Genomic DNA, 288,358 nt, shown 5'->3' with positions numbered 1-288,358 from the left:
ATCTCCAAATGGTAGTGTTTAGGGTGATGGAAAGAAACCATCAACAAATCTAGGATAAAGTGACTACATGAGTAAAAACAAACAAACAAAAAACAGGAATATATGGTGCCCTGGTAAACCTGTGTTTCAAGGAGGATGGATGATCTAAAGTATTCAAAACTGTTCATAAGTTTAGTCTGTTAATTGACCACTAAATTTGGCATGCTGAGCTCATTGCTCATTTTTATATGAATGGCTGTAGGAGGATAAGTGGAGTAATTTTGGATTAAAACAATGGTAAGAAATAAATTGCAGACAGCTTGTATAGACACCTGTTTGACGAATTTTTGCTAAATGTTTTGACGAAATTGAGAAATAAATAAGGTTATTCTTCGGTAAAAGTTTCCTTTATCTGACAAAGCAAAACATGTTACACCTTGTGAAAGATATTCCTGCACTCTTTATGCTCAATAGTTGGTTAACTCAATGTGAATTTTCAAGTATTTGAAAACAAAATAACTTAGACTAATTTGAATTAATTAAAAATGATTTGCATAAGGTCTATAAAAGTGTCTTTCCAAGTACAAATTTAGGTGCTCAAGTTTGGCACCCACCAACTCTAAAAGACTAACAACATCTACTCTTTTGAAAATTATAGGTCATGCCAAGCTTTTGCTACTCTATAAAGCTCTGATTTAAATAGCATCTTCCTAATCTAGATAGCAGTTCGATCTCATAATTGTCTTACTCTATCATCTCTTTTGTAATTATCTAACCTACCTATTGCATATCTAAACTGAAGTGCTTAGCAGCCAATAATTCTATCTTCTCTCCACTCCCATTCTCTGCAATACAAATTGAAGGATTATTTTTTCCTTAATAACTTGAAGCAACTTAGAAAGGAGGCTTAAGAGAGCTATTATGGATGGGTTGATAAACATAGTATATACCATGATATTTAAGAATATTGTATTTTTGATTTCAGGTAATGTGAGCAAAGTAAATCTTGCTGTTCAAAAAGCCACTTTCAAGTTCACAGAGCCTTTGATAAACCCAAATTTAACAAAAGCAAAAACAAACAAACAAAACAGAAAAAAGGCATCACAAACATCACAAAAAGATGAAAGTTCATGGGGCCCAAAGACTCATTCATTGAGATGCAAGGAGATAGACAGAGTTTTCTGGAGGAAGACACTGGGGGGGAAATGGCATTCAAAATATTTACCAGTATCTTTTAGACTTTGAGGTTGTCTACATTAAAATCATGCAAGACATAGAGAAATAATGATATTATTCAAGCAAAACAACAAATCATATAATAAAATAGGTACTATCATACTTTTTCTTCTGCTAAGAGGACAAATTTGTACTGTAATGTAAATATCATGGTTGTATTTAATTTTATTATCAACTGATAGACAAGCAAACACTATTTAAAATGATCATACTATAGAATAAAGATTTTCATTAATTATGAAAAAATAAAGTTAAAATTAACATTTTATGAAAAAAATTGATGTGGTACTATAAAAATACTGGAAGGTGAATGAAAGAAATAAATGGGATGGGGAGCTGTAAAATAAGCTAAAGGGAAAGTATCAGTAGAATACTATGCATCCATAAAAAGAATGAGTTCATGTCCTTTTCAGGGACATGAATGAAGCTGGTAACCATCATTCTCAGCAAAGTAACACAGGAACAGAAAACCAAATACTGCATGTTCTCACTCATAAGTGGGAGTTGAACAGTGAAAACACATGGACACAGGGAAGGAAATATTGCACATAGGGACCTGTCAGGAGGTTGGGGACAAGGGGAGGGATACCATTAAGAGAAAGAATGTAGATGACAGTTAATTGGTGCAGCAAAACACCGTGGCATATGTATACTTATGTAAGAAACCTGCATGTTATTCACATGTGTCCCAGAACTTAAGGTATAATAAAAATAAAAACTGAAGAAAGCCCAGAAACATACCCCTATCTATATGACTTTGCTATAAAAGATGCCCTGGAAGACTACTGAGCAAGGCAAGGACTATAGAATAACTGGAATATAAGTCATCAGCCATCTATTAAAAGACATGAAAAACATAAAATTGGATCGGTACCTAATTGCATGTGAAAATTAACTATAGCTGTTTTTGCATATCTAGTGTAAGCTTAACAAATTTAAGAATATACAGGTGCATTTGTTTATCAAAAAGAAGTAATTGCTTATATAAGACAAAAAGATTGACACATTTAACTATACATAAATTTAAAACTTTTTTTTATAAAATGACACCTTAGAAAAAACCATAAGACAATAAGTAGGAGAATATATTCATAATACCTATAACCAAAAAAAAAATGATAACTTATGTAAAACCAATTTGAAAGCATACATATCCACTGTAAAAATTGATTGAAAATAATGATGGGAATTTCACAGGTGAAAGTTATAACTAATAGATTTTAAAATAAATGTTCAACTTAACTTCTAATCAAGAAAATGCAAATAAAGATTATAATGCAATACTATCTTATTCATATTTAATTTGGTAAATCAGAAATATGAGAAACACATACAAGGGAAAGAATGTAAATAAATGATATCTATTACAAATTTCTGGTAGGTGTCGAAATGGACAGAACCAAATTGGAAAAATGTTACATTATATGATAAATAGGTGTATACCTTCTAGCCTGCATTCCTTGAGGTAAACACTCAAGAGAATATTTTACACATAAAGAACTGAATACATTAACAAGAAATTGCTATTATGGTAATAATGTTATTAATATTAAAAAGCTTGAAAACAAAATGTCTACCAACAGGAAAGTGAAAATACCTGGGTATATTAGTACAATGAATGATAATACAGCAATAAAAATAGAGTGAACTAAAGAGACATACAACATTTTAGGTGAATACTGGTAACATTAATGTTGAGTGAAAAATAATAAATTTCACAGCACTAGATGTAGTTATGACACCCACTACAAACAATTAGGCTATAGATGGTTTTCTTCTGAAAACATGATCAAAAAGATGAGCTTACATGCTTACATAATAGAGAGTTTCTGTTGCCAATCCAAAACATCTGATTTTAATATGGAACATCTTCAGGTAATATTAGTAGAGGGGAAAGTCTCCTACTATTAGGAGTTTTAATGTTAATATTTATTGAGGAAATATTCTTCCCATTTTTTTCACACTTATAATTGCAATCAATCTCCTCAAATAACTATGCAAACTGACATCGTTATTTCAATTTTCTCTATGCAGAATGTGGAGTTAAGAAATTGAGAAATTTTATTTATAGAAAAGCAATTAATCTCCCCAAATCACTATGCAAACTGATATCAGTATGTTAATTTTCTATATGCAGAATATGGAGTTAAGAAAGTTTGAGAAATTTGATTTATAGAAATGTGGAGTGATGACCATTGGAGGCCCACTCATATATTTTACTTTTATAGACTAAAACAACATAAAAATATTGCTGACATATTTGACTCTTCTATTTACTATTTATTTACTACTAATTATACACACTACATGAATTTATATCACAGGTTTTATTCTGGTTATTGTTTTTGTCCCTGATGCACTGAATTATATCATTCTCATTTTCTTCCCTATTTGGCCTTCTGTTAGTTTTAAAAAGTCGTTCAGAAAGCAGAAACTGGACCCCTTTCTGACACCTTACACTAAAATTAACTCCAGATGAATTAAAGACTTAAGCATAAGACCTAATATCATAAAAACCATAGAAGAAAACCTAGGCAAATCCATTCAGGACATAGGCATAGGCAAGGACTTCATGACCAAAACACCAAAAGCATTGGCAAAAAAAAAAATGAAATAGACAAATGGGATCTAATTAAACTCCAGATCTTCTGTACAGCAAAAGAAGCAATCATTAGAGTGAAACAGCAACCAACAGAATGGGGAAAAATTTTTGCAATCTACCCATCTGACAAAAGGCTAATACGTAGAATCTACAAGGACTAACACAGATTTACAAGAAAACAAACAAATCCATTCAAAAGTGGGCAAAGGAAATGAACAGACACTTTTCAAAAGAAGATATATATAAGGCTAAAAACATATTAAAAACTTCTCATAATCACTGGCTATTAGACAAATGCAAATCAAAACTACATTGAGATACCATCTCACACTAGTTAGAATGGAGATCATTAAAAAAATCTGGAGATAACAGATGCTGAAGAGGATGTGGAGAAATATGAACACTTTTACACTGTTGGTGGGAGTGTAAATTAGTTCAACCATTGTGGAAGACAGTGTGGTGATTCCTCAAGGACCTAGAAATAGAAATTCCATTTGTCCCAGCAATCACATTACTGGGTATATATTCAAAAAATTATAAATCATTCTATCATAAAGACACATGCACACGTATGTTCACTGAGGCACTGTTTACAATAGCAAAGACCTGGAACCAACCCAATAGCCCATCAATGAAAGACTGGACAAGGAAAATGTGGCACAAACACACCATGCAATACGATGCAGTCACAAAAAACGATGAGTTTGTGTCCTTTGTAGGGACACGGATGAATCTGGAAACCATCATTCTCAGCAAACTGACACAAGAACAGAAAATCAAACACCACATGTTCCCACTCATAGGCGGGTACTGAACAATGTGAATACATTGACACAGAGAGCGGAGCATCACACACTGGGGTCTGTTGAGGGGCTAGGGGAGGAACAGCAGGGGCTGTGAAGGTTGGGGAGGGAAAACATGGGGAGAAATGCCAGATATAGGTGACAGGGGAATGGAGGCAGCAAAACACCTTGCCATCTATGTACCTATGCAACAATCCTTCATGATCTGCACAGGTACCCCAGAACCTAAAGTACAATTTAAAAAAAGTAAAAGATTCAATTAAGAACTTTCTATAGCATGATTCACATGAATAAACTGACTTTCCAACCAAACAATGAAATGACCTATTTTTATGTCTCTTCATGATTTTCACCCTAATTCTTCAATCTATCATCTCCACGAGGTTTTCCTGTTTGTGAACATCATGATTTCTTTCTTATTTAAATTTTTATAGTTTTATTACACATGTGCATATGATTTAACAATATAAGACTAGTTTGGATTGGACATTATAGAATATCATGCTATTACTTCAGGACTTTCTTTTTGGCAATTCAACATTAAGTTACTAGAATTCTTTTATATCCTTGCATAATTGCACCTACCATAATATATGACACTGTGTGAATATACAATGTATGTATACATTTTTCCATCAACAGACATTTTGATTGTTTTGAGATAATTGGTATTTTAACTACTACCAACAGATCAATGCTGTAAACAATTTTGTCCTCATCTTTTGGTATAGATGTGCCCAATTTGAAAAACAGTACCAATTTTGTTTTTAAAGTATTTGGTACTTCCTATTCCTTAACAGTGACCAAAGAATCCTACTGAGGCATATCTTCTCCAATATTTGGTGTTATCAGACTGAATTTCTGTCAATAGACAAAGAAATTTTGATGTTCATATCCCTTATCATCAAACAGGTTTAGCTTTTCTTCATATCGTTTTTCCCCCCTGGCAATTGGTGTTTCCTCTTCTATTAACTCCTTTTTATGACTCTCTGTTCCAGTTTTCATTTGTTATGTATTTTTTGTATTATTGCTTTCTAGGAGTTTATTATTCTTGGAATTAATTACTGACACATTCTGTCAGTTTGAATGCATGAAATGTAACATATAAAACACAAAATAAAGTATATATGAGGAATATGTAATGTTGTGTGTGTGTATGTGTGTAAGTGACAGTGGTGAAGTCAACTAGATTTTCTCTCTCTGTTGCATCACTGTGCATAGTTTTTCTATACTATTGGTAGTATTGATCTTGAATATCTAAAATTATTCAACTAAATGTAGGAGCTATAACAAGTTTCCATGTGAATTTGCCCCAGGACTAAAATTCTTTTCTGCTAATAATAAAACAAAAGATAGTAGGCTATGGCTTTCTCATATTTTATAGACATCTATTGGTAAGCAATGTTGCCTTTATTTCTATTAGAGAAGAAATAGGTTTGCAGGATCATGTTCTAGCATACAAATCTCTTAAGTTTTGCATGGGTTAGCAAAGAACATTTTCCTAAACTTTGGGGAAAAGTAGCTATATCATATACATATTTTTTCTTGTCTGGCTAATAGAATATGAATTGTTCCCCTTTAAAAATGTTTTATGAGTCTATAAGCCTTTGACCTTTTTATTACATTTTTATCATTACACACCATCTAACACAATTATATTTCCATTGCCCTCCTGTCAGTGATCTTCCCCATTCTGGTGATGAATCTTGCTCTATTGAATTCTTCCCTTTGCTGCCAACCTAGCACTGGAACTGTTTCATAGATATTCATTTTCTTCTGAACAGTTATCAATACTTCTCAGAATCTGAATCCTCTAATCAATTAATATTTCCTTAAAATTCTATTTCTTTCAGTGTCAAAACGATGATCAATTATCTGAATCAATTTTCTTTTCAATTTCTAAACTTAAGGATTTTAATATTTCTATTTCTGATATTTGAATCAAAGAATAAAATTATTTTACATTAGAGCAATATATTCTGTATGCTGAAAAAGTGTTTGATTTTCTATGATGAAGTATTATTTCTACATTTGAGCAATTTCTTCATTTGCTTTGCCTTGCACACTTAATACCTTGCCTTACTGCAATTGCTAGTCACATTGCATTAACACCCATTAGGTGTTAACTATAAAAATGGTTGAATTCTGTTCTTCCACAATCTATTGTATCATTAAGGAGAAGAATATTTTTGAATATTCAATTAAATATTTTAAGGCGTACTTTACTTTTATAATATCATTTATAAAATAAATAACATTCATTATATCTAGGAAAGAAAGAAACATTATTTTGTCTACCAACAATATTCTACAATTTTTGGTCAGCATCCTATTTCTCCATGGCTTATAATGATATTTAAAATCGATATAGAATATTTAATTACTGTATTTCATAATCCTTGAAATTATGGGTTTAATCCACCTTTTAAATATTTCTCACCTAAACATTTCATGTTCACTCTGGGAATCAATTGCTATTGTCTCAATCTGAAACAAATCATTGCGAATCAATGCTAAGGGATCTGTTCTGATAAACATATTCTTAGGCAATTTTATCACTATGTAAACAACATAGAGTGTATTTACACAACTTTACATGGTATATGGTACAGACACCTAGGCTATACAGGATAGCCTATTGCTGGGAGGCTACAAACGTGTATGGTATGTTACAGTACTGAATACCAATACCAACCGTACATAATGTTGTATTGCAAAAAGATACAAACTGTTACAACTATAATGCAATGGTTAGTATTTGTGTATCTAAACATAGAGATGGTACAGTAACGATGTGATGTAACAGATATTTTAAAAAGTTATACCTGTATAGGAAACTTACCACAAATGGAGCTTGCAGGACTGGAAGTTGCTCTGGGTGAGTCCATGAATGAGTGGTGGAGAGTGAATGTCAATTCTTGGATGTAACTGGACACTACTGTAGACTTTATGAACACTACACACTAAAGCCACTCTAAATATTTTTAAAATAAATTTTTCTTCATTGATAAATTAATCTTAACTGACTATAACATTTTTGCTTAAAAATTTAAACATTAAAAAAATTTAAATTTTTCTTTTTCTGTTTTGGAGATGGAGTCTCACTCTGTCACTCTGTTACATAGGCTGGAGTGCGGTGGTACAATCTCAGCTCATTGCAACCCCCACTTCCTGGGTTCAAGCAAATCCCCTACCTTAGCCTCCTGAGTAGCTGAGACTACAGGTGCATGCCACCACACTTGGCTAATTTTTTGTGTTTCAGTAGAGATGGGGCTTCACCGTGTTGCCCAGGCTGCTCCGGAACTCCTGAGCTCAGGCAATCCGCCCACCTCAGCCTCTAAAGCACTGAACATTTTTAATTTTAAAAATTTTTTGACTCCTTTAATAGTTCTTAGTTAAAAACACAAACACATTTTACAGCTGGACAAAGTACTTTTCTTTTTATATCTTTATTCTATTTTATGATTACTTTTATGTCCCCAAGCAATAGAAATTTTTCAGCTCCATTATAATCTTACGGGCCCTCATTATATATACAGTCTACCATTAAATTGCACAAGACTGTATAACTCCCTCCAAGTTTTGTCTGGCCCAGGGCATTTGGCTAACATAGTTTAATCTTACATACAGGTACCATTTCCTAAAATAAATAGTTCTTCAACACGCTAAGAATGTTGATCTTGCTGTGATCTGAGCTGCCACCATGACTGTTTTCCTTCTATTAAAATCTGTGATACAATCCATAAATGATACTATTGATAAAATTGTACTTGTGCCTCTTTCCAAGACATTGCAAATTATGTAAATAGAAACATATTAATAGTTACAGTATTCATCATCTTTCTTTTCCTAGGATATCTTATCAATAATTACTACAGTACTTAATAGTGAATATTTACAGGTGAAGCAAGTGAACATACAGTTTATACTTTGCAGGTTAATTCAGCACTGGTGGAAAACAGGACATTTTAAATAAACTCTTGAATTGCATAATTTACTACCACATACTTTGATCTGCACATAATGCCAAAATAATTAAAATAGTATCTAGAATGCTTTAGTGGTCAAAATTATTTGTGCTTTTCTGGAATTACCTAAGCTGCTCTTAAGATCAATAGATATTTGTCATAAAACTTAATTTATATATATAATATATAAAATATATATATATATATATATATATTAGACAGAGTTTCGCTCTTGTTACCCAGGCTGGAGTGCAATGGCGTGATCTCGGCTCACCGCAACCTCTGCCTCCTGGGTTCAGGCAATTCTCCTGCCTCAGCCTCCTAAGTAGCTGGAATTACAGGCACGCACCACCATGCCCAGCTAATATTTTGTATTTTTAGTAGAGACGGGGTTCCACCATGTTGACCAGGATGGTCTGGATCTCTTGACCTCGTGATCCACCCACCTCGGCCTCCCAAAGTGCTGGGATTACAGGCGTGAGCCACCGCGCCCGGCCCTGATATATTTTTATTATTAACTCAGTAGGTCTTGTGTAACTTTTTTTGCTATTCAAAGATTTCACCAATTATAACATGTAGCCCCATACTCTTTTCTCTCCTTTTGATGGTGGGGTTATGTCAGAGGTGTGAAATGCATGTATGTGTCATGCACAAATTCTAATCTAGTTTGTTTTTTTACTTGATTAAAAGGGAGAAAATCTTTTAGTTCTTTGAAGAGCAAATAATGTTGCCTCCACTATTAATTCTTAACAATTTTAGGACTGCCAGAGTTGAAGGTTGGGTAGAAAAGTTTGATTATCAAACACATGATATAAACTTACTCAATTCCTCACATGTATTTTTCCATGACATCCAAGTGAATTGGGAAACACATTTGGCTTAAGGATGGGATTCTCAAAGAAATATAAAGAAGATTTAGCTAGGTAATATTTAGGTGAAGGTCAGATTCTGCACAATGTTCTGCAAATGTATCTCAATTTGCTTTGATGGATTGCACTTGACAATTAATTAGGACCTTATGAATAAACATTAAAAGTTAGATTTCATTAGTGAAAAACATGGTTCAGCCCTAAAAGGCCCATGCCTTTAGAATAATAACACTGAACACAATTGTTTTCAGACACTTAACTCACAAAATATTTCACAGGATTTTAGTGCAAACACATACCATTTTAACTTCTCTATAGCAGTTAAGTTTTAACTGAAGAATATATATATGTCTTTCTCTTCAATCGGGCTCTCAATTCTTTGAGTAAGCTCCTACAGTATTCTTGTGTTTTTACTCCTACATTCCACTTTCATTCTTAAATTGTTTGTTAACAATAACTGTACCATTTTTAACGTTTTAGCTTTCATCATTTCCCTACTCGACCACTATCTCCTAAGCATTTTTTCTCTGCTATCCCCATTCTAATATTTCTAAACCTTTTCAAAGCTTCAACTACATTAACCCTACTCCTCAAAAAACAAAAACAGCAACAACAAAATCATAACTTTTCTCATTTAAAAGCTACTAAGTGCACAAGTTGAAAATGAGCACTGAAAATTCAGGAGTTGAAAGAGTTGGTCTGTGTTTGTCTTGCCCCTCTTGGGAGGCTGGCGGAACCCCTTTGAGGGAAAAGGAAGAGAAGTAGGCACAGACCCAGGCCCTTTGCAGCTGAACGTCCAGGCAAATATTTGTTAGGAGAAAAGACCTTATCTATCTAATAAACTTACCAACATGCTCCCTTCCCAAAGGATTTCTTATGCCAAATAAACCCCAGAATCTGTGAAATGGAGCTTTCTGAATATCATATAACCTACACAATTCTCTGAAATATAAAATTGACACATTTCATTCTCTAAAATTCTGCTTTCTGTGTGAAATGATTTGCAGACATAATTAGAGACTCAGTTTGTTATTCTGGGCCAGATGTCACATGTCTGATGTGGAGAGACAGGACCTAGGGAGTCATCCCCACTGTCCTAGATCTGTCTCTAATTTTTTCGGCCCCTTTAATGACCAATTACTTGAAATTATTAGCATTATCTCTGTCCCTGATTCAAGTAATACTGATTATCTGATACTTCTATTTAGATCATGCACTTGTCATTTCAAAGGAATTCTGCTTCACTTTAATGAGTATGTTTATTTTCTTAGCTGGCTAAACAAATGTTTTGTACATTCTCTTACCTCCTTAAACATTTAACCCACAAAAGAATACAACAAATTCACTTTACTCTTAAGAACAGAGATATAATCAAGTGATATTTTCATAATCCCATCGTGCAAATATATTACCTGTGGTATAATAAGAAATATATTTGATCTTTGCCTCTTGTTCCTAGCCCAGAGCACCCCAAACCGTGGAAATTTTCTAAGTAATAGAAATGTATTTTTTTATGTCTAAGGATTCTATTTTAATCATAGCTGAATTTTTGTCATTGAGGTGACTTAGTGTGGGGCCTCTTGATAAACCCCAAATGGGGATGGTCACCAGAAAGACCAAGTGAAGAGGAGGTTGAAACTTTTTGCCCCACCTATAAATTCTGGGAAGGTATGGAGAGAGCAGGAGATTACATTCCACAAAAACTCTTGGACAGCAAGATTTGATGCACTTCTGAGTTAGTGAATGCATCTATGTTCTAGAAAGGTGGTAAACAACAACTTAAAGGGACAGAAGTTCTCACATTGGGACCCTTCCAGATCTTCACCCTATATACCTTTCATCTGACTGTGCATCTGTATCCTTTATAATATCTTTTGTAATAAACCAGTAAATGTAAATAAAGTGCTATTCTGATTTCTGTGAACCATTCTAGAAAATTATGGAGGCTGAGGAGGAGGTTGCAGAAATCTTCATTTTATAGCTAGGCAGTCAGAAGTATGAATGACCTGGACTTATGACTGGCATCTGAAGTGGGGGCGGGGGGACTCTTCTAATACTGAGCCCTTGACTTTCAGGGTCTGATTCTAACTCCAATTATAAAGTTTAAGAATTCAACTATTAATCAATCATAGGGCACCTACTTGCTGTCTCAGATAATTGGTGGTTAGTGTTAGGAAACACCCCAGACAAGCCTACCTGCAACTAGACTATCATTCTTTTCTTTTCCTCCTCTTCAAATGAAGAATACATTCCTGAACTAATGGAAGGCTAACTCCTCTCTTTGTGTCCAAGATTCAATATAGTCTAATCATCTTAAGCATTTTGCTCTTCCACTTTCTCCTGCATCATCAAATTAACTTTCTCTATTTGATTATTTTTAGTAGCTAGCATGGTCTGTTAACTTTCCTAGTATGTTTTACATATACTGCATAACCTTTCTTTGCTTGCCACTAAACCGGTTTGTGCTCCTCTTCTAGAATTCTTGTTGGAAGAACTGCCTCAACCAAAGCCCTCCAATTTCCTACTTCCCTGTTCTTTAATCCAGAGAAATCAGACCTATTACCACATCATTCCACTAAAATCCATGGTTAAACTATCCTCTATGTTTGTCGTCTTTGACCATTTAACTGCTTCTTGTAAAAATGATCTTTCTTATCCCTTGAAAACAAATTTTATTTAGCTTTTATGACAATATGATCTGTTTTCTGTCTAGATCCAACTGTCTCTTCTCTATTTTGCTGGGTCATTTAAAAAAATGATTCTTAAAATTTAGAGTACCCCAAAGCTTGGCCCAGTGCCCTCTTCTTTTCTCCACCTACACTTCTTTGTATGGGTTCCCTCATTCAGTGCCGTCAAAGAAATTAACGTCATACATTTGAAGATAACTTTGCTTCTAAGCATCATATATTTCAATTGCCAATTCAATGTTTCCATTTCAATAATACATTCAGATATTGCATGTCCAAATTCAGCTTATTGTAGTTGATTCAATTCCCAATCATTTTCTTTTCATTCTCAGTAATATATATATTTTTTAATTTCCTGTAGAGATGGGTCTCCCTATGTTGCCCAGGTTGACCTTGAACTCCTGGGTTGAAGCAATCCTACCACCTCAGCCTCCTAAAGTGCTGGGATTATAAGTATGTGCCACTGGACTGAGCCCCCAGTAATCTTTTCTAGTATTCTCTCAATCACTCAAGCTGGCATCCTTAATCCCACTATTTCTCTCACCAAGTCCTTTACTCCTACAGTTCTCATTGCCTTGAAATCTGATCCTGCATCCCCACCCCCAGATCAACTGGGAAGTCCGTCTCACCATTAACTTCTTAGTTCAGATGTTAACTTTGCTAACAGCTTTTTCCTGATTCCTCTAATCTAAAATAACCCTCCTTATCTAATTAGTTTTTCTAAATTATCTCATTTTATTTTCTTTGAAAAATTATAATTGTTAAAATTTTTTTGTATTTATTAACATATTTGTTTTTTCTTACTTCTGCTACAACGTGAGAAGCATCAGAGAAGGGACCTAGCTATTTTTGTTCAGAGCTATTGTACAGCACCTATCCAACATATAAAAAATGTTTTGGCATGAATTAATATGTTGCCAGAAAATCAGTCTGATTTACAGCTACCCATAACGAAGTTCATGACCTTCTATGAGACACTTAACTACTGTGAACTTTTTCCCTCATATGTCAAAATAAACATATTAATATGCACAAATTTATAGCATACTTAAAGGATGCACAATATAATGTCAGGCATAATGTTTGATGCTTATGATTAATGTACACATTTGTATTACCTTACCACTCCCCTTTGGCAAAGTATGCATAATGTAAAACATCTAATTGAAATGTGGATGTAAATAATCTAAATTTATTAGATTATATTTAAGATCTTATAATATGCAAAGCTCAGTTCCACACATTAACACACGTTTTCTACAATAATGCGATGATATAGATCCCATTAGCATCGATATTTTACAAATTAGAGAAAATAGAGACACAAGGAGAGGTTAGGCTGTTATTGATGCCTACATAGCTATAAAGCAGTCTGGTATAGATTTCCTTTTGAGCAATCTGGCCTTAGAAATGCCCCCTTAGCTACCAAAAGATATAGAAATGAAAGTTTTTGTGCATCTGCACACTCATGTGTGTGCATAGGTACTTGGGTGTGAGCATATGTGTGTGTTGTGAGAAAATAAACAGAAATAAAGAAATACAGTAAAATTGAAAAGGAATAAGAGATATTTGATAAATCAGATAATGAGCTTGCCCAACTTTTTATTTAAAATGAATACATTTTAAACACAGTGTTTATATTTTCTCTTGCAAATTTTCTAAGGGAATGTACCATTGTTTTGTGGTCACTTATTCGCATGGAAAAGATGACAAATAATGAAAATAATAAAATTCTGAAAGTAGTTTGAGTCTGGAGTCACCCGACTGGGTAATCATGTTAGATACTGCATTTTCAATTAAACATTCATGTCATTGAAATACATTTCTTCATTTTATTACATCGTATGAAATTTGGTGGTGCCAAAATGTATTCACTACATTTAATTATGTTGATCATTTCTTTCTTTAAAATTATATTACATTCTTTAAGTCTGTGCTTTTTGATACAAACTAAAAACTTTTAAAAGCACTAAATTGGCTGGGCGCCATGGCTCACACCTGTAATCTCAGCATTTTGGGAAGCTGAGGAGGGTGGATCACAAGGTAAGGAATTTGAGACCAGCCTGGCCAACATGGTGAAAATCTGTCTTTACTAAAAATACAAAAATTAGCTGGGCCGTTGTGGTTTGTGCCTGTAATCCCAGCTACTTGAGAGGCTGAGGCAGGAGAATCACTTGAACCCAGAAAGCCGAAGTTACAGTGAGCCAAAATCAAGCCACTACACTCCAGCCTAGTTGACAGAGCAAGACTCCATCTCAAAAAAAAAAAAAAACCACTAAGTTATTTTTTCTTACTGAAGCAAAATAACATTTAAATTGCCTAAGCAATTTTATAGACATAACTGAATGTGCAAAGGGATTCTTGGGTTATAACTGTGTGATTCCCATGATAGTGCATGAAGACCATGACTTCAACAGGAATCATACAGCTAAAGCCTCAGGTAACACTTCACAATACTTGAATTAGGGCTTTTTGATTAAAAAAATATATATATTGTACCTTTAAGAAGACACTGGGATTCTTTGTACATTTTCTTTTTTTTATCTCCTGGATTTCCCCCCTTTTTTAGATCATTTTCTTGATAAAGGAAAACTTTTAAAAATGGAATTTGGTTTTTCATAAGTAGATATGTTTAGAAACAATGAAGATAATAATTTTGTACAATCAATTTTCATTTAAACTGATTAAATATTTAGTTAAAACTAACAGAGTAACATACCAACCTTCCTGAAAGACATGTAATACAATAAAATGAACAAAAAGTACAGTATAACTATTTAATGAAACTGAGAAAATAAGATATGATGCAATACTACATATATATATATGTAGTATCTGTATATGTGTATATATAATATATATATGTGGATCTGTACATACACATACACATACTGTATGTATATGGTATCATCTCATATATATCTGTATGTTTACACAATGTAAAATGCTGCAGAGCGTTTAATTTATAACTGTGATGGTTAACTTTATATGTCAACTTGACTGAGTTAAGGGATGCCTAGATCACTGGTAAACATTATTTCTGGATGTGTTTCAGATAAGCAGTCAGCATCTGAATTGGTAGACTGAGGCATTCAATTCTTGGCAATAAAGCAAGAATCTGTCTATGAAATTAAAAATCAAAAATGGTTTTGAACAAGTAGCTGCTTTGCTTTCTATAGACAAAAACAAATAAACATGTAAGAGAAAGGATATCTCACTCCTGTTTGCAAAACATATGCTGTTGAAGCCTAGAGTTTTGCTATGATGGAGCAAATACTTAAATACAATTATAAAAATGAATCTAAAATATTTTAGAAGAATTCAATGCTAAAATACAAAAATACAATGTTTATAAATTTCAATAGCTACAAATGAAAATTTCTCATACCACTAAAATATAGCCAATCCAGGTAGGCTAAAAATAACTAGAGAAAATATTCGCAAGATATACTTAGAAATACATTACCAGCAACGACGAAGTTTCTCGCTGTACGATCATCACATTTTTTGTGTGTGTACAAATTAACTGTGATTATAACTTCTATCGGCATAGATAACTCTTTCATGTTTTTTGATATTTACATACATGGAATCATGCAATACAAATTTTTTGTGCCTAGTTTTTTTGGTTCAACATTATGAAATTCATATGTGTTATATATAACTGTCATTTGTTTATTATCATATCTGTCTAAAGGGATATTTGGTTGAATTTGCCGAGTTTGACTGATGAATATAAACTGATGTTTTAATAAACTCAGTCATTACTAAAATCTCTGAGTTTAAGTTTTTTGAAGTAGGAACATATGTCTGAAATGTTTTCTTTCTTGCAAAGTCTATTTCATTAAACAAATAAAGGAGACATTTTTAAAAATTAGTTTTCAAACATAATGTTGAGAATTCTACTTCTCTCCATAATATAGTAAAATAGAACATATTTATCACCTCACCTTAAATAACAACAAACTAGACAAAACATGTGAAACAAGAGTTTTCACATAGTAGACAATAGTAATACAGGATGTTTACTCCTGAGAGAATGGGAGTACTTTGGAGGAGGTACAGAATTGGTTGAGCTAACCTATTAGAGAGAGATTACAGGAAGCAGTAACATTGCTGCAGATTAGAAACACTAGAAAAGGCCAGGTGTTCCCCAGAGTTGAGAACACAAAGTTCAGAGCTCAAGTAAGCCCAGGCATCCAGAGATCGCATACTAGAGTACCAAGGGGAGAAAACTGCAGAGAGAATTGTGGAGATCCAAAGAGAGTTCCTCTCAAGGCTTTGACTGAATAGTGAATAGGTCATGCATTAAAAGAAACAGAGCCAGGGAAACAACCACTAAAAAGGAGCACGTAGAGAAATCCTCAGAGATCAAGAAATGCTGCCAATGATTCAAGGTACTTATGAGTCAGAGTAGAAATGTCTCCTACATAAGAAGCATCAAGCAAAGTTCTGAGAAGGATATTGCCAGAGTAGAGGCAGGGAAGTAGCCCTAGACTTTGTTTTCTCTGCAGAGCTTAAAAGCAAACCTCTTATGGATCAAGCACTTCCTAGTCATATAACCAAATTCCACAACAAAGTTTGACAATATTTAAAAGGATACTGAGTATTCAGCATTCAGCCATGCAGAATACACAATGTTTTAATAAACTCAGTCATCACTAAAATCTCTGAGTTATTTTTGTAGAAACATATGTATGAAATGTTTTCTTTCTGATAAAAAAAATTAGGAGATGTGCAAAAATATAAGAATTTTCAACTCATGATAAGGAAATCTATTATTGAAAATTGACGGAGATTATAGCGGTAGTAGTCAAAACATTAAGAGAGTTATTAAAAGTATACTACATCTGTTTAGGAAGGTGAAGGAAAGCATTAGTTTGAAAATGATAGAAACAGAAAATCAAAAATTTTAAGTCCCATATTAATCTTCTGGAGCTAAAGATACCTTTTAACAGAATATTAGAAACTTTAGAAGAAAAAATAGTACAAAGCAATAGAAACTATGAGGAAGTTCTAGACGTCTGCTGTATAACATACTCACAGTTAGCAATAATGTCCTAAACCCCAAAAATTTTGTGAAAATGTGTGTTTCATATTGTGTGGAACTAAGAAACCCATGTTTTCATGGTGTTTTTTCACCACAACAGAATAAAGGAACTATTGATTACAAAAAACATAGACAATTCTCAAAATCATTATGCTGTGCATTTTTTCTTGAAAGGTAGGCTGTGTGATTCCATTTGCATTAAATATTTGAAAATGCAAACTAGTATAGATATTAAGATTGTATCCATTGCTATCTGGAGATATAACAAAGGGGAAGATGAGTTTCAAAGAAACATGAGGAAACATTTAGGACTGATGAAATTTTTTATTATTTTGATTGTGGTGGTGGTTTCACACTGTTAGACATCATTGTCAAACTGTACATTTTGTTGTACATCAATGGCACCTCAATAAAACTAAAAATATTTTAAATGTATACATAATGGAGCACTGAACAATAAAAAGCCACACTTAGGCCTATTGCATTGGTGGCTCTCACAGCCACCAGGCCTGGTGTAATTCATGACAGGTGTTCTGTGTGTTTTATTGCTGTTCCTGGGTTAATAGCAACACGTAGTGCCATAAACAGCATTAATGTTGTACTTCAAACAGCTCTTAGAAAAAGGATTTGAGTCATTGTAGCTAAAAACTTTAGTTTTCAATGTTGCTCTTTCCCTTGGGAAATGATAGTGTAATGGGCAGCAACCCTTAGTTTTCCTGTTTTGGAGCAGAATTTTATACTCAGGTAAAAACAATTATATATAGAGAGAGAAATTTTGCTGTTCAACTTACCAAACTACTTGAAGGAAATTGTAAAATTCTTTGTTTAATCTTCTTACTCCTCAGGCTCACTCCATGTCCCATGAAGGGAAGGATTCTTTACACTGTATTCACTAGTACATATGATACTATACCTGGGTCCTTGAGCTGTGTCTAGACTATAACAGGGACTTGATAAACATTTGTTGAATAGGTGCATAATTAAATTACTTAGATCAGAGTACAGTACTTTTCTATTCTGTGCCTCAAGTTTACCTTCCCCTCTCTTCTCAGCAGCTTAACTGCCTCACATTTCTCATTAAAGGCAAAAACATACGATGATCAGTCAAACTTTCATTCACAAGTACAGCATTCCTCACACTTTTTACCAAAGCCTTATTAAATTTTTATACTGTAGACCCAGCTCTACGTGATTCAGATCCAGTTGGTCTGACTTCTTGAAATCTACATATTGGGGGAGCATCCCAGGAGACAGAGATACTGAAATTGGACATTTTGAGAAACACTCCTGTGGCATAAATAGAACGTTTACAATAAGGTTTTGAGCTCAATGTTAGAAATAGGTGAGCTACACTTAGAAGTGGGAGATAAATGATGACAGCACATGGACACATGCATGGAGGGGAACCACAGACACTGAGGCATACTTGAGGGTGGAGGAAGGGAGGAGGGAGAGAATCAAAAAATAATTATTGGGTACTAGACTTAGTACCTGGGTGATAAAATAATCTGTACAACAAACTCCTGTGACACAATTTTACCCATATAACAAACCTGCACATGTATCCCTGAACCTAAAGTAAAAGTTAAAATAAAAAGGGAAATAGGTGAGCTAGAAATGGCAACAGCAGCACAGCACAGTCAGAAGTGCGTCTCATGAGGCTGGTGTGCTGGAAAAGTAGCAGCAGCAGCGCACAGGAGGGTGCCATGGTGGGGACGCAGCTCCAATACTGTGTCAGCAGGAACAGCTTCTTCACCTCCCTCATGAGGTTCATGCCCAGACATGCCACCATCAGACAGCCTGACCAGAAGACTGAGAAAATTCAGTTAAAGAATATTACAAAACGTAGGCAAGGTCTGTGTGGCATCATTAGCAAAATATTATTTCCAAAGATAAAAAATAAGTTGTGCTTCCAAAGAGTTGGTGATTTCATTTCTTGCATACAAAGATTCCAAATGGTATCAAGAAAATATTCTTTTGACATTTTAAGCTTTAAAGAAAGAACTGTAGAAGAAAGGTTCTAAAAATTATCATTGCTGTTACTAAATACTATTCAAGGAAACCATGAAATAAAGTGATATTCATGAGGGCAGCCAAAGCTTACACTACTTTAACTGATGAAGAGTCCTGAAAACATAGAATTTGACAATATAGCAAGGCCTTGAGGCATAAACTTTAGCAATGCTTTAATAGTTTTAAAAGTCAATCAGAAAAGTTCAATTTTGAGTTCTACTCAATGTGTGTTGAAATTTATGGTTTTCTATTCAGTTTTTTCAAGTTCTTGGTTTTATCAATATGCTAAAGAGGAGACAAGATCCTAATATATATATATATATATATATATATATATATATATATATGATAGATTTTTGTATCATTTTTCATCAAATTCAAAATGTAAGTATATAATATTTTGCTCTGAATTTTACCTGAATTTGAGCCCCAATATAACAACAATCCGCCAAGCATATTAAGTGATTATATTCTAATATTATAGCTGATAAGAGATGATTAACAATGAAGCCTGATTTAGCTACCCAGTTTGATGAATAGAATTCTGTTGTTGTCTTATAGGGACGGGACTAAAATTCCTTAGATCCTTGACAAAGATCAACAATTTATGTTAATATAATGTCGTGTAGTACTTCATCAACTGAATTATATAATCTACCAAAAAATAAAAATGGACCAAAGTTGAGAAACAAATATTTTGTTTCAAACTTGGTATCCTTAGAAACTTTATGAAGCTTTCTTATGAGATAGCTCCTGTATCTTCATCTCTTCAATCAACATTTGCCACTCACTGTTGTTGAGGAGAATGGTGGAAATGGATTTTAATTACAAATTCGAACATTGAAATTATCCAGAATTTATAGAAATCTAAACAATCATATCATCACCACCTATTGACCTTGGGAATGAGAAATATGAATAACTATACTTGAGAAGCTTTCTTATGTGATTATAAAGCAAACATTACAAATGGTAGATTAAAAGGATAGTATCACAGAAGACTCTTAAAAGCAGAATTGGTTAAATTTTCAAGGCAGGCAATGGCATAAGTTTGAGAAAAATCAACTTATCTGCACTGCAAAGAAATAGGCAAGTTGATACTGACAAGAACAGGTCAAAGAAGAGGTTGGAAATAGAATCCTAAGTATCTAAGAAAACTGCTAAATATGTGTGTGTGTGTGTGTGTGTGTGTGTGTGTGTGTTCATGTCATTGTTCCAGTGAAATAGTTTCTACAGAATCAGGCAGATGGCATTATTGAGAGTGAAACTGCAGTAAACTAAGATGAAGTAAAAGTGTCAGGCAATGACAGTGATTTTGAAAAAGAAAAAAAAAAAAAAAGAAGAGTGGCTCCCAAAATAAAAATGATGATGGCAGTAGCAGAGATTTTGATGAAAATACCATGAAAAAGAAATCAAAGCTCATGCAATAAAGGGGCAAGAAGTGCATTAAGGTATGCAAGGGAATAAGAGAGCTTTACTGAAAATCAAATCATCTTGTTTATTGTCTGTACTTTCCTAAGAACAAACCAGAATGATGGTAGCTCTATATTACAGTTACAAAGAAATAGATTAATATCTAGGTGATATCAAGTCAATATCAAGCGTATAAGGAAAAGAGAACTAGAATTTTCGTCACCAGGAATACCTGAGTATTGTCAATATAGAAATTCAAACACAGTGGGTGGAACACAGGTTCACCTAGACCAGGACAAGAATTGACACTTTGAAGATGGTTTTAAGGAGTATGACAATAGTTACATACACTTCAAAATTTTACTTCTTTAGGAATGTATGATAATCTGTAGACAGTACAGAACTGACTTGAATGAAGGTATTCAAATAGCAGAAGTATTTACCCTAAACAAATTAGGCAATGGAGATGTCTTGGTAAAACCTGAAAATAGTTTAAAGCTCGTAAAAGCTTTTAAAGTGTGGTATAGTATATTTGTTTTATTTCAAATAATGAAAAATCATTTTTTAAATTGTGTATCTAGAAATGTGGACTGTGTGTTGTCTGATTCTAGTCCCAGTTAAAAAAAAGTATGTAAAAAACATTTTATACATGAGCAACCATTTGCATTCTGTTCTGATTTTTGCAAACATTTTAACATAAACACCTCAAGTATGTTTTCAGTAACATCTGCTTAAAATTTAATTTCTTCATAAGTGCTGTTATTTATTTGATTTATATTTTGTAGGATATTTGTCATGAGAATATGTATAATGGCTTCATTCATAGCTTTACTATTTTTTAAACTACTAGGGTGATCACTTAGCAATTTTTCATATTCTACATAATATAAAGAGCTACATTTTGGAATGTGCCTTTGCTTAATTATACAGTTATCAAAAAATTATGAAAATGATCCAATAAAGTAAAAATATCTCTATTTCAGCAAAACAATGCACACTCTAATCCTTTGAAAAGCTAAATGCATAAAAGACTATGAGATAATGTGTTATCTGATGCTAGTGGCTTGTTTATACATAGTGTTAACTAATAGAAATATACTATTAGTTTTTAATATATATCATTAACAGGAACTCTCTCAAGGAAAAATCATAGCATGTAAAGAAAGCATTTAAAAAGGTTTTTCTTCATCTTGCATTTGTAGTAAAAAAAACTTTGCCTTGAGTTATGTTTATGATGTCATCTTTTGCTCCCCACCAAAAATAACATACATAGTGAAGTCACTTCTATATTTTTTCCAGTTGAAATATTTATAACTTTGTATCAGTCAGGGTTCTCCAGAGAAACAGAACCAATTGAACACACACATATACACACATGTATATAGAAAGATTTATTATGAGCAACTGGCACATGCAATTATAAAGGCTGGTGAGTGCCAAGAACTACAGGGTGAATCAGTAAGCTTAGAGACCTAGAGGAGCTATGGTTTAGTTTATTCAGAATCTAAAGGTTTGAACCTATGTGTGTCCTTGCTAACAATATTAACCTTAGATGTAAATGGGCTAAATGCCCCAATCAAAAGACACGGACTGGCAAATTGGATAAAAAGTCAAGACCCATTGGCATGCTGTATACATAGACTCTATATTTAAGAAATCTGAATTGACATGGCATAAATCAGATTCATAAATGAATTTACTTTCCCAAATTAGTTTTGATTCCATTAATTGGTTCTTAGGACCTGAAATACAATAGAGTGAGTTAAATATTCTGGTCCTAATAAAATACAACACTGTTTTACATCAAAATAGGTTATCAGTTTCTGAAAAAAATGATAGACTAGTTGTCTGAAGATAGGCTCTAGAATAACAATTATATTTGAACATGCTTCATAAGTCATGTCTTAAAAATAATTTTCAAATACATTGTTGAGCTGGAGAGATAGCAAGAAAAATCCATAGAAACCAGAGGCAAAAATACTGGGAGGCTGAGGTGGGAGGATCACCCAATCCCAGGAGGTCAAAGCTGCAGGGAGCCATGTTTGTGACACTGCAATCCAGCCTACATGACAGTGAGACCCTGTCTCAAATAAATAAAAATAATAATAATAGAATTTAAAAGAATACATATAAGTAAGCTTGCATCAAAGCAAGAATTGCATCCAAGCTAGAAACTGGAATAACTTCACTCTTTCTTTCAATGATGCAAACAAACTTTTTGCATTGGCTGTGATTGTCACAATACTTAGAAGGATACAATTCTGTGTCTACTTTTAAAACCAGTCATGAGAAGTTTCTCCACATCTAATCTAAGTAATTCTCAAAGTTTTGTAAGCCTGTTTGCCTTCAATCAAGCAGATTCCTAAACAACTTCTATCATTCTGTTCTTGTTCTTCATGATTGTAGCTATGACAAAATGAGACTGATGAGCAATAACCACCTCTGATTTTCCACCTTTGTAGTCCTTAATCACTTTTGTTTCCCAGTCAATCACTTATTGACAACACCACCTATTGACATTAGTCATGGATTTTGTGTGCTTAGGGACCAGGAGGAACAAAAGAACCTGAGATTAAACCAAGCACAAGAAAAAATGGAGCAATCAAGTTACACCATAAATGAGATGTATGAGGCTGCTGGCAATGTAACACAGCAAACTATTATACAGTAACCTTTTTATAGGTACAAAGAGTATACTCCAAAATGATGATAAAAAATATAATATAGTAAATACATAAACCAGTAACACAGTCAATTATTATTATTATTCATGGAAGCAGCGGCCCATCTGCAGTAGCAGTTGCCATGACATGGGCTGCAGAGAGAGAGAGAGGCGCAGCCAGGACTGTGTGCTCCACTGAGCCAGCAGGAGCTGGGAACAGGTGAAAGCCTTGCCCGCTTGCAAGTTGGAAGGGTAGGCACCTTGCCTCCCTGGGTGTAGCTGCAGCTGCCAGCCACAACTGCAGACCCAGGCATCCCTGTGCTCTCTGGGAAGGCTCCCACCCCTACAGGCTCAGAAGGGCCTGCACCTGATGCCTGGACTCTCCCTACTCCAGGCTCCCACTTTGATTTTGGAACAAAGTTGTGGCTGAGCTGAGGTGCCTGTTACAACCCATCCAGGTGTGCCTGTGCTCAGGGTGGTGCTGACATGCCAGTTCTCTGCTGCCCTGGTCCCCTCCAAACTTTGGGCCCCAACAATACAGGAGAGAGGCTGAGGGGGTTATTAAGGATGGCTCCAGCACAGACCGGTAGGCACACCTTGGCCTAAACAGCCTGGACCTGTGGATGGCATGGTGATGGCAGCAAGAAGCTGACAAGCTCCTGGGTAGAAAGGAGTGGTTCCCAAGTGAAGCCCCATCTTCAGGCCTGGGACAGGCTGCCAGTTCCATAGACTGGAGTGAGAACATATGGTGCTTTTTCCAGGCACACTCATGGCTGCCCATGGACCAATCAGCACACACTTCCTCCCCTCTGAATCCCTTAAAAACCATTCTCCTCTGAGAGCTGAACAGAAGTCAAGATGTCCTGCCTGTGGAAAGGACCTGCCCACTGTGGGTTTCCTCTCTGCCTAGTCTGCTCAGAGCTAAAAGGGTGTTTGGAGGACCTGCTGGTGAAGAGGGGCTACCCACTGTGGGTCTTCACTCTGCTGACAGCTGGACACTTATCGAGATGGCCTGCCTGAGGAGAGGAACTACCCACTGTGGGTCCCTTCTGAGCTGTTCTGTCAATAATGCACCACTTTGCCTTGCTCGCCCTCCATTTGTTCATGTGCTTCATTCTTCCTAGAAACAGGACTCAGCAAATGGCAGGGCTGAAAGAGCTGTAAGACAAAGAGGGCTGAAACTCACCCCGTGCTTGCCATGATGCAGGTAATGAGAAGTAGAGGAGAGAAAAAGAAATGAGCTCCAGCCCTTTGGGGACCCAAGACCTAGCAGCTCCCTGACCCAGGGCTGTGACATCCTCTTGGGGACTCTGTGGTTCCTGGAATCTCCCAGCTTTTGGGTGCATCACATTCCCCAGTGCCAGCTACAGAGACTGCTTGGAGTATGCCTGGTCCAGCCGCAGTCTCACAAGGAAATGACACCTATTTTGCACACTTGGCAGGTGTGGAATCCAGGCCAGTAGTGTAATTTGAACACAGCCTGCCAGGCTGAATGGGTGCAACGAGCCAAACAGGCCTGAGCAAAACCCAGGCAAAGGCACCACTGGCCACGGAGGTTTCTGGCCAGAAAAGCAACACCCCCAGGATCTCGTGACACTATCATGTACTGTATACTGTATGTAATTGTACATGCTATACTTTTGTACAAATGGCAGCATAGTAGGATTGTTTACACCAACATCACCACAAATATGTAGGCAACGCATTGAACCATTATGTTTAGATGGCTATGATATCACTAGGTGACAGGAATTTTTCAGCTCCACTGTAATCTCATGGGACCACTATCATTTATGTGATCTATTATTGTTATACTGCTGACTTTACAAACACATACAAATAAGTACAACTATCATACTGAAAAATTAAGATGCAAATATAATTGTGTCCTACAACCATAGCCTTCAAGTCCCAATTTTAAAAATATTTTTGACTAGAAGAAAATACATTGAGTGTAGAAAAAGATAGGATATGATTAAGAAATAATATCGTCTTGAAAATGTGGCCATGCAAGATAGAATTTTAGGGCTACCTGTATATATGTGATATTGTTTGTAGAAAATCTTTAATAATGCTCACTTAAGCAGCATATATACTAAAATTTGAACAATATAGAGAAGATTAGCATGACCCCTGTGCAAGGATGATGCAAAATTTATGAAGCATTCCATATTTTGAGGACCTCTTCAAGAAGAACTACAAACCACTGCTAAAGAAATTAGAGATGACACAAACAAATAAAAAATCATTCCATGCATAGGAAGAATTGACATCGTGAAAATGTCCATACTGCCAAAAGCAATTTATGGATTCAATGCTATTCTCATTAAACTACCATTGACATTCTTCACAGCATTAGAAAAAAGAAACTATTTTAAAATTAATATGGAACCAAAAAAAGCTTGTATAGCCACAAACACAATCCTAAGCAAGGAAAAAATAAAAAGCAAAAGCTACAGGCATCACACTACCTGACTTCAAATTATAATAAAGGCTACAGTAACTAAAAGAGCAGGGTGCAGGTATAAAAACAGGCACATAGACAAGTGGAACAGACTATAGGACCCAGAAATAAGACCACACATCTACACCCATCTCATCTTCAACAAACCTGCCAAAAGCCAACAATAGGAAAAGGATTCTCTGTTTAATAAATGATGCTGGGAGAACTGGGTAGTCATAGGCAGAAAATTAAAACTGGATCACTTACTTACACCATATACAAAAATCAACTTATGGTGGATTAAAGCCTTAAATGTAAAACCTAAAACTATCAAAACCCTAGAAGTAAAATCTAGGCAATACCATTCAGGACATAGGCATAGGCAAAAAAATTCCTGAGCAACAGGCCAAGAGCAATTGCAACAAAAGCAAAAATTGGCAAAGTGGATCTAATTAAACCAGTGAGCTTCTGCACAGCTAAAAAAACAATAATCAGAGTGAATGAAATGGGAGAAAATTTTTGCAATCTATCCATCCTGCAAAAGTCTAACATCCAGTGCCTATAATGAACTTAAACAAATATACAAGAAAACAACAAACAACCCTATTTAAAAGTAGGGCCAGGCGCAGCGGCTCCTGCCTATAATCCCAGTACTTTGGCAGGCTGAGGCAGGTGGATCATGAGGTCAAGAGATCAAGACCATCCTGGTCAACATGGTGAAACCCCTTCTCTATTAAAAATACAAAAATTAGCTGGGCATGGTGGCACAGCCTGTAGTCCCAGCTACTAGGGAGGCTGAGGCAGGGGAATTGCTTGAACCCAAGAGGCAGAGGTTGTGGTGAGCCAAGATTGCACCATTGCATTCCAGCCTGGATAACAAGAGCGACATTTGGTCTCAAAAAAAAAAAAGTGGGCAAAGGACATGAACAGACACTTCTCAAAAGAAGACATACATACAGCCAACAAACATGAAGAAAAGCTCAACATCATTGATCATTATAGAAATGCAAATCAAAACCATAATGTACCACCATCTCACATCCATCAGAATGGTTATTATCAAGAAGTCAAAAACAACAGATTCTGGCAAGGTTGTGGAGCAAAAGGAACACTTTTACACTGTTGGTTGTAGTGTAAATTAGTTCAAACCTTGTGGAAGACACTGTGGCAATTCCTGAAAGACCTAGGAGCAGAAAAATATTTGACCCAACAATCTCATTATTGAATATATACCCAAAGGAATACAAATTATTTTATTATAAATATGTATCAACACATATGTTCATTGTAGCACTATTCACAATAGCAAAGACATGGAATCAACCTAAATTCCCATCCAGGATAGACTGGATAAAGAAAATGTGGTACATATGTACTTTTGAATACCATGCTGCTATTAAAAAAAAAAAAAAGATTGTATCTTTTACAGAAACATGGATGGAGCTGGAAGCCATTATTCTCAGCAAACTAATGCAGGCAATAAAAAACAAATACTATGTGTTCTTATTAATAATTGGGAGCTAAATGATGAGAAGACATGGACACAGAGAGAAACAGCACATACTGGGGCCTCTTAGAGGCTGGAAGGGTGGGAGGAGGGAGAGCATAAAGAAGAATAGCTAATGGATGCTGAGCTTAATACCTAGGTAATGGGATGATGTGTGCAGCAATCCACATGGCACAGATTTAACGTAAACGTTGGAAAGAAAATAAATATTTTAAAAAAGAAAGAAAATCTGTGTTTGTTTTTTTATAAAACCTGGAGCAATGAATATTGTTTTTAAGTGTGGGATTATGAGAAATTTGCAAATACATAGTTATTTATTTAGTAGGAAATTCAGCATAATATGTTGCAACCTCTTGATTTGGTTCTCAACCTAGTACCAATAAAAAAACAACACATAAACAGTTAACAAATGAGCCTTAAAGTTTCCCTCAATTTAACTAAAATTAAGGCAATTGTTTTTCTATCTGTTGGCCCTAATCCCCCTTTTAATTGTCCATTGACTTCAGCAAACTTATAATTTCAAATTCTCACTCTGTCCCTTTAAGATACACATCTCTTTAAAAGCCTCTTGGCAGTTTTACAACCCAGCACTTTCTCAAAGATTTGGGAGCCATCTCTTCGGATCTGTTGTTATTAAGGAAGGAATCACCCCTACCTCCCAGTCTTAGGAGAGATTAGAAGCCTAACTTAAACTAAACAGGGGTTGATGAGCAAACACAAATGGCCTCATGCAGGACAAAAGCATTTGCAAACTCAGTAATGACTATGTGCCCCTCACATTCCTTTAATCAACCTTTCCTGTAATTTCTTCCGTACCTTCCTGTTAGTTCACCTAGTGCTTAAAAACTATTCCACGTTTTATTTTGGTGGAGTTGAGTTTAGTCTTTCACCCAAGTACAGTAGTGACAGAGGTAGAAAGAAATATATTTAGGCAGGTAGTGAGGCTAAGAGAGTCCTCAGCATGGCTTCCCTTTTAACAAAAAGCTACCCCCAAATCATTTCTTTTTAAACAAAGTTTAGCCTGAAATCCAAGCTGCAAACGTAGATGAGCAAGCTAGAAGCTTACACAGGTAAATGCTGGCAGCTGTGCCAATAGAAAAGAGCTGATGTCTCCAGATTTTTTAATGATCGCCATTCTAACTGGCGTGAGATGGTATCTCAATGTGGTTTTGATTTGCATCTCTCTGATGACCAGTGACCATGAGCATTTTTTCATATGATTGTTGGCCTCATATATGTCTTCTTTCGTAAAGTATCTGTTCATATCCTTTGCCCACTTTTGAATGGGCTTGTTTGTTTTTTTCCTGTAAATCTGTTTGAGTTCTTGTAAATTCTGGATATCAGCCCTTTGTCAGATGGGTAGACTGCGAAAATTTTTTCCCATTCTGTTGGTTGCCGATCCACTCTAGTGACTGTTTCTTTTGCCATGCAGAAGCTGTGGCGTTTCATTAGGTCCCATTTGTCTATTTTGGCTTTTGTTGCCAATGCTTTTGGTGTTTTGTTCATGAAGTCCTTGCCTACTCCTATGTCCTGGATAGTTTTGCCTAGATTTCCTTCTAGGGTTTTTATGGTGCCAGGTCTTATGTTTAAGTCTTTAATCCATCTGGAGTTAATTTTAGTGTAAGGTGTCAGGAAGGGGTCCAGTTTCTGCTTTCTGCACATGGCTAGCCAGTTTTCCCAACACCATTTGTTAAACATGGAATCCTTTCCCCATTGCTTGTTTTTGTCAGGTTTATCAAAGATTGTATAGTTGTATGTATGTTGTGTTGCCTCTGAAGACAACAGATGCTGGAGAGGATGTGGAGAAAAAGGAACACTTTTACACTGTTGGTGGGAGTGTAAATTAGTTCAACCAATGTGGAAGACAGTGTGGCGATTCCTCAAGGCCTTAGAAATAGAAATTCCATTTGACCCAGCAATCCCATTACTGGGTATATATCCAAAAGTCTGTAAATCGTTCTACTATAAGGACACATGTACACAAATGTTCATTGCAGCACTGTTTACAATAGCAAAGACCTGGAATCAACCCAAATGCCCATTGATAATAGACTGGATTGGAAAAATGTGGCACATATACACCATGGAATATTATGCAGCAATCAGAAATGATGAGTTTGTGTCGTTTGTAGGGACATGGATGAATCTGGAGAACATCATCCTCAGCAAACTGACACAAGAACAGAAAATGAAACACTGCATATTCTCACTCATAGGTGGGTGATGAAAAATGAGAACACATGGACACAGAAAGGGGAGTACTAAACACTGGGGTCTATTGGGGGAAAAGGGGAGGGCCAGTGGGAGGGGGAGGTGGGGAGGGATAGCCTGGGGAGAAATGCCAAATGTGGGTGAAGGGGAGAAGAAAAGCAAAGCACACTGCCATGTGTGTACCTATGCAACTGTCTTGCATGCTCTGCTCATGTACCCCAAAACCTAAAATCCAATAAAAATTAAAAAAAAAAAAAAAAAAGAAAAGAGCTGAGGGCCAGGTATGTTCAAGATAGAGGCTCCATCTTCCCTTTCCTTTGTTACCACGTGTACAGTAAAGCAACAGGCAACACGGTGCTGGCCAGGTAAAGAACACATCTATGCAACAGAAGATTGCTGGGAGGTGCAGGAGCCAGCGTGCTTTTCACGCCCGATGCAGATGGAACACCTAGCCCTAATCAGTTTTTTGCACCTTAAGCAAGTGACACACCGGTTCCAACGAATTTTTCGTGCTCTTTATAGATGAGACACCGCCTCCTCAATGTCATCTATAAACCTCTGCGTTTTTCCATGCACCAGGAAATCTGTTTGGGACCCTTCTCTCTGCAGCAGAGAACTACTTTCTTTCTTTCACCTATTAATTTTTTGTTCTGAACCTCACTCTTTGTGTGTCTGCATCCTAGTTTTCCGTGGCTGTGAGACAACAAACCTTGGGTATCACCCCAGATAATGAGGCAGCTTCAATAGCTTAAATAAAATTCTTCTTGTCTGTTTTACTTTGCCATGTGCAATTTTTGCTTTGACAATAGTATAATGACGTTATTTGTTTTTCCTCTTTCTTGTACTCAAAGAAATAATACAGATTGCATATCCCTTGTCTGAAATGCTTGGGACCATACATTAGTTTCAATTTTTGATTTTTTCAGATTTTGGAATGTTTGCATTATACCTTCTGGTTCAGCCTTCCTAACTTTAAAATTCACAATCTGAAATATTCCAATAAGCATTTTATTTGAGCATCATATCAGCACCCAAATTTCTAGATATTGAAACATTTCAGATTTTGGATTTTTAGATTAGAGATACTCAACTAGTCTTTGAATGCTAATTGATAGACATATATTGGAATAAATAAATGGAATCAGTGTACTGCTTCATTTTATTCTAATGTTTGGTATGCATACATGTATAAATGTATCTATTAGAAAACTTCACTGTCAACTGTATTTCCTCAACTCTAGTCCTATTTCTTTGACAGCTCATGATTTTGATCATTCTCTTAAGTCTACAAAGTATAGTAACCTATTCAAAGGAATATGAACAATGAAGAATGATAAAGGTAAATAAACCAGATCTCAATTAACAAAAAGTATCTGAAATACTGCCTCTTCATACCACCCACATAATAGTTCCAGGAAGCAAAGTATATGGATTTATTATTTTGCAGTTGGAATACCAGCCCATTAACTAGAGATTACTACGTATAGTAGGGGTAATGCTTTTTCTGGCTTGTGAGGTCTGAAATGCAATAAGAATTATATAAATAATCTTTGAATTTGCAATGATAGAACACATCTCAGGAACTATCATACAGTTCAAAACAAGCAACTTCAATAAAAGATGTAATGTTGTTTACGAAGTTACATTTCTAGCATAATTTTAATATCTTCCATTTCATTGTTCTCTTTTTAATCTTTTTAATCTCTTTTGAGATATCTTAAATATATGCTTCCAAATTACAAACTCATTTCTTTGGTCTTTATAAACAAGGATTTTTATGTGAGATAATTAACTTTGGGAATGGCCCAATTATAAGTATTTCAATACAAACCAAATTAGTAAAATAATGATTTAGAGAAACTCACAACAGAGAAACTTTTAATCCCTTCAAAAATTTAAAGACAAAATATATTATTAGGTTACATAACAATTCTGGATTTTTTTTTTCCAAATAATTCATACATAGTGAAACTTGTACTATACAGCCTTTTTTTTTTTTTTTTACTTTTCTACTGTGCTTGTTTAGATTTCTTCAAAAGAGCAGGGGTTTCAGATTTTATGTTTTTTTTTCTTTGTACTTAGTCTTGGTTACCTCTGTGGAAAGAGTGACTACTTTTCCCTTCAAACAAAACAAATACATAGCACATTTAGTTATCTCTTTGGGTGCCATATGTCTTGATATCATATGCTCAATTATTTGGACACCAGGGCAAAAGTATTTGCCATTTCCACAGTTCAATATATCCACGTAAAAATATCCACTGAGAATTTGCAGTGAGCAATAGCCTATTCCAACCTGGTCTGTTGTGTCTGCCACCATTTTCTTTATCACAGAGTAAGAGACACCTAACTAGAGAAGATTACCATGTAGATTTCAGGTATAAGCATTAGCATATGCAAAGTCCCCAGGGCCATTTTCTCTGTATGAAATTATCCATGCTTAGTTTAATTCAAATAGCATTCCTTTGCTAAATCTCTAATACTTTGCTCCTAGACTATCTCACTGTTACACATTTTATATCATTTATAAACATGTTCTTTTTGTAATACTTGCTGTAATTGTTTATGCAGGTTCATAATATCCTTTGTTTGTGATGTGTCTCTTCTACTTAACTATAATATATACTTCCAATTGACCAAAAAATAAGATCTTAGCATTTTCTCATTACACTTATATGTTTTATCAATCTTAGAAGATATTATCTATATTACAACAATTCACATTATTCTTATGTAAACTATAAGCTACATAAGAACAGGAGGTATTGGATCTATTTTACTTACTGATCTATTCCCAGTGCCTGGAACATAGGCTGACACATAGTAGAAATTATATCTTTCATAGTGGCTGTATGAAACAAATGATGAAATAAATGAAAAAATAAACAAAACAAGTTATTTGGCAAACAAAAAAACCACTGAATATTTAGTATTTGAAATATTTCTAAATTTTTTACTACTGCTCCATTTGGCATAAATTACGCCCTTAGTGTGCAACAACTGCATGCTCCTCTCATTTAATGCTCTTGAATTAAGTATTATGCATATGACATGCATGAGGAAGCTCAAGAGTTTAAGAAACTTGCTGAAGGTTAAGTAGCCAATAAATAAGAAGAGAGTTAGTATTTGAACCCTGACTCTCCTGTTATCTCCTTCTATTATCTTTTGCCACAGTGTAAAGGAAATAACCAAAATCTTCACAAGTATATGAAAGTATGCATTTCTTATGATCATGGGTTGGCTGAATGTTAGCTGATCTAGGCTAGGAACGTTTGTGGATTCTGCTGATCTTAGCCAAGCTTGCTCATGCTTTAGGAGGAGAATAGGGATGGCTAAAGGAGATGATTTCTGCAGGTCCACCTGGCCGCAGAGGCTCTTCTGCACCTATTTGTTATCTTCCATTTGAGAACGATGGACTAGTCTGGGCCTGTCTTGGTGATAAAAGAGGCACAAAAGCTTCTAACAGCAAACATAACCAGGTAATGATTCTTGAGTCTTTTGGGGAAATGTAATAAGAAACAAAATGTCATCTTAACCCAGAAAAACTGCCCAAGAAGATAAAAAGAGGGAACATAATTGTATTAATTGAATGAACATTAAACTAGAATGTGGTGTGTATTACAGAAAGTCCGTGAGGAAATTGCAAAGACAGAAAATCTCACCCTTTTATATTGGAAACTAAATTAAAATCATTACATACATGTTTTCAAAACGAATAATAACTAGCCCACAAGTTAAATGATTTAGCAGCACCATTTGTCACACATCATCCTAAATTCACTTGTACTTCCGATGACCATCTGTGTTAACTCATTAGCTATAACCATAAGAAAAATAAACTTAGTTTGCTAGGGCTGCCATAACAAATATTACAGAGTGTGTGGCTTAAATACAACACTTATTTTTGTATAGTTATGAAGTCTAGAAGTCCAAAATCAAGGTGTGGGTGAGTTTGATTTTTTTGAGGCCACTTTTTGGCTTACAGAGGACTGCCTTCTCCTTCACGTGGCCATTCCTTGGTCTCTGTTTTCAATATCCTGATCTCATCTTACAGAGACATCAATCACATTGATTAGTGCCCACGCATATTACCTCATTTGCCTGTCCACACATACAGTCACATTCTAAGGGTTCGGACTTTGACAAATAGATTTTGGGGGACACAAGATAGCTCAAAACATGACATTGTGCTTTCACAAAAACACAATGTATTAGACTGTTCTCATGCTGCTAATAAAGACATGCCCAAGACTGGGTAATTTATAAAGCAAAGATATTTAATTGACTCACAGTTGAACATGGCGGGGCAGGCCTGACAATTACAGGTGAAGGTGAATGAGGAGCAAAGTCACATCTTACGTGGCAGCCGCAAGAAGGCATGTGCAGGGGATCACTCCTTTATAAAACCATCATATCTTATGAGACTTATTCACCATCATGAGAACAGCACAGGAAAGATCCACACACATGATTCAGTTCTCTCTCACTGGGTCCCTCCCACAATATATGGGAATTATGGGAGTTACAATACAAGATGAGTTTTGGGCCAGACTGAATCACGCAATTTCGAGATTTCACCTGATTTTCTACAGAGGGTAAATAAAGTTTTGTTTGTGAAAGGAACTGTAGTTTGTTTATTCAATTAAAATTATTTCAAATACAATACAAAACTGACTTATCTACAAAGTGAAGGGTGTTAGATAAAAGGAGAAACTTACAGGTATTTGCTTATTACCATATGCTTAAAATTATTTGTTTTCTAAAAATGATACATTTTTAATTAATGTATATAAAATACATGCCTTAAATTTATGAAATTATTATAAGAAATTTAAGCACAGAACACTATACTTATTTTTTGTGTAAAATTAAGTAAAATAATATTAGGCATATTTATTTCTCCTAAATTTTTCAAAATATTTTACATTGTGTGACGATATCTTTAGACATATTCATTTCTTTTATTTTACTTTAAACAGTTCTGAGACTTTGAAATAAATGTATATAAACTCTGGTGGTTTGTCTAAAAATATCTTTTCATTTCATTGCTGAGCTATTATACCCAATAAAGAATTTTTAGTTGACAGGTTTTTAACTTTTAATATTTAAATATGACATTTTATTGTTTTCTGGCTGCTATTATTTCTGGTGAGAAATCAGCCATTATTTTATTAATTGTTTTTTATATGTTATGTGTCACTTTTCTCTTTCTGCATTCAATATTTTCTAAGTTTTTCATTTAATCAATGCTGTTATGGTGTGCCCACATGTGGTTTCATTTGGTATTTACTGTACTTCTTATATCTGAAAGCCAATACTTTCCCCCAAATTGGAAGACTGATAGCCATTATTCATGCAGATACTTCTCTGCCCTGTGTTATTTATTTTGTCCTTAGATTGCCATCACGTGTGAATGTTTGCTATTGTCCCACAATTCTTTGAGGTTCTGTTAATTTTCCTTCAGTTAATCTTTTCGTCCTCTTTGTTCTTACACTCGACAATTTCTATTCATTTATCTTGAAGTTAACTGATTTCTGATTTTGCCATGTCTAATAAAGTCTGTGGTCCATTTGGAGATTTTTTTCTATTTGAGTTATTTTATGTTTTAACTTCAGAATTCCCATTTGGTTATTTTTTACAGTTTATATTTCTCTGGTGAGATATTCTGCTTTTTCACTCATTATTAACATATTTGCATTTAATTGTTTCCACATATTTTCTCTTTTTCTGTGAACATATTTACTATTGTTTCATTGAAGTCTTGGTCACCTAAAATCCAACATCAGTGTCCACCCAAAGTGAGTTTCTAGTGACTTTTTTTTTCCTGAACATACATTTGATATGGTTTGGTTTTGTGTCACCACCCAAAACTCATCTTGAATTATAATCCCCACAATACTCACTTGTCAATATAGAGAGCAGGTGGAAGTAATTGGATATTGGGGCTGGTTTCCCCCATGCTGTTCTCATAAGACAGTGAATTCTCTCAAGATCTGATGTTTTTATGTTTAGTAGTTCCTCCTGTGTTCATTCTTCTTCTGTCTCCTTGAGAATAAGGTGCCTTGCTTCCCTTCAACTTCTGCCATGATTGTAAGTTTCCTGAAGCCTCCACAGTCATGCGGTGAGTCAATTAAACCTCTTTATAAATTACTCAGTCTTGGTTATGTTTTTGTAGCAGTGTGAAAATGGACTAATAAACTTTATATATTCTTGTCTATTTTCATGTCTTGGATTTTATACCATTTAAACATGGTATAATTTATTGTTGCAAAACAATTTTTCAATGTTGTTTCCTGTTATGGTTTCATTATAGTTTTGATTTTATAAGTAGACAATTACCTTTTCTTTCATGAAACAGTAAAATATTATTCATGGTATGCATTCTCTGATGTCTCTAATTCTTTCCATTTTTTCCCTCCCTCCCTTCCTCCTTATATCTCTTCCTCACTAAATCTCCCTTCCTATCTCTTCCTGTCTGTCTTCCTCCCTCCCTCCATTCCTTCCTTCCTCCCTCCCTCCATTCCTTCCTTCCTCCCTCCCTCCATTCCTTCCTTCCTTCCTTCCTTTCTTCCTTCTTTCCTTCCTTCCTCTCTTCTTTGCTTTTACTTTTGACTGACTCTCTAAGCATATTCATAGCTTGCTAAAAAATAACATCGGGAGAGGTTATTTTATGCTTAACACCTCAAGCCTCTAGGCTTGAGCTAAGTGTGAGTTGAGAAACACATACAATGGTTCAGGAACTTTGCAAAGCTTCTTGTTCTTTCAATATTTTTCTGGACTCCCAGTGTTGTTTTCATGCATGTGCTTTTTAGAAGCCAGTTAGTGATGTGCGAAGAGTTTACTGTTATAGTCCTTCTAAAGCTCTCTTATTCAAAATCATCCACTTTATTTTTCCAAGTAATCTGCTACTTATTTCTAACTCAGTCTGTCACCTCCAGAGTGGAAAGCTATGAGTTTTCACTACTTGATCTAGTAATACATTGAAAGAAGGCAATAAAAGTAGAAAGAAAAATAGAGTAAGAAAACTGTAATAGAAGGCAATAAAATCTTGCTTGATATAACAAACCTTTTTAATGACTAAATATTCATTTTTCCTTGACTTTGCTTATTTTCTGTTGTCTGGAATTGTATTCACAATAATTTCACCAACATGCATACTTACTTTCTAAGAAGAGGAATGGACCAGTATCCCTATGTTTCATTACCACAAGTCCCTGCTTAGTTAATTTTTTCACACACTCCCATAAAATATTTATTTAAAACATTGTAATAGTTGGACATTCTATCAGTTCTTATTGACACTGCTATAAAGAACTGTCCAATACAGGGTAATTTATAAGAAAAAGAGGTTTAATTACTTACAGTTTCAAATGGTTGAGGAGGCCTCAGGAAACTTACAATCATGGCAGAAGTACAAGCAGACATGTCTTACACAGTGGCAGGTGAGAGAGCCAGAGAGTTAAGTGGGAAGATCCCCTTATAAAAAAAAAAAATCAGATCTCATGAGATCTCACTATCACATGAACAGCATGGGGAAAACCACCTGCATGATTCAATGAATTATCAAAGTAAGAAAAATAAAAATGAGTAGTCATGAGAGAAGAATTGATGTGCAAAGATGTATGATATAGTTTGGCTCTGTGTTCCCGCCATTATCTCATGTTAACTTGTAATTTGCAGTGTTGGAGGAGGGATCTGGGGTGGAAAGTGATTGGATCATGGGGGCAGATTTTCCTCTTGCTTTTCTCATGATAGTGAGTGAGTTATTATGAGATCTGATGGTTTAAATGTGTTGTACTTTCTCTCTCTCTCTCTTTTTCTCTCTCTCTCTCTCTCTCTCTCTCTCTCTCTCTCTCTCTCTCTCTCTCTCTCTCTCTCTCCCCCTCCTTCTCCCATATGTGAAGACCTACTTACTACCCCTTTGCCTTCTGCCATGATTGTAAGATTTGTGAGGACTCCCAGCCATGCTTCCTGTATAGCCAGCAGAACTGTGAGTCAATTAAGCCTCTTTTCTTAATATGTAACCCAGTCTCAAGTAGTTCATTATAGCAGGGTTAGAATGGACTAATACAGTTTGAGTTCTGTTTTGGGTCTGGTGAAGGATAAAATGTGGGATTTATTCACTTGGTAATAAAAGGAAAAAAAGGCTAGAAGGTAGACAAGGTCAGTCAATTCTTCAAATGTATGATCTTATAATTATCTTGTTTTATTTCACCAAGGTGTTTTAAGTATTTTCACACTTAAAATAAAAATTATTATTTTATGTCCTTAATTTATTTCAGAAATTACAAAATGTTGAGTATATTAACATTATCCCCATAATGATTTCAAGCATCTGTAAAGAATATGGCAGACATAATAGCACAGCTGAAACAGAGTCTCAAAAAATACCATTGCAAATTTAAAAGCACCTTCTACTTGGTGTAATAAATCTTATATCTAGTGTAATAAAATTACAATATTGGTAATTAACAGTCTTGGGTTCAGTAAGTTGTAGTTCTGTTATGGACCACCTCTGGGACCTCAAGAAAATAACTTAAGCTTTAATCTTTATGTTCACTACACTCATCTAGATATATTTAACATCTCTATGGATCTTTATACTCTATTTAAAATGTGAAATCTGCTGAATTTCTATTTCAAAAACATAATTTAACACGAATTATGTAAAACTGTAAAAGATTTATCTTAAGTTAGCAAATCATTTGAATCACACATCCCACTGTTCTAATAAACATTTCTTCACTTTAAAAAAGAAATAAAATTTGAGGTAAAACTTAAATTTAAGAAAATGAGACACTGAATTCCTAAATATAGTTTTTTAAAATTTTCCCCAGGATTCAAATGGTTATAGAGATAAATTATTTCCATTCTCCGTTTTAGACATAAATAAGACATATTCTGCTCTGAGCAAAATGGAAGTGAGACTTCTGTTGTAGAATGATGACTATTGCCAGTAACAGTTGAAGATATGTCACGTGATTTAAACAGTAAATTCATCTTTTTGGCTGTGGGCATAAATAAAAAGGATAATCACATACTGTTATAAAGCAGTAATTGTTTTGTGTGTGTTCAAGTGAAGAAATGTTTATTGTTAAGCAGATGAAAAAGAGAATTAAAATTTAAAATTGTATTACAGGGCAAAGTACATGACTTACAAATAAATCACCACTGTAATTACAATTGAGTTAGATTAAATATGGCTCAAATTTCTGTGCAAATATTTTCACAGTTGCTTTGAAATCTGACACAGTAAAATATAGTACATTCTCTCATTGGATTATAACATTTTTGACCAATTTGCTAAGAAGAAGCTGGGTAGTTTTCTGTGTGGTTCCTTTTTAGAGAGATAAACAAATGATTAGTGAAGATTCTTATCTTAAGAAGAGAACTTAATTATAGACAGTATCTTTTTGATGCTGTAAACACTTTTTTACTTAATGCCATAAAAATTGATTTCATAGGTAACATTATTATCTCCTCATATTACAGAAACTGAGGCACAGAAATGTCAAGGAACATAAATAGAAAGTGTCAAGTTAGAATTTAAACTCCAGTTGATTCCACTCCCCACACACTTAGCATCTTACTATATTTCTTAGGTGTTGAATGAGAATTCAAAATTTGTGTTAATAGGATCATGAAGATTTCCAGTTAGCAACATTAACTCCAGATAATGCTAATAGTATATGATTTTTCTCATTTTTTAATATCAATAACATATATACTTACCACTTATACTTAATAGTTTAACATAACTGATAATCCTCTATATTCTAAAATTGTGAAATGGAGAGAGAGAAAGTAAGGAATTATACATTCAAATCTACTTTTACGACTGAAATGCTTAAATTTATTTGTTTACAAATGTATTGATTATTGTGCTAGTCACCAAAAATATAATAGTTATGAAGCCAAAAATGATTTTGTCTTCTTGGAACTTAAATTCCAAGGGCAAATTAAAAAAAAAAATCAAAAAGAGTCAAGAATATCATAGATTTCAATAAATTATTTGAAGAGACAGTTAAAGGATTATTTGATAGAATACACATGGAGAGAATGCCAGTTTCAACAGAGTAATTTAACTGTGAAACTTGACATGCAAGTGGAGAAAATTCCCAAGGTAAATGCTGTAAGAAGCAAAGGGTGGGTCACACCAGTTAGAAGAAATGAGTGAAAGGGGCCGACATTTGAAACCATAGTTCCATAGTTTGGTATAGTGAAGAGACAGGAGACAAAATGTCACAGCATAGTGGGATATGGAAACATTGATTCAAGGTGAAATTGCAGAGGTAGCCAGAATGACAGATCCCTGCGTTTGAACTAAACCTTCCACTTACAATTGACTGGTGCATGCTGGACATTCATATTTACTTTTCTAGAAATTTAGGATTAAAAATATAGCACACAATGTCTGGGAATTGTGGAGAGCTGAGACACATTCTTAACAGCATCCAATCCATGAGGTTCTTTAACTGAGAACCCCTAAACATATAAAAGGATAGTTTTGGACTTTGAAGTATTAAAGAGAAGACAGAATAAATATAATGATTAAATTACACCCTTCTCAATGCCCTCTAACCTGAAAATGTCAAGGCAGCCCTCATATATTCATAAACACACATACACACACACACACACACACAGACACACACACACATTTGAGGAGTCTCACTCTATTGCCCAGGCTGGATTGCACCAGCACAATTTTGGCTCACTGTAACCTCTGCCTCCTGGGTTCAAGTGATTCTTCTGCCTCAGCCTCCCGAGTAGCTGGGATTAAAGTCATGCATCGTCACGCCCAGCCAATGTTTGTATTTTTAGTAGACATGAGGTTTCACCACGTTGTGCAGGATCCTCTCTGGTCTTGAACACCTGACCTCAAATGATACACCCACCTTGACCTCCAAAAGTGCTGCGATTACAGGTGTCAGCCACCGCACCTGGCCCCTCATTTATATACTTTAATGAGACCGTAATAATCTATATTGGGTATTTTTACTCTTAAGTCTTTTTCTTGTACCTTCCGAACATATGACAAGATTATTTTCTGGATATATGTATAAGAATTAATGAGAATTACCTTTATCCTTCTTACACTTTTTACAGTATCTGTGATTTGGGTATTTTATTTAGCTGTTTTCCCATACAAATGTTTATCAACACATTTTATTCATCATTACCCTATACTCATCTCATTTTACTTTATTCTTGTATTTGGCACATTACATTTAAAAAATTTATTCACTAAACCCATTTAACTAACCTCCTAGGAAGGAAAAACTATATTTCCTACCTCAAAGTGACAATTTTGTAAAGAACAGTTTGGTTTTGAATTTCTAAAGGGAAAGTCAATTTTGGAGTTACAGTAGTTGGCCGACAGGCACATCACTGTGTTTTATACTTAATTTGAAGAAGAATTTCATTAAGAGGAGTTAAACCACTTAACTTGGGATAAATCAGTTGTCTTCAGCTTTGTATGCCAGGATATGTAATAGTGTGTTCATGACTTCAATCTTAAGATCAGCAAAATGAACAGTTCTGGATAAGAATGACTGATTTTATTTTTGGCATTCTAATTATTGTCTCCTTGCCTAGGCATTCAAACTTAAATATGCTCTTATAAAAAGATAACTGGAGCATTGTGCATGAAATTATTTATACTAATTGTATAATAAGAATTTTCAGTACGACAAATGGGCAGTGACTTGATATGTGTAGAAAAACTGCCATTAAAGTTAATGATGCCTCATAAAATAATAACTACTTTTTCAACTATAAGCAGATTACTATACACACATATATAGTCATTTACGTTCTCTTATATCAGCATTTTATTATGTCTGAAAAGAAAATTAAATTTTTTTTCTTTTCTAAACAAAGGCAAGTTTTATATCCTTTCATATTATAAGTATGCAAAGTATTTGACCACATCAAAAGTACAGACTATAAGATGCATAGCAGCATTTACAGTGAGAACTTCAGTCTAAAAGTTTTTTCCTGAATCAAATGTGTGATATTATAAAGGTAAATTTAAAAAATATATATTTTGTCCTCTCAGTAAACTCATTATATAGTAGAAAGATACATGCATTTTTATACATGTTCAAACTATGTATACAGTTTGAGTTAGTTTTATCAAATTTAAACACTATTATTTTTAATTTCAACTTTTATTTTAGATGCGAGAAGATACACATGCAGATTTTTTTACACGAGAATATTTCAAGATGCTGAGGTTCGAAATATGGATCCTGTCACTTTAGTAGAAAGCATAGTATTCAACGGGTAGTTTTTCAATTCAAACCTCCTCACTTCACCCTCTAGTATTCCACAGTATCTATTGTTCCCATCTTTATGTGCACATGTGCTCAATGTTTAGCTACCACTTGTAAATGAGAACATGCAGTATTTGGTTTTCCGTTTCTGTGTTAATTCACTTAGGATATGACCTCTAACTGCATTCACATTGCTGTGAAGAACATGATTCTATTCTTTTCCTGTGGCTGTGTACTATTCAATGGTAAACATGTACCACATTTTCTTTATCCAGTCTACAATTGATGAGCACCTGTGTTAATTCCATGTCTTTGCTATTGTGAATAGCACAATGATAAATATGAAAGTTCATATATCTTTTTGGTAGAATGATTTATTTCATTTTTAGTCTATACTCAATAATGAGATTTCTGTGCCCAATGGTAACTCTGTTTCAAGTTGTTTGAGAAATCTCCATACTGCTTTCTGCAGGGACTGGACTAATTTACATTCCCATAAACAATGTATAAGCATTCCCTTTTCTCCACAGCCTCACCAGCATCTGTTGTTTTTTTGACTTTTTAATAAATAGCCATATGATTGGTATGAGATAGTATCTCATTGTAGTATTGATTTTCATTTCTCTGATGGTTGATGATGCTAAGCATTTCTTTCTTATGTTTATTGGCCACTTGTCATTTTGGAAACACTATTTTTTAAATAGAAATATATATGCATGCAGACACATGTACATATAAAGGCAAAAGTTGGTTGTCATTTTTTTCTTAGTAGGATAATTTACATATATATCCTCATAGAAAACATAACATAAAGGACAATTCCCTCTGTATTGAAAGTAGGGGTTAATATTAACCATGTTTATTATATTTTATATAAGTTATTACAGACATGTAGCATATTGAATACATGCAATATCTAAGATTGTGCTGTGCTCCTTTATTAAGGGACCCATAATGAAATACTTAAATCTACTCTGGAATCCTTGTTACTGTCAAAAGAAAAGAAAACACAATAAAGAATAAAAAATGTCATATCTTAATTATTTAGGAAAACAAAAGTTAGTGATTTTTAAAAATGTGAATGTCCCGGGCTGGGCGCAGTGGCTTACGCCTATAATCCCAGCACTTTGGGAGGCCGAGGTGGGTGGATCACGAGGTCAAGAGATCAAGACCATCCTGGTCCACAAGGTGAAACCCAGTCTCTACTAAAAATACAAAAATTAGCTGGTCATGGTGGTGCGTGCCTGTAGTCCCAGCTACTCGGGAGGCTGAGGCAGGAGAATTGCTTGAACACAGGAGGCGGAGGTTGCGGTGAGCTGAGATCATGCCATTGCACTCCAGTCTGGGTAATAACAACAAAACTCCATCTCAAAAAAAAAAAATGTAAATGTCCCTTTCGCCTTCTGCCAAAACTGTAAGTTCACAAGCCCCATGATTTCCTTGAACGTATGACAATATAATCACCCAGGTACCTAGACTAGTGTAGCAATCACCTACAGGTTATTAACGGATGACTGGATCAGCAAGTAGGAAACATGACCAACTATTATCTGGTTCTTAGGTATTCCTCCTGGAGATGGCATTTATAAATGTCAGGAACCTAGTCATATTTGATTTGAAGGAAGTACAGAAGTGCAATCTCTCATCTGCTCAGAAGGATATCATAAATTTTTTGGCAAAACACCAGTGTATGTAATACACACACAAGAGAAATAAGCATAGAAGTAAGGAAAAAAAATGATAATCATTTACCAATAAAATAATTTAATTTCATAAGTATAAAGCACAAGCAAATAAAAACCACTAGAAAATTCAGGAATGTGAAGAATTTAACATGAATAAAATTATTATAAAAGTTTATTTTGAGACCTAAGAAGGAATTGGAATATATGAAGGAACTCTGTTGTTGACATATAATTTATGGTTTTATAAAGATTTCATCTCCATAAATTTATCTACATATTTATTATAATCACAATACAAAATTCTGTATAGTATTTTTTAGAAATTACAAAAATAGTTCCAAAAGATGTAATGGGTCCAGCCAGAAAAGTTCAGTTGGAGAAAAATTAAATGAAAATGGTTTGTGTGAGCTGGGTGCGGTGGCTCACGCCTGTAATCCCAGCACTTTGGGAGGCCCAGGCGGGTGAATCACGAGGTCAAGAGATCGAGACCATCTTGGTCAACATGGTAAAACCCCGTCTCTACTAAAAATACAAAAAATTAGCTGGGCATGGTGGCGTGTGCTTGTAATCCCAGCTACTTAGGAGGCTGAGGCAGGAGAATTGCCTGAACCCAGGAGGCAGAGTTTGCGGTGAGCCGAAATCACGCCATTGCACTCCAGCCTGAGTAACAAGAGCGAAATTCCATCTAAAAAAAAAAAAAAAAAAAAGGAAAATGCTTTGTGTGGTATGCAAAATATGTGACTGGGTATCTTCCATTCTGACTGAATACAATTACCAAACCATAAAACTAGAACAGGTTTTTGGATATCCCTAATTATGCCAGGGTTTAATTCTCTAATTAGTTGATCATGAGCAAGTCCAAAGATTCTGACTGAGAAAGAGTGAACAGTGTAAGGATTGGGGCAGTGAGTATTTACTAACCAGTATAGATGTTTTGAGATGCAATATTTTAAGAAGTGAAAGAGATGTACAAGATAATAACTATATATTATTAATGAGTATGGCATTGGGACCAGATTAACGTCTTGATGAAAAAATTTAATTTAAAATATAGCATCGACATTACTTTAAAAATTCCATGATAATTTAGATTTTTACAATCAACTGGATTAGGCAATTAGCAACTTTTAACAAAAGCTTTCATTACAATAATCATAATAATATCATAACCAAATGAATTCCAAATAGATCAAAGAATTACCTGGTCCAACAGCCACAAACAGTCAGTTAGAAATCTCTCGGTTGTACTCTCAGATTACATTTTGAATCAATCACTTTCTCTTCTCCTACCCAATCAGCAAATATTCAAGCAACTATTATTTCTCATCTGAGAAAAATGTAACTTTTTCCTGCTCACATTCTGCTGTTTTCACAATCACTTCTGAATTAAGCGCACAGAGTGACTATTATGAATTAAATTGTGTTCCCTGAAAATCAATATGTGAAGTTTTAACTCCCAGACAGATGATGTGTGGAGGTGAGGTCTTTGGCCAACAGTAAAGTTTACAGGAGTTCACGAGAGTGAGAATTAGTACCCTTCTAAAAACAGATGAAACAACTTGCTCGCTCTATCTACCTATGAGAAAATATCAAGAAAGCAGCATTTGCTAGCTGGGAATAGAGGCATCAACAGGAATTAAATACACTGGCACTGCGATCCTGGATTTCCTAAACTCTAGATCCAGCGACATAAGTGCCTGTTGTTAGTCATTCAGTCTATGGTATTTTGTTATAGAAACCCTAAGTGATTAAAACAAGGACCATTTTAAAAACAAATTAAATAATAATAGTTCCTTACAAAGTCTCCAGTACATTTTTTCTTGCTTAAAAGAAAACCTAAACTCCATATTATGGCTTATTGGAATCTGTGTGATCTGATCCCTATTGAGCGTTGCCTTCCAATCTCCTGATACTTTCTCAAAGCAATCTACTCATACTGGCCTCTGACGTCCTAGTTCACATTGAGCTTTTTCCCACTTCGAAGCTTTTGCAACATTTATACCTTAATCATGAAAAACATTCAACCACCATCTTGCAAAACAATTTCTTCTTCACTTCTATATCTGCAGCTAAATATCACCCCCTCCAAGAGGCCTTCCTTGAAAACTATAAGAAGAAGAAACATAATGCTTGCATATTTCCTTTATAGTATGTGCCTAAATCTGTACTTCCTTTATACTTTCATAATATGTTTTGGCTTTGTGCTCCTTCCCAAATCTCATGTCAGATTTAAGGAGGGGCCCGGTGGGAGGTGATTGGTTATGGGGGCAGATTTCGTTCTTGCTGTTCTCATGATAGTGAGTTCTCACAAGATCTTATAGTTTAAAAGACTGTGGTACTACCTCCTTTGTTCTCTCTCTCTCTCTCTCTCTCTCTCTCTCTCTCTCTCTTTCTTTCTCCTGCCACCATGTGAAGAAGGTGCTGTGTCCCTTTCACCTTCTCCCAAGATTGTAAGTTTCCTGAGGGCTCCTAGTTTTGCTTCCTATACAGCCCACAGAAGTAAGCTAATTAAACCTCTTTACTGTATAAATTACCCAATCTAAGGTAGTTCTTTACAGCAGCATTAGAACAAACTAACAAAATTCATGTTTTTTTACATTGTTTGGCTGTGATCCAAACTGGAATGTTAGCTATTGAATATTGTTGGTAACAATACAATTAAATTTCAGGTAAGTTAGCAAAACAGAATCACACTGATCAAATATTATATCCAGAACAAAATGTGGCCTTTTATGTGACTTGTTATATTTTACGTTTGTAATTACTCAAATTGTGAATATAAAGATATGAAACATAACTGAAATGGTATTTATTTATCACTAATGTATATGGGTACAAAAACTATTAGAAAATAAAATATTTGTAATGTCATGTTACTAAATGAGTTGTGAAGACTTTTTAAAGCATCTGTATCTTCCAATATTTCTACTGAATATTATCATATTTTTAACTTTCATTTTTGGGCAAGTAAGTGCTTATTACAGCATTCTTTTTTGTCATATGTACTTAAGAGGCTAAGAATATTAACAGGAATTTTTCAATGTTTTCTTATTAAAACATTAGCCTTATCAAGGCTAATGTTAGCCTTAGCTAAACACCTAGGCTAATGTTTAGCCTTAGCTAAAATGTTAGCTAAAACTAGCCTTATCTCTACTTTCTTTAATTTGTACTTTTATTTCTGCTTTCAATTATATATATATATATATATATATATATATATATATATATATGGTGACCCTTAGCTGTTACTTGTATTTAGTGATAGAAAACTGAGAAACTGATCCAAAAAGACCATTTTCTATTCCCCTAACAAACAAACAATTCATAAGATTATCTTTATGTATTTTATCTTGGGTTCAATACATTTAAAGAGAAAACTTGCAATATCCTACATTAATTTTAAACCTCCTAGTTACCAATGTTTTGCTTAGCATATGAACAAAGCAGGTGGTGGCCTTTACATTTTGAAATTACATACTCAATGTCTATTCTTCACTGTGACATTGGAATGCCCTATTGTTCCTGAGGTCAGGAGACTTTCCCTTTCATACTTTGAAGGGTATAACCTCCAAGCTTCTTTTGGGGAATTCAGGAAAATTCATATTTGTAGAACAGATCCATTGCCCTATTTAAATATACTATCACATCATCTTTTCATTTTAATTAATCATAAAATCTCCACAGCCATATCTTCCATAGTGTTTTGGTATTTTATGATATAAATTGATTTTCATTTTTTCTTGAATTCAGAACTTTTGGTTCAAATGAGCCAGTTCTCATTTATCTTCCTTCTAGATCCCAGTATATGTTGCTATTTTTTCTTCTTCTTTGTTTTTGTCCTTGTGGGCAAAACCTTTAAAAATCTTATTATGGTCATTTAAGTGATTTGTGGACATTGTGGATCTAAATGAATGTGTTTGACACACTTGTTTTAATAGGATTTGCCTTTCTTGGGGACTTTATTTTTATGATGGACTAGGTAAAAATAATTCAAATTTGAGGAAAACATGTATAACACTTTAGAAGTATTAGTATAGCTACTATCTATATCCATATAAAAGTACATATAAAATGACTCACACGTTATAAACTCATCAAGGTATAAGAAGTCTGCTAAATGGAAGGTTAAATGTAATATTTTCTTTCTTGTTACACCTTTGCTAGCATATTTTTAGCACAATGTATCAATTTCCACTAGTATTCCACCAGCAAAGATTAAAAAAATAAGGACAATGTACTGAAATAGAAATTAATAATGATTCTCTGCTTTTAAAAAAACATTATATAAAACATTTATTTTAAATGCCTTCTGGTACCTTCATCATTATTCTTCTGAGGCAATCATTACAAAGAGTGAAAGGAAGTGCTAGGAGACACATTGTCTTAATGAAGAATTGCCTAGTTTCATGCTCACCACTATTGGACAGAGGCACTATATCCTGAGCTCTACAAGAGAGAACTAATGTATTATTAATAAAGATTTATACAAACATGTATTCATGACATCAGTTTGTCCTCTTTAACTGTACCTCTGGGCACCATGTGAATCATTTATAAGGTGGCTATGTGTCTCACAATTGAGAAGATTGTAAATTTACCAGGCACACCCTGAGGAAGATACAAGCACACAAGCACACACACACATACCCCCCACACACACATCCCACATGACTTTCTTTTCATGAAAAGCAGTATTCCACTTGGTGGAATATGAATATTGAAACATCTAGCTCTATTACTTAGGAAATGCTTTTTCACATCAATAGATTGTAATCTAGGAGCTGGGAAAAAATTATATTAAAATGGTATATGATGGATTATAGATTACATTAATGAGAAATTATACATGACTAATAAACTAAAACTCAAAAAAGTAAAAAAATGAATTATCATACCACACCATCATGTGCCATGTACATCATGAAAAAAATTCCACACCTATAATCCCAGCACTTTGGGAGTCCAAGGCAGGAGTTCGAGACCAGCCTGACCAACATGGTGAAACCCTGTCTCTACTAAAAATACAAAAAATCAACTGAGTGTGGCAGCATGCACCTGTAATCCCAGCTACTTGGGAGGCTGAGGCAGGAGAATTGCTTGAACCTGGGAGACAGAGGTTGCAGTGAGCTTAGTTCATGCCATTGTACTCCAGCCTGGGTGACAGGGTGAGAATCTATCTCAAAAAAAAAATAGAGAAAGCATCCAAAAGTATTTAAACAAATAGATATACTCTTCTTATCAAATTATAAAACAACAGAAAAATACATCATTGAGTAATATACCATTATACATCATAAAATATATTACATCTTCCATAGACATGCACATGTGTGATGAAAGTCACAAATTGGAGAGAGATCCAAGATGGCTGATTACTAGCAGCTCAGGATTGTAGCTCCCAGTGAAAGCGCAGAGAACGAGAGGACACCACAATTTCAGACTAATTTTTGTTGCTCACAGACCAGGGGATTTCCAGTGGAGGAGCCCCACAGGTCGCCAGCACGACTCTTGTGGCCAGCATGGCAATTTTGCTGGTGCACAGGCGCAGTGGTTCTTGGTAGAGAGTAAACCGGACTGGGTCCCCTTTTGGTCGACATTTGGAACTCCAGGAAGGCAGAGTTGCCTATTCAGCTGATTGAAAGAGGGACTCAAGAAGGAAGCCAGAACAGAGATTCCTGAGCGGAAAAGCATCACAAATCTTAAGGCCGCTGTTTTAGCTGGCACAGTGGGTTGCTCAGATTCCGGCACTGGGAATCAACAAGTTGGACGTCCACTCAGAGACATAATTTGAAAGTCAGTAATTACAAAGATGACAGGTTGATAAATTTCAATGATGGGAAGAAACCAGCATGAAAAGGCTGAGAATACCCAAAATCAGAATGCCTCTCCCTCTATACGGGATCACAGTTCATCATCAAGGGAACAAGGCCTGATGGAGAACGAGTGCATTCCAATAACAGAATTAGGCTTCAGAAGGTGGATAATAAGAAACTTCTGTGAGTTAAAAGAACATGTTCTAGCCCAATATAAAGAAACTAAAAACCTTGAAAAAAATGTTTGAAGAAATTTTAATGAGAATAGACAATCTAGAGAGGAATATAAGTGAATTAATGGAGCTGAAGAATGCAATATGAGAACTCTGCAAAGCATGCACAAGTTTTCTTTTTTCTTTTTTTTTTTGGAAAGAAGAAAAGGAGTGAAAGAGAGGAAGAAAGAGGAAGAAAAAGAGGGAGAGAGAACGGGAATATTGCTTTATTCTAAAAATGGCTATTAATAATGGCTGATCAATATTTTGTGTATTTAAAGTGGAGAATGTATATTTTGTGTATTCAAAATGGAGAGCTCTATAAATATTTATTAAGTTTACTTGTTCCAGATCTGAGTTCAAGTCCGGGTTGTCCTCATCAATTTTCTGTCTCATTGAGTCTAAATCTCTTTATGGGTCTTATGTATCTGGGTGTTAGGATCGTTAGCTCTTATTGTTGCATTGATCCTTTTACCAATATATCTTTGTTGCTTTGAAATCTATTTTATCAGATGTGAGAATTGCAACTGCTCCTTTTTATTTATTTATTTATTTTTGCACTTCATTTGGTTGGTAAGTCTTTCTCCATCCCTTTGTTTTGAGTCTTTGTGTATCTTTGGATGTGAAATGGGTCTGGATGCAGCATACCGTTAGGTTTTGGCTGTATCTTTTGATTGGGGGATTTAGTCGACTTAAATTTAGGGTTAATGCCATTTGATGTTAACTGGCTATTTTATCCATTTGATGATATAAATTCTTCTTTATGTTGATGCTCTTTACTTTTTCGTATATTTTTAGAAGGCTAATATTGGTTGTTCCTTTCTATGTGTAATGCTTCTTTCAGAAGCTTTTGCAAAGCAGGCCTGGTGGTAATAAATTCTCTGAGTACTTGCTTGTTCACAAAAGATTTTATTTTTTCTTCAATTGTGAAGCTTAGTTTGGCAGGATATGAAATTCTGGGCTGAAAGTTCTGTTATTTAAGGATGTTGAATATTGGCCCCCACTCTCTTCTGGCTTGTAGGGTTTCTGCTGAGAGATCTGCTGTGAGTCTGATAGGCTTCCCTTTGTGGGTAACCTGACCTTTCTCTCTGGCTGCCCTTAGTTTTTTCTCCTTCATTTCAACCCTGGTGAATCTGACAATTATGTGCCTTGGGGTTGCTCTTCTTGAGGAGTATCTTTGTGGTGTTCTCTGTATTACCAGGGGTTGAATATTGTCCTGCTTTGCTAGATTCGTAAAGGTTTCCTGAATAATATCCTGAAGAGTATTTTCCAGCTTGGATTCATTCTCTCTGTCATATTCAGGTACACCTATCAAACGTAAATTAGGTCTTTTCACATAGTCTCATATTTCTTGGAGACTTTGCTCATTTCTTTTTATCCTTTTTTCTCTATTCTTGTCTTCTCATTTTATTTCATTTAGTTGGTCTTCTACCTCTGATATTCTTTCTTCTGCTTGATCAATTTGGCTATTCAAACTTGTGCATACTTCACTAAGTTCTCATGTTGTGTTTTTCAACTCCGTTAGTTCATTTATATTCCTCTCTATACTGTCTATTCTCATTAGCATTTCATCAAACCTTTTTTCAAAGTTCTTAGTTTCTTTACATTGGGTTAGAACAAGTTCTTTTCACTCCCAGAAGTTTCTTATCATCCACCTTCTGAAGCCTACTTCTGTTAATGGAACACAGTCCTTCTCCATCTGGGCTTGTTTCATTGCTGATGCACAGGTTTTAATAGTCAAATTGATCAAGCAGAAGAAAGGATATCAGAGGTTGAGGACCAACTTAATGAAATGAGACGAGAAGACAAGATTAGAGATGAAAGAGTAAAAAGGAATGAGCAAAGTCTCCAAGAAATATGGGACTATGTGAAAAGACCTAATTTACATTTGATAGGTGTACCTGAATGTCATGAAGAGAATGAATCCAAGCGGGAAAATATTCTTCAGGGTAATATTCAGGAAAACTTTCCTAACCTAGTAAGGCAGGACAATACTCAACTCCAGGTAATACAGAGAACACCACAAAGATATTCCTCAAGTAGAGCAACCCCAAGACATATAATCGTTAGATTCACCAGGGTTGAAATATAGGAGAAAATTTTAAGGGCAGATAGAGAGAAAGGTCAGGGTACCCATAAACGGAAGCCTATCAGACTCAGGGCAGATCTCTCAGCTGAAACCCTACAAACTAGAAGACAGTGGGGGTCAATATTCAATATCCACAAAGAAAAGAATTTTCAACCCAGAGTCTCATATCCAGCCACATTAAGCTTCATAAATGAAGGAAAAATAAAATGTTTCATGAACAAACAAGCACTCAAAAGATTTCGTCACCACCAGGCCTGCTTTACAAGAGCTTCTGAAAGAAGCACTATACACAGAAAGGAACAACCAATATCAGTTATCCCAAGAACTTACCAAAAGGTAAAGAGTATCTCCATAATGAAGAAACCATATCAACTATTGGGCAAAATAGCCAGCTAGCATTAAATGACAATATTAAACTCATAACTATCAATATTAATCCTAAATTTAAATGGATTAAATGCCCCAATCAAAGACACAGACAGGCAAATTTAATAAAAAGTCAAAACCCATCAGTACGCTGTATCCAGATCCATCTCATAAGCAAGGACACACAAAGACTCAAAACAAAGGGTTGGTGGAAGACTTACCAATCAAATGGAGAGAAAAAAAAACAACAGCAGGAATTGTAAATTTCGTCTCTGACAAAATAGACTTTAGTAGCAACAAAGACTAAAAGAAACAAAGGACACTACATAATGGTAAAAGGATCAATGCAACAACAGGAGTCAATGATCATAAATATATATGCGCCCAATATAGGAACACCCAGATATGTAAGACAAGTTCTAAATGACTTATAGAGAGACTTGGACTCATGCACAATAATACCGGGAGACTTTGACACCACATCGTTAATATTTGACGGATCAACCAGATAGAAAATTAACAGGGACATTTATTATTTGAACTCAGACCTGGAACAAGTAAACTCAGGGAATACTAGTAAAATTCTTCACCCCAGGTCCACAGAACATATATTTTTCTCAGTATCACATTACACCTATTTTGAAAGTGACCACATAATTGGAAGTAAATCACTCTTCAGCATTTGCATGGCATTTCACAGACTTAAATGAAATATTGTTTAGCTATTTGTTTGTTATTTTCTTCCCTTATTCCTTCCTGTCTCTGCTGTTAAGCACAATTATCAGCCTAAAAGAGGTTTTTAATACCTCTTTTTAGAATGCATTCCAGCCTGGGCAATAGAGCAAGACTCCTGTTCTCGCTCGCCCTTTCTCTTTCTCTGTCTTTCTTTCAAAAAAAAAAAAAAAAAAAGAAAGAAAGTCACAAATTGTCAAAAAAAATTGTCTAAATACTGAGATTATGGCAATAGTAGATACCCACTTTTGTCTACTTTAAAAGTAAAATATTTCTTTATTTACTTTTAAAATAAAAAATTTTGTCTACTTTGAAAGTTTGAAACACAGGGGAATAATATGTTGTTTAGATTGTGACTAACTATATAATTAAGTTACATTGTGAATATCCTATCTCTCAGACCATCTGTTTTTCTAATGTGATTAATTATTTCCAATAAAAGCAAATTTTGCTTATAGATATTTGTTTTCAGAGATAAATTTATCATAATATAAACTTTTTACAGAAAAATAATTTTAATATAGACAATAAAATTTTTAATGAAAATAAGAGCATTGAAAACATAAAAAGACAATAATTCTAAAAATGAGCAAATAATGGGATATCTTTTCATTGCTTAAATGCAAAGAACAGTTTTATCTCTAAACATTTTAGATTTCCACATCCTATCATTCATGCTGTAAGTATTCATTGAACGAGAATGTACTTAATTTGGTGACAAAAATATAAATTTATTTTGAAAAAAATACTGATCTTAGCCACCTCCACAAATTTCAAGAATAGCAAAATTCAAATCTGTAAGATTTTCTAGAATATAAACAAAAATTTTCAAATATACACAGTAAAAGATATCACAATAATTCTGTGGATCCCTAGGGGTTCATTGCCCAAAAAAGATGATTCCTACTTGGCCAAAATTAATTTCAAACTATTTAAAAATGTTGTTTTGCCACTGAAGTTTACATGGATATTAAAATATACAGTCAGGAAATAATATTAAATCATTCAATGAAGTCTGTAATCATTTTATTTATTAGAAATATGATTTATAAGCAGAAAAATTATAGCAAGTATAAATCATCTACATGGTAGTAATCCATAGCAAAATATAAGGGCATTTTTAGGAGGAGTCTATTTCACATCAACTTTAAATTTTAAAAGATGTTTGATTTCTAAATAGCACTTCTGTTCAAATCAGTTTTAAAACTGATATACCTAAATTTTTTAAAATATACATTAGGACTCCATTTGCAAAGTTGATGAAAATATCTGAACAGATCTAATTCTTTATAAATGATGTTTAAGTGTAAGTAATTTAACTGCAATTCCTTAAGTTCTTAGAACATCTGAGTCAGCTATAAAAAGAACCTATCATTGTGTTGTCAAAATGATTGATTATGACTTTTTATTGTCAAGAACAAATGATTACAATTGTTTTAAACATGACTTTAATATTTTATAATTACACACGTGTTACATTTCTATAATTTTGTCTGCTAAGTGAGTCAGGATTCAGTTTATTATGAATAAAAGAATAAAATGGTTTGGAACTCTAGCATTTAAAAATTTTATTATTCATTTACTTCTAAAAATATAAATGTATCAACTTTTATAATAAACAGATGTGGTTGTTTACATATACTATTTCATTAAACCTCAGTAAAGAGGTCATTTTGATGGCATTATATGGTATACTTAACAATGACAAAATAATAGTGATTTTAAAATCAATAGAAATATATTTATTCAATAAACCTGTCAACCTCTTCAGCTGTCATACTGTTACTTACATATCTCTTTTCAATCCCTGTCACTTTGCAGAGTTGAAATTTTTCTGGTCTTTCCCAAGAAGATACTCAACATTAATTAGAAAAATATTTTCTGATTTCTGCATAAGATGGAAAGAAAATATTCCAAACACATTAAACAGTCTAAAAATCATAATACTTTTCTAAACACTGTTTGATGTCCAAAGATTAGCCCTCTGCTTAGCTCAATATATGTGGATTGCCTTGGTGAACACATGAATGACTCAATCAATGAGTTAAAAGTACTCAAAATTAGAATAATTTTCAGATTTTTATTTGAGAATAAAATAAGATTTATACTACTCTTGAAACTCTATAAACATAAGGCAGAATTCAACTGAATATTATGTTATATATTTTAAATGGAAATTTCAGCTTTGCTTTCATTATGTTATATTTTCAGTGGTTAACAGTAAATTTAAGTCAATTTAGAATACAAATAATTTCAAAAATCAAGTCAAATCTTTTAAACTACAAACTTTCTGACAATTCATACTGATATTAAAGTGGGTTGTGGTGTTTTTTAATGAGAATATGGTGTTGCATAAAGGAGCAAAAGACTGGTAGATTGTCCTCCACATATTTTACTTTTGTTAAAATATAAAAAGTAAAGAGGCAGTTATTATAGACACAAGTTGTATATATCACTCAACATTGATACATATAAATACTTTTTCTGGTTCTGTTTCCCAAAAGACATTTCAGAAAAATAAGTGTACTGTTCCTGTGTATATTTTCCCATATTGAATATATGCATACCCACAAGCATTTTATCAAAGTTTAATTGATATGTAAAAAGCTATACTCATTTAAAGTGTATGACTTGATGAGTTTGAGAATAAATATACACCAGTAAAACCATGACCACACATCAAGGATATAGATATATCCATTGCCTCTTTAAGTTTCCTATTGCTTCTTTTATTATCTATTGATTGATTATAAGAAAACCTAAGATTTATTCTATTAAAAAATGGTAAGTATACAATACAGTACATTTAGCTATAGGATTTCTGAATAACAGAAATCCAGAACTTATTATTCTCACATAAGAAACTTTGATGAATAAATAAGTTTGATGAATAAGTGTTTACTACATATGAGTCTGTCCTGTTATCCTGTTACTGACTTGCTATTATCATTTTTATACTGTTTTACAAACACTTCCATGATGATACATGTGCATTGGGGATTTCTTTCTTTTTCTCTGAAACATTCCATATTTGATTATGATAAATTCTTTCTTTGATTGTTGGTGATGCTGTTTTTTATTTATTTATTTATTTATTCATTTTTTTAATCATACTTTAGGTTCTGGGGCACATGTGCAGATCATTCGGGATTGTTGCATAGGTACAAACATAGCAAGGTGGTTTGCTGCCTTCATCTTCCTATCACCTATACCTGGTATTTCTCCCGATGTTATCCCTCCCCACCCTCCACTGTCACGCCCATTGCCCCCCACCCCCACCCAATTGACCACAGTGTGTGATGCTCCCCTCCTTGTGTCCATGTGTTCTAATTATTCAACATCTGCCTATGGGTGAGAACATGCGGTGTCTGGTTTTCTGTTCTTGTGTCAGTTTGCTGAAAATGATGGTTTCCAGATTCATCCATGTCCCTATGAAGGACACAAACTCATTGTTTTTTTATGGCTGTGTAGTATTCCATGGTGTATATGTGCCACATTTTCTTCATCCAGTCTATCATTGATGGGCATTTGGGTTAGTTCCAGGTCTTTGCTGTTGTAAATAGTGCCTCAATGAACATATGTATGCATGTGTCTTTAAAATAGAACAATTTATAATTCTTTGGGTATATACCCACTAATGGGGTTGCTGGGTAGAATGGTATTTCTATTTCAAGATTCTTGAGGAATCACCACATGGTTGCACTAATTTACACTCCCACCAGCAGTGTAAAAGTGTTCCTATTTCTCCACATCCTCTCCAGCATCTGTTGTCTCCTGATTTTTCAATGATTGCCATTCTAACTGGACGGAGATGGTGTCTCAATGTGGTTTTGATTTGCATTTCTCTAATGACCAGTGATGGTGAGCATTTTTTCATATGATTGTTTGGCCTCATATATGTCTTCTTTTGTAAAGTGTTCATATCTTTTGCCCACTTTTGAATGGGTTCATTTGCTTTTTTCTTGTAAATCTGTTTTAGTTCTTTGTAGATTCTGGATATTAGCCCTTTGTCAGATGGGGAGACTGCAAAATTTTTTTCCCATTCTGTTGGTTGCTTCTTCACTCTAATGATTGTTTCTATTGCTGTACAGAAGCTCTGGAGTTTAATTCGATCCCATTTGTCTATTTTGGCTTTTGTTGCCATTGCTTTTGGTGTTTTAGCCATGAATTCCTTGTCTATGACTATGACCTGAATGGATTTGGCTAAATTTCCTTCTAGGGTTTTGATGGTGTTAGGGCCTATGTTTAGATATTTAATCTATCTTCAGTTAATTTTAGCATAAGGTGTCAAGAAGGCATCCAGTTTCTGCTTTCTGCACATTGTTAGCCAGTTTTCCTAACACCATTTATTAAACAGGGAATCCTTTCCCCATTTCTTGTTTTTATCAGGTTTGTCAAAGATCAGATGATTGTAGATGTGTGGTGTTGCCTCTGTTCTGTTCCATTGGTCTATGTCTCTGTTTTGGTACCAGTATAATGCTGTTTTGATTACTGTGGTCTTGTAGTATAGTTTGAAGACAGGCAGCGTGATGTCTCCAGCTTTGTTCTTTTTGTTTAGGATTTTTTTTTTTTTTTTGGCTATGCAGGCTCTCTTTTGGTTTCATATGAAGTTTGAAGTGTTTTTTTTTTTTTTTTCAGTTCTGTGAAGAAGGTCATTGGTAGCTTGATGGGGACAGTGTTGAATCTGTAAATTACTTTGGGCAATATGGCCATTCTTAGGATATTGATTCTTCCCAACCATGAGCATGGATAGTTTTTCCATCTGTTTGTGTCCTCTCTGATTTCCTTGAGCAGTGGTTTGTAGTTCTCCTTGAAGAGGTCCTTTATATCCTTTATAAGTTATATTCCTAGATATTTTATTCTCTTAGTAGCAATTATGAACGGCAGTTCGCTTTTGATTTGGCTCTCTTTAAGTCTGTTATTGATGTATAGGAATGCTTGTGATTCTGCACATTGATTTTTGTATCCTGAGACTTTGCTAAAGTAGCTTATCAGTTTCAGGAGTTTTGGGGCTGAGATTATGGGGTCTTCTAAATATACAATTATGTCATCTTCAAATAGAGACAATTTGACATCCTCTTTTCCTAAGTGAATACACTTTAGTTTATTATTTTTTTTTTCTTGCCTAATTGCTCTGGCTAGAACTTCCAATACTATATTGAATAGGAGTGGTGAAAGAGGGCATCCCTGTCTTGTGCCAGATTTCAAAGGGAATGCTTCCAGTTTTTGCCCATTCAGTATGATACTGGCTGTGAGTTTGTCATAAATAGCTTTTATTATTTTGTGATAAGTTCTGTCGATACCTAGTTTATTGAGAGTTTTTAGCATAAAGGGCCATTGAATTTTGTCAAAGACCTTCTCTGCATATATTGAGATAATCATGTGTTTTTTGTCTTTGGTTCTGTTTATGTGATGGATTGTTTATAGACTTGCATATGTTGAACCAGCCTTGCATTCTCAGGATGAAGCCTATATGATCATGATGAATAAGCTTTTTGATTTCCTGTTGCATTCAGTTTGCCTGTATTTTATTGACAATCTTTGCATCTATGTTCATCATGGATATTGGCCTGAAGTTTGGTTTTTCAGATGATTCTCTGCCGAGTTTTCATATCAGGAGGATGTTGGTCTCATAAAATGAATTGGAGAGGATTACCTCTTTTTGTATTGTTTGGAATAGTTTCAAAAGGAATGGTAACATCTCCTCTTTATACATCTGGTAGAATTCAGCCATAAACCAGACTGGATCTGGGCTTTTTTTGGTTGGTAGGCTAATTGTTGCAACTTCAGCCCTTGTTATTGGTCTATTCAGGGTTTCAGCTTCTTTCTGGTTTAGTCTTGGGAGAGTGCAAATGTTCAGGAATTTATCCATTTCTTCCAGATTCACTGGTTTGTGTGCATAGAGTTGTTTGTAGTAATCTCTGATGCTAGTTTGTATTTCTGGGGAATTGGTGGTGATATCCCCTTTATCACTTTTAATTGCATCTATTTGATTCTTCTCTCTTTTAGTTTTTATTAGTCTGACTAGTGGTTTATTTTGTAGATCTTTGAAGAAAAACAGATCTTGGATTTGTTGATTTTTCAAAGGATTTTTTGTGTCTTTGTCTCCTTCAGTTCTGCTCTGATCTTTGTTATTTCCTGTCTTCTGATAGCTTTCGAGTTTTTTTTTTTTTAACTTCCTCCTCTCTTTCAATTTTGATGATAGAGTGTCAATTTTGGATCATTCCTTGCTCCTCATGTGAGCATTTGTTGCTGGGAATTTTCCTCTAGACACTACTCTAAATGTGTCCCAGAGAGTGTGGTATGTTGTTTCTTCATTCTTGTTGGTTTTCAGAACATCTTATTTCTGCCTTCATTTCATTATTTATTCAGTCGATATTCAGGAGCATGTTGTTCAGTTTCCATGAAGTTGTGTGGTTTTGGGTTAGTTTCTTAATCCTGAGTTCTAATTTGATTGCCCTGTGGTCTGAGAGACTGTTATGATTTCCATTCTTTTGCATTTGCTGAGGAGTGATTTAATTCCAATAATGTGGTCGATTTTACAGGTGGTGCAATGTGGTGCTGAGAATATGTATTCTGTGTATTTGGGGTTAAGAGTTCTGTAAATGTCTATTAAGTTTGCTTGGTTCAGATCTGTGTTCAATTCCTGGATATCCTTTTCGATTTTCTGTCTTGTTGATCTATTTAATACAGACAGTAGAGTGTTAAAGTCTCCCACTATTACTGTGTAGGAGCCTAAGTATCTCTGTAGGTCATTAAGTATTTGCTTTATGTATCTGGGTGCTCCTGTATTGGGTGTATATATATTTATGTTCTTAAGTATTTTCTTTAACATACTTGCTTTGTGCTTTTTTTCTTTAACACATACTTGCCTTTGTAAAGGTAAAGTGATTTTCCCTACAGTTTTTCTTGAAATACTAAATTATTTAATTTTCATGTTTGCACCACATTGAGCAATTTGATATCTTATTTTGATGCAGAGTTTCTGCTCCTTAGTTCAGCTAAATCCAGGTTCTTGTCTCATAACCAGAAAAAAACTAGGCATATGAATGCATTGAAGGGTGAGGAGGATGGAATTAAGTGAAAGGAAAGCTCTGAGAAAAGAGACGGTTCCTGCATGCAGGTTTCCACCTCACGAATTGAAAACCAGGGCCACCACCTACAAGTGTAAGAGGGCAGGCTCCTCCCCTATATAAGGCCCAAATTTCTGGTGGTTCCAAAACTTCCCCTAGTGCATGTGGGCCTGTAGTCTACTGTGGGCATGCACAGGCAAGTCCCCTGTGCAGGTTCCCTTATGTGCACAAAACATCTTATGTAAACACTTGTGGGGCAGGTTGGAGATCCTTCAGGGACACTTTTCTATCTTGCTCAGCATTTGGCTGTCTCATGCCTCTATCATTTTGTTCTTTTGATATTTGTTCAACCTATTTTTTTTGAAAAAAAATATATTAATAGTATTTTCCTGAGTATTTAATGCTTCTGCTACCAAATTACAGTCTAATATATGTATATAGCTATCTTTCTGACTCTTTATATCATTACATTAGTCTATTTTTAGAATCCTGCACAATTAACTTGATTCTAATTAGTATGTTTTACAATATAGTCTTGATATCAAGAAAAAATTTTCCTCCATTTATGTTTTCCTCCATTTATGTTATGTTTTGGCCTTGTCTTTAAAAATTATCTAACTTACTGCTATTGAATTTTTTGTTTTGTTTGTTTTGCTTCAGATGGAAATCTGTCTTTCAATCATATTTTTTCAACTTTCTTTTAATCATGTTTTCTGTAATTTTTGTTAAGCTATATTCTTAAATAGTTTAGATTTTTGTTGCTCTTTTAAATGGTGCTTCTCTAGATATTTTATTTTTTAACTTGTTTTGACTGGTTTTTTTTTATATTTCTTTCTTCTTTCCTCCTCCTCCTCCTCCTTCTTGTGTTCATGCCATCGCTGTTTCTCACTCTCACTGTGGCTCTTGCTCTGGCTCTCCGGGTGTCTTTCTCTGTCTTTCTCTCAGTTTATGGCCTCTGGCATTCAGTAGCAGTGCAGATGTTGGCCACTTAGCTGTCTTTGTAAAAATCTCTCTCTTTCACCTTCTGCTGCATCATACTTGATTCCAGAGATAGTATTCTGTTTTAAAACCTCATGTGAGTAGATAGATGTCGCCCTTCCACTCGATGCTCCTCTCCCAATTTTAAGGTCCTTAACCTCAATCACTCTTGTCATGTGAGATAGCATATTCACAGCTTCCAGCCATTAGTGCTAGATAGCTTTGGGAGCAATTCTACCCATCATACACTGCGTAAAAGACAGAATAGTAGTCTCGGACTCAAAGTGTAAGTATCAGAAGTATTGAAAGGTACAGAGTATTCAAATGTCCTGTAAGAAACTGGTAAAGATATGATGAAATAACATTACAGCACATATACAGCAGTTACAGTGTGCTGGTCACTATTGTGAACATCCCATATTTAATCCTCACAGCAATGATGTGAGGCAAGTATGATTGAGGTCCCAGTTTTATACATTAATAAACTGAAATAAAGATTAGTCAATACAATGCAAAAATGAAAAGAAGATAAGAGAAAAATAAAGGAAAGAAGGAATAAATTAAGTTAGCTCTGAGTTTGTAAAAACCATTGTTTCATAAACTGCGTGTTTCACCTCTTTGGTATTTGTATTTCTTCTAGAAACAATATTTCTCAAATTGATATAATTTCCCTAGCAGGTTATATTTATAGTTAATCTGCAACACTATTCATTTTTGTCTATATTGAGTTACAGACAATTCTTTTTCACCAATGACAGTAATCAATAAAACAGGCAGATATGGAAGAAATTGCTGCTTTAAATTGGAGAAGAAAATGTCACAAAGGTTTATTTTTCATATGCATAACTACTCAAAACAAGACTGTGCAAGATCATTCTGAGTGACAGGAGACATCCTATCAGTCTGAAATGTCACAAAAGCCATGATGAAAGCTTTGGGCTACAGCAGACTACTGCACTTAAATTACCTGTAGGGTGTATCAGATTTATAAAAATATTATAAAAATTCCACAGAGCTCATTGTCCAAGTGAGTTGATTATTAAAGGAAACATTAATTATACACAGTGGGAAATTAGCATAGACGTATCTAAAGCAATCTTTGTGAATGTAAACCTGTTTATTATTGATTTATATTTTGTGATTTTCTATCAGTGATTCATAGCTGAATTTATTTCTTATTGCCTTTCATAGAAATAAATATTTTAGAGAAACCTATTAGCATATGATATGTAAGTCATTTAATGTTATTTTGATTAAATAGTCATATTAACCCTATTCGTTCAGAATACCTATGTCTCTCAGCCTCTTCACTGTGATCTCACTGCCATGAATAACTCCATTTTCGTATTTCTTACAGATTTGTCTTTCCCACAAAATGTCTTGGGAACAGGCTTTTTGTTATCATTTGCAAAAGGCTGACTCACAGGAGATATTGAATATGTGTTTGTTGACTGGCTATGTCAATGGAAATGTATTGATTTTTCTATCACGAAGAGAAAGTGAGACAGAGAGAGCAGTTGGAGTAGGACAATATTTATATGATAAAGAAGTACGTCCACAAAGAAGTGATCAACAAACCTACATGCTGCAAAGTGATTAGGAGAATAAAGATCAAGAGTATGCAGAAGGCTCACTGTAACTGGAAAGAAAGTTAATACATCCTGAGGAGCAGCAGTAGGTGTAAACCACAACCTCATACACTTTGTAGAAAACAGAGGTGAAAAACTAGTTACAGAAACTCAGTGCACAGCAAGGGCAAATAAGCTTGTTTGCAAGGTAAAGGTCTTCTGTTGATGCCAAAGAAAAATTTAGTATATTATGTAGCAGGAATGGAAAGAGAATCTGTGAAATTTATTTTTATGGAAATTCACTTAAGTATTTTTGTACTTTTATTATATATTCTATGTGAAATAATACTTTCGTAATTGACTCAATAATTTAATAAAACTTTGCATCATATATGGCTAAAGAGCAATGAAAAAGCATTCCTAAATTATTTACCAATTGATTTGTTTGTTTATTTATATTGTGCCACATTCCACAAAGGAATTGAGATGGTTAGAGACAGCTAATATTTGCACATCGCATTCTTATTTACAAAGTATTTTGCATAAACATTGAGATCCATTGAAATCCTATTATGAGAAAAGAAATGACACCTTTTCACAAGAGAGTACTGAAAGTCACTTCAGGGCAGAAAATATACATGAGACATTTACCATTTGGTTGCAGATTCTATGTCAGGTAGTATTCTATGGAAGTGACCAGTATTTTCTTTCCTGGATAAGCATACATTGTAATGGAAGAAACAAACAAACATATAAATGGGCAAACTCCAATATATCCACTAAAATAAACATATATGCAACAAGATCGGAGAGCAAAGAAGGGAAAGGACAATTTAGGAAAAGCTTCACAGAGGGATTGATAATTAATTGAAAGTATAGGGAGATGAATCATTATTAAATAGACTTCAGGTCTGTTTACCTGGAATATGTTTTTGCCATTAAGTTGTGTGTATATGAAAGCTAACAGATTTACAACACTAGATATTCAATTTTATTTTAAACATTAACAGCTTAAGGTAACTGAGACATACAGACGTGACTTACAGCAGTTATGAGAAACTAAATGAGGTAGAAATGTAGAATGAGATCAAGGAGAAAGGGAAACATCAGCCAAGAGTGATTAGGGAGTCATTAGCTATTGATGAAATTTTCAATCAGGAGTATAAATCAAAACAACAGAAGAGAAAGTAAAGAAAAAGAAGCACAATTGTGAGATGATGGATATGTTAGTTTGCTTCACTACCCTACCTCTTTGCTATCTCTATGGATCCTTTAACATTATGTTGAATACCTTAAATATACACAATAAAATCTGCTGAAAGGTAAAGCACAACTGGCTAGTTTACAACTGTTATGATAAAAAAATGTTTAAGGGTCAAATATGGGTGTAAAAGCCCATAAAGTGAATACAAATGACTGGGGGAAAACCAGACTAAATAGTGTCTATAAAACAGAAGAAGAAAGGAGTTTAATAAATGAGCATCAAATGTGTCAGAGTGTCTCAGTAAGATGTATACTGAAGAATCCATTCTAGAAAATCAGCAGTAATATAATGGGAGAAATAGTTGCTGGGTTAATATATGTGAGGATGAGAAGTGAATTGTAAAGCTCTTACTGACTAGATGAGTCTTATAATACTTTGCTGACAGAAAAGTCAAAAAATACAGGAAACCTAAAAGAAAAATATAAGGAGGCTATAAAGAGGCAATTTTGACAAGAAACTCAAATGACTCACATACATAACTGATGCATTGAGTGGGTCAGCTTTAATGGGGCTGAAAATAAGAAATAACTTTATTTTTATTCCGCTACTATGTTCAATCAGGCTCTGCCAAATTTCTCACATCTACCCTTCGATGATCTCTAGGAATCCCAGAGCTTTTCCTTTACTTTTATTAATATGATTAGTCTTATTTTGGTGATTGTTATTTACTCTCAGATATAATAAGGTTCTGTTCACTACTGTATCAAACTTTAATCTCACAGCAAATAAAATTTTTCTCTATTATTCTGGGCTTACGGATGTAGGTAGTAGTTTTCACTTGGATATCAATGCTTTTTATGAACAAAAAGCACACTTTTCTATGCAACACATTTGAAGATTCATTCAGATAAGCCTGAAAGGTTCTGCAGCTCATCAGTTAATAGTCTCCCATCCTTATAGGTAAGTCAGACTTCTCCAAGTGGCTGTCTTACAGACCCTTCCCAAACCTCGAGATGACATTCTCAGGAGTTGTAGAAGATGGAATCCCGAGAGTTCAGCTCTCATGAATGTGCTGTGTCCACATCCTGAGTCTGTGAAGTGTGGCTTTTTAAGTTTTCATGTGGCCTCCAAAAATGTAAATAACATGTTATTTACATTTTTGGAGGCCACATGAAAACAGCAACATGTTATTTACATTTTTGGAGGCCACATGAAAACAGCAACATGTAAATAGCTGCAATAGAGCTATGTCTGAGGTTAGAATTAACAGTGGCAGTCATACAGAGAATTTTACTTCTTTACATGGATTCCTTATCATCTCACCCCAAATATGGAGGGTGAAGCAGAGAGAGGCAGTGGAAGAGACAAAAGAATAAAAGACCCAGTGCTTCTCTCCCTTGCTGCAGATCCTAAGGCCCAGGTACAGGTATTGTAATGGGAGGATTTCCCTTATCCACCTCACATGGCTTGTGACAAGGGTGCGGCTCGCTTCTCTGGGGCCCTGCCACTCAAACCCTTATGGGGAGCATGCAGATGGTCAGCTTGTGGGGAGCGTTTTGGGCTCTGACCCCAAAGCAGCATGGAGGGTTAAGTGTATACAGCTCCGGAAGCCACGATGGGCACTGTGTTACGGTGTGTTCTTTCAGTTTTGCCATGACAAGGTGGCTTGTGTCAGTCAGCCCAGCCTCATCGCAAGGACTGAGGGCTTTCTGTTTCCCAGGTTCTTACCCTACCGTACCAGAAAAATCAGATCACATGTGGGCTTGGATGATGGCGCAAGGTTTTATTGAGTGATGGAAGTAGCTCTCAGTGAGATGCATGGGGAGGCCAGAAAGGAGATGGAGTGGGAAGGTGGTCTTCCTCTGGAGTCTGGTCACCTAGCAGCAGGATTCTCCTCTGACTGGTCTCAACCTAATTGCATGTCATCTCACTCTTGATGGCCTGCTGAGGTTTTTTTTTTTGGAGACAGAGTCTCACTCTATCACCCAGGCTGGAGTGCAATGGTGCGATCTCAACTCACCACAACCTCTGCCTCCAAGGTTCAAGCAATTCTCCTTGAAGTTTCATCATGTCTGTCAGGCTGGTCTCAAACTCCTGACCTCATGATCCACCCACCTTGGCCTCCCAAAGTGGTGAGACTACAAGCAAGAGCCACCATGGCCAGCCAGTTCATTTGTATCTTAAAATTCTGTACTTTTAACCCCTCCCAAATACACACTTTGATTCTTAAAGTTTACTTTTTCTTTCACATTGTGAATCTGTTACCAAATTTTTTTGGTCATATTCTTACACATATTTTTCCACGGACATGAGAGTATAGGTGGGAAAAATATTAGTGTGGTTTTATGTTTTTCCCTCCTTTCTGGAGGAATTATCCCAGTATAAGAGAGTAGATGATATTCAGAGAAGCTTCCTTAATCTCAGTTTCTCAATCAAAAGACTCTGAAATTTTCACGTCATTAAAAGTAATAAATAAATACATAAATTTAATTAAGCATGTTTAAAGGAAGAACTCGATGTGATAAAAACAGTATCAAGAGGTGATAACACCTAATATTCAAGGAAATGCCACTTTAACTGACATTATCTTTCAAACCTAGAAGAATGGCAAAATAAGAAAGTTATACAATACCCATGTGGGTCAACCCATTTGTACTACTATAACAAAATATTATCAAATTGATAGCTTATAAACAACAAAAGTTTATTTCTGAAGGCTAGGAAGTTCAAGATCAAGGCAGATTCAGTGTTGGTGAGGGATTATTTCAAGGTCCATAGATGGTGAATTCTCATTCTGTCTTAACAGGGTAGAAGGGCAAATGAGCTCCCTTTGGCCTCTTTTATAAGGGTACTATTTCGTTCATGAGGGCATTTTTCTCATTAATGAATACCCTTCCAATAGCTTGTGGTTAAAATTGAAATATACAGTTTGGTGGAAGGGGAGACAAACATTCAGACCATAGCACCAAGTACTGAACAAGGTATGGGAAAATGGAAAGCATTATGCATTGTGACCTAGAAATCCCACTTTGGAATACAGAGCCCAGAGAATATTTTGTACTGATTCAAAGGATAATAGGTCAGATAATGTTCAGTGAAGGACTCTTTGTTTCAGCAGTGAGTAGGAGCCAGCCTGCGTGCTCATTTCTGAACAACTAAGGAAAATGTACTAAATGTCATTATAGAATTTTATATGACAGAAGCAACAAGGTAGATATAATTAGCAACATGGCTACATATTCACCTCATAATGTGAAATGAATAAGAAGGTCAGAATAACAAAATACCACTTACGTATATTTAAATATATATAATGTACATATAAAACTACATATTTTACAAGGACACATTTTTTTTCAAATACACAAATAGGTATTTGACTGGATGACAGTGGTGAGCAGAGTATATTTGTGCATAAAATCAATATAATTAACAATACTAAATATAAAATAAGAAGGGCATATGTTCATGGAAATAATGTGCTATTCACTAATAAAAATTATTGACCCAATTATTTATGATCGTGGCATAAAAATAAATGAAGGAAGAAAAACAGGGAGGGAGGAAGGGAAAGAAAAGTGTAGAATAGTCTATACCAAAGTGTAGATGGCAAAGCAAATGAAGGTTCTTTTTGCATGAGATACAGATACAGTTGTTGCTATTTCCTTTGGTTTCCTAAATATGAGAGATACATGTTTAGAAGGAAATGGACCAGTGGAAGAAAAATTCACAAATAGAAAAGCATGTCTTGAAAAATTTAAATAACTTTTTCTAAAGTAAAAAGCTATTAAATGGACAATCTAATATGGGAATATCAAAATTCTGACTGTAAATCCAGAATTTTTCTAACATATTTATAATTTTTTCATATGATTTGGCCATGTCACTACTGAAATATCATCTTGAATTGCCACATGTCATGGGAAGCACCCGGTAGGGCGTGATTGAATCATGGGTCCAGGTCTTTCCAGTGCTCATGAGATCTGCTGGTTTTATAAGGAGTTTCCCTGCACAAGCTCTCTCTCTCTCTGCTGCTGTTTGTGTAAGATGTGACTTGCTTCTCCTTGCCCTTTGACAAGATTGTGAGGCCTCCCCAGTCATGTGAAACTGTATGTCCATTAAACCCTTTCTCCTGTGTAAATTAGCCACTCTCAGGTATGTCTTTATCAGCAGCATGAAAATAGACAAATACAATTGTATACACAAAAATGTAAAATAATGCAGTATCTTAGATACATAGGGTCAGTTCATGTTGAAGTCTAATTTATTCATTATCAGTTTTCATGTTTATTTTGACTTATTGCCCAAAGTAATTTGCTCAAATATGCTTGATCACAGCAACATTTTTATTGTTGTAAGAACACTGACCATGAGATATACTCTCTTAACAAAGTTTAAGTGTACAGTACAGTATTGTTAACTATAGGAAAAATGTTATGCAGCAGATCTTTAAAATTTAATCATCTTACATAACCGAAACTTATCCATAAAACCATATACAAATAGGTCAATAGAACAAAATGGGGAGCCTGGCATCATTACATCCCACCATGTCTCTGAGATTTGCATTCAAGCATATATGACATCACTAATCTTAGTCCTTGCTTTTTGTAACAGATAGTAGACATTTCCATATAATGATAATCAGATAGAATACATGTTTTATGTTTTATTCATTCATAGAAGTATTCCACATAAAACAATATTAAGCTTATTATTAATAGCTGAAGTAAAACAAAGATTTTCTCAAAATCTCAATCTCTCAAGATTTTACATAATGTGCTTGTATATTAGGATTACTTTTCCTATTTAACATAATTCAGGTAGGCACAAAGATCAAGTAACAAAATCCTCTGAGATCAGCTTTCATATTTTCTATGCCTTTAATGGTAGTGCCTCAGTAATTCCTGCTCCCCACCCCTTGCCTGGGAAATATGAGACTGGCTGGGAGTTGGCTTCCAGTAAGAAAAGAATTTTCAGTGCAGTCAGCTGAAACCCAGCTTGAGATAAAAGCCAAAATGGGACTGGTAGGTCAATATACATACATCATCCCATGTTGGTTGCATTAAGTAATCATTTGAAAACATGGAGAAGATGAGAAGGATTGTGAGAGATGTCCAGAAATACTCTGCAATTCTGTTCAATCATCTCAGAATGTATTGAAAAATTTCCCCCCAATATATTAAAGTGAAATATAATAGCACTGAAGTAGTTAAATTTACAAAAATATATTCTCTTTTTTTCTCCTATGTAATGCTGTTTTTTATTCTTTCAATCAAATCTCTTAGAGTCCCTTTTCAAAGGGTAAAATAATAGGCCTCATTACTTTCCAATAGCACTTTATAATTGTACATAGTAAGTATATACAAACATTTGTTACGATGAATATGATCATTTAACAAGACACAATGTGTTATTGTGTTATTGTACAATATTGAATGAGTTACTGTACAGTATTTGAATATACAGTCCACTAGTAAAAAATAAATGTCTGAAAATATAAAACTAATAGCATATCTAAATATCAGAAACAAACAAGCAAAATAATATAAGACTTTTAAAAATACTGTTTATAGCATCAACATGTCAAATAACAGAACAACTAAAAATAGTGAGAAAAACTTTATAAATTCTAAAATATTACAGAATAAATTAAAGAGGACCTACATAGGCCAGGCATGGTGGCTCATGCCTATAATTCCAGCACCTTGAGATTCTGAGGGGGGTGGATCACCTGAGGTCAAGTGTTCAAGACCACCCTGGCCAACATGAGGATACCTCATCTCTACTAAAAATACAAAAATTAGCCAGACACAGTGGAGGGCACCTGTAATCCCAGTTACTTGGGAGGCTAAGGCAGGAGAATTGCTTGAGCCCAGAAGGCAGAGGTTTCAGTGAGCCAAGATTGTACCATTGAATCCAGCCTGGGAAACAGAACAAAACTCTTGCCTCAAGAAAAAAAAAAAAGAAGGCCTACATAAATGGAAGCATGTTATGAATTTGAATATTCAATAATTTAAATAATTTTATTTTTACCTATTTTACTTCATGACATTTGTGCTATCCCAGTCAAAATCTACATAAGTGGATGTGTTTGCATTTATATGTGTGTGTATATATATATATATATATATATATTCATGAAACTAGACAAACTGAATCTAAAATTATGAGAAACACTGACATCATGGAATAACCATAATAAAAAAAGAATTCTTATATCAAATCTGTAGTAATTAACCATTCTCTAATGGTAATTAGAGAATCTGACCAATGATTTTGAATAGAGAACACAAAATCTGGCCAGTGGAAAATGGATACTTAATTTATGGAAAATAAATGGCATTGCAGAGAAGTAAGGAAAAAACTGTGTTACCAATAAATAGTTTTAGTCCAATTCATACTATTAGAAAAAAAAGTGAAATTTTCTTATTCTCAAATTATTTTAAAAATTAATTTCTCTTGAAAGAGGAAAGTAAAAGTAACTTCAAAACCAACAAAACTCTAGAGAATAACATGAGTCATATTGTTCTCAAGTAAGTTTAGATATCTAGACCCATGCAATTGGTAAAGCTGACTATATAAAAACTAAGAATTCTATCAAACAGCACAATTAAGTGAATGAAAAGTTAATATACAGTACAGGAAATAATTTGCAATTTCTCTAAGAGCATAATTATTTGTAGTACCTATTTCAATAAAAAATACAATTAAGAGAATAAAAAGTCAAGTTACAGTATAGGAAATGATTTGCAACTGTCTCTAACAGTATATTTGCAACCTGTAAGTTATGTTTTAAAAGGTTCATATCCTGAAAATAAAATAACTCCTATTAAGCAAAGAGAAAAATAATAAAAAAGATAGAAATACATTTAAGCTAGTGTATCAGAAAACAGAATATTGAACTCCTTAGAAACATATGTGAAAAAATCCACAACCTTCTTAGGATCAGGAAAATTCAAAAGAAAAACAATGTGATTATCATTACAAAATTTTATATTTATAACACTAAAACACTGCCTACTACTAAAAGAGCCTTTACTAGGGAGGATAGATGGCAATGTTCATTCACTTTGGTGGGAATGTGATTTAAGTAACCATGGCAATGCATTTGGCAATATCTACTAAAGTTTAACCTTTACAAAGTCTAAGACAAAGCAGTTCTACTGCTAGATGTGTATTTATTGATAATGAGTGTACTTGTGCACTGAGTCTTGTACAAGAATTTATCAGCATTAAATACGAAACCATACAAGTGTCCATTAACATCAGAATACATTCAAATTTTGAGAAAAAAATATCCAGTATAAAAATGAACAGATGACGTCCACATGTAACAACACAGCATAGTTAAATCCCACAAATACCAAGTTGAGCAAGATAGCCAAAAAAACTAATGTATGAACCATTCTGTGCATTTCCAAAAATGGCCAGAGCAATATTTTGTTGGATACCGGGAACATGCTCACATTTTGGGGGCAAGGAGAGCATAATGATTGGAAGATGCATGAAAAGTGTCTTTGAAAATACTAAATTTTTACTAGACTTTTACTACACTTGGATCAGGTTATATGTGTTTATTTTTGAATAGTTTATTGTGTTGTAAAATGTTGTCCTGTGTACTTTTTCCTATACGACTTATATTTCACAATGAAAAAGTTTAAATAATTTTTAAAAGTGTTTAAAAAAAATCTACATCAGGCTACTGCAATTACTTTACTGTGAAATGTTGTGGGTTTTTTTTTTAATTTCTTTTATTCCCTCTTCGCCCTTCACTGGGTAACTCTGGAAAACAATTATGTACTTTGAACAGTTATATGAGATTTACAGCTAGACTTCTCTATTGAAATCTACATTTGTGTCATGATGTTTTGAAATAATTTTTATGATATGCATTGATTTGTATTCCATTATGACTCAGATTATTTTCTGTTGTAGTTGCAGTTGAACCACTGAGTACATAAGAAACTTTAGGAAAATTTTAACGTAATTACACGGCCAGTGTTAATTTCTGCATGTGATTTAATTCTTCTTCCTTTAGATACTAACTTTTAAGTATCATGTTTTCTTAATCCAGTAAAAGTTTATTCTTAGTGACATTTACTATCATTACATAAAATGCCTAGTTCAATATTCCACAGTATAAGTAAAACTACCTCTAATATCTAAACTCTCAAATATTGTCTTTGGCTTTTGGAAAAAAGATTATCATCTGAAACATTCACAATTTTTCATAACTACAATAAATAAATCTCTAAAATTTCAAATGTAATCTGTATTTCTTCATAAATATATAATAGTAACAGAAAAATCAGCTATAATCTCAACTATTTATATTTATATAAATTCTAAGTCTTTTCTTACAATAATCATCTTCATATAATCAAAAGCTCACTTTCTATATGGATATGTAGATAAAACAATTATTGTTCCTAGAAAAGCCTACAGATAAATTTATTAGTTGGGTCCCAATGTTTTAGGAAATTCTTCTTTTCCAACACGGCAAACACAAATGAAGTTAATGACTTTACTACAAAGTATCATTTCTTTCTCTTTCTACTTGTCTGGTTTTAACTACTGGCATCATTAAAACAATGACCAGAAAATGAAGAAAGTAAGGTTGATCAGAGGAAGTAATTGTTTAAAGAAAAATGGCATAATGTAAAGTTACTTTCTCACTGACTGCCAAGGAAGTTGACTTGTACGGAAAGGGGAGGGGAGGGGAGGGGAGGGGAGGGGAAGGGAGGGGAGGAGAGGAAGGCAAGCTAGGGGAAGCAAAAGAGGTTTGATAAATGGATATAATCAACAGAAGATAAATGACTACAGTGATAAAACTTGATCACTTACTAGCTTCTGAGAAACATTTAATCTCAATGAAGCCTAGTGAGCTTTTCACTGTTTTGAATCAAATCTTCATATAGTTTTATTATTTCCTCAAACCCAACTAGTAAAAGTGAACAAAAATACAAAGTTACCTAAAAAGTTTCCAGAAACATACCCATTCATGCACACACAGAGGTAAACATTTTCCTTCCTCCTCATTTTAATGTAAGTAGGTTATTATTGCATTATTTTCTATAGTTGTATTTATTATTGATACGTTTCTCCTACTTTACCAATGAGTAAACAGAATAATCAGAAGAGCTGCAAAATGAAAAGAACTGAGTTCTATTTATCTTAGTTATTCTGATACCTTGAGTAGATTTCTTCCTCAATGAAATATTCTTTTTGTTAATGGGAGGCTGATTGCAGATGATGTCTGTGAAAGCAGTTTGGGGCATAATGTTATGGTGATAAGAATCTGAGAGGCCTCATCTTGAATCTTTCTGTATCATAAGATCTATTGGTCAAGTCACCTTTCTTGATGAGTCTGAATGTTATTGTGTAAGGAGTGCAGATTATAATACTTATACCATTTATTCTGCAAATTTAATGTTATACTTAGTATACTGCCTGACACAAAATAGGAGGTTAATAAATATAACTTTCCTCTCATCTGCTTTTTAAAATAAAATATAACTTTGTCATCAGTGTGCCAGTCTTATTGCCCTATATAAAATACCTCTGAGTTTAGCAGTTACGCATAAAAAATTTAATATATTTCTTGTTAGGTTTCAGCACTTAACTGTATAAAAATAATACTTAAGTATAAAAAATGAAATATCTAAAATCATGAGCTTTATTTTTTTACTCTTTCAAGTATAAAATTTTCAAAATTAACCAAGTCTTACTATATTAAAAGAAAATATTGTTTAAAGTATTTTTCACTGACTATATATTCAACTAATGTTTAGTGAAAACTTTACACATTTCAGTCTTTGCCCAAGGTCATTGGATTAGAAAAAAGAGCAGGAGTAATTGCAACCATCCAAAGGGAAATGGGCTATGTGAGGATACGACATGGTAAAAATAATAGTAATAATAATGCAATAAATAAAGAAAAATTTTGAGAAAATTGTTTACATATTGCTAATAAATACTGATGAATAAATGATTAATTGCATACAGTTGGAGAAAATCTTCATAGAAAAATGAAAACTATGAATTATTCAAGGAAAATTGAAAGTGTCTCGGATGGTTAAGAAAAAAACAAAAACAAGTGAATTACAAGCAGAAGAGATTAACATCTGTAAAATCTGGGTGTCTATTATACTGTGGTATTTCCATAAATAAACTGCAGATAGAAAGATAGAGGGAAAAAAACTGTAAACTTTTTTTTCTTTGAAGTTAAAAATTTCAGCTTTATTTGGGAGTCTCATTTTAGAAATGTCAATCATCAGCATTGTTTTTTTTTACAATCTAAATTTTGTACAAGAGTTTAGAAATATGTTTACTTCTGTTCTTATATTCATTTAAAAAGTTATACTTTGAATCTATCAATAGCATTTTGCTGAATTATTACTGAATTATTACTTTTTTTTTTTTTTTTGAGATGTAGTCTCACTCTGTTACTCAGGCTGGAGTGCAGTGGCATGATCTTGGCTCACTGCAACCTCCTCCTCCCTGGTTCAAGTGATTCTCCTGCTCAGCCTCCTGAGTAGCTGGGACTACAGGTGTGTGTCACCAAACCTGGCTAATAGTTTATAATTTTAGTAAAGACAGGTTTTTGCTGTGTTAGCCAGGATGGTCTCAATCTCCTGACCTCTTGATCCACCTACCTCAGCCTCCCAAAGTGCTGGGATTATAGGTATGAGCCACTCTGCCTGGCCTTCTTTTTTTTTTTTTCTACTTATGCATTTGAGAGAAATAATCTGATTTGCAAATACCATATATTTCTTCACCTGCTTTCTGTATACAATAATTAATACTCATTAACTCCAGCAGCATCCAGTAATAATCTTCAGTAATTCAGGCCTTGTGACAGATGCTAAACAAATTTAAACATTTTTTGAGACAGCCTGATTTCCAGGCTGGAATACAGTGGCATGACCTATGGCTCAATGCAGCCTCCACTTCCCAGGCCCAAGTGACAACCCCAACCCCATCCCCATAAGTAGCTGAGACCACAGGCACACATCACCACACCAGGCTGATTTTTGTTGTTGTTGTTGTTGATACCAGGTCTCACTATGTGGCCCAGGGTGGTCTCAAACTCTTGGGCTCAAGTGATCTTCCCACCTCAACCTCCCAAAGTGCTAGAATTAAAGGTGTGAGTCACTGTGCCTGGCCAATAAATCTTGAGACAAAATATATATGTTAAAAGAATCAAAAGAAAGTCACAGATGAAGAGGAAATACTTGCAAATCATATATATCTAGTAGAGCACTTGTATCAAAATATATTGATAAAAAAACTTTTAAGACTTGACAATAAGGAAGAAAATGGGCAAAACATCTGAATAAATACCGTATAAAGGAAGATATACAGATAGCAAGTACACATGAAATATGCGTCATATGCCATTAGGTAATTGCAAATTTAAAATATGATAAGATACTATTATACACATTAGAATAACTAAATACAAAACACTGACAAAAGCAAATGCTGTAAAGGATATTGACAAACAGAAACTGTCATCAATACTAGTGAGAATGCAAAATAGCGCAGTTAGTTTAGAAGATAGTTTGTCATCTTTTAATAAAGCTGAACATAGTCTAACCATAAGATGTAGCAATAGGCTTATATATTTGTACCCAGCTGAGTTAAAAATTCATGTCCACATATAAACTTGTACAGAAATATTCATAGCAACTTTACTAAAATTGCCAAAGTGTGGAAACAATAAAGATGACCTTCAAATACATGCTGCTAAGTGACAGGTCGGCCCCAAAGGGCTACATACTGTATGATTCCAACTATATGACATTTCTGAAAAGACAAAATTATAGACAGTACAAAGATCAGTATTTGCTGGTGGTTTGAGGGAAGAGGGCAGGTTAAATAAGTGGAGCATAAGGTATTATTAGAGCAGTGAAACTATTCTCTATGACAATGAAATGGTACATGCATGACCATAGGCACTTGTCAAAACCTGTAGAAATGTACAAAGCAAAGAAGAAACCCTAATGCCAAGTGAGGACTTTAATTAACAATAATAATGTACCTATATTGGTTCATCATTGTAAGAAACATATCCCATTTATGTAAAATATTAATAATGGGGTATCGGGAATCCATGAGCCCCACACATTGGGTTCCAGAATGTAGGAAGCCACCCTTACATCATCCCTAGGTACCCTGTTTTGGTGGCGACAAAGGAATGAGAGAAAGACAAATTAAGAAAGACAGTGAGACCAGGGAGCAATCACTTATTACTTTGGAGTAAACAGTGAAGGCCCCGAGCTCTGATCATCCACACTATTTATCGATTACAATTGCTTTGATCTATAGGGTAGGTGTGGAGTGAATCAGTGGCCGGAAGTGAATCAGTGAGTCGGAACTGGTGTATCAACCTAAGAATTGATAACAGTGGAGGTTAGGAAGTTTCACAAACAAGAACATGTGGTTATCTTTAGCTTACTGTCTATGTACAGCTGATGGAACATAGGCCTTACAAGGACCCTACAAGTCTGGCTACTTCATAGTGCTATGAAGGGGTTTTATCTCCTTGAGCACAATGTTTATGGTAACAGAGCCTAGGTCACCCTGCACCAGAACATGAGGCATGGAGACGCCTTCCTCCTCAGAGGCCTCCCGCTGCCTTCCACAGATTGTTGTTCCTTGTTTATATGTTACTCATAACCAATTTATGTAGGCACTCTGTAAGTCCTTTCTCCTTTGCTGCTTTTCCCAAAAATGGGGGAGGGAGTTATTGGAATTCTGAACTTTTTGTTCAATTTTTTGTAACTCTAAAACTGCTCAAAATATAAAATCTACTAACTTAAAGCAAATCTTAAAAAAGAAAACATAAAACATAATTGAATAATTTTATAAAACAATGAAAATGAAAATAGTATACAGAAGAACATTTATCATGCATCTAAATCAGTATTCAGAACAAAACTCAAAACTTTAAGCATGTATTGGTTTAAAAAAAATGAGGAAGCATTAACTTTTTAAAAATGAATGAAAAGAAAATAAACCAAAATAACACAGAAAAAATGACTTAATTATAAAATTAATATTAAATGAATTCGATATCAAAAGCAATACAACATAATTAACAAAAATTTATAAAACCGATTCACTGGGAAACAAATTTGAAAAACCAACTATTAGTTAAACCAAAGAAAATATAAGAAAATCAAATATATGCAACAAAGAATAAGAGGAAAAACATTTTCATAGAATAAAAGAAAAAGAAACCTTTACAATCCATAAGATATTTTGATAATATTCCAAAAGAATTTTAAAACCTAAATTAAATGGGCAATATTAAAGGATAGCAATTGTGCTAAAGCTGATCTCAGAAGAAATATTAAGTTCAAGTTGCTTATTTTCACAGAAGTAGAAAAATTTACAAGAGCAAATAGATAACTATTATCACGTTAGAAAAAAATCTTTGAAAGGGAAATTCTAACAGACCTCTAGTTGATAATTTCAGGTCAGTTAAACTACTATGACATAAAAGATAATAATATTCTAAATTTATTTATCAATCTCTATGAAATGTCCTAGAAAAAGATTAGCAAAACTGAATTGAATTTTGCCAAATAGAGATTATTTCAATATGTAACAGATACATCAATACTAGAAATGTTCATACAAAACTTGAAATTAATGCCCTGAAAAAAAATGATTGACTAAATGCAGCCAGGCAGTGCCATTCCCACTCAGAAGGACTGGGATTTCAACTAAACCAACAGAATTTGAACAAATCTTTGGTGAAAAAACATATGTGGATGGAGAAAATTTGCAGATGCTGAGGATGAAGAGGGAGGAAGCTGGGAATCTGGCATGGCGTGCCCAAATGCTTGGGCTGGCTCCCAGCGGTGGATGGCTCCTGGGGAAGGGGTGAGTAAAGGGACAGGGTGACTACCAAATCTTTCCATGGACCTCTGGGATCCTAGTTACAGGGGATGCCCTGAATCCCACAGATGTTTGAGCTGGCAGGGGGAACCTGACCTGAGACTAGATAGAAACGGGTTTCAGCAAGCATGGAGCTGGAAAACTTTGTGCGTGGGACAGCTCTGAAGTCTGGCCATAGGTGAAAATTCCCCAGGCTTCCCTGGCTCCCTCTGAAAGGCTTTGGCCCCAGTTAACCCCTGGACATGAAGAAGCAGGGACAGCTTCCCTGCTGGCCTGGGCACTTCGTCCTGCAGCTCCCCTGACTACCTGCCCAGCCCAGGGCTCCTGCCTGGCTGCCCACAAGCATCCATGTGTACACAGTGCTGCCTCTGCTCTGCAGTCCAGGTGCTTTGCTACACCTGAGTGCATTCTGCCAGCCTGGGACCCCTTTGGATCCCCTAGTGCATGAGGAACCCAACCCTAAGGGAAGGAGTGAAGTGCAGGCAGTCCTGCTGCATGCCCCAGGCCTGTGGCTTGGGAATACCATTATGCAAGCAGGAGAAGAGCTCACACTCTCAGAAAACTGAAAGTGTGGGGTCACACAGGTTCACCAGCTGGGTGTGAGACCTAGGTATGCCTCCCTCCACAGGGCTGGTTTGGCAAGGGTGGGGCCTGTCTCCTACTGGACCTCTATCTAAGAGAGCCTAATGGCCCAAAACACTTAGATAAACAACATTGCAGACACAATGCCAATGATCAGTGGTGACTTCCCCAAAGCCCATGAGCACACCTGGTGAGAGAGTCACCTCTCTTTCCTTGCACTGCAGAACACAGCTGCAAACGAGAGTATACACAAAAGAGCTGCGGGCTAAGAGCTTATTTACCGCCTCTTGTTCTCAAGTGCCCTCTACTGGATCAGAGACCAAGCGACAAAAAACTGCTAATTCTTTCTCTGGTAAAACCAAGGGAAATAATTCAACAACAAAGGCCGTTTTTCAGCCTTCTAAAAAATTCCGTAAACAAAGACAACTGATTGTACCCAATTACCACAATTGAAAGAACACATACCATCCCAGAAAAGAAAGATAAACCACGAAAATGCTGCCAATTCAAGAAGCAAATGTCCCCTTACCTCCAAAGGAGTCCACTAGCTCCCGGCAATGGTTCTTAACCAATCTGAAATAACTGAAATGGCAAACATGGAATTCAAAATGTGGATAATAAGAAAACTCATTAAGATCAGAAGAAAGTGGAAAACCAATTCAAGGTGGGCAAGCAATCAAGTAAGGTCATTCAAGACCTGAAAGATGAAATAGCCCTTTTAAGAAAGACCCAAACTGAACTTCCCATATTGAAAAATTTGCTACAAGAATTTCATAATACAATAAGATGTATTAACAGCAGAATAGACCAAGCTGAGGAAAGACTGTCACAGCTCAAAGACTGCTTTTTTAAATCAACTAAGTCAGACAAAAATAAAGAAAAAACAATTTTTTAAATTAACAAAACCTCAGAGAAATATGGAATTATGTAAAGCATGAAATATATTATCCATCTGCATCTCTGAAAGGGAGAGAATATAAGCCATTTGAAAAACTATATTTGATGATATGGTTTACAAAACATTTCCTAATCTTCCTGGAGAGTTTTACACGTAAATTCAAGAAATAGAGAGAAAACCTGGCTAGATAGTACACAAGATGATCATTTCCAAAGCAGACTGTCATCAGATTCACCAACGTTAATACAAAAGAAAAAAGTCTCAAAGGCAGCTGGAAAGGTCAGGTCATATACAGAGTGACTTCCATCATGCTGGCAGCAGATTTCTCAGCAGAAACCTTACAAGCCAGGAGAAACCTGTGACATATTTTCAGCATCATTCCAGAAAATACATTTCAATAAAAAATTTTATACTGCATCAAACTAAGCTTCATACATGAAGGAGAAAAAAAATCTATCTCAGACAAGTATATGCTAAGGGAATTTGTTTAAACTAGACCAGTTTTACAAGGGGTCCTTAAAGAAGTGCAAAACATGGAGTCTAAAGAATGACACCTGATACCACAAATATTTACTTAATCACATAGCCCACAGACACTATTAAGCAACTACACAATTAAGTCTACATAACAAACAGTTAAAAACATAACAGGATGAAAGTCTCACTGTGAAATAAATGTACAAAATGCCTCACTTAAAAGAGTGGTAAGTTAGATAAAAGATAAAATGCAACTGTATTTTGTCTTCCTGAGACTCGTTTCATATGTAACAAAATCCACAGGCTTGGAGAAAGATCTACCATGCAAAGAGAAAACAAAAAAGACCAGGAATTGCCAGTTTTATTTAAGATAAAATAGACTTTAAGCTTAAAGAATTAAGAGGGACATTACATAACAACAAAGGGTACAACCAGAATCCTCTGTTTCAGAAAAATGAGAGTCATGAAATGAATCTTTGGCCAACAACTGTTCCAGACAATGTTAACATCATGTGTAGGAATGCTATGTTTCCTAGAATTTGAGAATTATGGGATTAATTACTATATTTTTTAAATAAAACACCACCAGTAAAAACAGAACACTATAAGTGAAATAATTTCTTCTGTTTCAAAAGTTGATGTACTAGAGTGATAAGAAAATAATAATAAAAGTGAACTATTTGGTGACAAAGTTATCATCTCAGGCTAAAACACTGCAGCCACAAGCACCACTGACAAGTATTCGCAGGGCAAATGGGAAAAGGTTATTAAAACTAATGTTTTCATAATCAAATTTATTTAAAAATATAAGATAACATGTAACAGGATGGTAGTTTTTAACAAGGAGATCTTATATTTTTTTTATTTTTGAGGTTTGCCCAAGGAACCTATGTTTGCATTGAAATTTAAAAAATAAATAAGAGATAAAATTGGGGTCTGGGGATGTCCAAGCATAGAAAACAGCATAGACATTAACTCTGAAGACAGAGGGATCAGAGCAAAAGGGAAACTGAAAGAAATTGTGTTTGATAAGCAGAAAACATAGAAGATGCTGAGCCGGAAGCGCATGTCAAAGTAGAAAGGAGACAATAAGATGCAGTTTTGTAGGGAAGCCAGAAAGTGGGCTTTTATGGGTGTGGTGAGCAGGGTCTCACTGTCTTACCCAGGCTGGACTACAGGGGTACAATCATGGTTCACTGCAGCCTCAACTTCCCAGGCTCAAGCAATCCTTCCTTCAGGCCACGGGGCAATGGGGACTAAAGGCAAAAACCACCACACTTGGCAATTTTTATGATTTTTAAAAATGTTTAATGTTAGGTACGAATGAGTTTTAATGTAGTGCTATCACTTAAAGTATATTTTCTTTATAACTTTCCAGCAAAAAGGCATTAGCTTATTTTTTCATCTGTGTGCCATAGAAGTAATTTTCTAGATTTTCCTGATCCATACAAAATGTATTTTTAAAGATATATAAGACACACTTCATAATAATAGTTTGCAGTATAGGTAAAACATATTAGCAATACCACCACTAATTATATACATTTCTGTAGAGAGAGTTTAACTCATTTATTTGTTAATTTGTTATTATCTGCAGGTTTTCTCCTCTAGAATAGTATTTAACTATTTCTTTCTAGTATTCATATCATGGCCATGAAAATATATTTGAAATTCAATAAAAAATACTCATTGCATTGATCCACATAATTTGAGCAACCACCTATCCTTGGAAATGCTCATTGCTAGCAACTGGCCCTTAATTGCAATGCTTTTATATGTAGAAATGAGGCTGGAGAACAAATAAGTAGCTGACTTTTTAGAGACTTTCTAATTTTACACTTTGTCATAAGTAATGTATTACACCACTATCTCAATCTCTTTGTGCAGCTATAAAGAATACCCTAATCTGGATAATGTATAAGTGGGATAAATGTAATTTCTCACAATGTTGGAGATTAGGGAGTCCAAGACCAAAGTAGTAGCAACTGGTGAAAGTCTTCTTGCTTCACACTCACATGGTGGAAGGCAGAATGGCAAGAAAAGACACCCCTTTCTCACACCCCTTTTTATAGTGGCATTAATCCATAAATGCTCCACCCTCATGAACTAAACTCCTCTCTAAAGTTCCCAATTCCTAACATTATTGCAATTGTTGTCCTTGTAGTAATGAATGTAGGTAGACACATAGTGTCATTCTGTAGAAAATAAGCATCATTGCATGATTTGCTCAATACTCTTATGTTGCCCAAAATGTAAATATAACACATATATTTTGGGAGACACATTCAGACCATAACAACCATCCAATTTATAACCTCTGGATTTGGGATGCCTACAATAGCCTTATGATGCCTTATGTAACTTCACAACTAGACACATATATCAGAAAACATGCAGTCACAAGAATTCTTTCTCTTGCTTTGCCTCACAAGAAAATTAAATCTATTCAGAAGATGATGAGCACAAGAAACAATTGTTGTCTTTGTAGTAATCAATGTAGGTAGACACATAGTGTCATTCTGTAGAAAATAAGCATCATTGCATGATTTGCTCAATACTCTTATGTTGCCCAAAATGTAAATGATCACTCTGCATATTTTATCAGTTCTATTTTTGTAATAAATACTGTACAGTGGATTATTAGTTTGAATTATTTATAACATCATCTTATATCCTGTTTGAAATGCATACTTTATATGCAACGTATTAAAGTAAGAGAACTAAAGATTACTTCTGGGGATTTTGTTTTCAAATATAAAAGTAGCTTTAAACTTTCTATAGTGACACCATTTCGTTCAGAATATTTTCTGCATTTATTTTCCCTCACTAGTTACATGCAGATTTATACTTGGGAGACTCTTCAAATTAGATTAATTGGAGATGGCAAATTTAAAAGCCTCCTAGGATCAGACAGGTAATAAAAAATAAATGAAGAGAGCCTAGTAGTAGAACTTTAATAACTAGTGGTTTGATTGGGAGGGGTGAAAAATAAGAAGAAAAAACACACACCCAACCTGACCAAAATGAGCAGCTGCTCCTCAGCCCCAGCCAGCTGATACACCAAGAAATGTAAATGTTTAGGTGTCATTTGTTTTCAGTTTCTTAGCTGTTGGGGAAAAAATTTCTTTCTGGTATAAATACATGTATTTTGGAACTAGATATGCACTTTTATTTGTAAACTTTGAGTTTTTAGGCCCTCTATTTTGAAATTCTAGTTACTAATAAAAAGAAATTAATTTTTTAAAAATTTATATTGTAATAATTTACTTTTTATTGCATTTTAGGTTTTGGGGTACATGTGAAGAACATGCCAGATAGTTGCATAGGTACACACAAGAGCTAACGATTCTAAATATATATGGACCCAATACAGGAGCACCAAGATATATAAGGCAAGTTCTTAATGACTTACAAAGAGACTTAGACGCCCACACAATAATAGTGGGAGACTTTAACACTCCACTGTCAATATTAGGCAGATAAACCAGACAGAAAATTAATAATTTACTTTTAATTTATTAAAATCGTTATCATTAATGGGATCCTGGCTGGGTCCCCTTTACCATGCTAAACGTTATAGAAATTACCTCATTTTGGCCACAATTAAATTACCTATAGGTGTCATAGTCACCTTCTTTTTTACATATAAGAAAACTGAAGTATGGTCAGTTTAATGTTCTGTTTGAACACCATCCTCAAGTGAAAACTGAGCCAGAAGCCTGTCCTTAGAAGCAGGGCACACACCATCTATTGTACAAATAGTCTTAAATAGTCTATATAGCAGATAAATTTAGATGTAGGTACAAGTGCAAATGTAGCTCTATCTCTTGTCTCTCTATCTATCTATCTATCTATCTATCTATCATCTATCACCTATCTATCATCTATCTACAATATATTTATCTACCTATTTATTATCTATCTGTCATCTAATAGAATCATGGGATATGTATATTGACTTTTAACCATGTTTTCTTTGTTACACTGCAGATTGATAATGCTTTTGACAATTACTAAAACCATTAATTACTATTCCATCTACATTTGTTTACCTACATTTCCCTTTATAATTGTTTCTTACTAACATTGTGGAAGACTTTTCTTCCCATGTATTGATTATGTTAATCAACTTTCTAAGAAACCCCAATTAAATCTATCCCACTATAATTATACCTTTATTTTCTTTATGTTCAGAAGGTATCATACATATAATTTATCACTTAAAAGTATAGAATTTTAATGTTCTAAAGCCAGTCAAATGTGCTTAAGATTTTTTTAAAGACAGGTTTTCAGATTTTTTTTTAATAAAAATCAACATTCCTGTTTTTTCTATTCATTTCCTCCCCTTGCCCATGCCCCCTGTGCTTAGCCTATAACAGGAACACATGCAAGTTCATTCAATATTTGTTTATACAATGAAGGAAAGAATGAATATTTGAGGGTTTTCTAGAAAACAATGAGAGGATCCCTTTGCTCTAACAACATTACAGTAGCATTGAAATGGTTTGGCTGTGTCCCCATCCAAATCTCATCTTGAATTGTAGCTCACATAATCCCCACATGTCACAGGAGGGACTGAGTGAGAGGTAATTAAATAAGGGGGGGTCAGCTTTTCCCATGCTGTGCTCCTGATAGTGAATAAGCCTCATGAGATCTGACAGTTTTATAAAGGAGCATTCTCCTGCTCATGCTTTCTTGCCTGCCGCCATGTAAGACATGCCTTTGCTCCTCCTTTGTCTTTTACTATGACTGTGAGGCCTCCTCTGTCATGTGAAACTGTGAGTACATTAAACTTCTTTATGTTCATGAATTACCCAGTCTCAGGTGTTTCTTCATACTAGTATGAAATGGAATAATACCAACATTTCCCTGGTATGCCAATGTTAGGAATACAAGTAATAGTAACATTTTTCTTTACATCCATATAGTATTTTATTTTCTGAGCAACATCCTAATGTACTTTGAGAGTTAGACAAGTTGATATCATCAGGAATTTCTGACGGGCAAAAAACTAAGTTGACAGAATAAAACCATCTTAGGAATCCAAATGTCAATAACCTATTCCAATGTCAAACCACTGTTTTTAGGATTTGAGTTTTTAACTCCTTTAGGTTTATTTACATTTTATATGAAATTAAGGATTTGAATGGACAATCTTCAAAGTTGCTCTCCGTTCTAAACTCTGATCATTTATTAATCACAACTTGTGGCCTCAACAGGCTCACAGGTCCAACTAAAACCTCTAATAGGGATAATCTACCTTTTAACATTCAGTAGAAGTTAGCGATAGAGCAAAAGTGAACAGAGCTGCAAATGAAAATCAAGTTGGGAATAAGAGAAAGTAAATGCAATTAAAACTCCCAGAATAACCATAAGATGGGAATGTTCACCCTTATTCAGTTTCTTTCTTATGGTATATTTCTGGGAGGTTATGGAAGTTAATGAAACATGGAATCCAAACTTTTTTATTTTAACAGTCTTTCCTTTCTTCTCTCTCTTTCTCTCTCTGGCATGTACTATACCAGCTCAATCTAACATTCTACCCTCTTTTCTTAACTTCTTTAAAATGAAGCAAAATATATTTGATGAAGGGGAGGTGAATCCCCAAATTGAAGCTTATCCCAGGAGGGCCTTGACTCAGGAAAGAATTCAAGAGTGAGCCTTCAGTGAAAGAAAGCAAGTTGATTAAAATAGCAGCATTTAGCAAAATGACTGCTCCACAGAGCTTGGCTAACAGCCCACAGAGCAGCCCACAGTAGCACTCGAGGCTGCGGGGTACAGCAGAATGGCTGCCCCATAGGCAGAGAAGGACTATCTTACAGGTGGAGCAGCCTTGAGAAGAAGGGTACAGCAAAGTGGCTGCTCCATAGGCAGAGTAGCCAAGGGTAGCAGCAGCAGCAGTGTGTAGCAACACTAGCTAACAAGAACAACAACTGTTATGGATTGCTGGCTAGCTATATTTATACTTGCTTTTAAGTAAATACTAACTAAGAGGTGAATTACTCAGAATTTTCTAGAAAAGGGGTGGGGGAGCTACCAGAATCATACGTGGTAACTTCTGGGTCATTGCCATAGCATTTGTAAACTCTCAAGGCATTGGTGAGAGTGTCTTTATGCTCCTGGGCAGGAGGGATGACTGGAGATCACTGTCATTAGGTTTCTCCACTATATCTCATTTTGATCAGCATAGTCATGGCATTGGCTCACAAAACAAGTTCTCCTGATCTCCTACCACATATTGATGAGAGAGAAAATTAAAATGTTACTGCCTGGAATTGTCAAAAACATCAGAATTACCTGGATACTTGAAGAAAAATGATTTTAGTTGTGAAAGTAGATAGCATCATAAATTCATTTACTTTATATCTAAGCCATATATAGGTATCCTGGCTTTGCTAGTAAAAAAGATATTTATTCCTTGGGATCCCATAAAAGTGTCTATAAACCTTAATTTATTCTTCTGACAAATTTTTTTAATAATATTGTACACTTTGGTGCAATTTTTTTCTGAACAATATATGTGCTTTCTGCGTTGTTTGCTTTTGTACATATACTTTCCCAAAATACAAAGAATTAAAGACTTGAAACATGTAATTCATTCTTTATATATTTATGTTAATAAGGGTCCAGTCAGGACACACACAAAAAAAATGCACCAGTAATGTAAACGTGGAATTCTGCCATTAAAAAAAAACTCATTAACATACAAATTAGTTAACTACTAAAAGAGTTAAAGGGGACTCTAACAAGGCCAAAATTGGCAAGTGCAAATAAATGGAGGGCTTAGAAGAAAATTCTCTACCCTGGCTGAGGTTTCTGACTTTTTGAGGTAGGCATGGGTACCTAGGAACAAACAGCCTGCCAGCAGTAAGACTTTCCAGAAGATCTAGACAAGTGCCGACCCACAGAAACGGCCTGTTGTTGACATGGTGGGCAGCCATGGGCTTGTCTGCAGAAGCAAACTGCTCATAGGCCAGAGAGTTGCCAGAGATCACAGCTGGAGCCTCCTAAGAAGCAACAGCCTAATGGGGGTCCGCTGCCTGAGGATCTGAGGATGACTGGCATCATCCGTGAAAACGGTCAGCCAGCTAGGGAGAGTATGGCTTCATATGAAGGGCACAGCTACTCTGAAGGAGAGCTTGAGGGTACAACGAGTCTGTGAGGACCGATAACGTGAGATCCACCAGGCCTGAACCCGAGCACTAAATAAAATATGGAAGCAGTACTGACCCAGAAGGGAAATGCCTTTTTGCACGACACCCTCACAATGGCACTCTAGACAAGTTATTGTAAAAAACTCTAATAATGTATGAGCTAGCAAAGCAGATGTGTACAGGGTCCATAAAACCTGGTTTAAGCTAGTTGAGCAAGAGACTATAAATTGATATCTGTCCCAATCTCTTATCACTGAACATCTCTCCTTAAAATAGCTTATTATCTTCAGGGCTTACAAGGGAGAGAATTTGAATCAGTGCTTTATTCTACCATTTAGTATTATATTCCACATTTAAACAGTTTGGAATCATTTTGGCATCATTTTAATACTAAAGAATATGGTCAAATTGTCTATTTAGATGCTAATAAGAACTCTGCATTTAATTGATTTAACTAAACAGTTTAATAAAATGATTAAGCAGATTCAAATAACTCAACCACTAAAATATGTGTATATGGGTTTTTTATGTATTCCCAATATATATGTTTATATAATAGCGACACAGAATCAGAGATTAAAAAAAAATGTGAGATAAAAAATCACTTCCAAGTATGATTTTAGCCTATAGTTTAGTCTAGTTCTCAAGAGGTTAAAATTACAGTTATTATTTCCAACAGAATTTCAGCTATTGTTCATTGCAATGTGCTCAGTTAAAAGAGATTTATCTGATACTCAGAGGTATTGGTTCACTTGTCCAAGATTTTATAACTAGATAGTAGCAGATTGCTCTATAGCCTAAATTTCATGGTTTGAACTCTAATATTGTCTGCCTTGAAAAGAGCTAGCAATGAATACTCTGTTTATCACATACTACCAAATCATCACTTGAACACATTGTTAAATTTTGCCAGTTGATTCTTTTCACAAGAAATGTAATTTCTTGTGGAATTACTTTTTGAGTATTAATAATGCTATTTCTTAGTAACATGAACAGGGTGACATATCCAAAAAAAATTACTTAGAGCTCTATGTAATGAGCATTTTACTTCATATAAAATAGTTCATTTTGATTTAAAAATTTATAGAAGTTCTATCATAGTATTCTTTATAAATTAACAGAAAATGTCACCTGATAAGGAAACATTTAACATATGAAAAACCTGTTAAAGAGGACTCATATTCCAGTTCTGTATTTAAAATCAAAAGCCACCTAATTTTTACCCATTTTTAACTTTCTTTGCTAAACATCAGTTATTTGATCTTATTTTTAAATTCTCCTATAGATCCTAAGAGAATAATTTCTGCCCTTCTTTAGTCGATGCAGAAATGACAGGAGAAAATTAAGACTGATAGCACAATACATCAGAGGCTCAAGAAATTACCCGAGATGTCTTTGCCTGACCATGTGACAAATGCCACCAACCTCCATTACCTCCTTTGAAATGTTTCTTTGTTTGATATAAATGATATAGCAAAGACTATCTAAGGACAGTCTATGACAAGAGGTCAATGGTATTAATGTAACAGACACTTTATTCCTAGGATATATAATTTGCTTCTTTAAAAAAATCGCCATATTTTTCAGTGTACTTTAATCTGTCAGATTTCAGGGTCAGACAGCTTTCTTAAAGTGGAAAGTAACAATTTATTCAGAGTAAGCCAGTGTATTGGACTTTAAGATATAGCTACTCTTTTATATCTTACAAAGTTTTAAAGTTATTTTCAGCTTTAAAACTGAAGGCCAGTAGAGAGTAGAGGAAAGACATTTTAGGTACTGAATGTCAGCACAAATTTTTTTTCCAGAGAATAATTTGTACTTTCTTTAAAAGATAAGTATATTTAAATAAGGTTCAAATATAGAAACCAACTTTAGAGAAATCTTATAAGATAATTTCCCATTCCTCACCAAGGTAACACTTCCAGTCAGGTTAAGGGATGAAAGATCCTTTAAAGCATCAATTATCACTCCCTTTTGCTAATATGAATTGAAAACATTGAAGCCAAGGGAGATAAAATGTTTGACTTATTCAGTATATTTGAGCCTAATATGCCCCAAATTTAGAAAAACAATAGGGCCAGAGCTTTTGTGTGTTGATATTTTCTTTATCATATACAATTTCCTCCACTCAACAATATGTATTGCACATGTACTATATGCCAGGAATTATGCCAATAACACAGACATGTATATAGAGCTGTGTTCCAGCATTTATATAATTACAAATGAAAACAATGATAAAAATGCTAATTATAGATAAAATATTATTTCTCCCCTTCTAGCCAAACTTAGATATTGAAACTTCGTAGTTGAAGCATAGACATTCATCTAGAGGCAGGCTGCTATGGTCTGAATGTTTGTGTCCCCCAGCCCCCAAGATTTATATGTTGCAATCCTGATTCCCCAAGAGGTTGCATTAGGAGGTGTGGCCTTTTGGAAACCTCACTCTTATGAATGGGGTTAGTGCCCTTATAAAAGAGCTATAATGTAGCTCAGTTGCTCCTTCCATTATGTGAAAATACAGGTAGAAGTCACTATCTAGGAACCAGAAACTTGGCCCCCACAAGTCACCAAATATACCGGTACAATCATCTTGAACTTCCTGAAATCAAGAACTATAAGAAATACATTTCTATTATTTATAAGCTACCCACTCTCGTATTTATAGTATTTTGTTACAGCATCCTGAGCAAACTAAGACACAGGCTATCAGAGAAATCATTGATAAATATGTCAAGAGTGTTGGCATAATATCATATTTGAGAGGTATATTTTGATCACTCATAGTATAACACTAAACACCTCAAGAGAAATTTACAGAAATACTGCCAATAAGTTTTTTTTTATTTAATGAGGAATGCTTTTAATCAAGCATTGTGATTATAAATGAATTGTATTCATTATCTACTTCTTTAGGTGGATAAAATATTACACTGCTTTTACCCAGTGTGTCCCAAACAAAAGGTGCAATAAAAGGTGGTACTGAAATATGTGAGCTGTCTGACTACAGTATTAGTTACATCTTACACACTGAGCTTTCTAGTGGCAGGGACATTTGGTTAGCTGTTACAAGGATTGACATTTTCAAAATAATAAGCCTCTTTAATGTCAGTCATTTGATTAGCAGGATTACCATGTCTTTCTTGACTGATGAGTTTCTAGTGATACATAAAACCACCCAAGTGCTTTACTGATTTTGCCTCTATCCAGAAGATACGATGGCTTATTTCAAAGAATTAATAATATCATTAGTATTCCCTAGATATTTAATTATCTAAAGACAGACAATGGAAAGAAGTTATGATTGACTTAGTTATACTTTTTAGAAATGTGTGTCAATGAAAGAAAGCTATTATACAGGTCAAGTGTTTCTATATTAACAAAACTCCTTTGTCCTTAGGAGCTCCAAAAGGTGAGTGGCTAGCATGTTTAAGGTAGGTCCTTTGTATTTCAATGTGAGTTCCTAATCCTGGTTTTGATTAAAATCTTTATGGCTTTATGTTTTTATTTTATTCTGACTTACCTTCAAATGCTTAATGTTTTGATTTAATACAATGCACTAATGGTACATAAGTGAGCTCTTCATTCTTCCAGTGGCTTGAATGAGTGATTATCCATAGTTCTCATGAAAACATTTCTGATTTAGAAATCAGGATTAATCTCCATATTATCTAACATACTTTAATATCACTTGCACTTCCACAGTAAAGTTTGTTACTTCTTAGTTGACACCATTCCCTTGTATTAGTGCTATAGCACAGTATGTACTTACTGAGATCAGAGTGTGACATATTATTTCTGTAACAATAATAAGTTGATCTAGCTTATGTTCACTACATGAAAGATCTTAGAGGAATTTTATTTTAAGATATCTTTACAGTCACTCCTGGAAACTCCAAGATTAGGCATGAATGGACATGTATTTATACATGTTCATTGTAGCTCAGAAGTAATATCTAAAATAAAAATATCACAGATTTGTTATATACAAGAATTGTCACATCAGAACAAGATTTTTAATCTATTATAAATTCATCACTATGCCTAATATTCAAGCTTTGTTAACTTTTACCAGCAGTAAAGAAATATATATTTCTTTAGATGGGATGCTAAGTATAATGAAAATGCATAACAATTTTTAATTATGAGAACAATCTGTGAGTCTTTATACACATCATAATAACTTCATGTCACTTTAAATAATGGTATAATTCATGAAGATGGGAAACATGAGAATAGTTTTAGCACTGGAAAGATAAATTATATTTTTCAACTGTGGCATTTAAAAAGTTTGTGCAAAGTTGGAATAATATGATTTGGACATGAGGTGATATCTGGGCTGGATACACAGCTAATGGAGCTCAAAAATGTTACATAAAGAGAGGTTCACTGAAAGGATGTTGGAAGTAGAAAGTGAAGATCCTAAATGAGGTCAAGAGAAATAGTAAGATATTCAAGTGAGAAAAAAACACAGAAATAAATTTCTGAATAATCGGTTTAATAGAGTACATGTTATTTTCACCATGAAGAGAAATAGGTAAAAAAGAGAAAGGAAATTCATATTATCTGAGCGGCCAGCTAGTAAAAACAGTAAATATCTCTGGAACTTCAATAGGTAATTTTCATATATTTTTGTATTAACAGCATTGATTATATAATTAAGTGAAAGAAAAATTGTACTGCTACCTAACTTAATATGAAAAAAAATGTATTCAAATATTAGACTTGCTCTGACATTTAGATGCTGACTTTGCATTTGATTCTGAAAATTTATGTTAAGTTCAAAATATGATTTTTATTTAGTTAACATTATAAGACAAAAGAACAATTACGTTTTAAAGAGTAGACAGTGGTTTCACTGGTTTGTTACCCCTTAAGCATATTGCAAGCAGGATCTTAGTATATTTAGTATTTTAATAATTTCTACCCTGATGGACAGTGTCTCCATTTTAAATACCACTTTGTTACCTCCTCATAAAATGAGCATAAAATAAAATCGCAAGTTTTATGAGAAATCACAACATATTGCCATAAGATCTAAATTTTGAAGTACCCTATTAAAATTACTAAAAGTAGTAAGAAGAAAATAGATAAAAATAAAAGACAGGACACAGTAGATGATGAAAGCGCCAAATTGGAATCCTTAAGAGGCCTATACAAAAAATTAAATATAGAACAATAATTTTAATTGGGGTTTAGCTTCATTTGATTGTGAAATATTATTTCAATATTATTTCCCTTTTTCCAAATGAAGATACCATTTGATTGCTACCTTTGAATAGAACATATTTTCCCTTATAATATCTCCACCACAAGTTATTTTCAATATTTTGATGTTTCATCCCACTAATCACATTGCTGATTTCTCCTGCCATCAAAAGCTTAGAACTCCTTCTTAAGCTAAAGTAATGTTTTTAGAACTCATTTGTTAAATATTTCTCTTTCAGGACAATAAATATTTTGTATACAGACAATATGCAAAGCACTTTCAAGTTTAAATTGCAAAAAAGAAAACAAATGTATGTTCTTTCATTAATTTTGAAGAAAAGAATTAATGTCTAATAAGCCATTAGCAAGTTTTCTTTTAGAAAATATGGAGCCAATAATTTACATCACTTGTTTTAGCAATATTCAACAAATAAATGAAACATTAACTAAATAACTTATTAAAATAGAACTTAAAGCTAATAACACATGAAAGCAAAACTATAGACAAAAATAAAAATGTTTCTGTTCACATAAATGACATGCCATTCAAGTAGTTGCTTTATGGGAAAATACAAATTCTAGCCTAATTATAAGCATCAAAAGTATGTACATCATAAATGAGATAGTGGCAGGAGACAAATTCCTAGGCAGACAGGAACAGGTGCCTAATGAAACCTGACCAAAGACAATTAAAGCCTGAAAACCTAGCTGCTGGTTCCAGATAGAGGCCATGACCAGAGGGAGAACTCCTATTTGTTGCCCACTCTTTCCTGATTGGTTCTTTCTGAATAATACTTTTCCAGGGCTACCTTCAGCCTGTACTTCCTCATTCTAAACTTTTAAAAATCCTGGACTCAGCCACAGATGGCTACCTGTTTTCAGGGCCTCTCTAACACAGAGGGCTACCCACTTTGGGTCCCCTCTCATTGTCTAGAGCTTTTCTGTAGCTCAATAAAATTCTTCTCTGCCTTGCTCACTGTCTGGTGTCCATGTACCTCATTCTTCTTGGTGGTGGGACAACAACCCAGAACCTGCTGAAAGGCGGAAGCAAAAAAGGGCTGTAGAATGCTCTGGCTGGGTTGCCAAGCTGCAGGCAACATGAATGAAAAGAGCTGCAGCATGCTTCCGTTTGCCTGACTACAGAATGAAGGGCTGCAACCCTTCTGGGGGTCCAGACCTCAGGACTCTCAAACTGACAGCTGTAATATGCCCCTGTTTGCAAATCCGTGGGTGGTGGAAACAAACAAGCTATAACATGCCCCATTTCCCAAGCTGTGAACACTGGGAATGAGAGAGAGAACAGTGACATTCCCTTGTGGCTCACACCTCAGGCCTCCCCAAGCAGAAGCTGTGACACCCTCTTGTGGCTTCTTAGCTACTGGTGTGTCCGTTATCCACCTGCTGCTATGTTGTCCAGAGGCTGACACCCAAGGCAGAATCTGGGCACTGCATACCTGGACCAGCCACAGGCTAAGCACAGAGCCTGTGTGGGATCTGGGCCGGTATCACCAGCTGATAGCAGCCTGCCAGGCTGAGTGGGCTGAGTGAGCCCAGCAGGCTCCAGCAAAGTCTGGGTAGAGGTGCCACTGGTCATGGAAATTTCCAGCTGGTAAAGTAGCATGGGAAAGAATCCTCTGTCAAATGCTTCTGAATCTGATACTTTCAATTTGGGAAGGAATTATATTGTGTAAAAATAGCAAAATCTTTCTTGCCATACTTCTTTCATTGTTTCCTTTAATATAAAAGGCTACATAGTACTAGATTTTTTGAAATACACTAGCTAAAAGTGTATATTCCAAAACATTCAGCTTTGTTTTTCAAAATAAAAAATATCCTTAGGCCAGGCACAGTGGCTCACACCTGTAATCCCAGCAGTTTTGGAAGTTGAGACCAGTGGATCACCTGAAGTCAAGAGTTTGGGACCAGCCTGACCAACATGGCGAAATCCTGTCTCAACTAAAAATGCAAAAATTATCTGGGCATGGTGGCAGGCACCTGTAATCCCAGCTACTTGCGAGACTGAGGCAGGAGAATTGCTAGAACCCAGGAGGCAGAGGTTGCAGTAAGCCAAGATCGCACCACTGTACTCCAGCCTGGGAGAAAGAGCGAGACTCCATATGGATATATATATATATATATCTCCATCTAATAAAACTATATATATATATATATCTCCATCTAATAAAACTATATATATATACATATATATATATATATCTCCATCTAATAAAACTATATATATATATGTGTGTGTGTATATATATGTATATGGATATATATATTTCCTTAATACAGGTCATTATAATGATATCAGTATATGAAACCAAAAAAAAAAAAAAAAAAAGATGTTTTGGGCCCATGTATCATAGTGGGTCTTTCTAAGTAAAATATAGAGGTCAATAAGAATATGTCTGTGGTTGCAATGCCACTGTTTGTACATACCCTCTTAACCAGTTTATTTCAGCAATAGTGTTTAATAGCTAAAAATGGTCCAAATTTTTGTAGTTAGGGCAAAGCCTAGATTGTATAGTAAGTCCAAATTAAATGGCTCAAATAAATAGGAGTTTATTTGGTGACCAATGAATGCTCAGAGTAAATACTTTAGATTGGCAGCAGGCTCTATTTCACCAAAGCACTCTGAGATCCAGACTGAAATCAGCTCTGTCATCTTTCCATCTTGGGATTATGGTTCCCAAGATCTCTGATCTCCATTTAAAGAAAGTTGTGTTTTTAATCTATTCACCCATTGATGGGTATTTAGGTCATTTTCATATCTTGGCGATTATACATGATGCTGCAATGAGCATGGGATTACAGATGTCTCTAATCACCAGGGAAATGCAAATTAAAACCACAATGAGATATCCCTTCATACCTACTAGAATAACTATTGTCAAAAAGATGAAAGATAAATGCCTTAGGTGAAGATGTGGGCAAAAGGGGAAGCTTGCACATTGTTATTAGGAATATAAATTACAACAGTCATTTTGGAAAACAGTGTGGAATTACCTTAAGAAACTAAAAAATAGAACCACCATAATCCAGCCTTTGCACCTCTGGGTATATATTCAAAGGAATTGAAATCAGTATGTTGAAAAGACCTCTGTGCTTCTCTTGTTCATTTCAGCATTATTCGCAATAGCCAATATATAAAAACAACCTAAGTACAGTATTCCCCTTTAATAAAGAAAGAAATTCTGTCATTTGCAACAACATGGATGAATCTACAGGTCATCATGCAAAGTGAAATAAGCCAGGGGCAGAAAGACAAATACTATGTGATCTCAATTTTATGTGGAATCTAAAAAAGTAGGAATCACAGTTGAGAGTAGATGGTGGTTACCAAAGGCCAGAGGAGGGAAGAGGAGTTTATGGAGAAAGGGGGATGTTAGCCAAAGGATACAAGGTTTCAGTTAGACAGCAGAAACAGTGATCTACTGTATACTATGCTGACTATAGCTGACAAAATTATATTGTCTCCTATATTTCAAAATTGCTAAATAGTAAATTTTAAATATTCTCACCACAAAGAAATGGTCATTATATGAGCTGATAGATATGTTAATGTGGGACAAAGTAGGAAACTTACAATCCATGTTTGCTCATTCTGCTTACTAGTATAATTTCACAACGCTTCTGACTCTGTGAGAACTTGCAGGCCTCTGGAGGGATTCTTTGAAGACAAAACGGGCTGTAATATATTACCCTTTTACCTGAATCATTACATTCTTTAAAATATAAGTGACCCCAGAGTCCTTGCCTTTTCCAACACATAAAATAACAATGGACAGGGTTAATGATTATGACTTGTTAATCTATAATCATGTTATCTTTGCACCCAAATTTTGATGTGATTTTACACGTACTGAAACCCCCACTATCTGTATATAAACTGTGAGTTAAATCATAGTTTTGTAACAGTCTGACAGAACAACTCTGAAAGACTTCTCCCAGGCTTGGGCTGTAGTCCTCAGGTATAATCCTCAGTAAAACTTCTGAATAAAACTAATTGTGATTCTTTAAAAGCTTGACTTTTTTAGCTGACATTAATTAGACTGATTTAATGATTCCACAGTGTATACATTTATCATAATATCACACTATCCTCCATAAATATATACAACCATTTTTGGCAATTAAAAATAAAATTGGCCAGGCGTGGTGGCTCATGCCTGTAATCCCAGCACTTTCGGATGCCGAAGCATGCGGATCATTTGAAGTCAGGAGTTTGAGACCAGCCTGACCAAACATGGTGAAACCCTGTCTCTACTGAAAATACAAAAATTAACCGGGCATGGTGGCATATGCCTGTAGTCCCAGCTACTCAGGAGGCTGAGACAGAAAAATTATTCGAACCCAAAATGCAGAGGTTGCAGTGAGCTGAGATAGTGCCAGAAACACTCCAGCAGCCTGGGTGACAGAGTGAGAGTTCGTCTAAAAATAAATAAAATACAATTGAAAAAATACAAAAATAAGAAAAATATCTTCTAATAAAAGCTAAACAATTTTTTCTACCACACAGGGAATAGTAACCTATTCATAAGGCAAGATTGATTTATAGATGCTTTTATAATTAACTAGGATTAGCCAAACAAAAACAAACAAAAAGCAATGTGTGTAAATTTTGTTTTCTTTTCATAACTTAGACAACATTTCTAAATCCTTCATATTAAGTCAGATAAATATGGCCCATAAATAAAATATATCCCGGAAAAGCAGCTTTGTGTTTCTTAAGCAGCAGGAAGCATATTTAATGCAATTGTATTAAATTAAAATCTGCATAATTATTTTCCTGTAGATGCCTAAAAAGCATTCTGATATTTGCCTTCACTAATATTGCTTTAACATTTATAGCAATTGCTGTGTTTAACAGAATTCTTTTGTCATTTCTTTCCTCTTACCCTGAACAGCCCACCTAACAGGAATACAAAAGGATAGATGATGATCTAAGCTTCTAATCAAACAAAAATCCTTTTGTATATAGAGAAGAACATGACTCATATAATTCATGAGACTGATGGATAAAAGCACATATAAATAAAAGAAGATAATATTACAGTTTAAAGAATATTGCATTTATTGAGATAATAGTGCTCTCTATTGAAATAGTTTATTGAAAAATGAGAGGAGAAACTCAAAAAGTATATATATAGAGAAAAGTATTAATATAAAATAGGAGATGCCTGGTATAGTGCACATATCAGGAATAAGCTATTATTATTTAAGTATTTACAGGATAACTAATAATTATCTAATAATTAATAACTAATTATTAGTTCTGTTATTAGATGCTCTTAATTTCATTACCACCAATTTAGCTGATAAATGTAAAAACAGCTGGCAAAATTAATGACTTGCATAAAATATATATTATTATTTTATATATACTATCTGGTATTTATATAATTGAGACTGTTATTGGACATCCATTTACTCACTAAATACTATGACACAACAAATATATGTGTCAAACATTTTACTAAATAACTGGATCTACAAAAGAATGAAATAGGGAAGTTCAAGATGCTTATTTTTGGTAAGGAAGATAAAAATAAATGAATGTGTATCTGTACATTCACATAATAAGTACAAAACTAAATCTTTGTATTATTATTAATATTTAAGCTATGGGAAAGCACACCAGAATAAATTATATGATTCTGAATTCACACAGTTAAATAGCAGTTTAGACATACTTAAAGACTTGTACCTAATCAAATAACATGTCATATTCAAAATGCGTTAATACTGATTATGGGTCTACTTTGGGTACTAGGAAACTGCTGGACAGAGGTTACTAGGGCCTGTTTTGTGCTTGTATTTCTGTTTGTTTGTGGTGTTTTTTCTTTTCTGCTTATGTGTCCTAAGCCAATAGGACTTACTGATCATCTATAAACTGCCAGTATTGATCTCTGGATATCCATTTGATGTGCAAAAGACTTGAATCACAGAAGATATAATGCTAATTCTGGGTTAACAGTTAAAAAGTTGAAACTAATGCCTATTTGTTCATAAATAAAAAATAATAAACTACATTTATTTCTAGAATGCTGTCTGTACATGATTTAATCATCTGAAGCATTATATTTACTCCCTAAAAATTGTGCTTTATATTTTAATCTTGACATTGATGTTAAATACTTTTAGCAAATCAATGATAAATATTCCTTTTTTTGGAAAAAACTATCCTTTAATATGCTATGTTAAACTTTAGTACATACAGTTTCAAGTATCTTGACACCATAATTGTAGTTCAGATAATACACTTCAACATAGTACCTCGTACAAACACATACAACTATTTCTAAAGGGCAATTAGGATATTGTTGCAGATGGTTCTTCTGAGATACATCGTTAGCAAGGACATACTATGAATCTTGGACAAAATTATCTAATAACTTGTTTGTCTATTTCTAATTCGCAAACTTGAATGTAACTTCCTGGTCAACGGAATGTAGAAATTAATAAACATGTACTCCTAAAAGAGTTTTTACACAGAATAAAGGAAATAAATTACTTTTTGGAGGGAACACTTAAAAAATTGTCTAAGTTTGAACATGCATTTTAATAATTCACTAATTAGATACGGTTGCCTGGTGCAATGTTTAAACTGTTCCCTCAAATGTTTCTGCTCCATTTAAAATTTTGAACACACACTGAGTTAAAAGTTCTATCATAGGCATCTTTACTTCCAGCTTCAATAGTTCTGTAAAATAATTTAGCTTTCTTGTCAATATGGTTATTAAATCAGGGTCTGACTAACTGCTGATGTAGCCCCAGTAAAATCTCATAAATTATACAGATTCAAAGCTGTATAATTTGTAAGTGCGCTCATGGAAACTTTAATTGACACAAGAACAAAATCTAGGCTCAAGTATTAGTTATATCTTTTTTCTTTTTCTTTCTTTCTTTTTTTTTTTTTTTTTTTTGAGAAAGAGTTTTGCTCTTGTTACCCAGGCTGGAGTGCAATGGCACAACCTCAGCTCTCTGCAACCTCCATCTCCTGGGTTCAAGCTATTCTCCTGCCTCAGCCTCCCAAGTAGCTGGGACTACAGGTGCGTGCCACCATGCCCAGCTAATTTTTGTATTTTTAGTAGAGACGGGGTTTCACCATGCTGACCAGGATGGTCTCGATCTCTTGACCTCGTGATCCACCTGCCTCGGCCTCCCAAAGTGCTGGGATTATAGGTGGGAGCCACCGCGCCCGGCCATTTTCTTTTTCCAAGAAAGAGAACTTTCTATCACCTAGGCTAGAGTGCAGTGGGGCAGACATAGCTCACTGAAATCTCGACCTGCAGGGCTCAAAGGATCCTCCCTCCTGAGTCTCCCAAAGTGCTGGGATTAAAGGTGTAGGCCACTGCACCTTGTGCAAGTTTCAACATTATTTAATATATTTATATATTACATGGTCAATAGCTTTTTGATTGTCATTTGGAGACACACATATTTTGATAAATCTATTACATTAAATATCAAATACCAAATTATATAAGATACATTTTTTATAATAATTGCTTATAGTCTACCTTCCTTAAGACATTTTATACTCCCTGAAAAGCTATTAAAAGTATGTGCTAACCATGACACATTGCACATATTAATTCGTTACATTTGTCTATGTCTGAAAGTTAAGAAAATGAAACTCTAGAGAAATGAGTCCTTTCATTAAAAGTAGAGACTTCCAACCATTTCCACTGAAGCCAATAGTTTGTCCCACTACAAACAAGAGGAACACAATGAGCAGCTGATTACTTCTCCTGTCCTTCTGTGTCCCAGAGTGTTCTATTCAATGATGAAAAGAAAACTCACCAAAATACCACTTCTCCTAGACATCGGCTTCATATCCATTTTTATAGGCTGTGCCATTTAAGAAAAACATTCTTGTCCTTTCCCACTCTCATTCTGCCTTTCCATTTCTGGAACCTACTTTGCCCAGGATATATATCATAGATAAATTATAAATATTCACCATCATTTATTAATGCCTTTTATTTTTTTTTTCCAATTTTTACAGGGTATGGACTCCAGAAGAAAACCTGTTTGACAACTAAAGTTTAACCACTTAGGGGTCATTCCTTACATTTAAACAGTTTCAAGGGGAATAGTTTAAACATTATCCTCCTCTGACTTCTGAAACAAATTTTGTGGAATGGAGTTAAGTTCGTTTGTTGTTTATTTTTTTTAATGTCACAGTTGTGCTAGGATATTGCTGCAGAAGTGTTAAAATTCTTGTGAGATACATGGCTAGCAAGGACATAATATAAATCTTGAACAAAATTCTCAAATGACAACTTGTTTATCTGTGTATTTCTAATTCACAAAACTGAAAGTAACTTCCTGGTCAATAGAACATAAAAAAAATCTTCTGCCAAATCCATTATTAACATAAGGCGTATCAATTTCTTACCCTCTGACTAACTTTTTCACTTTTTTTTGACTATTTAAACTTGAGAGTAGCATTGAAAAATTTATGGATTGTTCATCAAGAATTCAATAAAGTATAAACACAACTTTTACCTACTTTAGCTATAAATTTTTCAAGTTTAAAGATAACTTTTATTTATTTATTTATTTGGTCATTGACAGTCCAATGTGAATGTGCAGAGGTAATGCCATCAAAGACCCAAGCTGATATTTCAATATACTAATAATTCTACTATTTCTGTTTTTTATTTCTATTATCTTTATCAGAAGAGGTGAGGACATTATAAGCCCCAGAATCCAACTCGGTTACTGTGAAATGGTCAATGTACCCATCTTATATTTCACTATATAATGGCTGACAAAGAAATAAGCTGAAGTAGAATCAATTATTGAGAATTTTTTTTAAGAAGAAAAAAGTGGTAAAAAATTTTTGCAGTTTACCCATCTGACAAAGAGGTGATATCCAGAACTTACAAAGAACTAAAACAGATTTACAAGAAAAAAACAAACGAGTCCATTTAAAAGTGGGCAAAGAATATGAACAGACACTTTACAAAAGAAGACACATGAGGCCAAAAAACATATAAAAAAATGCTCATCATCACTGGTCATTAGAGAAATGCCAATCAAAACTACATTGAGATACCATCTCACGCCAGTTAGAATGGCAATCATTAAAAAATCTGGAGACAACAGATGCTGGAGAGGATGTGGACAAATAGGAACACTTTTACACTGCTGGTGGGAGTGTAAATTAGTTCAACCATTGTGGAAGACAGTGTGGCGATTCCTCAAGGACCTAGAAATAGAAATTCCTCTTGACCCAGCAATCCCATTACTGAGTATATATCCGAAGGATTACAAATCATTCTACTATAAGGACACTTGCACATGAATGTTCATTGCAGCACTGTTTACAATAGCAAAGACCTGGAACCAACCCAAATGCCCATTGATGATAGACGGCACAGGGACAATGTGGCACATATACATCATGAAATGTTATGCAGCCATCAAAAATGATGAGTTCATGTCCTTTGTAGGGACATGGATGAACCTGGAGACCATCATTCTCAGCAAACTGACACAAGAACAGAAAATGAAATACCGCATGTTCTCACTCATAGGAGGGTGTTGAACAATGAGAACACATGGACACAGGGTCTGTTGGGGGTAATAGGGGAGGGACAGCGTGGGGTGGGGAGTTGGGGAGAGACAGCATGGGGAGAAATGCCAGATATAGGTAAAGGGGAGGAAGGCAGCGAATCACACTGTCACATGTGTACCTATGCAACTATCTTGCATGCTCTTCACATGTACCCCAAAACCTAAAATGCAATTAAAAAAAAGTTAACCAAAAAAAAGAAGAAAAAAGTACAAAAAAAGTAAGTGGACTCAAATCATAGTGTTTGTAATCAGGCCAAACATTAACACTGATCTCAGATATTTCCTTTATACCATATAGAAGGCTGAGTTTCAATTGTTCTAGAGGATCAGAGAACAAATTATTCTGAATAGTACTTAAAAGCAGAAAATCAGTTAGATGGTTGCTTTCCTGTTGTTTTTGGAGGGTACTTATTTAAATGAAATCATTAACTCCTTTGCTTTTCTGAATTGATTAATGAGTGGAATACAGATGTCCATTTGGACAGTGATAGAAAAGTAAAACTCAAATTGTCCAAAATTCTATGACTCTAGACCAGGCAAGTGATCATCTATTTGACTGTGAAAATGGAAAGAAACAAGCAATAAAACACCTTTCCAATCCTTCCAAAGGGGAAAATAATATCCTATTTGGAATAAGAATTGTTTTGTTGCAGATACACTTAATTTTCATAAAAGTCTATGGAAATAGACTTCACTTTCATGGCTTCAGTAAGAAGAAAATTTCTGTCATGTGCACACTGGAATAATCAGTTACAATTTAGATTACTATATATCAGAGTCATATATCCCAAAACCCTTAGAAACAATACAATCATAAAACAACTAGATGCAATTTTACACTTAAGCAAAATGTCTTGGTAAACCTTAAATTATGTTGTATACAAATTATATTTTAATAGATTTTTTCTTTTATATAACTTCATCATGAATCTCCCTAAACACCCACATATTCCCATACACAAACGTTCACTTGAACATGGCCATCTCAACAAGATACTGCTATCTCATCTTCCATAGGATATTCTACCATGGGACATACAGCAATAACCTGTAAAGGGATTGAATATCAAATAGTTTTGTTTACATCTAACACAAAAGAACAAAGAATTAGTCCGTCTCTAACTCTTTCACCGCTATTACTTTCTTAGCCGTGTATCTGCTCCTCCACTCATTTCAGCCAACTCCCTGTACCCTGCCCCATAATTTGACTATTCTAATCATGACTTTTTTTCTCTTACAGCTGCCCTCAGCCTTTGCCATGCTTTTGTTGTGTCTACCTTTCCTTTAAGTACCTCAGCTCTCTCTACTCATGTTGTTTTCTTTCCCTGTGTATTCCTAATCTTCCATAAGATACATTTGATGTTTGTAATAAATTTCAAACAACTGCTGTTTATTAGTAACTTGAATTAACTAGGGATGTTAAGAGCTCTCTGGAGATCATTACTTCTTGGTCTCAGTTATTTTTAATTTGTAATATACAAATTTTAGAATTTCTTTGTCAAATATAACTTCAGAAATGAATAGAAGACATCATACACATTTGTTATGCCATAATATATGATACGTATTACACTGCATAGGACTATTAGTAGTCAGGTTTTATTAATTACATTATAAAAACAATGATATATTTGTATTTAATATTTAACAGATATATTGAATACTACTTTCCCATTTTATTTAAAATTCTCTTGTAAAAATGTGAGCTAGAAAATATCTTATTATGGAATATTATTTTCTTCAAATGATTTACATTAAAGTACAGGATCTAAAGCTCTAAATTTATGAATTGATCCAAAATGCATAAAAATGCATTCAGAGGCAATTGAAAACTTACTCTGTTTCACATGTAAATGCTATAATTCAATGTGTAACAAATGCAAAACTTTAGATGTTTTTTTTTAATCCCTACTTCAAGAGCTGCAAGCCCCTAAATTAAAACACCTATATTGTTCTGCTCAAATCCAAAACTACGGAATAATTATAAATATTAAAGATAACATTATTTATTAAAATATACATAAAAGAAAGAGATTTACTAAAGTGTAGGCAAGGCTTGATTTTATTTTGTTGAAAATATAAGTATTTATATGTCCATAGTGGCATATTCATGAAAAATCGTATTTGATGTATTAACTGTGTGTTAGAGAGATGTTAATGAAAATTTCACATTCTCCTTCAAAACTTTCTGTTAAAATTTTTAAATATGAAAATCAACTGTTTTTGTGTCAGAAAACCAAAAATATTTTCATTTGTTTTACAAAAATGAAGCTTAAGAAATATTTTTCTAATGGGGAAAGAAGAGATGTCAAAAATTAAGAAAATTTAAAAATGTAAAAGCTAACTATAATAAGGTTTTAATAAATAAGGCCATCATCTTAATGGACTTATTATTTCAAAAATATTCAGTTTATTTTTGCTTTTGAACTCAAATTAGAACCAAAAAAACAGCTGTTTTAGAAATAAAAATCCTGAGATGAAAAGCCTAGATAAATATTTGACATACCAAAGGAGTAATAAAATGTGTTGGCATATGCAAAAAAGCTCATCATCGCTGGTCATTAAGAGAAAGGCAAATCAAAAACAAAAAGTGATACCATCTCATGCCAGTTAGTATGGCGATCATTAAAAAGTCAGGAAACAACAGACACTAGAGAGGGTATGGAGAAATTGGAACGCTTTTCACTGTTGTGAAAGTGTAAATTAGTTCAATTATTGTGGAAGACAGTGTGGCAATTCCTCACGGATCTAGAAGTAGAAATACTATTTGACCCAGCAGTCCCATTACTGGGTATATACCCAAAGGATTATAAATCATTCTACTCTAAAGGCACATACACATGTATGTTTATTGCAGCACTTTTCACAATAGCAAAGACTTGGAACCCACTCAATTGCCCATTAATGATAGACTGGATAAAGAAAATGTGGCACATATATGCCACAGAATACTATGCAGTCATAAAAAATTATGAGTTCATGTCCTTTGCAGTGACATGGATGTATCTGGAAACCATCATGCTCAGCAAACTAACACAAGAACAGAAAACCAAACCCTGCATGTTCTCACTCATAAGTGAGAGTTGAACAATGAGAACACATGGACACAAAGAAGGAACCATCACACACCAGGGCCTGTCAGGCCATGGGGCGCTAGGGAAAGGATAGCATTAGAGAAATACCCAATGAAGATGACAGGTTGATGGGTGCAGCAAACCACCATGGCACATATATACCTATGTAACAAATGTGCACATTCTGCACATGTATTTCAGAAATCAAAGTAAAAAAAAAAAAAAAAAAGAAAGACAAACCAAAATTCTTCCTCCCACTCTGACTCCTATTAGGATTATACAGCAAGTCCAAATATATATATTTTCTCTCCAGATTTTTCTTTCTTTTTTTTTTTTAGGTGACAGGGAACGCCCTGTGCTAGCTTCTCTGACTGAAGAGAAGGGCCACCTGGCTTTCCACATCAGCCCTAGGAGCTCAGGTAAAGTATCCTGGTCTGCGTGTCCCACCTGGAGCAACTCCACAGGCATCAGTTCTTTTTTGGTTTAAAGAGGGAGAGAAAACAGGAATGTAGCTTTATTCCAAAAATGAGTATTAATAATGGCCAATCAATATTTTGTGTATTTAAGGTGGAGAATGTATATTTTGTGTACTTAAAATGGAGAGCTCTATAAATATTTATTGAGTTTACTTGTTCTGAATTTGAGTTCAAGTCCTGGATATCCTTATTAATTTTCTGTCTCGTTGAGCCTAAATCTCTTTTTTTTTTTTTTTTTTTTTTTAATTTTTTATTGGATTATAGGTTTTGGGGTACATGAGCAGAGCATGCAAGACAGTTGCGTAGGTACACACATGGCAGTGTGCTTTGCTTTTCTTCTCCCCTTCACCCACATTTGGCATTTCTCCCCAGGCTACCCCTCCCCACCTCCCCCTCCCACTGGCCCTCCCCTTTTCCCCCCAATAGACCCCAGTGTTTAGTACTCCCCTTTCTGTGTCCATGTGTTCTCATTTTTCATCACCCACCTATGAGTGAGAATATGCGGTGTTTCATTTTCTGTTCTTGTGTCAGTTTGCTGAGGATGATGTTTTCCAGATTCATCCATGTCCCTACAAACGACACGAACTCATCATTTCTGATTGCTGCATAATATTCCATGGTGTATATGTGCCACATTTTTCCAATCCAGTCTATTATCAATGGGCATTTGGGTTGATTCCAGGTCTTTGCTATTGTAAACAGTGCTGCAATGAACATTCGTGTACATGTGTCCTTATAGTAGAACGATTTATAGTCTTTTGGATATATACCCAGTAATGGGATTGCTGGGTCAAATGGAATTTCTATTTCTAAGGCCTTGAGGAATCGCCACACTGTCTTCCACAATGGTTGAACTAATTTACACTCCCACCAACAGTGTAAAAGTGTTCCTTTTTCTCCACATCCTCTCCAGCATCTGTTGTCTCCAGATTTTTTAATGATCGCCATTCTAACTGGCGTGAGATGGTATCTCAATGTGGTTTTGATTTGCATCTCTCTGATGACCAGTGACGATGAGCATTTTTTCATATGATTGTTGGCCTCATATATGTCTTCTTTCATAAAGTATCTGTTCATATCCTTTGCCCACTTTTGAATGGGCTTGTTTGTTTTTTTCCTGTAAATCTGCTTGAGTTGTTTGTAAATTCTGGATATCAGCCCTTTGTCAGATGGGTAGACTGCGAAAATTTTTTCCCATTCTGTTGGTTGCCGATCCACTCTAATGACTGTTTCTTTTGCCGTGCAGAAGCTGTGGAGTTTCATTAGGTCCCATTTGTCTATTTTGGCTTTTGTTGCCAATGCTTTTGGTGTTTTTTTCATGAAGTCCTTGCCTACTCCTATGTCCTGGATAGTTTTGCCTAGATTTTCTTCTAGGGTTTTTATGGTGCCAGGTCTTATGTTTAAGTCTTTAATCCATCTGGAGTTAATTTTAGTGTAAGGTGTCAGGAAGGGGTCCAGTTTCTGCTTTCTGCACATGGCTAGCCAGTTTTCCCGACACCATTTGTTAAACATGGAATCCTTGCCCCATTGCTTGTTTTTGTCAGGTTTATCAAAGATTGTATAGTTGTATGTATGTTGTGTTGCCTCTGGTGCCTCTGTTTTGTTCCATTGGTCTATATCTCTGTTTTGGTACCAGTACCATGCTGTTTTGATTACTGTAGCCTTGTAGTATAGTTTGAAATCCGGTAGTGTGATGCCCCCCGCTGTGTTCTTTTTGCTTAGAATTGACTTGGCTATGCGGGCTCTCTTTTGGTTCCATATGAAGTTCATGGTGGTTTTTTCCAATTCTGTGAAGAAAGTCAATGGTAGCTTGATGGGGATAGCGTTGATTCTGTAAATTACTTTGGGCAGTATAGCCATTTTCACGATATTAATTCTTCCTAACCATGAACATGGAATGTTTCTCCATCTGTTTGTGTCCTCTCTGATTTCGTTGAGCAGTGATTTGTAGTTCTCCTTGAAGAGGTCCCTTACGTTCCTTGTGAGTTGTATTCCAAGGTATTTTATTCTTTTTGTAGCAATTGTGAATGGCAGTTCGCTCTTGATTTGGCTTTCTTTAAGTCTGTTATTGGTGTAGACGAATGCTTGTGATTTTTGCACATTGATTTTATATCCTGAGACTTTGCTGAAGTTGTTTATCAGTTTCAGGAGTTTTTGGGCTGAGGCGATGGGGTCTTCTAGGTATACTATCATGTCGTCTGCAAATAGAGACAATTTGGCTTCCACCTTTCCTATTTGAATACCCTTTATTTCTTTTTCTTGCCTGATTGCTCTGGCTAGAACTTCCAGTACTATATTGAATAGGAGTGGTGAGAGAGGGCATCCTTGTCTAGTACCAGATTTCAAAGGGAATGCTTCCAGTTTTTGCCCATTCAGTATGATATTGGCTGTTGGTTTGTCATAAATAGCTTTTATTACTTTGAGATACATTCCATCGATACCGAGTTTATTGAGGGTTTTTAGCATAAAGGGCTGTTGAATTTTGTCAAATGCCTTCTCTGCGTCAATTGAGATAATCATGTGGTTTTTGTTTTTGGTTCTGTTTATGTGGTGAATTACGTTGATAGACTTGCGTATGTTGAACCAGCCTTGCATCCCTGGGATGAATCCTACTTGATCATGATGAATAAGTTTTTTGATTTGCTGTTGCAATCGGCTTGCTAATATTTTATTGAAGATTTTTGCATCTATGTTCATCATGGATATTGGCCTGAAGTTTTCTTTTCTCGTTGGGTCTCTGCCGGGTTTTGGTATCAGGATGATGTTGGTCTCATAAAATGATTTGGGAAGGATTCCCTCTTTTTGGATTGTTTGAAATAGTTTTAGAAGGAATGGTACCAACTCCTTCTTGTGTGTCTGGTAGAATTCGGCTGTGAACCCATCTGGACCTGGGCTTTTTTTGTGAGGTAGGCTCTTAATTGCTGCCTCAACTTCAGACCTTGTTATTGGTCTATTCATAGTTTCAGCTTCCTCCTGGTTTAGGCTTGGGAGGACACAGGAGTCCAGGAATTTATCCATTTCTTCCAGGTTTACTAGTTTATGTGCATAGAGTTGTTTGTAATATTCTCTGACGATGGTTTGAATTTCTGTGGAATCTGTGGTGATTTCCCCTTTATCATTTTTTATTGCATCTATTTGGTTGTTCTCTCTTTTATTTTTAATCAATCTGGCTAGTGGTCTGTCTATTTTGTTGATCTTTTCAAAAAACCAGCTCTTGGATTTATTGATTTTTTGAAGGGTTTTTCGTGTCTCAATCTCCTTCAGCTCAGCTCTGATCTTAGTAATTTCTTGTCTTCTGCTGGGTTTTGAGTTTTTTTGATCTTGCTCCTCTAGCTCTTTCAATTTTGACGATAGGGTGTCAATTTTGGATCTCTCCATTCTCCTCATATGGGCACTTATTGCTATATACTTTCCTCTAGAGACTGCTTTAAATGTGTCCCAGAGGTTCTGGCACGTTGTGTCTTCGTTCTCATTGGTTTCGAAGAACTTCTTTATTTCTGCCTTCATTTCGTTGTTTACCCAGTCAACATTCAAGAGCCAGTTGTTCAGTTTCCATGAAGCTGTGCGGTTCTGGGTCGGTTTCTGAATTCTGAGTTCTAACTTGATTGCACTATGGTCGGAGAGGCTGTTTGTTATGATTTCAGTTGTTTTGCATTTGTTGAGCAGTGCTTTACTTCCAATTATGTGGTCAATTTTCGAGTAGGTGTGATGTGGTGCTGAGAAGAATGTGTATTCTGTGGATTTGGGGTGGAGAGTTCTGTAAATGTCCACCAGGTTTGCTTGCTCCAGGTCTGAGTTCAAGCCCTGGATATCCTTGTTGATTTTCTGTCTGGTTGATCTGTCTAGTATTGACAGTGGAGTGTTAAAGTCTCCCACTATTATTGTGTGGGAGTCTAAGTCCTTTTGTAAGTCACTAAGAACTTGCCTTATGTATCTGGGTGCTCCTGTGTTGGGTCCATATATGTTTAGGATCGTTAGCTCTTCTTGTTGTATCGATCCTTTTACCATTATGTAATGGCCTTCTTTGTCTCTTTTGATCTTTGTTGCTTTAAAGTCTATTTTATCAGAGATGAGAATTGCAACTCCTGCTTTTTTTTGCTTTCCATTAGCTTGGTAAATCTTCCTCCATCCCTTTATTTTGAGCCTTTGTGTATCCTTGCATGTGAGATGGGTTTCCTGGATACAGCACACTGATGGGTTTTGGATTTTTATCCAATTTGCCAGTCTGTGTCTTTTGATTGGTGCATTTAGTCCATTTATATTTAGGGTTAATATTGTTATGTGTGAATTTGATACTGCCATTTTGATTCTAAGTGGCTGTTTTGCCTGTTAGTTGTTGTAGATTCTTCATTATGTTGAAGCTCTTTAGCATTCAGTGTGATTTTGGAATTGCTGGTACTGATTGATCCTTTCTATGTGTAGTGCCTCTTTTAGGAGCTCTTGTAAAGCAGGCCTGGTGGTGACAAAATCTCTGAGTAATTGCTTGTTCGCAAAGGATTTTATTCTTCCTTCACTTCTGAAGCTCAGTTTGGCTGGATATGAAATTCTGGGTTGAAAGTTCTTTTCTTTAAGAATGTTGAATATTGGCCCCCACTCTCTTCTGGCTTGTAGTGTTTCTGCCGAGAGATCTGCTGTGAGTCTGATGGGCTTCCCTTTGTGGGTGACCCGACCTTTCTCTCTGGCTGCCCTTAGTATTCTCTCCTTTATTTCAACCCTGTTGAATCTGACGATTATGTGCCTTGGGGTTGCTCTTCTTGCGGAATATCTTTGTGGTGTTCTCTGTATTTCCTGCAATTGAGTGTTGGCTTGTCTTGCTAGGTGGGGGAAATTTTCCTGGATGATGTCCTGAAGAGTATTTTCCAGCTGGGATTCATTCTCTTCGTCCCCTTCTGGTACACCTATCAAACGTAGGTTAGGTCTTTTCACATAGTCCCACATTTCTTGGAGACTTTGTTCATTCCTTTTTGTGCTTTTTTCTCTGATCTTGGTTTCTCGTTTTATTTCATTGAGTTGGTCTTCGACTTCAGATATTCTTTCTTCTGCTTGGTCAATTCGGCTATTGAAACTTGCGTTTGCTTCTCGAAGTTCTCGTATTGTGTTTTTCAGCTCCTTTAATTCATTCATATTCCTCTCTAAGGTATCCATTCTTGTTATCATTTCCTCGAATCTTTTTTCAAATCTTTTTTCAAGGTTCTTAGTTTCTTTGCATTGATTTAATACATGATCTTTTAGCTCACAAAAGTTTCTCATTATCCATCTTCTGAAGTCTAATTCCGTCATTTCGTCACAGTCATTCTCCGTCCAGTTTTGTTCCCTTGCTGGTGAGGAGTTTTGGTCCTTTCTAGGAGGCGATGTGTTCTGGTTTCGGGTGTTTTCCTCCTTTTTGCGCTGGTTTCTTCCCATCTTTGTGGATTTGTCCGCTGGTCGTCTGCGTAGTTGCTGACTTTTCGTTTGGGTCTCTGAGTGGACACCCAGAATGTTGATGACGAAGTATTTCTGTTGCTTGGTTTTCCTTCTACCAGTCTAGCCCCTTCGCTGTACGACTGTTGAGGTCCGCTCCAGACCCTGCTTCTCTGGGGTGCACCTCTAGTAGCCGTGGCACAGCGAGGGATGCTACCAGTTTCTTTTTCTGCTCTCTTTGTCCCAGGATGATGCCTGCCTAATGACAGTCTTTTGGATATAGAGGGGTCAGGGAGCTGCTTGAGGAGACAGTTTGTACTTTATAGGGGTTTAATTGCTGAGCTGTGCACTCTGTTGTTCATTCAGGGCTGTTAGGCTGCTATGTTTGATTCTGCTGCAACACAGCTCATTAAACAACCCTTTTTTTTTTCTCAAATGCTCTGTGTTGAGGGGTTTGGGCTTTATTTTTGGATGTCCGATCAGGTGTCCTGCCCAGCTCAAAGGCAGACTAGCCACTGTTTGGCTGGCGAGGCTCCGCCCTGCTGTTGTGTGATTCGCGCTGTTCCTGCCGGCTCTGCTGTGGTCTCCGCCACGCCCTGCGGCGGAGTCTCTTCGTTGTAGCGTGTTGCCTCAGCAACGGCAGGCTGCGTCAGCAGTGGGCGTGTATCTCAGTAGGGACGGGTTGCCTCGGCAACGGCTGGCTGTGTCAGCAGTGGGCGTGTATCTCAGTTGGGGCGGGTTGCCTCGGCAACGGCTGGCTGCCTCAGCAGTGGGCGTGTATATCAGTTGGGGCAGGTTGCCTCCGTAGTGGAGGATGCCCCTCCCCCACAGAGCGTCTCGGACCGTCTGCCCGGGATAGTTTGAAATCGCGGTTTTGTTCGTCCCACTGGGTATCCCAAACGATCTGTCCCGGCAATCCCCTGGGCTGGGCTACTGTGCAAGTCTCGTTCAGTCTCAAGTCCAGCCCTCTCAAGTCTCAGGTTGCCGGTTCAACAAGGCACCCGGAAAGCGCGCCCTGTGGGGATTGCTGGGTAGGGCCGGCCGCCGCCGCCCCGGCTGCCGGCTTCGCCAGGCAGACCTACTGCCTGGCGTCCCGTGTCTTTTTATACTTGGGAGTTTCCCCGTTCTGTGGGCAACAAAGATCAGTCTGGAAATGCAGCACTGACTCACCGTTTGCGAATTCAACGCGGGCTCCAATCCTGGGTTGTTCTCACAGCGCCATCTTGAGTCCCCCCGCCTCGAGCCTAAATCTCTTTATGAGTCTTATGTATCTGGGTGTTGGGATCGTTAGCTCTTATTGTTTCATTGATCCTTTTACCACTATATCTTTGTTGCTTTGAAATCTATTTTATCAGATGCGAGAATTGCAACTCCTGCTTTTTATTTATTTATTATTTATTTTTGCTCTCCATTTGGTTGGTAAATCTTTCTCCATCCCTTTGTTTTAAGTCTTTGTGTATCTTTGGATGTGAAATGGGTCTGGATGTAGCATACCATCTGGTTTTGGCTGTATCATTTGATTGGGGGATTTAGTTGACTTAAATTTAGGGTTACTGCCATTTGATGTTAACTGACTATTTTATCCATTCGTTGATGTAAATTCTTCTTTATGTTGATGCTCTTTACTTTTTGGTATATTTTTAGAAAGGCTAATATTGGTCGTTCCTTTCTATGTATAATGCTTCTTTCAGAAGCTCTTGTAAAGCAGGCCTGGTGGTAATAAAATCTCTGAATACTTGCTTGTTCATAAAAGATTTTATTTTTCCTTCAATTGTGAAGCTTAGTTTGTCAGGATATGAAATTCTGGGCTGAAAGTTCTTTTCTTTAAGGATGTTGAATATCAGCCCCCACTCTCTTCTGGCTTGTAGGGTTTCTGCTGAGAGATCTGCTGTAAGTCTAATAGGCTTGCCTTTGTGGGTAACCTGACCTTTCTCTCTGGCTGCCCTTAGTATTTTCTCCTTCGTTTCAACCCTAGTGAATCTAACGATTAAATTTTTCAAAAATAAAAATGTTAACAAACTCATAAAAAAATGTTTCTGAATTTTTTTATGGGTGGCATGGTGCTGGTGGTAGTTCCTTTCCATCATTTTATTTTTCCTCCCTCTTTTAAAAAATACTGCTCAAATTATCCTCTGTTTAGCTACCTGGGAGTAGCCAAAGGCACATTAATAGTTTATTTCTCAACTGTCTTGTGACAATGATTCCAACATGCACATCTTCTCACTTGAATAGTTCTAAAATCATGATGGGTCTGAGGATAGAACGTGTTTTGCAATCATTGGCATCAGTGGCAATGTATTATCAGTGGACTTATATTAACGATTATAACGATGATGAAAATACACCTACCAGATATTCAAGCTCTTCAAGAAGAGGGTGCTTAATTGGCCAAGGGCTCCAGTGGCTCTGTTTTAAAATCTATCACTGCATTTTTGGTGCAGCCATGCTCTCTCACCACAGGTTGCTCCTAGCCAATGACTCAGTGTAGCCTGGATAATAGTGTTGGACTGTTCCTCATAGATATAGATTTCTTCTGAAGAGCAAATATGGTTCACAGACCTCAGGACACGTGCACTGCATTTTGACTGCACTGAAAACTGGTATACAGACTCTCAGCTTTCCTTCCCTGTGTTCTTCACTTGTTAGACTTGTATTGTGTTTGAATGCTCTCTTAGTTTCTCCCAACTCCCTCCCTAGTTAAATGTATAGACATTTCCCCTAAAAAGATAATTGTACCATCCTCCTTAATCTAATGGTCTATTTGCTGGATGATCTTGACAGACACAATGTGGTATTAGCCTTTCATCTTTTCAATATCAATTAAGTTAGATACATTGGTATTATAACATATATTGAGTTTAGTCGCCTTTGAAATGTCTTCAGAGAGATATTTTAGTGTCCTACTCCATAGGACATTAAAATTTACAATTATTGTGTAAATAGTAACAGAGCTACAAGGTGTAAGTTAACATTAGCAAGGCAAGCATTCGTCATGCATAAAATGAACAAATTTACATTTCCTTTGCAAACAACAATTAAGTGCTTCCTGGTATCTAGGAAGACGCCCACATTGAAAAACTCTATGCTCTGTTTTACTATTGAAATTTATCCAAGAATTTTTTATCTCAATCGAACTAACAAATTCAAAGGTAGAAGAAAGTGGCAAACTTCTTGGAGGAGGAAAATATCAAAGCAATGAGAATCTGATGTGAACAATTCATCATAATATCTTTAAGGCATGCTGTCAGAGTTAAATATTTTTTTCTTACAGATGTGTAAATTTTTAGAGTTAATTAAATATGGTGTTTTCTCCACCTCTACTTTCATGTTTTCTCTTTCTATGGCCTCAAAGCCTTTAGTTTTCTTGCTCATTTTTCTTAAATCCCACCATGTTTACCTGTGCTCACTTTGAGCTGTACCATGTTTTATTTTCATGGAATCATAAATATTTAAGTTTAAAAGAGAATTTTCATGTTATATATTAAACATGTCTTTTTTTCCCCCTACAGAAATTCCCCTAGAACATCATAGCAAGTGATAACCTAGCTGTACAGGAACACTTGAAGCACATTGTTAAGTTGTTATTGAACTTTATTTCCTCACTGATAACTTGAGTGTTGAACTAATTAACCTCTAAAGTTTCTTATAGCCTACAATTTCTGGATTTCTTGCTAGCATGCTATTTCCAACAGAATTGTAAGGACCAAAATGAGCAAAAGGGCTAGCAGAAATAGAGGCTGGCAAGGAGGTAATGAAAGGAAGGTTATGTGGGGTTTTTGACACGTAAGAAGTCGCCATCTTAGGAATATATTTTGAAGGTATGACAAACACAATTTAACAGAATAAACAAATAATAGAAACCCACACGATGCAAAATATGGAGGGAACTATGGAGAATAGAGTTGGAACAAGCCAAGGAAAGCATGAGTTCCTTTGTATATACTTTTATTTACACTTAAAGTAGCTATATGCAGAGCAAATTGTCCCTCTGTATACTCTGCGAGATTTCTAATATCATTCAGTTATATTGCATGAGATGACTAAGTCAAAACCTTTTTTATTTTAAATAAATATCAAGAAGAACATTGCAGAATAGGAATTTTGTCTACTGTGTCTTATCTTTCAGAACTTTATTGTCTATAATAGTAACTGATATGTTGCAGAATTCTATAAATATTTGTGAAATAAATTTATTGGAAAATATTTAGGTCATATCACACTTCAATAATTGAATATAACTTTTTTCAAGTCATTATTTCTAAGAACGTTTTGAACATTTTAACATAAGAATAATTTTTTTATTTTAATTACTACATAAGATTATATCTAGCATGAAGGAGAACAAAAGGTAAGTCAGCAGATATTTGAAGGCTGAACATTATTCCCTATGCTATTATCAATACAATTCATAACACTTTCCCCCCATTTGGCATCTGTTAGGATCTTGCCACTTCTCTTAAGCAATTTTACTGTGATTTCTATTGTTGCGGATTTTTTTTGTCTTTTTTTTTTCTTAGGATTTTTTTTGATATATCAGTATCTGTGGAATTATGGTTTTTATTAGATTTGGACAACCCTCATTCAATATTTCTATAAATATTCTTATTTATATGTTAGATCACTCAATTTTGATCCACGGATTATTAAGACTCTTTTAAAAATGTTTCCCAGCCATTTTTATTTCTGTGCTTTATTCTGAATACATTCTACTGCTATATTTTTAAACTTTCTGTTATTATCTTACGCAGTATTTAACCTTTTAATCGAATGCAATAGAATTTCTAATTTAGATATATTTTCACCTCTACAAGTTCTATTTTATATGTTAATTTTATACATATATATGTATACAACATTTTATATGTTGCATTTATGTCATTCTGCTGATGTTTTCCTTTAAATACTTGGGCACATTCTCAACAGATGTTTTAACATTTTTGTCTGCTAGTTCCATCATTTCTTACCCTTTATGTATTTATGGGCTCGCTTTTGCCTTGATTTTCTACTTTTGTAATGGCACTTTTGTACATTTTAATTTCCTCAATATCTGTCATTTTTTTCTTCAATGAGTATCCATTTAATCACTTCAAGTACAGGTACTAAGATTTACTAAGGTAGTTAAAGATTAGTCTTTATTTCAAGCACAATTTACCCTTATTGCTAAATTACAGCATCTGTGGAGTCTCTACTGAAAACACCTGGGAATCATTGTGGTCTCTGTACTCTCATCAGCCCATCTAGCTGCCTTGTGTGAGATCTGGGAATTGTTCAGCTCATAACATCTTAATGGCTTGGGCTTTGTCTTATGGAGTTTCATTCTATTTATTCAAGGTTTTGTACTCAGTAGAGACTAATGGAAATCCCCAGGAAGACTTTTGAAGCTATCTTCTGCATAGCTCCTCCATTTCTGGAACTCTGTGTTCTAATATAATACCACCACAGTTTCCCCTAAGTCTGCAACTCATTGCAAATATCCAGCTTTTTGTAGCCTTACCATGTACCCACATAGGAGTAAATAGATAAGAAACATGTAAATACAACATTATGTGTCTTGTCTAAAAATATTTTTAATTGAATGCATTTGTCTCAATAAAGTTTATTCTATTTTATTTAAATCCAGAGTTCAAATGACCATCATTAAGCATCCTATATTCACAAGGTATGAAAATTTGCCCCCAGGTCAAACTAGAGAGAAGTAATAGCCAATCCCAAACTTACTGAAAAGGATGAAAACTTTTAAAAAGCCACTGATTCATTTGACACGAATTAACATTTTTAACTGTATAAGTGAAGAAGTGAAGAATTACATTGGCCATAAAATAACCTAAGTATTTTTTCCAGCAGTTTTCACAAACTAGGAGGAGTTATTATTGAGGAACAAATCACTTGAAGAATAATAGATAATAACATTATATTGACAAGGTTGTATTAAATCTCTATGATTTGTTAGGTAAGATAAGCATAAATCATTTTTAACGTTTATATTATTTTTTACTAGCAAAAAGATAAGAATAAAGGCAAACAAAAATCATCATATCAAAACTTTCTTCACAATGAAGTTTTTCTCTCAAGAAAGCAAGTTGTACTGATTTCTAAGATTTTCCTGTGACAAGATTAATAAATTTGCAAAACATTGAAGTGTCTGTTTTCAATAAAGAGTAGACTAGGGCCAGTCATTCATTTAAAACTCAAATAATTATTGTCTGCTGTAAAGCTCCAATTCACTAACAAGCTGGGGACATCATTGACTCACATTTGTCAGAACCACCATTGTAACTTCTAGGCCAAGAAACTATGATTATCTCCTAGAAAAAAAATTTAAAGGCATAACAACAACAACAAAAATCATGAAGTCTTAGAGTTCTCACATAACACATTAGAAATTTGAGTTTATGCAGGATATACCTTCTCAGGGAGTGTTATAAAGAGAAGTATTCCTGGTTTTGAGCATACAGCAGGGAGACTTGATCTTTACTGAAATAGTGGTGGGGTTCTGGATGTGGAGTACAGACCTGGTCCAAACTTTGATGAACCAAGTTAGAGATATGGATTTAGTCCTGAATATCACTTATCAGAAGATATTAGCAAACTGTGGCACTCTAAATAAGAATTTCTTGCATTATATAATCTCAAATTTTATTGCTACTATTCTGCATATTATATGGGGATACGATTTGATAGAAAATATTAGCTATTTTTTCTGGAGTCCTTAATCTACTAAGTATGCAGCATCATATCTTATCTAAACCCCTATGCTTTGCCATATTAGAGGATAATATCTCTTTCTCTTCCTGGTTTTAATGAAATTATAACTATTGTTTAAAGTCAAAAGAAGGCATAGAGCATGTTATTTTTCTTAAAAGACTTGCTTTGATTGGAGAGAAGGCAGCTATTGAGGCAGGAGAAAGGACCTTAAGATGCATACGAATGTGGGGAAACATCCCTCATCTCACTGCATCTATACAGTAGTCTTTTTATCCACTTAAGTTTCATGTAAATTTAAGGTTCTGATCATCTATTGAGAGTGAGGAAAAAAACGTGCTAGCAGTTTAGTTGACAAAGTGTGAGATAGATGCTATGGAAAATAGGAATTAAAGTAAATGAAAAATACAGTAAGACTGTCAAAAATGTTTGAAACGTTTGATTATCAACTTGAAGTTGATAATCATTAATTTAGAATAGAATGAATCTGCCTTGTGTATTGCTTTCTTTAGGTACTTTCTCATCTTGTCTGGCAAATTGCCCAAGGTGAAAAAGCAAATGTATATTAAATACAGAGTCAAATTGACTTCTTTTGATCCTTCTCTTATGTGTTTAATCATGCTACACTAGAATATTTATGTTTAAACATGTTCTTAGAAGCTACAGTCTAAAGACATATACTTACCATGAATAGCATTATGAAAGTATATAACTTATAAGTATTATACATGTCTTGTATAAATTGATTTTTAAAAATTAGATACAGTTTAAAACTGTTTCTATTCATCAATTTTCCTTCAGTATACTATATAAATAAATATATATCTATATATATATGTGTGTATACATACTAAAAATGCTTAATATTAAAAGAGAAATATTTTCTAATTTATGTTATCTCCAAAGTTTGATTTTTACCATTTAAATTATGGAAGAATTACACTGGAAGTTTTGCACTAAAAACAATACTCACAAATGTTTACTATCCAAACTGAGTTAGTAGGTTCCAAAACAAATGCAACTGAAGATCAATTAGCATTACCTTCTTCTCAGAGGCTTGTTGGGGATATGGTTTGAGAATTACCTACCCTTTCTTTTAACTTTTACCCTTGAGTAGCAAGTAAAAGAAATCTATCTCCTAGACAAATGGCCTCTAATACAAATAAATGGCCTCTAATCCAAACTGAACTAAAATTAGCCATAAATTGCTTAAAATATTAAGAACTCGTGGTTTATAAATTATGCAAAAATTAAATGTAAAGATTAATTAAATATTCTCTTAAATTTAAGATTACTAAAAAAAGACTACTAAGCAAATTTTCATGACTGACTCCTAGACTGGAGAATAGGTTGATGAAAAGAAAAAAAAGATGATTTCCAAAAGTAGGAAGGGGATTGAGTTCACACAAAACAAAAATATCAATTATAACTGTATAATAAAAAAGTAAATTACTTTGTGGAATACACAATTCCAATTCACTAGAAATATTCTTGCAGAATCCAGGGAAATCAACTGGAGCCTTAGAGTAAAAACCTACCTTAGACGGGAGATGAGAATGAAAAATCAGCACTAAGACTTCATGCCTTTGTTTATCAATTTTTTTAGTGATGAGGAGTGAATCTGGGGTACTTATATCTATGTTGGGTCTAGAAATATCTTTAAAGGGAAAAGACTCATAGTAGGAAAGCTAATAAAAATGTTAATTGTTACAAAAGTTAATTATTAAGTCATTAAAAATAATCATTTCCCCTGATTTTAAAATCTGAATTATAATAGAAACTTTATGAAAATCAGTCATACCATTGATGGTTTGAACTTACAAGTATAATAGGCTCAGAAGACAGCTAATGGCTCACATTAGATGAATTTGTACAGCAAATTAAATATAATACTTAATGAAGCATAGAGTCTATTAGTGTTATTACCTATAAACACTTACAGAATCTAAAAAGGAGGATTTGCATGTGTTGCTCCAAGCTCTCAAGTGGCATATAGCAAGGTCAAATGGAAAGGATGAAGAAATATTAGAATGTTGTGAACAGATGGCAACAGCCTTGAATTTTAAATGTAAGCAACCCTTACACAGAAGGAAATATAATTCTCTGTTATGTTAGGAGATTAAAGTAATGGATACATCCGAATATTATTATAAATACTTTCATTATTTAGACCATAAGAATGGACAAAGTAGTGTTACAGCTTTAATTTTATCTTTGGAAATTTTAAACTTTCTAATAATCGAAGATGGTAAAATGCATAGTATATATAGGAACATATACTTTTAATTCAGATTAACCTAAAGTGAATGCTTGTGCTAGTAGTACTTATTATCTATACAATGCTGCACAATTGAAGACATCTCTATAGACCACTTTTATACAGTGATAACTTTTATGAAGGAAAGATAATGTGTTTGAACAAGAGACCATAAAGAAATTATGAAGTCATCTCATCCGTATTTGACAAATTATAGTTGTTATTGGAAACTCTAAATAATTCATAATGATGAACCAATGCATTGTATCAAAATTCTGAGTCACTTTTATGATTTAGCAGATGAAAGTACTATTATAAATTAACAGTGTCTGTCCTGAATACAGGATGGGCAGATTCAGGTACCATGCATTTACAAAACTCAATTAATAAGGACCGCTCTCTTAAAACTTCTTAACTCCCATTTTATTAAAAAATAAAAATAAAAAAGAAACCTAGAGAGATCCTATCACTGATGAGAAGGCATATGGAACTGGCTGCCAGGTTTTTCATTATTATTGTAGTTTATTTTATTTTGTTTCTACTTGGAGTAAAATAATATTTTTTGATATATTTTATAAAATCATATAAACCTAGTTCAATGTATTACTGATTTCAATTGAGAGAAAAGATTTTACTTTTTATTTTGCTGAGTTAAAAAAAGAAATAAATATAACTTCTAGGAGTTATATATTTAATAGTTAGTACTGTTACATTAGTAATAATGACAACAAGGTGCTATGATTATAGAGAACACTTAAATATCAAATAGTAAGAGATAAGACATATTCAAGAGACTTGAACTTGTCCTGTTTCACTTTTTATTAAATCTCTGCTATTTGCCATGAGGTAATGAGAAATAAATTCAAGGTTGGCAAAGTCACATTACTTCAGCCCACTAAAATGAATAATTTGTGTAACTCCTTTGAGTTTACCTTGTATTCCAACAAATTTAAATTCATATATTGTGTTTGGCAGAGATAGCGTAAGTAAAAGGACCTTAGTTATTTCACCTATTCCTAGAATTAGTCAATGATGAAAGCCTTCTCCTCTTGTTTTATTGACTGACATACTACCTTCTTAAAATCTAATAGACACCACACCACACTCCTCATGGACCAAGTGGCTGATATTTAAAGGGCCAAGTAGCAAGGTCTTCCAGCAAGCCCTAAATCAAAACTCCTCCTTTTTTCCTACTCTTGTTCCACAAAATTTCCTCTGTTCTTAAACACACTTGTATTTTTTCTTTTGTTATCCCAACATTTTCTCTGGATCTCCTACCGTGTATATTCATGCATGCCTCCATATATACACATGCATTCATGTATATTTGTGAAACTCTTATGCTGAAGAAACTATTAAAGTGGTAATTTCTTGGAGGAAGTTTGAAAAATAATATTATTTTCTAAATGTTTACTTATGTGTGTGTATATATATGTATATAATGAAGTATAACTTCATTAATCATAGAATTGTATAAAATAGTATCTTTACTTTGAAAACACTGAAATTTTTTGTAAAGATTCTCTTTGTACTTTAAATTTCTAATTACTAATAAAACATTATCATGATGAATGATATTTAATATTAATGAGTCTAAGCAGAAATATTATGAAATTATTACTTGAGCCTGAGAACATGTTTAAGTATTTATATTCTGAATTCAATATAATTTTATATTTCATTTTAATTTCTATATTGGCTTCTTAGTTTTACATTTAGGCGATTACTTTTAGATTTTGCTGTTAGGATCAAAATACGCATCTTTAATTTATTGCAATATGTTTAATGTTAATAATATGGTTTGGGTGTGTCCCCACCCAAATCTCATCTTAAATTGTAACTCCCACAATTCCCACACTTTGTGGGAGGAAACTTGTGGGAGGTGATTGAATTACGGGGCAGGTCCTTCCTGCACTGTTCTTGTGATAGTGAATGAGTCTCATGAGAACTGAAGGTTGAATGATCCAAGATGGCCGATTGCTAACATCTCGGGATTGCAGCTCTCAGTGAAAGCACAGAGAACTAGAAGATGCCACACTTTCAGACAAATTCTGGTCACTCACAGAGCAGAAGATCCCCAGTGGAGGAGCCACACGGGTCACCAGCGCGACTCTTGTGGTCAGCGCAGCGGTTTCGCCAGCACCTCGGCGTGGCAGCTCTCGGAGCAGAGTAAACAGGGCTGGCTCCCCTTCTGACCAAGGTTTGGAGGACCCACACGGGTCCCCAGCATGACTCCTGAGGCCGGCGCAGCAGCTGTGACGGCACCTCAGTGCGGCAGCTCTCAGCACAGAGTAAACAAGAATGGTTCCCCTTCTGACCGAGGTTTGGAGCCCCAGGAAGGCAGAGTCACCTATTATGGACACAAGAAGGAAGCCAGACAGGAGAATCCTGGGCAGAAAAGCACCATCTGTCTTAACACCACTGTTCTGGCCCTGGGAACTAACAACTTGGTCATCCACTCAAGAGACCTAATCTGAAAGTTGGTAATTTCAAAGATGACAGGAGGATAAATTTACAATGATGGGAAGAAACCAGCATAAAAAGGCTGAGAATACTCAAAATCAGAATGCCTCTCCCTCTAAAGATGATCACAGTTCCACATCAACAATGGAACAAGGCTTGATGGAGAACGAGTGCATCCCAATAACAGAATCACGCTTCAGGGAATGGATAATAAGAAACTTCTGTGAGTTAAAAGAACATGTTGTAGCCCAACGTAAAGAAACTAAGAACTTTGAAAAAAGGTTTGATGAAATCCTATTGAGAATAGACAACTTAGAGAGGAATATAAGTGAATTAATGGAACTGAAGAATACAATACAGCAAAAACCCAATGGCATGTTACATCCAGACCTGTTTCACATGCAAGGATACACAGAGACTCAAAACAAAGGAATGGAGAAAGATTTACCAACCAAATGGAGAGCAAAAATAAATAAACAAATAAATAAATAAATAAATAAAATGCAGGAGTTGCAATTCTCGTATCGGATAAAATAGATTTTAAAGATATAGTGGTAAAAGGATCAAAGCAACAACAAGAGCTAACGATCCTAACACCCAGATACATAGAGACTTAGATTCAATGAGACAGAAAATTAAGGATATCAAGGACTTCAACTCAGATCCAGAACAAGTAAACTTAATAAATATTTATAGAGCTCTCCACTTTAAATAAACAAAATATACATTCTTATCAATACCACATCACACCTTCATAGGTTTAAATGAAACATTGATTGGCCATTATTAATACCCATTTTTTTTCAGAATAAAGCAATATTTCCATTCACCGTCCCTCTTTCTCTTCCTCTTTCTTCTTTTCCTTTACTCATTTTTTTTCTTTCCTTCTCTCAAAAAAAAAAAAAAAAAGAACTGAAGATTTTAAAAATAGGAGTTTCCCTGCACAAAGCTCTCTCTTTGCCAGCTGCCATCCATGTAAAACATGACTTCTTGCTTTCCACCATGATTATGAGGTCTCTCCAGCCATGTAGAATTGTAAGTTCATTAAACCTCTTCTACTTCCCAGTCTTGGGAATGTCTTTCTCAGCAGTATAAAAACGGACTTATACAATGCTTTACTATTTCATGTAAAATGTTAGAAATCTGCAAAAACATCACTATCAAATACATTACATCACATATATTACAAACTTCCTAATCTAATACAGCTAGTACAATTATTTCCTAATGCTGTACTGTATTTTTTAAATCTACAAAAATATTATTCACTGTACATATCTCTTTCTCTTTACCATTTCTAGTATGCTTTTATTCCTTTTTCTATATCTGTTTTTAGCTAGTCATTTCTTTTTAGTCTGAATCATTTCATTTAGCATTTCTTGTGTGAAGATTTGATGGCAAAGAATGATCTAGGCCTTTCTGTATAGGAAAGGCCTTCATTTTACCTTAATCTCACAGGAAATTTTTGCAGAGTATAAAATATTTTCAATGACAGAATTTTCTTTCTTTGATTATATTAAAGTTGTTATTTTCCAGTTTTTTTTTTAATGAGAAATTGGTCCATATCCTTATGTACTTTATGTAAAGTGTCTTTTCTCTTTGGTGGCTTTTAATTTTTAAGATTTAGTTTTCTTCAACTTGACTTAGATGTGCCCAGGTATGGTTTTCTTTGTTTGTATTCTTAAAATAGTTTGCTGAAAATTTTGCAACATATTGTAGTCATTGAATATTTATATGTGACAAGCTTTTTTTTATGGTTTAGAGGTTTCTTGTTTCCTGAATATGAAAGAAAAAGTAATAATCTTACTTTACTCTCTGCCATTCACCCCTTCCCCCTGAGGTATTTGGCATTACTTACCTGGTGAATATCTTTTCTAACTTTTATTTATGCTCATACATACACACAAACATATGTTGGCTTTATAAAAATTACTATTATACTTATTGCTCTGTATTTGGCTCTCATAATTAAATATTATGACTATCCCTCCAGGTAAATTTTTAAAATCTAAAAAATGTCAACATCTCTCCCTTTTTAAAATTCTTTTCTATTTACTTATTAATCCATTTTTAAATTATACTTCAAGTTTAAGGGTACATGTGCAGATCTTGCAGGATTGTTACATAGGTATACACATGCCATGGTGGTTTGCTGCCTCCATCCCCCCCAGTCACCTACATTAGGTATTTCTCTTAATGTTATCATTCCCCAGGGTCCCCACCTCCTACTATCCCTCCCCATAGCCCCCCACCTGCCAACAGACCCTAGTGTATGGTGTTTCCCTGACTATGTCTATGTGTTCTCAATGTTCAACACCCACCTATGAATGAGAACATGCAGTGTTTGGTATTCTGTTCTTGTGTCGGTTTGCTGAGAATTATGGTTTCCAGATTAATCCACGTCCCTGCAAAGGACATGAACTCATTCTTTTTTTATGGCTGCATAGTATCCCATGGTATATATGTGCCACATTTTCTTTATCCAGTCTATCATCAATGGGCATTTGGTATGGTTCCAGGTCTTTGTTATTGTAAACAGTGCTGCAATTAACATATGTGTGCATGTTTCTTTGTAATAGTATGATTTACTTTTTATCTTTCTTATTTTTTTGAGATGCAGTCTTGCTCTGTCACCAGGCTGGAGTGCAGTGGCACAATGTAATAGTATGATTTATAATCCTTTGGGTATATATCCAGCGATGGGATTGCTGGGTTAAATGGTATTTCTACTTCTATATCTTTGAGGAATTGCCCCACTGTCTTCCACAATGGGTGAACTATTTACTTCCACCAACAATGTAAAAGCATTTCTATTTCTCCACATCCTCTCCAGCATCTGTTGTCTCCAGATTTTTAAATAATCCTCATTCTGACTGGAGTAAGATGGTATCTCAATGTGGTTTTGATTTGCATTTCTCTTATTAGAGAAAACCATTGCATTTTTTCATATGTTTGTTGGCTGCATTAATGTCTTCTTTTGAAAAGAGTCTTTTTATATCCTTCACCCATTTTTTGATGGGTTTGTTTTCTTCTTGAAAATTTGTTTTAGTTCTTTGTAGAGTATGGATATTAGCACTTTGTCAGATGGGTAGCTTGAAAAATTTTTTTCCCATTCTGTTGGTTGCCAGTTCATTCTAATGACTATTTCTTTGGCTGTGCAAAAGCTCTTAAGTTTAACTAGATCCCATTTGCTCTATTTTGACTTTTGTTGCCATTGCTTTTGGTGATTTAGTCATGAAATCCTATAATATAAGGCTCTAGTAATCAAAACAGCATGGTACTGGTACCAAAACAGAGATATAGACCAATGGAACAGAACAGAGGCCTTGGAAGCAACACCACACATCTACAACCATCTCATCTTTGACAAACCTGACCAAAACAAGCAATGGGGAAAGGATACCCTTTTTAATAAATGGTGTTGGGAAAACTGGCTAGCCATGTGCAGAAAGCTGAAACTGGACCCCTTCCTTACACCTTATATAAAAATTAACTCCAGATGGATTAAAGATGTAAACATAAGGCCTAACACCATAAAAACCCTAGAAGAAAACCTATGCAATACCAGTCAGGACATAGGAATAAGGCAACATCTTTGTTTAATAGTGTCATGCTATTCTATCCTAAATATATAGTATAATTATTTCAACAATTTCTTCATGAGTATTCAAGTGATTTCCAGCTTTTTACCACTTTGCTTAATTATAATTGAAGGTGGTATGATTATAGTTGTAATTTAGAAAGCCCACTCTATCCCATATCCAGAAGATGGGGAAACGAATAATTTATATGTAGGAAAAGTCAGCTACATATAAATTACTTACACAGTGGAGTTAAAGATTTGGAAAAATCACCTGGAAGGAAATAATATCTGGATTGAGACATTATGGATGAGTAGAAATTACCTAGAACAACAACAACAAAAAGGCAGGAAGAAGCTTCTAGACAGGTATAGTGTATGCCAAAGGCAGGACACAGATATAGATGTGCATGGTAAAGTGCGCATGGTTCATTAAATTTGAAATGAAAGATGGGAATGGCAGAAGACATCACCAGACTGATAATGTTGGCCAGATCCCTAGCAGTCCTAACTGCAAGTTTACGCTATGGACATTTTTAGCTCATTTTCTCTACTTCAAATATATCAAAATAATACTTTCATTTTCAATTACGTATTTTAATTGTTACTTAAAACTTGTAATGATACTGTTATTTAAACTTGTATATTTTAATTCTTTCCTTTTGTATGTGAAACAAGAAGCATAATTAACTGTTTTATTTACCCTCAGATTCCTAAGAATAGTCTCATTTATAAATCACAAAATAAAATGAATGTGGGTTATGGGTTAAATAATAATCATTTAATGTGAAATACAACTACCAATTACAGAAGTTCATTAATTGAATTAAATATTTGCCAACAATTCTACCTACTTATTTTATTTTTAAGGTATTTCCATTTAGACAGTCTCATTAAATTTTTAATGTTAATCAGAATGTTTCCTAGTTAATTTTGCCTAACATTGCTCTGCATTTAGGTTTTGGACTCTCTTTTCTTTATAATTTTGAAGCAATTAACTCACAAGGAAAAAAAGTAATTTGCAGGTTCATATAATTGCACAGATGTTAGTCTGCTACAGTAGAAAGAATGGCAGGATTCTGAGATTTTCCTTCAAAAGGAAAATAGAAACAAGAATATGCACACATTAAATTCTTCTTTGATTGATAATTCTTATAAATTTATTTTAAAAATTGTATACAATACATTGAGCTTAATAAAAGTATGCTATGGAAAATTGTTTCTGAGCTTCTGAAAGTAACCTAAGCAAGTTAAAAAACTTATTAGTAGATGGGAAAAACTGTCATTATGAAAGACATAATAAACCATTGCAGATGGTTTATGTCTATATTAGAGAGTGGCTTATTAAATGAATTTAATAGTCATTGAAATTATCTCCACTTATAAAATTAAACAAATCTTTATTATATCTGTTATTTATTCTACATATAGTATGTCATGATCTACTGACTTTATTAGTCTGAAGACATAAAAACGTTCATTATGTTGACAAAATGACATTTAATCAATGTCATTATTCTTTATCTAATATTGTTTTAAATGTACTAGCTGAATTGTAAAACTTTATAGTACCCAGTTGCTATAAGATCTTCTCATTGCTTTCCTTCATAGACTTCTTAAGGAATTTTCCTCATGGCCTAAGCTTATCTCATATATTTAATAAAGTGGCTACTATGTGACCTTATTCATCCTCAAGTCTGAGGTACAATAGCAAACCAGGATTGCTACTGGGAGGCTGTGACTGGCATCTTCAAAAGTAAGGTAGGATTACCAACGACGGAAATTTAGAGGTTTCAGAATTCAGGTTCACCCTGGATAAGCTTAGATGCTTATCTGAAGCTTATTCAAACCTTCAGAAGCAGTAAAATTGAGCTGTAAATGTCAAAAAAACAGACCTTCTCATGAGATTTACGATACTTTAACTTCTGTTCCAAACCAGAAATACCAAGAGGACAGTTTCTTTTGCAATGTCATTGTTGCTCTTTTTAAAATGTTCAATCAAAAGGTGGTAATAAAAATGCAAGGTGTAGGGGGCAAAATATAGAATCTATGTTTATTTAAATACTTGTTTAATTTAAATAATGAAAATAACAGAAATTGAAAAATGTTCTTATTGAATTTGTTAAAACTAAAATATATCTGGGTTCAGTTTTCTCATTCAGTGAGCAAATGAAATTAATAAACTTTATGTCATTCATGCGTTTTCAATATCAACAAAATAGTCTATGAAACTGCATATCTTCGCAAGAAAACATTTTGCCAAGGTGGATATTGGGAAAGCCTAGGAGGGCTTTTAATACCTTAGCACCTTCAAACCTCATGCTGAGAAGAAATGACCAATGTTATATTTCTATAATCTTAGTCATATATCTATAAAAACTAAGTCTACATTTTCACATTTATTTCAAATATTGCTAATTAAGGGAAATGGGGCTTGATAGTAGTACATACAACAGTTAAATACATAAGTTTATCTAAACCTCCTGTACTGAAATCTCAAGTTCGCTTCTTATTTGCTGGCCTAATTTTGGCACACAACATAGAAAGTCCTCTGGTTCCTAATATGCAAATATGGATAACAAGTTAATTAGTATTGATGTTCAGATGTTAATTTCTTTGCAGTGTCAAACATAAAATTTGTATTAATATTATCATTATTATTATTTTTCTCATACCCTATGTTTCATGAATTCTAGTGGTCGGGTGGGTAATTTTTTTAACTTCTTGTTTTCTGAATATTATATTTCCACACTCTGCAAAATTTCTTTATTTGGGAATCATGTCATCTGTCTAACTATCCTACTTTTCCACATTTTTGTCATCCACCAACTTTCCAATTATTCCCTATTCATTCTTCAAGGAAATTCACTTAAGTTCCATTTTATACACACTTTCCTATAGATATTCAGTGAACTGTGCCAACAGCAGGAAGTCTCTTAGTTTTTAAATGACTAATTTCTAAATCCAACACTCACTTTCTCTCTCTCTAGCGATCTTACTCCTCACTTATTCCTTGACAACTTACAATCTTTACTTTGTTGTTGGTTGTGAGGTTGACTTTGTTGTAGGTCTGGGGAAAAGATTAAAATTACAGCAAAACAAACCTCTTCCACTTGAGTTTAGACTTCCCAATTGTAAAAATAACCCACCTGCATTTTCTTTTAACTTAGGCTTGAGCCATTTTGCTCTACCTCCTTTCTTCTCTTCACTTATTATTTCTTTCTTCTATGTAATTCCTCTTAGCCTCAATATTTCTGCTACAGAGTAGTTTAGCTATCTGTTCAGTTCCACTGCCCTCTGCCATTACCCACAAGGAGCCTATCAAATAATTTCCTTAAGCAAAGATATCCTATGTAGAGGTTCTCAGAAAAGGTTTTTTAAAGGCATTTAAAATTTATTTTTAGATCACTCAATTTGATTGATTTTCTTCAGCAGTTCTCCATTATTCAGAATATTTAATGCTTATGGATGTAACACCCAGGCGTCTGAAATACTCTATAACCTTCTAGGCTCTTAATAACATCTATGAGCTCCATCAGCCCCTCCTTCACAAAGATGACTTCAAGCTTGAATTTATTAATTCAGTAAACACTTATTGACTATTTACTCTGGAGCAAACACTGTCCTGCCAATCAGGGATGCAGTATTTATATACATAACATATATGTTTAGTATATGTTACATAGTACCTTCTCTTAGATCTGATTTCCTGTTGTAGGAACCCTGGTATTAACAATCACACAGTTAATGTACTTACATACTGCATGAGTGTTATGGATTAAAGTCAATGAAAGTAAGAGAGAATAAAATTAAAACATCTATTTAAAAATGTATAGTAGGCATCTTTGGAGATTGACACTTAAACAGGCTTTAAGGATGAGTAGAATCAAAAAGATTTATGAGAATCAAAAATAACACTCATCCATAAAAAGAATGAAATCATGTCCTTTGCAGCAATGTGGATGGAAATGGGGGCCACTGACCTAAGTGAAATAACAGAAAGTCAGATATGATATGTTCTGTCTTATAAGTGAGAGCTAAACAATGCATATACATGGACATGGAACAGGCATTGAAGAGTCAAAAAGGTGGGAGGGTGAATGGGAAGTGAGGGATGAGAAGTTACTTATTGGGTATAGTAGACACCATTCAGGTGATGGCTATACTAGATACCCAGACTTTACCACTACACAATATATCCATGTAACAGAACTGCACCTGTATTCCCTAAATCTACACAAATTTATAATACATATATATATATATATACACACACATAGAGAAAGAGACATATCAGGTGGTAGAAGCAGCATATAGCAAGACCCTAACATGGAAAGAAGTTTGTGATAAAGGGAGGGGATTGCACCAAGGAAGACCAGGGCCATAACATATAAACCATTTTTGAGCAGTGCAGGCATAGTCCCACCAGGATTAGAATAAGAGCTGGGAAGTAAAACCTGTTAAGTGATAGAATCAAAATATTTCATAAAAAAATATCGATTGCTATGCAGGTGGACAGAGGCTGGGATAAAATCAAGAAAAGTCAGAAAGCTCTGTCTGTATTTCAGGTGACTGGAAAAATAAAATATCTGCAGAGTTAGAGTTAGGAATATATTTGGCAGAAAGATCTGAATTGGACATGAGTTTGAGGGAGTGGATGGAATCAAGGATGACTTCCAAGTTTGTTCTATTAGCACCTTGATGTTGGCATTTACTGAGATGAAAAAGACTGGATGAGAAGCACATTATGAATGGGGAATATCATGAGTTCATTAAACTGTTACCTCGGTTTCAGCCTCCTTCCTTAGCATCTTCAATTCCATGATTTTGACAATGTCTGAGGATTCACATATCTGTACTTCCATTTCAGGTTTCTATTTGCTATCTCAACTTTGGTTGTTACATTACTGGATAGAGATGAAGAGTATATCCAGACTCATCCATTATAGACTGATTTTACACATACAAGCACAAATATAAGACATAAATATGTATAACTAAACATAGACATATACATGCACTGTGTATACACACACACACACACACACACATATATATACACATATACACATACAACTGACCCTTGAAAAACACAAGTTAAACTATGCTGGTCCACTTATATATTAATTCTTTCTAACTGAAAGTTGATTGAAAATACAATATTTGTGGGATGATGAATCTGGAACCGACTTTGCAAGCATAACCAGACATTGTCATGTAGGTCCTGGAACCAATTTCCTGCATATACTGAAGAACAACTGCATACAGAACATATAAAAGAGCAAATAGTGAAATTTATTCCAAAAGCCACAATGCACTACATGTATACTATTTTATCCTTGAATAACGTAATATATTTTTCATGGTATTTTGGGATTCACTGTCATATAAATGATATATTTATTCAAGATTCCAAAGCTAGATAAAGTCAGATTTAGTATCAAAGTCTTGTTCTGACTACAAATTTAGCCAAAATAAGCTATCTATGTTTGTAGTAAAAGTTATTGTGTTACCGTTCTAACCCCATTCTGGCCATTAATTAATTATTGTGTTATTCAAAAAATATAGCTTATGCTTATATACAGCATGTACTACAAAAGATACCAGAGATTTATAACTTGAAACACACAGTCTGTGAGCCCAAAGAGCCTGTTATCTTTATTTCATGAGCCATGACAAGCCATTTAACTTTTCCAAGTCATAATGCTTTAAGCCAAAAAATGGAGACAGTAAAGAACTGCTTTATATAAATTGAGTGTATTTATGTGTTCATGTGTGTGTGTGTGTGTGAACGTGAGGGGGTGGGAGAGAGAGAGACAGAGAGAAAGAGAGAGAGAAAGAGAGAGAGAAAGAGAGAGAGAGAGAAAGAGAGAGAGAAAGAGAGAGAGAGAAAGAGAGAGAGAGAGAGAGAGAAAGAGAGAGAGAGAGAGAGAGAGAGAGAGAGAGAGAGAGAATGAATGAGAATGTTTTACTATGAAGGTGGATAAGGTGGGACATTTTGGCCATGATTTCCCCTGGGTTTTTATTTCAGCTCCAACACTAAGTCTGTAATGTTAGACAACAAATATAATGGCATACACTTCTATTGTGTTTACTGTCCTATATTAAATATTTATATTAACTTAGTAGCCTCATAACATCCCAGTGTGTTAGGTATTATGGTACTTCCATTTTATGGCTGATGAAAATTAAACACAGATGGTTTCAGGAACATGCCCAAATTTAAGAAGCTGGTGCAAAAAAGAGCCAATTTTGAAACTCAAGCAGTTTGACTTTAGATTCTGTACTCTGAACTATTGCAGTATGTACTACTTCTTATGATTTCTGTATTTTTTTCCCTTACCTATAAAATATAAAATATTATAGTGCCTATTTCATAGCATTGTACTTAATACTTAAATAAGGTTTGACTTAAGGTCAAAGATAAGAATAAATTCTCAATAAATGTTAGTTATTATATATATTGTACATTTTAAAAATGATTATGTAGTTACTTTCACTAAATTTTAATTTTTGTATTAATTTTTTTCACCTATAATTCTGAATCTCACTATACTTTTATTTCTGTCATTCATTTTTATTTTTGTTATGCTTCCATAATTTTACCCGCACCATATAAAAGCTGACACCCTCTTCACTAATGGACATTGCCAAGGGCAAATAAGCACAAGAAAAATGTACTATGACAGAGTAACACAGAGAGGAAGAACAGGGATAAGTTTTGGACACTGTATTAGTTTATTTTCATAGTGCTGCTGAAGACATACCCTAAACTGGGCAATTTACAAAAAGAAAGGTTTAACTGGAGGACTCACAGTTCCACGTGGCTGAGGAGGCCTAACAATTATGGTGGAAGGGGAGGAAGAGCAAGTCACATCTTACGTGGATGGTGGCAGGCCACCAGAGAGCTTGTGCAGAAAAAACTCCTGTTTTGAAACCGTCAGATGTCATGATACTTATTCACTATCACAAGAACTACACAAGAAACACTTGCCCCCATGATTCAATTACTTCCCACTGGGTCCCTCCCACAATATGAGGGAATGCAAGATGAGATTTAGGGGAACACAGCCAAACCATATCAGACAGTAAAGTATGAGAAAAACTTCAGAAAATGTCTCTGTTGATAGTGATGTAGATGGAAACATTATCTAAAATAAATATTTAAGAGGAAAAGACTTGATCAACATACTAAAATTGCAAGTAAAAAATCACAAATCATAGGTTCATTATTATGTTAAAGAGACACATGCAGATAAGCTCCAATGTTACCTAGCAACTTTATATTCCTCTTGGTACCCAACTTCAGGATATCTCTTCTCACCCAGAAGACCTCTTTCTATGCTTCCTCATATAGGGTTATATTGAGAAACTGTTTTAGTTCTCTAAAAAAGTGAAATGATATTTTTATATCAAAATATAAAAGTGATTGATATTTTTATCAAGATGTAACATCAAGTGTAATGCTTAAATCAAACTTTTCCAACCCACAGCCCGCAGGCTGCATGAGGCCCAGGATGGCTTTGAATGTGACCCAACACAAATTCATAAGCTTTCTTAAAACATTATGAGATCATTTTGCAATTTGTTTTTTGGCTCATCTGCTATCATTAGTGTTAGTGTATTTCATCTGTGGCCCAAGAAAATCTTCTCCCAATGTAGCTCATGGAAGCCAATAATTGTGCACACCTGGTCTAGATAATAACTATAATAGAAAATTCACAAAGATGTCAGACTTATACACAATGTGTTAGAATCTTCTATAAATTTTGATGACTTCTACTGAGATTTGTTCCTATCCATTATCCTCAAAACATCAATCTGACATTTTTATTTTTAGTTCACCTCTTCGCCATAAAAAAGGAAATTAGGAAAAAACATTAATAAAGCAATAGTTCAGGGTGTATGACACATTGATAAAATGCCACCAGGCATCTTACACCTTTGGATTCTATGGGATAGAGTTAGTGTAAGGAAACAGACAGAAAACAGAGAAAATAATAGGGAATTGAAAAGGATTAAATTGATTGAGAAATGCACCAAAATGATTCTGCGTTTAAGAAAGAACATGGCATTTTATCAGTTATAAATTCAAACTTAAAGAGGGCAGGGTTTATCAATCAATATGCTTATGATCTCAATCTATATCAAATATATCAAATGCTGATCCATCACTTAAGAAAAAATAAAACATAGTAGCTTGTATTAGTACATTTTCATACTGCTGTAAAGAACTGTCTGAAACTGGGTAATTTGTAAAGGAAAGAGGTTTAATTGACTCACAGTTCAGCAGGTTTTGGAAGGCCTCAGGAAACTTGCAATCATGGCAGAAGAGAAAGAGGAAGCAAGGCATCTACTTCACAGGCCAGCAGGAAGGAGAAATGCTGAGCAAAGCAGGAAGAAGTCATTATAAAATTATTAGATCTCGTGAGAACTCCCTCACTATCACAAGAACAGCATCAGGGAATCTACCCCTATGATTCAATTACTTCCACTTGATAGCTCCTTTGACAGGTGGGGATGATGTGGATTATAATTCACAATAAGATTTGGGTGGGGTCACAAAGCCTAACCATATCATAGCTTCTTTCATTTTTCTTCAATACTGGGTTATATTAAGACTTATAATTATGTAGATAATTATTATATTTGTACTTTATAAATTATTTTAGTTAACTGAAAAAGAAACTTCCCCTAAATCTTAAGATATAGGCATTGTAATTGTATATGTGTAAAATACATTTTTAAATTGGTTTTGTAATTATATATAAATGTATATGTTTCTTTTAAACAGATAAATTATAAACAGGTGAAAGTACCCTAAAATACAGAATATTTACAAAACAGGGAACTTATTTAGCCAGATTAAATTCCAAAATTTATATGTGTTCTTATATTTTGACAGTAAAGTCTACACTATAGAAGAAATGAGATTTTAAATATCATTAAAGTCATATGACTTCAGTTATGACCAACCCAAAACATATGCTCTAAACTGGTACATATGTATATACTTCAATATATAAATGAATCAAGAAAGAGAAAGTTTCAAAATTAGACCATACACAACCTTTAATTTTTCTTTTAAATATGATTTCATTTAACAACAGAGTAAGTTGGAGTTCGGTATGCAAGGTGTTTCTTTATATACTAGTACTGTCAAATGTTATTCATCATTCCCTCTCTAGAGTAGTAAAATATTCATTGGAAAATACATACAGGTTCCACATCAAAAGGTACAGTGAAGCAAGAGTACAACGTGATAACAATGTATTGCCTTTTCCAAGAAAACTTCTGTTCTGAAAATTCAACATAAGACTAAAAAAACAAACAAACAACTATTTAGTGTGTTAATAAAGCACTAAATTAACTTTAGTAGCCATTAATAGAAACTGTTGAAAAATTAGAGTAACAAATCATATGTAACATTAAGGAGTCATTGAGAATATATACATTTGTAAACATATTTCTTAAATTTAAAAAGTCAGATTGCAAGACAATGCAGAATAAGACTGGTTGATAGATAGACCAATAACAGATACGAAAATAGTATAAGATATGTTATAAAATAATTATTATGGATTGCAACCTAAAGGACTACTATTACTTTCAGTGTTTATATATCTATATTTTTAAATTTATACAAATTGTATTACTTTTGTAATAAAATTAAGGATATTTTCTTTAAAAATACACATTTTCTTTGCTTCACAGTACTTGTGGTAAACAATAACCAAGCTAACCATAATGTTTTGAAAAATGTGTTAAGTTTATATGAGAAATTACTCAAATAACTATAAAAAGATTATCTACGAGTCAGTGACATTAGAGGAGGTTATTTCTTTTTTTTGTGAAAAACAAAGGTAAATCTCATTTATTTTTTAAAAAATTAAGAAATTTGATATTATTTTGAGGAGTTACACTGTTAAATCTTAGTGTTGTGTTTAAAAGTTATGTAAATAATCTAAAATTATGTATAGGTAAAATATCATATTCTGTACAGAAATGGTATATAACAGATACATGCATGACCAGAAATATCCCACCTAAAACTTAGAAATCTATAACATTTAAAGGTGAAATAATTACCTTTTAATGATATAGGGCATTTATTTATATGACACAAGGGTATATTACTTTTTATATTATTTTTGAATACTTCTCCACCCACAACAATTCAATTCTGTGTACTAGGGTACAATAATTTACTCTTGCAGTAATCACTGGGATGAGTCAAAAAGAATTGGATTCAAAAGGCCAAGAAGAATAAGAAAGCCTTTTTATTAAAGAGCTTATTTCAGTACTATTTACTTCCTGCTGATCTCTTAAAAATCTTGCTAGTCTTATAAATCTTCTTAGATTCCTCTCAATCCTCTTTTTGTTTGTGAGCACATATTAAAATGAAACTGATGCCAGTTTTCATCTTGCATTATTGTTTTAAAGAACAAAAGGAACACTTAAGCTTTAGAAAAAATAAGAGCACACAACAAATTTAATTAATAAGTTAACTTTAAACTATGTACATACAAACCAGATTTTTCCCATATTCCAATAAACACATTTAGTTAATGAACATGTGAATTTCAAATATTTTTTCATGTAGTTGTGTTTTATAAATGTGGTAAAATATATAAGATATATATATATATATATATAATATCCAAAATATCTTAAAACAAAATGTAATAATGGAATTAATAAAACCGGATGCATAACACACAATTGTAGAAATTCAGATTTTTTTTTTCTAATTTAGGGTTATCTGATGTCAACTGGAAAAAGAAAAAGAGATAAAGAATCAAGAATAGCATACTCAATTCTCAGAACCTTGATCATCCTTACTAAGCAGGCCTCAATGTCCCTTCATAACTTGCCTCTAGTCTCTAACTGTGGATTCTAAAATTTGAAGAACTACTGATTAATAAACAAGTTTTTTCTTCCAAATCTCTCAAGTGTTACTGTCACTCAACCTTTTCTTTCACACTGTAAATTCTTCCAATGCTTTCCTGTCTGTTCTCCCTGGATCTCACTTCCACAGCTGTGGCTACTACTCTCGACTTATTCTTAATAAACTACCTTACTTCCTCATCAGCTCCATTATCTCTTACTAATTACCTCAAGTATTTAGTCTTCTTGTTCACCCACACTGGTATGTGACCTGTTTTGTCAGAATATAGAGAATTCTCATTCTTCTTTTTATAAACCTAGTTCATTTGTTTCCTATGCTTGCTATAACAAATCACTGCAAAAATAATGGCTCAAAAAAGTACAGTTCTCTTAAAAAGACCACATTGCCTTAGGCTTATCTAAAAGCAATTATCCTGGGCCTAAAAATCTCTGCAACATGTGCTTCATATTCTGCTCTAATTCTTGGATTAAGATCACTTAATAAGGATCATTTAAGATTATTTCAGCAGTTATACAAGCAGAATTTAGAACCCACTCAATCTCTTTTTTATCGGCTCTCACTCTTCTACAAGGTATCAATATTCCATATTTCAGAAAAAAAGTTGTTTCTTAAACAAATGTATGTTGTACTATATCTTTCTACATTTGATTTCTTCTCTCAGAAACTTCTTCTTGCTATGTATGTATATCTACATGTTTACTTGGCTAGCTCCAAGTAATAATGCTATTTTCTTTGTTATTTGCATGTCTATTAAACAAATTATAAAGTAAAAATTAACACAGAATAATACTCATTAGCATGTGACACCCCAACTGTAATTTTGACAGTGAAATTACCAATAGTATTAAAGAAATTATGTTTTTCAACATGCTTAAGCAGAATACTCAAAATAGTTTCCATTTCTATAAAACCTCCTTGCTGACAGTCATATAAATGGGGTATGTTCTTATTGATCTCAATAAGAGATAATTTAAGATAATTTAAGATAATTTAACAAATGATGTTGGGAAACCTGGCTATCCATGTGCAGAATGCAGAAACTGAACCCCATCCTAACACCTTACACTAAAATTAACTCCAGATGGATTAAAGACTTAAACATAAGATCTAACACCATAAAAACCCTAGAAGAAAACCTAGGCAAACCATTCAGAACATAGCCATAGGTGGGGACTCCATGACTAACACACCAAAAGCAATGGCAACAAAAGCTAAAATAGACAAATGTAATCTAATTAAACTCCAGAGCTCCTTAATAGCAAAATAAACAATCATTAGAGTGAACCAGCAACCAACAGAAAGGGAAAAAAATTTTGCAATCTACCCATCTGACAAAGGGCTAATATCCAGAATCTACAAAAAACTAAAACAGTTACAAGAAAAAAACAAACCCATTTAAAAGTGGGTGAAGGACATAAACAGGCACATTGCAAAAGAAGACATATATGAGGACAACAAACATATGAGAAAATGCTCATCATTACTGGTCATTAGAGAAACGCACATCAAAACTACATTGAGATACCACCTCATGCCAGTAAGAATGGTGATCATTAAAAAATCACACTGCCACATTTGTACCTATGCAACTATCTTGCATGTTCTTCACATGTACCCCAAAACCTAAAATGCAATAAAAAAAATCCGGAGATGACAGATGCTTGAGAGAATGTGGAGAAATAGGAACACTTTTACACTGTTGGTGGGAGTGTAAATTAGTTCAACCACTGTGGCGATTCCTCAAGGACCTAGAAATAGAAATTCTATTTGACCCAGCAATCCCATTACTAGTTATATATTCAAAGGATTATAAATCATACCATTATAAAGACACATGCACATGTATGTTCACTGCAGCACTGTTTACAATAACAAAGACTTGGAACCAACCCAAATGCCCATCAATGTTAGATTGAACAGGGAAAACGTGGCACATATACACCATGGAATACTATGCAGCTGTAAAAAAAATGTGTTCCTGTCCTTTGTAGGGACATGGATAAACCTGGAAACCATCATACTCAGCAAATTGACACAAGAACAGAAAATCAAACACAACATGTTCTCACTCACAGATGGGTGTTGAACAATGAGAACACATGGGCATAGGAAGGGGAGCACCACACATTGGGGTCTGTTGTGGAGGGTGCTAGGAAGGGACAGCAGAGGGTGGTGGGGAGGTTGAGGAGGGAGAACATGGGAAGAAATGCCAGATATAGGCAACAGGGCGATGGAGGCAGCAAACCACCTTGCCATGTATGTACCTATGCAACAATCCTGCATGATCTACACATGTACCCCAGAACCAAAAGTACAATAGAAAAGAAAAGAATAATCTTCAGCCAGATTTTTAAAGACGTAATGTGTTTAATTAATTAAAAAGAATAAGAATAAATTTATTGTTCAGAAAAAATGGCTAAAATAATCCATGCTTGGGAGAAAGCAGATTTTCTTTACTAGAGAAGTGAAGTCTATATTTAAGAATAATGAGACATAATTTTAAGAAGAACTTTGAGTTGACATCCTTAACAGTAAATTATAAGAATTTGCAGAAGGCAGTAAGAGTTGACCCAGAGCACAGAAAAAAATTGCATGTTCATTGATTAATAGCAAAATCTATTGAATAGAAAGAGATAAAAATATGAATTTAAATACTATGCCCATGAACGATAGACTGCACAAGAAAAATGTGGCATATATACACATCAAAATACTATGCAGCCATAAAAAATGATGAGTTTGTGTCCTTTGTAGGGACATGGATGAATCTGGAAACCATAATTCTTAGCAAACTGACACAAGAGCAGAAAATCAAACACTGCATGTTCTCACTCATAGGCGGGTGTTGAACAATGAGAACACAGGGACCCAGGAAGGGGATCATCACACACTGGGGTCTGTTTGGCGGGGGGCTAACGGAGGGACAGTGATGGGGGTGGGGAGTTTGGGGAGGGATAACATGGGGAGAAATGCCAGATGTAGGTAACGGTTGGTTGGAGGCAGGAAGCCACATTGCCATGTGTGTACCTATGCAACAATCCTACATGATCTGCACATGTACCCCAGAACCTAAAGTACAATTAAAAAAGAAACAAAACTATTTTTAATTTTTAAAAACTATAATCTCTATGGCATTTTTTGAAAACAAAACCAAAGGAACAAAGGACTCTATAAAAGGACAGCTACTGGTGGGGAATATGACAATGAAGAAGTAGAATTGGGATATTTGTCTGGGATTAGAAATAAAATAATAACTTCTCAATATAACACATAAAAAACGCAATCCTAATTTCAAGTTCTTGCATGAGATTTACAGAGAAAGCTTTATGTAAATTCACATGGCAAAGAATCTCACTTCAATATTTGGCTTCAGGAGGAATATAGGTATATCTAAGGGAACTATTTTTGGTTTTGTTTATTTTTTTTTACCTTCTCTCTTTTAAAGAAAAGAACAGTTTTTAAGACTATTCTGATTAACAGCCATGTTTGGAAGACATGCAAAAGTTTAACTCCATTTAGGATTTAAAGGGAGAACAGAGAGCCAAAGAGAAAGGTTATTTCAGAGAGTAATATATAGAGTAACCACTTATTGAGCACATCTGTTTTGAATGTGCTACCCTAAAATCTTTATATAAAGCATCCTATTTACTTAAAACAATACAATGGAGGATGCTCTATTTTACATGCATTTAATTGGTATATAAATCAAGACTCAAAGAGATGAAGCAAATTGTCCTGAGTGATAAGGCTGAATCAGCATTCCAACCTGGACATCAACACCAGAGCCACCACTCTTAAATGTGGAGCAATGTTTGTTGTTGATCCCAGATAACCAGCTCCAAAGAACACTGTAGAAGGGGATAATGGAAGAGAAATGTGGAGGAATCACACCTGTACATTCTTTTCAAGAGCACATATTTCCAACATGATTACACATGAACCATATACTATGGTAATAAATAAGCATGATATTTCTCATTATACTCCATTTTTCAGGGAAATTAATGAATATTTTGATATAAATTTTATATTGATTCCAAGTTTTCTGAAACATTCACTGGAATAAGGTAGTTCTTTTACTGAGATGAAGAAGTAACTGTAAAAAATACCCACAAGTATCAATCCCACCTACACCCACACTCACATGTTGTAGTCTGCCACCAAGGTAAAGACCAAAATATGCACAAATAATTATACTTAAATATGATATTAAGGTTAAATGTATTTTATCAAATTGTCCAATTTATAGTCCTAGTCAATAGCTTCAGAACAAATGCCCTCTAGAGATAAACTGTATGTTATTAATACAACAGATTTAACACCTGAGATTACTGATAGATTGGAGTAAAGATAACTAACTTTACAATCTCAGATACACACACACACACACACACACACACACTTTGAAATCTCTTAAGCACTGAAATCTAGAGATGGAAAATATGGTAAAAGTTTGCAGAATCCAATGAGATTCCATACTTGAAAGCATTCATTTTGGAAAACTGTGGCTATTCATTGGCCTTAATAGATGTTTTTGAAGCTTTAAGAAATTATGATGCCTCTGTTCTGTTCCATTGATCTATATCTCTGTTTTGGTACCAGTACCATGCTGTTTTGATTACTGTAGCCTTATAGTATAGTTTGAAATCCGGTAGTGTGATGCCCCCCGCTGTGTTCTTTTTGCTTAGAATTGACTTGGCTATGCGGGCTCTCTTTTGGTTCCATATGAAGTTCAAGGTGGTTTTTTCCAGTTCTGTGAAGAAAGTCAATGGTAGCTTGATGGGGATAGCGTTGATTCTGTAAATTACTTTGGGCAGTATAGCCATTTTCACGATATTAATTCTTCCTAGCCATGAACATGAAATGTTTCTCCATCTGTTTGTGTCCTCTCTGATTTCGTTGAGCAGTGGTTTGTAGTTTTCCCTGAAGAGGTCCCTTACGTTCCTTGTGAGCTGCACAGCAAAAGAAACAGTCTCAGAAATAGAAATCCCATTTGACCCAGCAATCCCATTACTGGGTATATATCCAAAGGAGTATAAATCGTTCTACTACAAGGACACATGCACACGAATGTTCATTGCAGCACTGTTTACAATAGCAAAGACCTGGAATCAACCCAAATGCCCATGAATGATAGACTGGATTGGGAAAATGTGGCACATATACACCATGGAATATTATGCAGCAATCAGAAATGATGAGTTCGTGTCATTTGTAGGGACATGGATGAATCTGGAGAACATCATTCTCAGCAAACTGACACAAGAACAGAAAATGAAACACTGCATATTCTCACTCATAGGCGGGTGATGAAAAATGAGAACACATGGACACAGAAAGGGGAGTACTAAACACTGCGGTCTATAGGGGGAAAAGGGGAGGGCCAGTGGGAGGGGGAGGTGGGGAGGGATTGCCAGGGGAGAAATACCAAATGTGGGTGAAGGGGAGAAAGCAAACAAAACACACTGCCCTGTGTGTACCTATGCAACTGTATTGCATGCTCTGCACATGTACCCCAAAACCTAAAAAAAGAAAAAAAAAAAAAAGAAATTATGAGTAGGTAAGATTTTACCAGAGATATCTTAGTTTTTAAGCTTCAAAAGTCATTATAAAAATATTCTCCTAGCTGCCAAATTCAGTTGGCACTACTGAAGAACATTTTCAGTCTCAAAATTCTATTTTCACTGTTAAGAAAAATGGCAGACACAAATGTTTTATATTACGGTAAAGCCAAAGAGTGCCTAAATCAATGTTTCCTGAACTGCATGCCAAATAATATTTCTACATAGGAGTTTATTACCAGAAAATAGAAACTTTGGTCAAATATATTTAGTATCTTTTAGGTAAACAAGTTAAATCATTAGTTTTTCTCAGTTACTAAGCAAAACCATATGAATGATTTTGTAATCTCTGAAGAACGGAGTTAATAGAATATGAAGTGTTTTCTAAATATACTCTTACACAGAATTCTTATTATTCTAAAATACCCAACAAAAGTATTTTTTTCAGAAGCCACATTTTAAGTGTTGGTCTGTCTTACAGAAATCTACTGAAGACATTTTCCTATCATTTTAATTGTTGCACAATATCAGACAGAATATTTGCTTTGTGGCATTTGATTTAAAGATTTTAAACTTATCAGAGAGATTTTTTTTTCTAAATTTTGAATAAAAGAGAACTATATTTACAGATATCTCCATAATCATTATTATATATATTGCCATAGGCATTTACTGTTCCTGTCTGCCCTTTTGCTTACACCATTTTTCTGAACTCTTGTATAAAACTGCCTATTTTGTAATAAAATTATATGTAATTCAGGAGACATTTAAGCACAATTCTTTGTTTAGTGCCAATGAGTGAACATATAACCCACTAATGACCAATCATAGTACTATATCAGTCATTCACACTGACAATTGCATATGCATTGGGCAGTCAAGGGATAACATGTATGTTCATATGCTGCTTTACTCAGCATAGTATTCAGCTCATTACTATCACTTTGTTGCAGAGAATTATTTATTTGCATCAAAATCATGTGATACAGTTAATGCTGATCCAACCCTACTAATCTAGAGTTCAAGACCTCATTATATAATGAGTCAGAGTCCAAAGACAGAGAGAGAGAGAGACAGAGAGTGAGAGAGATAGAGACAGAGAGTGAGAGAGATAGAGACAGAGAGTGAGAGAGACAGAGGGAGAGAGAGAGAGAGAGACTGCATCATGATTCAAAAGCTATCAGTATTAGTTAGCATGGAATTTCAATGGTGAACAGAGGTAATTAATTGGGCACCCTGCTGCCAGTGCCAAGAACTAGTAAACAATTTGGTCATCAGTAATTTCTTCCACCTTTGTATTAAGGGATCTGGTAAAACAAATGTGATAGTCATTTCACTGTACTATAAATGATAACAAAATTATGCATCCTATACCTGTGTATTTGCTAAAAGTTTTTTTCCAGTAGCCCTGTGTATTTTTCACTTCACACATATTTGTCATGGCTGGTTATATAAACTTTTCAAAAAATGTGATATATCTCCTTTCCATATTGACCTCATATGATGATACTATAGTTTTGATGTCCTCTCCACATTTACAACAAAATTAATCAATTTCAGATTGGAAAACAACATTCTGGAAGAAGTTATTTAACTTCTTAGAAGGGGCACTCTAAGCATTGTGTAAAAAATGACAGCAATTTGATGGTAATTACAGAAAATGTTTCAGCATAAGAGATGGTTTAATGGATCATATTTCTTTAAAATGTTTTTATATTATTGACATATTTCTTCTTTATATCATTCACTTTTTTAGTTGTCTATTACTTTTTAACAGCAGTTACAAATTCATATTCTATAATTGCAGGCTTATACTCGGGGCTGGTTCATTTTATTCATTTGCATTTTGCTTTTTAAAACTTTATTTTGGCATAACTGTGTTTAGAGAAATATGCCCATTGGTTAATAGAATGCAGTTTAAGTTTAAATTATTCTATGCATTTTGGACCAAAAGCTTGGTATGTGACTTGAGATTGTTTAAAAGTATTTGCAATCTAGTTTATTTTTATTTATTTTAAATGTACAAAATATCCTTCATCAAATGCTGCTAAAGAAGGCAGAAAGAATCGCTAGTAATTTACCTTTGATTTACCTCAAAAAATAACACATATCACACTGTATAAGCTTATAAAATTGGTGTAAGAAAACATTGTTGTAATGTTTCAATGCCAGTTTAAGAAGTTCAGTAATTAATGGATGTGGAAAGGTTTCTATGTACACATGTGGAACTGGAAAAACTATTTGACTTAATATTTTATCTAGATTGTAAATCTACAGAAATCAAGATTCAGATAATTTCTTCAATCTGAATTAACACTATCTGATCACCTCATCTGCTGAGATCAGGGAAGCTGAGACACTAGCAGTAAGTGTTTTCTGATTCATGCAAAAGAGAAAATTAAGTGTTTTCAGTCCAGAAGTGACAGTATGCTACAGGCATGGTGTTTCTTCCGTGGTCAATATTTATAGGGTGATATGCAATGAGGTCTAGTTCGCTTTTGATTTGTATCAGCACTCATATGCAAAATAGTCTCCGAAATTAATGACCACATGACTTTAGAAGTGACTCTAAAAAGTAAAATAGCCCTTCATAGAAGACTAGAACACAACATCCAGCCATATTTGTAAGAAGCCTTGTCAAAGAAATTCAGCCCTTTTTAAACAATACCTTAATAAAAAAATTAAAACAAAAATAAAAAAGAAGCTCATAACCTCAAAACAAGAAGAAGGTCCAAGAAAATGAGGAAAATATATAACTTAAAATAGGTGAAAAACCAGTGTGAATTTAGGATCAAAGATAGTAAAATACACTTAAATGTAGCCTTGGAACCATAAAAAACCCTAGAAGAAAACCTATTCAGGACATAGGCATTTGCAAAGACAATACCATTCAGGACATAGGCATTTGCAAACACTTCATGACTAAAACATCAAAAGCAATGGCAACAAAAGCCAAAATTGACAAACAGGATCTAATTAAACTATCTAATTAAACTAAACAGCTTCTGCACAGCAAAAAAAAAAAAAAAAAAAAAAAAAAAAGTTATCATCAAAGTGAGCAAGCAACCTACAGAATGGGAGAAATTTTTTCAATCTATCCATCTGACAAAGGGCTAATATGAACCTACAAAGAACTTAAACAAATTTACAAGAAAGAAACAAACAACCCCATCAAAAAGTGGGTGAAAGATATGAATAGACACTTCAAAAAAAGGCATTTATGCAGCCAACAAACATATAAAAAAATGCACATTGTCACTGGTCACTAAAGAAACGCAAATCAAAACCACATTGAGATACCATCTCACACTAGTTAGAATGGAGATCATTAAAATAGCTGGAGACAACTGATGCTGAAGAGGATGTGGAGAAATAGAAACATTTTTACACTGTTGGTGGGAGTGTAAATTAGTTCAACCATTGTGGAAGACAGTGTGGTAAATTCCTCAAGGATCTAGCAACAGAAATACCATTTGACTCGGCAGCCCCATTACTGGGTAAATACCCAAAGGATAATAAATTATTCCACCAGAAAGACACATGCATATCTATGTTCATTACCACACTGATCACAATAGCAAAATGCCCATCAACAATAGATTGGATAAAGAAATGTGGCACATATACACCATGGAACACTATGTAGCCATAAAAAAGAATGAGTTCATGTCCTTTGCAGGGACATGGGTGAAGCTGGAAACCATTATTCTCAGCAAAGTAAAACAAGAACAGAAAACCAAACACCGCATGTTCTCACTCATAAGTGGGAGCTGAACAATGAGAACACATGGACACAGGGAGGGGAACATCATACATTGGGGCCTGTCAGGGATGCGGGGCTAAGGGAGGGATGGCATTAGGATAAATACCTAATGTAGATGATGGGTTGATGGGGTGAGGCAAACTACCATGGCACGTGTATACTTACATAACAAACCTGCATGTTCTAAACATGTACCCCAGAACTTAAAGTACAATTATAATTATAAAAAGACATTCAACTGTGTAACACTACCTAGGATTAAGGCTTAGAATGTATTCTAGTTTTTCAAGTTTATCACTACTTACTAAACACCAATTTACAAATAACATGTTCATTTCTTTTTTTAACTAGAAGAAAAAAATCTGGTTTCATTTTCAACCATAATGACAGAGTCACCACAGCTATATTTGCTTTATATAACATATGTAACAGTTGAAGTTATTACTTTCCTCCTACTTTGTCTTAGCCCCTTTCTTATTTTATGGTACCCCAAATTCCTTCATTTATTGCCAATATATTAAGCAAAGTTCTGATATTACTTCTCATATAAAGAAGTTTATATCAATTTAACACTTTTCATAGAATAAAGTTTACTATTAAATATACTTATTATTGAATGAGGAGACAAATGTTTACCATGTGAACACAATTTTTTTAGACATACAACCTGTTCTGGGACCATTTCTTCTACAAGCTCTACTTGAATCAGTCACCAAGAGGAGGACTTTGTTTTTTTTAACCTCCGTTAAAAAAATAAAAGAAAAAATATGTAAACATTTTACTATAAATTTATGGTTTGAGGACTATGCTGGCTAACATATATGCACAATTTCATTTTGATTCAGTGTAATATAATAGTATGTGCAAATCACTAATGTAAATCATGTTTTGTTCAATGAAGAAGTAAACTTCCCTTCTATTAGTTGAAATTACACTTAATTTAACTTTTATTTTTTAAACATTTAATGCCTTATTCATTCCTTTTAAAATCAGCTATAGGTTTATATTGCCTTCTATCACATTCACTTGCTTCCACTGCTAAATAGTATTTTTCCTACAAAATGCTGGTCTTTTGGCAATCGCCTTTGAACCAAGTGATTAATATCCTATAGTCTCTTTGTTAATTTATTATTTTTCTCTTAGCCAAGTAATGCGTTAGAAATTGTTTTCACTTAATGAGGAAAGGATCATAATGATGTATGTAAGGCAAGAGAAATAAGAAGATACAGACTGACTCACTCATTTTTCAGTCTTAAAGATTACCCTCTTATATATAGAAGAACAAACACTTCCCTCAAATAAAATGTTATCTGCTACTAGATTGACCATCTTAGTCTTATTGTAGCAGAGTCATAACTAGCTTAACCAAGTAAATGAGTACTTTAGGATGAGAGACTAAATGTGGAAGAAAGGAGGGAATGGGGAGTCTGGGAGGTATTAGGACACCTTTTTCTGGCAGTATCCAGTGCAAAGTTGCTTATAATCCTGCATTTTTAACAGGACCCTGGCAATTGTCATATACTCTGTGAAAATCCTTCCCTGATATACACTTGAGGGAATTTTCCATTACATAGAATAGTCCCTGTGGTTACCATTATTTGCAAACACTTTCACTTACCCATAATGCATAAAAAGTGTTACCAGTATTACACAGAAAATAATTAAGAATTTAATAATTGTAATTAGCCATTTTAAATTAAGGTTTATTATAATCATTTATAAAATTTCATGCAAATATTCACTCCAAAAAAAAAGTCAATTTGCCTAAGAATGTAGAGAAGTCGTTAATTTAATGTTTCAGTAACTTAGAACTTCTAGGAATGCGCTCCAATATCTTTCTGTTTTCAGCAATCTCATTTGTTTCAGAAATTCAAATAATAAATATTTAATGATTACTTACTGTATGATTACAGTACAGGCCAGTACATACATGGCCTAGGATGGATCATAGCTAAAACAAAAAGAATAAGAAATAAAGCATACCTCCTAACTTCAGAGAAGTTACACATTAGTATAGAATGTACACACAAATACACATACACACACAAATAAGTTCTATGTAATAAGTCATAGGTACTATAATTTACTATGTGAACATTTGACAAAGAAGGAATCATTTTGCTGTAGGATTAGTGAATGTTTTTGTTTTTGAGAATTCTCAAAAGAGAAGTATGCTTTCAACCGATAAAGTGAAAGCAGATCTAGAATGTACAAATAAATAAGAATTTTATGTGAAAAAATATATATTGTAATAATAATTCTACTGCTAAAAATAATTTAAGTTTCCTGAATTTCAGTTTACATGTATCTTCATCAATTCAATGTGGTGCAAATTATGCTATATGACTTCTGAAGCTAGTTCAGAAAAGGAGATGCTACCTCTGCCTGGTTCTTCACATAGGAGCTCTAGAGGAAGCCAGATGTCATTTAAAAGCTCTAACATCATAATGGAGAAGAGTTGAAAGCTTTTTTCTAAGATCAGGAACAAGATAACACTGCTCATTCTTACCAGTTCTATTTAACATAGCAGTAGACATCTTAGCCAGAATATTTAGGCAATAAAAGGAAATAAACAGCATCTAAACTAGAAAAGAAAAACTAAAATTGTCACTGCAGATAACATGACTTTACATCTAAAACCCTAAAACTTCGACAATGAAAACATTAGAAAAAGTAAACAGATTCAGTAAAGTTGCAGGATAAAAAAATCAACGTACAAAAATTAGTACATTAACAAAAATCATCTGAAAAACATCAAAAAACAATTCCATTTATAATAGCATTTAAAATGGGTAAAATGCTTAGAAATAAATTTAACCAAGAAGGTGAAAGATCTGTACACTAACAACTATAAAATATTGATAAAACAAATTGAAGAAAACACAAGTGAATAGAAAAATATCCCATATTCATGGACTGGAATAATTAATAGTTAAAATGTTCATACTACCCAAAGCAATCTACATATTCAATGTATATATATCTACTATGTATCCACAATAATTGAAAACAAAAAATCAATGTCATATCTATCAAAATTCAAGTAACATTTTTCACAGAAATAGAAAATAAAATTTAAAATATGTTTGTAATGACAAAGATCCCAAATAGCAAAGCAATGTTGAGCAAAAGGAAAAAGCTGGAGCCATCATATGACTCGATTTCAAATTTACTACAAACCTACAGTAATCAAAACAGCCTAATAGTAGCATAAAAAGAGGCAGATAGACCAATGGAACAGAATACAGAGCTAGAAATAGACCAATGCATTTAATAGTCAATTGATCTGAAGCAAAGATGTCACACACAGACAATAAAAAAAGAACACTTTCTTCAGTAAATGATGTTAGGGAAAGTGGATATGCATGTGTGCAATAATAAGATTGGACGCTTACATCACATCATATATAAAAATCAAACGTAAATAGACAAAAGACAACGTAAGATGTGAAACTGTAAAGCGACAACAAGAAAATATAGGTAAAAAGCTTAATTACATTTGTTTAGACAATGATGTTTTTTGATATGACCCCAAAAGCACAGGCTATAAAAGCAAAAGTAGACAAATGGGAGTGCACCCAATTAAAATGTTTCTTCACAGCAAAAAAGTAAAAAAACACAGAATACCAAATCAACACAGGATGGAAAAATACTTTTGCAAACCATACATCTGATAATGGGTTAATGACTAGAATACATATGTAACTCACACAATTCAATAGTAAGAAAATAATAAATCAATTTAAAAATAAGTAAAGAATCTGAACAAACATTTTTCAAAAGAGGACATACAAATGGCCATGTATGTGAAAAAATGCTCAGCATCACTGATCATCAGAAAAATCCAAGTCGAAATCATGAGCTTTCACCTCACTCCTGCTAGAATGACTATTACTAAAAAGAGGAAAGATGACAAGTGTTATTAAGAATGAAGTAAAAAAGGGAATTATTGTACACCTTGGTGGAAGTGCTAATTAGTACAGCCCATATGAACTACAGTATTGAGAATTCACAAAAAAATTAAAAATAGAACTAACCTATGGACCAGTAATCCCACTTCTAGATATATATCCAAAGGAAATGAATCAGAATGTTACAGAGGTATCTGTCCCTGCACTCTCAAATTCAGTGCAACATTATTCACGGTAGACAAGGCATGGAATCGACCTAAGTGTCCATCAAAAGATGAATGGACAGACACATACATACACACAAATACACCCAGAAGGAAAGAGAGAGAGAGAAAAAATACTATTCAGCCTTAAAATATGAAATCTTGCCATTGTCAACAACATGGATAAACCTGTAGGGTGTTCTGCTAAGTGAAATAAGTTAGGCACAGAAAGACAAATCCTGCAATATATCAATTATAGGTGGTTGGTTTATAAAACCACCTATCATAAAAATTGATATAATTCATAGAAGCCAAAAGTAGTACCCATGTGAATGGTCTGTATAAGAAAACCAGCCCAGGCAAACTTTCATAAAACTTTCATGAGAGACTCTACTAAAGAAGTCTAAGTTAATTGTGTCTCAAAGTCCTGAACCAAAAATTTTTAAGGAAAATGAAATGGTTATTTTAGCTGCTATGTTTTTTGTAATTTTTATACAGCAATAGTAACCAGTAGAAAAATGGAATAGCCCATATCTGAAAGAGGCACAGTCAACTTCCATTAACATATCAGTCTAAAATAAAAAATCTAGCCACATAGAACTTCAAGGGGGGGTTGAAAATGAAAATCCATTTAACTGCCCAAGAACATTAAGGGGAATGTGAATTTGGCCAGCATCTCCAATTCTACATGCGATATAATGTTTGTGCTGGGTGTAAGAAAGAATAAATAAGCAAGAGAGATTATACACTGCCCATTATTTATTGGTTTTTATTCTTTCCCCTTAATTCTTCGAGAGAGGGGAAAGGCATAAAAATGCTAGTAAAAGTCAAGAAGTGTTTCCTGTAGCATAATTTTATAATCATCTCAGATAACTTCTTTGGCCTCGTTTAAAAAATTTGAAATGTGGCTTTACGTTTTTAAAGATTATATATAGCTTTCTGCTCCCGGAAGAAATTTCAGACTGCTATAACCAGTCTACATACTTTGTTTCATTTGACCTTACTTTTGTAATAATTTAGTTTCTAATGTTGGAGCAAAGATAATTTCTCCTTTTCACTCTGAAGATTCCTAAAAAGTGAATTAATGTTTCACCAAAGAAACATTAATCAGATAAAAGCATACTAACTAATTTGATCATACATAACACTAGAGCCTTCTGAATGAAGACCCTCTCCCCAAACTCCAGTGGAGTGCAAAAGCTGATACCATTTTGAGATTACAGAAAAGATAGGGGCTTGGATTCTGGCAAAAGGGGTGATGGTCTGAGGAGAAGAGCAATTCTGTTGAGGAACAATAAATGATTACTACTGAGAATTCAATGGACTCGAAGAACATATAGTAGTCCAGGACAAAGTCTGTTGGGAACATAGAGAGAACAGTGGCTTGTGACAACTATCTGTCCAGACTCCTTGTCTTGCTGAAAGTCTCATTGACAGACTTTAGTTGACAGATTTTAGTCTTCTTTCCTGTGATATGAATTCAGTTAATGAATCTCAGGGATTAAATGACCTGGAGGTAATTGTTTTCTTCTTTAGCAGGTCTGGGCTTTAAGCAGATAAGAGAACTTCACAGAATACTATGCTAGGAGAGATGGTGTTGAGTTCAGGAGATCAGAAAGACCTGGATGTTCTTCTTTTATCAGCTCTGCATGTGCAATGCACCGTATTCTGGGTTATTGGTTCCTGAGCCCCAATACTGTCTAACTACTTCATAGTCTTTGGGGTGCTTTCTGAATATTAAATAGTATAACATGTGCAGCAGCTATTCAATAAGCAGTTGCTAAATGACAGATGAAAAAGAGGAGATGAAGGAAAACAATAATTATTAAGCAGTTACTAAATGATATTCATACTGTTAGTTACTTTGACTATTTTTGCATTAAACATAAACCATCCTTCAAAAAATCTATTATAATACTTCATTCCACAGATGAAGAAATGGACTCGTTGAGTTTCATTAAGCAACTTTACAATTATAATTTATCCCTGTCATATATTTTTTAATTTGTATAAATAATATAATAGTGATTAATATTAGTGACCTAATTTTAAGCGTTTCAATTCTTACTTATATAAGAACAGCTTTAGGGGAATAGCCAAAGAAATACCTCAAACCCATTTTACATCTGCAAAAGTGAATATATCTTCAAATATTTTTACATTACAATATTTTTTGTATATCATGCCAAAGCTAATGCTCAAATTCTTATACCTCTAGGCTAAAACTCCACTTTTGATTCATCAAAAATAGATAGAGGAGACACTGAAAATAAAAAATATAGGAGAAAATGAAATATGTTTGGAAGCAATAAAAATTATTCAGATTAAAACTGTATTTTAAATGCCAATCTTGTCAACTGGGTTATAAATTCTGCAATGACAGAGACTATCCAGTCTCATTCCTTGTTATATATCCTAAATGCTTAGTGAATTGACTAGTCCATTCTAGCCACTCAGTGAATTAACAAAACAAAATTCCAAATAATTTTGTGTACTTACCTTGTGCTCTCAGCTATCAATGCTATGATTTAATAGTTAATAATTAATGTTAAATTATTTTTTTCCAAAAGCAATATTTAATGTCAGAAAACAATGTGGTGATATTTACAAAGTTTTGAGGAAAGGAAAATTATAACCCAAAATTATATCCATCAAGAAGTCATTTAATACAGGCAAAAAGAAAAAAGAATTTTTTTTTTTTTTATACACTCCCTGTGCTATTCTCCCTGCATGGCTAGGGGCTGACCTCTGCACACATCATCTCCCTTGCCCACTGCCTTCTGGCCACAGTTAGCAATGGGAGATGCTGGGAGCAGATTGTCAGAGAGGAAGGTGAGAGAAGCCAAGATATTTCTTTTCATCTTTTTCTTTCTTTCTCTTTCTTTCTTTCTTTCTTTCTTTCTATTCCTAGTATTATAATTAAATGTTTTTTTTCCCCTTACATTTCATCAACTGCTCAAAAGTATGCTATATTTTGGTTTTTTATACAAGGGAACTTCAAAAAGTTTGTGGAAAATGGAATTAAAAGATGAAAATTAAAAGACAGAAACGTTACTTCTCAATGTAAACTCCATCAAGTTTGAGACATATTTATAAGTGATGATAGCAGCCATTTAGTTCATCCCTGAGAAACTGAGGGTCCTGGGAATTCAACCACATCAATGTAGTCTTTTTTACACCATAAACTGAAGAAAATTGGGTGCCCTTTATAGATTTTGTTTCTGTTTTGTTTGAGGCAGGGTCTGGCTCTGTTGTGCAGGCTGGAGCATAGTGGCATGATCATAGGCTCACTGCAGTGTCAACCTCTTGGGCTCAGGTGATCCTCTCACCTCAGCCTCCTGGGTAGCTAGGACTACAGGCACACACTACCATGATTGGCTAATTTTTGTATTTTTGTAGAAATGAAGTTTTGCGATGTTTCTCAGGCTGCTTTGAACTCTTGAGCTCAAGTGATCCTCCTGTCACAGCCTCCCAAATTATTGGGATTACAGATATAAGTACTACGTCCAGGCCTTACAGATTTTTTAAGACTAGAAAATAAAAGAAAGTCAGAGGAGCCAAATCAGGAATGTAAGGTGGAAGCCTAATGATGTCCTATCAAAACCCTTGAAAAATCGCCCTTTGTTGATAAAAGCAATGAGGGGGAACATCATCATGGTGGAGGAGGATTCTCTTTTTTTTTTTTTTTTTTTTTAATGGATTGGAGGTTTCAGTGGGACGGGAGAATCACAAGGAATCAGGTGTTCAGAGGAAAGTTTTGCGTAGAGGTGAGGAACTAGGGTGTTGAAAAGTAAAAAAAAGAGAGAAGGAGAGGAAGAAAGAGGAAGAAAAAGAGGGAGAGAGAACAGGAATATTGCTTCATTCTAAAAATGGGTATTAATAATGGCCGATCAATATTGTGTGTATTTAAAATGGAGAACTCTATAAATATTTATTGAGTTTACTTGTTCCGGATCTCAGTTGAAGTCCTGGATATCCTTATTAATTTTCTGTCTCAATGAGTCTAAATCTCGTTATGGGTCTTATGTGTCTGGGTATTAAGATCTCTTATTGTTGCATTGATCCTTTTACCACTGTATCTTTGTTGCTTTGAAATCTATTTTATTAAATGTGAGAATTGCAACTCCTACTTTTTGTTTATTTATTTATTTTTTCTCTCCATTTGATTGGTAAATTTTTCTCCAACCCTTTGTTTTGAGTCTTTGTGTATCTTTGGATATACCGTTAGGTTTTGGTTGTATCTTTTGATTGGGGGATTTTGTCAATTTAAATTTAGGGTTACTGCCATTTGATCTTAACTGGCTATTTTAATTTCTTTTTTTTAATTGCATTTTAGGTTTTGGGGTACATGTGCAGAACATGCAAGATAGTTGCATAGGTACACACGTGGCAGTGTGCTTTGCTTCCTTCCTCCCCTTCACCCACCTCTGGCATTTCTCCCCCTGCTATCCCTCCCCAGCTCCCCACCCTGCAGTCCCTCCCCTATTCTCCCCAATAGACCCCAGTGTGTAGTGCTCATTTCTCTGTGTCCATGTGTTCTCATTGTTCATCACCCGCCTATGAAATATATGCAGTATTTCATTTTCTGTTCTTGTGTCAGTTTGCTGAGAATGATGTTCTCCAGGGTCATCCATGTCCCTACAAAGGACATGAACTCATCATTTTTTATTGCTGCATAACATTCCATGGTGTATATGTGCCACATTTTCCCAGTCCAGTCTATCATCGATGGGCATTTGGGTTGGTTCCAGGTCTTTGCTAATGTAAACAGTGCTGCAATGAACATTCGTGTGCATGTGTCCTTATAGTAGAACGATTTATAGTCCTTTGTATATATACCCAGAAATGGGATTGCTGGGTCAATTGAAATTTCCATTTCTAGGTCTTTGAGGAATCGCCATACTGTCTTCCACAATGGTTGAGCTAATTTACACTCCCACCAGCAGTGTAAAAGTGTTCCTATTTCTCCACATCCTCTCCAGATTTTTTAATGATCGCCATTCTAACTGGCGTGAGATGGTATCTCAATGTAGTTTTGATTTGCATCTCTCTAATGACCAGTGATGATGAGCATTTTTTCATATGTTTGTTGGCCTTATATATGTCTTCTTTTGTAAAGTGTCTGTTCATATCCTTTGCCCATTTTTGAATGGGTTTGTTTGTTTTTTTCTTGTAAATCTGTTTGAGTTCTTTGTAAATTCTTGATATCAGCCCTTTGTCAGATGGGTAAACTGCAAAAAATTTTTCCCATTCTGTTGGTTGCCGATTCACTCTAGTTACTTTTGCTTTTGCTGTGCAGAAGCTGTGGAGTTTGAATAGGTCCCATTTGTCTATTTTGGCTTTTGTTGCCAATGCTTTTGGTGTTTTGTTCATGAAGTCTTTGCCTACTCCTATGTCCTGAATGGTTTTGACTAGATTTTCTTCTAGGGTTTTTATGGTGCCAGGTTTTATGTTTATGTCTTGAATCCATCTGGAGTTAATTGTAGTGTAAGGTGTTAGGAAGGGGTCCAGTTTCTGCTTTCTGCTCATGGCTAGCCAGTTTTCCCAACACCATTTATTAAACAGGAATTTTAACTTATATTTTCATCTACATATAAATGATTATGGAAAGATTATCTTTTCAATTTCCTATAATCTTCCAAAATTTAAAATGTCAGCTACTAACATATTTATCTATTTTGCAGAAAAATAAAGTATAACAAATCTATTTTAAATAGTTAATTGAATCTTTTTATGGCTTAAGTGGTATTGAAGTAATTAGAACCAATCATTTTTCTATACACATCTCACTAGCCAACAATTTTGGGAAGACAGCAGTTTTAACACTTCCCTGTTGCTATCTGTTCTAGTTCTTATAAAACATTAAATACTTCTTCTGAAGAAGCCAGACAATGGGGCTTGAAGGTTTTAAGTAAGGCCTAAAACAAAAATGAACAGGTTGTTTTCCTCTCTAGAGCATGCATAGTACTGTTAGATAATATCAAAGAGAATGGGCTCTGAGAAGAGTTTGGCCTGAGGATAAACATGAACAATCCAAGACAAATTACTCAATAAAGAATTGCCAATCCCCTTAAAGGGAAAGTCCACAAATCAAAAAATCTCAAGTGTAGATTGTTCTTCAATAATTTACTTTCCTCATAGATATACAAATTAAAAAGTAAATCACATAACTTAAGTCAGTTCCTGATTTCTGAAGATTTTTAGAGAATGGGATACACATGGACAATTTAAAACAAAGACGCAATTCTCAGAATCTACCATAAGTTTTATTGAAGTAAACAATGAATATAATAGTAAGTTTTGGAGAAACAGGTAATAAAGATAGTTCATGAAGATACAAAATCGATGTGCAGAAATCACAAGCATTCCTATTCACCAATAACAGACAAACAGAGAGCCAAATCATGATTTTATTCACAATTGCTACAAAGAGAATAAAATACCTAGGAATACAACTAACAAAGGATGTGAAGGACCTCTTCAAAGAGAACTACAAGCCACTGCTCAAGGAAATAAGAGAGGACATAAACAGATGGAAAAACATTCCATGCTCATGGTTAGGAAGAATCAAATCATGATAATGGCCATACTGTACAAAGTAATTTATAGATTCAACACTGGCCCATCAAGCTACCAATGATCTTCTTCACAGAACTGGAAAAAAACAAGTTAAACTTCATATAGAACCAAAAGAGAGCCTGCATAGCTGAGACAAACATAAACAAAAAGAACAATCCTGGAGACATCTTGCTACCTGACTTCAACAGATACTACAAGGATACAGTAATCATAACAGCATAGTACTGGTACCAAAACAGAGACATAGACTAATGGAACAGAACACAGGCCTTGGAAGTAATGCCACACATCTACAACCATCTGATCTTCCACAAACCTGACAAAAATAAGCAATGGGGAAAGGATTCCCTGTTTAATAAATGACATTGGGAAAACTGGCTAGCCATTTGTAGAAAGCAGAAACTGGGCCTCGTCCTTACACCTTAAACTAAAATCAACTCCAGATGGATTAAAGATTTAAACATAAGACCTAACACCATAAAAACCCTAGAAGAAAACCTAGGCAATACTATTTAGGACATAGGCATAGGTAAGGAGTTCATGACTAAAACACCAAAAGAAATGGCAACAAAAGCCAAAATAGTCAATTGGGATCTAATTAAACTTAAGAGTTTCTGCACAGCAAAAGAAACAATAATTATAGTGAACCAGCAACCAACAGAGGGAGAAAATTTGCAATCTACCCATCTGACAAAGGGCTAATATCCAGAATCTACAAAGAACTAAAGAAGATTTACAAGAAATGGAAAAAAAAATTAGCAATCAGCAAATGGGAACAGAATGGGAAAAAAGTTCTGCAATCTACCCATCTGACAAAGAGCTAATACCCAGAATTTACAAAGAACTAAAGCAGATTTATAAGAAACAAACAAACAAACTCATTCATAAGTGGGCATAGTATATAAACAGACATTTCTCAAAAGAAGACATATATAAGGCCAACAAACATATGAAAAAAATGCTCATCCTCACTAGTCATTAGAGACATGCAAATCAAAACAACATTGAAATACCATCTCACACCAGTTAGAATGGCGATCATTAAAAAATCTGGAGACAACAGATGCGGGAGAGGAAGTGAAGAAATAGGAACACTTTTACAGAGTTGGTGGGAGTGTAAATTAGTTCAATCATTGTGGAAGACAGTGTGGCCATTCCTCAAAGATCTAAAAATAGAAATTCCATTTGACTCAGCAATTCAATTACTGGGTATATACCCAAAGGATTATAAATCATTCTGTTGTAAAGACACATGCAAACGTATGTTCATTGCCACACTGTTTACAATAGCAAAGACCTGGAACCAACTCGAATGCCCATCAATGATAGACTGGACAAAGAAAATGTGGCATATATATACCAGGCAATACTCTGCAGCCATAAAAAAGAATGAGTTCATGTCCTTTGTAGGAACATGGATGAATCTGGAAACCATCATTCGCAGTGAACTGATCCAAGAACAGAAAATCAAACACTGCAGGTTCTCACTCATAGGCGGGTATTGAACAATGAGAACACATGGGCACAGGGAGGGGAACATCACACACTAGGGTCTGTTGGGGGGTGGGGGTCTAGGAAAATGTGTGTACCTATACAACAATGCTGCAAGATCTGCACATGTACCCCAGAACTTAAAGTACAAAAATATAATAATAATAAACAATGTCATGTGGATGATTCAGATTATCTGTTTTGTATGATGACCTGTAATAATCCTTTTTTATCCATGTAGTTTAAAAAATATTTAGCATCTAACCAGAACTGTATTTAGCCTCCTTAGTGAAAGTCTCATTGGACATTTTATTTAACACTTTCAATAGAGTTAAAACTATGGAAAGCCTGTGAATTAAAATTTTTCATGACTCATAGATAATAGACAGTTGATTTAAGTTGACCATAGTAAATATTTATAGTAATGAAATTTAAATGGACTGATTTGGATAAAATCATATGTTGTATTTTATTATGTTTTGCATATACATCGCTTCCTTACTTGAAAAAAAGGGCTGAAAATCATCATATTTATATATTATTATCCAAAACTTAAAGTACTAAAGAGAAAATATAGATGCTGCCTTTTTGGGAATTAAGTTAAACTCTATCTCTTTTATCTACAAACTTTATTGCCATTTGTATTTTATAAGTTCTATTTATACAGAGTCCTTTGGGTATTAAACTGCTTTCTCTGAAAGTAGAGTTATTTCTTATAAAAGCATTTTCTCCAGGTTCATTGACAGCTCATCAACCAACAAGTCTCAGTAGTGACAAACTTTAATGATTGAAGCACATATCTTGATTTCTCTGAGAATCTCAATATATTTCTGATTCAATATTGACTTTACTGTTATTACTTCATCTCCTTTTTCACTGCCTCCTTTCATCCATCAAGGATGGATGTCAGGACTACATGTCAGAACTCTAATCATCTGACCTGAGGGAAGGAAAATAAAAACATTAGTTCACTTTATTCCTACTACCATTTAATTTAACTTGCTGTAAAATGTGTTTCTTAATGATTATATCCAATAATAAATTACACAACTCTAAATTGCTACAAATTCCTGAAAATCGAAACTATTTCTCATTCAGTAACAACCAAATATTTGTTCAATTTTTCTCTAGTATGCTTCAAACTACCAAGTTTTAAAGCAATGTCTGTAATTAAATGTCATATTATAAATATCATCTACTGATGATATTCAGCAAATCAAGCTAAGCTTGTATTTTGAATTATTATAGTGATTCAATTTATAATATAGTATATACTGTGTATTATGAGTGATATTAGTTAAGAAAAATTCAAATTTCATCAGAAAATTACTCCATTCTTTATTTTTTATCTATCTATCTATCTACCTATATATATGTCTCTATATATATTCCAATTAATTCCAGTGAGTAATTTAGGCTCTAGAACTATATAACATTTGTATAAATGTAAAATAATAAAACAATATTATAAAACATTATGTAGAGTGTGATAAAAAATTATTTTATGAGCATATCAGTAGATATGTGTATACATATATATGTAGGTTGTAGGATAAAACTAGTTAAAGGGTAAGCCATATATTGAAAAAAAATATTTAAAAGCCAAGACAATTTCACAGATGAAATTTTATTAGGCTATAAAATGAACCTGGAAAAAAATTATTTTGATATAAATATTTTCCATTTTATACATGATCATGTGTGTTTGTAATGGATAGAATAATGACTCCTATTAAAGGAAGATTAAAGTTGCTGATGAAATTAAGTCACTAATTAGTTGTCCTTAAAATAAATAAATTATCCTGGGCTTTTGAAGTGGATGCAATGTAATCACAGGGTTCTTAAAATTGAAAGTGGCACTCAGAAGATTTACTGTGATACTGATTAAATGGGAGAACTCAACCTGCTCTCATTGGTAGATGGAGGAAGATGACCATGAGTCAAAGAATATGGGTGGCCTATACAAGAATAAAAAGTCAAAAAAGCAGATTATTTCCTAGAGCCTTCAGAAAGGAATACAGCTTGCTGACATCTTGATTGTTATCCCAGTGAGATCCATGTTGGACTTCCAACTTAAAAATAACAAATTTGTGTTTTTTCACACCACTAAGTATGGTATTTTGTTACAGCAGCAATAGAAAGCTAAACTAATATTGTGTGCAATAGAAAATGAGTGAAAATATCATGTTTATGATTTAAACATTTTTGTTTTAATCATATTAATAATTTATAAAATTTGCATATCCAATTCAAGGAAGACTTTGTTTTTTAACTTTAAGAGTAAGTCTTTTTGCCAATTTACAGTGAGCAATTTAGCAGATATCATTTACTTAAAGGAAACCACTTACATTCAAACCAATATGTGTAAAACAGAATAAGTTTTTTCTAATTATAAAAATGCATGGTGTCCATTTGTGAGTCAAAAGGAGAAGTACAATTATGTGCTTGTTAAAGGATAAATCATTCTGTTGTTAAAACTTACTAATTTAATTATTTTATTTAACTTACATGTTTACACACACAGCACCATCAGACACACAGACATGACACATATTTTATTTTTACTGAGATAAAATTATAAACATTGGCATGCACAGATCTCAAGCTGTGTGGTTAAGAGTATTGAAAGATTATAAACCTAAGTAACCAATACACCAATAAAGATGTGGAATATTTTCATCCTACAGGAAAGTTTTCTTGTGACTTCCAGTAAATCAATGTCAACTATTACCACTCCCTCTCTACACATTATTTGTTTTGCAGTTCATTTGTAGCTGGACATTTGAAGTGTCTCTAGTCTGAAAATACTATAATAAAGCTGCTATACACATGTGAGTACCAAATTATTTTGAGGATATTTTAGTTATTTAACAAATATACATAAACATATACATAAATGTGTATTTAGTTAAATAACTACAAGAAATATTGCTGGATCACAAGGAAATTGTATGTGTATAATTTTATAGGAATCTGGAAAATAAGTACCCAAAGTGGCTGTATAATTTTATACTCCACTAGCAATGTATGAGGGTTGATGACTAATCTTTTATTACATAGAGAAAGTTGTAAAAACTTACTTTTATTTTAACATTTCAAGATATTTTTGGCTATTCTAGGTCCTTATCTTTTCCATGAAACTAATAAAATACATTGTCAGTTTCTTATGAAAATCAACCTGGTTATCATGATTGGGATTAACTTATGTCTATAGATCAAATTAGAGAAAATTAGCATTTTACCTATTATATATACATATAAACACAAATATATAGAGAACACTATACATATATTATACATATGTTATATTTGCAGGTTTGTTACATAGGTAAATTGCATGACATTGAGGTTGTGGTATAAACGACACTGTAACCCAGCAGTGAACACAGTAATAACAAGGTAGTTTTTCAGCCCTCACTCCTCTCCTTCTCTCTCCACCAGTGGTACCCCATGTCTTTTGTTCTTATGTTTACAGCATGTGTACTCAAGTCTCAGCTCCCACTTATAAGTGAGAACATGTGGTATTTGATTTTCCATTCTTGTGTTAATTTGCTTCAGATTACGTTGCTGCAAAGGACATAATTTTGTTCTTTTTTTTTAATGGCTGTGTAGTATCCCATAGGGTATATGTAGCAGATTTCCTTTATCCAACCCACCATTGATGGGCAATGAGGTTAGTTCTATATCTTTGCTACTGTGCTAGTGCTATGATGAACATATGTGTGCATATGTTCTTTTGGTAGACTGATTTATTTTACTTTAGATATATGCCCAGTAATGATAATGCTAGGTTGAATGGCAGTTCTAAGTTCTTTGATAAATCTCCAAACTGCTTTCTGCAGTGTTTGAACTAATTTGTATTCTCACCAAGGGTGTATAAGCATTCCCTTTTCTCTGCTGCCTTGCCAGTATATGTTAATTTTTGACTATTTAGTAACACACACATAGACCAATGGAAGAGAATTGAGAACCAAGAAATAATGTCACACATCTACAATTATCTGAAATTGGACAAAGTCAACAACAAAGAAAGAACAAGGACAAATGACTCCCTATTCAATACATGGTTCTGGGATAATGTAGCTATATGCAGAAGAGTAAAACGGGACTCCTACTTTTTCCATATACAAAAATTAAATCAAAATAGATTACAGATTTAAATGTAAGATGTAAAACTATAAAAATCCTAGGGAAAAAAATCTAGAAAATACCATTCTGGACATAGACCTTGGCAAAGAATTTATGGCTAAGTCCTCAAAAGCAATTGCAACAAAACAAAAAGTACCAAACGGGATTAAATTAAATTAAAGAGCTTCTGTACAACAAAAGAAACTATGACCAGGTAAATGAACAACCTAGGAAATGAGAGAAAATATTCACAAACTATACATCCATGAAGTTCTAATATCCAGTATATACAAAGAAATTAAACAATTCAACAAGCAAATAACAAATGGCTTCATTTTAAAAATGAGCAAAGGATATGAACAGACCCTTCTTAATGTAGACATACAAGCAGTCAACAAACATATGGAAAAATGTTCAGCATCACTCATCTTCAGGGAAATACAAATCAAAACCACAGTGAGACACCATTTTACACCAGTCAGAATGGCTACTATTAAAGAATAGAAAGAGAACTCATTTGTATATTTTTGCTCTATCTAGTAAGTATACTAAGTTTAACTATTAGTTCTTTTATATTTTAATAGGCTGCTTGGGATTTTCTATGGTGTAAATTATATTACTTATGGATTAAAAACAGTTTCACATCTTTATGTTTATATATTTTATTTTTCTTTATTATTGAAATGGTTATGATCTCTAGTGGAGTATTGAATAGAATTGTTGGAAGAAAATTTCCTTGCTTATTACCTGATATTTTGGAGAAAGTACTTAATATATTATGTTAATGGTTGGTTTGTTATAGATATTTGTTATTAGATCAAGGAAATTTTCTTAAATCTCTGGTTGGTGCTGAATCTTCTTCAAAGTTTTTCTCTATCTATAGAAATAATCATATTATTTGTTCAGATAATGTGAGGAATTAAATTAATTAGTTTTCTAATGTTAAGATAACTATACACTGTTGTAATAAATGTCCATTGCTAATGTAGAATAAACCCTGCAGTATTAATCTGCCCTCCTAAACAGATGGTAATAAAGAAATCCAGAATGTGTCAGCACAAAATATGCCTCTTTAACATAAAAAAATACATTTAAACTGAAGGCACTTGAGAAGCAGCAGATAGAGGAAAAGCTCAGTATATCCTCCTCCTTTTCTGCCTATCACCAGGATATACATTTTCCTTGACTAGAGACAACTCTAGACACTAACCAGCCCAGAGAAGGTAACAGAGGAGTCTACAGACAAGGCTTATTCAATTAGTTTCCTTCCATATCATTACATCCCACAGTGTTCTGGCTGGTGGAAGCCTAAAGCCCTTTGTTCTATCCTTTTTTCAAAGTTTATTGTTTTCTATTGAAAATTCCAGAGTTCTAAGCCACTCCTTTGAATTGCTTTTCATTAAGTCTTCTGCCATATGATGTGAGTAATATGCATTAATGAGTTTGTTTATTTTTCTCTTGCTAATCTGCCTTTTGTCACAGGGATTCATCCTAACTAAAAAATCATGGAGGTTGAGGAAAAAAAAATTGTTTTCTCCCTTGTGGAAGTATTCATACCTTTTCTTTTATGTGAGGGTGTTTATTATTTTTGAGGAAGAATGTTTAATAAAACACTAAGTATACTGAACAGATACACACATACATACTTTTAAATTTTTATATAAAATTTAGTATATATTCATCGTTCCCTAGTTCCTCTCATAGAGATCTATGGTCCAAAAAAAATAAATGAATTACATGCTGGGAAAATGAGAATCCTGTGGTCTTTGAGACGCTAAGCAACAATTATCAAGTGACTGCTCATTCAAATCTTCCATCATAAGTTTAGTTTTGGCAGAGCCACTAAGCCAATGAGTTAGGCAGACTTATATCACAGGAAATGGTATATTCAGAAATATCCCCCAGGAAGACCAGGGGACATGAGTAAACTGCATAAATACGTGACCTCAACTCCCATTTTACCTATCACTATGTCACCCATGCCTCTCACTCAACTCATAATCATGAACCTCATAAATGGTTCCCTATGAACAATTATAAGAGGGGGAAACAGTCTAGGTGTGGTGGTTCACACCTGTAATCCCAGCACTTTGGGAAGCCAAGGTGGGTGGATCGTTTGAGGTCGGGAGTTTGAGACTAGCTTGCCCAACATGGTGAAGCCCTGTCTCTATTAAAAATACAAAAAGTAGCTGAGCCTGGGGTCATGCACCTGTAATCCCAGCTACTTCGGTGGCTGAGGCAGAAGAATAACTTGAGCCAGGGAGGCAGAGGTTGCAGTGAGCCAAGATCGTGCCACTGTACTCTTGCCTGGGTGGCAGAGTAAGGCTCCATCTCAAAAACAAAGAAATAAACAAACAACAATAACAACAAATAAGCAGAGAAGGAAACAGTACTGGGGCTATTTCACAAAGGAATTGGCTCAGAAAGTTGGGTTATATCAAAGATAGAATTCTGCTACAGTAAAGACCCACTTATGAGTAACTCTGACAGACAAAAACATGGGAAAATTGACTAGTAGGCAGTGAGTCTGACCATTTTGTGGATACAGAAAAGCAGCCTGAAGTAAGGATAGGACTGAGCTCCTGGGCATCAGGCAATGGGTTGGCTTTTGTCCAAGTTTGGAAGAAACAAGATTACAAAACTGAAAAAAAAAATCTGGGTTTAAGCAAAAGGAATGTTGATAGAACTGTGAGAGTAGACACAACATGTGAGCACTGATATGTTAGTGTTCACCAGGAGGCAATGACTGCTGTCATGTGTACGATTTGTACAAGAATTTATAAAGAATGATGCTTAATTTGCCCCCAGATTAAACTTGATTTGATAATATTTTACCCCTACCTTGTCAAACTGTAAAAACCCTGTCATTAACAAATTTCATAAACTTATTCATTTAAAACTTGTTTTGAAACTGCTGTTCTTGTGAAAGCATTTTCTTAAAACTTCTACCTGAAAAAAAGTAATGTAAGTCTGCTGTTTGTGCTTCAGAGGGGGTCTGCAGAAATACTGATAGAGATCTTTGCTAATCCTCCAAGGTTCTGGAAACTTCAATCCCCCTGTAAAAGAAACTAGCATAAAAGCTCAATCAGCCACACCACGAATAAACATTGAGCACCTAGGCATCAATCTCTCTTTGATGGTCATGGATCGTGCTGAATTAGGTTTTCTGTGGATTAGAACATTATAAAGGAACTCCAACTTCCTTATTCAGATGATAAGAAAACAATTATGCTAGTAAAGATCACTACATGCCAGCAGGAGCCAGAGTGACTTCTGCAATGACAGACTAACCATTTTTAATGAATAAGTGACCTTATTGCCCTTGCTACTTAATTAGCTCACTAGCTGCTTAGCTTGTGGAAGAAGATGAATGTATGTGTTTCACTAACCAAATGAATGTGTTATCAGTAATTCCTTCAAGTATTGTCTACCCTTTGACATCTTGAACTCAGTAATTTTACCTTTAACCTTCATCTAATGCTCACAATAAAAATAACTGCAAAAGAAGCAACAAACAACCCAATGGAATTATGACTAATTCAGATGATATGAACTGGTGTCTGGTCTTGACTTTCATGTAATTGCACAAGCTCGTGAAAGGAGGGGTCAACAGCATGTGTTCTCTCTTGGCCAGACTGACCTAGTTACTGACCCTTCTGAATGTCGGAATAGTCAGGGGATTAGGAAAAAACTGAGCTCACAATGTGGTACAATGCCTCAAGAATAATGTATCATTTTATTGCTGCATAACAAATCACAAATTTGGTGGCTTTAAAAAAAAACATACATTTATTAACTCACAGTTATGTCGGTGATAATTCTGGGTGGGCTTAGCCGGGTTCTCTTTATAGAGTCTCACAAGGTGAAAAATTAAAGTGTCAGCCAGGCTTAGCTCTCACCTAGACAGATGGGAGAAGAATCCGCATCTAGACTCTTACAAGTTTTGCAGAACTCTGTTCCACATGGGTGTAGTACTGTAGGCTTTTCATGACTAGTCAAGGGTGTTATTGGGGCCTCGAACACTGCCCCTTTTGAGGGAATGTGTTCTCTTTCCGGGTCCATGAGGGGGTGTAGCTTTAAGGGCAAGAATTTCCCTGGCACCATGCACCCCTCCCATCTCTCTCCATCCAGGAGATTCAACAGTTTATGTTTAAATTTCGTGGGTAGTGGAAGAAACTAAAATTCAATCACTCTAGCGGAAGTTCTAAGGAACTCCTTTCATTGGCCCAGGGTGTTGGAGAAGGTGGGGGTTCCTCCCAGGATAAAAGTCCGTGCTCCCTCACCTGCACGGGATTTCCAACTTTCTGGAATTCCCTCCCACACTGTGGGAGCTCCCTCCCAGATTTTCCCCTCTGGAATTCCCTTCCACACTCTTCGTGGAAGCCTCTCTCTTCTCCTTTCCTTCTATTTTCTCTACCTAAATAAAATCACCTTTCTGCAACACTGTTTTTGGTCCAAAGTTTTACTTTGTGAGCATACAATGCAGCTGAAGCAGCCCCACTGCTTATTCTTTAGGAGGTTGGAGGTCAAGAACCCACAACATCCAAGAACAAACCCAGTTACACTTTCATCTTCAAAGCCAAGTGCTGTGTTGAATCCTTGTTGTCCTCCTCGTGTCTCTGATTCTCATTCTGCAATACACAGGAGAAAACTGCTTTTACTTATTTATTTTAATTTTATTTTTGAGACAGTCTCGGTCTGTCACCAGGCACCAGGCTGGAGTGCAATGGCGCGATCTCGGCTCGCTGCAACATCCGCCTCCCGGGTTCGAGCAATTCTTCTGCCTCAGTCTCCCAAGTAGCTGGGACTATAGGCGTGTACCGCCACGCCCAGCTAATGTTTGTATTTTTTAGTAGAGATCGGGTTTCACCATATTGGCCAGGATGGTCTCAATCCCTTGACCTCATGATCTGTCTACCTCGGCCTCCCAAAGTGACAGGATTATAGGTGTGAGCCACCGTGCCCTGCAAACTGTCTACTTTTAAAGCGCTCATGTGATTCAATTAGGACCACCTGGACACTCTTTCTTAAAATTAACTTGAAATTAACTGACATCCACGCACATTAACTACATAAAGATGTTTAAGATGTAGTAACTTTATTACCTTTTCAAAATTATTTTCTTCATGTAATGTAATAAAATCACAGGTGTGATATCTGTCATATTCACAATAATGGGGACTAGGGTAAGACATCTTGAGGAGCTATCTAAAAATTCTTGCTACCTTACAGAATTACTAGCCACTTGTGAAAAGTAGTTTGTATCATACTTTTTCCACTCTGGAAAGAACAGAAATTATTTCTGAATATGACTATCAGGTATTCTGGATATAGTTTTCCTTTCCAGCCTATAGCACTTTAGCTAATATCATTATCCAAGGGATCATAAAATGTGTGATTTATTAGCTTGGGATCCCAAATAATCACCTTAAACTAAGGGACCAATTTCAAGGGGCAGAAAGTATGGCAACTGACATAAGATCATGGACCCAGTCTTCTTACCATAAACCACATGTCATATACTAAATACTTGTGTTCACACCCAAAACTCCATACATAGATGCTCTAATCCTCAATGAGATGATATTTCTAGATGGGCCATTGGGACATATTTAGGTAATGAGGGTAGAGCCCTCATGCTGAGATTAGTGCCCTCGAAAGAAAAGACACAAAAAAGACAATCTTTCTCTTCTCCCAATGTGAAGATACAATGAGAAGATCACAAGCCAGGAAAAAAGCCCTCACCTAGGAACTGAAGCAGCTTGTTTATTTGTCCCATCCTCCAGAACTCTGATAAATTTCTGCTAAGTCACCCAGTCTACTGTATTCTGCTATAGCAGCCAAAACTAAGACACTACATCTCTCTGAAGATGACAGCCTAATAAAACATTGACATAGTCTCTTGAGAGTATCAGTAAGAAGTCTGTGGAGATCACATTTTTATGAGGTTAAGAAGCTGTCAAGATTTTGTATACAGCTGAACCATCTGGTATTATATGATGCTATGTAATCAATAATTAGACTACATGGAACTAAATTGAAATTGACAGTGCCTCTCCTCCCATTATTTTCAATGACCCACTTGAATAATTTGTACTTCTCTCCCCATACTACTTTACCTTCCAGGTCAAATCCTGCTTCCCAGAGATGGAAATCTTTCACTAGGGAACACATTAAGATTCCCACCAAACCTGATCAGCCACCTGATCACTTTAGACTTCTCATGAAGAGCAATTGGCAGGTGAAAATAAAGGAGTTATTATATTCACAGAGGTATCCCTTTATTTTATATGTATATAAATATTTATACACACATACACATATATGTATATGTGTATATGTATACTTGTGTATGACAATATATAAGTATATATATACATATGTGTATATATTTAACTTTTCAAAACAAACTTTTCTTCTAAAAGCTAATTCCAAATTTATTTTCAGCATTATATTACCACCATAAATATAAATGATTGTTATATCTAAATTAAGAACTCCAATAAGTCCATTTGATTCATGGAACACTCATAATAATCATGTAATATAGTCAATCATTTCTTCTGTCCAGTGATCTAGAAAAGTTATTCAGAATTGCCTAGATTTATTAGAGTCAATATGTAAACTATTAAAAAAGTACATTTGTCAATGAATACATCAGTAATGGAAATATTACCTGAGAAATAACCATGTACCATGCACTGAACTAAGTATTTCTCACCACCCTGTGAGGGTGATAATATTATTAGTCAACTCACCACCCTGTGTGGGTGATATTATTAGTATCATATTTTTATATTATATCAAATATAGTGATATATGTAAAATATGACAAGGCTGCTAAATGGTTAAAATAAGTTAATAATAGTAACAGATTGAAATTAATTAATGCTTAATATACATGAAATACAGGAATAAATCATCATCATGTAGTAGTAACCCACACATTTGCTAAACAAAATTATGCTAATAAATTTTGGGAAAAGCGCTTTGGTGGAAAACAATTTGGTCTTTATGATAGTGTTTTTTAAACAAATATTTATTTGAAAATTAGCATACTCCATTTTTCTGTGTCTTATATATTGATTATTTTGATGAATCATGGACCAGATTTTTGGGCTTTCAAATATTTTAAACAAGTTTTTTTGTTGTTTTTACAATTATTGTTTTGTAATTAAGTCTCTCCTTTTGTGAGTTCATTACCTCCTACTGCAATACAAAATACAAATAGTATGCAGAAATGCAGTGATACTCAGGCATATCAAATGATAATTAAAGTAACATTAGGCAACAAAGTTCTTATTTTCCCTGATTTCCCTAAAAATGTTTAACTTTTATTTTGTGACACAGTTTACAATTTTTCTGTATTTGGCACACTTGTAAGACATAGTTTTCATATTATTTGTATTCTGTGCCCTGGCAAATAAGATTGATGATCTTGTTACAACAATTTAAATTAAATAAATAGACTTTGAATGAGCATTTGCAAAATGTGCAAATATTTTCTTTCATTGCATCTAATTTTTCCTTAGAAATCCATCCTTACTTTCTGTTTCTGGGGTGCATTGATCAGACGTATCTTTTCGGTAGTTTGACATGGACACACTAAATGACAAAATTAAAGAGAAAAGACTTTTGTTTTCAGGATGATTAGGTCTCAGATTTCTACTCAAACATCAATTTGCTGAAACAAGCTGTTCAAATACTTCAAATCTTCATTTCCTTATCTATAAAATATGAAAAATAAGAATTCTGCTTTCTAAAGGTGTTTAGACGAGTTCCTGACACATAGTAAGCGTTCCACAGATGCTATTTTTCATTGTCCTTATTGCTGCTATCAAACGAAAAGTTAATGAAGTACAAGTAAGATCAATTGAAGAAACATCAAAAGAGGATGTCTCTTAACTATCAATTTCTTGGGCCATTGATTTTGAAAATAAAGATTAAATCAACCATACTCTACACAAAACAAAAGTTATGTCTTTCTACCAATGGTACAAATTCCAATACCTGAATTCTACTTCATGATACAGATGATTTTTAAGAACAATATGTGTCTCATGACACTCTGTATAGAATTCTTAATATGTTTACATTTTATGATACTACTTACTACTTAGTTTTGTACCTCACAGAATGCTTTTAAATACAAAAGTTCAACTATGTATCATTTAAGAATTCAAATAAAATATCTGCAAGCATTCATCAACTAATTCATAGTAAAAGCTCCTTGTTTGCTTCAATAGTAACACCAAGTTTTGGTTCAATTTCTAATTCTCAACATATGCATATTTGGGAACAAAATTGATTTATGTATATACAGTAACTTTATTGTATTGTACTATGATAGCCACTGAGAAAAGGCATTTCAATTTTTTTTTTTACTAAAATCAAATGCAAACAAAATTTGGCCTTTTTTGGATGCATTTGCCTAGAAGTTCATAAAATGTTTATCGAAAGCCATTAACAAGATAACAAGTGATAAAGACAATGTAGTAGCTGCTATTGTTAATACTGCTTTCCAAGAAATAAACGTCCTCTACACTGAAAATTTTCCAATTCCTTATACATATTCATATTACTTATTTCTGTGAGTATTTATAGATCCATATTTCTAACAGCGTTTACTAAAGCAGCCAAGGAAGCATTCAGTTAAAAATCCTCAACTTAAAAAACAGTGGAAATATACCTCAATGAACTAAATATGATGTGTGTGTGTGTGTGTGTGTGTGTGTGTGTGTGTGTAAAATCAATCTTGGTGGAAACAGGAAAATTTTAGGTTTCTATTAAGTTAAACTTTTGTTCCTCACCTACAAATTACCAGGCATTGTGCTGGGCTCTAGGAATATAAACGAGAAATAATATCTATACTTACTAGGCCGGGAGCAGTGGCTCACTTCTGTATTCCCAGCACTTTGGGAGGCTGAGGTGGGTAGATTGCTTGAGATCAGGAGTCTGTGACCAGCTTGGCCAACATGATGAAACCCTGTATCTACTTAAAATACAAAAATTAGCTGGGCCAGGAGATACCTGCCTGTAGTTTCAGCTATTCGGGAGGCTGATGTAGGAGAATACTTTGAACCCAGAAAGCGGAGGTTGCAGTGAACTGAGATTGCGCCACTGTACTCCAGCCTGGGTGACAGAGCAAGACTCCATCTCAAAAAATACATACTTACAAGCTGTCTATTATAGACAGCAGCAGAATATTTATCTCATTGAGACAAATTTCCACTGTACTTTAAGTTGACCCTGCCATGCTTCCAGGTGAGTGAAGCAAAGTTATAACAACAGCAGATCAAGAAGTAATGTTTCCAGGAGTCAGCAAAGAAAATAACAGGCCTTTTCAAAAACTAATAACAAAACTTACTATTTCCTTCACTAGAATTAATATTTGAGTACTTACTTTGTGACAGACATTGTTGGGGGGCAAATGCATTCCTGAACATAATAGACAAATTTGCATTTTGTCCTGCTAGTCATACTCTAGAATGTGTCTGAGTGACACTTTGTTTTGAGGAACCACTGGAAACAGTTGAAATACAAAACTTTAGATAAAAAATATAAGTGGCTTGCTTCAAGCAAAGAATGAAGTACAAAAGATTCTCCGAAAGATCATTCAACATATAACCATTCTTCAAAAGAAAAACACATTCAGAAAGCCTGAATTATTCCTCAAAACTGGCCAATAAGATGCCATATTTCACAGTAAAATAATTTTAGAAAATTCTCCAACCATTTCTATTTCTTATAAAGTAAAAACATATAACTAATGCAGATTAGTTTCTAAAATTTGGTGCAGTACAAAAACTACTGCATTTGATTAAATGCTGTACTTCCAGAATTTGAATTTCCTCTAAAAACCGTTTCTCACTGATCACCTGTCCTATAGAATTACAATAGCATAGGACAATTTTTAGACATGTTGTCTAATGTATATACACATTGATTTCCATAAACAATAAAATTAGGATACCTCTGCAAAAGTTAAAATGAACTATAGGATAAAAATGGGTGGAAAGATTATTTTTCTCCATTATAATCTATATTCATCTATTTCTCTTTGATCAATGTTTATCGTCCCCAGCATCAAGAATGAGATATGGTCATAAAAATTGGTAATCATAAAGAAATCAAAGATAAGTTAAATTGCATGGTAATTTTTTTAACAAATAAGTATTACTTAAGATGTCATTAAAATTCTATTTTTTTGTGTGTAATTTCTTCTTGGCTTTATGTTAGGAATAAATATAATAACAGATCTTTGATCTTAAGTAGGTCTATCCCATATGATATTAACACTCATACAAAAATACTGTAAGAGTTTTATAAATCTATCAACTAAAAACATCTTTGTGAAATATTTGGCTGTCTTTATTTCTAAGGCTCAGAGCTTATTTCCAATACTGGAAGATTCTACAGTTCTCTAGAAATATAAAGTCTACATTGGAGGTTACTACCAAACTATAGAAATTCAAGTCTAGTTATTTAATTCATCTAAGTTTATTTATGATGGATAAAAATTACATTTCCAAAAGGAACAAAGGTCTTCAGACATTTTATGAAGGTGTTGTTGTCAGTGGTAACTATCACGATGGATTTTTCATGTATTATAAAAGGTTTTAATAGTCAGGGATAGTAAATAACTGCATAATGTCTACTTAGAATGACCTTCACCATTTTGTTCTCCAGGTCACTTGAATAACTGTCAGAAAAGCAAGCCAGTAAAGCAGAATTAGCTTTGCTTAAGTGTAATGTTTCCTCTTAACTGTTTTTCTTAACTTCAGAGAAGATGCCAATTGATAGCAATTGACCAGGGTTTTTTTTAACAAGGTCATTCATATTCAAAAATTAATTCATTTTTAACCTGTTTCAGGCACCAGACACCAAGCTACTTTTTATACTAGCAGAATTTTAAAATGAATGAAATAGAAGCAGAACAGGACATGCAATATGGAAAATAGGCACAACTCATCTTTTATTAAGTAGTAAAATGTAAGCTGAATAATGCAAAAAGAAAGGGAAAAATTGTTTCCACCCACTAGAACCCTGTACTTAATGACATAATGAAACCAAAAAATGTATATATTCTCCTCTAGGTTCTATCTCAAAATTTAACAGTAATTTTTAGATGTGAATTATAATATATAAAAATACAAAAGAGAGCTAAAAATAAGTACAAGTTTGAATTAAGGTAAATTTGATGAAGAATTAATGTCGTGTTTTATTTACAGTTAGGTAATCAAGAAATAATCCTCTGAATAAACACCTGCAGACATTTTAGGCAAGATATAAGAATAAACATAGTAGTCATATCCCTTACATCCCATCACCCATTGAGGTAAATGATCAGAAAAAATAGATTTAAAAACCTTCATCAAAGTTGAAAATTTAGGAAAGAGTCATTGATGTGTGGTAGATACACTTCAATAAAAAGAGCTTGAAGGGCTTGATAGGCACGTTGAGAGGCTGTCTCACCTCTTTCACTCCATCTGACCTCTTTCTCCTCTCCCATCCAAAAAGTTAAGGCTCTCTACTTGGCCTTCTTATTTTTGTGTATTCAAGGATTGGGGCTACATTTTTGTTTTTCCTGTGGCTTTTGACTGGAACAGAGTGACTATTGTCTGTAAGTTTTTGTCTAATAAGGTTGCTCCATTCCTAGTTATTTAGCTTTAGATAGCTGGCTTTTTGTTGGGACCATTCTTATCTATGCCCCTTGACATGACTCATTATACACAGTACTCACTCTTCTATCAATTAAAGATTTACAATAGTTAAAAATACAAACTTAGTTAGACATGCTAATGTCTATTATCATCATATGATATGTATAATATGATTTCCATCCTGATGAAGCTATAAGAATGTAGCCAATACCCTCCCCACCTTTTGCTACGGTGGCATCAGAGAAGACTAAGGGGACTTTCAGGCCCTTAGGTAGTAACAAACAATCTCTCTGTGAAGTTACTGGAGACCATGAGGATACCTGGACTTCCAATCCCATTCAGCAGTAGTAAGGTGTCCCTTCCACTTTTCACTGGAGTCATATCATAGTGGTCCTACTGAGGAATCAGAACTTTTACCATGACCCAGCTTTAATGAGGTTTCTGTCTCTATATGATGGGGGAGGCCACATGGCAGCAGTAAGAGGGCATTTGTACCCTTCCCAACCATGGAGGTATGGTGAAGGACTCGCAGAGAGCTAGGACAAACATTTGAAGCCAGAAGTAATGAGGAGTCCTTACCTGTGTGTGTTAACAATAGCCAAGTGGAGCATTTGGACTTCTACCTTCATCTGGCAATAAAGAAAAAATAACCCCATTCCTCTGACAAAGTGTTGTTAGAGGACACAGGTAAAAGCAGAAGGTTTAAATAAGATTCAAAGTGTCATAACATAACAAAATATTCAGGTACAATTGAAAGTTATATATCATACCAAGAGCCAGGAAAACCTCAAAATAAATGTATAAAGACAATCAAGAGAATAACACTGAGATGACAAAGAAGTTAGAATTTTCTGATAGCAATTTTAAAGCAACCATTACAAAAATTCTTTAACAAGCAACTAGAAACATGCTTGAAACAAATGAGAAAATAGTCTCAGCCAAATATAGAAACTTGACAAATGAATAGATAACATACAGCAGAAACATAATGGAAGTTTTACAACTGTAATTGCACAGATTCTGGGAATTAGAATACCTACCACAATGATATTTATGAATAGGAAAATTCAACATAAAAAGAACAGATGTCTATTCTCTCAAATAGATTTATAGGTTGACTAGTATTCCTGTGAAAATCTAGGCACAATATTTTGGAATATATAGAAAAAAATTCATTCTGAAATGTAATATGGAAAGGCAAAGAAACAAGAATATTAAAATAATTTTCAGAAAAAGAAATTAAAATTGGAATAATCTGTTTATTTGATTTCAAGACCCATATAGCTACAATAATTATTACAATATGGGATTGGTAGAGGTGTATAAAGAAATACATTAATAGAAGAGAATAGAGATCCTAGAAACTGACCCACAAAATGTGACCAAAGAGAATATAAAAATGGCAAATATGCACAAGAAAAGACATCAACAGCATTAGTCTTTAGAGGATTATAATTTAAAAATACAATGAGTTATCACTAAGTGCCCATCAGAATAAACTATGCAGAGAACTGGATTACTCACATATTATTTTGGGGAACATAAAAAATCATACAGCCACACTGGAAAACAATTAACATTTTCTTTAAAACTAAACATACTACTTATATACCATTCAGCAATGGCACTTCTGGGCATTTATTTCTTAGAAATAAAAACTTATTTTCATGCAAAAACTGTACATGGGTATTTATGACAGTTTCATTTATAATAGCCAAACCTGCAAGCAACCCAGGTAACTTTCAATAGGTTAGTACTTAAACTGTGGTATATCTACACTGTGGAAAACTACTTAGCAATAAAAATAAATTAACTATTGATGCACACAATAAGCTGAATAAAAATCCAGAGCATTTTTCTAAGTGAAAATGTAAATTAAAAAATGTTAAACATTATATTACTTCATTTACATAACATTATTGAGGTGACAAAATAATAGAAATGAAGAATAGTTAAGTGGTTTCTAGGAGTTAAGGGAGGGTGAAGGTGGCAGAAGAGTAGGTGTGTCTATGAAAGGGTAAAATTAGTGATTCTGGTAGTGATAGAAATCTGCATCATATCAATATCCTGAATGTGATATTGGATAGTAAGTTTTCAAGATGTTATTACAGGGGGAAAGTGAAAACCAAGTACATTGGATCTCTTTGCATTACTTCCTATAAGTACATGGAAATCTTTAATTATTTCAAAATAAAAGTTCAATTAAAAATATAAACACCAATACAATGGAAGAAATGCCAAAATAAAATATTAAAACAATTAAATAATAGAAACATAAACCATTATATACAAAAATATGCAAAAAAATTAAATAAACATTCACATTGTGAAATCTGATGGAAATAGGTAATAAAACTCATAACAAAAATATAAATTCAAGACAAAAAATTTCAGATGTTTATAATTTTAATAAACCTAAAAAAAGTCAACTGCAATTATTATTTTTGCTCTTTGACAAAATGCTTCCCTATTCCAAAATTTATGCTTATTTTAAAGGTACTCTTCAGTGACGAAGAGAGTATGATAAATTCTTAAATATCAGATATATACATTTATAGAAGCTCTTTTTGGAATTAAGTTATCAATATGTATGAAAATTTTTTTAAATAATTGTAGTCATTCCTCAGTAATACTGTACTCAAGAATTTATTTCTGGAATAGATTATTATCCCAAAGACGACAAATGGCAGTCTCTGAAAAGTTTCTCTGGACATTTGAATTCATACATCTGCATAAAAACATGTACACAAGTGTTTCTAACAGAACTAACCCCCCACAAGTGACAGGAAGTAAATAAGTAAATAAAATATGACATATCCATACAATGAAATATTATTTTTCTTTTTTTCTTTTTTTTGAGACGGAGTTTCATTCTTGTTACCCAGGCTAGAGTGCAATGGCTCGATCTTGGCTCACTGCAACCTCCACCTCCTGGGTTCAGGCAATTCTCCTGCCTCAGCCCCCTGAGTAGCTGGGATTACAGGCATGAGCCACCATGCCCAGCTAATTGTTTGTATTTTTAGTAGAGACGGGGTTTCACCATGTTGACCAGGATGGTCTCGATGTCTTGACCTCGTGATCTACCCGCCTCGGCCTCCCAAAGTGCTGGGATTACAGGCGTGAGCCACTGCGCCCGGCCCCTGAAATATTATTTTTCAATAAACATAGATGAAGTACTCCAACATAATGAACTTTGAAATGTTATGCTAAGTAAAAGAAAGCCAATATTCAGAATAGGCAAATATTGAGAGACATATAGATTAATTGTTGTCTGAGGCGGAAATGATTGCAAATAGGCATTGATTTCTTTAAACAAATGTACTAAAATTATGTTACAGTAATGAGCAAACAATAGTGTGAAAAAAGCATGAAATTATATGTTTTAAATAGGTGAATTGTATGATGTGAATTATGCCAACATAGCTTTAAAGAAATATTTTAATGACATAATCCGAAATGTGAAAATGATCTACATACTGAAAATTATGTTGAAATTTTATGCCAAGTGACAGGAAACAACCTAATGCCTCAGCAAAGGGAAAATGTTAAGTCACTTTCACTTTCTCTATGGAGTTAAATATTATACAGAACTTAAAATATATTTATGGCAAATTTCTAGTAATATGTAAAAATTTTTATTATGTGTTAAAACATGCAAAATGACATCCATACAGTACAAATTGTGCTCTCTATATATACTTCTATATATGTTAGGGTCCATACGTACATTGATTTAAGTGGCCTTATATATTTATATTTAATAATTATATATATTTATTTATATTTAATAATTATTTTTATTATTCAATTAATAATTATGTATTTTATTATATAAAATACATACACTAATTTGAATGGCATTGTTATCTTAGTAATCACTTACTCTTTTTTTGTTCATTGGGCTTTTTGCCTCTTTATCTGATACATTTTTACAATTACATTACAGTTTTTTCTTTTTAAAAATGCTTATTTTAAAATGTTTAAATACAGTTGCAAAGAACTTTATTGCTAAAGATGGAAAATAATCAGTATAATCTTATTGGGAACTTTCACTGAGTGCCTTCTGGATTAGTTTTCTAATCTAGAAAATAAAAATTATAATGACATCACAGTATTTACAAGAAAAAATATAAATGCAAGAAAATCTCTTGAATATACTTAGAATACAATGTGACAAGAAGACGGAAGTGACACGAATATTGCAAGGTCTACTGATTTGAGAGAAATAACACAAGGAGAATGTTCCTGGTGAAACTGCATTACATGTCATCCGTCAACAGTGTATAATAAAGAGGGATATCAAAAGGAATGGTTATGCTTAGCATAGGTCTTACATTAAATATTTTCTTTTACAATAAATGACCATAAACCCTGCAAGCCTTCTAGTTTAATGTACAAAAAGGGTATTCTTTTGAGGTTTTGACCAGTGGACCTCTTCTAAATAGAGATTAGGAGAAAACTGTCACCAATTATATAGCAATACTATGTCCATAAAAAGAACTAAAGGCATCTGTAGGAGTGAGCCATACAGTAGTTGCATATGGTGTCTGTTTATCCTGAATCCTCTATAGTGAGTGTGGCTCAAACTGAAAGTATCAGAGAAATAAAATGAACACATTACACTTGCATATTACTCTCTGCATTTAGAATTGTGTCTTATGAATTATATGTATTTCTTAGTGAATTTTACAAGCTTCTATAACATAGGTACAAGTCTTACATCTCTATTTTGTTAACATGGAAAGAAAGCCTCAGATAAACTGCTCGCTTTGATGCTAATCACATAGTTCATAAGAGATATAACTGCGATTTCAACCTGAGTCTTCTATCTCAAAAAGGGTTTCTCTTTTTTGTTAAGACATATAGACAAGTGGAACAGAAGAGATAACCCAGAAGTAAGCCTGCACACCTACAAACATCTGATCTTTGACAAAGCTGACAAAAACAAGCAATGACAAAAGGACTTCCTATTCATTAAATGGTTCTGGGTTAACTCGCTAGGCATATGCAAAAGCTTGAAACTGGATCCCTTCCTTACACCATATACAAAAATCCACACAAGGTGGATTAAAAACTTAAATGTAAAACCCAAAACTATAAACACCCTGGAGGACATCCTAGATAATACCTAGGCATAGGAATGGGCAAAGATTGCATGACAGACACCAAAAGCAATAACAACAAAAGCAAAAATTGACAATGGGATCTAATTAAACTTAAGGGCTTCTGCATAGAGAAAAACTGTGAACAGAGTAAACAGACAACCTATAGAATGGGAGAAAATATTTGTAAATTGTGCATCTGAGAAAGGTCTACTATCCAGCATCTTTAAGGAACTTAAACAAATTTACAGTAAAAAAATAACCCCAATAGAAAGGACATAAAAAGACACTTTTCAAAAGAAGACATACAAGACATGCATGAGGCCAACAAGCATATGAAAAAAAGCTCAAACTCACTGATTACTAGAGAAATGCAAATTAAAACCATGATGAGATACCATCTACACCAGTCAGAATAATGATTACTAAAAAAATCAAAAAATAACAAATGCTGGTTAGGTTGTAGAGAAAAGCAAACAGTAATATACTGCTGATGAGAGTGTAATTTCATTCAATCACTGTGAAAACCAGTATGGTGACTCCTCAAATATCTAAAATCAGAAATACTATTTGATCCAGCAATCTCATTACTTGGTATATATCCAAAGAAATATATATTCATCTACCATAAAGACACATGCACACATATGTTCGTTATAACACTGTTCACAATAGCAAAGACATAGAATCAACCTAACTGCCATCAGGACAGATTGGATAAAGAAAATACAGTATACATGCACCATGGAATACTAACTATGCAGCCATTAAAGAACAAGATCAGGTCCTCTGATATAGACGGAGCTGGAGGCCACTATTTTTAACAAACTAAAGCAGGAACATAAAACCAAATAGTGTGTATTCTCATGTATAGTGGGAGCTATATGATGAGAACACTTGGACACAAAAAGGGGAACAACAACCCTGGAGCCTACCTGAGAATGGAGTGTGGGAAGAGAGAGAAGATGAGAAAAATAATTATTGGCTACAAGGCTTAGTGCCTGGGTGATTAAATAATTTATATAACAATCCCTGTGACATGAGTTTGCCTATACAATAAACCTGCAAATATAGCCCTGAATCTAAAATAAAAGTTTTCTAAAAAAGATTTTTTTTCTACTACCTCTCCTTGGATTTATAAAGACATGCTGAGGTTTTCTTTTTTCCCTGAAATCTTTTAGAAACATTAAAATTGAGAAGAAATTCAACTTCAGAAAGAAATCTTGCAGCAGAGAGGAAGCCATGACATTATTTCAGATTTTAAAAATGGTTTTAAAATGAGATAGTGTGGTAGGTAAAGGATGCCCACGTATTCTCTCATAAATAGGCAGAATCTGTTTTATCAGACCTTCAATATATGAGCTGGATTCTTATCTTTTCTGGGCTCTTTGATGCTCCTATTTATATTTTTACTTACATTACAATTTCTCATTATATTTATTTCATACTTTTTCTTACAATAATTGTTTCTATCAATTAATTAATGACTGATTAATTAAAAACAGAGACAAAAGGTAATCAATTTAATTCTTCAGGGTTGCACTGACCCTGTATTTGTTTTAGAATTGCACTTTTGGTTTCTAACCTTGAAAGCTTCATGTATAAAAAATCCACAATATTAGAGCAAGTATTTTAATGTTTAGTATCTAGTCAGTTTTAATTTCATTATGTTGACATACCTTGGGATAATATGAAAGCTGTAATTATTTATCTAGCTGACACATTGAGTGACCCCAAGTGTTGAATGAAGCCAGCTGATGTGCAGAACAGATGCGCAGCTGAGTGATACTCACAGTGCCAACCCACAAAATCAGTAAAAAGTAAATTCTTATTCTTTTAAGCCACTTAGTTTGGCAGTGGCCTGTTTGTCAGTGATAGGCAATCACAGAAGCGCATCATCATTACAGCCTTTATGTTGGAAGAATTTATATGAAAAGCAAAAATAAAGTCTGCTATTAAAAGGCAATTTGATGATTTATTAATGATGAAGTTTCCTCTTTCCTTAGTAAATTTGAATTGTGACAGAAACTCAGCTGGACAATGAATTATACATGATGCAAACACACTGCATTTACATATATGCTATTTTATAGCCACTAAATAATACTCGTAAAAATAATTTGTAGTGATGATAAATTATCCCATTATCTATGTAGAGAATATAAAAAGGAATTGCATTTTTACAAATGGCGTATACTAAATAAAAAGTTACAATTAGTACTTCTACCTCGTGCTTAGATTTTTCTTCATAAACATGCATTTCATCAAACAACTTTAATAAAACTATATATTTTTATAAATTCATAGATCAGAAGCCTTCAGCCACAATTGCCTCTTGTACTATCTAGCTATGTTTCTGAAAATACAAATTCCATTTTCATTGTAAACAATATAATCTGGAAGCTTTTTATAAACAGTTACAGATTTCATATCATCCCAAGGTACATCTGCACAATGAAATTAAGATAGAAGGAAAAATTTCTTATTTATTAAAAAAAAAGTATGAAATATTATAAGGAGAAATAATAGGTAAACATATAAAGAGAAGTATCCACAAGCCTAGAAAAAATAATAATAAAGTGTAATGTATATAACCTAAAGATCAATTTAAAACAGTAGGGTAGACAATGTATTATTTGTGAGTCTATTCTGGACTCTAAATTTCACCTGTAACTATACAAAGGGAGAAGGAAGCACTGGTAAGAAGCAAAAGGGGGAAAGCAAAAAGGAGTGAACAGAGAATGGTGAAGAATATAGCTAAGGAAAGAAATTCTCTGATTGCTGCTGATTACCAATGTGATAAATTAATTAGTTCCTCTGGGACATTGATTTTGACCCAGAAATGGGACATGTGAATAGAAGGAAAAAAAAATAAAAGAAGGCCGACAAAGATTTTTAAAGTATAAGAAACCTAGAGATATTCTTCCTGGTAAACTGGACAATTCTCAGAGATCACAGGGTACCAAAGACCAGTTAAGTTTCCACTTATTCAAGAGAGACTCTGCTTAACACATATGACCTTCAGTGGCAACATAAGAAAACTTTTAACTAAAAATTGGGGAAAAATTATCCCTAGAGTATAGACCTCACTGGGCCCAACTTAAAGTAGTTTAAAAATAAGCCATGAAAAGTTCAACCTGATCTGCAAGTTATGTAACATTCAACCCAAAGAAAAAGTCCAATACTCTTTACATTACTATAGTATAAACATAACAATGCAAAATTCACAATATAGAATTCCACAAAAATTACATATAGGAAAATGTAACTTATAGCCCAAAAGATAGCAGGTGATAAAGAACCAGAAATGATACAAGTTAAATAATTAGTAAAGATGGTATTAAATTAGTTAATATAATGCTTAATAAGTCAAAAGATAAAAAGGGAAAAATGAGCATAATAAAATATGATAACATAAAGAGGAAAAAAATCAGAAATTAAAAATTTACGGATTAGACACTGTAAAAGCAAAACACAGTGAATCTTAAGATCTCTCTAACAACTGAAACTTTTTCACATGAAGAACAAAGAGTAATAAAACAAAAATAATAAAGCACCTCAGTGTCACAAGGCTCAAAGTCAAGCTGATTGAACAATAAGTAATCAGAGGTTTAAATGGAGATAAGAGAGGGAGGACAGAAGATATAATTGAAGATAATATAACATTACATTTTATAATTTCTGAGAGTTATAAATACAAAGTACAAAGTTCAGTGAACTCGAAGTGGATCAAACACAACGGAAAATACATCAAAATAGAGCACAAGAAAATTTCTGGGCTTGAGTTATAAAAAGAACACCTTTATAATAATGAGAAAGGAAAACAAAATCTTACACATAATTATACAGATAAGCATGACCTCACTATTCACATAAAAAGTTAGGCAAGACCAAAGAAATTAAAAGCATATTTAAAGTGATGACAAAAAAAAATATGTTACATATTTAGCCCACCTGGAACCCTTTACTCAAAAAATATTTTTAAAATGCAGGGAAAATAAGAAATTTTCAGAAAAATAAAAGCTAAGATATCTAGTGACCCATGTTATCAGCCAATTTAATTCAAATGACATTAAGGTTATACTCTACCCAACAGCAGAACACTGATAGACAGTACGTTAGAACATAAAATCAATCTCAATGAATTTAATGAAATGAAATTACGAAGTTTGCTCTCTGACCATTACATTTTTAATTAGAAATAAGAAAGATTGGGAATACTTTCAAATACGTACAAATTAGTGAGATTTCTAAATAATTTTTAATCTATCAAATAAATTTTTGTGAGCAGAAATCAATGGCAAAGATAGAAAAGTATTTTAATGGATAAGTTTTTATTTTCTTAAAAAAATGTGCTGAAACAATTAAATACCCATATATAACAATAATAAAAGAATATTTATCTCACAACATACACAAAAATAAATTGATCACAGATCTAAAAAAATTCTTCAACTGTAAAATTGTTAAAGAAAACATAAAAGACTATAACCATGGAGTAGGCAAAGACTAAAATATAATCAAAGAATATCCATCCAATAATGTATAAAATGGAAATTATCAAAATTAAAAATTCTATTTAAGATATGCCATTAAAAATAAAAAGGAAAAACACAGAATGAGCATAAATATAACTAATATTATGGTTTTTCAACTGTTTTTCACCCACTGATTTCTTATCCTTCAATGAGAAAACAGTGAGTCCATGTACATGCAACATTCAATCAGACCTTTTAATGAACAACCACCATGACATATATATATATGGCAAATTATCTTACCCAGAATATATTTAAAAAAAAAAACTTTAATAGGAACAGAAGGAACCTAACTTTAAAACAAAGTATTTGAACAGACACTTCACACAAAAAGATCATATACAAATGCCCAAGAAGTGTATGAAGCTCTACTCAGTGGTCCCTGTTACTGGTTGAAAGTGTCCAGGTTCTTATTTAACAAATAATTGGACAAAATGCACATACAAAGCAAAGAATGAAGCAAAAAAAGCAGAGATGTATTGAAAACAATAGTACACTCCACAGTGTGAGAGCAGGCCCTAGTAAAGGGCCTCAAGGGTCTTGTTAGATAATTTTCGGGGGTTTAAATATCCTCTAGATGTTTCCATTGGTTACTTGTACACCATATGTAAATGAAGAGGATGAAGTAAAGTTACAAAGTCATTTAGTCAGTGTATGTAAACAAAGAGGATACTTCCTGTCACAGCTGAAGTGTTTTCATTTAATTTACTTCTAGGAAGTACTTACTCGATTCCCTGCCTCCAGGGCCTATTCTCCTGCCTCAGTGCCCAACCTTTTGGCACCAGAGACCCATTTTGTGGAAGATAATTTTTCCACAGACCAGAGCAGGTAGAGGGGTTGGTTTCAAGATGAAACTGTTCCACCTCAGATCATTCGGCATTAGATTCTCCTGAGTGTGCAACATAGATCCCTGGCATTCAAGCAATTTACAATAAGGTTTGCACCCCTATGTGAATCCAATGGCACAGCTTATCAGCCTCTTGCTGTGAGGCACAGTTCCTAAGGGGCCAGGGATCCCAGCTAGTTCATGGCCTAGAGTTGGGTTCTCCTGCACTACATTATTAGCCATGAGAAAAATGCAACTTAATACCAACACAGACAAAATGCTAAGCCTCCATTAGAATGGCTAAAATAAGAAGACTGATGATAAGCATTGTTGAAAATGTGGAGCAACTAGGATATCTGTATAATTATCTTCTAGCCTTCTTCATTTACACATGGATTTAATTGCCCCAGTTATTCCCTGATAGACTTTATAAGGGTAAACATTTGGCAAAGACTGATTTGTATAATGAGGCTAGAAGACAAAAGCTTATGAAAGAAACTTACCTGTCTAAAGCAGGCAAGAGGTCCAAGTCTAGCCTAATTCACGGTGGCTAATAAGGACTAGGACACATAATCCAGGACATACTCTATAGGATAAGAGAAGCAGATTGTCACTAAAGTGTAGGCTTAGGAGGCAGCTTCGCATGCATTTTACCTATAATGATAAAGATTTCAGAGTTCCTATAAGGATTAAATAGATAACTGCAAACTCATCCAGGAGAATTTTGGAACAAATATTCAATAAATATTAGTTTACATATTTTTCTTCTTTTTATTTTGCTCCTTTTCTTTTCTTTCTAGCACTCTTCATACCCATCTTTATCCCTCCTTCCTGACATCATTCTTTACCATTTTCTTTTTTAATCAATTTCCTCTTTTTATTTTTGTTTCTTCCTTTCTGTCTCCTTTCTTGTCTGATAGCCTTTCCAAGGAGGTTGTTACAGATAAGGAAGAATTAAATCACAGAGACTTAATTCAAAGAGCCCAATTATTCAGGAAAACTTTCCCAACCTAGCAAGGCAGGACAATATTCAACCCCAGGTAATACAGAGAACACCACAAAGATATTCCTCAAGAAGAGCAACCCCAAGGCACATAATCATTAGATTCACCAGGGTTGAAATCAAGGAGAAAATACTAAGGGCAGCCAGAGAGAAAGGTCAGGTTACCCACAATGGTAAGCCTATCAGACTCACAGCAGATCTCTCAGCAGAAACCCTGTAAGCCAGAAGAGAGTGGGGGCCAATATTCAACAACCTTAAAGAAAAGAACTTTCAACCCAGAATTTCATATCCAGCCAAACTAAGCTTCACAAGTGAAAGAAAAATAAAATCTTTTGTGAACAAGCAAGTACTCAGAGATTTCATTACCACCAGGCCTGCTTTACAAGAGCTTCTGAAAAAAGCATTATACATACAAAGGAACAAACAGTATTAGCCTTTCTAAAAATATACGAAAAAGTAAAGAGCATCAACATAATGAAGAATTTACATCAACTAATGGGCAAAACAGCCAGCTAACATCAAATGGCAATAATCCTAAATTTAAATCGACTAAATCCCCCAATCAAAAGATACAACCAAAACCCATTGGTATGTTGCATCCAGACCCATCTTACATGAAAGGATACATAAAGACTCAAAACAAAGGGATGGAAAAAGATTTACCAACTCAATGGAGAGCAAAAATAAATAAATACATAAAAAGCAGGAGTTGCAATTCTCGCCTCTGATAAAATAGATTTTAAAGCAACAAAGATCAAAAGAGGACATAATGGTAAAAGGATCAATGCAACAAGAAGAGCTAACGATCCTAAATATCTTTGCACCCAATACAGGATACATAAGACTTATAAAGAGTCTTAGACTCCCACACAATAATAGTGGGAGACTTCAACATCAATATTAGATAGATCAACGAGACAGAAAATTAAAAAGGATATCCAGGACTTGAACTCAGATCCAGAACAAGTAAACTTAATAAACATTTATAGAACTCTTCACTTTAAATACACAAAATACACTCTTATCTGTACCACATCACACCTACTCACAGGTTTAAATGAAATATTGGTTGGTCATTATTAAGCACAATTACTGGAATAAAAGAGGTTTTCAATATCCATGTTTAGACTGCATTCTAGCCTGGGCAATAAAGCAACACTCCCGTTCTCTCTCCCTCCTCCTCTTCCTCTTTCTTCCTCTTCTTCATTCCTTTTTTTCTTTCTCTCTTTCTTTTTTTTTCTAAGAAAAAAGAGCTGAATTTTTAACCATATATTCAGAAGTTTAAATTGAATGACACTAATAGCCCAGTGAGATGATCACACTACACACATCATTTTAAAGATGGGCAGAGGGTCGAACTCGAGGTCCAGCAGAGCCCCCAAGATGACTGACTCTACCCTTTCTACCCGTTTTTCACCAGCTGAGAAAACAGTTAATCCATGTATGTCCAAGACCTCTTAATAAATAATCACTATAACCCTCAAACACAATTTGTAGCAGAATATTTACTAACTACAAAAACATATTGGAGAGGAGAACAGGGTGGAATGACAAATTTTATGCTTCGTTTATGAAATTTCTAATCTATCGCTACTTGAATCAAATTCTCTAATGCTTTTACACTTCTGTTTTCTCTCCCTTGGCTTGTGGGGTTCTGTGTAGTGAGTGTTACTGGCTCCACCTTCAGCTATCCATTCGAAACACTATATTCTCATCTCTTTATTTTCACAGCTAAGATTTTTGCACACTATACAATGATAATTTTTAAGCTTCCTAAATTTCAATATACATCTATACAATACCACACCATTATACTTTTTTCTTCATCATTCTACCTTATATTGCAATAAATTTGGTGTATTCTAAAGCAAAAAATATCTCGAGTACATGCACCCCAAATATATGACCAAACAAATTAACATACACAGTATATAGCCAACAATAGAAAAAGTTTATGCTTGGTAAAATATTACCTATGAAAGAGTGCCACAGAATGAACCATCCTAAGCATATTTTCTATATTCTATTGCTTTCCTATGAAAATCAGGGAAAACATTATTTCAAAACTGGGAAACATGCCAGTAGGATTAGAGTGTCTGAAGAAGGCATGACAAAAATCATATTGGTAAATATCTCTGCTTTTGCCCATGAAACTGATTTATAAGCAGAGACAGTTATTAAATTTGAATATGAATTTATTTGGTATATAAAAGTGTTTTAAAAATATTATTTATACTGTCTATGAAACTGAGACTTCCAGATAGCCTATATTATTCTCAGGACATTTTCAAATCTTCTGTGCTTAATAACTTTCAAAAAGTATATATGTGGGCATAGTGGAATATATTCTGAGTTTTCCTTTTAATTCTTATATATTATATTATTTAAATGTAAGGCAGCAAAAAATTAAATTTAAAAAATGGTATACTGATATTTAGAGTACAGAATTTTCTCTGATACCTTGTGTCCCCTCTGCACTTAGAAGTGATGCTCCACAACCATGAGAAAGAGAAGGAATAATGGAGCCAGTATTGAAAGAACCCATATAATTTTTCTCTTCTGTCGATGCAATGCTTTTCAACTATATAATGAAATCTTTTTTCCCCCTCCCAGTTCTCCCCCAACAGATCTTTCTCCCTGCTGTTCCCCAGATTTCTCAGTTTGATGTTTCAGAAAAATATTTTTTTCTGATTTCAGGGGCAAAAGAAAGACTTAAATAATTGTCCCAGATTTTCTACTTAGAAGCTCTGTACCTCTGAGCCTTCGTTTCCTAACCCACAAAATGGTGATAATATCACAATCAGTTATCAAGAAGAATAAAGTATCATGTCAAAGTTCTTTGTAAAACTTATGTGAACAAATGTAAGATACTAACTTTTCATACCCTATCTGTATTTTATCTTCATTATTCCTTCTCTCAACTTACCAATGTTATGTTATTCCTCCTTTATTAGCCTCTTTATTTCTGTTTTTTCTTATTCACCAACCTTCCTTTTTGACTCATACTAGCAAATAAAATAACGGTGTGGAATCATGAAGAATTTTAAATGTTTAACTGTGAATCACTGAATAAATATAAAGTATGCATGATTGATATTCACTATTCATTTTCCTTTTAACTTACACTATTAATAAAGTTCAAAAGGACATAAACTCTTTTTATTGTAAATAATCTTAAATAGAATATTAAACAGAATAAACTACTTTTTTGTGTGTATATGTCTTAGTTTTTTGTTTGACCGGAAACCCTTCTCATTACTAACAGTCAAAGATGCCATCTGAATGAGATTAAGACACAGAAAGTCCTAATTATAGAGAAAGTCTTACTTATGATGATTTTTATAGCATTATAATCTATAATTGAGAAATGTATAAGCAAACTGTAATACATAAACCAAGGATGATAGCTTAAAAAAACATTGTTTTCAAAGAGAATCTTCAAATTTTACACCACTTTTTAAATTTAAATGTTATTTTGCAAAACCTAATAGGAAAAATGTTTACATTATGTAAGTAGAAAATCAAGACACAGTGTTCTATATTATAATCACTGTCAGGGTTCTCTAGAGGGACAGGACTAACATGACAGATTAATATATGAAGGGGATCTTATTAAGGACTCTTGACTCACAGGATCACCAGGTGAAGTCCCACAATAGGCTGTCTGTAAGCTAAGGAGCCAGAAAAGCCAGAAAGCCTGTCCAAGTCCCAAAACCTCAAAAGTAGGGAAGCAGGCAGTGCAACCTTCAGTCTCTGGCCAAAGGCCTGAGAGACCCAAAGCACTGGTATAAGTCCAGGAACCCAAAAGCTAAACAACTTGTAATCTGGTGTTCGAGGGCAAGAAGCATCCAGCACAGGAGAAATATGACATCTGCAAGACTCTGCCAGTCTAGTCCTTCCACATTCTTCTGCCTGCTTTTTAATCTAGTCACACTAGCAGCTAATTAGATGGTGCCCACTCAGATTGAGGGTGGGTCTGCCTTTCCCAGTCTGCTGACTCAAATTTTAATCTCCATTGGCAGGAGATTCCCCCACAGAAACACCCAGGAACAATACTTTGTATCCTTCAATCCGATCAAATTGACACTCAATGTTAACCATAACAGCAATATAAATTTTTTTTAAAAAAATACTATCTCCTCTTATTTCCTAAAGTTTCTTGATGAAAAATTTCTTACATTTTCTGAGTCATGCATCTGATCATCCACAATTATCAAAACATGTTCACATCCAAATCGGTTTATGTTCTGGACTGTATGGGACATACACATATTGTTGTTAATTTAGAATTTTTTAATTTGGGTTTTAAATATTCATTCAGTAACACTAGCAGGAAATGTCATCTATAGTATGCATATCTGGCATTCCCTGCCTTAAAGGATAACATTAAAAAAGAATATGAAGTAGGAAGGAATACAATCATTCATAGTGTTTTAGTGGTAACAACAGATTAGGATATATTGCCCCAGGACACGTCTATATAGTACTACCACCCATCTTTTATTCTGAATTGTAAAACAAAAATGGCATAAACCCCCAAATAAATTATTCTTATAGATCTTATTCTCTGTGGATAATATTACGACTTTCTCTACAAATATTACTTCTTTAGTAGAATTATATATAAACATATATATTTTGCAAATAATGTTATTAGATCTAAAGTTAGGCATTGGTTAATACATTCAAATTAATTCCTCTAAAAAATGCTATTCCAGTATGTCTTTACTGATTTCATTGAAAAAAAAAAACAGTTCAGTCAGGTCTAACTTACTCTCTTGATTGAAAACAAGAACCCACTTAATGGGAGCAATTGAGAGATCAGCATCAAAGCACTTCACAGTTAAAAGATATCATATTCTCTATGTATAGCTCTTCTTTTAATCTCTTTACAAACTGAATATAATTTGAAAGAAGGCTAAATCTTACCATATGATTTCAAAGAGAGTAGACAAAGTGTCTGGAAAACACAAATGTCTTCTTTCCAATTTATTCTGACCCTGCTCTGCTTACATCTCTGTTGGCACAAAGATATATATGAAACAATATACATATCCAACAGGCATGTGATATACATTTTAGCACTAAAAGTGGAGCTGGCTGGGCACAGTGTTTTATGCCTCTAATCCCAGCACTTGGGGAGGCCAAGACAGGAAGACAGCTTGAGGCCAGGAGTTCAGGATCATCCCAGGCAACATAGGGAGACCCTGCCTCTACAAAAATTAAAAATAAAAAAACCACTGGGTGTGATGGTACACATCTGTAGTCCTAGCTACTTGAGAGGTTGAGGTGGAAGCTTCCCTTGTGCCTAGGAGTTTGAAGTCACAGTGAGCCATGATCATACCACACGGCACTTCAGCCTAGGTGACAAAGCAAGACTCAGATTCTTTAAATAATCTTTAAAAAGCTTTATAAATCATTAATTAGAATCAACAAAACATCAAACAAAATATATTCTATCTTCACTCTGGCTTTCATGTTGTATTTTCTTTCTTCTTTCTAGTGATTCTTTTTAGATATATCCATATAGGTAAAGTATAAATAGTCCTTACCTTTTATATTTATATTTCTATATAGCCAACAGTTTGAAAAAGAAATGTCATTTTAGCAGCCTCTAAATAATATTTACTGACACATCACATCACAGTGATATTCCTATAAACTATAAGTATCCAGAAAATGCTAACTTTCAAAAAATTATGGCATTGTTCATATAACATTTTAAGGAAACTTCAGTAGTTTTTAAATATTCATTTGAAATATAAAATGTTCATTTTTTAACAAGACAACTAAGTTGTTATTGGTTTTATGTGACTTAGACCTCATATTTTCCTTTTTACTCTAATAATCTGATGTTGAGATATGTAAAAACAACATAGTCACTAATGTTAATAAGTAGTTTTCTAGAACTGGTGACAAATAACAGAGCAAAGAAAGATTGCAATTTGTATTCAGGTACCCTTTTAATTTTGAATTTTTATAGAGCAACTTCAGAGAAGAGCTCAATGTACTTACTAGGTTTTAAATTTTCAGAAAATAAAATGACCAACTCACTCCCTGTGATGGTTAATATTAAGCATCAACTTGATTGGATTGAAGAATGCAAAATATTGTTCCTGTGTCCGTGAGGGAGTTACCAAAGGAGATTAAGATTTAATTCAGTGGACAGAAAAAGGCAGACCCACCCTCATTCTGGGTGGGCACCATCTAATCAGTCGCCAATGCAGCCAGAATAACACAGACAGAAAAAGGTAGAATGAGCAGACTTGCTGAGTCTTCCAGCTTTTATTTTTTCTCCCGTGCTGTATAGTTCTTACCCTTGAACATCAATCTCCAAGTTCTTCAGCTTCTGGACTCTGGACTTAGACTAGTGGTTTGCCTGGAGCTCTTGAGCCTTCAACCACAGTCTGAAGGCTGCACTGTTGGCTTCCCTACCTTTGAGGTTTGGGAACTTGGACTGGCTTTCTTGCTTCTCAGCTTGCACATGGCCTACTGTGGAACTTTACCTGTGATTATGTGAGTCAATGTTCCTTAATAAACTCCCCTTTATATATAAAACTATTGTATTAATTAGTCTGTACCTCTGGGAACCCTAATACACTCCTCGCCTCCTTAAGTATAAATAGTTGTCATACAATAATGCTTTTCAAGATGTAACATCCTATTGTGTGGTTTTTTTTTTTTTTTTTTTTTTTTTTTTTAGGAAAAAGTAGCATCTAACTCACAGGGTGAAGTACTAAAACATAGCATTTCTTTATTGTTCAGAAACTTTAGAGCTATTTACTTAATTTTATTAATTATAGTCACTGCATTATTAGACTTGAGGGTACATAAAAGTAGAAACTTATATAATATATATTATACATAATATATATAAAATTTATTTTATATAATATATATGTTACATATATAATATATATAAAAGCATCCATAATAGCCAATTCTTTATTTTAGAAATATTAATGATTTTTAAATAACATAAAATCATAGAAATTGGACATTTTACTAAAATAAATGAGGAAAGCTGGTAGAGAAAATTTTGGTACTGTACCTTTTCATGCATACATTTCATGAAGTTCTATAACCTTTCAAGCATTTTTTTCTCCTCTAATTAGTGTCTGCTGCTTAAAGAAGGATGTGTATATGTTGCCGTCACTTGTTTATTTTAAAAGATGGTAAAACTTGTCATCAATAATGATCATTAAAACTCACAAGGTATTTCAGTGGCAAGAAAACAGACCACTCTCTTCCTGTTAACAAACTGAGAAAAACTACATTAACAGAAAACTTCCAATGGCACAGGGAATAAACTCTGTAACCCTTGTGCAGTAGTAAGCATATGCTACTCATGATTAGGGCACAAGTGCATTGTTTTATTTGAAGCTCAGCTCCATCCCATGAGAAATGTTTATATTCCCCTTTGAAACAGAAAGACATTGAAGATCCTTAAGAGCAGTTAGGGGCTTTGCTGCAGTTATTTAGAAAGCAGTGGGAGAATAAAAATTCAAACCCAAACATAATATTGTGTATTTGATTAAATAGCAATTATTTTATTTCCAGTCAGATAACCACTTTGTTCTTTCCTCTCCAACATCCATTAAATTTGAAGAAGTTTTGCCTTCCCTGGTGCATTTACAGTTAAAACTGATGGATTTAGTACAGATTGTCCAAGTCATTTTATCTTTACTTACAAAGAAAACCTACTGGGTGATGGAATGATGCTTTATAACACTAACAGTGCACTTCATTTGTAGTTATTAAACACCCAGCAGGCTCCTCACCACACTGACATTTGTTCCCTGGTCAAAGCTCCTGCATGACATGGCCCCACTGTGTAAGGTGCCATTTACTAAAAATGAGACTTTGGCTTAGATAATTAATAAATGCCTTGGTGCTCTCAAACAAATGCGTAATTCAATATGTGAGAAATAAAATGCAAAAGGCAGGGACAAACAACACAAGCTCTCTTGTGTAACATCTTAAAGTTTCGAAAGACTTAAGTGGACATCTGTCCCTATCTTTGTCTCAAAAGAAAAAGCCACACAGGGAGCCACTGTGAAAAAACCTAATTGATGATGAGATGGAACGAGTGTGGATTAGCATCCCATGGGACATAAGCTCCCCCAGTCACTAGATGGCAAATTATACAGTGATAAAATGTTCTAATACCTCTGACTCACTGTGCGGCTTGACCTCTGTAAACTTCTCTTCTTACATCTGTGAAATGGATATAAAAAATTAATCAAGACTTTCCAGAGTGTATCTGGCAGACTAATGATGGGTAGGTTATTTTAAGAAATACACCTGAGGAACTTTTTAAAAATTCCATAATTTTTAAATTTTAATGTAGATTAGGAAGAAAAGACAATTAGTTATACCACACCACTTATTTCAAGAATAATATTTTTAAAGAGGAGGTTAAAGTAGAAATATTAGATGTGCATGAACTTAAGAAAATGTGATATGATAATAATACAGATAATCTACAGTTATGAAAAACCACTAGATTTGCACTTTCTGGCACTTGGAAAACTTTCTGGAATAATAAAAGGTGGATTTTTGTTTATTTGTTTGTTTGTTTGTTTTTGAGACAGGGTCTTGCTCTGCCATCCAGGCTGGAGTGCAGTGGTGATCTCGGCTCACAGCAACCTATGCCTCCTGGGTTCAAGCAATTTTCCTGCCTTGGTCTCCTGAGGAGCTAGGGCTACTCGAACTCCGGATCTCAAGTGCCGTGCTGGCCTCGGCCTCCCAATGTGCTGGGATTAAAGATGCAAGCCACTGAGCTCAGCCAGATAAAAGGTGCTGTTATTGCTGTTATGAAAGTTTGCTGTTGTTGCTGTTATTATTGGTAGTGTTGGAGTTGGAAGTAGCAATCATAATACTTATAATAATAGCAATAAAAATAATAGTTATAGGGTTTTTTCCTTTTTCTTTCTTTCTTTTCTTTTTTTTTTTTTATGAAACAGCATCTCTCGTTCTCTAGTGCAGTGGCATGATCATAGCTCACTGAAGCCTGAAATTACTGCACTCAAGCAATTCTCCTCCCTCAGCCTCCTGAACACCTGGGACCACAGGCATGCACCCTCATGCCCAGCTATTTTGTATGTTTTTTTATAGAGACAGAGAACTCATGATATTGCTAGGCTGGTCTCAAAATCCTGGCCTGAAGTATTTCTCCTACCTGGGACTAGAATTGCTTACAGGCATGAGCCACTGCACTTGACTTTTTGTTCTGTTTTGTTTTCAGTTCTTTCTACCCACTTCTTCCTTGAAAAACAAAAATAATTCTACCTCTTATGAAAAAAATTAAAAGGCTATATTTAAACATTAAATACCTTCACATGTTTGATGACTATCATTGGCACCTTTATCTGCAACTCTAAGTTATGACCCCACAAATCTGCCACGTTATACTGTCCAGGGAATTCAAATGAATGGTTAATTCACAGAGCTAGTGTAACTCAATAGGAGGATTAAAATGTTAAATAACATGATTTATGGATACAAATATTTTAGTTCTGAAGTTTTTTGTCATCATTTCATTTGATGTTTATAACGAAAATGTAGGAAGACAATAATAATATTATGCCCATTCAACAAATGGGAAAGAAGAGACCTGTTACCACTAAATGCATCACCAAAGTTCACACAACTTATTCTGGACAAAGAATTTTGTCTCAATTTAAGAGAAAAATGCTAGAGTTTATTTTGAATAAAAATATACATTTTTGAAAAAAATAATGGAATGATAACACATGGACACAGGGAAGGGAGCAGCACACACTGGGGATTGTTGCAGGGGGCCAAGGGAGGGAGAGTGGGGGGATCAGGAGGTTGGGGAGGGATAATACAGGGAGAAATGCCAGATGTAGATGATGGGGGAGATGGAGGCAGCAAACCACATTGTCATGTGTATACCTATGCAAAAGTGCTGTGTGATCTGCACCTGTACCCCAGAACCTAAAGTACAATAATAATAATAATGGAAAGATTTTACTTTTTTTATACTACAGTGCTTTTTTAAATCATGTTTTAGGTTCTGGGAGATTTTACATTTTAATAGCAATTTTCCCTTTGAATTCAATTTCTTGAGATGCACAATAAAATTTTATTTGGAAAATAAATGTCATACAACAGGGTGCAGTATACTGTTAGAGTCAGAAAATAATCTCTCAGGAGAAATAAAAAGAAGCAATTAGGATACTTACATTTTATACTTCACAAGATTACTGGAGAACACATAAGCACACACTTGAAATTAAACTTACATTAAAAATACTAAGAATTATTTAATTGTTCTTTAATGAATTAAATTGCATAAAATATTTTGCATTGGTGAGAAAATGGCTACTCTTTGATATTTTTCTCCTTTGCTATACTATTGCTATATAATCTTTATTCATATTAACTAATTCTGCCATTCTTTTATCTTAAACCTTCCTCATATAAGATGCAGGGATAGTTTAGTTGGTTTAATTGAGAGTACAAAAGACTCATCCGTGTATCTAAATACTTAATCTCCAGGAAAAAGTAATGAATACCATTGTTCTATGGTTTTGATCTGAGTGATAGCTGGTTGCTTAATCTGATTAATTCCTCTAGGACCACCCTTAAACTTTCTGTTTGAGATACATTCAAGTCAGGGTCCAAAATTTTTCTATATTTAAAAATTATCTAGTTTTATATATTTCATTATAGATAGATAGATAGATAGATAATAGATATATAGATAATAGATAGATGATAGATAGATAGATAGATAGATAGATAGATTACAGACAGATTTTAAATATACTTAAGAATTTCATTACTTCATCTACACTGCAAACTGTTCATCTTTTTTGATGATATCTTTAGGAAACTTTCTTCAGCACATAAAGCTGGAGAGATCTCCCTTTTGAGAATAGAATATTGAATTTGAAGTCACCTTTTCCATTTTCAAAGTTTTAATGTCATTAAGTATTCAAAGAACCTTAAGCAGATGTCATCAATTCATCCTCCTTTAGAAGAGTCAAACTAAATTATTGAACATAAAATATTAACTTCAAAAGGACACATTTATAATAAAAACTACATTTTATTGTGTGACAGCAATGCACTATACACCATTCCAATAATTTTATATGTGATAGTACACAATATTAATGAAATTGGTACTCGACATTTTACAGATATACAATTTATAAATATGAAAAGTAGTACAATGTGGTTACATAATTTACTTAATATTGCAAAATTAGGAAAGTCTAATTGGTAGAATAATTATAACCCAAAGACGTGCACCTTCAGGTCCCTGAAACCTGTGAATATGTTACATATATGACAGAAGGTAATAAGGTTGCATATGGAAATGAGATGGATTATAGAGTGATTACCCGGAATTATCCAGTGGACCCAATATAATTACAGGGATATTTAAATGAAGGAGCAGAAAGCAGAAGAATAATCTGTGTCAGGATATGCTATGTGAGAAAGACTTAACCAGCCATTGCTAGTTTTGATGATGAAAAGTGGCCAAGGAGTGAAGGCAGCCCTAGAGGCTGAAAAAGGCACTTAAACGGATTCTCGTGTATAACCTCCAAGGGTTATGCAGCCTGGCTAGTAACTTGATTTTGAACAGTGGGACCTATGTCAGATACCTGACCTTCACGACTGAATGATAATAAATTCATGTGTTTTCAGCTACTAAGATTGTGCTTATTTGATACAGCAGCAGTAGAAAGCTAATATATAAATAGGGACTTAATTAGTTAATTAATACATGTAATTTTTGTTGGTCAGATGCCATGACTTCCGCCTGTAATCCCAGCACTTTGGGAGGCTGCGGCAGGTGTATCGCTTAAGTCGAGGAGTTTGAAGTCAGCCTGGGCAACATGATGAAACGTCATCTCTACAAAACATACGGAAATTAGCTAGGTGTGGTGGTGTTTGTCTATAGCTTCAGCTACTTGGGAGGTTAAGGTAAGAAGATCATCTGAACACAGGAGGTCGAGGCTGCAGTGAGCCATGATCACAACACAGTACTCCAGCCTGGATGACAGAGCAAGGCCCTGTTTCAAAAATAATAAAATTATAATTTTTAAAAATCTTTGTCAAATTCTTGTTTTGTACTAGAAACTATTCTAGGCCTTTAGGAAACATAGTGAACATAATAAATATATTCTCATGAAATTTACGTTTTTTTTGGATGGGGATTAGGGGAATTTGAAGCCAAATAGTCAGGTTTCAGAGGTCTAACCTATCTCTGAAATTTCTGTTATCCTGTCTCTGAATAAATGTTGTAATAAATGTTGCCCTAATTTAAAACTTACAAGTTGTATTTAAAAAGAAAGGTATTTTAAGCAGTAGAAATTTATATCCTATTAAAACCCACTTACAATCCCTATCAGTATACAATCATAACCTGTATTTAAACCTTGCTTTAATCTACTAATTTTTGTTTTGCTTTGATTCTACTGAAGCAAGTACCAGGGGTAGAAAGAAAGCAATTTAATAAATTATCTCTGGAATATATTTTAATATACATTTCTAATAAATGTACTTTATTCAAATATAATATGTCATGGCATCTAAGCCACTGATTTTATGAAGACATAACATCCTAGATTTTGAAAATAGAGAAGTGCATCGACCTCCTCATGAAACAAAAAAAGAATTCTGAGTTCATAGCTCAAATATCATGAAAATATTGAAACACATCTCACTGATAAATTGTATGAGATTATCATATTTTTAAGTATTAAAAAAGTGATAAAACTTTAACCTGCAACAGTTATCATATATATCTTCCTCCTAGATATCCTGCAGACTTCATAAATCATGGGAATTCAGATTTAATTAAAACTAATTTTCGATGGATTTATCATTTTATTTTCATACAATTGCTATTAAAATTGCTGTGCATTGAAAAACTTACACATTCAATAAGTGGAAATTTATATTATGAAAGAAAAAGAAACTAATGGAAGATTATACATGGGGAAAATATGTCTATAACACAAGTCATAAACAATTATAACTGAGGCTTTTCACTCTGAGTGCACGCAAGTTTAGAGTCATTTGAAAATAATTCAGTTCATAGTATTGAATTGTTAATCTTCAATTCAGTTTTTAGCTAAATCAGAAAAATGAAAAGAAAGAACAAAAGCAACCACAGATTTGTTTTGACTGTCTTTTTCTGTAGAGATCAGTTGTTTAAAAAGGAGGAAAAAAATACATTTCCACAACAGTAGTAATCAAAATTAAAAATGACAAACATAGTTTGTAAATGACAATTTAAATATGTCTGACTCTGTATGTACACCTTTACAGTAATTTTCTTTTTAATTCCAATGGGGATTTTATCCATTTTATTTTCTTTCTTTCCTTTTTTTTCAATATGTCTTAATGAGCCTTTATAATTGATCCAACACTGTGAAGGATACTAAAGAAAAAAAGTAGGGAAATATTTTCACTGTATATTTTGAGAGCTTAGTCTAGTACAGTGATTTTAAACAGTGTGTATGGGAGGCATTTTGCAGTATCTGGAGAATTTGGCAGTATCTGGAGATATATCTGCTTGGGGAAAGGGAAGGTGCCATGAACACGTACAAGTGGAAGCTAGGGATTACCATTCAAGGTGAGATTTGGGTGGGGACACAGAGACAGACACAAACCATACCACCTTCAAAAGTACATGTATATATGTTTAGATAAAATTTTAATTAAGAATAAATCTTTTACTTTAAAACTTGTGAAGAAATAGGTATCAAGACTAGGAATTAGAACTTGTTCTAATTCCTCTTTTTTTAACTTTTAAGTTCAGGCATACAAGTGCATTTGTGTTACACAGGTAACCTTTTGTCATGGGAGTTTCTTGTACAGGTTTTTCATCACCCAAGCGTTAAGCCTAGTACCCATTAGTCATTTTTCTTGATCTTCCTCCAATGGTCACACTGTACGTTGTTCCCCTCTATGTGTCCATGTGTCCTCATCACTTAGCTACCACTTATCAGTGAGAACATGCATTATTTGTTTTTTTGTTCCTGTCTTAGTTTGCTAAGGTTGGCCTCCAGCTCTATCTATGTCCCTGCAAAGGACATAAAAATAATAAAGCACGATCTCCTTCATTTTATGGCTGCATAGTATTCCATGGTGAATATGTAGCACATTTTCTTTATACAGTCTATCATTGGTGGACATTTAGTTTGAGTCCATGTCTTTGATACTGCGAATAGTGCTGCAAGCTAATAAATTTGGCTGTCACAGTTCCATGTATGATGGTAGAAAACATGAGACTCCTTGGCTAGAGATAAAGAACAGTTTGTTTCTCACAAAAATAGCAGTAGACAGAGAATAAGCATTTTTCCACTGGTTCTTAGAGGTTTAGTCCAAATAGGATGAGACAGAGAGGGCCAGATAATCTGCTTAAAGGTGGGTTGTGTTCCCTGTATTTAGAGAACCCAAATCTTTTATAATGAACAGTGAGCGTGCTTGTTCTTTGTGCCAGAAAAGACTATCTCTATCTTGAAAGACTGCTAGTAAATCTGCCCTTTGCTCCAGACATGTGCACTCTCTCTCCCAAGGTTGTTCGCTATACAAACATCTTGGAACTTTAGTCTAGGACAAAGTACAGTCATTACTTGACTCACAAGATGTACAGAAACAAAAGAAACTTATAGACAATGTCTCTCAGAGGAGCAAGTCAACATATCATTAATCCATTCTGTTTCATAGATACAGTATTACCTCAGGGCAAAAATATAGTTGAATTTACTTTGCTATATATTTAATTTTATATCAGGGATTATTTGAGGTATTCAGAAAAATTCTAGCCAATAAATTATTAAATACCTAATATCAATGATATTCCATGAAAAAATGTTGGAAATTTTGTTACTGATACAAGGAATACATTTAGCAATAAATTTCAAAACTTACATTTTGTTAGCTAAACCTCTTTTAAGAGATAAACAAAAAAAAAAAAACACATAAATAAGAAGAGTAAACAGTTCTCTCACTGAAGCCCACTGCAAAATCTGAAATATTGGAATAAAGCAAGGAAATTAAAACATTCTTCAGACTTTATTTCTCAATTTTTTTCTCTATGGATATTAGTTTCATAGCATCATCCTTTTCTCATTCATAAGACACACTATCTCTTCTTTTCTATTGTATTGATCAGGTGGAAGGTGAACACCCCAGCTATAGCAACCCAAAGATAGACCTAAACTCTCTATCCATACAAAAAATCCAGATACTCACAGAAAAAAAAAATGATTAAGCCCCTTGTGGGCTAATTGACCCTGCAGTTCTTAGAGATGAGGAATATGGTAAAATGTAGCTTACATCCTTCAAAATGAAATCCAAGGTGGCTTCTCAATAATTTTTTTGGTAGAGAAGAAGGGAGAAAAAGAAAGAGAAAAGAAGGGAAACTTTCAGAATCACAGGGTAGGCCAGAGCTAATAATTGCCTTCTTTATATATCCATTGTCCCTATTACTAATAATTTCTTTACAATTTTGAATGTAGTAAGTAAAAGTTGTCCTAATTAAAGAGAAAAAATTAATGATTTGCATCTTTTCTATCCTAAGCTACATTCTTTGCCACAAAAGAATTCTGTTGCCATTCTGAGCAATGTAGTATCATATGCCTTAAATACTCTGTGAGTCATTGAGTATCAATTAGTAACAATATCATCTAAAATGTAAAAAGTATTTTTCAGTTTACAAAAATTTATTTTCATAATTGAAATAGTTTTTATTTGTTTATTTGTTTTGGTCTGCCTGGGTGGTCAGTGATCAATTTGAGAATCTGAAAAAAAAAGTCACTCTACACATAAAAAGGTCTCAAATCATGCAATTTATAGAAGTATTAAAGTCTATTTATAGATTCCTTAGAATGACATCCAATCTAAGATGAGAAATCCCAATTTATATTGGAATTTAAGCCCTGTACAAATAATATTGTCTGTCCCACTTCCTGCTGTATGCCTAGACACTAGCCATAATAATTATTATAGCTCATTTAATAGTTACTACATTCATGTTATAGAAGATTATGGTCATTCACATTTTATGTCTGAGAACACTAAGGCTGAGATATATAAAGAAGATTAAACTGATTTTTTAACAAATTATTTACATGCATAGCTACTTAGGCATTAACCATTTCAGGTAAAAATTAAGATCACATGTTACTGATAGTCTATTATTGTTTGTAGATAAAATGTTAGGCTATGAAATCAGTCTGTTCTTTATAATTCTCCAATACAGTAAGGTCATGCCTGATCAACTCACTTGTATATTTCTTGGCATTATATTAAGTATAAAATGGCCCATAGTGAAACTCTAATATGGTAATAATCTATGTAGCCAGTCTTAGAGAAGAGCACCCATTTCAATAATTATATTCCTAAACTCATGTTAAACATTTATGCTTGCAGCAATTATACTTTTAGCTTTTCATATCTTCACAATATTAATAGACACTTTGTAATGACTGATATATATATATATACACACACACATATATATACACACACATACACACACATATATATACACACACACATATATATATCAGACAATATACAATATGCATATTGTGTATATATGTACACACAATACATATTATATATATATATATACACACACACACACACATACATATATATATGTATATCAGTCATTACCATTTTGCCAGCCATTTACTCAGTTAGTAATTAGTAACTCAATTAGTCACCATGGTAGTTGCTACCATGTTATCAGCCATTTACTCAATTAGTAAGCTAATATTTAAAACAGTGGAACAGTAGTGCTAGGCTCAGTACCAGTGACATCAAATAACCTTATCAAAATTCCCTTTTGTACAAAAATAATTACTTTTTAGTCCACTTTTGCTACTAAACAAAATTACGTACACATTATGAATACTATCATATAATTCTAAAACAACAATTGCAAAATACATAAAGTTTGACATACATGATTCCAATTTTTATCATTCTCCAAATTTAAAAGTTACAGAATTTGCTTAATTAATGAACTTTATAATAGATGCTTACAAAATAAACTTTGGGTCATATGATAATCTGTTGAATTTACATATGCATATATTATATTTGGGTACTTAATGGTCCCTTGTATATGTAATTTCTCATTATTTGGCTTTTTGGGAATAGCAGTATAACACAATACCCTTGAAAGCCTTTGCTTTAGTACTCTGTGTGTGTGTATACATACAGATATTCAGTTATAATTTCTGCTCTCTCATTGTGGCTTGTACTTAAATTCATTCCTTTATTTTAACTCCTCAAGCATAAATGGAAAATGTTGTTGCTTTTAAGTTTAGTAACCTGCTCTGCAAAACACAGCCCTCACGTAAATTGGTCAGCTAGAGGAATAAAAGATGAAGTGAATTTGGATAAGTAGTGGACCTCAAAACATAGTTTTACTTTTTAATGCCATTAAAGCATTCTTTTAATTTTATATCTCTGCTTTGCTTTTTAATTTCCTCTCATGTGATCATTATCATTGGTCCATTCAAAATCCTGATGATGTTTTGATTGCATTTGCTTAAGGATTAAGAACCTGTCTCACAGTTGAGCAGGTTGTCTTGCAATTCAGTTGGAAAAACACTCAAATAAGCAAAACTAATAGCCTAGTACACACACATACACATTCCAGTAGTTTGTTCAATCCTAGTAGGTAGGATCCACCTGTCCACAAAAATATGTTTTCTTTATTGAGACATATAACATACCACCCAATTAAAATATTAAAGAATGCCTTATCTGTTATTTACACATTAAATTGACTATAAAAATCAAACAAATATAGTTTTACGAATGCAAAATTTAGGATAATTTTATGGGAGATATACATGGAGCTCACTATGTGACAGGTTGACCTCTACATGCTTTTGGCCAGGTAAAGAGGTTCAGCTGGCAGTAAGGTGGATGGGACAAAAAGGTCTGGGAAAGTCCAAAGAGCCAGTAACTAAAGAGAGAAAGGCATTTAAATTGAAAATAGAGAACAAAGGAATATAAGCCTCTACAGATGAAACCATATATAAAAATCAGTGAGATTCTGAGATGTATTTTAAAATAGCAGCATCATTGAATAAGAAAGCACACATTTCTGGGAGTGAAGAAAAGCCATCGAAAGAAACTCAAGATGTGGCACAGACTTCAAGTAGGATGCAAAGTGAATAGAGATTGGCAGTTACAGGATTATTCAGCCTTAGCAAGAGTCTTTTTGGATTTTAGAAGGCCACATTTAATGTTACATAGAAAGGTAAAAAGCCTCTAATGAACCAGTTGCTACCACATTTACCTTTTCACAGAAAGTTAAAAGTCACTAACAAACTATTCACTAAGGCACAGCTGAGAAGTTAAATCCACCATGATATCATCCTTGATTCTTCCAGGATTTACTAATTCAAGAGAAGTGAGTGGCAGGAATGGGCTACAAAATAGTCAAAATATAAAATATATATTTATAAATATGAAACATTTTATAAAAGTGCATAAAATATAAAAACCAATCAATTAAAGATTTTTTTACCCTAATTATCTTATTTCTCCAACATTATTCATTATATCAAATTATTCATTACATCATTTCTTCAATATTATTTCTTATTCTTATGTCTCCAACATTATTTGTTATATCAAATAATATAATTATACAGTTTTATATATTGTTCAATAATATTTTGTATATCAGCCTTCTCTTCACAAATATATAGAGTTTTTAATGAAGACTTCTTTTTTTATTTATTAATTTATCAAATTGAAAAGCTATCATAGGACAGATGCCCAGTAGGATTTCTCCAAATTTGGACTATTGCTGTGATTCTCAGACAGAAGAATCTGGGGAAAATGAAGTTAATATTAATAACTAAAGTATAATTTAGAATTATGCATCCCAGACTAGAAAATGAAAGACTCTTACATGCTAAACACTGTTTAGCCAAAATAATTATAAATGGTGATATGGTTTGCTTGTGTCTCCACCCAAATCTCATCTTGAATTGTAGCTCCCATAATCCATATGTCTGGTGGGAGGGACCTGGTGGGAAGTAATTATTGGTATAGAGGAATTGGTCTATTATTGGTATATAGGAATGCTTGCAATCATGCAAGAGAAAGAAATAAAGGGTATTCAAGTAAGAAGAGAGGAAGTCAAATTGTCTGTGTTTGCAGATGACATGATTGTATATTTAGAAAACTCTATCATCTCAGCCCAAAATCTCCTTAAGCTGGTAAGAAACTTTAATAAAGTCTCAAGATACAAAATCAATATTTCAAAGACTTTTAAATGATGAAGAGAAGATAATATTTGGGTCTTCAGAAATGGTCAGAAAGCTACCTTGAAAATGGATGAAGAAAGAAGAACATGTGTTTTCAGGTAACACATTGGAAGAAAGAGCTGGCATTTGGGTAGTAAGGCTGGCAAGAAATGCCAATGACATTTAGGCAGTAGAGACTGTAATCTTTGCTATTTAATATGACAAAAGGAGTACAAGGAGAAGTCAAAAATTTAGCCACTTAGGAGAAAATACTTAGCATTGTTTATATAAAGCAAAGACAATGAGTGAGTTAAATTTTGAATTATTACTTTTAAATGCTTTTAAAGCATTCAAGCAGAAAAGTCCTAAATAGATCAGATACAAATCAGAAGATCTAAAGAAAGAGGGAAGTCTTTTTTATGTGACATTTCAAAATCAGTATATGAAAAATGCCTGAAGTAATGGGAGTACATGACATTACCCAGGAAAAGTACTTTGAATAAGATTAGAACATAAGAAAGATTCTTGACCTATAGCAGCATTTCAGTCTCCTTTAGATTATAATTCATCTGTCAAAGATTCACAAGAAGAAACAAAAAAGTGTGGTGTCATGAAACCATTGCAAGGGAGGGACCTGGCCAAAAGCATTAAATCATTTAGAGGAAACAGGCACAATAGAGCTGAGATTTACCTCAGTTCTTATCAGAAAGCAGATAAATGAGTAGAAGTAAAAGAACCTGAATAGGATGTTCTTTTAAGTGGAAGAAATAGAGATGGTAGCTAGAGAATCAAGCAGGATTGAATAAATGTGCTATGGTTATTATGTATGTTTTAAATTTGTTCATATTTCCTCTAATGCTGATGGGAATGTGCCTGAAATGCAGAATTATAAAACAGCAAAAAGATAAAGGATGATTCAGAAAATCATGTCTCTAAACACATGAGATGAGCTCTAAAGTGAAGCCTGAATTACATGCCATATGGGGAGAAAGGACACTCTTTATATTACAAAACACAAAATAAATGATAACTTACATGTGTCCACATAGGTAAATGTTGAGGCTTTGTGGTGAGAGGTTTTCAAATACACATTATTTATATTCTTCTGAGAAGAGAGATATAAGGGCATTTATTGAAAAAAAAAAGAAGAAAGAGGAGATTCTGTGAGTTAAAGAGGTAAAGAGTTAAAATAGTCTTTGTGGGAATTTATGAAATATTAGCTGGAGGTCTGCAAAGAATCATAGCACAGCGCAGAGAAGGTGGGCCAGGATGAATGGATAGAATATGAATCTGCACAGTTGGTTTGCTTCCTTTACTGGATCTTTTCAGTAGGATGTAGACTGAGAGAAAGACAACAGTTGCACTTGGGAGTTTGATCAAAAAGAAGCAAAAAAGAAAATAAAAAACAAAGTTGAAAATATTGGAACCAGGAATTAAATAAGGACACAATATAAATCTTTTCATATTATAAAGTGTATTTAAGGCATCTAATGTCATAAAAATTTACAGAGTTTTGTGATAATTAAATAATGTAAATTTGTTTCTTATCCAGTGTACTACTGGAAAGAAGGAAGCATTTACAAGTATTCACGGAGTATGGTTTTCTTTCTTTCTTTCATTAACAATATGTAGAGAATCTTCAGAGAATGATAGTGCATCTATGTTCTTGAAATCATGATAGAAAGTTAAAAAAACATAATTACCTTCAGAATGAATTTTGAACCTTATTGTTACTCTAAAATTGTATCACACAATACCCCTTTACATGTGTACGCATAGGTAAATGTTGAGGTTTTGTGGCATTTACACGCATTACATAATATGAACAGTCAGCATAGAGAGAGAGAGCTTCTTCCTCTCTAAATAAATAAAGGAATGAGAAGTAAATGGTTGTACGTAATGAGACTTAAGACTTCCCTCATCATTTTATAATGAAAAGTTCCTTGGATTTTGTAACGATGTTTTGTAAAATAATATACAATTAATTTCTCTTAAGGCTTTCAAAAAAATGAAACTTTCTTTGCTTAGATACAAATATGAAATTTCAACTAACAGGAAAGGTGGAAAATAAACATCTGGGGCTGAAGTTTTCCCCATGGAAATAAAAAAAATTTGACTCCATAATGGAATGAAATTTCAACAGCATATACCTTCAGTTACTCTACTGGAAGCATGCATTTATAAATTTTACATAACAAAGATGTTTTAATATGCTTGAGCTGTTCTCTTATGCTAATTTTACTGTCAATATTTTCCAGTTATATTTACAGCATTACCTTATGTTAAACCACCATTTTCATTACATGCATGGCATACGTTACAGAGTATTTTAAAAATCCTCTCAGGCCTCTGAAAAGAATGAAAATTATTTGGTCTCTTTTGGTCCATGGAGATGTTTGATACCTTTCAGACATACAACCAGAATAAACTGCCAATGTGGCCAATACTTCCAAATCTATTTCTATAATAACTGCATTATAATGTATTATTATATAACTATGATTATCACTATCATAATTCCATAATGAGAAAATAGATATTCTCTTACTCAATTTAGAAGAGTCAGGTTGGATTCAAGATACTAGTGTCAACAGTGTAGTAAATATAGTAAATAAAAATGTTTTGTACATTTCAAAATCACCACAAAAAAACATAAGTATTTAAGATAATGTATTGGTTAATTACCTTGATTTTATTATTCCATGCTATAATTATAAATCATAACATCACTTTGTACTACATAAATACATACAATTTGTTAATTTATAATTTTAAAAATTTATAAAAAGATGCTAGTGTCAAAAGTTTAGAAATCTATTGTGTCCACAAAACAAACCTAGATCTTATTTCTAAAATACAAAGCAAAAGTATAATTAACATGTATAATTATTCTTTGTGTGTCAGTTACTAACAATATTTCATTCAAATTATTTTTTCAACCTATCTTCTTATTCCACAATCTTTTAGTCTACCTATTGTGGTTGTTATGAGGCAAGCAAACACCAGGTGGACATAGTTTATTTAAACCTAATGAGGTTTTCCAGATACAATCCTTGGTTCAATTTATGTAGCATATTGGAAATAAGGATAATAATATATATTTCCTTACATCAAATAGATAACAGAAATTTTAGATACTATTTACTAACAACTGTAATTACACAAAAGTGGGAAATGAGCATTAACAATTCTAAAGTACATGTGTCCATGTGTTCAGTTCAAGAACTTTACTTGGATGTTACTTACTTATCCCACATACTATGACATTGTTCATGGTAATTCATTTAATAAGTTTACTCTGGGTTAAGACTGTTTCTATTGTATATTTGCTTGTTTATTTTTAACCACAGAAAACAATCTTTTTTAGTAAGATATTTTTCCACTAAAAAGGTTAAAAAAATAGGTAAAAGAGTCCATACTTTGGGCTATATTCCCTCCTTGTGTTATTTTTAAATCTTCCTTCTTATTGAATCCAGGCTTTCTACTGAAAAAATACATCCTACACACCATAGCCAGAGGGAACTAAGAAACTTGTCTAGCCATTCCATTTGTATTAGCTCTTCTCACACTGCTCTAGAGAACTATCTGAGACTGGGCAAGCTATGAAGAAAAGAGGTTCACTTGACACATAGTTCTGCAGACTATACAGGAAACATGGCTTGGGAGGCCTCAGGAAACTTACAATCATGGCAGAAGGTGAAGAGTAAGTGAACACATCTTCACGTGTCAGAGCAGGAGGAAGAGAGAGGGCAAAGGGGAAAGTGCTACACAATTTCAGACAGCCAGATCTCATGAGAATTCATGCATTATCATGAGAATAGCAAGGGAGAAATCTGCCCCTACGATCCAATAACCTCCCACCAGGTCCTTCCCCCAACACTGAAGATTACAATTCAATATGACATTTTGGTGGAGACCCAGAGCCAAACCATATCAGAATTCATCTATTCAAAATTAGCCATATGGTTGTGACTGTCCTGATTACTAGTCATAGCAGAAGTCTGTGTTATTTGCTAAAAAGTTTCTTCCATGTATCATTGGGATGCCCTTAGAGTCTATAAGAAACAGACGTTGTAAGATAGACCCCAAAATATCATTCTCTAAATCTGATTAAAATCTGTCTAACTAAATTTTGACTCTATTAAAGGAATAGTATATGAGGCTCTTTGCCTCACAGTATTTTGAAAGCACTGCTTATTGTAAATTCTTAGTGTATAGAATAAAACAGTTATAACTATGTTATCTCAACATCACAATTTATTTAATAGATTATATTACAAAGACGCAATTCAAAACTTACAAGTAGCTATGTCTAAATACAGAAAAAGGTATGTCAAATCAGAAATAAAATTTTCTTCGTCTAACCACTGAGATTCATCATTTATTCAGGCATTTAATTCTCAAGAAAAGGCTAGTCAATTTTATAGCTAGAGAGATTAATTGCAGATCATTCTCCACTGACCAAAAATTCCAATTATGCAAGTTCTTTGGGATCTATAAAAAAACTATCTGTGGAATCTTTCTTCTCTCTGGCTCCATTTTTATCCTTTTATCTGGGTAGATGACAGGTAATTGCTAAAATAGATAACTTCTATAAAGATCACAATATGCTTTTCAATTTTCACTGCAGTTAAAATTTTTTTCTTTCATCCTGAGGTCCTAGAGGGGATTCAAATCATTTACTTAAGCATTTATTTACTAGCTACTTAGAAAATATAATTACATACTGAGAATATTAAACCTTATGTACACCAAAAAACACATCCAATGTCTTAATTTTAATATCTACAGTTGCTACACCATAAGTAAATGTCATATAAACAAAAAATTTAGTCTTTATTTACCTGTAAAGAACACAAAAGGGACTATCTTAAAACATGATTTTTATATCTACAGTTGCTTCACCAAATAGAATATATCCTTTTTCTTAACCTGAAGAGACATCTGTCTTGAATATACAACTTACATTTCTTGAATATACTATAGAAATGATTTCATTGCTAGATTTTCAGTTTTTTTGTTCATAAAGCTGAAAAGAAAATGATAAAATAGCTTATTTAGTTGAGTCAAATATATATATATATAAATATATATATATATATTTCACATATTAAACTTCCCCAAATCAACACCTTACAGTCAATCTAAAAATGAATTTTTACCAGCCATCAGGTTTTAAATTGCTTTATTCCTTTAAAATGTCCACACTTAATTCACCTTTGAAGTACATATTTTGAGACAGAGTCTTGCTCTGTTGCCCAGGCTGAAGTGCAGTGGTGCAATCCTGGCTCACTGCAACTTCTGCCTCCAGCTTTAAGGCAATTCTCCTGCCTCAGCCTCCCGAGTAGCTGGGATTACAGGTGTACACCACCATACCTGGCTAATTTTTGTATTTTTAATTAGAGATCAAGCTTCACCATGTTGGCCAGCTTGAATTCCTGACCCCAAGTGATCTGCCCACCTCGGCCTCCCCAAGTGCTGGGATTGCAGGCTTGAGCCACCACACCCAGATGTAATATTTCTATTCAAGAAAACTTTTCACATAGTCAGTACTGTGTTCTCAAAGCAGAATTTCTCCTTTGCTTAATTCCCTGTGCATTTCTTGCAGTTGTAGTGGAAGCACATAACCTGGGATCCCTCAATCAGGGAAGTCTATGCTTTATACTTTTGGACTTGAGAAACATAGAGAAACAAGATACATGAGAAAGAAAGTATACACAGTTTTGATCATTTTTGTATATGAGGTTTAAAATAGCATCTTTGTAGCAAGTAATAGTAACAGAGTTTGTGTCCAGTCTCCTGTATTAGTATTACATGTGTTATCTCCCCTAATTCACTGGTATACAGCCTGGAGGTTTTCACTAGATCCATTCAGTTTCTGTAGCTCTCATGATTATGTAGCATGAAAACATGGTTTTCAGGATCTCCCATAGAGCCTGTTTGTTACTTAGCGATTTGTGATTAATTCTCCTTCTGCTTAAAAAAGGCCAACCTGGAACCTCAAATAATGTATTTCTTACCAGATTGTCATCTTACTTATATTAGATGAACCACATGTATTTGAATTTGGATCCTAGATGAGGCCTTTAAAAATGACTTAAAATGATTATACTATGTAATGTTTTAGGACACTTAGAAGATGCCATGTCATATGGCATACACTGTAATAATTGGCAATGTAATTGTCACATAGTTCAGAATACTCACAGAATTTCTAAGGCTCAGAGGTGTTTTGTGAGCAATTTATGGATTGGGAACTATCATTTAAATTCTGACTATCTATGTGTCATAGCTTCTGGCTGCATTGCAAAAGAAGTTGTTAAACACCTAATAACATTTAAGTCAATTAGCAAAAACATTTTAAAGTAAGTCTAATCAGACAGAATTAAAAATTATACTCCAGGCTGGGCACCATGGCTTATGCCAGTAATCCCAATTTGGGAGGCTGAGGTGGGCAGATCACAAGGTCAGAAGATGGAGACCATCCTGGCTAACGTGGTGAAACCCTGTCTCTACTAAACATACAAAAAAGTAGCCGGGCATGTGGCACACACCTGTAGTCCCAGCTATGCAGGAGGCTGAGGCAAGAGAATCGCTTGAACCTGGGAGGCAGAGGTTGCAGTGAGCCAAGATCACGCCACTGCACTCCAGCCTAGGTGAAACAGCAAGACTGTCTAAAAAAAAAATTATACTCAAATATCCATCAATATGCCTTGAATTTTCTTAGTTACATTCATAAAATCAATATGAAAAAGAAATCAGGATATTTTTAAGCCTTAAGTATATACAATATATAAAAAGATTTTTTTTTCAATTTTATGGTTTGAAAATGAAAGAGCTAAATGACACAGACTATCACTGAAGAGAAATATATCTGAAAGAGCAATGACAAAACAGACACAAAAACAAGGTCACAAAAGTAATCTGAAACCTCTTGATCTCTATGCAGAGAGAACATTAAATACAGTCTATCTTCTAGTCAATTTCAAAGAAAACTTCACACTAAGAGCCTATTTACCTTAGTTCATATTACCTAATAAATATGTTTAGATTTCAACAAAAACTTACAAGGCATATCATAAGGCAAGATAAAATATGGTGTGAAGAGAAAAAGCAAGAACCACAACCAGACTCAGCTATGATACAGAAACTGGAATTTTTAGGCAGGAAATTTAAAATATCTATAATTAATATAGTAAGAGTTCCAGTAAAAAAAAATTAGACAACATGCAAAAAGAACAGATGAGTAATGAAAGTATAGAGCTAGAAACCCTAATAAGAAATCCACAAGAAATGTGAGAAATGTAACAGAAATGAAGAATGCCTCTGATGGGCATTCTTAGGAGATATAAACAGAAAATACATAAATTGTCAAATCAGAAATGAAATTAATTGAAATGAAAGATGAGTCACCACAACTGATCCCATGGCAGTGAATGGAAAATAAACAATATTATGAATATCTCCATGGACACAAATTTGATAATTTAGAAGGAATAAACCAATTCCATAACAGACACAAACTAGTAAAACTCATATAAGGAAATAGATCATCTGAATACATCAATACCTGTTAGAAAAATTGAATTGATAATTAACTTTTCTAAAGAATTTTCTTTTCTAAAATGAAACCCATATATCATGAAGTTTGTCTATAAAAACTTAGACAACCTTAAAGATACTGTGAGGAAAGAAAAGACAATTTGTTTTTTCTGTACATAGACATGTCAGCACATAAATATATATTTTAGATTTACTGAGTGTGTTTTTTTAATTATGGTTGAAAACATAATATGAGCCAATAATTTTTAAACAACAACTGTTTTTAGTTTGACCATTTGATTACTAAACAAAGGATGGACTTAGTCACTAATTATATGCTAAAATTTTCATAAGGAAAAATAAATAATGAGAATTTATAAGAAATCAAAAGATTTTGAGAATGAATATTTGTGAGTTCTGAATGTTATTAGTTTCCTATTACTATAAAAACAAAATAAATTACCACAACTTATGGAAAACTTTACTAGTAACTTAAAACAGTGCAAATTTATTATCTTACAGTTGTGGAGGTGAGAAGTCCAAGATCCTCTCACTGGGCTAAAATCAACTTGCTGGCACATTGTTTTTCTTTCTGGAGACTGTAGGGAAACAATCATTTCCATGTTTGCTCAGGTGTTGGCAGAATGTTGCTGCATCCAATTGTCTTGGGGTCTCCTCAGTGATGCCATCTCTCTTGCCTCTTCTTTCATTGTCACTTTTCTCTGACCCACTTTTTGGCCTTCCTTTTTTACTTGTTAGGACCCATGTGACTACTTTGGACCATCTCAGTAATCCAGGAAACCACCTCCACCTTAGGATCAATTTACTAACAACATTGATTCCATCTACAATCATAATTCCTGTTATATAATGTTGATGCATTCACAGGCTTAACACCAGGAATTAGAATGTGAACATCTTTGGTGAGTCACTATTCTACCTACCACACCAAGCTTTTCAATAAAATATTAGGGGCTCTTATCTCACCTTTCACAGAGAATTTTTTGTTTTAGAAACAAGGTAATGAACCCAACATAGAATAAACCCATGCTGGGAAATAGACTCACACTTCAGGGCTTTTGGAATTGATGGTGCATTGCCTCATGAAAGATTTCTACTATTTTCTCATTTAAGTTGTTACCTCTTTTACTGGTTTATTGAAGGATCTGGCTTAATGGGATGCAAAACAGGAACAATTTAATCTTTTCCTATCCCAGGTTTTAAATGAGTCATGTTAAAACTCTTCTTTCTATTTTTGGATAACAAATCCAGCAGTACCATAGCCTTTAAAATCATATTCAACATTAGCAGTTTTAAGTATTATAATGCTTATCCCAAGTACATTTCCAATTTACAACCTTGTTGTTGTCAAAATTTGTGAATGGATAAAGATATATATTTTATATATACAGAGATATATTTTTCACATATTATGCCAAGCTTTGAGGTTTGATGTTTAATCACTAACAATATGTAAGTTATAATTTGGTAATTGGTTATAACACATAGAACTTATGTAGGATACACCTGATATGTACAGCAAGCTAAATGCTGAAAGCCTATTTAGTTTCATTCACTTAGCATGTATTTTAACATTACAAATAAGTGTAATGACTATAAGGGCAGTGGATTCACAATCTGGGTCATTATCTGGCTCTGTGTCTCCCTAGTTTACTGTCCTTGGTCAACTCTTAAATATTTCTTTTTTTAATTTTTTTTTATTGCATTTTAGGTTTTGGGGTACATGAGCAGAGCATGCAAGACAGTTGCATACGTACACACATGGCAGTGTGTTTTGCTTACTTTCTCCCCTTCACCCATATTTGGCATTTCTCCCCAGGTTATCCCTCCCCACCTCCCCCTCCCACTGGCCCTCCCCTTTTCCCCCCAGTACACCCCAGTGTTTAGTACTCCCCTCCCTGTGTCCATGTGTTCTCATTTTCATCACCCGCCTATGAGTGAGAATATGCGGTGTTTCATTTTCTGTTCTTGTGTCAGTTTGCTGAGGATGCTGTTCTCCAGATTCATCCATGCCCCTACAAACGACACAAACTCATCATTTCTGATTGCTGCATAATATTCCATGGTGTATATGTGCCACATTTTTTCAATCCAGTCTATTATCAATGGGCATTTGGGTTGATTCCAGGTCTTTGCTATTGTAAACAGTGCTGCAATGAACATTCGTGTGCATGTGTCCTTATAGTAGAACGATTTATAGTCTTTTGAATATATACCCAGTAATGGGATTGCTGGGTCAAATGGAATTTCTATTTCTAAGGCCTTGAGGAATCGCCACACTGTCTTCCACAATGGTTGAACTAATTTACACTCCCACCAACAGTGTAAAAGTGTTCCTTTTTCTCCACATCCTCTCCAGCATCTGTTGTCTCCAGATTTTTTAATGATCGCCATTCTAACTGGCGTGAGATGGTATCTCAATGTGGTTTTGATTTGCATCTCTCTGATGACCAGTGACGATGAGCATTTTTTCATATGATTGTTGGCCTCATATATGTCTTCTTTCGTAAAGTGTCTGTTCATATCCTTTGCCCACTTTTGAATGGGCTTGTTTGTTTTTTTCCTGTATATCTGTTTGAGTTCTTTGTAAATTCTGGATATCAGCCCTTTGTCAGATGGGTAAACTGCAAAAATTTTTTCCCATTCTGTTGGTTGCCAATTCACTCTAGTGACTGTTTCTTTTGCCATGCAGAAGCTGTGGAGTTTCATTAGGTCCCATTTGTCTATTTTGGCTTTTGTTGGCAATGCTTTTGGTGTTTTGTTCATGAAGTCCTCACCTACTCCTATGTCCTGGATAGTTTTGCCTAGATTTCCTTCAAGGGTTTTTATCGTCCCAGGTCTTGTGTTTAAGTCTTTAATCCATCTGGAGTTAATTTTAGTGTAAGGTGTCAGGAAGGGTCCAGTTTCTGCTTTCTGCACATGGCTAGCCAGTTTTCCCAACACCATTTGTTAAACAGGGAATCCTTTCCCCATTGCTTGTTTTTGTCAGGTTTATCAAAGATCGTATAGTTGTAGATATGTTGTGTTGCCTCCAGTGCCTCTGTTTTGTTCCATTGGTCTATATCTCTGTTTTGGTACCAGTACCATGCTGTTTTGATTACTGTAGCCTTGTAGTATAGTTTGAAATCCGGTAGTGTGATGCCCCTGCTGTGTTCTTTTTGCTTAGAATTGACTTGGCTATGTGGGCTCTCTTTTGGTTCCATATGAAGTTCATGGTGGTTTTTTCCAGTTCTGTGAAGAAAGTCAAGGATAGCTTGATGGGGATAGCGTTGATTCTGTAAATTACTTTGGGCAGTATAGCCATTTTCACGATATTAATTCTTCCTAACCATGAACATGGAATGTTTCTCCATCTGTTTGTGTCCTCTCTGATTTCGTTGAGCAGTGGTTTGTAGTTCTCCTTGAAGAGGTCCCTTACGTTCCTTGTGAGTTGTATTCCTAGGTATTTTATTCTTTTTGTAGTAATTGTGAATGGCAGTTCGTTCTTGATTTGGCTTTCTTTAAGTCTGTTATTGGTGTAGATGAATGCTTGTGATTTTTGCACATTGATTTTATATCCTGAGACTTTGCTGAAGTTGCTTATCAGTTTCAGGAGTTTTTGGGCTGAGGCGATGGGGTCTTCTAGGTATACTATCATGTCGTCTGCAAATAGAGACAATTTGGCTTCCACCTTTCCTATTTGAATACCCTTTATTTCTTTTTCTTGCCTGATTGCTCTGGCTAGAACTTCCAGTACTATATTGAATAGGAGTGGTGAAAGAGGGCATCCTTGTCTAGTGCCGGATTTCAAAGGGAATGCTTCCAGTTTTTGCCCATTCAGTATGATATTGGCTGTTGGTTTGTCATAAATAGCTTTTATTACTTTGAGATACGTTCCATCGATACCAAGTTTATTGAGGGTTTTTAGCATAAAGGGCTGTTGAATTTTGTCAAATGCTTTCTCTGCGTCAATTGAGATAATCATGTGGTTCTTGCTTTTGGTTCTGTTTATGTGGTGAATTACATTGATAGACTTGCGTATGTTGAACCAGCCTTGCACCCCCGGGATGAATCCTACTTGATCATGATGAATAAGTTTTTTGATTTGCTGTTGCAATCGGCTTGCCAATATTTTATTGAAGATTTTTGCATCTATGTTCATCATGGATATTGGCGTGAAGTTTTCTTTTCTTGTTGGGTCTCTGCCGGGTTTTGGTATCAGGATGATGTTGGTCTCGTAAAATGATTTGGGAAGGATTCCCTCTTTTTGGATTATTTGGAATAGTTTTAGAAGGAATGGTACCAGCTCCTCTTTGTGTGTCTAGTAGAATTCGGCTGCGAACCCTTCTGGACCTGGGCTTTTTTTGTGTGGTAGGCTCTTAATTGCTGCCTCGACTTCTGACCTTGTTATTGATCTATTCATAGTTTCAGCTTCCTCCTGGTTTAGGCTTGGGAGGACACAGGAGTCCAGGAATTTGTCCATTTCTTCCAAGTTTACTAGTTTATGTGCATAGAGTTGTTTGTAATATTCTCTGATGATGGTTTGAATTTCTGTGGAATCTGTGGTGATTTCCCCTTTATCATTTTTTATTGCATCTATTTGGTTGTTCTCTCTTTTCTTTTTAATCAACCTGGCTAGTGGTCTGTCTATTTTGTTGATCTTTTCAAAAAACCAGCTCTTGGATTTATTGATTTTTTGAAGGGTTTTTTGTGTCTCAATCTCCTTTAGTTCAGCTCTGATCTTAGTTATTTCTTGTCTTCTTAAATATTTCTATGCCTCAATTTTAATTGTAAAATACAATAATGATATAACCATGCCATAGGGTTGTTGAATGTACTGTTGAAGTACTTACTACCTCAAAGACTTAGAAGAGTATCTGGAATATAATATACACTAACTGATCATAACGTCTTTGGTTTTTATTGTATTTGCTTGTTTTTTAAATATATATTCACTTAAGTTTTTAATATGCTCAAACAGATGTATAAAGAATTGCATTAATATAATGACTGGACTAATGAATATATGTATATATATTCTACGTATGTTATGTGTATATACCCATATATACACATATGTAATATACATATATATAATAGCAGAACTATACTCTTTCACATATCAATAAAACTTAAAATAATTGGAAATAGGAGAAATTTTGTTCTGAGTGCTGGAAAAAAAAGAGGATTTTTTTTTAGTAAAAGGTAACTGATTGTAATAATTAAAATTGTGTATAACATGATTATACTACTCATGCTTCTTTTCATTCCAACCTTTAAAATAATTTAAGCACACAAAGATAGATTACGAAATGTTAATGGAACTTAATAAATAGCTATTTTCTTTTTTTATTGTACTTTAAGTTCTGGGGTACATGTGCAGAACATGCAGGTTTCTTACATAGCTATAAACATGCCATGGTGGTTGGCTGCATCCATCACCCCCTCATCTACACTAGTATTTCTCCTAATGCCCCTCTCTCCCCTAGGCCCTCACCCCGACAGTCCCCTGTGTGTGATGTTCCCCTCCCTGTGTCCATGTTTTCTCATTGTTCGACTTCCACTTACACGTGAGAACATGCGGTGTTTGGTTTTCCATTCTTCAGTCAGTTTGCTGAGAATGATGGTTTCCAGCTTCATCCATGTCCCTGCAAAGGACATGATCTCATCTTTTTTTTTATGACTGCATAATATTCCATGGTGCATATGTGCCACATTTTCTTTATCCAGTCTATCATTGATGGGCATTTGGGTTGGTTCCAAGTCTTTGGTATTGTGAATAGTGCTGTAATAAACATATGTGTGCATGTGTCTTTGTAATAGAATGATTTATAATTATTTGCCTATATACCCAGCAATGGGATTGCTGGGTCAAATGGCATTTCAAGTTCTAGATCCTTGAGGAATCTCTACACTATCTTCCACAATGGTTGAACTAATTTACACTCCCACCAACAGTGTAAAAGGGTTCTTATTTCTCCACATCCTCTCCAGCATCTCTTGTCTCCTGACTTTTTAATGAGCACCATTAACAGCTATTTTCTACTCTTTCCTTACAATGTTATTTTAAATAATGTTTGTTTCAAATAAGAGAATGACACTAAAATCAATGAGCTCAAAAAAGGGAATAATAATGTAATATATTTATCATTTGTTTTATAGGTCAGCTTATTGCTCATGGTACAAAGTATTACTAAAAAAACTTTTTTGACATAAAAACTGCAGGAAATATATGAATATATATATATATATATTTAATGAACTCCTTACTTCTTTAATTTAGCCTTAATTAAACCTTTTATTTTGTTTTTAATGGGAAGCCTAAGTCTGAATAAGAAATAATATCATAAGTCCACTGGGCGGAGAGCCTGAGACAAGATAATAAGTGCAGGCTAAGCAATTTAATTTAATTTTGCAAGTAAAGAGTTATAAAATCCAAGACCATGATAAATCAAAACAAATGAGAGAATTGGTATGAACTTAAAGAATTGGACCTTGGCTAAATCTCTCTATGATTTTTAGAGTTTCATTTATTAAATCAATAAATCTAGGGAAATAAAACTTGACTTTACTCAGATATTATAGAAACTGTTTCTTAAAAGCTTTCAAAACCATGAATTATAAGCATGATATTAAAATTGCACAACTATATACACACATCTAGTGTCTCTTATCTGTATTAACCTTAACTATGGATAGCTATCATACTACCTGTGTATGATCATTAAAAATTCCCTTGGAGTAGAGGATCTCTGCTGAGAGATTCCTCAATTATTTGTACATAATTTTATGTTGTCTATTCAATAGTGGAAAAAACCAAGACACATTTTTCATTCTTTCATTTTGGGGAGTTATTTTTTATGCTTTTTTTCTAGAAAATGTAAATCTATTTGGAATTTTCAAAAAGATAAGGTGATTTAGAATTGGCTTGATGAGAATTGAGGCATATGGAAATGAAATCAGATAATACAATTATGTTTAGATTTTATAGGTTAAATTTAAGTTCTGAATGTTTATGTTATTGCCTAAGGAAAGTCTGTAGCAGAAAAAGCTTCTAGGATCATTCCTAGAAGGACTCAAACTTCCGACATAGAGAGAGGGAACACACAAAGGCTTTAGGAGTAGTAGCCAGCAATATGTAAGGTGAAAGAAGAGAGTGTCATCTTATGAAATTCACAAGTCCAGAAGGTTTCATTAAAAAGTGAAAGATAAACAATAAAATGCATTAAAAATGTATTTTCAATATAGAAATATGGAGGCTATTCTTGAATAAGCAAGGATGGCATCAGCAAAGTGATGAAAGCAAATTCATATTTCACTGAATTGAATAGTGAAGAGAAGTTTCATGATAAGTCAGTCAAAAAGAGAGAAAAGAGATAATATATTTTCTGAAGTTAGGTGTGGTTTCTAATGAAGAATTATATCTTTTAGGCAGAGAAGCCAGGTGCAGTGGCTCCTGCCTCTATTTCAATCATTTTAGAAGGCAGAGGTGGAAGAATCATCTGAACCCAGGAGTTTGAGACAAGCCTGGGAATAAAATTTTTAATTAGCCAGGCATGGTCATGAATTCCTAGTCCCAGCTACTCAGGAGGCTGGGGTAGGAGAATGGCTTGAGCCCAGGAGTATGAAGGTGTAGTGAGTCATGATTACAACACTGCACTCCAGCCTGACAGAGTGAGACCGTGTCTCTAAAACAAATAAACAAGCAAATAAATATATAAATATTTAAAACAATGTATTTTAAGCAGACAGAATAGCCCATGTGATAATATTGATTGGAATAGTGCAGTTGTATAAGAGATGTTAATTACTACAAAAAAAGTATTCAGGATAATTAGCCTAAAATTTTAGGTAAGTTTGGAGAGCACAGGTTCAAAACACAATTTAGGAGATATTCTGCACTGAGAAAAGATCACTTCCTCTAAAAAAAAATATTTATAGCAGGGGTCTGGAAGCCCTGTGCATTGTAGTAGATATTTGTAGAGTTTCCATAAGATAGCTTCTAATTTCTTTAGGAAGAAAAAATACATGATCATCTACAGAAAGGGTTGTGAATGAAGATGTGTGATAAATAGATATTTTAAAAATGTGAAATAGTCATTCTTTGCAATAATTGGAATTCATATTTTTGTTTCTAAATTAATTTTGTTTAAGGGTTATAAATAACCAATCAGCTTATTCTATAATAAAAATCAATTTATGCCTTTTCTTACGATCTTGCAAAATCTATTTCAGTAAAGGAAGGTAAATATAAATAAAACTAATACATGCAAATGCCCCCTCAAAATGGCTTGTTTCAAAACAAAAATATTATCTGCTAATGTAATTTCTGATGCAGGAGGCCAAATATTGTGTCTGAATTTTGAAAGGAGCATATAACTTTATGACCAATTATACTGCTAGTAGCCATCTAAATAAACTAAAGGTAATTACTCTTCATGCTTCAGGATATAAATGGGGATCCAACATGCCTCTACTAAAATTGAATTCCTTAGTTAAATGCTCTAATAGTCAAATAGCACATAAAATTATCAAGAATATCAAATATAAGCAATCTTCAGGACAAAAAGGTATGTTATCTATAACGACTCGAAGTATTTGTATGCTAAATAATGATTTTGTGTTGATTTATACTCTCCAAACTAGAAAAAGAGACAGTCTATAAAAAAATTCTTAATAGCATTGAAAAACAATTATATTTTTCTCCTAAAACTGTATATTGAGGTTAACAGAAATGGCAGCAGTATTTCAGAACAGCAGCTCTTAAAGCTTTAGAAAAGCAGCTGAAGAGGCATGAGCAGTGGCTAAATCTATTTTCTTTTTCAAGTGGCATTTAATTACTCAGTTCACACCTCTTCAACAACATATACTAAGTCATAGGAAGTTCACAACTGTCCTTTTTCAAGTATAGCACAAAGATTAAAATGATGCATTTAAAAATCTTATAAATGCATGTAAGTAGTTTTGCATATATTGCAAATATGGGAAATTTAGAAATAAAATTATAGAACACATTTTTAAAACTTTATAATTAGTTAATACCTATTTCTTTTTTGTAAATTTTAAGTTGGTCGATCATCTATTAGTTCTACAATTTTAAAAAGCCTACAGTACATTTTAAAAACCTGTTATTTTAGTATTTTTTTAATTGAGAAATTCTACCAACCCTATAAATGTAGTCCATTCTTACTTCATCATAATGTAACAATTTACAGGTGACCCACAGATATTTTGAGTTTTCGTCTCACTAGGTCTTTTCTAAAACAATTGTCCAAGCCAAGGAAATAATAAAAAATGTACAACTTTGCAGAGTGTGTGCTATCAACATTTCCATAAAAGAAATACTCCTCTTCAGTTTATCAATAATAAATTATATATATGAGATGTATAAGAATATATATATCATACATATAATGAAAAAGACAAAAAACATATATATGTATATGAGAGGAAATATATATATATATATATATGCTTTTTGTCTTTTTCATCCTGAGAGCTGAAAGTGAATTTCTTCTCTGTTCTGCCCAAGCTTTGTCTAACTATTTCTTTGACAAATAGTATATAAACACATAGTTTTGGTCCTTGCTCAACGAGGTGTCTTGAAATCAAGGTATAAATATGTGCTGAAGAAAACATATCCTAGTATTATTAAATCTCTCTTTAAATACATTTGCTTTGAAGTTAATGTGGTATATTTTTGTATCTCTTTTTACAACTACTTAAAATTACCTCTACTGCCTGCTTATGTACTTATTTCAAGCAAAGTCATCTTTATTGAGAGATTCATATGCTGCTTTTCCCTATGTGGTGAGAATTCGTCACATAATATAGTTATAATTCTAACAAAAAGAACTTTGTGATAATAACAATTGTGATGATATATCTTCTATATGATAGAAAGTGTGCTAAGCTCTTTATATGTATTATTTAATTTCTTTTATGCCAACAGAGATTGTAATATCTCCATTTTGCAGCACAGGGAACTGAAGTTTAGAAAAGTTTAGTAACTTTTCCAAGTTCACATATATGTAAAGTACAAATTTTAATTTGAACTTGTATCTGCGTAATAACAAAATAAATATACTTAACTCATACAAGAACAGGACATAAAAGCATTTTAGAGTTGAATTCATCCTATGCTTAATATGGCTTTTAGACCAGGAAAAGTCAGTAGCCTCAGCAGAAATATAAACTGTCAGAGCTAACTTCTATTTTGAATTGGAATACATAAGGATGATGTCGTTAGTGTGAGTTGTGTGTGTGCGTGTGTGTGTGTGTTTTGTAGCATTCTTGACTCATGTGTTCGTAGCTTTGCTGAGCTTTGTTCACACAGTTTTGCTTAAGTGATTGAACATTTACCATTCTTAAAATTAACCATCAAACATCAGTTCATCAAGGCACAAATAGAAGCAAAAGACATTTGTATTATTAAATGAATATAAAACACATCCACATATTTTTTGCAATAAGCATATGAAAACTGAGTGATAAGAAATACAAATGTTTAAAAATTGTGTTCGCCTTCCACCTGAAGAGCACTTCCAAATTCTTCTGTATTTGCAAAACAAGGGGCCAACCTAAACTTGTAAAACACTGCCATAACTTTCGGCAAGGTAAAGTGAAGGCCTTCACCGTCTTTAATATGAAAAACAGGTAATTTCACTATATGTCAAAGGAAATCTGTCTCCCCAGGATGCTGAAACTGATAACAAAGGTAGAGAAAAAAAACTGATAGTGTGGTCTGTCTCTTCATCCAACCTACGTCAAGCGACAAATCCTAATCATGTGGAAGATGGTTAATATATAAATCAGTTCTGAGGCCTTGTATAGAACAAACAACTGAAAAGTGACCTATGCTTTATAAACCAGAGAAGCATATTTAACTGTCACAATGCCACTGTAAAAGAAGAAAGTTAAGTCCATTGCATATTATGGTAATGGGCACCTAACAGCCTTGTACCTACTTTGAACTCCAATATGGTCCATTCTTAACCAAGCAGTTATAGTGGTCCTTTTTCAAAATGCAACTTAACCTATACCTTTCTGTTCAAACCCACCAATGGCTGCCCACTGTTGGCAGAGTAAAAGCCAAATATTTCAGAATGTCTAACAGGACCTAAATTAGTTGTACCCCTTCCTGACTTCTCCTAATCTTCTCCTGTACACCTCAGGGTCTCACACTGGCTCTTTCTCTACCAATAATATTTTTCCTTTAATATGCTTCTATCGGCTGGGTGCAATGATTCATGACTGTAGTCCCAGCAATTTGGGAGGCCAAGGCAAGTGGATTGTGAGGTCAGAAGTTCAAGACCAGCCTGGCCGATATGGTGAAACCCCCGTCTCTACTATACATATATATATATGCTCATATCTTCCCCCTTTGTGCATGCTCTTCAAGTCTTTGCTCAAATGATATTTCCTCAGTGAGATCTTCCTTTGACTAATCTATTGAAAATGTTAATGCCCAACATTCCTAACCTTTCTTATTTGCTTGATTTTTTTTCTAAAGCACTTATTATTGTCTTAGGTAACTTACTTATTTTTTCCTGTTAACTACCATCACAATGAAAATGCCACATATCACATAGTGGAGCTTAATAATATCTGTATATTCAGTCACTTAAGTGATTGGTTGATTGAATAAATTAGTAGCTTTTAGAACAATCAAAGTGCTAAAGTTGATCAGTAGAGGTAGATTAGGCAGACCATGCCAATCAAGGAGCTACAAATGATTTAAAGGAAAGCCAACATACCCATTTTCTCAGTCCGAATCTGAGAGATGTGAGAGACCAGCACAGTCTGGACACCTCTAGCAACCAAGAAGGCTCTTCATTTCTCCTGGTTTTCTGTAACAATGATATCATCTTATTTAGGTTTCTGAATGCACAAAAGTTTGTAAAGCAAGCAGTCACAGAAAGCGAAGTGTGTTCCAAAGCCTGGAATTTTTAGGGATGCACACACTCTTTGCATTGGATTTCCATTTTAATATTATGGAGAAGCCAGACTGTGTGATCTTCTAGAGCAAAAAAAATGGGTGGCCCCAGAAAAAGTCTGGTTTTTACATCTATACTACATAAGTGAAGTTAGTTGTCAAAACTAACTTCACTTTTATAGTACAGACATAAAAACAATAAAAAAATCAACCATGTTTTTATGTGAGATAATTACAGGTATGTTTAAAATTTAAAAAGGAAACAACTAGGAAATGAAATGACATAAAGTATAGCTAGGCATAGACTGCTGTCATGAACGATATCACAAGTGTTAGATTGTCTAACACTGATCTGCTAGTCATTCAAGTTTTTCTGATTTTTTAAAAATTGTTTTTCTCTGTTTTCTTTATGTTAGATAAATCCCATTGCTCAGTTCTTAAATTAATTGATACTGCCCCAGCTTAATTGGGACAGCTTTATTCTTTCATTACCAACACACTGCTTAACCCATTCAATAGTTTCTATTCTTCAATTCTAAAATTTCAATTTTATATTTTCTTGTAGTTCCATTTCATAGTGAAATGGATCTCATCAATTTAGCCATTATGACCCTCTTTTAAGTCATTCAGTGTATTTATAATAGCGGCTTTATAATTTGTCTACTAATTAGATCTGTTCCTATTGACTGCTTTTTTCTTAACTATACACCAAATTTTCTCATCCTTCAAATGCCTGGTGACTTTTTATTTACAGTAGACATTATGGAAAACACATTCTAGAGCACTTGGTTCTGTTATATTTCCGAAGGAAGTTTAATTATTGTCCTGGCAAGCATGTAAATTACTAAGTGACCACCAGGAATGTATAGACGTTTGATTTTAACATTGGGTAACGCAGATCTGTGGTGCCTGAGGTAATCATCAAGTCCACCTGACTTGATAGAAGTCAAACAGCAAAGTTTGTTTCTACTGCAATAAGCATAGGTGAAATATTTTTCTAGTTCTCTTGCCTTTCCAACTATCACTTAGAAGTACTATGGACTGAATGTTTGTGTCCTCCAAAAATTCATATGATGACAATAAGAAATTGCCCATCTGCAAGCCAGAAAGAGGGCTCTCAGCAGACCCAATCACACTGGCACCCCAACCTCTGACTTTGCAACCACCAAAACTAGGAAAAATGAATTTCTGTTGTTTAAGTCACTCTGTCTATGGTGTTGTCAGAGCAGCCCTGACTGACAGACAAAGGCAAGAATTCCAAAGACATAAAGTTCACGGTCAAGAAAAATTTGAAGAAAGTTGCTCTACACATTTTAGGGCTCCCTTCTTTCCTGAATTCTCCCTTCAATTGTCAGCCACTCCAACATGCCTAAACTCTCTCTTCTGACATCTCAAGTCAATAAAGCTGGGACAGTCTACCTGTTAGTTTAAGCTGCCAAATGCCACACTGACTGAGAAGTGACTTTCAGGAAATGTCAGTAATTTTGTGTCTATAGTTTTCTTCTTTTGAGAGTTGATTCTCTTTTATATTTGCTTGCTTTGGCCATCTCTCAATAGCTTTGAAGAGTTTATTTATATTTTTTAAAGTGTTTGCAATTGCTCTCTGCAGCAGTATTCATCCAATACCAACTACTTTGTTATTTCTAGAATGTCTTTGCTTATATTTTTAGATACATTACTACCCCCTAGTTCATTTACCAGAGAATTAGGTTAACTCTTTTAGGGGAGTTAGCAGAAATCATAGAATTGTGAAGATAGATGTTTGTTTAATAGTATCTCTATTTGTAGCTATTTACCTATACAGTAACCAATTCCTATATTAAGGAGTAGACCTACAATGAATCAGTAATGATTTTACTTATTTATCAATTGCCTTATTAATTACTGAGCATTCACTCTATGTCAGATGCTGTGCCTTGCTAGGGATATACTGGCATTCAAAACAGTCATGGGACATATCATCATCTTTTCTCTCTGCATTTATGATGGCTAATTTATCTAACCATTGATTGAATTATGACTTTTATTTTAAAACTAAATGAGTTAATAAGTTACATGCACACTATTTTACACTATTAATATTTACTCAGATATTAGCCTTAGGCCAGGCGCAGTGACTTATGCCTGTAATCCCAGCACTTTGGGAGGCTGTAACGGGAGAACCACATGAGGTCAGGAGTTTGAGACCAGCCTGGCCAACGTGATGAAACCCTGTCTCTACTAAAAATGCAAAATATTAATTAGCAAGGTATGGTGGTGCACACATGCAATCCCAGCTACTCAGAAGGCTAAGGCATGAGAATCCCTTGAATCTGGGAGGCATAGGTTTCACTTAGCCAAGATCACGCCACTACTCCCTAACCTGGGTGACAAAGCGAGACCCTGTCTCTAAAAAAAAAAAAAAGTTAAGATATTAGCCTTTTGTTGTATATTTCTTATCACAGTATTCAGACATGATCTGCTATTTGAGAAGTACAATGATATCAGACATGCCAAAATATATAAATTATATTAGAGTCAACTGAAACTTTCAATATAGGTTAAGAGATTTGTATATAGATTTGTTACAATGCAGTAATTTTCCAGAAAGAATAATAAATGTGCTAGAAAGTTATTTTTCTAGTCATTATGATAATAATTTTGCATGTAGCTTTTATTAAATGGAGGTGAGTCATCAAATTCAGAATTTCATTGGAAAATATCTATAATCTAAAACTCAGAGGAGCAGATGGATTTTCACTTCAATAACATGCAGCTATAAATGGCATCTGGATATTATTACTGAAAATATACACATATACAAATATGCACGTATAAAATATACATTCATTTTAATGATTAAGAATGTTTAAAAGACGAATATGCACAATCCCAAAGCCAGTCTATGTACTATGAGTTTAGAAAATTCTTGTTATAAGAATCCTTTTTCTCTAAAGCATGCTTAACCAAAACAATTTCCTTTCAGTGTTTTACAAATGCCAAATTCTTTCTACAAACAAATGAAGACAGGACTCACCACTATAATGACCAAATACTCCATTTAAAACAAAACAAAAAAAATAGAACATAAAAGTGTTTATTCATTCCCTCATTAAATTACTAAACTGTGTATTACTCTTTTCAGTGCATTGTAAGACAAAATTTTACTATGGGGTTTCCTGAATGGCCTATTTTACTAGCCAAAAGAAGTAAAAATGGGAGGTGTGTTTGTCTCCTTGAAAAGGTTATAAAACTATTTTGTAAAACCTTTCCCTTGGGGGCTTTCCGAAAACAACTGGGTCAATTCCCTGTCAAAACACAACGAAGGAAACATATAGAAGACCAGACTTTTTGAACCAGCAGCTGGACTACCTGCGGCTTTCCTTAACAAGTGGGCCAATTCCACCTGGAAACAGAATGAACGCAAGATATAAAAAGATCAAAATTGTTTGAACCAGCAGCTGTTCTACCCGCAGCAGTTAATCTTTCCTGGCAATCTGTTAGAGACAGACATTCCTCAGGCTAACAGGACGAAGAACCTTTTTGCTGACTGCTGTGCCTCTGGGACATGATCAGTAACTACTTTCCACAAGTGTGTGGAATGTGTCAGCTCAACACTTAACAGGGAGAAATAGCAACTTTCATTTCAATTTGCATGGAAGAAAGTGAACATTGATGGTCAGCCTCACTAAAGAAATACAAACCCATTTATTACTTACGTTCTAATTTCACCAACAGTATACTTGAGATGTTTCAAAGTGTGCTAACAATAATCCTAATATAAAGCCTGTATTTAGAATAGTACAAAGTCACAGTATAATCTATAGGTTCATTTTAAAATCAAACACTATATATCAAATGACATGTGAGTAAGCTCATTATATCAGCCACAGATCTAAGTGACTTGCAGATATTAACCCACTTAACCTCTTGAAGGAGTAGGAACCATAAAAACAATCAATCCAAGACACTGAGATGTTAAAAAAATTTATCGATGGCTACACATTTCACAAGTGGCCAGACTGGGATTCCAACACATGCTGTCTAGGCACAGAGGCTATGTTCCTGATTTAAAAAATAAAATACAATATACATTAGATAAATGAAAAACCACTGGAAATATTTTCTTCAAATAATTATAAACTGAAATATGCATAAATGCTTTAAGTTTTAATTGTTTAAAAAGTACAATTTAAATCTTTACATATTATCTATGGTTATTGTATATACTTTTTATTTCATGCCAAATATAAAATATATCTATAGTATATTTAAATATTAATGATATGTAATATTTCTCTAACCATATTTAAGCACTTAAGAAATCTTCTGAAAATTAAGGTATAATATGAAATGTAACAATTTTATTGTTATTGCTTTTTGCTTTTCAGTTTCAAGCTGTTATGTGTACCTAATATGTATTAAAGAAGTGAATACATATTGAAGAAGTGAAAATATTGTCGACAGTCACCCTCAAAAATAACTTTCTGCATCTATCAAATGACAATAATTTTTAAACAGTGGTATAAAAAGTTTAAACTTTTCATAAAAATTAAAGATGTAACTGGAGGGGAACTCCACTGATACAGTCTAAATCATGAGCTGGTGACTAAGAATATAGAAACATGAACGAATCTGAGCAAATATAGTACCATTCATTGAAGGCACAAATAGAGAACAGACAAAAGTTTCTAAGTGAAGAAGTCTAAGAGAGTGCTTTAGAGCACAGCATAAGGAAATACAGAAGGTTGACAATATGGAGAATTATGTTAACCTTCTTTTTAATAATATTTATTAAATATAAATTATTATTTAATTTTATTTATTTATCTAAGAAGCATTTATTATTTATTATTATGAGTGCCTACCATACTCATTTCCAAATAAGGTCACATTCTGAGGAATCCGATGTTAGAATTCAACGTATTATTTGGGGGGAACAAAATTGAACCCAGAACAACATGAATGTGGTGCAGGAGTGGAAGATGAGAAATTATTGGGAAATTATTGCTGTAGTGCAGATTCTAAATTAGTGCTTTGCTCCAAGACTTTAGCAGTGAAGATGGAACAGTGACAGAGAATACACCAGGTGCAGTTATGAATTAAATGTGGAGGATGAGTAAAGAAAGATTCAATTATAATTTTGTTATTTTTTATATTAACAACTAAAGAAATAAATTGTGGCATTAACTGAAATGGGAAATATTGACAAAACAAAAAAGAACGAATTTTATAAAACAAAGTGTGTTTGCATGAGTGTGTGTGTGTGTTAGGTTGGATATACATACCAGATCCTCAAGTCTAGGTATATAGAAGGTAGTTGACATACCAGGCTAAAGCTCAGGGGAGAATTATGTAAATAGGTGTTTCAGTTATACATCGATGGCATCTGTCACCATGGAACTGTGTGAGAAACCACAAGAAAGTAGCCCAAGACTGAGCTGTAGGCTCTTTAACAATGTAAAAAGAGAACTTAGAACAATTTCTGAGACATGTTATGAAAAATGGAGTTCTTCAGCAATATAACTTCTAAAAAGAGATAAAAATCAAAATAGAATGATGATGCTGGGTTTCTATGAGATAATGCTCTGTGTGGGTGTGTGTGGGTGTGTGCATGCATGTGTGTCAAGGAAGTTTATCTTGAGGATTATTTTCAATATTAAAGTTATTTTCTACAGAGAAATAAGCATACACTTAGTATTCAATGCTAGTTATAAACAAAAGTCTATGCAAGTGGCTATTGTCTTTGTTGGTAATTGAGGTGGCAGGGGTTAAGCAAAACTTTCTGTAATTCATTCACTTCCTTTACAGGCAGGTGGGGGACACTGCGGTAAAATCATATGGCATAGTCTACTCTCCTGTAGCATAGACTAATAACTGTCCTTCCTGGTAGTAGGTAAATAGAATTTGCCAGGAAGAAAATTTTCATTTATGGATGATCCATTCACTTTTGGTAAACAAAGTCAGAATCCATGGATTTATGGAAAATGTTATACACACTGATGTATAATGTAGAATACTTTCATAAATTACATGCTCCCAGCTGTGTCAGGTAGTATTTCACATTCTTCACTTAGAAACTCACCTATGCCCTCTTTGAGTCAGAGAGTACATAACTAATGTAGCAAAAGAAACATCTGATCAACCACCCTTGTATGTCTGTCTTCTGCCTGGGCTCACTACCTCTTGACAGCTTGAATATTTGAAATCGTTAGCAAGGTTTGTTACGGGATAAGAGTTCTTATTCGTGTGAACCTGGTTTGACAAATGTGCCATTTTTATTAGATAAGTAATTACTCTCATGCCTCTTCTACCTTCTACAAGAAGGCTCCTTTAGGGCATTTCTTCTCAGGGCTTTTAAGTAGAAATACTAGAGATCCTGACTTATCACTGCACCCTCTACTGCTGCTTTGGGCCAGAAAAACAAGGGTTATCAAATAATGAGTTTGGGCTTTTGAGATCACGACACTGGAAGAAGAGTATCCACTCCATTTCCACGTTATTCTGTATTATTTATTAGTGTAGATGATCTGCCGTATATATAGGAAAAAAAATCCAGGTATAAATCAATAAAACTGTAAAACTGTCAGTGTTTGAAAAGTAAAATGTCAGAGGCCAGACATGGTGGCTCCTGCCTGTAATTCCACTTGGGAAGCTGAGTCAGGAAGACCGTTTGAGCCCAGGAGTTTAAGACAAACCAACCTGGGCAACATAGCGGATTCTGTCTCTACAAAAATTTAAGTTAAATTAAAATGTTAAAAAGTGAAACTTCAGTTATTGGGAAATTTTTAATGTCTTACAATATATAGTTGCTGGAGTTCCAAGTAGATTAAGATTTTATTTTCTATACATTAGAGACAAATTCTAAGAGGGAACACTGTATATTAATTATATGAACATTATTATTTAAAATATTCAATATAGGATGTTGATATTTTCAAGTCACATGCATTAATTTAAACCAATGTATTTATTTATTTCAAAAGCCCTTCCTCCTTTTTATCTTCTTCAACCTTAACATCCCTCACTTCCATTTCAACCAAAAGGGATATCTGGAAAAGATGGCCTCGACAGAACATGAAAGAACAAAAGGTTGAATTATTACATTTTGAATATAGGAAAAAAAAAACTTTTGTTGGTTTCACCCACAACACAAGTATTATTTTAACTTAAGTCAACATTATAGTAACAAAAAGAATATAGTCACTTTAGAGTTTTCAAAATCACACCAGATTTCACCTCTGCAATTCTATTCCATGGGATGAAATAAGATTAGGGGTCTGTATTTGGTCACCTATTGACATCTGCTGAGGTCCAACATATGCCAAAACTGCATAATTCCTGGCTTTTTCCTTCTCTTTGCTGAAATTCCACAAATATCTCATCTCAACTCTGCTGGTACAGTCCAAATCGGTCACTGCTTTTGTAGTCTCTTAGCACTGCTGAAAGACTTCTGAGTGCTTGCCTCTGACTTGACAAATTGGTGTGCCCTCTCCAAGGCCACCGGGCCAGTGGCTGCACTTCCCATTGATTCCATAGGAAAGACAGCAAGGTTCTCACTCCATGCCACTGCCCCCTATCAAAGTCAATTTTCTTCTACTATTGCTACAGCATGTCAGCTAAGGATGCTTCTGCTGAGCTCCTCTCCACCAGGATTCTATGAAGGAATTAGAATAGACATTATCTGTACACTCGCTTGCTACTATAATATACACTGTATTACACTCTGCACCTCAGAACTCAGATCAAAGTGCCCTCCCAGAGATTTCCAACAATTTTAGATTCAGTTTTCCAGTTCTCTTAGGTCACTTCCAGCCCAGTCATGAAATCCTTGCTAAGTCTAGAGTAGAAAACGTGGCCCATAAGTTAGCGAACATTCTTTCTATATCTGGTGTTTGTTTTAAAACAACTTTAGATCTTAGATTGTAGCTACCATACTCTAGAAAATAAAAAAATTATTTTTTTGCAAACAACAGTGATTTTTAGAAGTTTTGAAAGACTATTTTAGAATCAAAAATTGACTTTTGGCTTCTTTATGCTTTGGTATTCTGTTGAGACTGCACTGCACAGATAGCCCTAAATGGCTTAAATGGCATATGAGGGAACAGTAAGGACTAAAGGAGGAAGAAATATTAGAATTACTAAATACATTCATGTAAGCCAAGCAAACTCCTTGTTACAGGACTGATACTGAAAAATAACAATAGTAACATAATTTTTTTTGGTCTTTTCAACTCCATACATAAAAGAAGTAGAAAAAATACATTGCAAATGAAAAACTTACAGACAACTCCTGAAACTAAACCAGTCGATAAGGTATCTTCATGAACTTGAAATACAATACACAATTTTTAAAAAATACCTGTGTGGTGTCAGCATATGTTCAGGAGAAAGCAAAAGGTAACAAGTTAGATGACAGACCTGAGAAACAGGAGGTCCAAAATAATCTAGATATATGCCTTGGAAAGCATGTTGAGACAACTTCCAAACAACAGCTGAAATGGGTAGGGGTTTTGCTCAGTTGATAGAAGGGTGAGTACAAGAAGTTCCTAATAGGATCTGTAGGGGGCTAGAGTAGTCATTTATGCACACGTGAAATTCATCATTCAGAACTCCTTTTCAGGATAGTGCCCCATATTAAGGAGAGAATCCTAAGAGTGGAATCAAAATTTAATAAGAAAATGATAATAGAAAGTGAAAGTCCACATAACAGTGGGAGAAATAAAAGAACCAGGCAATATCAAAAATCAAGTCACCAAGCAGTTGGTCACTCTCTACACAAAAACCAGAAGAGAAGGTCTACCAAGATAGAAAAGGTAACCTGAACCATGTAGTCTTCTAAAAGCTTAAAAAAAAACCAAATAGATCAATAGGAAAGTATCAAAATGGTTAAGCTGAATTATGTCCACACACATTTTATATGCTGAAGTCCTAACCCCCAGAATGTGATCTTATTTGGAGATAGGATTTTTACAAGTTAATCAATGATGGAAGGCAAGTCATTAGGTGAGCCCTAATTTACCATGACTGCTTTTCTAATGAAAAGAAAATTTGAAGACAGATACACAGACAGGAAAAATTCTATGTGAAGATTTTGAGTTATTACACCACAAGCTAAGGAATTATGAGAATCTAGGAGATAAGCCTGGAAAAGGTCTTCACCTCACAGATCTCAGACAAAACAAATCCTACCAATACCTTGATTTCAAATTTATAAACTCGAGAACTGTGAGGCAACAGACTTCTATAATTTAAACCACCTAATCTGTGGTATTTGCATTAGTAGCTCCAGCAAACAAATACAAAGATAAAGTTAACATTAGGGAAAACAAAACACACAAACAAAAGGGGCAGAATAACATCCCTACAATGAAAACATATCCACTGAACAACTGAAAAACGTGTTCATGAAACAAATGAAAACTGTATGTTTTAAAATTAGCTAATAACCTAAGGCAATTATATGACATGAAATATTCAGATGAAACAAAATTTAAAAGACTCAGATATCAGATGCCAAATCTTTTCTTTCTTTCTTTCTTTCTTTCTTTCTTTTTTTTTTTTTTTTTTTTTTTTTGAGACAGGGTTTCTCTCTTGTTGCCCAAGCTGGAGTGCAATAGCGCAATCTTGGCAACATCCACCTCAAGGGTTAAAGCAATTCTCCTGCCTCACCCTCCCAAGTAGCTGGGATTACAGGCATGTGCCACCATGCCTGGCTAATTTTATATTTTTAGTAGAAACAGGGTTTCTCCATGTTGGTCAGGTTGATCTCAAACTCCCGACCTCAGGTGATCTGTCCGCTTCAGCCTCATGAAGTGCTGGGATTACAGGTGTGAGCCACCTCACCTGGCCAAAATGTCAGATCTTAAAGAAATAAATTATAAAAAAGAGAACAATGGTGTAAATAAAAACGTGGTGAATAAAAGGTTAAAAATTGGATAAAATTGTTCAATATAAAATATAAGTACAGATTTTTCAAATTCAACACTTTATGTCAAAAAGAAAATGTAGTAACATTTTAATATAATTCAAGGGGAAAGTGTGAACCAAGAATTTTTAACCAGCAACACTGACTTTCAAGCAGAGAGGCCACTATGTTTTACTGTGTGCAAGAACTCAGAGATTATGCCAATGATCCCTTCTTGGGGTCTTCCCTAAAGAATGGCACTGAACATTAAAATTACGAACATTTATAGTATTAAGGCTAAATGAAGGTTTTTTTAAATAAAAGATACAAACTCAGATGGTAGATACACCAAGTCTCGGTCTAACAGGGAGAAATGGAGAGATCAAATACTAAATTTTCTTACTTGTTCTCAGTGATGATATTGAAAGTAATAGTATTTGTAATGCTATTCTAAGACATCTGTGTGTATAATGTGGGATAAATTTAATAAGTATTAAATAAATTCATTTAATAAAATTAAATTATTAAATTTATGTCAATATTTAAGATTAATAAAATATAAGAAATATTTTAATTCCCTCATCTAAAATGTCCACAGAATGAGAATTTTTAGTGTGGAAAAATACATAGAAATTTAATACAAATGGTTAAATTTAAAAACCTAGCCTTCAATATAAATTGGAGGTTATCAGTATAACTTATTGAAGAGGCCTAGAAACAATGACTGACTTGTAAGCCAGGGGAATTTCTAGTGCTTGATTGCAGCTTGAAGTACCATTATGTGGCACAAATGAGAAACTTCTGGGGTGGTAGCAAAGTTGTATTTCTTTATCCAGATGAAAATAAATTATAAGTGGGTTAGTCTTATAATAACTCATTAAGCTGAACATTTGTTTATTATGGCTTACACATATATATGCTTTATTTTACAACAAAAGTATTAAAAAATAATATTGGGTTACATATTCGATGGTGAACCTCTGTATCTGTATATTTTGCTTAATTTATTGGACTGGTTATCTCCATTATTACCACAACTCTGTTAAGGTTTCTGCTTAGTCAGAAATAACTAACTAAAGAGGTAATTATGGATGAAGTAGAAAGTAGAGAGGTTAAGAAACAGAATAGCAGGTAGAACATACCATGCCTGAGTGCATTCACATTAGGGAGTAGAAACCCACTGTAAGAGCCAGCAAGCTGACCAACCTAGGTAATATTTTCTGACAACTGCTTTGGGATAGAGATAATGAAGAAACATTATATTTTCTTAGCTATGTAAAGCTATTAGAAGTTATCAAAAATGTTCTATCTAAATCTACTAAGACATTAATATATTTCTAGAGCCACAACTAGTTGAGAGATGAGAGTAGATACATGGAGGTTCCAGAGAGCAAATTAATTAAACATGTACAGAACACTATGCCATCCTGTACTGTGAGTAACTCTCACTAACGCATCTTAATAAGCTTCCCCAAATAGAAAGACATCTGTTCATCTTCTCTTTTACTTAAAAAGGTAACTAATGAGTCTAACTCCCTTTAGGATCCCAGAAAAGTTTCTGTCTTCTCCACATCCAGATTTCTTGAGGCATATAGCTTACCCATTTTTTTCCCCACTTAGTGGCATCTGAGAAAACTTGCTCTAACCCTTTGTTCCTCTTCAGAATAAAAGACAAAAGGGAGAAAGATAAGTGAGGTATCACATATAGCCACTGCAAAATTGAATGAATTTGGCCAGATGCAGTGGTGGCTCATCTGTAATCCCAGCACGTTGGGAGGCTGAGGCGGGGGAATCACTTGAGGTCAGGAGTTCGAGACCAGCCTGGCAAACATGGTGAAACCATGAAACCCTGTCTCTACTAAAAATACAAAAATCAGATGGGCATGATGGTGGGCACCTGTAATCCCAGCTACTTGGGAGGCTGAGGCAGGAGAATAATTCGAACCCTGGAGGGCAGAGGTTGCAGTGAGCAGAGGTCATGACACTGCACTCCAGCCTGGGCAATAGGGTGAGACTCTGGTCAAAAAAAAAAAAAAGAAAGAAAGAAAGAAAGTCAGACTTGGGAAAATGTGTTGTTTTTAATAGTTTAATTATAAAATTGATGCTGAAGCACTAGAAACTGGTCTAAATATTTTACTCTTATTTCATTTAATATACAAGGCATTGTTTCAAAAAGACTATGTTTCTGTTTCTTTGAATATACAAAATTGTGGCACAGAGAAGTTACATAGCTTTCACAAGATCACCTAGTTTATGAAGTACATTCTGGATTTAAAGTCAGGATACCTGGCTTAACTCTCTCCCCATATCATACACTGGCTGCTGAGTCAGCTATCCTCTTTGTAACTTTGATCTTTCCACTACCGCTAAAAATATGCCACCTATGTATTGTTTATTACACTATTGTTGTTATTACTGTGGTTCTTCAACTTTTATTTTGCCTTTGATAATAACTAAGTTGGAATGCTTCTTTTTTCGTGTGTAGATACCTCAGTGGATTTAGGTCCTTTTATATTTCTGGCTTTTTTCTCGTTTCTTTGATAGGTCAATTTGGAGAGAATAAACAGGTTTACTAAGCGCCAACATGCCTCCCCATAAAAAGCATGTTCCCCCCATCACAAGACTCTATCTAATAAATTACATGGTGGCAAGTGGCTTCCTCTATGGGCACAGGGTGAGCTACAATTTTGTGCAAAAAAAAGGCCTTAGCACCCCAAAGTCTAGTTCAAAAACAAAAAAAACGTTGTGCGGGGCATAGCTGACATCTTGTGGAGCAAATTCTTTAAAAGTGGTGTGTAGAAATTTCTATTCAATCACCTAACTGCTACAACCAAGACAAAAAATAATCTTGGAGCCTCAGTGCACTTCATCTTTTAACATTAGCCAGTCATGTCAGTTTCTGGGAACTTTGACCAAAGGTGACTTTTTAAAAAACAAAATGGATTGGAGGCATAGGTGTAAACAGCTTCACGCAAACGATGTTTGAGCCACCCCACTATTAAATATAAACCAAGACTGAAACCAAAAGCTAGAGACTTCTTCAGTCTCAACAGACAGGGAAAGGACATGGATACACAAACATAAGCAAACAAGTGCCACAGGCTTGCTGGACTTAGCAATCAAAAACAAAAGATGTTCACTTAAATTTGAAAGTTAAATAAGCAATGAATAATATTTAAGGATATGTAAGCCCCTAATTTGGCAACTTCAAAGTGCAGACTACGTAGCTTCAGAGACTTCAGCAAAGATGAAGTCTTTAGCTGATGCAAAAGCACTTTAGGACTCCAGATGTTGTATCTTGAACTTAAAGCACCTATTTGCTCAGCAGTTGTGAGCATCTGGCAACAGAATAGATTCATAGAAGTCTTAGCAAACAGATTCATCAGAGGTAAAGGTTTCACTATATGTAGAAGAGAGTCATCTCATTTAGAAGCCTTTGAGACATTATAGGATAGAATTATATTTTCTGAATTAAACTGTGAGGAGTTGGTCCATCTGCAATGCAAAGCCCTACAGAGGATCACTGAGAATTCAACACCTCCAGACTCACTATCATAAATTCAATTAGCATTCTTGTCCAAACAGGCAACTGCAGATGAGCTTACTGAGCTTGAATTCCTGTGACTTGAACACATGCTCAAGAGGCACCCAGTGCCACAAGAACCAGGTCTGACTCCAGAGGGATTAATTACATAAGAAGAAGATCCTCCCTAAGGAGGCTGGTTGGCAGGTTTCTCAGGCCCAGATGACAAGATTTAGCAGAAACCCTACAGCACAGGACCCTCAAATGCCTTTTATAGATAAAAAAGGAGGCTTTTCTTTTTTTGACATTTTGGGCCTACATACAATTTATTATTGGTAGGGGAAGATGGAGAAGATTGAAAATAATGAGCACAAAAGAAAACTACTAGAAGTACAGTCACCAAAACTTGTGAACTCTGTGACACATGTCTCAGTTTTTACACTGAAAGACATGGTTTTCACCTGCTAGGAATATAGAGATCCAAAATAAGTTTAGGTTTGCAGGTCATACATTTCAAGCAACTGACAAAGGCCAACTAGCATTTTAATATGGTTTAAAAAAAATTCCTCCATTTTTTTATCCTTAATTTAGGTACCACTGACTTTGTACCATCATGTGTGTGGATGTGTATGTGCACACATGCACACACATGTGTTTAAAAATTACAACTATAGCTTCGGGAAAATAATCATATAATTGTGCTTGGTATTTTTAGCCTGGGAGCTTAGAATGTGTGTGTGTGTGTGTGTGTGTGTGTGTGTGTGTGTTTGTGTGTGTGTTTCTAATTTGGGAAGCATGGACCCAGTGCTTAGATATTCTTGCACATATTAATTCTTTATATGTTTTTAAAATAAAAAATTATTTATGCTGAACTAATACAATTTTTGAGACCCGGAAATTACCACATGCATTGCAATGGAAGACAACTCAGAAAATAATTTCTAAAAAATTCTCGATCCCACCATGCATTGATAACACTCTTGTTCAATTTGTCCAAAATAAAAAATACAATAAGAAGTAGAGACAATAGACTCTAGAAAAAAAATTAACAATGATTTTAGACTCTAGATCTTTTACTAAAAGCCATAGAATTTGACTTTAAAATTTAATTCTTTCAGACTTTGTTTCTGGATTTAATATTTCAAGAGAATTCAAATCTTTAACATTCTATTTATCTTTAGAATGCAACAACAGGAAAACATCTTATTAAAATTTTGGGAATCTCAATGTGGCTGACATTCTATTACTGGAGTGATGACTATTTTGATATTAGAGTTTTTTTATGATACTATTTCATTTCATTAGAGAACATCTAATAGATTACACTGGACAATCTGAGTGAACAAAACTTGTGATAGGAAACAGAATAAAAAAACAAACTTTCAGCCTTGGGAATAGAGTAATCCTGAAAAAAACAACTAAAAGACAAATCTGAACCATTTCAGAGCTTTCCTAATATATAAACTTAATGAAGCCTGCTGACCTAAGGAAGCTGTCTAAGGAAGATATCTAAAAGAACAATCATTGGCCCTTTGAGAGTAGCCTCATGTGGTTGAAGCCATATCATTCTAATAGGTGGTAACTAAGCTACAGCACGACTGGCCAATTATTGACTTATAGTTAAGTCCAGTAGGTTAAAAGTAAAGAATAAAAGCTAGAAATGGCTCTGCCATTTCCCTTTGCTTCTTGACCTTCCTGGGAAGCAATGTAGCCCCGGAGCAGGAAGCATAAAACAAATTGGTACTCAATATCCACTGTACATCCTAGCATTTCTTCCTCTAATGCAGTGGCCTAGATAGAAAAATCACCTTCCCTAGATATTTTGTCTTCATTCATATGAAAGTTAAAATTGGACTCTTTCACTAATGATTTTTATTGCAGCTCCCAAGTATCTCAGAACCTCAAAGAGATAAGTACTATTTCTTGAACTTCCTCACAACTTGCTACATTGAAAAAAAATATAGACTGACTGTAGAATATTTGGAAACTACAAGAAAACGAAGTGTATTATTTTAATTTGAGTTGCTTGTCGTTTTCTTACTAATAGGATGTCTTTAATATGTATGGACAGCAATCTTTGGCAAAAAATGATTAACTAGCATTATATCAAATTGGTAACCCCCATTATTCCCATTCATCCTTCATATCATTTTAAGAGTGAACTTTCTAAAACTTCAGTATAGTTATATGAATCCTATGCTTGGAAGCATGCATTTCAGATAAAGTTACATTGAAATTCCCTATTCAAAGATGATTGCCGTTTGTATGGCCATTGTCTACATCTCAACCTTATGTCTTACTCTGCTTACTCTGTCACCATGCTCCTACTCCTCAAACCCACTTTCACACAATGCAACCTCAATTTAAACAGGATCATTCCATGCCCTGCTTAACACCCTGTAAAATTTCCATAATATCTAGCAAATAAATTTCAAGCTCATTAAAAGGGTTTTCAAGGTCACCCAAGATCTGACCCTGGCTGAACTCTGCAGCTCCATTTTCTGTCATGATTTACTTCACAATTTATGGTCTAATAATATGAAAGTATGTATACAGTCCCCAGGGTCATGTATAATTCCTAACACCTGAGTCTTTGCTCATGCATGGTCTTAATTTTGAAATCCTATCCCTTTTGCTTCTATAGGCTGTCTTCTCATTTTTAATTGTCAACTTCAATACCCTTCCCTCCCAAACTCTAAAAAATATGAGGTCACTTACTGCATGCTGCCATATCATGTATAGACATCTATGATAAAACTTTTCACATCATTTATAAGTATTTAATTGTATAAATTGCTCCCAATAGATTTAAATCCTTAAGGACAATCACTCAATTATATGACTATCCCCCCAATACTTGAAGAATAGAAGGCACTCAATAAATATATATTGGATTGAACAGTGAAGAAATGACTATATTCTCTGGTTAGTAATCATGGAGAATAACTAGAAAATCTTTAAATGAATCTTACACTTTCAACTATATCTGAAGTTTAAGTTGATGCAGCATTTTTATGGCTATATTTTTCATATTTAACATATAAATTTTTGCCAGCAATTCAATATATAGAAAAATATCACATATATGAAGCATTATATATGATGTATATCTGTCTATCTATTTATATAGAGATAGAGAAAGAGAGAGAGAAAGAAAGGAATTTTGAGATATTGAGTCTAGAGAAAAGAATCTTAAGATTTCAATTATTGATCAATCTTATAAGAAAGTATTTTAAGATATTGAGCCAATACTTAAAATTGATCAATCTTATAAGAAAGTATTTTAAGATATTGAGCCAATACTTAAAATATATATATATATACATATATATATATATATATATATATATATAGAGAGAGAGAGAGAGAGAGAGAGAGAGAGAGGTAGAGATAGAGAGAAAGAGAGAGAGAGACAAAGAGGTATACATATGTAGACACATATAAAACCTATTTGTGGGTTATGAAGCTTAGTTTTGCTGGATTTGAAATTCTAGGTTGAAAGTTCTTTTCTTTAAGGATGTTGAATATTGGTCCCCACTCTCTTCTGACTTGTAGGTTTTCTGTGGAGAGATCTGTGGTGAGTCTGTTGGGCTTCCCTTAGTGGGTAATTCAACCTTTCTCTCTGGCTGCCCTTAGCATTTTTCCTTCATTTCAACACTGGTGAATCTGACGATTATGTGTCTTGGGGTTGTTCTTCACTGAGGAATATCTTTGCGATGTTCTCTGTATTTCCTGAATTTGAATGTTGGCCTGCTTGCTAGGTTGGAGATGTTCTCCTGAATAATATCCTGAAGAGTGTTTTCCAGCTTGGATTCCTTCTCCCTCTCACATTACGGTACACCAATCAAACATAGATTTGGTCTTTTCACATAATCCCATATTTCTTGGAGGCTTTGTTCATTTCTTTTCACTCTTTTTTAGCTAATCTTTATTTCATTGAGTTGATCTTCAGTCTCTGATATCCTTTCCTCTGCTTGATTGATTCAGCTACTGAAACCTGTATATGTTTCACGAAGTTCTTGTGCTCTTTTTTTCAGCTCCATCAAGTTGTTTATGTTCTTCTGAATTCTGGTTTTTCTAGTTAGCATTTCATCTAATCTTTTTTCAAGGTACTTGCGTTAGGTTAGAACATGCGCCTTTAGCTCAGAGAAGTTTGTTATTACTCACCTTCTGAAGTCTGCTTCTGTCAATTCATCAAACTCATTCTCTATCCAGTTTTATTCCCTTGCTAGTAAGGAGTTGTGATCCCTTGGAAGAGAAAAGGTGTTCTGATTATTGGCAATTTCAGCCTTTTTGCACTGTTTTTCCCCCATCTTTGTGGATTTATCTACCTTTGGTCTTTGAAGTTTGTAACTTTTGTTTTTTTAAGTTTGTGATGGGGTCTCTGAGTGGACTTCCTTTCTGTTGATGTTGAAGCTATTTCTTTCTGTTTTTTAGTTTTCCTTCTAACAAGCCCCACTGCTGCAGGTCTGCTGGAGGTCCACTCCAGACCCTGCTTGCCAGGGAAGCACCCATGAGGGCTGCAGAAGAACAAAGATTGCTGCCTGTTCCTTCCTCTGGTAGCTTCATCTAAGAAGGGTACCTGCCAGATGTCAGCAAGAGCTCTCCTGTATGAGTGACTCCCAGTCAGGATAAAGGGGAGTCAGTGAGCCACTTGAGCAGGCAGTCTGTCCCTTATCAGAGCTCAAGTGCTGTGCTGGGAGCTCTGTTGGTCTCTTCAGAGCTGCTGGACCAGGACGTTTAAGTCTGCTGAAGTTGAACCCACAACTGTCCCTTTCCCCAAGTGCTCTGTCCCAGGAAGGTGGAGGCTTTATTTCCAAGATGGCCGAATGAAACAACTCCATTCGGCAGCTTCCAGCAACAGCAATCCAGAAGATAAGTAATCTCCTCCCACCCAGATACCAGGTTCATCTAATTGGAACTGGTTAAACAGTGGGAGTAGCCCTAGGAAGACAAACTGAAGCAGGGTGGCATGCTGTCTCACCAGGGAAGTGCAAGGGGCCAGAGAACTCCCTCTCCTAGCCAAGGTAAGATGTTAGAGAATTTTCCAGGCACTCAGACACTCTGGTTTAGATACTGTGCTTTTCCTATGGTCTTCACAATCCACAGACCAGGAGATTCTCTCTGGTGTCTACAACACCAGCGCCCCAGGTTTCCAGCACAAAACTGGGGCTGAACTGCTCATCTCCCCCCAAAAAAAGGGGACTGAAGCAAGGGAGCCAAGTGATCTGGCTTGGCAGGTCCCACTTCCACAAAAACCAGCAAGCTAAGATCCACTGGCTTGAAATTCTTGCAACTAGCACAGCAGTCTGAGCTCGATCTGGGATGTTGGAGCTCAGTGGGGGGAGGGGGCGTCCACCATTACTGAGGCTTGGGTAGATGGTTCTAAACTTGTCTGTGTAAACAAAGTCACCAGGAAGTTTACACAGCAACTGGGTGGAGCCCAAGGCAGCTCAGCAAAGCCTCTGCAGGCAGACTGTGACTAGACTCCCTTCTTGCTGGGCAGGGCATCTCTGAAAAAGGCAGCAGCCTGTCAGGGACTTATTTCAAATTTTAAAAGAAAAAATTGAATCACAGAAGGTTTTTAAAAACTTTCCATGTATGCATTCATACACACCCTTGCATTTGTTAAAGTATACCTCAATTTACCTTCTTTTTCTATGAAGGGACAATATGTGATCCTGCCTAATGCAACCACTCCCCTTCTATACCAGGTTTTATTCTTATTTGCCTAATCAAGAAAAATGCACTCAAAAATCCTCCCTGACCCGCCCCAATACTGCACCTCCAATTTTCCCCATATACTCATTCAATCACATGATATGCATTTCCTCATATTAAAAAGAAACCCTTTCTCAATTCCTACCTCAGCCTTTGATCCTAGCCCATTGCTCTTACTCGTACAGCAATCTCCCTAAAAGAGACATATATATACTCATTTTCTCTAATTTTCTCCCATTCTCTTAAGTCCATTCCAACTAGAGATTTGTCTTCCTACCACAAAACTAGTCTTTTGAATATGACTAAAATTATTCATGTTGCAAAACCCAAAGGTTGGTTTTGCTTCTAGGAATTCAGTCATTAATTTTCTTCCTATGCATTGGACACACCTTCTCATTCTCCTATGTGTTCACATTCTTTACTTGGCTTCTAGGAAGTCAGTCACTTCATTTTCCTCCTATGCATTGGACACACCTTCTCATTCTCCTATGTGTTCTCATTCTTTACTTGGCTTCTAGGAATTCAGTCATTCATTTTCTTCCTATGTGTTGGACACACCTTATTCTCCTATGGGTGTTCCTACCTCAAATAGTATCTTTAATATTAATGCTTAAAGGCACATTCCTTAGTTTCTCTAAATGTATTCTTCCGATAATCCCACGCCTTAAATACCATCTACCAAATTTATCAATCTATCTTTTCACCACATACCTCCCCCATAACCTCATAGTTATTTGATCAAATGTGTATCTGAAAGTGCCACATAGATAGCAAAGAGACATCTCAATTTTGATATATCTAAAACTGAATTGACAGTAACAAGTAGCCACCCTCTGCAAACATACAACATGGACAGAGAAAAGGAATAGGATGCATTCCCAAGTGAAAATTGATTTTGTGACTCAGGCCCAATAAATATGAAGCAAGAAAAATAAACAAACAAATAAATAAATGAATAGTGTATCATATTCAAATTCCTAGATTGGTTTCAGACTGGAATTAAATCACCAATGTGGTCATTGAAATGCAAACACTACCTGAACTTAGGCCAGCCCTCAGAGGAGCAGATTTTTGTAAATGCTGTACATTACTTTCAGAAAGTATATTACAGATCCTGTGCTGTGTTTATGCAAACACAGCAGATGGCTATACAAATAAATTACATGTACTAAATCTTAGTATGAATTTATGATATGGAATAATTTCAAGATACTTTCCACTTAAGAACAATTTGAAAGGAAGTCTCAAACATTCCAGTAAACTACAAGTTGTTGAAGGCTAATGGACATTGTAAAGACTTAGCATAGTTTCTCAAGGCATTTTATTTATTATAGCTGTAATTAAGTTTAAAGTGCTTACATATCTTTCTAAATCTAAACCATATTAAAATTTCAGAAAGATAGGCAAATGCATCAAACATTTCACAGTAAAATAGGATCATTCCTTAATTGTTTATCTCTAGCACTTGTTTATATGTACCACACAGTCAACAAAAACAGGAACAGAACTGAACTTAGCTTATTTTTTAATAGAGTTCAATTACGGAGGGATATAAAAATGAGAACTACTGATTAGTATACTCACCTAGGTTTCCACAGTGACAGATAGAACTTTTAAATCCTTATCTTCATTTTACAAATTCTTTGTTTGCAGCAGACAAAAATTTCAGAAGCTACTAAATAAAGCAGTCAGTGCAGCTGGGTGCTGAACATATCAATTCCACTGTCAGAATAATTCACAGGAGTTTGTTAACCTCCCTGGATCTTAGTTTTGACATCACAAAGATGAGAAATGTTACTAGATAAGTGTTTAATAGAGTATAATGCTTTAAAAATTTATTTACATGGTTAATACCATTCTTATCTGTGAAATTATACAAATGACTATACATGTATATATATATATACACACACATAAACACACACACACACACACACACACACACATACATACATACTGATGTTTCTGATTATGTGCATGTCATTGGATTTGGATCAGCACTCAAAGAGGCTGTATGTCTTTATTTTCAAAAAGCATCCAAGTAATAATATTAGATTAGTCTCTTTATATCAATAGAGAAAAAAAATCTGTGAAATTTCAAAAAACAGTTCAAAAGCAAGTAGCAAATATAATAAAACAGAACAAATAATGTGGAAGACCATTTTAAAAGTTAAACAAGGCTGGGCGCGGTGGCTCATGCCTACAATTTCAGCACTTTGGGAGGCTGAGGCAGGTGGATCACGAGGTCAAGAGATCGAGACCATCCTGGTCAATGAGGTGAAACACCGTCTCTACTAAAAATACAAAAATTAGCTGGGCATGCTGCTGTGCACCTGTAGTCCCAGCTACTCAGGAGGCTGAGGCAGGAGAATTACTCGAACCCAGAAGGCGGAGGTTGCGGTGAGCCGAGATCGTGCCATTGCACTCCAGTCTGGGTAACAATAGCGAAACTCCACCTCAAAAAAAAAAAAAAAGTTAAACAATAAATTGTTCATATATCAGTCATCAGACCCAGAATTCCTGTGCATTATATGCATAAGATTACCATTACATCACTTTAAAAATAAAATATAAGTAATTATCCATTTTTTGCAACTTAGAAAATATTACAAAATATATTTTTATGAGTATTAAATCTGCCATTTTAAAGTTTAGTAATATCAGATGTTGATATGTGCAACATTATTTTGGCCTTCTCTACAATATGTAGCTAAAAGGTAAGAAGAATATACTGTCTCTGTTTGAGGTTGAGTAAGATGTACCTCTTCTCACTTCCACTTAATGAAATCACTGAGTAAATGTAGGCAAGAGAGAAGTTAAAGGATAAAGTAAATGTTGTGAGTAAAATTAGTATTTAAATGATGAGAGAAAAGGAAAATACAATGAGGAAATAACTGAGGTGGCATTTATAGAATCTTTTCCCAGATCTATATCCTGAAGCATTCATTTCCTCTGTGTTTTCTTGTGGCAGATTTATTGTTTCAGGTATTACATTTAGGCCTTGGATCTACTTTGAGTTGATTTTTTGTATAGGGTAAAAAGTGGGGGACTAGTTTAATTGTCTTGCATATGGATATTCCATTTTCCAGTGTCATTTCTTAAAAAAAAAAAAAAAAACAAAAAAACTGTGGTTTCCCCAATGAGTATTCTTTGGACCTTCGTCAAAAATCAGTTGGCTATAGATATGTGGATTAATTTATGGATTCTCTTTTCTGTTCTATTGGTCTATTTATCTGTTTTAACAATAGTACCATGCTGTTTTAGATACAACAGCTTTGTAGTATATTTTGAGGTCTGGTAGTGTGATATCTTCAGCTATATTTTTCTTGCTCAGGATTTCTTTGGCTATTTAGTGTCTATTGTAGTTCTGTACAAATTTCAAAATTTTATTTTTATTTATGTGGAAAATGTCATTAGTATTTTCATAAGGATTGCATTGAATCTGTAGCTTGCTTTAGGTAGTATTGTCATTTTAACAATATTAATTATTTTTATCTATGAGCATGGGCTGTCTTTACATTTATTTGTATCCTGCTCAATTTCTTTTATCAGTGTTTTGTAGTTCTCCTGTAGAGGTCTTTCACCTCCTTGTAAATTTGTTTCTAGGTATTTTTATATGTTTGTAGCTATTGTAAATGGGATTGACCACTTGATTTCTTTATTAATGAGTTTTCTATATATCGAGACTACTGGTTTTTGTATAGTAGCTATGTATGCTACAACTTTACTGAATTCAATTATCAGTTCTAAAAGTTTGGTAAAATCTTTAGGTTTTTCCATCAATTCTTAAGTGAATTTTTATTACTTTTAGTTTATTCATCTAAAGGCATTGATAGAAATGTCAAGACATTATATTGTGGATTAAGTTGTGATATTACTATAAAATAGTCCACATTCACAATCAGTATAGTAATGCAAAATGAGCCATTTTGCACAGATCCAAAAGGCTACAAAAGTCATTGTTGTGCTTAGACAAAAGTATGTGAGTGCATGACATATTTAATAGCTGCTTCGCTTTGAAGGAGAAATGCTCTTGCCTCAAAAATGTAATGTAAATTTTTTCTCACTTTAATGCCAGTGCATGAAACAGTCTTTTGGGTTAGCTTCAGTATAAGTTTAGCTTTGGTCTTCCCAATATGGAAACACCGTCTATAGTGCCTAATATAATTATATATCCAGAGAAATGTGACAGTCAGTTTCATTAGGGCCAATCCCTACTCAAAGTTAAGCAAGTTACTTAAAATTATTATTGCTATTTTCCTTAACAAATGTCTGTCATTCATAGAATAAAAATTTTTTCCAACTTTCATTTTAAAATCAGAGGTTCATGAGCATGTTTGTTACAGAGGTTTAATGCATGATACTGAGTTTTGGAAGGTGAATTAATCCATTAGCCAGGTGGTAAGCAAAACACCCTATAGGTAGTTTTCAACCCTCTTCTCTTTTACTTCCCTTTTGTATTCCCAGTGTCTATTGTTCCCATCTTTATGTCTTGTGTACCCAATATTTAGTTCTGAATTATAAGGGAGTACATGTGAAATTTGGTTTTCTGTTTCTCCATTAGTTCACTTAGGATTATGGTTTCTGGCTCCAACCATGTTGTTGCAAAGGAAATGATTTTTTTCTTGTTTATGGTTGCATAGTATTCTTGGTGCATATGTATCACTTTTCCTTATCCATCTGAGTGTTGATGGGAACCTGGGTTGATTCCGTGTCTTCACTATTGTCAATGGTGTTAAGATGAACATTATTCACAATATTTATAGGTGTATGTGTCTTTTTGGTAAAGTGATTTATTTTCATTTAGACATATACTCAGCAATTGGACTGCTGGGTGCAATGATAGTTCAACTTGTAATTCTTTGAGAAATCTCCAAACTGCTCTCCACAGTGTATGTGTTTCTTTTTCTCCTTAGCCTCACCAATATATGTTATATACTGACTATTGAATAAACCCATTTTTACTGTGTGAAGTGGTATTTCACTGTGGTTTTGATTTGCATTTCTCTGATGGTTAGTGAAGATGACCATTTATCCATATGTTAATTGGTCATCTGTATGTCATCGTTTGATGTGTCCTTTCATATCCTCCACCCACTTTTTAATCGCATTATTTGCATTTTTCTTGTTGACCTGCTTGGGTTCTTTGTAAATTCTGTATATTAGAACTTTGCCAGATATATAATTTTGTGAGTGTTTTCTTGCATTCTAGAGGTACTGTTTATTCTCTTGATAGTTTATCTTGATGTGCCTCTCTTTATTTGAAACTTCTTTATTTAGATGTTCATCACTACAAACTTTCATTTAATTAGGCCCCACTTGTCAATTTCTGGTTTTGTTGCAGTTACTTTTGAGAACTTAGTCATAAATTCTTTGACAAGGCTAATATCAAGAAGAGTATTTAACAGGTTTTCTTTTTGGATTTTTATAATTTTAAATCTTACATATGTCTTTATCTTCCATAGATTTTTGCATATGGCAAAAGGTAGGCGCGATCTCGGCTCACTGCAACCTCCACCTACGGGGTTCAGGCAATTCTCCTGCCTCAGCCTCCTGAGTAGCTGGGATTACAGGCACGAGCCACCATGCCCAGCTAATTTTTTGTAATTTTTAGTAGAGACAGGGTTTCGCCATGTTGACCAGGATGGTCTCGATCTCTTGACCTCGTGATCCACCCGCCTCGGCCTTCCAAAGTGCTGGGATTATAGGCTTGACCCACCACTCCCAGCCATCCTGAAACTTTATTGAAGTTGTTTACCACTTCTAGGAGCCTTTTGGTGCAGCATTTAGAGTTTTCTAGATAAAGAACAACATTTCCAACACAGAAAGTTTTACTTCTTTTTCTATTTGGAAGTCTTTATTTCTTTCTCTTGTCTGATTGCTCTCACTAGGACTTCCTAGAACTATGTTAAACAGGAGTAGTGAGAATGAGCATCCTTTTATTGTTCCAGATGACAGGGGAATGCTTCCAGGTGTTGCCTGTTCAGTAAGATATTGGCTGTAGGGTTGTCATAAATGACTCATTATTTAGAGGTATGCTCCTTTTACGCCTAGTTTGTTAATAGTTTTTATTATGAAGGGATGTTGGGTTTTATCAATAGCTTTCCCTGAATCTATGGAGATGATCACATGGGCTTAGTTTTTAATTCTGCTTAAGTGGTGAATCATTTCTTGATTTGCATATGTTGAACCAATCTTGCATCTGAGGAATAAAAACTACTTGATCATAGAAAATTAATTTTTTAATGTGCTGCTGGACTCAGTTTGTATTTTGTTGAGGAATTTTGCATCTATGTTCATCAGGGATATTGGCTTGCAATTTTTATTTTTCTTCTCTTTTGACATGTCTATCAGATTTTAGTATCAGAATGATTCCAGCTTTGTAGAAGAGTTAGAGAGAAGTCCCTCCTCCTCAATTTTTTGGGAATAGTTTTAGTAAGAATGATACAAGTGCTTCTTTGTATGTTTGGCATCATTCAGAAGAAACTCCATCTGGTCCAGGGCTTTTCTTTTCTTTTCTTTTTTTTTTTTTTTTTTGTTGTTGTTGGCTTTATTTTTTAATTACTGATTCAATTTTGGATGTAATTATTGGCCTGTTCACAGTTTGAATTTCTTCCTGGTTCTATTTTGAGAAGTCGTATGTTTCTAGAAATCTACCCATTAACTCTAGATTTCCTAATTTATTTACATATATGTGTTCACGATAATCTCTGAAGATATTTTGTATTTCTGTAAGATTGGTTGTAATGTCATCTTTGTAATTTCTGTGTGTATTTAGAAATCCCCTCTTTGTCCTTTTTAATTTAGCTAGGAGTCTATCAATCTTGTTTACTCTTTAAAGAACAGATTTTGGTTTAATAGATCTTTTGTATAAGTTTTTGCATCTCTATTTTATTATGTACTGCTATGGTTTTAAATATTTCTTGTCCCCTCCTAGCTTTGGGGTTGGTTATTTCTTGTGTTTCTATTTCCTATAGGTGTGATAATTGTTAATTTGAGGCATTTCAAACTTCTTGATTTAAGTATTCAGTACTACAAAATTTCCTCTTAACACTGCTTTGGCTGCATTCACTGAATTTTTCTATTTGTGTCTGTTTTTATTCATTTCAAATAATTTTTAAATTTCTCCTTTAATTTTATTGTTTACCCAAAAGTCATACAATAACAAGTTGTTTAGATTTAATGTAATTATGTGGTTTGGTGAGATTGTCTTGGTATTGATTTCTATTTACATTGCTCTGTGGTCCAATAACATGCTTGGTATAATTCTGAGGGGTTTTTTTTTTAATGTATTGAGACATGCTTTATGGTTAAGCATGTAATTGATCTTAGAGCATGTTGCATTAGGGTTCTTTAGAAGGACAGGACTAATAGGATACATGTATATGTGTAAGGGAGTTTAAGTAGTATTGACTCACACAATCACAAGGTGAAGTCCCATAATAGGCCAACTGCGAGCTGAGGAACAACAAAGTCTGTCTGAGTCTCAAACCTCAAAAGCAAGAAAGCCAACAGTGTAGCCTTCAGTCGGTGGCTAAAGGCCCAAGATCCCCTGGAAACCACTGGTGTAGGTCCAAGAGTCCAAAAGCTGAAGAACTCTGAGTCCAATGTTTGAGGGCAGGAAGCATCCAGCCCAGGAGAAAGATTGAAACCAGAAGATTTAGCCAGGGTAGTCTTTCCACATTCCTCTGCCTCATTTTATCCTAGCTGTGCTGGCATCTGATTAGCTGGTGCCCACCCAGATTGAGAGTGGGTCTGCCTCTCCCAGTCCACTGACTCAGATGTTAACCTCCTTTGACAACACTCTCACAGACACACCCAGCAACAATACTTTGCATCCGTCAATCCAGTCAAGTTGACACTTAATATTAACCATCACATATATTTTTTCTGTATGAAGATGAGATTTTCTGGTTGTTCGGTGGAGTATTCTATAGATGTCTCCCACATCCAACTGGTTAAGTGTTGAATTTAATTGTTAGATTTATGCTCCCTCAAATCATTGGTGTCACATCCACATTTTCTTAGTTCCAAGGGAGACCCTAGTGGGCTGAGCTCCTTACTTAGAGGTGATATGAGCTGAAAGTTAGGTTACCAGGAGATCCACAGTACTCTGAAGGCACACTAGTCCTCTGTCCTTAGCAGAGGCATTCTGGGTTGTGAGGTATGTCTGAAGGTGATCTGCTATTGCAAGAGGTCAAGGGCAGGGGATATTCAGGCAGGGTGGCATTGCAATGGGTGGACAGAAGGTGTGGAGCCCATAACCCAGGGTTTTTTGCCCCACAGATATCTGTGGGGATTGACCAGTTTACTCTTCCTCAATCAGGATTCCTTCCAGTTGCTCTCTTAGTACCTGGCCCCACCATCTAGTTTTGTCCTAAGTCTTCTGTTCCAAGATCACTGACTTATTAGGTGTTCTGGGCCATGGGGCTCCCTTGGAAAGAGGCTGCAGCTGACAGGGCATGCTGGTCTTGGATGGTCACTGAACACAGAGGCCCTCAGCTCCCAGGCCTGTCCATAAATCTGTGTCTCAGTCTTTTCAGTGTTCTAAGAGTGGAGGTTTTTCCTCCACTCGAGTGCCAGCCATAGATCTCAGCTTAGTACTCCTGAGCCATTTGCTTTAACCCTGTGGGGGTTGGTCACAGGCCTGCTGCTTTGCCTTACAGTCTTGGTGTTAAGCAACAGCTATGGTGGGAGGTCCAAAGTGATTCCAGGTCTTCAGCAAAGCAAAGAACTCAAGCAGAGCCAACAAGAAGCACATAAGCTGGGCAGTGAAGGTTGTGCTGTGTGCATACTCTTGTAAAAGTGGCCAGGCAGGGGCCTTGGAAAGGGCTGGTGGCCAGTGGTGTGCATATGCATTCTGGTCACACAGGAAAGACAGCCATGCTTTCTCCTGCCAAGTAGGTAGCAGGAGTTAGAACCTCTCAGAGGAAAATGGAGAACCTTGGGAGATGAGCACTTGTGACCACATTTTGGTGCAAGTGGCTCATGTGAAAAACCTCTTAGATTCCCCCACATTTGATCTCTATCTCTACTCTACTCTCCAGGCAGATTGCCGCACCAATTCAAATGTCTATGCAGATCATGGTATCTATTGTAGCTAGAATCCCAGATGTCTCCAGTAAGAGTGAGCTGTCCACAGTTCACTCCTTCCTTAGGAGTTGTGCAAGTTTGCGCAAAGTTCTCAGCTTCCTCTGTGTTTGGTCTCAGCATCGACATCATCTCTCTGTCAACATCTAGCAATGCTATTTTCTGAAAAGATCTATTCAAAGTATTTTGGTTTACTTGTTATTTTGGTTGCTCTCGGTGGGAGAGGAGCTTTCTGGCTGCATCTATTCAGCCATCCTGTCTGTCATTCAAAAGAATAACAATTCTTGATGATTTTGTGGTAGAGTCTGTAGCTCTAATTTGGATATTGATAGTTATCTAAAATATATATATGTATTATAAAATATAGTTATAACATCATATATGTTATGTAATATATAGTTGCATACATTATTATAATTAATTTTATTTTATATTGAATTAGTAAATAAATGGAAAGTGCTTAGAAGTATTTGTAGCATATAGTAAATTTGACAGATGGATTAGCTATTTAGTATTCTACTTCTATTTTATATTTAATATACCAAAAAAAATTTATGACTCTCCTTTATATATGTAATATTTTATTTTTTCTAATGTGTTATTTTATACTGCTTCTCCAAATCTGAATCTCAAATTTGTTTTTCTCTCTCTTTCTCTCTGTCTCTCATTTATATCTATTCAGGCAACAACACTTCATATTCTTACTTTTCAGATAGTCTTTATACTTTTCCCTAATATTTAAAACACTTCACTGGGGCTACAAGTAATATACACTTGTATAGTTTCTCCATATTGTACATTACTGCTATATTACTCTTCTTAAAATGTTTTCTCTTCTGCTACCTGCCTGTTTAAGATTTAATGTGGAATATTATAATCTAATGAATTAATTCCAAAATTTTTTTTCTGATATTATCTATCCTCTGTGATTAAGCTTTAATATTCATCTTTTTTCCTTCACCTCCCCTCATATAAACCACCTAATATTAATCATAGGGATATTCAGAAAATTTTGACAATACACAAGATCCATACAATGTATTATTTTATCAATTTGATTAATTCATAGATTCATGATAGAGAAAACTGTGTCATATTCTAAATTTAAGCTAGATAAACTTTTAACAAGGTTCACATGTGTGACATATTATACAGATAATAAAGAACAATTTTGTATTTTTTTCTGACCCTCATGTAAAACTCATGTCTAGAAAACCTCAGAAATCATCTTTTTTAGAACCTCACTATCAAAATTTAAAGTGTTACAGACACTGAGGAAGGGTATGACATAAATCTTTTTTTTCTTATCACCCAAATATATGTTAGGACAGCCAGAAAGAAGAAGGGGAACATTTCAGACTGTAAAAAAAAATGAAAACATAACATTTTTAACATTTTTAATAATCTAAGTTTATATAAAATATGTCAAGTTTTAAAAAAACATTAGCAGAAAATTATAATTATATCAAAATATCAAAAAATAAAAAAAGGGAGCCAGCGTATTTTAGGAAGAGTCACAGAGGAGCTGCCCATGTTCCCATGTTGGAGGAACAACCAGGCCTGTTTTAGTCAAGGTTCTCTAGAGGGACAAAACTAATGGCATATAAATATATATACAGGGGAGTTTATTAAGTATTAACTCACATGATCACAAGGTCCCACAACAGGCCGTCTGCAGGATCAGAGCAAGGAGAGCCAATCTAAGTTCCAAAACTGAAGAACTTGAAGTCCGATGTTTCAGGGCAGGAAGCATCCACCAACACAGGAGAAAGACGTAAGCTAAGAGGATAGGCCAATCTCTCTTTGCAAATTTTTCTGTTTGCTTATATTCTACCCACATTGGCAGCTGATTAGATTGTGCCCACTCAGATTAACCATGTGTCTATCTTTCCCAGCCCACTGACTCAAATGTTAATCTCCTTTGGTAACACCCTCACAGACACATTCAAGATCAAAACTGTATCTTTCAATCAAGTCAAGTTGAAACTCAGTATTAGCCATCGCAAGGCCCTAAAAAATATGATTTAATACTAAGTACAGCACCATGCAGATTTCTGCATGTGGATATGCAAGGTACCCCTCCTTGCCCCCATAGCCTACTTTAATAAGACCTCTTCTAATTAATTAAATGAAGACATAATATAGTGTGTCTCTTTGTTTTATTTCCAATAGACAAATAAATTATTAGAACTAATTTCCTGAGGACATATACATTAAATACAAAATGTTACACTGGAATGTAGCTTTAACATGCATTATTGATTTACATTCTGATACATTCAATTCACGTGTAGTGCTGATAATAAGACAGCTATGATTTGATTAGCTTGAAAATTCCCAAGACAAATAATTTGACCATCTTAGTATCATGTAAAATAAATTAGTTTAGCCAATTGTTGAGAAATACCTTAATATATTTAAATACCATTTTTATCCACAGATTAATTTATAGAATCATTATGAGAGAGGACATTAAAGATGGCTCATTAGAGGCATCTCCTACTTATTTTCTCTACTAAGAAGAACAAAGATAGTGAGTTGATTATCACTTTTTGAATAGATCATTCAAGAGAGAAAACTGGAATTCCACAGAGAAGTGACAAGAAACCCTTAAAGCAAAGACAAGCAAGGCAGCCAGGTAGTCTAGGATTTGCTGGGAGCCAGGAGAGACTCCTTAATGTGTGGAAATGGTAAGTAAGAGACAGAGCAGTCCACTGTTCCCACCAAGAACTTATGTAGTCCTAGCCACAGAAAAGCCCCTTAACCTTCATGGGCCCCAAGAATAACAGGGAGGTTTAGAGACTGTGTAAAGGAATTGTTTGTTAGAGAGTAAGTACTCATGTTGCATTCCATCAACCACTCAGTCCTAAGTGGCAGCACAGTACCATTTTAGGAGCGTAGCCCACAGTGGACTGCATCCTGTTCTGCAACTAAGGTGAGATTAGCCATAGGCAGCAATCCCACCCACCCCTGCAGAGAAGCGAGCATCCATACTCATGCACTCCAAGTTCCACTGCCCACAACCACCTTGGCTGTGGACTAGTGTGGGCTAAGACATAAGCAATGACTGTATCATCTAGCAGCCTGCATACAAGTCCTCCCAAGGACAAAAATCCTGCCCTCCCCAGTAGCAAGTCCGTAGTAGAGCTGCTGCTTCATTCTCATAAGAATTCTGCTGGTGGCCTGGGGCTCACCTCACACCTACATACCACAGCCAGCCTTTATACAAACCACCTAAGGATCAAAGGGCACAGCCTGAACTAGCTCCACACAATCATTACCCCAGCACACTATCCAAAGGACTAGGGATTGTTCAGCCCAGTCCACCACCAGTGATACTTTAACACCCCTCTCAGGTTCTCAGGTCAAGTGGACTCACTCAACATTCCACTAGCATCCAACATCATATGTCTCCTGCAAAACTGAGAAATGGTCTTAAACACATCACAGCCACTGCAAACACCAGTGAAGACCATTTAGTTCCTAGGAGGTTGTCCCACCACAGCTACACTCATTTCCTATATCATACACGCTGGCCAGCTACTTGAGAACCTGCAGATCCACCTGGTCCCTGCTGCCATCCCCAACACTCAAGAAAGTCACCTGGATGCACAAGATTGGACTACCTTGATGCACTAACACCGGTGCCAGTGTACACTGCCCTGGAACCCAAGGTAGCCCATTTGTTATCACCATTGGGACCCAAAAGCTGACAAATCTGGTCACCCAGTGCCTATCAAAACTTCACCACAGCTTCCACTAACACTGTATCCTAAGTCACTCACTGAAGAAATCTCAGAACCACTACCAATGCTTATAGCAAAAGAAAAAAAAACAAAGACTACATTACTACATGCACCAGGAATCAAAGCCAGAGTTCCTTACCTAACTAAGAGCATGGATACAACTTCAGGAAAACAAAACATCTAGGAAAGCAAAATCAGGAAATTTAAAAAAGTATCTGTAATATTACATCAGCAGATATCAATGTAAGAACACAGAGAATATTTAAAAAGCAATGAAATAAGACACCTCCAAAAGAACACAATAATTCTCCAGCAAAGAAAACCCCCCAAAAATTCACAAAATCCCAAATAAAAATTCAAAATATTGATACTAAAGACAACCAGTGACATATAAGAAAATTCTTAAAAAGATACAAAAATTTAGAAAAATAATTTAGGATATGAATAAAAATTTACTGAAGATATTGAAATTATAAGAAAGAAACAAATTTTTAGAAATGAAGAATTCACTGAGGGAAATACAAAATACATTTGAAGGTTTCAACCAGATCATGAAGAAGAAAGACTAAACTTAATGGAAGATCTTTTAAAATAACCTAGTCAGAAAAAGATATAAATTAGCCAAGCTTTCATGACACACGGGACACCATAAAACAATCAAGTTGTGAATTGTTATTTTCCTAGAAGGCAACAAGAGTACAAAAGGTTTAGAAAATCTATTTAATGAAAGAACAGATACAATCTTGCCAAGTGTAGCAAGACATCAGTACATCCAATACAGGAGGAGCAAAAACATCCAAAATAATATGTTGCAAAAAAATATTTTCCATGTTATGTTATAGTCAAACTATCTAAATGCAATAACAAAGAGAATTCTAAAAAGAACAAGAAAAACTGTTTAATCATCTATAAATAAACCCCCACCAGAATAACAGTGTATTTCTCAGAAATTACCTTATAGACCAGGAGAAAATTCAATGACATATTCACAAGGCTGAAAGAAAGAAAAAAGCCTTTACTCAAGAATACTATGCCTAACCAAAATTATCCTTCATAAATGAAAGAGAAATAGTCTTTCCCAGACAAACAAAAGCTGATGGATTTATGACTACTAAACTAGACCTACCAGATGAGTTAAAGGGAGTCCTATACTTGGAAGCAAAAAGGCAACATTTCTTATCATGAAAACACAAAAAACTACAAAACTCATTGGTAGAGCAATCACACAAAGGAGAAAGGGAAACAAACCAAATAATATCACCACAAAAGAAAGAAAAAAACACCAAAACCACCATGACAAACAATAAGAGAAAAAGAAAAGAGCAAAAAGACAGAAAATTATTGATAATTTAACAGGAACAAAATTTCACATATCCATATTAATCTTGAAAATAAATTGATTAAATTATTTACTTAAAAGAGATACACTGACTTGCTGGATTAAAAAAAAAAAAGATCCAATTATATGCTTCTATAAGAAACACACTTGACCTGTAAAAACACATATAGAATGAAACTAAATGAAGAAAACAAGATATTTCATGCAAATGGAGAGCAAAAGACAAGCAGAGTAGCTACACTTAAATTTTAAAAGGTACTTTAAGTCAGAAACAGTAAAAAGAAGACAAAGAAGATCACTATATCAGTATGAAATGACAAAGGGCCCAATACAGCCAGAGGACAATTATTTATATATATATATATATATATATTTATATGTATATATTTATTATTTATATTATATATATAATATATAAATAAATATATATATATAAATATATAATATATAAATAAATATGTATTATATATATACATACAGAGAGAGAGAGACAGAGAGAGACATACATATGTATATGTGTACATATATACATATAACATGTATATACATATTTACAGACAATATACATTGTCTATATTTATATATATGTATAAATATACATATAACATTATATGTATATACATGTTATATATGTGTGTGTATATATATATATATAAAATTTCCTCTGTGCATATATATATATATATATACACACACACATATATATATGCACCTAACATTAGAAATCCCAGATTCACAAAGCAAATACAACTAGATATATAAATAGAGATAGACTCCAATATAATAGTGGGGGCTTCACCATACAACTCTTAGTATTAAACAAATCATCTGGACAGAAAATAAGCAACAAAATTTTGGATGTAAGATGGGCTTGGACTTTAACAGAAATGTATAGAAAACTTTATCTAATTATAACAGAATACATATTTTTCCCAGTAAATAAAATTCCTTCAGAATAGACCATAAGTAGGGCAATAAAACAAGTCTCAACAAATTTAAAAAATTCAAAGAACATCAACTATCTTTTTAGACCACAATGGAATAAAACTAGGAACCACAACCAAGAGAAACTTAGGAAACTATGCAACTAGATAGAAATTAAACAACATACTCTAGGATAACCACTAGGTCAATGAAGAAATGATGATAGAAATCAGAACATTTCTTGAAACAAATTAAAATAAAAATAGAAAAGAATAAAATATGTAGGACATTGCAAAAGCAGTACTAAGAGAGAAGTTTATAGCAATAAATGACTACATAAAAAAGTAAAAAGATTTTAAATAAGCAATCTATTGATGTATCTCAGGGAAATAGAAAAGCAAGAACAGACCAAATTCAAAGTTAGCCAAAGAAAATAAACAATAAATATTTTAGCAGAACTAAATTAAATTATGACCTGAAAAACAATAGAAAGGATCAATGAAACAAAAAGATGGTTCTTCAAAAAGATGAACAAAATTGATAAACCATTAGCTAGACTAACAAGACGAGAGAAGACCAAAACAAGAAACTCAGAAATAAGAAGAGAGACCTTACAACTCATACTGCAGAAAATAGTGATATCAAGATCAACAGAGACTATAGTGAACAACACTCCATGCTAACTAACTAGAAAACCTAAAGGAAATGGATAAATTTCTATAAAAATACAACCTACCGATAATCAATCAGAAGAAATAGAAAACTGAAACAGATCAATAATGGACAGCAAGATTATATCAGTAATGAAAAGCCTTCCAACAACATAAAAGCCAAGAACAGGATGGGTTCACAGCTGAATGCTATCAAGTATACAGAGAAGAAATGGTACAAATTATCCTGAAACCATTTCCAAAAATTAAAGTGAAGGAAATTCTCTCTAATTAATTCTGTGGGCCAGGATTACCCTGATACCAAAATTAGACAAGGACATAACAAAAAGAAGAAAGTGACAGACATCAATAGCACTGATAAAAATATATCCAAAAATCCTCAAGGGAGTACTATCAAACTAAATACAACATCATATCAAAAAGATAATACATCATGATTAAGTCAAATTTATTCCAGGGACAGAAGGATGATTGAACATATGAAATCAGTAAACATGATACATCACATCAACAGAATGAAAAAGCCACATGAGCTTCTAAATACATGAAGAAAAAGCATTTGATAAAATTCAACATCACTTCAAGTTATAAACTGTCAGGTGGCTGGCAAGGTGGCTGAATAGGAACATCTCAAATCTGCAGTTCCCAGAAAGATCAATGCCGAAGGTGGGTGATTTCTGCATTTCCAACTGAGGTACCTGGTTCATCTCACTGAGACTGGTTAGAGAGTGGGTACAGCCCACAAAGAACAAACTGAAGCAGGGTGGGGTGTTGCCTTACCTGGGAAGCACAAGGGGTCAGGGAACTCCCTCCCTTAGCTAAGGGAAGCTATGAGAGACTGGGCCCTGAGAAATAGTGCATTCTGGCCCAGATACTACACTTTTCCCATGGTCTTCACAACCTGAAGACCAGGAGATTCCCTCAGGTGCCTACACTACCAGGGCCCTGGTTTCAAGCACAAAACTGAGTGGCTGTTTACACAGACCCTGAGCTAGCTGCAGGAGTTTTGTTGTCATACCTCAGTAGTGCCTGGAATGCCAGCAAGACATAACCATTCACTCTCCCTGGAAAGTGGGTTGAAGCCAGGGAGCCATGTGATCTAGCACAGCAGACCCCACCTCCACAGATCTCAGCAAGCTAAGATCCACTGGCTTGAAATTCTTGCTGCCAGCACAGCAGCCTAAAGTCAACCTGGGATGCAAGAGTTTGTTTTGGGGAGGGGTGTTTGCCATTACTGAGGCTTGAGTAGATAGTTTTCCCCTCACAGTGTAAACAAAGCCTCCAGGAAGTTCAATCTGGGCAGAGCCCACCACAGTTTGGCAAAACTTTTGTAGACCAACTGCCTCTCTAGATTCCTTCTCTCTGGTCAAGGCATCTCTGAAAAAAAGGGAGCAGCCCCAGTCAGGGGCTTATAGATAAAAATTCTCATCTCCCTGGGACAGAACATCTTGGGGAAGAGGCAGCTGTGGGTGCAGCTTCAGCAGACTTAAATATTCCTGCCTGCCAGCTCTGAAGAGAACAGCAGATCTTCCAACATAGTGCTCAAGCTCTGCTAAGGAACAGACTTCCACCTCAAGTGGGTCCCTGACCCCCATGCCTCCTAATGGGGAGACACCCCCCAGCAGAGATTGACAGACACCTCATACAAGAGAGCTCTGGCTGACATCTGGCAGGTGCCCTCTGGGATGAAGCTTCCAGGGAGAAAAACAGACAGTAATCTTTGCTCTTCTTCAGCCTCCACTGGTAATACCCAGGCAAACAGGGTCTGGAGTAGAACTCCAGAAAAATCCAGCAAACCTGTAGCAGAAGGGCCTGTCTGGTACAAGGAAAACTAGCAAACAGAAAGGAATAGGATAACATCAACAAAAAGGACATCCACACAAAAACCCCATTCAAAGGTCACTGACAACCCCAACACACATAAGATCCACCAAAGTTGAAATAAAGGAAAAATGTTAAGCATAGCCAGAGAGAAAGGTGAAGTTACCCATAAAGGGACGCCCATCAGATTAACAGTGGATTTCTCTGCAGAAACCCTACAAGTTAGAAGAAAGTGAGGACCCATATTCAACATTCTTAATGGAAAGAATTTTCAACCCAGAATTTCATATATGCCAAACTACACCTCATAAGTGAAGGAGGAATAAAATCCTTTACAGACAAGCAAATGCTGAGAAATTTTGTCACCAGTGGGCCTGCCTTACAAGAGGCAGGAAGCACTAAAGGAAAGAAAAAGCCAGTAGCAGCCACTGCAAAAACATACCATATTGTAGAGACCATTGACACTGTGAAGAAACTGTATCAACTAAGGGCAAAATAAACAGCTAGCCTCATAATTATAGGATCAATTTCACACATAACAATATTAACCTTAAGTGTAAATGGGCTAAATGCCTTAATTAAAATACACAGGCTGGCAAATTGGATAGAGTTAGGACCCATCAGCATGCTGTATTCAGAGGCCCATCTCATATGTAAAGGCACACATAGGCTCAAAATAAAGGGATGGAGGAATAGTTACCAAGCAAATGGAAGGCAAAAAAGCAGGGGTTGCAATCCTAGTCTCTGATAAAACATACTTTAAACCAACAAATATCAGAAAAGACAAGGAAGGGCATAACATAAAGGTAAAAGGATCAACGCAACAAGAAGAGCTAACTATCCTAAATATACATACACCAAATGGAGGAGCACCCATATTCATAAAGTAAGTTCTTAGAGACCTATGAAGAGTCTTAGACTCCCACATAATAATGGGAGACTTCAACACCCCTCTGTCAATATCAGACAGATCAACGAGACAGAAAATTAACAAGGATATACCGGACTTGAATGCAGCTCTGGATCAAGTGGACCTAATAGACATCTACAGAATACTCCACCCCAATCAACAGAATACATATTCTTCTCAGAACCACATTGCACTTGTTCTAAAATTGACCACATAATTGGAAGTAAAACACTCCTTAGCAAGTGTAAAGAAAAGGAAATAATAACAAATAGCCTCTCAGACCACAGTGTACCCAAATTAGAACTCAGGAATTAAGAAACTCACTCAAAACCATTCAACAACATGGAAACTAAACAACCTGCTCCTGAATGACTAGTGGGTAAATAACAATATTTAGGCAGAAATAAGTAAGTAATTTAAAACCAATATGAACAAAGACACAACACAGCAGAATTTCTGGGACTCAGCTAAAGCAGTGTGTACAGGGAAATTTACAGCACTAAATGCCCACAGGAGAAAGTGGGAAAGGCCTAAAATTGACACCCTACTCACAATTAAAATAACTAGAGAAGCAAGAGCAGAAAAATTCAACAGCTAGCCGAAAACAAGAAATAACTGAGATTAGAGCAGAATTGAAGGAGATAGGAACATGAAAAATCCTTCAAAATATCAATGAATCCAGGAGGTGATTTTTGGAAAAGGTTAACAAAATAGATAGACTACTAGCCAGACTTATAAAGGAGAAAAAAAGAAGAATCAAAGAGAGACAATAAAAATGACAAAGGGGATATCACCACTGATCCCACAGAAATACAAACTACATCAGAGGATACTATAAATACCTCTACACAAATAAACTTAAAAAATCTAGAAGAAAAGGATATATTCCTGGACACATACACCTTCCCAAGAGTAAACTAGGAAGAAGTCAAATCCCTGAATAGAACAATAACAAGTTGTGAAATTGAGGCAGTAATTAATAGCCTATCAACCAATAAAAGCCCAGGACCAAATGGATTCACAGCCGAATTCTACCAGAGGTACAAAGTTGAGCTTCTGCCATTCCTTCTGAAACTATTCCAAATAGTAAAAATCCTCCCTAACTCATTTTATGAGGCCAGCATCATCCTGACACCAAAACCTGGCAAAGACAACCAAAAAAGAAAATTTTAAGACAATATCTCTGATGAAGATCAATGTGAAAATCTTAAATAAAATATTGGCAAACCAAATCCAGGACCACATCAAAAAGCTTATCCACCATGACTAAGTTGGCTTCATCCCTGGGATGCAAGGCTGTTTCATCAGAGGCAAATCAATAAATGTAATTCATCATATAAACAGAACCAATAACAAAAACCATATGATTATCTCAATAGATGCAGAAAAGGCTTTCTGGTAAAATTCAACACTCCTTAATGCTAAAAACACTCAATCAACAAGTTGATGGAACATGTCTCAAAATAATAAGAGCTATTTATGACAAACCCACAGCCAAGATCATACTGAATGAACAAAATCTTGAAGCATTCCCTTTGAAAACCAGCATAAGACAGGGATGCCTTCTCTCACCACTCCTATGCAACATAGTATTGGAAGTTCTGGCCAGGGCAATCAGGCAAGAGAAAAAAATAAAGGGTATTCATATAGAAAGAGAGGAAGTCAAATTGTCTCTGTTTGCAGATGACATGATTATATACTTTAGAAAATGCCATCATCTCAGCCAAAAATCTCCTTAAGCTGATAAGAAACTTCAGCAAAGTCTCAGGATATGAAATCAATGTGCAAAAATCACAAGCATTTTTTTTAATTTGTTATTGCATTTTAGGTTTTGGGGTACATGTGCAGAACGTGCAAGACAGTTGCATAGGTACACACATGGCAGTGTGTTTTGCTTCCTTTCTCCCTTTCACCCACATTTGTCATTTTTCCCCAGGCTATCCCTCCCCAGCTCCCCCCTCTGCTGACCCTCCCCTTTCCCCCCCAATAGACCCCAGTGTTTAGTACTCCCTTCCCTGTTTCCATGTGTTCTCATTTTTCATCACAAGCATTCTTATACACCAATAGCAGACAAACAGAGAACCTAATCACAAGTGAACTCCCATTCAGAATTGCTACAAAGATAATAAAATACCCAGGAATACAACTTACAATGGATGTTAAGGACCTCTTCAATGAGAACTACAAACTACTGCTTAAGAAAGTAAAAGAGGACACAAGCAAATGGAGAAACATTCCATGCTCATGGATAGGAAGAATCAGTATCATGAAAATGGCAATACTGCCCAAAGGAAGTTAGAGGTTCAATGCTAACCCCATCAAGCTGCCACTGACTTTCTTCATAGAATTAGAAAATCCTGCTTTAAATTTCATATGGAACAAAATGAAGCTTATATAGCCAAGACAATCCTAAGCAAAAAGAGCAAAGCTGGAGGCATCACATTACTTGATTTCAAACTATACTACAAGTCTGCAGTATCTAAAACAGCATGATACTGGTACCAAAACAGATACATAGACCAATGGAACAGAACAGAGGCCTCAGAAATAATGCCACACATCTACAACTATCCAGTCTTTGACAAACCTGACAATAACAAGCAATGGGGAAAGGGTTCCTTATTTAATAAATGGTGTTGGGAAAACTGACTAGCCATATGCAGAAAGCTGAAACTGGACCCCTTTTTTTTACACCTTATACAAAAATTAACTCAAGATGGATTAAAGACTTAAATGTAAGACCTAAAACCATAAAAAAATCTAAAAGAAAACCTATTTAGGACACAGGCATGGACAAAGACTTTATGACTAAAACACCATAAGCAATGGCAACAAAAGCCAAAATTGACACATGGGATCTCATAAAACTAAACAGTCTCTGCGAAGCAAAAGAAACTATTATCAGAGTGAACAGGCACCTTACAGAATGGGAGAAAATTTTTGCAAACTATTTATCTGACAATGGGATAATATCCAGAATCTACAAGGAATTTAAACAAATTTCCAAGAAAAAAACACTGTCCCAGCAAAAAGCAAGTTAAGGATAGGAACAGACACTTCTCAAAGAAAGACATTTATGGGGCCATCAACCATATGAAAAAAAGCTCATCATCACTGGTCCTTAGAGAAATGCAAATCAAAACCACAATGAGATACCATCTCACACCAATTAGAATGTGGATCAATAAAACATGAGGTGTTGGGAGAAGGTCTTTATGTGTGTATGATGGAGTGTATGTTGTTTGCTGAAAGGCAATGGCAAGGGTACATGGAGCCATCCCCAGGCAGAAAACTGATAGAATAGTAAGCAATATGTACCAGTGATACACTAGTTAAACCTGTTCTGAAAATGCAGGATATATGACTTGTCCCCATAGATGACCCACAAAGAGTGCTTTCTAGCTTACTTCTACTTTGGTAGTGAACAGGCACTATCTGCCTGTTTAGTCTATCTTCAGTCTATGAAGAAATACTGAGCACCTGCTTATTAAAAATAATCAGTTGTTCACAAAGAATAAATACGTGGGTCAAAGTCTGCTCTGGTCTTTCAGCTGGGAAATGCTGTCAGTCCCCTGACATCCCAGCTCTGTTCCTTCTTTTGCACTCTATCTTTGTGTCTGTTTCTTAATTCCTTCAGTCTGCCTGGGTTGGGGTCTCCATGACCAAGCTGGTCTCAGCAGTCAGGAAACAACAGATGCTGGATAGGATGTGGAGAAACTCTTTTACACTGTTGGTGGGAGTGTAAATTAGTTCAACCATTGTGGAAGACAGTGTGGTGATTCCTCAAGGATCTAGAACCAGAAACACCATTTGAACAAGCAATCCCATTACTGAGCATACACCCAAAGAATTATAAATTATTCTACTAAAAAGACACATGCACTCATATGTTTTTTGCAGTACTGTTCACAATAGCAAAGACTTGGAACCGATTCAAATGCCCATCAGTGACAGACTGGTTAAAGAAAATGTGGCACATATACACCGTGGAATACTGAGCAGCCATAAAAAGGATGCGTTCATGTCCTCTGCAGGGACATGGATGGAGCTGATAACTATCATTCTCAGCAAACTGACATAGGAACAGAAACCAAACACTGCATGTTTTCACTTACAAGAAAGAGTTCAACAATAAGAGCACATGGACATAGGAAGGTGAACATCAGATACTGGGCCTGTCAGGGAGTGGGGGGCCAGGGAAGGGATAAGCATTAGGATAAATACCTAATGTAGATGAGAGTTTTATGGGTGCAGCAAACCACTATGGCACATGTATGTCTCTGTAAAAACCTGCAAGTTCTGAACATATAATCCCAGAACTTAAAATATAACAAAAAAGATAAGAAAGAAAACTGACACAAAAAAAGAAAGAAAGAACTGTCAACAAACTAGACACAGAAGCAATACACCTCAAAATAATAAAAACTATACATGATCAACTGACAGGTAATATCATAGTAAATGGGAAAAAGTTGAAAGTCTTTCCCTTAAGAATGGGAATAAGATAAGAATGCTCATTTTTACCACTGTTATTCAACATAGTACTGGGAGTCCTAGTGAGAGCAGTCAGACAAGAGAAATAGATAAAAGGCATCAAAATTGGAAAAGACAAAGTTGAATTTTTCTTCTTTACAGATGACATACTCTTATATTTAAAAAAACCAAAATATTGTTTCAAAAATTGTTTAGAACTGACAAACAAATTCAGTAAAGTTTCAGGATACAAAATCAACAAATAAAGATCAGTAGTGTTTCTATATACCTCTAATGAAATAGCTAAAAAGAGATTAAAAATACAAATTTATTTACAATTGACATATGCAATAAATGTAAATCAACCAAGGAAGTTAAATATCTCTACAAAGAAGACTACAGAATACCAAGGAAAGAAATTAAAGCTGACATAAACAAATGGAAACAAATACTCATGGATCCAACAAATTCAGTAAAGTTTTGGGATAGAAAATTAACATAGGAAATCAGTAGTGTTTCTATATACCTAAACAAAATAGCTAAAAAGAGAATCAGAAAGAAAAACCTATTTACAATAACCATATGTAATAAAAATAAATTTAAGGAAATTAAATATCTGTATACAGAAAATTTCAAAACACCATGGATAAGAAAAATTAAAATCATTAAAATGACCATATTGTCCAAAGAAATCAACAGTACAATCTTTTTCAAAATATCAATGCCCTTTTTTAGAGAAATAGGACAATTCTAAAATTTGTATGAAACCAACAAACAAAAAGCCTGCATAGTCAGTGCAATCCTGAGCAGACAAAAGAAAGCTAGAAGCATTACAATACCTGACTTCAAAATATACTACAAAGCTGTAGTATCCAAATATGTAGCACGGTACTAGCATCAAAATAGACACATAGACCAAAGGAAGAAAATAGAGAACCCAGAAATGCATCCACATATCTACTACCAACTAATCTTTGAGAAATTTGCAAAGAACATATACTGGGTAAATCACATTCTCTTCAATAAATGGTTCTGGGAAAACTGGGTAAGAATATGCAGAAGAATGAAATTGGACCTCCATCTATTACCATATACAAAAATCAACTCAAGATAAATTAAATATCCTAAATGTAAGACCCAAAACTATGAAATTACAGAATAAATTATAGGGAATATTTTTCAGGACATAGTCGGTCTAGGCAAAGATTTTATGGCTAACACCTCAAAAGCAGAGGCAACAAAAACAAAAATTGAAAAGTGGGACTGTATTAAACTAAAAAGCTCTGCACAGCAAAAGGAAGGGTCAACAGAGTTAAAAAAAAAAAACAATTGCTTGAGAGGGAGGAATATTTGCAAACCCCTCATCCAACATGGAACTAATATCCAGTACAAACTCTTACAGGAAACTAGAAAGAAAGCAAATCTTACTGAAAAATAGGCAAAGGACAAGAATGGCCATTTCTGAAAATAAGATATACATGTGGCCAACAGGTATGTGAAGAAAAGCTCAGCATCAATAATCATCAAGGAAATCCAAGTCAAAATTGCCAAGAAATATCAACTTACCCCATTTAGAATGGCTATTACTAAAAATACAAAAAAATAACAGACATAAATGAGGATGTAGAGAAGATGGAACTCAAACACTGTTGGTGGCCATGTAAATTAATACAGTCACTATGGAAAACAGCATGATTTCTCAAAAAACTAAAAATAGAACTACCATATGATCCAGCAATCCTACTACTGGATATGTATCCAGAGGAAAAGAAATCAATATATTCCCACATTCATTGCAGCACTATTTTTATTTTTTTGAGACAGGGTCTGACTCTGTTGCCCAGGCTGGAGTGCAGCATTGCTACCTTGGCACACAGCAACCTCTGCTTTCCTAGGCTCAAGGGGATTCTCCAGCCTCAGCCTCCCAAGTAGCTGACACTACAGACAGGAGCCACCAATGCCCGGTTAATTTTTTGTATTTTTGGAGAAACAGGGTTTCACCATTTTGCCCAGACTGGTCTCAAACTCCTGAGCTCAAAGCTTTCCACCCACGTAGGGACCCCAGAATGCTGGGCCTGGACTAGTGCAGCGTAATTTACATTAGCAAAGATATGGAATCAGTCTAAATGTTCATCAACAGATGAGGTGTACAGAAAATTAGTACATACATACAATGGAATTTTTTTTACCATAAAAAAGAATAAAATTATGTCATTTGCACCAACATGGATGGAATTGGAGGTTTCTATTTGGAGTGAAATAAGCCAGACACAGAAAGATAAATATCACATATTCTCACTCAAATGTAGAAGCTAAAACAGTTAATCCCATGGTGTAAAGAATGGAAGAATAGATACCAGAGACTAGGAGGAGTGTAGGGGGCAGGGAGATGGAGAGAGGTTGGGTGATGGGTATATACATACAGCTAGATAGGAGAAATAAGTTCTAATATTACTTATTACCGTACTCTAAATACCCAGACTTGATCATTACACATTCTATCATGTAACAAATTTCACATGTACCTTATTATTATGTACAAATATAAGGTATAACAAAATTACATAAAACATAAAAGGTATATCTGTGTTCTGTTAAAATACATTGTAAACTTAAAAATGTTATTGGCTTTAAAGGTATGGAACATATACATTTATATATACAGATACACCCACACACACACTTTTTGGAGCAGAGATGCTCATTTAGTGTTTTCACAAGGTAGGGTGTAGGTAGCAATTTATAAAAATATAATCCATTGAGTTTTAAGTGTCCTCACTTCTGGGAGTTATGCATGTTTCCTGTTATATCCTCTGGCTATACTGATGTACATTAGAGAAGATCTAATTAAAGGCTTTCATGCTAAGAATTAATTGACATGTTTCTTAAACTCAAGTTAATCTTTCCATTTTCTTAGACATTTTCTTCACTTTAAACATATCATATTTGCCAACTTAAGGGTTGGGTTTTATGTTCATGTATTTTTCCACAGAGTATCTTCCACATCTGTTCACATCTTCCCTGGAATAGTCTCATTTTTATTTCTTTATCAGTAAACTAGCACTGCCATTATAAACTTTCAGGGACTGATTGGCTTAGACAATGGAAATTTATTTTCTTATGTGTCTGGAAGCTGGAAATCCATGATCAAGGTGCCAGCAAGATTGGTTTCTTATGAGGCTTCTCTTTTTGGGTGGCAGACAGCTGACTTCCTTCTGTGTCCTTCACACAGCCTTTCCTCTGTGCATATGTGAAGAGAAACTAATCTCTAATAACTGTTCATTATCAGATAAGGACACCAGTTCTATCCTATTAGGGACCTGCTCTTATGACTTTATTTACTTTAAATTACCCCCTAAAAACCCTATCTAAATACAGTCACATTGAGAGTTAGGGCTTCAACATATGAACCCCGGGGAGACACAATTTAGTCCATACCAATCCCCAATGGCATTTTTTCCTATTTTCATTATTGTTTGACTTAGTATTTCATAGACTTTCAAATCTAATATTTTTGCTTTTAAAATATCAAACTATGTACGAATTATGATATAATATTCTCTTTGGTTCAATAAGCATCTGGGGAGTATCTACTACCAAGGGTTAAAGATAAACCATATGAAGTAGTTTTATGCCTTACAACTTCAATAAATGTTATCAAATCAGTGATATCAACATGTTCATAAAGGTTTTATATAATATAATGTAATAAAATAATGTTTCTTCCTCTTCAGATACATCCTGAAATTCTTAAGACAATGATGCTATATTTTTCCAAAGAGAAATACGTCAAATATATAATGCACATAAAATAAACTGACACAATGGAGAGAAGGTATTTTTTCCACATATTTGTGTTTGACAGCTTTCAGCATTTAATAACTAAGCAAATTAAATTTTATAGTTTAACTTGTCATGTGAAGCACTTCAAATCCTTTGGGAAAAATGTGATTTATACATACACACATTTTTGAAGTATATGTGCATATATGCATACACACAGAAAATACATGTGACGACTAATTTCATAACATAGGAAAGGTATTACATTTGCTACCACTAAATTTCCTCATTTGCAAAAAGTAATTATCACATTCACATTTATTATTATAAATGGTTCATTTGATGTTATTCTGATCATCTTGCCTTTTGTAATACTTGCAGGTATTTTCCATGGATTACGATTTTCCAGCTTTTATTTTCTGCAATGTTTCTTAAAAGTAGAGAACCTATGTCTAATTCAATTAATGGTTAATTCACCATATTTCCAAAGCATCATTAAAGTTTATTTACCTAGTCTTCAGAGTTGGGAAACAATTAACATCATTTGCACACACGTCATTTAATATGAGAAACTTAGCAAGGGTTGCTTTCCTCAAAGCAGTTTCATTAATCTTCCCATATACATTTTGATAATATTCAAAAAAATTCCATTCAATAATCTTCCTTTGTTTTATTGTTTAATATAAATTTTGATTAATTTTATTATTTCATTGTTTTATTAAAGTAAATATGAACAGCAAAACTTTTTGGCATTTAATACATAAAGTGTGTGTGTGTGTGTGTCTATACACTTTCATCTCTTCAAGAAATCTATGAATTATGTCTTATTATCCTCATATTATGAATGTGGAACCTTTAGCAATGTTTTCCAATACGATCTAGCTAAGAAAAGTAAAACTGGCAAATTATATCAGTCTGAGTTCAGAGCCACAGTGCATACCACTTGAATCCTACCTACATCCTTGCTGCCTACTTTTTTCTTGAGTTGTTACAGCAATCAGTATGTGTAGGAGTGACTCGATAGCACCTGGTCACAGCTGCACAGAGCACTTCTTGCTTTCTGATCCAAGAATTCTCTGCCACTGATATTAGGAATCCTATTAGAATTTCATCTGAAGAGTCTACTAAATATACATGTTAAGTACATGAATCAATTTAAAATACAGAAGGGAGAAATTTGAAATACTCTGTTTCAGGTAATGTAGTACCCATAAACAGTAAAGTTTTACTTGAGGATGGACTCAAAGTAGTTGAAAGTAAGTATTTCATAATTTAGAGCAAGCATAATGATGCATATAGATAATTATATATATAATTATATATGTATATCATATGGTAAAAGATAAAATAGAATCATAAAATGCTCAATTAAAATTAGAAAAGGCAGGAAGAGACAGAAATAAAAAGTAAAGGCAACAAACAGAAAACATATATGAAACAGAGTTTAGAACAAGGGAAGTAATCAAAAACAAAGAGGGGCATTGCAGAATTATGAAAGAATTATACTTAAAGAAGACATAGAAATTCTAACAGTATGTATGTACCTAACAGCAGAATATCCAAATATAAGAGGTAAACACAGATGAATAGAAGTAAGAAGTAAAGAAATCCACTTTTATTTGCAAACTTCAGTAGCCCCCCTTAAGCGATTGATAAATAAAGCAGATAAAAAATAAATAACTATATAGATGACAAGAACAGTATTGTAAATTCACCTAATCTAATTGACATTTATATAACACAATGTCTAAAACAACAGACTACATGTTCTTCTCAAGCTTACATAGAACATTCATCATGTTAGACTACCTTCTATGTGATAAAACACACCTTAAAAATTGTAAATAATACAAACCATACAAACTATGCTCTCAAGCCACAATAGAATCAAAGAATTAATAATAGAAAGATAGCAGAATTCCAAATAATTTATGCAGATACTATGACTTCAGGGAGGTAAAGGATAATTCTTCACTTCTTAAATCTCTGGAGTGCTCTTAATAACTTACTTCCAAAGAGTACAGTACATAAAAAAGGAGTAAAACCAACTTTTAATATATTCTTCTGAAAAACACTACTTCAGCCATATGATCAAGGTTAACGTCGTTGATAATATGTACTCCTGATAGCATATGGTAAGATGACACTTTACTTCTTTGATCTTGCTCCCCAAAACACATGCCCTGAGTCTAATCATGAAAATAAAATAAGCAAAACCCCAGTTGAGGCACAGTCCACAAAATGCCTGGCCAGTGCACCTCAAAATTGTCAAGGACCTTGACACAAATAAAGACTAAGAAACTCCTATGGCCAAAAGGAGCTTAAGACATTACAACTAGGAGCCAGGTATGGTGGCTCACTCCTGTAATCTCAGCACTTTGGGAGGCCTAAGTGGTTGGACTGTTTGAGGCCAAGAGTTTGACAACAGCCTGGTAGCATCAAAGATAAAGCTGACTATTTGACCAACACTTAATAGCTAGCAATCTTTATGTACATTATGACCAGGAAACTGCATTCAGGTTTGATTTAGAAGGTAGCAGTGATATGCAACACATACTTCTGCAGTTGTGTGGGTGATAAGAGAATGAAAAAAAGTTTTCATCTCTACAAAATAGTTGGAAGTGGAAAACTAGGCAGCAAACAAACAAAAACAACTGAATTTGATGTGTCCTCTACGTAGGATGCTAAAACAGAAAAAGGAAACTAGGTAGAAATGAATGAATTCTGAGAACAATTTGGATATTAGATAATAACTTATCAATATTACTTCCCTAGTTAAAAGACATGGTATACTAATATCAAATAGTGATGATAAGGGTAATGATTGTGGGATCTGTGGGAACTCTCTACACTCAGTTCTTCATCGATCTGTAATTCTACAACTGTTCTAAAACAAAAGTTCATTTGAAAATATGAGTCAGATCACTGACACCAATAACTTATGTGTCACTTGCCAGCAGAACCTACTCTATAGAGACGTGGCTTAGTAAGTCCAGGCATTGATGTATCTTTCTTAGTTTGAAAATTTCTCATGCAATGGTGTTTTGTTTAATGTTTCTTACACCAGTGTACCAACAATTGCTCAGTGAAGGACACACAGTTGATCAGAGTATCACAATCAGAAATTTATTTATTACAAGTAGAAGGATGCTTACAAAATCATTGGCAGAATAGAGGATAAGCCTCTGTACTTTGAGTTTTAAATCACATAATTACAGTTATAATCCAGGGGTCAGGAGACAGCTGTTTTTCTTATTAGCATCTGCTTACAGCCACCTCTCACCCAAGAAGTTGGAAACCAGGCAGCAGATTGTGGGGTCTTCTATAACTCAAACACTCATGCTAATCAGAACATGCTTCTCACCCTCAAAACTGCAGAAGTCTGTGTTACCTACCACTGCTACCTTCTAAATCAAACCCAAGTCAAGTTGGTTTCCTGGTCATAGTGCACATAAAGATATTAGCTACAAATTATGGATAGTCAATTTTACCTTTTTTGCTTTGTTTTAAATAGACTTTATTTTTTAGAGCAATTCAAGGTTTATAGCAAAATTGAGAAGATGATATAAACATTTCCCATACTGTCCCTGACTCCCCAACCTCCACAGTCTTCACTGTGAACATCCTCCATCAAAGTGGGATGTTGGTCACAATCTATTATATGAGCCAACGTTGACAATCTCTTATAATGCAAAGTCTGCTGTTTACACTGGGGTTCACTCTTGGTGCAGGATATTCTATGTGTTTTTGAGAAATGTGTAATGACAAGTATCCACCAGTATAGTATCAAACAAAATAGTTTCATTTCCCCAAAATCCTCTACACTCTGTCTATTCCTCCCTCAATTTCCCTCATTTTAGCTCTTTAAATTGTTTTTAAAGGAGATTATAAACAAGTATCTATCTAAATAAAAAAAATCTTAAAGAAATGTTCAGATCATTAGTGTAATATAGTTATAATCATTTTACATTTACATTAAATTTCTGCATAACAAATCACTAGGAACTTATCAGCATAAAGAAGTTATCTCACAGATTCTGTGGCAGGAACATGAGCGCTGCTTAGGTAATTTCTCTGCTCAGGGTTTCACAAGAATGTAATCACTATGTCATGGGTTTTGCATTCTCATCTGCAGGACTATTGTAGGCATGAACACCAGACAGGAGAAATCATGAGAACAACACTAGAGTCTGCCCACTGTACCCAGGGATAATAAATATGTTGGTTTAATTGTGGTCGGATTCCTAGTCTTTTGGGCAGAATATACTTGGGGTAGAGGTTTGGCTTGTAAAGTTGGTAAATCACTTCACTTCTATAAATGGCCATCCTTTCACACATACATGGTGGATAACAGTAAGAGCTACCTCAGAGGGATGAGTGCATTAGATAATATGACTGTTTCTATTAGCACCAAGATACCTAAAATTTAGATGTCTAACTCTGTCTACTCTAAGATCCTAATGCAAGGCTCAAATTTGTAAAAGGGAATTTGATTAAACTACATCTATAAATAAATAATTTCAGTGGACCTGGCAATAATTTTCCTGTACTCCTTCAACTTTGGTGTGCTTTTGTATCAGCTTCTAAAGGAGCTAATTCTACCAATCCACTTACTTTCCTGCTAACTCCTCCAGGCACTGTTTGAGGTTTTTCCAATGTTTTGTCTTTTCTCCCCAATTACATTTTCTTCTTTCCACCTAGCTTCAGAATTCAACTTTTTATAGCAGCAGTTAAATATTTATAAAGCTTAAGCTACAGACTTCCTTTCAAAAATACTGCAGCATAAAATTGAAAAGTAAAACTAAAAATCTAGTGATAGCAACAAGAACAAATATGTTAACTTATTGAATTCTGAAGAGCACAAAGAAATTTTAAAGAACTTCAGGCCCTGTTCTCAAATTATGGCAGGCCTACTTCTTTTCCTAATACTTTTCAAATCTATTTTGAAAATGACACAGAAAAAAATAATTTTGACAATTTCAAAAGCCACAAACTCTACTTGATAGTAAAAACCAACTGGAATTTCAGAGTTGACAAGCTTTTCTCCTAATAGTCCAGAGTCAGGAGAAAGTGGGGAAATTGGAACCTGCATTTACTGAGAGTTAATCATATATGAGCCAGTTTCTATATCTTTTATCATATTTAATGTAGTTATAATTATTATTTAATTAAATGCTTACATTTAATCTTTTCATGTCATGAAATGTGTTAGTTGTAAAGAAAGGAGAAAGTTCTAAAGTATATGATCAACTTCCCAATTCTATTTTATAAACTTAATTTTTTTTAAATCCTAGATTGATGTTTATCAAAAAATAAATAAATAAACCCATTATTTTTTCAATGCCTACTACATCTACCAATAATGTTTAAGTTGGACTCTGACACATACACACATACACAATACACATACATGTACACATTATGCCCTTAATAAAATTTTGGAGTGTTTTATCAAAGAAAGGACATGAGAGATATTGACTTTAGTGTAGGAAGCCTATTATATGAAAAATACTCAATAGGTAATTTGAGCAATTGAATATGACTGAGAAGTTTGTTCAATTAGCCTGAAGAGAGTAAGGGCAGACACAAGCTTTGCTATTCTTGCCAAGTCATGAGTCTACAGGGCTATTAATGTCAAATGATGCCATTATACATTGAACAATGGCATCACCAACTCACCAGTCTGTGTATACCTGTGAGGTTATATCCACCTTGAAGAGGTAAGTTTTAGTTTTCATAAAAATACCCATGGGATAGCAGTATGTATTAGTTAATTCTCACACTGCTATACGGACATACCAGAGATTGGGTAATTAAAAGAGGAAGGAGGTTTAATAGACTCACAGTTTCACATAGCTTGGGAGTTTTCACAATTAGGCAGAAAATGGAAGAGGAGCAAAGGCCCATCTTCCATAGCTGCAGATAAGCAAAGGCCCATCTTCCATAGTGGCAGTTTTCCCCATTTGTAAAACCATTAGATCTCATGAGACGTATTCACTACTCTCAGAACGGTATGGGGCAAACTGTCCCATGATTCAATTATCTCCACCTAGCCCCATCCTTGACATATGGGGATTATGATAATTCAAGTTGAGATTTTGGTAGGGACAAGGACAAACCACATCACAGTTGCACAGGCAGTTTTTTGTTTGTTTGTTTTGTATGGGATTTAATCAATCTTTCCCTTGTGTCCCAACAAAAGCTATCTTTTCTACTGATAATCTGTGATTTTGGAATTAGACTGTGTTATTGGAGTGTGAAGAATAACATAAAAAGAAATGAATCTGTCCTCAAGATTTCTGCATGACTAAAGGAGATAATGCATAAAATTATCCAGCACAATGTTGGTTACCATTGCCACTTTCTTAGATTTACATTCAAATTTAGAAGAATATGATCATATTTACATCTTATAAATTCCAGGCTTAAGAAAACACTCATTCTGTTGCCAGAAATCCACATTTCCTTACCCCTTTGTTTTTGCCCATGCTTTATAGTAATAATCAGCAATATTCGTTGCCCCTACCAAAAATTTTCACCTATCAAAACCTGTGTGTTACTTTAAAACTATCGCAAATTAATATGTGACTACCTACCTAGCTTATATTAGATTCCTTCCTATGGGCCCTCATAGTACCAGTGTAATTTCTTTCTATTATAATCATCTTTTTTTGTGTATTTGTTTTCCTTACTAGATTGTGAGTAACTTGGAGGTAGAAAGTCATGTTTGCATTTTAAATACCTAATTGAATATTTATGGATACTTTTGAACAAAACTGCATCATTTCAACTTCCCTGGTCTGTAAAAAAAAAAAAGAAATTTTTCCTAATAATTATTTACCTGCTTTTATATTTATTTCTCCTCTCACAAGATAAGAATAACCTGCCCTTGTTACCTTAACCACGTATCCCTGCTACTTGTAGCTAAAGTATTAAAATTCTTTTAAAATAAACCATCTTCATGTCTCTTGAAAGACACCTGCTATGACTATTTTTTTCCAAAATCATACTTTTAACTTTATCTCATGCTTTGTTTTAATTTATATATCGAGAAGGCAGAATGTCAACCAAATCATTTTTCTTCACAGTAAGTGTTATGAGTCAATCAATGAGACAGATCAAGCTGAAAATATTGCAAAAAACCACTCTGGCTAGCCATCAAGAGCTCCCCTATCTGACACCCAATAGAAAAGTAGTTGAAAAGGGTGACAATAGAAATTTAATTTCACTGAATATTCAAGTACAAAATAATTTGATTCTAGATATTAAAATTGTTTTACCTTTTATATTGATCAATACCATACTATTAAAGTGCAAGGACATTTAATCATAGAAATTTAATGTATTACCAGAAAACTCACAGTGGTAAGACTATATTCAAGGTGGGGCATCTTATTGTTTAAATTCTATTATTGAAATATATTTAATACATAATGAGATCTCATTGCAAAACCTCTTGATGGGCCATAATGGCCCAGAAAATAACCTAAAACCTGATTTTAAGTTTAGTTAGAGTAGTTTTGATGCTATTTTAAAAATACAGGGAGGGTAGCATCACATACTGTGGTCTGTGGAGGGGATCTAGGGGAGGAACAGCAGGGGGTGGGGAGTTAGGGAGGTATAACATGGGGAGAAATGTCAGATATAGGTGATGGGGAGGAAGGCAGCAAACCACATTGCCATGTATGTACCTATGCAACAATCTTGAATTGTTCTCCACATGTACCCCAAAACCTAAAATGCAATAAAATATATATTAATAAAATAAAAGTAAAATAAAAAATACAGCACTTACATTTTATATTGCAGTTACATTTCAAAACTTTCTGGAGGTAAAATTTAAACAATCCACGAGGGGGTCCAAGAAGATCCAAAAGGAGCAATTTTGATGCTGGAGAAAGGTTCACGAAGGTCGGGGCAAGGCTATCCTCATAGACTGCTGATAACCCTAATTGATCTCCTCAATTATGCCTCTGACTGACAGTAGGTTTAAAGGCGAAGCCTAGGCATTTAAGAAGAAAGATCTAGGGGACATTGATCATATTCCTTTCACCCATGTTGAGGTACAGCCAACAGCAGGACACTCGTGGCCTTCTTGTTTACTTCAGTTATATGAAGTCTGATGAGTGGATGGATTCATGAAACTTCCCAGGGTGTATTCATGTAAGACTTTAATGGTGTAAAAGACACAACAGCATAGGAGAAGGAAAGCACAGGCCACATCAAGAGACCTGAGATCCCCAGGTATGACTCCCAGGGTTCCTTCTCAGTCACACTGACTTTCATCTGCCATATCTTTTCATTTCCTTAATAAGTGTTGAACTCAGGTTAACAAAACAAAAATGCCTTCTTCGAGTTTCCTGAAACCCCAACAGAGTTATGAGGGTTTTTTTTTCTATTAACTAACTTTAATCTGTCACATCTGATATATTGCATTTTGCCTTTTATGCTGATCTGTGTGATTATAATTGTTATAAAATTTCAACGTCCTTGTGTGCAGTGATTATTGCTCTCTTATTGCACCTTCTCCTTGGAAGGAAGTAAATAAATCAATTAACCCGAAATACTACTCAGCCTTCTTAAGAAAACATCATGGGTTTTGAATATTTGTGTGGTCAGCAAGTCTGCTGGAGGTCACAGCATAATTGACACACAGACTACTAATACAATTTTTAATTACATTATAATAAACTATTCTGGTTTTTTCATTATTGTTGGTTCAAATGAAAGACACACAATAGACAAATAATTAAAGCAATCTTAAACACATTTATAAAAAAAGTATAGCTTCACAAGTTTTCCAATGCATTTTCAAATGCATTTCTAGCCTTTCACCATCCTAAAGATATATGAATATATATTTAAAGCTGTATTTGTTTGCCAGTCCTCAGACTCTCATAGCTTCAATATTTAACCTAGATTGGTTGCATTTGTTATGTATATTTTATTATGTAATTATTTTATGGGAAAATTTTCAATAACAGGTCAATAAAATAAATATATTGCTAAAACTTTATTTTTGCTGTATGGTAACTCAATTTCATTTTTCAGATGAATTCAACAAGCTTATTATAAAAATGAGTAGCTCCTTCAAATGTAATACAAATGTAGTAGCATGCCATTTCCAACCCTTCTGAACTAATGAGGCATTTCACAGAACTCTTCTAGTTACAAGAGACCCATGATGAGGGTCAAGATCATTGTCATTGTTTGAAAGACAGAAAGCTTAAGGGGTTTGTTCTTTTATATCAACCAAACTTTAAACTTTAGATTGCTTTGTTTATCTACTCTCCACTGTGTTTGCTCTCTCTTTTGCAGCCTCATATGTATTTCCTTGGGAAATAAAAAATGAGACCTAAGAGGCAATTCTCAGCAATTATATCTACATGATCCAATTTCCCCCCAGGCATTCTTGATCACATGACAAATTCCATTTACCTCATTTGTCCCATAGATGTATTTTACACCAACATACAGCTTATAAGACAAACTTCAAATTGCCAAAAGCATCGATTCTAAGAAATTGAAAGCAACTTTTAAAGTCTGAAATTTACTATTTCCAAGTATAATCAATTTTATGTTGTAAGCTAAAGTATATTATGTATAGAATAAATGACAAAATATGCATTGAACTGTTCAGAATCATGCTATTTCTAATGTTCATGTTCCAATGATATATAATATTCAAATAACTTAGAAAAATACAATTTCTTAGACAAGCGCCTAGGTAAAGAAATAATGGGATAAGATTTCTAAACTCCACTGTGTGCTGAAGAGTCATCCGCGCCATTGGCGCTGTCTCTGTCATCCTTTCCTTCCTCAGCCTCTTTTTCATCATCCTTGATCAACTCCAGCTGGTCATCCCACCGACCTTCATTATCATTATCATCCAGTAGGTCCCCCTCCTCAGCAGAGTCATCTGCACCCTCCTCAGACTCCATCTTCACATTAGTCTCATCTTTGTTCATGGAGCTTTTGCTCTGCTCCTCTTCTGACTTATCATTCATCTCTACTGCTTGTTTGCTCTGTTCCTTTTCATTTTTTTTTCCAGGTTTTCCAGGAGAGAATCTACTTTTTGTTTTATCTGGGTCAGTTCCTTCTCAATGGCCTGAAGGCCATCTCCTTTCAACTTTCCAGACTTGGAAGATCCCCGCTGTCCACTCTTAGAATTGAAGCCACTTTTGCCCCTTCGTGAGGTGTTTTCTGATACACGCTGACATTTCGAGGGCACTACAGCCCAAGCAATAGGAGGAGGAGGAGGAGGTACACGTGCTGGGTAACTGTACATCCTATCATAATAATCCCGTTGAAAGTCATAGTCCAAGTCAAAAGAGGAGCCGTACAAATTTTTCACCAGATCCTCTCCCCCAGTATCTTCAGCACATGCTCACTGTTCTCCCCATCCTTGTCCTTCCCATGTTCATTAATTCATATTTCCCTGTACCTAGTCCCATTTTTGCTTCCTTTGACACTCCTAGTAGTTTTGTTAAGTCTTACCCTGTAATTTTGCTTTGAATTTTGATACCTCTTTATGATTTAACAATAAAAAGGTGTATGGTTTCTATCTACTGTCTCCAAAATAATCTCTTGTTATGAAGGGACTACAGTTCTTTCATTCATACATATGTTCCGTAGTTGCTTCCCTAACTGCAAAGGCAATCTCATTTAGTTGAGTAGCTCCTGAAAGCAGCTTTGAGTTAGAAGTATGTGTGTTACACCCCAACATTAGTGTGCTGTGTGGGGTAGTTCAACACAAATGTAACGATGTATTTTTGTGAATGAGAGTTGGCATGTCAAATGCATCCTCTAGAAAAATAGTGTTATAGTCTTAAGATTTGTTTTCTAAAGTTGATACTGTGGGTTATTTTTGTGAACAGCCTGATGTTTGGGACCTTTTTTCTTCAAAATAAACAAGTACAATTTCTACAAAGGGTACAGTGAACAGAGCCTCTGCCCCTAATTCCTGCTTTCTTTCCCGCTGTGAAAATCTAGGAAACTTACAACGAATTTCAAAATTCTTTCCTTTGCCTTTTTCTACTTTCTAGCATGAAGTTTGGCAGAGAAGCAGAGTTTCTGCTTTTTCTTTTCTGTGTTCATCTAGGACATACTTTTGATCCCCGTTAGAGTGCCAGCATCAAAGATTCTTCTCTATATGAAGACAACATACCTGGGTACCATGTATGAAAAATGTTTTTACTATAAGGAATATAATGTTTTTGAAATGTATTTCAGTTTGTTCCTCTTCTCAGTAATGTTTCCCTTACCACATGCCACCCTGTTCTGAAACCACCCTATGGCCAGCTTCTTTTATAGCAAAATACCCTAAAATGTCCTACTGTTTCTTCTTCTTGCTTCCTACCTAATTTTCCTTATGCACACACTCCTATTAGGCTTCAACCCTCACCACGTGCTGAGAGTGTTATTGTCAAGTGTAGCTACAACATCCATAATACAAGCCAATGCCATTTTTATGTACTGCATCACTCAGGTTTGAAACAGAAAGCAGGTAATATAATACAACTGGTGCAACTCAAGGAATGTTAAATCCTAGGTGTATTTACAACTTGTAGGAAAAGTCTAGAGAAACAATAGGGATCATATAGCACCTAAGATCATTTAACATTGGGACTTTTATTATCCCTAATCCTGGAAAAAGAAAGGAGGATATACTTACTAATCAGAAAGAAAAGACTCACAGAAAAGGGACCAACTCAAAAGGAGCTATGTCCTCCAGTAGAGAAACTCAGCCAGCCCAAGTCTAGCCCTTCAGAAGTGAGATAGGGGAATAAACACTTTGAATGTATTTGCCTCTCTCCATCAAATATCATGCTGAAAATTAGAGTTAGCTGAGTTGAAAGAAGCCAGAGAGCCAGGTGCGGTGGCTCACGCCTGTAATCCCAGCACTTTGGGAGGCCGAAGCAGGTGGATCACAAGGTCAAGAGATCGAGACCATCCTGGTCAACATGGTGAAACCCCGTCTCTACTAAAAATACAAAAAATTAGCTGGGCATGGTGGCACGTGCCTGTAATCCCAACTACTCAGGAGGCTGAGGCAGGAGATTGCCTGAACCCAGGAGGCGGAGGTTGCGGTGAGCCGAGATCACACCATTGCACTCCAGCCTGGGTAACAAGAACGAAACTCCGTCTCAAAAAAAAAAAGAAAGAAAGAAAGAAAAAAGCCAGAGATCAAGGAAACTGTTGATTAAGCCACCATCTCACCTTCCTAGGATAGAATGGAGGTGGAAGAAGGATGAAGAGTGGATCTCGAAGGTCTAAAGGAGAATATCTTGAATCCAACCCCTTATCTCAATGACTGGCCACTCCCTGCTTCCTGAAGTGCTTTCCTCCTGTGCCTTCCACATCACCACCTCTTCTTGGGGTTCCTCTCAGGACACTAGCTTCTCCATCGCCTACTCTACTTACTTTTTAAATGTAGCTTTCCAGGCCTTCTCTTTCCATATGACCACAATTTTATAACAGCTTTAAATCCTAAAGTTGCTGATAAGTCTTAATTATGGCCTCAACCTACATCTGTTTTGAGTTGCAAATCCTCTAATGGGATATAAAAACCCAGAAAATCATGTAAAAACAAAATTTTTTTGGTTATAATAGTATTGGTGCTATTTTTAAAAATATAAATACTACACTTACAATTCAAAACCCTCTGTAGATAAAATTTACACAGTACTCAAATTATATATTATAGTGGCTTCTTGATATCTCTACTGGATGGATGTCCTAGAGAAAACCTCCAATTTGACATAGAAAACAGAACAAGCCCCACATTATCTCCCACACCTCTGACCAATTACCATTTTCCTAATCTTTCCTATCTTTGTAAATAGAATTACAATCTACCTACCTGCTCAATCCAAAAACATAGAATCTCTTTTAATATTTTTCTTTTTTTTTTCCTTATTTTTTTATTGCATTTTAGGTTTTGGGGTACATGTGCAAAGCATGCAATACAGTTGCATAGGTACACACATGGCAGTGTGTTCTATTTGCTTTCACCCCTTCACCCACATTTGGCATTTCTCCAATAGACCCCAGTGTTTAGTACTCCCCTTTCTGTGTCCATATGTTCTCATTTTTCATCACCCGCCTGAGTGAGAATATGCGGTGTTTCATTTTCTGTTCTTGTGTCAGTTTGCTGGGAATGATGTTCTCCAGATTCATCCATGTCCCTTTGCTCTCACGCATTGTAACTAAGCCATGAAAAGTTCTGTGGACTCTACCCAAAAAATAGCCCTCGAGTATCCTCTTCTCTCCATATGTCACCATTTATCATATAGATGTCAGAAATAGTTGCACAGTAGATCTCTCCGCTAGCTCTCTTTGCCCTTCTACACTGTCTACATAAAATTCCAAAGAAGTCCAGGTGACTTTTAAAAAATATAAATCAGATCATGTCACATCTCTGCTGGAAATCTTCCAAAAGTTCCCCTTTACATGTGAACTCAAATCCAAATGTTTTCATCGTGGTAAGAATCCCTATTGACTTGCTGCCTGCTCTGCCTACTGAGCTCTTTGACCTAATCTATTCTTCTCCCAGTGTTTTACTTTTCAAACTGACACACAATATTTAAGTATTTATGCTCTTCTTGCTTCATGGGCCTTCTCTTTATTTTTATTTTATTTTATTTTTAATTGACATATTATAATTGTACATACTTACAGAGTGCAAAGTAATGTTTTGATACATGTATACAGTATTTAATAATCAAATACACCATATATGTCTATATCTAACTAGCATATCTGTCACATCAAACGTTTACTTTGTGTGTGTATTGGGAACAGGCAAAATACTCTTTTCTATCTATATGAAATGTACAATAAATTAGTTAACTATAATCATCCTACAGTGCTATAGACAACTGATTCCTCCTATTTAGAGGTAATTTTGCATATGTTAACGCACTTCACTCATTCCCCCATAGCCTTCCCACCTTTACTAACCATAATTCTACTTTCTGCTTCTATAAGTTCCATTTTTTTTTAGTTCCTGCACATGAGTGGGAACCTTTGGTATTTATCTTTCTGTGGCTGACTTATTTCACATAACATGATGTTCTCCAGGTTCAAGCTCAACTATGCTGCCACAGATGACAGACTTCCATTCTTTTTATGGCTCAACAGTATTCCACTGCAGATATACATATATATCTCCCATAGTTTCTTTATCCATTTATCTGTTGATGGGCACTTTGGCTGATTCCATATCTTAGCTAATATGAATAGAAAAGTCTATAGAGGTATTTCTTTTTTAAAATCTGATTTTATTTCTACAAAAGTAGCAAAATCTTTCCTTGTGTCCGTAAATATGTCAGTATTTATCACTCAGATTGGTATAGTGAAGCTAGAAAGTGTGAGATAAACTGGAAAGGTGACTTTTAAGATAAAATGGGCATGTAAAACTCAGAGATAATAAGGTTTGTTTCTATGGTTTGTAATTTTCTTGAGTGAATATTTCTGTTCTGAATCAGGGAATACTTGCTTGACTGACGAAGGATTGCTCTGCCAACCACATCTATATATTGTAAACCCCCCAGATGGTATCAGAAACAGAAATCAATTTTTAAATTTATGCAATGGGATTTTTCCTGAGCCGAATAATGTGCTTTGTTATTCACAGTGCCTCAGTTTTAATATATCTTAGTATTAGACATTATTTTATTTATACTATTATGATTTGGTATTGTTATTTATTTTTCCTATTCAAAATTGCAATATCCTGGTACATGTTATTATTTAGAAAGATTATTCTCATCATGAAAATAATCAATTGCATCTTAACACTAAAATTAACCTTATTCCATGAAGGCATAGTTTCTTTATTCCTCTAAAAGTGATTCTTTATTCCTCTAAAAGTGACAATATGTTATAAATAACGAAGTGTATATTCCATTTGGGTCATACTTTCAGATGTTAAGAGGTGTGAAGAGACAAAAAGTGAGACTAACAACAGGAAGTCTCTGTGTATCTTTTCATCTTCTAGCCTGTCAAAAACATGGAAGTTTGTGCTGAACACAATGTCTATAATTATAGTTCTAGTTGCCAAAAAGAGTTACTGTGTCTGTTAAAAAGATAATTACAGCTATTTTACAATTCAAATCTATGTTCAGTTACCTTGTGAAATCTAAATGAATGTTAATCTGACCTTATGTTTCCAAAAGGCTCTATACTTTTTAACACTATTTTAAAAATTGGGGGTGACAAATACTTTCACATCTTCAAAAACGGTTACACATAAAACAAGCACTTCAACTATCACCTTGAACACAAGTGAAAAATTTTAACAACTATAAAATTCATTTCTCTGAATCCCTTAACATTTTCACCTACAACAGGTATGACTATTTACTTGACAGTTCAAATTTCGGTATCTGTATCAGTTAAGATCTAGACAGAAAACAGATGGCACACAAAAACTGAGTAATTCAAGACAGTCTAATAAAGTTTGTAATTTAAAGGGTAAATCTGAAAAACTAGCAAGGAAAAGTATGTTCCCTATGCTGGAAAGAGCTGGAAGCCTTTACTTCATATAGGACTTGTACAGCAGGTTCACTGTACACTGTTTACCACATGCCCAAGTCAGGTGAGATGAAACATCTATGCATAAAACAAAATTGCATGAAGTAGATTTATTACTTACAGATAGGTAGCAAGGGACAGCAGAAGCCTAGATTCATGAAGAACTGGTCCTTCAAATCTCAGGAAAGCTGCTTGGGGCAGATGAAGTCCTGCCTGCACATGCTCCACTTGCACTAGAGGTGAGAGCCCTGGTATGCAGCCCACACCCGAATTTATACCCTGGGAAAATGGGATTGCTTGGTTAAAGCACTGAAGTCTGTTCTACGAACATCCTGTTCTAAGAGACTCTGGAACTCAGACCAAGTTGTTCCAGAGAGCTCCTCCTTATCTTGGGATGTGGCATTTCTAGCACATTCCACAGTTATTCTTCAGAATGACAAGAAAGATAGGGAGGAGAAATGGGCAGGTCCGAGAATACTTAGGGAACTGTCTTGCAGGACTAAATGGAAATGGGGAGGAAGCAGTTATCAGAACCAGAAAAGTGAAATCTGTTTTTAGAGTCCTAGAAAAAGGAGTGCGGCCTTCAATAAAGAGATACCCATAATTTCCTATGACCTGGACAAAAAAAAAAAAAGAGAGAGAGAGAGAGTCCTCACCACTTCTATTCAATATAGTATTGGAAGATGTAGCCAGAGTAATCAGGCAAGAAAAAGAAATAAAGGTATTCAATTGGGAAAAAAGGAAGTCAATTTGTCTCTATTTACAGAAGACATGAGTGTATATTTAGAAGATCCCATCATCTCAGTCCAAAATCTCCTGTAACTGATAAGTAACTTCAGCAATGTCTCATGAAGGATACAAAATCAATGTGCAAAAATTACTAGCATTTCTATACACCAATAACAGACTTAAAGAAAACCAAATCAAGAACAAACTGCCATTCAAAATTGCTACAAAGAAAATAAAATACCTAGGAATACAACTAACAAAGGATGTAAAGGACCTCTTCAAGGAGAACTACAAACCACTGCTCAAAGACATAAGGCAGGACACAAACACATGGAATAACATTCCATGCTCATGGTTAGGAAGAATCAATGTTGTGAAAATGGCTATACTTCCCAAAGTAATTTATACATTCAATGCTATCCCCATCAAGCTACCTCTAACCCTCTTCACAGACCTGGAAAAAAAACACCTTAAACTTCATATGGAACCAAAAGAGAGCCCAAATAGCCAAGACAATACTAAGCAAAAAGAACAAAGCTAGAGGCATCATGCTACCTGACTTCAAACTATACTACAAGGCTACAGTAATCAAAAGAGCATGGTACTGGTACCAAAACAGAGATATAGACTAATGGAACAGAACAGAGACCTCAGAGACAATGGCACACATCTACAACCATCTGATCTTTGACAAACCCGGCAAAAACAAGCAATGGGGAAAGGATTTCCTGGTTAATAAATGGTGTTGGGAAAACTGGCTAGCCATGTGCAGAAAGCAGAAACTGGACCCCTTCCTAACACTTCACACTAAAATTAACTCCAGATTGGTTAAAGACTTAAACATAAGACCTAACACCACAAAAACCCTAGAAGAAAACCTAGGCAAAACCATCCAGGACATAGGAGTAGGCAAGGACTTCATGACCAAAACATCAAAAGCATTGGCAACAAAAGCCAAAATAAACAAATGGGATCTAATTAAACTCCAGAGCTTCTGCACAGCAAAGGAAACAATCATTACAGTGAATTGGTAACCAACAGAATGGGAAAAAAAATTTGCAATCTACCCACCTGACAAAGAACTTATATCCAGAATCTACAAAGAACTGAAACAGACTTATAAAAAAAAGTCAAGCCCATTCAAAAGTGGGCAAAGGATATAAACAGACACTTTTCAAAAGAAGATATATATGAGGCCAACAAACATATGAAAAACTGCTCAGCATCACTGGTCATTAGAGAAATGCAAATCAAAACTACATTGAGATACCACTTCATGCCAGTTAGAATGGCGATCATTAAAATATGGAGACAACAGATGCTGGAGAGGATATGGAGAAATAGGAACACTTTTACACTGTTGGTGGGAGTGTAAATTAGTTCAACCATTGTGGAAGACAGTGTAGTGATTCCTCAAGGGCCTAGATAGAAAATCTATTAAACCCAGGAATTCCATTACTGGGTATATATCCAAAGGATTATAAATCATACTTTTTTTTTTTTTTTTTTTTTTGAGACGGAGTTTCGCTCTTGTTACCCAGGCTGGAGTGCAATGGCGCGATCTCGGCTCACCGCAACCTCCACCTCCTGGGTTCAGGCAATTCTCCTGCCTCAGCCTCCTGAGTAGCTGGGATTACAGGCATACACCACCATGCCCAGCTAATTTTTTTTTTTGTAATTTTAGTAGAGACGGGGTTTCACCAGGTTGACCAGGATGGTCTCGTTTTCTTGACCTCGTGATCCACCCACCTTAAATCATACTATTATAAAGACACAGGCACATGTATGTTCATTGCAGCACTGTTTACAATAGCAAAGACTTGGAACCAACCCAAATGCCCATCAATGATAGACTAGTCAGCAAAAATGTGGCACATATACACCATGGAATACTATGCATCCATAAAAAACAATGAGTTCATGTCCTTTGTAGGGACATGGATGAACCTGGAAACCATCATTCTCAGCAAACTGACACAAGAACAGAAAATCAAATACTGCATGTTCTCACTCATAGGCAGGTGTCGAACAATGAGAACACATGGACACGGGGCAGGGCATCACACACTGGGGTCTGTTGTGGGAGACTAGGGGAGGCTCAGTGGGGGATAGGGAGTTGGGGAAGGATAACATGGGGAGAAATGCCAGATATAGGTGATGGGATGAAGGCAGCAAATCACATTGCTATGTATGTACCTAGGCAACAATCCTGCATGTTCTTCACATGTACTCCAAAACCTAAAATGCAATAAAGTATTTATATATATATAAATATATACAAAAATTAAGAACAAAAACAGAGTCAAAATAATGCATATCCTATGTGCTCTCAACTTTGACTTTTAATTCTCTTAATTCCAAATCCACTTGGAAGCCATAGGGTAAGGGTGTGGATTGATACAATTCACACATGCCAGTGTTCTGAAGCACAGAGTAGAATTAGGCAGAGTAAATAATGGAACCATAGGAGAAAAAAATGAAATCCATGAGACAATATATAGTCAATTTGGAACAACTTTCAACTAAGGCATTACAATATATTATTTTCTCTAGTATTACAATCCTC

At 34.5% G+C, this 288,358-nt stretch overlaps 1 non-coding gene and 1 pseudogene across 1 annotated transcript; one reads left to right on the top strand and one right to left on the bottom strand.

The window, feature by feature from the left end:
• Nucleotides 1-25,353: 25,353 nt before the first annotated feature.
• Nucleotides 25,354-25,459, top strand: LOC118152511 (U6 spliceosomal RNA). Its single transcript, XR_004741271.1, has one exon. It is a non-coding gene; the product is annotated as a U6 spliceosomal RNA (small nuclear RNA).
• Nucleotides 25,460-279,278: 253,819 nt separating this feature from the next.
• LOC118152032 (heterogeneous nuclear ribonucleoproteins C1/C2 pseudogene) overlaps nt 279,279-288,358 on the bottom strand; it is a 14,230-nt pseudogene continuing 5,150 nt past the window's right edge.

This window comes from Callithrix jacchus, chromosome 3 (genome assembly GCF_049354715.1).
Source record: "Callithrix jacchus isolate 240 chromosome 3, calJac240_pri, whole genome shotgun sequence".
NCBI lineage: Eukaryota > Metazoa > Chordata > Mammalia > Primates > Cebidae > Callithrix > Callithrix jacchus.
The sequence above is the reverse complement of the archived record's forward strand: the minus strand, read 5'-3'. Positions and strand labels throughout refer to the sequence as shown.